The following is a 280,547-nucleotide window of genomic DNA, read 5'->3' as shown; positions in this document are numbered from 1 at the left end:
ATAGTGTTTTGCTGCAGAAAGGGAGTGGAAAACATGAAAAAGGATCTGAGGAAGCTAGAAGAATGGTCTACGGTTTGGCAATTAAAATTCAATGCGAAGAAATGCAAAGTGATGCACTTAGGGAATAGAAATCCACGGGAGACATATGTGTTAGGCGGGGAGAGTCTGATAGGTACGGGCGGAGAGAGGGATCTTGGGGTGATAGTATCTGAGGATTTGAAGGCGACGAAACAGTGTGACAAGGCGGTGGCCGTAGCTAGAAGGTTGTTAGGCTGTATAGAGAGAGGTGTGACCAGCAGAAGAAAGGGGGTGTTGATGCCCCTGTATAAGTCGTTGGTGAGGCCCCACCTGGAGTATTGTGTTCAGTTTTGGAGGCCGTATCTTGTTAAGGATGTAAAAAGAATTGAAGCGGTGCAAAGAAAAGCTCCGAGAATGGTATGGGATTTGCGTTACAAGACGTATGAGGAGAGACTTGCTGAACTAAACATGTATACTCTGGAGGAAAGGAGAAACAGGGGTGATATGATACAGACATTCAAATATTTGAAAGATATTAATCCGCAAACGAACCTTTTCCAGAGATGGGAAGGTGGTAGAACGAGAGGACATGAAATGAGATTGAAGGGGGGCAGACTCAAGAAAAATGTCAGGAAGTATTTTTTCACGGAGAGAGTAGTGGATGCTTGGAATGCCTTCCTGCAGGAGGTGGTGGAAATTAAAACGGTAACGGAATTCAAACATGCGTGGGATAAGCCTAAAGGAATCCTGTGCCGAAGGAATGGATCCTCAGGAGCTTAGTCAAGATCGGGAGGCGGGGCTGGTGGTTGGGAGGCGGGGATAGTGCTGGGCAGACTTATACGGTCTGTGCCAGAGCCGGTGGTGGGAAGCGGGACTGGTGGTTGGGAGGCGAGGATAGTGTTGGGCAGACTTATACGGTCTGTGCCCTGAAGAGCACAGGTACAAATCAAAGTAGGGTATACACAAAAAGTAGCACAAATGAGTTGTCTTGTTGGGCAGACTGGATGGACCATGCAGGTCTTTTTCTGCCGTCATCTACTATGTTACTATGTATTTAATTTTCCTCCTGATGCACAAGTGAATTCCTACACATGTAGTTGACCCCTTCAATTTGTGGGCCTAACCCACAGAACCAATATAAATGCCCAGCCACTGAAACACCAGAGGTGGGTACACACGATAGATTTGGTATCTGTGGTTAAAACTCTACAATCTTCTCCACCAAGCTCTTCCCATGCACGCAGAACAAAGATAAAGGGTCGCTGGCGGCTCGCTTAATAATATCTAGACATGTATACACAACCCACTCTGGGAAAACACTAGGGGAGGCTGGTAGGAATTTATTTAAAAACGGTTATTTATTGAGCCTCTCCCACACAAAGAAAAATATACAAAAGCAGGTCAATAAAAACGGTTAAGACACCTGGGGCCCTGTTTACTAAGGTGCACTAGGGTTTTTAGCACGGGCTAAAACTTAGCATGTGCTAACGCTAGATACACTCGTAGGAATATCTAGAATTAGCGTGTGCTAATTTTTAACGTATGCTAAAAACGCTAGCATGTCTACAGTAAACAGGGCCCTTGGCCAAAAAAATGAAAGATGATGGCAAAAAGCATCAAACTTGCTCAAAGTATTAATGTCCCTTGGTCTCCTTAGCTGTATGCCGTCACTCCTATTCTCCTGCATTTCTCAGTTCTCACCTTCCTACTTCGGATGGGTTTGGTAACCAGAGGTTTTTTTTCAAAATTTTATTTATAATTTTTACATTATTTATCAAGCATTACACTTGAACAGAAAGGTACTACATCAATGAATCCTATACTGTATAATAAAACTCACCCTCAACGTTCTGAGGACACTGACGTCAGTGTCACTTCCTTCGGGCTCGAAGGGTTCGTGGTGGTGAAGCCACCGAAATCACTGTCTCTGGGCCCCGCCCTCGCGTCAAACATGATGACGTCGAGGGCGGAGCAATGGCGTCACAGAGCGAGGGCGGCGCAATGGCGTCAGTGGCTTCACGACTCAGGAGATGAAGGTGGTGTGCGTTGACGAGGTGCGGAGCAATGGCGGTCAGTGGTTTCCCAACGCCGAAGGGGTGGGTTCGGGAGGAAAACCTTGCTAGCGCCCGTTTCATTTGCTCCAGAAACGGGCATGTTTTACTAGTATCTTCATAAAATATCAAGAGGAAATAATTAACCAGAATAAGTACACTCAAGTCCTCCATTAATGATCCAAGATTTACACATTTGGAGTTATAAATCGTAAATTTTTAAAGAAAATTATTGATCCTTCTAGAAGGAGTTCCAATTTCATATTGAGCTCTTGACATGTTAATATTAATCTTAACTTATATCATCCTTAAGATCTTCTGGCTGCTAGAAATTCTGTAAACTGTGAGGATTAAAAAAATACAAACTTCACTGACTGGTACCAGATAACACATTTACAAGGGTAATGTAAGTAAAAAGTAGCTCCCAGTTGGAGGACACCTGGTTTTAACAACAAGAACTGTCTACATCTTCTTTGCGTCTCTTTAGAGACATCAGGGAGTATACGTATTTTGAGACCCATGAATTCTTTATCTTTGTTTTTGAAGAATTGTTTCATAATCCAAATTTTATCCGGGGGGAAAAAGCGACTGTTACTAATAATGTAGCAGGAGACACTAAGTCCGTGGTTGAGGCTTTTAATATCGCGGAAACATCTAGTGGTTGTTCCGATTGTTGTGTAATAGGAGAAGAAGAAGCAGCCCCAGTTGTTTTAAAGGGGGAAAGGAATCATCCGGAATCCCCAATAAGTACTTAAGTACATAAGTAATGCCATACTGGAAAAAGACCAAGGGTCCATCGAGCCCAGCATCCTGTCCCCGACAGCGGCCAATCCAGGCCAAGGGCACCTGGCAAGCTTCCCAAACGTACAAACATTCTATACATGTTATGCCTGGAATTGTGGATTTTTCCAAGTCCGTTTAGTAGCGGTTTATGGACTTGTCCTTTAGGAAACCGCCCAACCCCTTTTTAAACTCTGCTAAGCTAACCGCCTTCACCACTTTCTCCGGCAACGAATTCCAGAGTTTAATTACACGTTGGGTGAAGAAACATTTTCTCCGATTTGTTTTAAATGTACTACACTGTAGTTTCATCGCATGCCCCCTAGTCCTAGTATTTTTGGAAAGCGTGAACAGACGCTTCACATCCACCTGTTCCACTCCACTCATTATTTTATATACCTCTATCATGTCTCCCCTCAGCCGTCTCTTCTCCAAGCTGTATAGCCCTAGCCTTCTTAGTCTTTCTTCATAGGGAAGTCGTCCCATCCCCGCTATCATTTTAGTCACCCTTCGCTGCACCTTTTCCCAATTCTACTATATCTTTCTTGAGGTGCGGCGACCAGAATTGAACACAATACTCAAGGTGCGGTCGCACCATGGAGCGATACAACGGCATTATAACATCCTCACACCTGTTTTCCATACCTTTCCTGATAATACCCAACATTCTATTTGCTTTCCTAGCCGCAGCAGCACACTGAGTAGAAGGTTTCAGTGTGTTATCGACGACGACACCCAGATCCCTTTCTTGGTCCGTAACTCCTAACGTGGAACCTTGCATGACGTAGCTATAATTCGGGTTCTTTTTTCCCACATGCATCACCTTGCACTTGCTCACATTAAACATCATCTGCCATTTAGCTGCCCAGTCTCCCAGTCTCGTAAGGTCCTCTTGTAATTTTTCACAATCCTGTCGCGATTTAACGACTTTGAATAACTTTGTGTCATCAGCAAATTTAATTACCTCGCTAGTTACTCCCATCTCTAAATCATTTATAAATATATTAAAAAGCAGCGGTCCTAGCACGGACCCCTGAGGAACCCCACTAACTACCCTTCTCCATTGTGAATACTGCCCATTTAACCCCACTCTCTGTTTCCTATCCTTCAACCAGTTTTTAATCCACAATAGGACATTTCCTCCTATCCCATGACCCTCCAATTTCCTCTGTAGCCTTTCATGAGGTACCTTGTCAAACGCCTTTTGAAAATCCAGATACACAATATCAACCGACTCCCCTTTGTCCACGTTTGTTCACTCCTTCAAGGAATTGAAGTAAATTGGTCAGGCAAGATTTCCCCACACAAAAGCCATGCTGACTTGGTCTCAGTAATCCATGTCCTCGGATGTGCTCTGTAATTTTGTTTTTAATAATAGCCTCTACCATTTTCCCCGGCACCGACGTCAGACTCACCGGTCTATAATTTCCCGGATCTCCCCTGGAGCCTTTTTTAAAAATAGGCGTTACATTGGCCACCCTCCAATCTTCCGGTACCATGCTCGATTTTAAGGATAAGTTGCATATCACTAGCAGTAGCTCCGCAAGCTTGTTTTTCAGTTCTATCAGTACTCTAGGATGAATACCATCCGGTCCAGGAGATTTGCTACTCTTCAGTTTGCCGAACTGCCCCATTACGTCCTCCAGGTTACCGTGAAGTCAGTAAGTTTCTCCGACTCGTCCGCTTGAAATACCATTTCCGACACCGGTATCCCACCCAAATCTTCCTCGGTGAAGACCGAAGCAAAGAATTCATTCAGTCTCTCCGCTACGTCTTTGTCTTCCTTTTTAAGTATTTTTTCAACATTTCCCTAGGAGCAATTGTTATTGCCCTAGGGAAATTTTTAAAAAATCTTAGATCATTATTTATTTATTTATTCAGAACATTTATACCCCGCTTTATACCACGTAAAGCAGCCTCGAAGCGGCTTACAATGAACTAAGGAAACAATTACAAAAAATTTTTAAAGTTCTAGAAGCGATGAGGCGGCACCGCGCATGCGCGAGTGACTTCCCGCCTGCAACACCCGCGCGCTTCCCTCACTTATATAAAAAGCAAACGAGAAGAAGAACAACTCCAAAGGGGGAGGAGGGAGGGTTGTGATGATGTCCAGCCTGCTGTCCACAGAGAATACCTGCTATAGGTATGTATCTTCTTTTTTTCCCCCGAGGACAAGCAGGCTGGACATCATCTGCCAACATTTTTATATGTTTCCCCACCCTGGCTCCTGATCTCTTTTCTCCCCTCCTTTCTCCATCTCCAATCTCTGTACCATATTTCATCACGTTACAAAAAAGTGTCGGCAAAAAAATTTGTCTTGTAGCCATACACTGCTGACCCCCCCCCCCCCACCTCTTTTTTTCCAGACCAGTGCAACCGAGGTAACAGCATGGTGTAGCCCTTTTTGATTTGCTTTTTTAACCACTGAGGGTTCCTGGGACATGAGCCACGGTCCGCAAGTGCGGGTGCTCTGGAGCAGCAGACTTGTTTTTGGAGCTGCGGGAGGCAGCTTTAAGAAATGTCTCGGCTGTGCCTGAACCTCAAGGCCTAGTTGTGGGGACCCTCCAGGGGGTTAAAAAAATGTTGGGTTACATATGGGACGCTTTCAAATAAATAAGCTGTCAAATGTCACAATATACCTACCTTTTAAATCAAACCCATCAGAAATCACCAAAGAAATCAATAACAGCTTGAGAATCATGGAGTCCTGGGCAACGGCATTCAAACTGAAACTCAATAAAGAAAAAAAAACACTGTCTCATCCTCTCATCCCAACACAACACAGGCCCCCCCCATAACCATCAATACCCTAGATCATACTCTCCCAATCTCAGACAGTATGAAACTCCTCGGCATTACTGTAAGCCACCTAACACTAGAGAACCAACAAAGAAAATGTTCCACAAAAAAAAAACGCACATCTCAGAAAGGACCAAATTCATGGCATTTGGTCCGTACAAAACCCGTATTTTCGAAACGAAGGATGGACGCCCATCTTTTTTGAAAATATGGTTCACACTGCCCCTTCACATATAGTAACATAGTAGATGACGGGCAGAAAAAGACCTGCACGGTCCATCCAGTCTGCCCAACAAGATAACTCATATTTGCTGCTTTTTGTGTATACCCTACTTTGATTTGTACCTGTGCACTTCAGGGCACAGACCGTATAAGTCTGCCTAGCACTATCCCCGCCTCCCAACCACCAGCCCCACCTCCCAACCACCGACTCTGGCACAGACCGTATAAGTCTGCCCAGCACTATCCCCGCCTCCCAACCCCCCGCCCCTCCTCCCAACCACCGGCTCCGGCACAGACCGCACAAGTCTGCCCAGCACCATCCCCACCTCCCAACCACCAGCCCCGCCTCCCAACCCCGGCTCCGGCACAGACCGTACAAGTCTGTCCAGCACTATCCCCGCCTCCCAACCACCTGCCCCTCCTCCCAACCACCGGCTCCGGCACAGACCGCACAAGTCTGCCCAGCACCATCCCCACCTCCCAACCACCCGCCCCTCCTCCCAACCACCGGCTCCGGCACAGACCGCACAAGCCTGTCAAGCACTATCCCCGCCTCCCAACCTCCAGCCCCGCCTCCCACCACCGGCTCTGACACAGACCGTATAAGTCTGCCCAGCACTATCCCCGCCTCCCAACCACCAGCCCCGCCTCCCAACCACTGGCTCTGGCACAGACCGTATAAGTATGCCCAGCACTATCCCCGCCTCCCAACCACCCGCCCCGCCTCCCAACCACCGGCTCTGGCACAGACCGTACAGTCTGTCCAGCACTATCCCTGCCTCCCAACCACCAGCCCCTCCTCCCAACCACCGGCTCCGGCACAGACCGCACAAGTCTGCCCAGCACCATCCCCACCTCCCAACCACTCGCCCCTCCTCCCAACCACCAGCTCCTGCACAGACCGCACAAGTCTGCCCAGCACTATCCCCGCCTCCCAACCTCCAGCCCCGCCTCCCACCACCGGCTCTGACACAGACCGTATAAGTCTGCCCAGCACTATCCCCGCCTCCCAACCACCAGCCCCGCCTCCCAACCACTGGCTCTGGCACAGACCGTATAAGCCTGCCCAGCACTATCCCCACCTCCCAACCACCAGCCCCGCCTCCTGCCACCGGCTCTGGCACAGACCGTATAAATCTGCCCAGCACTATCCCCGCCTCCCAACCAGCAGTCCCGCCTCCCACCACCAGCTCTGGCACAGACCGTATAAGTCTGCCCAGCACTATCCCCGCCTCCCAACCACCAGTCCCGCCTCCCACCACCGGCTCTGGCACAGACCATATAAGTCTGCCCAGCACTATCCCTGCCTCCCAACCACCAGTCCCGCCTCCCACCACCGGCTCTGGCACAGACCATATAAGTCTGCCCAGCACTATCCCTGCCTCCCAACCACCAGTCCCGCCTCCCACCACCGGCTCTGGCACAGACCATATAAGTCTGCCCAGCACTATCCCTGCCTCCCAACCACCAGCCCCGCCTCCCACCACCAGCTCTGACACAGACCGTATAAGTCTGCCCAGCACTATCCCCGCCTCCCAACCACCAGCCCCGCCTCCCAACCACTGGCTCTGGCACAGACCGTATAAGCCTGCCCAGCACTATCCCCACCTCCCAACCACCAGCCCCGCCTCCTGCCACCGGCTCTGGCACAGACCGTATAAATCTGCCCAGCACTATCCCCGCCTCCCAACCAGCAGTCCCGCCTCCCACCACCAGCTCTGGCACAGACCGTATAAGTCTGCCCAGCACTATCCCCGCCTCCCAACCACCAGTCCCGCCTCCCACCACCGGCTCTGGCACAGACCATATAAGTCTGCCCAGCACTATCCCTGCCTCCCAACCACCAGTCCCGCCTCCCACCACCGGCTCTGGCACAGACCATATAAGTCTGCCCAGCACTATCCCTGCCTCCCAACCACCAGTCCCGCCTCCCACCACCGGCTCTGGCACAGACCATATAAGTCTGCCCAGCACTATCCCTGCCTCCCAACCACCAGCCCCGCCTCCCACCACCAGCTCTGACACAGACCGTATAAGTCTGCCCAGCACAATCCCCGCCTCCCAACCACCAGCCCCGCCTCCCAACCACCGGCTCTGGCACAGACCGTATAAGTCTGCCCAGCACTATCCTTGCCTCCCAACCACCAGCCCCGCCTCCTGCCACCGGCTCTGGCACAGACCGTATAAGTCTGCCCAGCACTATCCCTGCCTCCCAACCACCAGCCCCGCCTCCTGCCACCGGCTCTGGCACAGACCGTATAAGTCTGCCCAGCACTATCCCCGCCTCCCAACCACCCGCCCCTCCTCCCAACCACCGGCTCCGGCACAGACCGCACAAGTCTGCCCAGCACTATCCCCGCCTCCCAACCTCCAGCCCCGCCTCCCACCACCGGCTCTGACACAGACCGTATAAGTCTGCCCAGCACTATCCCCGCCTCCCAACCACCAGCCCCGCCTCCCAACCACTGGCTCTGGCACAGACCGTATAAGTCTGCCCAGCACTATCCCCACCTCCCAACCACCGGCTCTGGCACAGACCGTACAAGTCTGTCCAGCACTAGCCCTGCCTCCCAACCACCAGCCCCTCCTCCCAACCACCGGCTCCGGCACAGACCGCACAAGTCTGCCCAGCACCATCCCCACCTCCCAACCACCCGCCCCTCCTCCCAACCACCGGCTCCGGCACAGACCGCACAAGTCTGCCCAGCACTATCCCCGCCTCCCAACCTCCAGCTCCGCCTCCCACCACCGGCTCTGACACAGACCGTATAAGTCCGCCCAGCACCCGCCTCCCAACCACCAGCCCCGCCTCCCAACCACTGGCTCTGGCACAGACCGTACAAGTCTATCCAGCACTATCCCTGCCTCCCAACCACCCGCCCCGCCTCCCAACCACCGGCTCTGGCACAGACCGTACAAGTCTGTCCAGCACTATCCCCGCCTCCCAACCACCAGCCCCGGCTCCCAACCACTGGCTCTGGCACAGACCATATAAGTCTGCCCAGCACTATCCCCGCCTCCCAACCACCCGCCCCGCCTCCCAACCACCGGCTCTGGCACAGACTGTACAAGTCTGTCCAGCACTATCCCTGCCTCCCAACCACCAGCCCCTCCTCCCTACCACTGGCTCCGGCACAGACCGCACAAGTCTGCCCAGCACCATCCCCACCTCCCAACCACCCGCCCCTCCTCCCAACCACCGGCTCCGGCACAGACCGCACAAGTCTGCCCAGCACTATCCCCGCCTCCCAACCACCAGTCCCGCCTCCCACCACCGGCTCTGGCACAGACCATATAAGTCTGCCCAGCACTATCCTGCCTCCCAACCACCAGCCCCGCCCCCCACCACCAGCTCTGACACAGACCGTATAAGTCTGCCCAGCACTATCCCCGCCTCCCAACCACCAGCCCCGCCTCCCAACCACCGGCTCTGGCACAGACCGTATAAGTCTGCCCAGCACTACCCCTGCCTCCCAACCACCAGCCCCGCCTCCTGCCACCGGCTCTGGCACAGACCGTATAAGTCTGCCCAGCACTATCCCTGCCTCCCAACCACCAGCCCCGCCTCCTGCCACCAGCTCTGGCACAGACCGTATAAGTCTGCCCAGCACTATCCCCACCTCCCAACCACCCGCCCCTCCTCCCAACCACCGGCTCCGGCACAGACCGCACAAGTCTGCCCAGCACTATCCCCGCCTCCCAACCTCCAGCCCCGCCTCCCACCACCGGCTCTGACACAGACCGTATAAGTCTGCCCAGCACTATCCCCGCCTCCCAACCACCAGCCCCTCCTCCCAACCACCGGCTCTGGCACAGACCGTACAAGTCTGTCCAGCACTATCCCCGTCTCCCAACCTCCAGCCCCGCCTCCCACCACCGGCTCTGACACAGACCGTATAAGTCTGCCCAGCACTATCCCCACCTCCCAACCACCAGCCCCGCCTCCCAACCACCGGCTCTGGCACAGACCGTATAAGCCTGCCCAGCACTATCCCCACCTCCCAACCACCAGCCCCGCCTCCTGCCACCGGCTCTGGCACAGACCGTATAAATCTGCCCAGCACTATCCCCGCTTCCCAACCAGCAGTCCCGCCTCCCACCACCAGCTCTGGCACAGACCGTATAAGTCTGCCCAGCACTATCCCCGCCTCCCAACCACCAGTCCCGCCTACCACCACCAGCTCTGGCACAGACCGTATAAGTCTGCCCAGCACTATCCCCGCCTCCCAACCACCAGTCCCGCCTCCCACCACCGGCTCTGGCACAGACCATATAAGTCTGCCCAGCACTATCCCTGCCTCCCAACCACCAGTCCCGCCTCCCACCACCGGCTCTGGCACAGACCATATAAGTCTGCCCAGCACTATCCCTGCCTCCCAACCACCAGTCCCGCCTCCCACCACCAGCTCTGACACAGACCGTATAAGTCTGCCCAGCACTATCCCCGCCTCCCAACCACCAGCCCCGCCTCCTGCCACCGGCTCTGGCACAGACCGTATAAGTCTGCCCAGCACTATCCCTGCCTCCCAACCACCAGCCCCGCCTCCTGCCACCGGCTCTGGCACAGACCGTATAAGTCTGCCCAGCACTATCCCCGCCTCCCAACCACCCGCCCCTCCTCCCAACCACCGGCTCCGGCACAGACCGCACAAGTCTGCCCAGCACTATCCCCGCCTCCCAACCTCCAGCCCCGCCTCCCACCACCGGCTCTGACACAGACCATATAAGTCTGCCCAGCACTATCCCCGCCTCCCAACCACCCGCCCCTCCTCCCAACCACCGGCTCTGGCACAGACCGTACAAGTCTGTCCAGCACTATCCCCGCCTACCAACCTCCAGCCCCGCCTCCCACCACCGGCTCTGACACAGACCGTATAAGTCTGCCCAGCACTATCCCCGCCTCCCAACCACCAGCCCCGCCTCCCAACCACTGGCTCTGGCACAGACCGTATAAGTCTGCCCAGCACTATCCCCACCTCCCAACCACCGGCTCTGGCACAGACCGTACAAGTCTGTCCAGCACTAGCCCTGCCTCCCAACCACCAGCCCCTCCTCCCAACCACCGGCTCCGGCACAGACCGCACAAGTCTGCCCAGCACCATCCCCACCTCCCAACCACCCGCCCTCCTCCCAACCACGGCTCCGGCACAGACCGCACAAGTCTGCCCAGCACTATCCCCGCCTCCCAACCTCCAGCTCCGCCTCCCACCACCGGCTCTGACACAGACCGTATAAGTCCGCCCAGCACTATCCCCGCCTCCCAACCACCAGCCCCGCCTCCCAACCACTGGCTCTGGCACAGACCGTACAAGTCTATCCAGCACTATCCCTGCCTCCCAACCACCCGCCCCGCCTCCCAACCACCGGCTCTGGCACAGACCGTACAAGTCTGTCCAGCACTATCCCCGCCTCCCAACCACCAGCCCCGGCTCCCAACCACTGGCTCTGGCACAGACCGTATAAGTCTGCCCAGCACTATCCCCGCCTCCCAACCACCCGCCCCTCCTCCCAACCACCGGCTCCGGCACAGACCGCACAAGTCTGCCCAGCACTATCCCCGCCTCCCAACCACCAGTCCCGCCTCCCACCACCGGCTCTGGCACAGACCATATAAGTCTGCCCAGCACTATCCCTGCCTCCCAACCACCAGCCCCGCCTCCCACCACCAGCTCTGACACAGACCGTATAAGTCTGCCCAGCACTATCCCCGCCTCCCAACCACCAGCCCCGCCTCCCAACCACCGGCTCTGGCACAGACCGTATAAGTCTGCCCAGCACTATCCCTGCCTCCCAACCACCAGCCCCGCCTCCTGCCACCGGCTCTGGCACAGACCGTATAAGTCTGCCCAGCACTATCCCTGCCTCCCAACCACCAGCCCCGCCTCCTGCCACCAGCTCTGGCACAGACCGTATAAGTCTGCCCAGCACTATCCCCACCTCCCAACCACCCGCCCCTCCTCCCAACCACCGGCTCCGGCACAGACCGCACAAGTCTGCCCAGCACTATCCCCGCCTCCCAACCTCCAGCCCCGCCTCCCACCACCGGCTCTGACACAGACCGTATAAGTCTGCCCAGCACTATCCCCGCCTCCCAACCACCAGCCCCTCCTCCCAACCACCGGCTCTGGCACAGACCGTACAAGTCTGTCCAGCACTATCCCCGTCTCCCAACCTCCAGCCCCGCCTCCCACCACCGGCTCTGACACAGACCGTATAAGTCTGCCCAGCACTATCCCCACCTCCCAACCACCAGCCCCGCCTCCTGCCACCGGCTCTGGCACAGACCGTATATAAATCTGCCCAGCACTATCCCGCTTCCCAACCAGCAGTCCCGCCTCCCACACCAGCTCTGGCACAGACCGTATAAGTCTGCCCAGCACTATCCCCGCCTCCCAACCACCAGTCCCGCCTACCACCACCAGCTCTGGCACAGACCGTATAAGTCTGCCCAGCACTATCCCCGCCTCCCAACCACCAGTCCCGCCTCCCACCACCGGCTCTGGCACAGACCCTATAAGTCTGCCCAGCACTATCCCTGCCTCCCAACCACCAGTCCCGCCTCCCACCACCGGCTCTGGCACAGACCATATAAGTCTGCCCAGCACTATCCCTGCCTCCCAACCACCAGTCCCGCCTCCCACCACCAGCTCTGACACAGACCGTATAAGTCTGCCCAGCACTATCCCCGCCTCCCAACCACCAGCCCCGCCTCCCAACCACCGGCTCTGGCACAGACCGTATAAGTCTGCCCAGCACTATCCCTGCCTCCCAACCACCAGCCCCGCCTCCTGCCACCGGCTCTGGCACAGACCGTATAAGTCTGCCCAGCACTATCCCTGCCTCTCAACCACCAGCCCCGCCTCCTGCCACCGGCTCTGGCACAGACCGTATAAGTCTGCCCAGCACTATCCCCCCCTCCCAACCACCCGCCCCTCCTCCCAACCACCGGCTCCGGCACAGACCGCACAAGTCTGCCCAGCACTATCCCCGCCTCCCAACCACCAGTCCCGCCTCCCACCACCGGCTCTGGCACAGACCATATAAGTCTGCCCAGCACTATCCCTGCCTCCCAACCACCAGCCCCGCCTCCCACCACCAGCTCTGACACAGACCGTATAAGTCTGCCCAGCACTATCCCGCCTCCCAACCACCCAGCCCCGCCTCCCAACCACCGGCTCTGGCACAGACCGTATAAGTCTGCCCAGCACTATCCCTGCCTCCCAACCACCAGCCCCGCCTCCTGCCACCGGCTCTGGCACAGACCGTATAAGTCTGCCCAGCACTATCCCTGCCTCCCAACCACCAGCCCCGCCTCCTGCCACCAGCTCTGGCACAGACCGTCTAAGTCTGCCCAGCACTATCCCCACCTCCCAACCACCCGCCCCTCCTCCCAACCACCCGCTCCGGCACAGACCCGCACAAGTCTGCCCCAGCACTATCCCCGCCTCCCAACCTCCAGCCCCGCCCCCCACCACCGGCTCTGACACAGACCGTATAAGTCTGCCCAGCACTATCCCCGCCTCCCAACCACCAGCCCCTCCTCCCAACCACCGGCTCTGGCACAGACCGTACAAGTCTGTCCAGCACTATCCCCGTCTCCCAACCTCCAGCCCCGCCTCCCACCACCGGCTCTGACACAGACCGTATAAGTCTGCCCAGCACTATCCCCACCTCCCAACCACCAGCCCCGCCTCCTGCCACCGGCTCTGGCACAGACCGTATAAATCTGCCCAGCACTATCCCCGCTTCCCAACCAGCAGTCCCGCCTCCCACCACCAGCTCTGGCACAGACCGTATAAGTCTGCCCAGCACTATCCCCGCCTCCCAACCACCAGTCCCGCCTACCACCACCAGCTCTGGCACAGACCGTATAAGTCTGCCCAGCACTATCCCCGCCTCCCCAACCACCAGTCCCGCCTCCCACCACCGGCTCTGGCACAGACCCTATAAGTCTGCCCAGCACTATCCCTGCCTCCCAACCACCAGTCCCGCCTCCCACCACCGGCTCTGGCACAGACCATATAAGTCTGCCCAGCACTATCCCTGCCTCCCAACCACCAGTCCCGCCTCCCACACCAGCTCTGACACAGACCGTATAAGTCTGCCCAGCACTATCCCCGCCTCCCAACCACCAGCCCCGCCTCCCAACCACCGGCTCTGGCACAGACCGTATAAGTCTGCCCAGCACTATCCCTGCCTCCCAACCACCAGCCCCGCCTCCTGCCACCGGCTCTGGCACAGACCGTATAAGTCTGCCCAGCACTATCCCTGCCTCTCAACCACCAGCCCCGCCTCCTGCCACCGGCTCTGGCACAGACCGTATAAGTCTGCCCAGCACTATCCCCACCTCCCAACCACCCGCCCCTCCTCCCAACCACCGGCTCCGGCACAGACCGCACAAGTCTGCCCAGCACTATCCCCGCCTCCCAACCTCCAGCCGCGCCTCCCACCACCGGCTCTGACACAGACAGTATAAGTCTGCCCAGCACTATCCCCGCCTCCCAACCACCAGCCCCTCCTCCCAACCACCGGCTCTGGCACAGACCGTACAAGTCTGTCCAGCACTATCCCCGCCTCCCAACCTCCAGCCCCGCCTCCCACCACCGGCTCTGACACAGACCGTATAAGTCTGCCCAGCACTATCCCCGCCTCCAACCACCAGCCCCGCCTCCCAACCACTGGCTCTGGCACAGACCGTATAAGTCTGCCCAGCACTATCCTCGCCTCCCAACCACCCGCCCCGCCTCCCAACCACCGGCTCCGGCACAGACCGCACAAGTGTGCCCAGCACTATCCCCGCCTCCCAACCTCCAGCCCCGCCTCCCACCACCGGCTCTGACACAGACCGTATAAGTCTGCCCAGCACTATCCCCGCCTCCCAACCACCAGCCCCGCTTCCCAACCACTGGCTCTGACACAGACCGTATAAGTCTGCCCAGCACTATCCCCGCCTCCCAACCACCAGCCCCGCCTCCCAACCACTGGCTCTGGCACAGACCGTATAAGTCTGCCCAGCACTATCCCCGCCTCCCAACCACCCGCCCCGCCTCCCACCACCGGCTCTGACACAGACCGTATAAGTCTGCCCAGCACTATCCCCGCCTCCCAACCACCCGCCCCTCCTCCCAACCACCTGCTCCGGCACAGACCGCACAAGTCTGTCCAGCACTATCCCCGCCTCCCAACCTCCAGCCCCGCCTCCCACCACCGGCTCTGACACAGACCGTATAAGTCTGCCCAGCACTATCCCCGCCTCCCAACCACCAGCCCCGCCTCCCAACCACTGGCTCTGGCACAGACCGTACAAGTCTGTCCAGCACTATCCCTGCCTCCCAACCACCTGCCCCTCCTCCCAACCACCAGCCACGCCTCCCTTTCACGTACTCGTTCGCGGACTTAGACGCCCATGGAGAAGGGTGTTTGCGTTCGATTATGCCACTCCATGTGATGTACTGAGCACAGTAGCTGTGTTTAGCTCGTGCTTCGGAAGCTTCATTGCTTTATAATTATTTACCAGGGCCTTATGCCATTGGGATTTTTGTTAAACATTCTCTTTTGCTGTTGGGCCTTTATAGACAAATTTTTAGAAAGACCTGGGAGAGTGATGGCTAGCCAAAAAGCAAAAACTGAGAATAAAACCAGGGGCAGTGAGGACAAAATGGAGGATGCGGCAATCACCTCCGTGGTAATATTCATCGACAGTCAACTTTTACAACTCACCACAGAAGCGGATAAAGCCCCGGAGCCCCGTTTAGGCCACCTCTCCCAACAATTAGAAGCATTCAAAACGAATCTGGATGCACTTCCCTCTTGTACAGGGAACTTGAAAATCAGGTCTCTACCCTGGAGGATGAAGCCCACAAGGTAGGCCCTCAGTTGACGCGTTTGGAGCAGCCAAGATAGACTACCTCGAAAATCAGTCTTGGAGAAATGACTTATGGATTATAGATCTTCCGGAACATCTGTCCGTGAAAACTTTATCCACTTGGTAAAATTCCCACTTGGAACTTTTCCCATTTGATTGCACAAGGAATGTACCTTCTCTGACAGCACAGGCCCATTAGTTTTGGAATGTGCATATCCTGTGGGGAGGAAGTGGGGATGATCAGCAGCCAGTCTTGATCAAGATTCTAAACCCACAGACAGATGCAGCTACCTCCACAACTCCAGCTTCCATCCTTCACATACAAAAAGATCCATCATTTACAGCCAAGCCACAAGATACCACCGTATCTGCTCTGACCCTGGGGACAGAGACAGACACCTTAAAAGCCTGACTGCATCCTTCAAACAGAAAGGCTACAACCCCAAAATAATCTCCAAGAATATTGCCTCCTCCCTCAAAACACCCAGGGAGAATCTGCTACAGTACAAGAAGAAAAAATCCACAGACAGAATCCCGCTTGTAGTGACATACAATCCAGAGCTGGAAAAACAGAGGAAAATCATAAGAGATCTACAACCTATACTCCAGGAGGATGAATTACTGAAAGAGATATTCCCATCCCCACCAGTACTGGCCTTTCGACAGCCACCCAACTTAAAACACAAGCTAATCAGAAGTAAACTTCCATCACAGACTGAAAAGGAACAGAAGGGCACACGTCCCTGTAATTTATCCAGTTGCAAACTATGCCAAAATATTTCACAGGACCCCAAAGTCATCCACAAAGGAAAGATATTCAACATAAAGGGATCTTTCACTTGCTCATCTTCCAATGTGGTATATATCATTCAGTGTAAAAAATGTAACGAAGGATGCTATATTGGAGAAACAGGCCAGATGCTTAAGACAAGATTCAATTTACATAGACATCACATGTACAATACTGGTGCCAGTAGGGCTCCCACCCCTGTTGGTCAGCATTTTACAGGACCAGGACACTGTACCAGTGACTTCACATTGAGAATCCTGAAAGGTAACTTTAAAACCATACATGAACGTAAGACCTTTGAAGTCAGAATGATTGAATATTTTAACACCCAACAGAAAGGACAACAAGGATCTGGGGTTCCTAGCCCATTATAAACCATAAAGCTGTATGTCTCTGTTGATCACCCCACCCCACCCCTCACCTATCCACACCCATCCTGTTAGAATATCAATGATATGCTTTGATGTCCCCATGCATACTTCCTACCCACCCCCATCCTCCCACCCTGTCAGACTGTCATAGTAATGCTTGAATGTTTTCACTTATATACACTGTCAGCTAGCACATTTGCTTATTTCCGATCTGACGAAGAAGGGCAACCTTCGAAAGCTAATCAAGAAATGTATTAAGTTATGTCCAATAAAAAAGGTATCATCTTATTTTCTTTTCCATGTTTTATTTTGTTTGATTTCTATTGACAACTATTGTCACAAATTGGAAGTGCTATCGTTTGAAAAGAGACTTTTCAGTATGATGGCACATCTGTAAAAAAGTTTCAAGATTATTTGTCAGTGCTTCAGGAGCACAGAAAGCACTTGCATCCAATCTGTACAACGTTGGCAGCTAGAAGCCTTTTTTATCACGTTAATTGCCCTTATCATCTCTCTCATTCTGTCTTATCTGCCAATATGTTCCTCCTCTGCTTGTCCCCTTTGCTAATGTGTTGATTATTTTACTGTTGTGTTTATTGCCTATGTCTGGGTTATACTTACTATATATTGTCTTGGGTAAATTTCTTCAAAAAGGCGGTAATGCGATTCTAATGCAGCTTAAAATTACATATTGCAGGATGGGCTCAGGCAACTGCCAAATGTGTGCTAATTGCGGATGAGGGGCGATATGATTGAGGTCTAGAAAATCCTGAGTGGTGTAGAATGAGTAGAAGTAAATCGATTTTTTTACTCGTTCCAAAAGTACAAAGACTAGGGGACACTCGAGGAAGTTACATGGAAATACTTGTAAAACAAATAGGAGGAAATATTTTTTCATTCAACGAATAGTTAAGCTCTGGAACTCTTTGTTGGAGGAGGTGGTAACATCGGTTAAAATATCTGGGTCTAAAAATAGTTTGGACAAATTCCTGGAGGAAAAGTCCATGGTCTGCTATTCAGACAGACATGGGAAGTAACTGCTTACCCTGGGATTTGTAGTATGGAATGTTGCCACAATCTGGATTTCTGCCAGGTACTTGTGACCTGGCTTGGCCACTGTTTGGAAAACAGGATACTGGGCTAGATGGACCACTGGTCTGACCAAGTATGGCTACTCTTATGTTCCTATGCTCTTTTTGTGGGGGCAAAACGCTGATAAGGAAAGCAAAGAGGGACTTTGAAAAAAAGATTGTGTTGGAGGGAAAAGCACATAGTAAATTTTTTTTTTAGGCATATTAAAAGCAAGAAGCCATCAAAAGAATCAGTTGGACTACTATATTACAAGGGGGTAAAAGGAAAACTCTGGGAAAACAAAGCCATAGTGGAGAGATTAACTTAATTCTTTGCTTCTGTCTTCACCGAGGAAAATTTGGGAGAGATACCGGTGCCAGAAAAGATAGTCAAAGCTGATGAATTGGAGAAACTGAATGAAATCTCTATAAACCTGGAACATGTAATGGCACAATTTGACAAATTGAAGAGTAGCAAATTGCCTGGACCGGATGGTATTCATCCCAGAGTACTGATAGAATTGAAAAACTAACTTGCAGAACTATTGTTACTAATATGTAATTTATCTTTAAAAGCAAGCATAGTACCAGAAGATTGGAGGATAGCCAATGTAATGCCAATTTTTAAAAAAGGTTCCAGAGGTGACTGGGAAATTATAGACTGGTGAGCCTGACTGCTGGCCAAAATGGAATAGACTATTATAAAGGAATAAATTACAGAGCATATTCAAAAGCATGGATTAACGAGACAAAGCCAACATAGATTTAGTGAAGGGAAATCTTCCCTCATCAATCTATTACATTTCTTTGAAGGGGTGAACAAACGTGGATAAAGGTGAGCTGGCCGATATTGTGTATCTGGATTTTCAAAAGGCATTTTTTTTTAAAACATTTGTACCCTGCGCTTTCCCACTCATGGCAGGCTCAATGCGGCTTACATGGGGCAATGGAGGGTTAAGCGACTTGCCCAGAGTCACACCAATGTGGCCGCGCAGGCTTCTGCTTCTGTGAGTCTGACGTCCTGCACGTACGTGCAGGACGTCAGACTCACAGAAACAGAAGCCTGCGCAGCCTTCTACATGGAATGTTGCTAGTGGAATAGCAACATTCCATGTAGAATCTCCAATAGTAACAACATTCCATGTAGAATCTCCAACAGTAACAACATTCCATGTAGAATCTCCAATAGTAGCAACATTCCATGTAGAATCTCCAATAGTAGCAACATTCCATGTAGAATCTCCAACAGTAACAACATTCCATGTAGAATCTCCAATAGTAGCAACATTCCATGTAGAATCTCCAATAGTAGCAACATTCCATGTAGAATCTCCAATAGTAGCAACAGAATCTCAATAGTAGCAACATTCCATGTAGAATCTCCAATAGTAGCAACATTCCGTGTAGAATCTCCAATAGTATCTATTTTATTTTTGTTACATTTGTACCCCGCGCTTTCCCACTCATGGCAGGCTCAATGCGGCTTACATGGGGCAATGGAGGGTTAAGCGACTTGCCCAGAGTCACAAGGAGCTGCCTGTGCTTGAAGTGGGAATCGAACTCAGTTCCTCAGGACCAAAGTCCACCACCCTAACCACTAGGCCACTCCTCCACAAAGTATCTCATGAAAGACTTCAAAGAAAATTGGAGAGTCATGGGATAGGATATAATCAGGATCATTTTCAAAAGAGAAAAACGTCCAAAAAGTGACATAAGTCTGCACTTGGACGTTTATTTGTTGGGCAGACTGGATGGACCGTGCAGGTCTTTTTCTGCCGTCATCTACTATGTTACTATGTTACCACGTTATCTCACAAAGACGTCCAAATCAGTATTTTCAAAACATATTTTTAGACGTCTTTCTCTGAAGTCCGTCAGAAGGACGTCTAAATCTCAAGGGGGCATGCCAGGGTTGTGCTCAAGGTGGGACTTGGGCATTCCTAAGACTTGGACGTCTTTCTGCCATAATGGAACAAAACAAAAATGTCCAAGACTAAAATGGAGATTTTAAGCTAGACCTGTTTTTACAATGAACAGCTGCAGTGGGAATTGAGCCCACTTCCCCAGGAGCAAAGTCTGCTGCACTAACCACTAGGCTACTCCTCTACTACACACAAGAGATGTCCCAAATAACCAGATGACCACTGGAGGGAATCAGGGATCACCTCCCCTTACTCCCCCAAATCACAAAACATTTTTCCAAACAGCATTTTCAAAAGGAAAAGACAGACTTTTTTTTTTGTAGATGTCATATCCAAAAATGCCCCTTGTGCGTCTGACTTACCCAAAGTCACAAGGAGCAGCAGTAGGAATTGAACCCATGTTGCCAGGATCAAAGCCCACTGCATTAACCATTAAACCACTCCTCCTCTGTTTTGGACATCTTGCATTTGGACGTCTTTGTGTTCGAAAATGCACCAAAAAAAATAGGCGGTCCAAATCACAAGATGCCCATAGCATTTTCGAACACAAAAGATAGACGTCTATCTTTTTTTCCTGTTCAGAATTTGGACGTTTTTGTAAAACGTCCAATTCTGATTTAGACGTTCTATCGAAAATGCCCCTCAATGTACTATTGTGGCTTAACAACTGGTTAAAAGATAGAAAACAAAGAGAAGGGTTAAAAGGTTAGTATTCTCAATGGAGAAGGATAGATAGTTGGGTTCCCCTGGGGTCTGTGCTGGGACCGCTGCTTTTTAACATATTTATAAATGCTCTAGAGATGGAAGTAACTAGTGAGGTAATTAAATTTGCTGACGACACAAAGTTATTAAAAGTTGTTAAATTGCAAGAGGATTTTGAAAAATTACAAGAGGACCTTAGGAGACTGAGCATTCAAATGGCAGATGACATTTAATGTGAGTCAGTGCAAAGAGATACTTGTGGGAAAGAGGAACCCAAATTATAGCTACGTAATACAAAGATCCCTTTCCTGGTTGGTGACTCCTAATGTGGAACCTTGCATCATCGTTGATGATTGTTATGACCCGGTAGTAGTGAGCCCCTGTGCCCCGACTGAGCACGGCAGAGATGGCGTGACACCGCACTCGGTCAGGCAGCCAGACAACCCCTAGCTTCACCTGGGAAGCGACCACCGTTCACCGGAAGTTGAGCTCCCAGCTGCAGGTAGCCACCAGGACTTCTGGAACCGGCGGGGTTGCATGGCCACTGACCAGAATAGCAAGAAACAGACACAGTCCAGAACCAGAACTCCAACAGGCAAAGAATAGTCAATTCAGTCCAGGGTCAAGGCAGGCAGCAAACAAGCGTAATCCGAGAAGACTAGCCAAGGTCCGGTACACAGGAAATCAGGAACAGAAGACAGTCGGTGAACAGCACTCCGACAGCAACTCCTCAAAACAAATGAGGCCAAAGCAATGAAGGATTGAAGGCAGGGCTTTAAGTAGTGGAGGAATTAGGCTCAAGTATGTGCAGCTGATTCAAGATGGCTGCCCCCATCAGCAGAGGTGTCTTCGTCCAAATATGGGCTTCCTTCCTGACCTCGTTACTCCAAGATGGCTGCCCCCTCCTGAGCTAGCCAAGATGGCTGCTGTCCTTGATCCAACCCGGATGACGGCTGCCAGACATAGGAAACTGAAACCGACCCTCCTAAGACTGAACCTTGTCCCTCTTGAACGAAGCTGAGGAATGACTTAGCTGGGAGGAGCGTCGAACAGGTGAGGGACGTAACAATGATACGTTGAAACCCTCTGTTCAGTGTGCGGCGGCAGCTAAGAAAACAAATAGAATGTTAGGTATTATTAGGAAAGGAATGGAAAACAAAAATGAGGACGTTATAATGCCTTTGCATTGGTCCATGGTGCGACCATACCTTGAATACTGTGTGGAATTGTGGTCACCGCATCTCAAAAAAGATATAGTGGAATTAGAAAAGGTATAGAGAAGGGCGATGAAAATGATAAAGGGGATGGGACAACTTCGCTATGAGGAAAGGCTAAAGTGGCTAGGGCTCTTCAGCTTGGAAAAGAGATGGCTGAGGGGAGATATGATAGAGGTCTATAAAATAATGAGTGGAGTTGAACGGGTAGATGTTAATTGCTTGTTTACTGTTTCCAAAATACTAAGATTAGGGGGCATGCAATGAAGCTACAAAGTAATAAATTTAAAACGAATCAGAGAAAATATTTCTTCACTCAACGTGTAATTAAACGCTGGAATTCACTGCCAGAGAATGTAGTAAAAGCAGTTAGCTTAGCGGGGTTTAAAAAAAAGATTTGGATAGCTTCCTAAAAGAAACGTCCATAAGCCATTATTAAAATGACTTAGGGAAAGTCCACTGCATATTTCCAGGATAAGCAGAATAAAATGTATTGTATTGTTTTGGGATCTTGCCAGGTACTTGTGACCCAGATTGGCCTCTGTTGGAAACAGGATGCTGAGCTATGGAACTTCAGTCTGTCCCAGTATGGCAATACTTATGTATTTATGAGTTTGCCAAGCACCGAGGTCCCCTTTTACCGCTGCCAGTTAAAGGCTTTTTTTCTTTTGAGGAAGGAAATGGCCATGCAGTCTGGGGGAGCTCTTACTGCCTCCTATTTAGGAGGCAGTAGGGGCTCCGGCAATTACCGGGCACGCCCCTGGTGCTAGACAATTTAAAAATATTTTCTAGCACCGGAATTGGCACGTGGTGGGAGTCAGCCAAGCTGGTGTTACCTCTACCACCCTTTTGTAAAAGGACCCCTTAGGGAAGTCATAAGCACATAAGTACCGCCATACCGGGAAAAGACCAAGGGTCCATCAAGCCCAGGATCCTGTCTCTGACAGCGGCCAATCCAGGCCCCAAGAATCCGGCAAAACCAAACCAAACCAAACCAAAAAATAATAATAATTTTTTCCTTTTTTTCTCTCTCTTTTTTTTTTTTTTATAATAATGTTCAACGGACATTTCCTTCAGGAATCTGTCCAAACCCCCCTTAAACTCCGTAAGGCCAGCTGCTGTCAGAGTGCTGGCTGAAAATCTGGCACAAACTTTCTATGCATTTTCCCTGCGAAATGTTTCCTGTCTTTTAATGTGTTATTTTTTTTTCTCTTCCAGGACTCTCCACAGCTTTCAGATACTAGAATGTACACTGTATAATGTTCAAACTGTTAGCAGATTTTGGGGGGGTACTTTTTATCCATGGTCTTTGCATCAATTACTTCTTGCTGGTTAAGCAGCATGACTGTTTAGCTCCACGGCCAGGAGGACAAGCTGAGACAATCATGAATTTACCCCCCCCTGCATCTTATTGCCTTATATTCTTGGTCTTTAGATCCAGTCCCTCAAGGGTTGCCTATGGCTCAGTTTTTCAGGACACTCCTAATGAATATGCATGAGAGATTTGCATACAATGACGTAGAGGGAATGCAATCTCTCTCATGCATATTCATGAGGGATATCCTGAAAACCTGACCCAATGGCAGCCTTTGAGAGGACTGGGAGTGAAGACCAAGGCACTACATGGTGACCTTGTGTTAAGATTGCTAAAACCTGTCGTTTCTTCCTCTATAATATCGCCAAAATTCGCCCTCCCCTTTCTGAGCACGCTACCAGAACCCTCATCCAGGCTCTCATCACCTCTCGCGTGGACTACTGCAACTTGCCTCTCACCGGTCTTCCACTCAGCCATCTCTCTCCTCTTCATTCTGTTCAAAATTCTGCTGCACGATTAATATTTCGCCAAAGTTGCTATGCCCATATCAGCCCTCTTCTGAAGTCACTTCACTGGCTCCCTATCCGTTTCCGTATACAGTTCAAGCTCCTCTTGTTGACCTATAAGTGCATTCACTCTGCTGCCCCTCACTACCTCTCCACCCTCCTCTCTCCCTACACTCCTTCCCAGGAACTCCGTTCACTAGGCAAATCTCTCCTAATCGTTCCCTTCTCCTCCATCGCTAACTCCAGACTCCAAACAGCCCAGAACACAGCAGCCAGACTCATCTTCGGAAAACCAAAATATGAAAGTGCTAAACCCTTACGAGAGAAGCTACACTGGCTCCCACTTAAGGAACGCATTACTTTTAAGCAGGGGCGTATCTGAACTGCGGCGGTAGGGGGGGCCAGGGCCAGAGTGAGGGGGCACATTATAGCCCCCCCCCCGCCCGCCCGCCGCCGCCGCCGCCGCTGCCATTGCCGATCCCCCTCCCCCCTCCCCCCAGCTGCTACCATTTCCAACCCTCCCCCTCCGTTGCTTGCCTACCTTCGCTGGTGGGGGACCCCAACCCCCGCCAGCCGAGGTCCGCGTCCTCCTGCCGCTGCCGCTGCCGGCTGCCTTTGGTCCTTTCATTTGTCCATTGAAGCTGGCGCCGACGAAAGTTTCTTTTGACTCTGACGTCGCTGCACGTTGTACGTGCAGGACGTCAGACTCAGAAACATTTTCTGAGCCTGACGTCCTGCACGTACAACGTGCAGCGACGTCAGACTCAAAAGAAACTTTCGTCGGCGCCAGCTTCAATGGACAAATGAAAGGACCAAAGGCAGCCGGCAGCGGCAGGAGGACGCGGACCTCGGCTGGCGGGGGTTGGGGTCCCCCGCCAGCGAAGGTAGGCGAGCAACGGAGGGGGAGGGTTGGCAGCGGTAGGGGGGTCCAGGGCGAAATCTGCGGGGGCCCAGGCCCCTGAGGCCCCACGCAGATACGCCCCTGCTTTTAAGGTATGCACATTAGTCCACAAAATTATTCACGGTGAAGTTCCAGCCTACATGTCCGACTTAATAGACCTACCACCCAGGAACGCTAAAAGATCATCTCGAACTTTTCTTAACCTCCACTTCCCTAATTGCAAAGGCATAAAATACAAGGCGCTGCACGCATCAACCTTTTCTTACATAAGCACGCAATTCTGGAATATACTACCACGCAACTTGAAAACAATCCACGAACTAACCAACTTCCGCAAACTACTGAAGACTCATCTCTTCGATAAAATTTACTGTAAGGACCAATACACATGAAGTCCACACTCACTGTTCCAGAAATACACCAATACAGTCTTTTCTGAACTCTCATCTCCTGTAATTTTATCACACTTAAACCTTCATTCACAGAAAATGATATACCGAATGTTCTTTTGCTAAGGTTCTATTACCCTATTAATTTCCCATTGTCTCTTTCCATTGTTCCATCGTTCTTTTCCTTGTCCTATTCCCTAACAATACCTGGACTCTGTCTTCGCTTAACTTCTCACAATGTAATCCATAACTGATTTGTAACAAATTGTATTTCCATTATTTACAATGTATTGTAAGCCACACTGAGCCCGCAAATAGGTGGGAAAATGTGGGATACAAATGCAATAAATAAATAAATAAATAAATAAATTCCTTTTATCTTGTCCTTTTATCTTGCCTGGAATAGACTCCCTGAGCCATTACGTCAAGCTCCATCCCTGGCCGCCTTCAAATCCGGGCTGAAGGCCTACCTGTTTGATGCTGCTTTCAATTCCTAACTTGTCACCTGCTCGTAACCTTTATCTTGTCTTCCTCTCTTCAATAGTCTCTTCCCCTATGTGTCCGTCTGTCTGTCCTACCTTTATCCCTTATTGGTCCTGTCTGTCCTGATTTAGATTGTAAGCTCTTTTGAGCAGGGACTGTCTTTTCTTCGTGTTCAATTGTGAAGCGCTGCGTACGACTGGTAGCGCTATAGAGAGTACCAGAGAGTAAGGGGTTCAAAAGCAAACACCTGCAGTATCCTGCCAAAAACATCAATTACATCGCTCAGAAGATCATTCCTATGAGTGGTATACCACATTTTTAATAAACTTGAAACTCACTATCAGACATATTGTAAAGTAATACAAAACTCTACAAAAATAAAATCACTCAGGACCTAATGCAAATGTACTATTCCAGCACTCACTTCCAAAACTCTTACAAGGACCCTACCTAGTTAAATGTAGCACCATAAATATTGCAGTTAGCTCTAAAGCATCAATACATTTGTAAGCTCCTGCTTAGCCTGGATTTGGAAGAGGTCACCTTAGAGCTTAGCTCTGACAGATATTTAGGGGAGAAGTTATCAATACCAAACGTCATGAAAACAATGCATGACCTAACAAGCTTCCGGAAATCATTAAAAACCTACCTGTTCAAAAAAGGCATACCATAACGATCCAACTTAAACACCTGAACACTGCAACACAACGAAACTTATACCAGAACTGGACAAAACTTAAATCTTCTTCCTCCTTGATTAGTCAAGTAAAATGGGTAGAAAAGGAGCCGATGGTGGGAGGCGGGGCTGGTGGTTGGGAGGTGGGGATAGTGCTGGGCAGACTTACACGGTCTGTGCCCTGAAAAGGACAGGTACAAATCAAGGTAAGGTATACACAAAAAGTAGCACATATGAGTTTATCTTGTTGGGCAGACTGGATGGACCGTGCAGGTCTTTTTCTGCCGTCATCTACTATGTTACTATGTATGTATGTTACCTATCAACTCTGTCACTCGTAAACTCTAAGGCAATACCACACTGTATTTCCCATACTGGAATTGGCGATCGCCATCACGGTACTATGTAAGCCACATTGAGTCTGCAAATGGGTGGGAAAATGTGGGATACAAATGCAACAAATAATAATAATTACTTTGGCAAGTCTGACCACTATTCTTACACAGAAAGCATGGGAAAGAAAGCAGAACTTCTACAAAGAGCTCCTTAGTGGTGAGTATTCCAAGCCATAACGATGTGTCACATATCAAACTGCAATAAATCAAAGTAAATATTAAAGAAAATATCACGCTAAATGTTTGACATTGTTTATCACATTCAAACAGGGAAATTCTGACCTTTAGATGAATGATTCCTAGCAATTAATTTTGAAGGATATATCAAGACAATGAAAGCAGTTACAGAGGTTATGCTGTGCCTTAAATATACTGAATTCAACTAGCTTCCTTTTTTGAAAAGAGTGAAATAAATGATCTATTCTTTTCTCCTCTGGCTCCTCTTCCTTCAAAATTGGCATCATCTATCAGATCGGAGCAGGTCCCATCACCACTCACTGCCATTTATGGTAGGGAGAGTTCCAAGTCGAGACATCACAGGAAGAACCAAAGAAGCCAGACGTTGTACAGCACTTAGGAATACAGTAGATGAAAGAAAACAATTGGACCATCTAGTCTGCCCATTTGTGGGGGTGGAAGAGAGGGATTTTCTGTTGATGAAGCGAGAAATAATTCATGTTGAAGCTACTTATGACTGTATTGCTGTTCTGTGTGAGTGATCAGCTAATAATTAGAATTTACCAGCCTCTTCTGCATGTATGTAAGTAGGTTGTAGAAATTGTACGAGCTCTGTGTAAAACTGGGGGTCTGAGCAGTGGCGTTCCTATGGGGGCTGACACCCGGGGTGGATCGCCGATGCACCCCGCCCCCCGGGTGCAGCGCCCCCCCCCGGAACAGCGCGATGCCCCCCCCGGTGACCCCCCCCCGATCCAAAGGCGAACCCCCCCCCCGGAACAGCACGACGCCCCCCCGGCGAAAAAAACCCCGATCCAACGGCGAACACCCCCCCCGGGTGCACGCCGCTGGGGGGGGGGGTGCCGCGCACCTGCCGGCTCTTCGTTTTCATGCTCCCTCAGCCCCGGAACAGGAAGTAACCTGTTCCGGGGCAAAGGGAGCATGAAAACAAAAAACCCACAGGCGCGCGGCACCCGGGGCAGACCGCCCCCACTGCCCCCCCCTTGGTACGCCACTGGGTCTGAGCATCCAGATGGCAGATTTATTTATTTATTTGGATTTATTTACTGCCTTTTTGAAGGAATTCACTCAAGGCGGTGTACAGTAAGCATAGATCAAACATGAGCAATAGGCAATTACAGCAGTAAAAATATTCAAACAGCAATACAAAGTATGGCATAGTATACTACTTACAATGTCAACACAATACATAATAGAACATTTTAATTGATAGTGAAGGGTAACAGAGTAAGAAGAGTTAGAAAGTAAGGTGACTGAACACGCCACCAAAACCCTTATTCACACCCTTGTTACTTCTCGCTTGGACTATTGCAATTTACTTCTCACTGGTCTTCCGCTCAATCATCTTTCTCCTCTCCAATCTGTCCAGAATTCTGCAGCTCGGCTTATTTTCCGCCAGAATCGCTATGCCCACACTAGCCCACTTCTCAAGTCTCTTCACTGGCTCCCTCTCTGCTTCCGTATACAGTTCAAACTTCTCTTACTGACCTTTAAATGCATCCACTCTATGACTTCTCGTTACTTCTCCTCTCTCATTTCAATTTGGAGTGGAGGAGTGGCCTAGTGGTTAGGGTGGTGGACTTTGGTCCTGGGGAACTGAGTTTGATTCCCACTTCAGGCACAGGCAGCTCCTTGTGACTAGGCAAGTTACTTAACCCTCCATTGCCCCATGTAAGCTGCATTGAGCCTGCCATGAGTGGGAAAGTGCAGGGTACAAATGTAACAAAAATAAATACATTCCTCCCTGTGTACTCCACTCTCTGGGCAAGTGTCTCTTGTCTTCCCCCTTCTCCTCCACCGCTAATTCCAGACTTCATTCCTTTTATCTCGCTGCACCTTATGCCTGGAACCGTCTTCCTGAGCTCATACGTCTAGCTCCATCTCTACCTGTTTTTAAATCTATGCTGAAAGTTCACCTTTTCGCTACTGCCTTTGGCTCCTAATGGCTACTCATTTGCCCTCCTCCTCCCCTATTCCTCTTTACCCTGTAATTCCCTTGCCCGTAATGTCTTGTCTGTCTGTTTTACCTAGATTGTATGCTCTTTGAGCAGGGACTGTCTCTCTATGTCAAATGTTCAGTGCTGCGTGCATCTGGTAGCGCTATGTAAATGCTATTAGTAGTAGTAGTAGTAGTAATTTAAAGAAAGTTGCACATGAGGTCAGAAAAATGGTTAAATATTATCTCATCTAGGGTAGGAGTGGATAAACATGTCCTTCTGCAGTATGTGCAGCTCGAGCCACTCCTTCCTTGTGTGTGTGAGTGAGACTAACAGGTTAGTTACTTCTTCCATTAAAGGCTTGGTTGAAGAACCAAGCTTTCACCTGCTTCCTGAAGTAGAGATAGTCTTGTGTTAAGCGGAGCCTTTCAGGCAGTGCATTCCAGAGTGTGGGGGCTACTCCGGAGAAGGCTCGCTTGCGGGTAGTAATGTCTTTTGGAGAGGGCGTGGTTAGTGAAAGTCCTTGGGAGGACCTTAGTGTCCTTGGCGGTGTGTGGAGGATCATCCTATTCTTCAGATACTCAGGGCCATTGCCTTGAAGATCAGACATAAAGTTTTAAATTTAGCCCTGTATTGTACTGGTAGCCAATGAAGTTTTTGCAAAAATGGTGTGATGTGGTCACGTCGCTTGCAACCTTCTATGAGTCTTGCTGCTGCATCCTGAATCAACTGGAGATGGTGCAGGCCCTTTGTAGTCAGACCATTGTATAGTGCATTGCAATAATCCAGTCTTGATGTTATCATGGCATGCACAACTGGGATAAGATTTACCTTCTCGATTTAAGGAGAGAGGCAGCGTAGCTGTCGCAAATAGTAGAAGCAGCTCTTGAAGGTTGCTTGGATTTGGGGAATCAGAGTAAGTGTTGAATCTAACTGTATTCCAAGGTTCCTGACTTGTGATTTGAGGGGGAATTCATACTTCCCAAAAGGGATTTTGATGTCAGGTATATATCCACTTGTGCTAGGGACCCAGAGAAGCTTGGTTTTACTTGGGTTCAGGCAAAGTTTGCTGTGTTTAGCCCATTCTTGAATTGATGTTAGACAGGTAATCAGTTTATTAAATAGGCTGTAGGTAAGTCAGGTTCAATGGGTATGAGTAGCTGCACATCATCCGCATAGATGCAGAACTGAGTGTCCATTGACCGAATCAGCTCAGCTAGTGGCTTGAGGTAGATATTAAACAGAATTCAATGTGGACAAGTGCTAAGTGATGCTCACAGGGAAAAATAATGTAAACTGTGGTTATACGTTAGGCTCCATATCAATAGTTAACATCTAGAAACATGATCTAGATATCATCGTGCACAGTTTACTGACTTCTTCTACTACTACTACTACTACTACTATTTAGCATTTCTATAGCGCTACAAGGCATACGCAGCGCTGCACAAACATAGAAGAAAGACAGTCCCTGCTCAAAGAGCTTACAATCTAATAGACAAAAATAATAAAGTAAGCAAATCAAATCAATTAATGGGATAAACATAAAGGAATCCTGTTCAGAAGGAAAGGATCCTCAGGAGCTTAACCGAGATTGGATAGCAGAGCCGGTAGTGGGAGGCGGGGCTGGAGGTTGGGAGGCGGGGATAGTGCGGGGCAGACTTATACGGTCTGTGCCAGAGCCAGTGGTGGGAGGCGGGACTGGAGGTTGGGAGGCAGGGATAGCGCTGGGCAGACTTATACGGTCTGTGCCAGAGCCGGTGGTGGGAGGCGGGGATAGTGCTGGGCAGACTTATACGGTCTATGCCAGAGCCGGTGGTTGGGAGGCGGGGCTAGTGCTGGGCAGATTTATATACACAAAAGTAGCACACATGAGTTGTCTTGTTGGGCAGACTGGATGGACCGTGCAGGTCTTTTTCTGCCGTCATCTACTATGTTACTATGTAATGTGAACGGGAAGGAAGAGAGGAGGGTAGGTGGAGGCGAGTGGTTACAAGTGGTTACGAGTCAAAAGCAATGTTAAAGAGGTGGGCTTTCAGTCTAGATTTAAAGGTGGCCAAGGATGGGGCAAGACGTAGGGGCTCAGGAAGTTTATTTCAGGCGTAGGGTGCAGCAAGACAGAAGGCGCGAAGTCTGGAGTTGGCAGTAGTGGAGAAGGGAACAGATAAGAAGGATTTATCCATGGAGTGGAGTGCACGGGAAGAGGTGTAGGGAAGGACGAGTGTGGAGAGATACTGGGGAGCAGCAGAGTGAGTACATTTATAGGTTAGTAGAAGAAGTTTGAACAGGATGCGAAAACGGATAGGGAGCCAGTGAAGGGTCTTGAGGAGAGGGGTAGTATGAGTAAAGTGACCCTGGCGGAAGACGAGATGGGCAGCAGAGTTTTGAACCGACTGGAGAGGGGAGAGGCGTTGAGACATCCAGACAGCAATGTCAGACAAGCAAGCTGAAACTTTGATTTGGATGCAAGGTGAGATATCAGGGGTAGAGAGGTAGATTTGGGAGTCATCAGCATAGAGATGGTAGGAAAAGCCATGGGATGAGATTAATGAACCAAGGGAAGAAGTGTAGATAGAAAAGAGGAGGGGACCAAGAACAGAACCCTGAGGCATGCCGACAGGCAGAGGGATAGAAGTAGAAGAGGATCCACCAGAGTGAACACTAAAGGTGCGGAGGGAGAGGTAGGAAGAGAACCAGGAAAGGACAGAGCCCTGGAATCCAAGAGAGGACAGGGTATCGAGAAGTATGCTGTGATCGACAGTGTCAAAAGCAGCGGAAAGATCAAGAAGAATGAGGATGGAATATTGACCTCTGGATTTAGCCAGTAATAGGTCATTGGAGACTTTAGTAAGCGTAGTTTCGGTTGAGTGGAGAGGGCGAAAACCAGATTGTAGTGGGTCAAGAATAGCATGTGAGGAGAGACTTCTACTCTGTGTGTGGTGGTGATCAAAAAATCATACAGAAATTATTAAGAAAGGAATGCAATGTCAAATGGAAAATATAATAGTACCTCTCTATTATGCACCTTTAATTCTAGTCACTGCATCTCAAAAAATATATAGCTGAACTAGAAAAAGTACAGAGATGGGCAACCAAAATGATAAACAGGATGGAATTATTATTTTATTATTATTTATTGCATTTGTACCCCACATTTTCCCACCTATTTGCAGGCTCAATGTGGCTTACAGAGTATTGTTATGACAAAGTCATGACAGGATATTGGATACAATCAAAAGTAAGCAGAAGATGGATGAGGAGTTAGAGAAGATGGTGTTAGATTGGATAGTTTAGGAAGTGATTTGTGTCTTTAAGGGTTCTTTTTGTTGGCTCTATTGAAGAGATGTGTCTTCAGAGATTTGCGAAAGTTGCTTAGATTGTCCATAGTTTTTAGGGCTAGGGGTAACCCATTCCATATCTGTGTACTTCTGTAGGAGAAGGTAGTGGCGTATGCCTGCTTATATTTAAGTCCTTTACAACTGGGGAAGTTCAGATCGAGGAATTTACGTGCTGATCTCTTGGCATTTCTGGGCGGTAGGTCCACAAGTTGGAAGTAATCCTGTAGCCAGGTCCAGCTCACCATAAACATAAGAGTAGCCATACTGGGTCGCACCAATGGTCCATCTAGCCCAGTATCCTGTTTTCCAAACAGTGGCCAAGCCAGGTCATAAGTACCTGGCAGAAACCCAAATTGTGGCAACATTCCATATTACAAACTTCTCACATCTGTCTCAATAGCAGACTATGGGCTTTTCCTCCAGGAATTTGTCCAAACCTTTTTAAAATCCAGATACGCTAACTGCTGTTACCACATCCTCTGGCAAGGAGTTCCAGAGCTGAACTATCCGTTAAGTGCAAAAATATTTCCTCCTATTTGTTTTAAAATTATTTCCTTGTAACTTCGAGTGTCCCCTGGTCTTTGTACTTTTGGAATGAGTAAAAATTTGATTTTACTTCTACTCGTTCTACACCACTCAGGATTTTGTAGACCTCAATCATATCTCCCCTCATCCGTCTCTTTTCCAAGCTGAAGAGCCATAACCTCTTCTGAAGAAAAAGCTAGAGGTTAGAGCTCTTCAGATTAGTTTTTCTTTAACTGACACTATTATCCGTGTTTCAGAGTGTCTTGGATAGAATTCACTGTTGGGCTGTGAAGAACGTACTCAAAATGAATTCTACTAATTCTTTGGTTTACTAATTATCCACCGACTGTTCCCAATTCAGTAACGTTGGTTGACAGGAAGACTTCAAAGTGGAGAAAGAATCAAGAGTTGTGCTTGATTCTGCTCTCACGTATGAAGTTCAGATTAAAAATTTATGGAAACAAACTTTCTATCGTATGCTTGCTGCGATCAAGCTTTTCAGAGCCTCATTTTGCGTAAATAGTTCAAATGTTGGTGCTGTCACATTTGGATTATTGCATATTGGTTTAAACACAAATCTATCTCTCAAACTACAATTAATTCATAACACGGGTTTACATTTAATTTTTCGGCTGAAAAGATCTGATGGATTGTTTTTATGGTTTCAAAAGCTCCACTGGCTTCGTGTAAAGTCGCAAATCAACTTCAAATCATTTTGCATAATGTTCAAGGTATTATATGACAATACGTCGATTTCGTTAATGCAAACACTCCCCCATCTTTCCTTTTTTTTCTTTGGTGTTTCTGGGACATAGACCGTAGAAGTCTGCCCAGCTCTGTTCTTATGTTCCATCTGCAGGAGTTGCCGTCAAAGCTCAGTCCAGCCTATCAAATCCGTCTGTTCTTATTGTGTGTGCTGGCAAATATGTGTGCACTTGTACACATCTTATACACATTTGTAAAAAGTCTCTGCATTCAGCAGTGACTTTTTTTCAATACAGCTGGAATACAGCATGTACTTGAAAAGATTGTAAGCTCTGTTGAGCAGGGACTGTCTGGTACAGTGTTGTGTACGTTCAGGACAAATCACTCCTATCTGTACCCTTCTCTACCACCGCTAACTCCAGACTCCGCCCCTTCTGCTTCGCATCACCTTATGGCTGGAACAGACTTCCCGAGCCCATACGCCATGCGCCCTCCCTGACCATCTTCAAGTCCTTACTCAAAGCCCATCTCTTCTCCCTTGCTTTTGGCGCCTAACCACCTTCCCCATTCATGATACCTACACTGACTACATAGTTTGTAACCTTTAGATTGTAAGCTCTCCTGAGCAGGGACTGTCCTTCCCCATGTTAAACTTGTACAGCGCTGCGTAACCCTGGCAGCGCTATAGAAATGCTAAGTAGTAGTAGTAGTAGTAGTAGTGCTATAGAAGTGATAAGTAGTAGTGTGTTCTCAATCTAGTTGTCTCAGCTCCATTCTCAGTGCTCTCTGTAAAATGTGCCTTCGTGTGCACCCTCATACTTTTGACTACTAGGCTGAAGAACCTTTGTAAAAGGATATTTCCTTAGCGTACGCAGCAGATGAATCCAGGAACAGGTGGGTTGTGTCCATCTACCAGCAGCTGGAGATAGAGATTACAAAGCTGAAGGCAGTGATACCAGACGGTCAGCTCCTCCTTACTCCAGTAGATCTCAATCTCTAGCAGGTGGTAGACGGTGTCTTTGCAGCTTCTGGACTCGTCCCTTGGGCCTGCTCCTGGGCCTTTAGGCCAGCTGAGCGTAGGGGGTGTTTGGGCTGTGTGCCAACTTTAGGGGCATACCTAGTGGCCTGGGTCCCTGCCTCACCCCGTGGTCCCTTTCCTCCCAGAGTTTGGAGTGTAGCCTTCCTCACTGAAAAACAAAACAAAAACCCTCAAAACAAAACAAAAACCCTCAAGTCCACAACAGACCTCATGTTTGCTGCTGTTATCAGCTGTTAAAAAAAAAAGAGCAATTCGGGACACAGGCTCTGCAGCTGCAGCAGGTTGCTAAGAGGAGCCTTGGGGCAGCGTCTCTGAAGTCGCTGTGTGTGTGTGTAGCCTGCTGAGCTGGTTTGGTGGCAGGCTTGCCTAGGAGGTCCCGCTATCGTTGAGAGGTCTGGCTGCGCGTCTCCAGTAAGTGCATATTTTTCTGCCATTGGAGGAAGTGCAGTATTGGTAGCGGAGCAGTGGCGTAGCCACAGGTGGGCTTGGGTGGGCCAGGGCCCACCCATTTATGGCTCAGGCCCACCCAACAGTAGCACATGTTTAGTGGTAACTGGTGGGAATCCCAAGCTCCGCAAGCTGAAGATTTTCCCCTGATGGTAACGAAAACGCTACTCTCCATGACACCGGCACCTGCGCATGCTCAGTTTTCAGTGCATGCCTGCTGCCAAGGTGGAAAGAAGCGCTTTCCCACCAGCTGAGATTTTTTTTTTTTGGGGGGGGGGGGGGGAGAACACTTGGTGCCCACCCACTTCTTGCCTAGGCCCACCCAAAATCTGTTTTCTGGCTACGCCCCTGTAGCGGAGGCCACCTTAGGAGGCTCGTATTGAGAGCAAGCATTGACAGTAGCAGGGTCTTGTGTTGCCGGGTGCATCCTGAGTGGGATTCCCGCTCTGAGGCGTCGGGTGCGTGCACCATTTTCTTTTGGCGCCTCCTGATGCGGCTCCCGCTTTCTGGCTCTTGGCTGCGTTGGCAGCTTCGCAGTCAGCTGGACTGCAGGGTTCATCTCGGGGGGGGGGGGGGCGTGCCTCTACTATGGGGACCCCTTCAGGCTTTGTACCGACCCTCTCCTGATTCGGGGGAATTGTTTTGTTCCCATATTTCATCCTTCTTTTTCTCCATGTCCACCGGTTGAAGTGGTCAGCATTTGTATATAGTCTGCCCCCTTTGGGGGTTTCTTCGGGCACAGAAGTGGCTCTACTACCCTCTGCGGTAGATCCGGTGTTCCAGGAGAGGCCGCTGGGTGCAGCGTTGGAGGTGGGGTCGTTGGGACCCCTCTCTGGTTCCCCCTCGATAACTTCAGACTCAGGGGAGTTTTTACGCCCATCTCTTGCGGATGGGTTCTAGATACAAGGTTTTCCAGGAGGAATCTGATGGTCCTTCTGCAGTGTGCCTTGTTCTTCAGGATGCGTGTCAGCTGATCTGTGGGCTTCTCTGGGGCTGGGGTCTTCTGACCTTTCCCCCCGAGTTCATTCTGCTGCTCCATATGCCTATATGTTGCAGAAGTCTGGTAGGGGAACTGACAGTTCCTTTTTAGTTCAGCCTTTGGAGAGTTGTCTCAGTCACCTCTGATGGATCCTGCCCTAGGGTTACCATATTTTGTCCTCTGAAAAAGAGGACACGTCACGCCCCCCTGCCACACCCACACCATGCCCCTTTCGCATCCTCGCCCCGCCCTTTCTCGCTCTCACCCTGTCCTCTGTCACATATTCCCCTCCCCTGCCCTCCCCTTACTTACTATCTACTGCCCTGGGGGTCTGGTGACCTCTTCGGGGCAAGAAAGAGTCCCCTCTTTCCTGCCCGGAGCACTGCCCTTGCCCTGCATCCTGTTGCTGTGACGGGATTCAAAATGGCCACCGAGAGTTGAAGTCTCACGAGGCCGCTTCAACTCTCGGCAGCCATTTTGAATCCCGAGACCGTCACACAGCAACAGGATGCAGGGCAAGGGCAGCGCTCCGGGCAGGAAAGAGGGGGCTCTTTCCTGCCCCGAAGAGGTCACTAGACCACCAGGGCAGTAGATAGTAAGTAAGGGAAGGGGAGTGGAGGCTAGGATAGGTCCACCGCCCGCCCACCCGTTTGTCCAGAAATCCGGACAAATGGGTGGACTGGCAAAACCCGCCTGGACGCCCAGACATGTCCTCAAAAAGAGGACATGTCCGGGTAAATCCGGACGTATGGTAACCCTACCCTGTCCCGAAGAGGAGATATTTACTCACCAGCTCAGCAGTAGGGTCCATTGCTCCCCTGTCTTCCTCTATTCGGAGGGAGTAATTTCAGGGCAGACCCTTTCTGCACAGAGGCAGCAGGAAAAGCCATGTTTGCCTAAGTGGGTGCTTTGATGGCAGCAGTTTCCAATAGGCCTCATGGTTTGTGGTGAGTTAAGATTTTCTTATTGTTCCTGCATTGGTTAAAGGCTGTTCCTGGTGTGGGAAACAGTGAACAGCATCAGAGCAGGGCTCCTTGTGTGTTGGCCCTCTGAAAGGGCCTATTTCGTATTTTCATTTACAGACTTTTCGGTCTCCTCAGTTTTTTCTCTGAGGGCAGTTGCTTAAACACCCTGAAAGCTTCCCTCACTTCCTTTGTGGAACTCTTTATATTGGCAGTATAGGCAGGGCCGTGCCAACACGGTAAGCGGGGTAAGCACTGCAGGAGGGTGCCTGCCTTCAAGGGCGCTGCCGCCGCGCCGTCGAGTTGTATTAAAAAAAACCTTACCGTGTTGGCGCGTTGGCACCTATGCGCATGCGCTGCTGCCTTCCCGCACGCACCGCCCAGCTCTTCCATGCGCCTTGGAGCCAGGCAGGTCCGGGGAGGGGGGGGGGTGGCGACATGGCGTCTAAAGATTACCTCATCGCTGCATCATCGGATGATCCGGTAGCAATTGCGGGTAAGGGGCTGAGGGGAGCTGCAGGGGAGGGAGCTGCCACAGGGGAAGATTTTGAAGAGAGTATCAGGGAACAAGAAGGGGGAAGACAGAGAAATAAAGAGGTGGGGTGGGGGATACAGGGAATGAAGGCTGGACAAGAGAGAAGAAATGGGGGGAGGAGGAATGGATTCTGGACACGGGGAGGAATAGCAACAGGATATAGAGAGGGCATGCTGATTATGAAGGAAGGATATCCGAAATGACTGCTCACAGGGGTTGCTGGATAAGGGAAGGCATAGGGGGAAATTTCAGACCAGGGGAGGGACAGGATACAGGGCAAGCTGGACATGAGGGAAAGAATGGATGCAGGGAAGAACTGGACACAGAGTGGGGATGACCTCAAGAACCATGAATTTGTCAGAAAAGGACCACATCCTAGTGGACAAGTTGAATCAATTACTACAGCTGCACAAGTGCTCCCTGGACAGAGGAGTAACAAACAAAGATATTCCACCAATGGAGGACACTCCTATTGGATCTGTTTGTATCTTTGAACAGTAAGGTTCTTCATTTCTGTTTGAAGCTAGAGAGATGTGGCAAACAAGTTTCTTGCTGTCTTCTTAGATTGGGAGAAGGGCTTTAGTATACATGTCCTGATTCTCTTAGTAGGATAGACTATCCTGAAACCTGGATGAGTCAGGGAACTATTGTAGTCATAACTCCTTGGCTAAACCAGATCTGGCTCCTACTTCGGTGGGAGTTATGTGTAAGGAGGTGGAGGGGAAGCGTGAGGGTCGGCGCCTATGCGCATGCGCTGCTGCTGCCTTCCCGTGCGCACTGCCCAGCTCTTCCACGCGCCTTGGAGCCAGGCAGGTCCGGGGGGGGGGGGGGGGGTGCCAACTGATAGTCCGCAGGGGGGGCGCCAGAGACCTTAGGCCCGGCCCTGAGTATAGGTATTCCCTATGGGCACACCGCCCTGAGTGTGCCTGATCTCCTCTGATAGCTGAAGCTCAGCAGGGTTGGACCTATTTTCTACTTGGATGGGAGACTGCCTGAGAATACCAGGTGATGTAGGTTTTATTTTATTTTTTCTGCACCTTTACAGGTGGGAGTTTGTAGGTTTAGTGCCTTTGGCTCCACCTTTCTGTGGGAAATGTTACATATTGTTAGTTTCTGGGGCTAGTGCTCTGGTCTCCATGGTATAGGGTTACCATATGTCCGGATTTACCCGGACATGTCCTCTTTTTGAGGGCATGTCCGGGCAACCAGAGGGGTTTTGCCAATCTGCCTGTTTGTCCGGATTTCTGGACAAACGAGCAGGCTGTGGCACCTCTACCTTATCTGTATGTTGCAGTGTCTCTAAGGCTTTTATTTTACTTTTTCTTTGTTTTGGACAGCTAGCTATATTGCAGAGCTACTTCAATTTAGTGTTCTTCCCTGCACTTCTCCTCTCGGAAGCGTTTCTGCTCTTTCCTCTTTTGCCCCCTCATCTGCAGTTTCTCTGGTTGGCAGTTCTGGGCCCTCATGTTAAGTTCCAAGCTTTGCCTTTCAGCATGGCTATGGCTCCATGCACCTTCTCCTAGGTTTGGGAGTGTTGCGGCATTCTCCGCAAGGATGGCATCAGAGTGGACCCCGCTCTAGACAAGTACCGAGAGTCAGTCTTCCCGGGTCTTCTCACTGTTTGAATCCTTGGGCTGGATGGTCATCCTTCAAGTGAGCCACCTTGTCCCGTCCCAGACAGCTGTGGTACGATTTTTTCTTGACCGAGAACTGGAGGGTCGAGCTTCAGACTCAGGTGCACAGTCTGCTTGGGGTGCCGAGGCCTCAGGCCTGGCAGTACGTTCATGTCTTGGGCTCTGTGGCGGCCACTTTGAAGGTAGTGCTGTGGGCTGTGCTCACTTGTGACATCTGCAGCTCTCGCTTCTCAGCAGGTGGTCACCTGTGTCCCAGGAGTGTCAGTGGCATCTTCTGTGGCTGTTCTCGGCACAGCTGCTTATGGCCTGGTGCTCCGCAATTCCTCCCTGCAGAAGGGATGCTTTGGCACCTCCACAGTGGATAGTGGTGGTCATGGATGCAAGCCTCTCGGGCTGGAGAGCCTTTTGCCTCCTTCTTTTGTCTCCGGGATGGTGGATGGCATGGGAGACTGTGTGGCCAATCTCCCTCCTGGACCTGCTTTTGGTGCTGTACATCTAGCCTTTCGGGACACGTTGCAGGCCAGGCGGTGCTTGTGCCTTCGGAGAACACGACGGCGGTGGCTTTGACAAGGTGTGACTCAGAGTCAGGCCCTGGCCACCGAGGCATGTCACCCCATGGAGTGGGCAGAGGACCTCATGTTTTGTGTCTCCGCAGCACACTATGTGGGCTTTTCCTACGTAGAGCACTCTTTTTCTGCTGTCTTCTCCTGGTGTCGGCAGAATAGTTATTCCGCACCAGTTCTTCTCCAGTTTGGCCTCAGGTAGAGAGCTCTGGAGGTAGATCTGATGGCGCTCTGGCTGGATGCCAAGGTGCCTTCTTCTGTCATCAGAGAGAGTGTGTTTCAGCAGGGCTGGTTGTTAAGCTGCGTCTTTACCTAGAGGACGTTCTTCGATAGTGTTTCCTCCATGGCCTCTCTGTGACAGAGTTCTTTTCAGATCGCTCGCCACCGGGGTCTAGTCATTCTGGTTGCTCCAAATTGGCCAAGGTGCCCTTGGTATTAGGATCTGATGCGGCTCCTGGTGGCACCTCCATTTCAGATTCTGCTCGACTCCGGGCTCTTCCTTCATGGTCCGTTACAGGGTGGAGGATCCCTCTCGCTTTGGTCTTATGGCCTGGTTTTTTGAGAGGTTGACTCTGAGGAACAGAGTTCTTCAGACACAGTGATTGCTGCTCTATTGCAAGCTTGTATGCGGTCCACTTCGACTGTGTAGAGGATTTTTTTGAGGCATGGTATGCGGCCCACGCTTGGTCTCCATTGCAGGCCTCTGTTCCTCAGCGATTATTTCTTTTTGCAGGACAGGTTGCAAAAGGGCCTGGCCTCTAATTTGCTTCAGGTACAGCTGGTGGTAGCCTGCTTCTGGGAGAGAGTGTCAGGCTCTTCTCTGGCTTGGCACCGGGATGTGGTGCATTTCTTGCGGAGTGCTTTGCTCCTTCGCTGCTGTGAGCTTGTTCACACTGAAATCGCGTTCTTTTTCTCTGAGCCTAGCTTAGGGCTTCTTGTCTACCGAGCTTTGCTTCGGACTCCTTTTGATCCTTTGCGGAAGGCTTCAGTTAGGAGCTTACTCACGAGCGGTGTTCTTGGTTGCCAATTCTTCGGCATGCAGAGTGTCTGAATTTTTAGCACTTCCGTGCCGAGCTGCTTTCTGCAATTTGCTGAGTCTGGAGTGACCTTGCATACGGATCCTCCTTTTCTTACCGGCTGTGGTTTGGCTTTTCTTCTTTATCAGCCTCTCTTTCTTTCCTCCTTTCGGGAGGGGGATTTCCATGCGGAGTACACGGCGCTTCATCTTCTGGATGTTCAGAGGGTTCTCCTCCGGCCAGTGGCGTACCAAGGGGGGGGGCGGTGGGGGCGGTTCGCCCCGGGTGCCAGTGGGTGGGGGGTGCTCCACTCCTGCCGCCTCCCGTGGCCGTTCCCGCGGCGCCACACATTTAAAAAACCGGCGAAGCAGCGTCGCAGGCAGCATCTCGTGCCCTGCTTGTAAAAAAAAATCAAATCTCCTTCCCCTCCTCCTCTTCGTCTTGACTCGGGCCTTCCAATCAAATTGATTGGAAGGCCCGAGTCGACGTCAAGACGTCAAGACGAGGAGAAGGAAGGAGATTTGATTTTTTTTACAAGCAGGGCACGAGGCGCTGCCTGCGACGCTGCTTCGCCGGTTTTAACGGGATTGAGGTGGGGAAGGAGAGGGGCGAAAGGGACTCGGGTGGGGGTGTTCAGAGGGGAGAAGGGGACTGGGGTGGGGGTCTCAGACAGGGGAGGGGAGAAGAGGACTGGGGTGGGGATCTCAGAGGGGAGAAGGGGAGGGGAGAAGGGGACTGGGGTGGGGGTGTTCAGAGGGGAGAAGGGGACTGGGGTGGGGGTCTCAGAGGGGAAAAGGGGAGGGGAGAAGGGGACTGGGGTGGGGATCTCAGACAGGGGAGGGGAGAAGGGGACTGGGGTTGGGATCTCAGAGGGGAGAAGGGAAGGGGAGGGGAGAAGGGGACTGGGGTGGGGGTCTCAGAGGGGAAAAGGGGAGGGGAGAAGGGGACTGGGGTGGGGATCTTAGACAGGGGAGGGGAGAAGGGGACTGGGGTTGGGATCTCAGAGGGGAGAAGGGAAGGGGAGGGGAGAAGGGGACTGGGGTGGGGGTCTCAGAGGGGAGAAGGGAAGGGGAGGGGAGAAGGGGACTGGGATGGGGGTGTTCAGAGGAGAGAAGGGGACTGGGTGGGGGTCTCAGACAGGGGAGGGGAGAAGGGGACTGTGGTGGGGGTCTCAGACAGGAGAAGGGGAGGGGAGAAGGGGACTGGGGTGGGGGTGTTCAGAGGGGAGAAGGGGGCTGGAACTGGGGGCTGAAAAAAGGGGCAGAGAGAGAGAGAGAGAGAGGGGACAGATCCTAGATGGAAGAGAGAGCGAGAGGGAGGGCAGACCCTGGATGGATGGGAGAGGGAGGGCAAATGGTGGATTGAAGGGGCAGAGAGAAAGGGCAGGCAGTGGATGGAAGGGACGACAGAGAGGGCAGACACTGGATGGCAGAGAGAGAGAGAGAGAGAGAGAGAGAAAGTGAAGACAGATGCTGGATGGAAGGAAGACGGTGAAAAGAAGATGAGGAAAGCAGAAACCAGAGACAACAAACTGTAAATAAAATATATTTTTTTATTTTTTTTGCTTTAGGATAAAGTATTGTAGATGTGTTAAATGTTTATAATAGAACATGTAAATAAGGTAATCTTTTTATTGGACTAATTTTAATACATTTTGACTAACTTTCGGAGAACAAAACCCCCTTCCTCAGGTCAGGATAGGATACTGTAACAGCACTATACTGTACTGACCCGAGGACGGAGGTTTGGCCTCTGAAAGCTAAATGTATTAGTCCAATAAAATGGTATTATTTTACTTTCTATATTTGTTTTATTTCTATTTGTTAATTTGTAAAGTGGTGATTGGTACTTGTTAGGTTTTTTTTTTTCAAATTTACATCTGCTGTCTTTATATTTTGCACAGTACTAGGGGACATTTTCTGTTTCTGCGGTGTTGCATTGTATGCAGAGTCTGGCATTGGGGGTTCAGTTTAATTTTTGTCTAAATAGAAAGTTTATGATTACTTATTCTATAGTGGATTAGGGTGTATCTGTGTTTGTGAAAAAGACATGGCTTTCAGTTGGCATTGACTGTGCAGGATCTACGATCTGTACTATTCTGTCTGGTTTCGTTTTACAATAGGTGAATTGATGTTCTAGTGCTCACTGTAGTGTTTAAGATGCTTTCCTTTTCCTTGTGTGACTCGTAGAAATGACTGCTTATGGTATGGTAGAATTGCTCTATAGGTCCTGAGTGTTTTGTATTCTCGGCATGCCTAGTACTGGATTTGGGGGGGGGGGGGGGGGGGGGGGGGGGGGGTTAAAAAATGACCAGCCCCGGGTGTCAACTACCCTAGGTACGCCGCTGCCTCCGGCATTTGCAGTTGTCACATGCTTTTTTCGGCGTTCGGATCAGCTCTTTGTCCTTCTCTCTAGTCCTTGCCATGGGACGACAGCCTCTGATCCAACTATTTCTCATTGGATTGCAGATATTTTGTTTCCATGGATTTTTTGGAAGGTTGTGTCCCGCCAGTGGCGCAGCCTTGTTCCACAAGGTTGCTACCTTTTGGGCGGAACAGGTGTGCTTTCGCTATTCATATGCTGCCTCTGCAGCGGAAGTTCTGTCTCGGGGAGCGGCGACTTCCCACCCTAGTTAGGGATTGCTTTGGTACATCCCACCAGTTCCTGGATTCATCTGCTGCATACGCTAAGGAAGGTAAAATTATGCCTTACCTGATCATTTTCTTTCCTTTAGTAGCAGCAGATGAATCCAGGATCTCGCCCTCTGTCAGCCACGATTGTTTTGCCTGTCTATTCTTGTCCTGGTCTTTAGTTTAAAAAAAAAAAAACAAAGAAAAAAAGAGAGAGAGAGAATAGAAACCACTGAAGAGGAGTCCATTGCAGTTGTGGTTTCTCTAAGTCGGACTGACGAGTTTCTGTTGTGTTTGGTGGTGAGGAAGGCTTCCTGGTGTCTTGTCTGATTCTGCTTGGTGATGAGACATATACTGAAGGAGGAGCCGACTGTCTGGTATCACTGCCTTCAGCTTTGTAATCTCTATGTCCACCTGCTGGTAGATGGACACAACCCACCAGTTCCTGGATTCATCTGCTGCTACTAAAGGAAAGAAAATTATCAGCAGGTAAGGCATAATTTTACCTTGTACTGCAAAGTATTTTGACCTATTTTTCTTAACAGGAATGCAGAGACTTCATGCAAAAAGCAATGTAGCTATCAGAAAACTACAACAGAGAAAAAGATGGGGGAATCCGTTTTTAAGCATAAAGGTAACATCTAAAAATAGAGTATGATAGCATAATCCTACATGAATAGATAAAAAATGAAAAAGGAGAAATCAAAATGTGAACGTGTTTAGTATCTAATTAATCGAAGACAACACTGCGAGCAAGATGCAGTTAACATTCTGGCCTAATCAGACTTAAACACTAGGATTGTTCTGTCCAAGTGTGGTTAGTATTGATTGATCTGATCACTAAAGGTCCTGACCTATTCACTTGTAAGTTTTCTGACTTGAATTATTAGTTTAATAATAAATTTACCAGATGTCCCCAGATGTTGTAAAGAAGTCCCACCTCCAGTATGGTAGCCCCTGTGCTGCCTTGGAGGAGGGAGGTCTCCTAGAAGGAGAGCATCACCATGGTGAAGTAGGAAGTACTCCTGTAGCCAGGACCTGCCCACCAGAGGATGTACTATCCTCTCGCACCAAGGATATGTCTCCAAGAAGTTCTGCCCAGAAAGGAAGGGTTAGGACAGCTGTTGTAGTTGGTGATTTGATCATTAGACATATAGATAGCTGTGTGGTTGGTGGCCGTGAGGATCACCTGGTCACTTCCCTGCCTGGTGCAAAGGTGGTGGACCTCACACGTCACCTAGACAGGATTTTAGATAGTGCTAGCGAGGAGCCAGCTGTCTTGGTACATGTGGGTATCAATCACATAGGAAAATGTGGGAGGGAGGTTCTGGAAGCCAAATTTAGGCTCTTAAGTCCAGATCCTCCAGGGTTGCATTTTCAGAGATGCTCCCTGTTCCTCGCATAGGACCCAAAGGGCAGGCAGAGCTCTGAAGTCTCAATTCGTGGTTGAGATGATGGTGCAAGGATGAGGGATTTAGATTTGTTAGGAACTGGGCAACATTCTGGGAAAGAGGGAAACTGTTCTGAAAGGATGGGCTCCACCTTAACCGGGATGAAACCAGGCTGCTGGCACTAACTTTTAAAAAGGAGATAGAGCAGCTTTCAAACTAGAATTGGGGGTAAAGCCGACAGTCGCCCAGGAGCGCATGGTTCGGTGTGGAGTATCCTTGAAGGATACTATTGAAACAGGACATTTAAGGAATCCCAGTAGAGAGGTTTCAACAATGCTTAAAGTAAGCCAGGTGTGTTTAATGAGAGAGCAGGATAAAGGATGCACATTATCCCCTTCAACTTCTAAGCAGCTTGTAGATCAAAGGAAAAAACACAGTTTGAAGTGCCTGTATACAAATGCTAGAAACCTAAAAAATAAGATGGAAGAGTTAAAATATATAGCACTAAATGATGAGGTAGAAATAATAGGCATCTCAGAGACTTGGTGGAAAGAGTACAATCAATGGGACTCTATGTTAACAGGGTACAAATTGTATCGCAGTGATAGAGAGGATCAAATTGGAGGGGGGATTGCGCTATATGTTAAAGAAGGAATTGAGTCAAATAAAATAAACATTCCACATGACACAGATAGCAGCGTGGAATCATTATGCACAGCTCCACTTAATTGGCTGTCCCTCACTTTTGATTATGCCCCTTCAGTTCTCTCTCAGCCAATCACAGACAGGGGTCTCTCTCAGCCAATCACAGCGCATTTAGCTGTCTGTGATTGGCTGAGAGAGACCCCTGTCTGTGATTGGCTGAGAGAGACCTGAAGGGGGCATAATCAAAAGGGAGGGACATCCAAGTAAGTGGAGCTGTGGCCAAGTGGTTAGAGCACTGGTCTTGTAATCCTGAGGTGGCCGGTCCAAATTCCCACTGGTACTACTGAAAAAGCCGTCCCTGACGAGCACTTGGATTTTTTATCCACTTTGTTTGAAGCCGGCTATCTGTAAACCCGGCGATCTCAACATTTGACTTAAATGTTGAGATTTAGCAGGCCCCAACCGTATTATCGAAAGTAAAGATGGCTGTCCATCTTTTTCGATAATACGGTTGGCACCACCCCTTTGCGGGGCCGGCCCCGAAGATGGCTGCCGCCGTTCGATTATGCCTCTCTTTGTGTTTTAGTTGGGGCTGGTTATTACTGTACAAAGATTGTATTTTTCACTTATTTTATAGTTTCTAAGTTCACATATGTTTTATTGTGTTCTTGTGAACAACTGGTTGTTTTTAAGCACTATGTATTTTATTTGTTTGTTCATTTAATTATTTTGTATTAATTGTCATTGTTTTATTTGTTTAATTATCAGTTTCTAACCTCTGACGCAGCCGTAGGGTGAAATTGTGCCACATCGGGTAATTGCTTTAATAAACTTGCCCAGCAGTTCAGTACTTCTGGCCTGCTTTTTTTGTTTGTTGCTACGTTGGTTTGCAGATCATTGTCTCTTTTGCTGTCTCCCCACTTCGTTCTGACACCTTCACCAGTATCTGCCTCTTTTTCCTTTTCACCTCTTCTCTATCATCAGTTCTCCCTCTTCTGCTACCGCCCCTTATCAGTATTTGCTATTCTGCGCCTTCCACATTCTCCAACATCTGCCCTCTGTTTTCTCTACCCTTTTCTCCAGTATGCCTCTTGTTTCTCGGCATATACTCCCATCAGTGTTATTGTGCTGCTGGACCTCAGAACCACAGCATCTACCCCATGTCTCTTCCTTCCTCTCCCTACATCTGATCTTTCCCCCTTCCTCAGAATATGACCTTTGCCTCTCTTTTCCTTTCCGTTTTCCCCAGCATCTGCTCCTTGTCTTTTTTTTCTCACCTCTTCCCCAGCATCTGCCTCCTGTCTCCTCTCAGCCTCTATCCACTCTTTTCCTAGCCGCTTTCTCTCCTTTTCCACCACCTTGCTGTTACGTATTGGCCCGTGTTGGTTATTATGTGATTTATAAAACACTAGTAAAAAAGGGCCGTTTCTGACACAAATGAAACGGGCGCTAGCAAGGTTTTCCTCGGAGTGTGTATGTTTGAGAGTGTATGTGAGAGTGACTGTGTGTGTGAGAGAGAGTGAATGTGCAAGTGTGTGTGTGTGTGAGAGAGAGAGTGAGTCTGTGTGCGAGTGTGTCTGTGAGAGAGAGTGTGTGTGTGAGAATGAGAGTGTGTGCAAGTGCGTATGTGAGACAGTGTGTGAGAGAGAGAGAGAGTGTGTTTCACACAGATACAGTGTGTGCGAGAGAGTGTGTGTGAGATGCAGACTCTTTGTGAGACTGAGTGTATGAGACCAAGAGAGTGTGTGAGTGACTGTGTGACACATAGAGAGTGAATGTGATGCAGTGTGAGACATATAATGTGTGAGAGACAGTGTGTGAGAGTGAGAGAGAGAGAGAGAGAGAAAGACATTGACTGTGAGAGAGAGAGAGTGTGTGTGAGAGAGAGTGTGTGTGTGTGACAGAGATACCTCCCCCCCCCCTCTGGTGTCAGGCCCCCCTCCCTCCCTCTCTCTGGTGTCTGAGCGTTACTGTGCGGGACGTTGAGCTCTGGCTGTGCTTCAAGGAACTGACCAATCCTATTTAATAGAATGCACCTCCAACATTCTGAAGCCGAGAAACCTCGTGTGGTTGGTCACTTCTGCTTGTGATGTCAATTCAGGAGATGGATACAGAGAGCAGGAATGCCTCAGCCATGCAGTCAGCTTCAGAATGTTGGAGGTGTGTTTTATTATATAGGATGTTTATCAAATAGGTAGGCTTTCAGCATTTTACGGAAGGTTCTGTAGTGGGGCAGGGTCGTTATCTGAATTGGTAAGTCCCTTGTCCGGCGTGGCCTAATTTGCAGCACTTATAGGAAGTATGCTGCACGGTCCATCAAGCCCAGCTTTATTTTCTTATATGCATTTTGGTAAATTCTAAAGAAATGTGGAGTGCACTCTCAGGCTTAAGCCTTAGATATAACTGTTGTGTGGCACCCAAGAACCCTCAGTTCTTGGGGATTATGGGTGTTTCAGTCCATTTCAACTCTGAAGAACACAAGCAGGAGCACACAGCCCAACACTGGCTAAGGCAGCCACTCCTAAGGCAGCCACTCCTAACTTCAACAGTTACTTTTTTGTCAAGCAGAAATGCTGTTCTGTATTGGTGAAGATAAGAAATGTTATTTTATTCTTATTACAAGTAACCTGTATTGTCTTTTATTTCCACAGGTCTTCCTTTTTTGTCATGGTTTTCTTCAACTCTCAGAGCTTCTAATCGCAGGATATATAAAAAGCACCATTTCCACCATTGAGAAACGATTTGGGCTGTCCAGCAGAACCGCTGGAACCATTGCTGGTTACAGCGAGGTACAGATCATTTTTGCTGACATCAGAACCTTTAAAATGATTAAAAAAATGTATTTGTCTTTGCCCCCCCAGGGAATTCTATCGATGTCTCATGATATAAAATACTTTTAAGTTTGCAGTGATTAAGGTTTCGCTATTTAGTTTGGCTGTCGAAAACAAATATGCAACGATTAGCCATTTTTGATCAGATATCATATTAACATAGTAGATGATGGCAGATGAAGACCTGTGCGGCCATCCAGTCCGCCCAACAAGATAAACATTTCATAAGGTATGATACAATACTACATATTTATTTGATTTTATTTATTTCTAACATTTGTAGCCCACATTTTCCCACCTATTTGCAGGCTCAATGTGGCTCACAGAATTCCGCAAGTGGTGATTACCAGTTCCGGATAGGAGAAATACATAGTTGGGGCAAAGGGACAGATTAGCGTTAGGTTACAAGAGGAAAGTTCGTCCTATGATAAGAGCTAAAGGTAAAAGGTTAAACTTCAATCATGACAAAAAGTAGCTTGATCAATTAGGATCATTAAACTGGAAATCAAGATAATTAGCAAAACAGTTGAGATGTAGAGAACACATGTTGTATAATTCCGTTTTGTTAATTTGAATTTATGAGGAGTTGTTATTGTATGCTTTCTTAAATAAATACGTTTTCAATAGTTTACGGAAGGTCATGATGTCGTGTGTTATTTTTATGGATTTTGGTAATTCATTCCAAATTTGCGTGCATATGCAAGAGGAGCTGGATGCATATGTTAATTTATATTTCAGTCCCCTACAGTTTGGGTAGTGGAGATTCAGGAATGTTCGTGATGAGCTGGTAGAGTTCCTGGTTGGTAGGTCAATAAGGTCTGACATAAATCCTGGAGCCTCACCGTGTATGATCTTATGAACCGGGGTGCAAACCTTAAAAGCGATCCGTTCTTTTAAAGGGAGCCAGTGCAGTTTTTCTCGTAAGGGACTGGCACTTTCATATTTCATTTTGCCAAATATGAGTCTGGCTGCCGTGTTCTGTGCAGTTTGAAGTTTTTAAATAATTTGTTCTTTGCACCCAGCATAAATGGCATTGCAGTAGTCTAGCTGGCATAACACCAATGCATACTTGATCTTGGTGTGTCCTTGTCATTTTCAGTGTACAGACCGTAGAGGTCTGCCTGGCACTGACCTTGTTCTCCAGCTACTGAAGTTGTCATCGAAGTCCCACTCCAGCACATCCCGATCTGTCCAGCCACGATCAGGGCACAGACCATAGAAGTTTGCCCGGCACTGGCTTTGCTTCCAAATTACTGGTGTTGTCATCCAATCACTGCTAAGTTTGTTCGGTTCTATTCCTTCCATACAGGATTCATTTGTGTTTATCCCACGCATTTTTGAATTTCACTAAACGTTTTCATCTCCACCACCTCCCACAGATGGGCATTCTAGGTAGCCACCACCCTCTCTGTGAAAAAATTACTTCCTGAAGTTATTCCTGAGTCAGCCACCCTGCAAACTAAATTCATGTCTTCTTAGTACCTTTCAAATAGTTGAATGTCTGTATCATATCACCTCTGTCTCTCCTTTCCTCCAGGGTATATCAACCAAGGTATTAATGTACAAACAAAGCTTTCCCAGAGACGGGAAGGTGGTAGAACTAGAGGACATGAATTTAAGTTGCAGGGGAGGCCGACTCAGGAATATTGTCACAAAGTACTTTGAAAGTAAAATATCTTTACAGCCAGTTTGTGAAGTTGAGTATATTTTACATCTAGTGGTTCAACCCAGCATAGGAGCCGACTCTGTGGGTGCTGTGGTGCTTGAGCACCCCCAACATAGGCGGTCGGTGGCCCAACTGTTTGGGGAGGCTAAAGGGGGCGGGGTTAGGGTTGGGGCCAGGGGTGGAGCTTAAATCCATAATTGTCTGATAACACACAGAAAAAATAAATGAAAATAAAAGTCACAATTAATACCTTTTATTAAATTTAGATATTAGATATGTATCATATGTCAAAGAATAAAGTGGTTGCTCAAAGCATATTCTAAGCACAATCGCTCAACTGCAAAACACTATGCACAACTTTGTGCAAAAACACACTCAGAACCTTACTGTACCATAAATATTACACTGGGCAGAACCTAATACACCAATATCCCACCCATACGGAAAATGCAGACCGTCAACAATATGAAACAAGGGATCATATCATCACAATTCTCATGTAGAACCACAAAACACCCTAATTCATGTTTAATGTGGGATAAAATGCCATAAATAAGTAGATAAATATAAACTTTTAGTGTTGAGCACCTGATTCTCAAAGTGGACATATTCCAAACACTATAATGAAAATAAAATGATCTTTTCTACCTTTGTTGTCTGGTGACTTTTTCTGATCATGCTGTCCCAGTAACTGATTCTGCTGCTATCTGTCCTCAGTGCAGGTCAGGAAGTCATCCTTGTTAAATATCTCCCTGGCAACCCAGGACACCTCCAGCCAACCCCCCCTGCTTTCCCAGCAGTAAGGTAAACAAACCATAAACCAATTTCTACAACTGCTAGAGGGCTTTCACTGCAGCTCCTGCTGTGAGGCTGGAGGTAAATCAACAATTTAAACCCCTCAGAGCACAGCAGGGGAGGCTTAGCCTCTCCAAGCCTCTTATACCGGGCGCCTATGACCCCCAATATTGAGAAACTTCCTTGCATGTGTTCAGGGAGGGGTTATTTCCATTGGGCTTAGCACCCCCAATAATTTTGAAAAGTTGGCTCCTATGCAACCCAGTGAATCAGTTCCAGTGCTTTGCCTCGTAAAAACTCTTTTAGTTCTTGAACCCAGCTTCTGCTTCTTGGGTCTGCTAGGTTAGAAAGGTCCAACTGTGGGCTGGTGGGGAGTGTAGTGTGGTGGGCAGTGTGGGTGTGAGTAAATAATTATTTCCTTATCTCTGCTTGAGCAGTCCTTGCCAGTGACATCACCAATATAAGGGCTGATACAACCTGGAATTCTCCAGCCTTTCTCTATTTCCAATAGATGGTGCAGGTTGCTTGGACTGGTGCAGGATGTCCTAGGCCTGACACCCTGCAGTCCATAGTCTAAGGTGTCCTGTAGGTTGAGTCCTTGGCTTGGTGCTCTTCAGGTTCAAACCATGGCTTTACCTCAGTTGAGCTTGGAGACTTTTTTTTGTCCTTTGCAGCCCCGAGCTTTGACCCAGAGGCCATAGCTTGGTGTGGCACTTTGCTCAGTCCCTATGGGATTCCAGCTGCTGGGGAGGAGGGGGGGGGGGGCTAGTGGGTCCCCATTCCCCTCTCACGTTCCTTCCCCAAAACGATGCACTGCAGCTTAATTTTTTAAAAATGGTTTTAAATCATTGGCAATTGGCTTCACTTTATTTACTTAAAAAAAAAAGTGCTACAAGGAATATAAAAATAAAAGTAAAGTTTGCACACCACCGAGAGCCTGGAGGAGCAGCGAAACAGTGAGTAGGCCCCAAGGAGGAGGGCACCCAAGATAGTGGTGGTTGCCCTCTGCAAGACAGTGTCTGGTTTGTGGGAGCCAGTAGCTGAATACTGCCACTGGCTCCCTTTGCCCCCATATCTGATGATCTGACTCTGGATTCAGTCCTAGTGGGCCATGAGAGTGTCCTGGATGGAGTTCACGGTTCTCCCACACCCCCTCCCAGTCCAATCACATGGCTTTTGGAAGCCTCGATTTTCGCTGGAATGGTGACCTTGTTAGCCTCACTTCCGATTTTTTTATTTTTTTTTATGTGAATTAGTTTTAACAAACATCACAATACTCGAAACAATTGAGGTGTGTTACTGGCACTTTGACACCTCAGTGAAAACCATGTACAAACACACAGAAGCTGTTCAAATAACCCTGCCCCCTCCCCTCCTCTCTCCGCTGTAACAGTCAGATCACCCCATCCTACTTATAAAACACACCTTTCCTACCCATGTACCCAACCCCCCCCCCCCCACACACACACATAACATTCAGTAAATCCACTCTCATATAGAAACATGACGGCAGATAAAGGCCACATGACCCATCCAGTCTGCCCATCCTCTGTAACCCCTAATTCTTCCTGTTCCTAAGCGAACCCACATGCTTCTCCCATGCCTTTTTAAATTCCCTACTTAGTAAAAATTCCTCCAATTGTTTAGGGTCAAAGAATTGAAACTGTTTAGACTGAAATACAATTCTACAAATACAAGGAAATTTCAATAGGAAGTTAGCTCCTATTGCCAAAGTTCTTGTGCGCAAAGCCAAAAAGGCTTTACGCCTTTTTTGAGTCTCTCTAGATAAATCAGGGTAGATTCTTATTTTGGACCCCAAAAAATTTGAATCCAAGTGTCTTAATGAGAGCCTCAATACTGCATCTCTGTCCAATGCCAAAGCAAATGTGACCAATAAAGTTGCCCACTTTGTTACAACCTCAAGAGACAACTCCAAAAAGGAGTGGCCTAGTGGTTAGGATGGTGGACTTTGGTCCTGAGGAACTGAGTTCAATTCCCACTTCAGGCACAGGCAGCTCCTTGTGACTCTGGGCAAATCACTTAACCCTCCATTGCCTATCACACATTGAGCCTGCCATGAATGGGAAAGCACAGGGTACAAATGTAACAAAAAAAAAAAACTCCCTACCATTAATTAAATTTTTAATGGAGTGGGAATATATAAAGTCCCCCAAGACTGCTAGATGTATGCTATGTTATGCTAATATTTAATCGTTATTATTATTATTATTATATTGATATTTTTATTATTCTTTAATATTATTAGTCCTGTGTGGTGGGTATCAAAATATTTCATTATTTTCAATATTTCATCCTTTTGACTTCAAAAAGGTCTTAAGTTCCTGGACTGGCAGAACTGGGAGACATTTTTAAATACACATCAGACTAAACCCCTAAAATACTACTGGTATACTGATGACATTTTTATGATTTGGACTGAGAGTGAAGAGGATGAAAACAATTTTACAATTCTTTCAATACATACTAGTGAACTGTATTGAACAGCTAATCATTTCTAACTTATTTTTTGTTTTTTTTGTACTTTATTTGCAATAATACTCTGTATTTTCATTCTGTTAATGGCGATCGCCATTGCGGCATAATGTAAGCCACATTGAGACTGCAAATAGGCGGGAAAATGCGGGATACAAATGCAGCAGATAAATAAATTAGTACGTTCCCCTCTATAGATATTGCCTTTAAACTCTGCTCCTTGACCCATAAAATTATCTATGGCTTTGCCCCGGAGTATATGCACCCCTCGATCGACCTCCCGCCCAGGAATGCCAACCCTGCTGCTCGTTCCTTCCTCCACCTTCACTTCCCAAACTGTAAGGGTGTCAAGTACAAGAGGATCTTCGCCTCGTCTTTCCGCTATTGGAGTCCTAAGCACTGGAATTCTCTCCCGCAACACCTTAAAACTCAAGCGGACCACGCCCTCTTCAAGACATTGTTGAAGACCTACTTCTTTGCCAAGACCTACTCCTCACTTTATACCGCTGCTTGATGCACCCGCCCTGGCTCCTACCCTGCTAGTTCACCCTGTTAGATGCTTCTCCCCCTGCATACTCCTTGTATATTCTTCTAAGTTTTCCTATTCTGTATTTTATTTAATGTTTGTAAGCCACATTGTGCCTGCATGAGTGGGAAAATGTGGGATATGAGTGAACAATAAATAAATAAATAAATAAATAAAATAAATAAGTAGACTGTATTTCTAAGAGCTAATTACTGGCTAATAGAGATGCCCTAATTTAAATTTGTAGCCTCCTAATTGGTTCAAGGAGTTAAAAATCCGAAATCAGACCAAGGGTGAGTAGGAATTTAAGTCTAAACTGAGGCTTCCCGTGCCTAAAAGCTAAGCTTTATACCGATACTATCAAACATATAAATGGCAAGAGGCGTACTCACTCGCAAATGCGCAGTAGAGACCCTCTCTGTCCCGCCCCCGCGTCAATACGTGATGACGGGGGTGGGACAGAGAGGGAACCTGTGCACCTGCGAGTGAGGGAACCGCCGTCACCACCGCTCTCCCCCAGGGTTGCCGCTACCGCTCCCCCCACCCACCTGGAGTCGCCGCCGCCACCCACCCTCCACCCGGCCCGGGTACCTGGCTTCACTATTCAAACCGCCGGAACGCAGCACACAGCTCATCTGAGCTGCCGTTGGAGCGGAAGAGTAGCCTAGTGGTTAGTGCAGTGGACTTTGATCCTGGGGAACTGAGTTCGATTCCCACTGCAGCTCCTTGTGACTCTGGGTAAGTCACTTAACCCTCCATTGTCCCTGGTACAAAATAAGTACCTGAATATATGTAAACCGCTTTGAATGTAGTTGCAAAAACCTCAGAGAGGCGGTATATCAAGTCCCATTTCCCTTTCCCCCCTTTCCCCTTCCTTACCTGCCTGTGTCCCGCCCTCGCCGACGTTACATCACACGAGTGCGGAACACACGCAGAGAAGAAGGAAGGCCGACGGCAGCTCAGATGAGCTGTGTGCTGCGTTCCGGCGGTTTGAATAGTGAAGCCAGGTACCCGGCCTGGGTGGAGGGGTGGCGGAGGGGACTCCGGGGGGGGGGGGGGGGGGTGGCGGGGACCCATCCGGGGGGGGGGCTTTTAACCCCCCCCCTCCTTTACTAGCCCATTTTTACGGGCTCAACGGCTAGTAGTAACTATAAAATAACCCCTGAAGTGCTAGCCTATGGAACTGTAACTGAGACTTTATATGCTAAGAAAAAACTATTCCTTAAACTCCTTGCCAGTGGCGTTCCTAGGGGGGCTGACACCCGGGGCGGATCGCCGATGCGCCCGCCCCCCCGGGTGCAGCGCTCCCCCGGAATAGCGCGACGCCCCCCCGGCGAAGGAACCCCCCCGGGTGCACGCCGCTGGAGGGGGGGGTGCCGTATGCCTGCCGGCTCTTCATTTTCATGCTCCCTCTGCCCCGGAACAGGAAGTAACCTGTTCCGGGGCAAAGGGAGCATGAAAACGAAGAGCCGACAGGCACGCGGCACCCCCCCCCAGCGGCATGCACCCGGGGCGGACCGCCCCCCCCCCCCACCTTGGTACGCCACTGCTCCTTGCTAAGTGAGCAGAGTAACTCAGACAGAGGTCTGAGGTTACCTATCTAATTCTACTTTCCCCCAAGTTTTCCAGCAAAATTCTTACCAATGAAGATCTCTCGTTCTCTGAAACTCATCTCAGAGCACCTTTTCAGGCCTGAGCACCTGTTGATGAATTCTCAAGTTTACTGCAGACTCGTGAAGCCTTGCGTGAAAACGCCATACTAACTATGTTCAATTCATTTTCTGTTTTACAGCTTGGAAACACAGCTTTAATCGTTTTTGTGAGTTACTTTGGGAGTCGAGTTCACAGGCCCCGTTTGATTGGCTGCGGTGCTGTTCTCGTCAGCGTAGCTGCACTTCTCTTTACTTTTCCTCATTTTTTAGTGGGACCCTATTCGTACGATAAATCGTTTTCAAGTAAGTGTTTGGCTTTATATCCTAAACCTCTGAAGACGGAAAGCTTCTTTGAGGTAAGGCTGTGATAATGGAGATCATGGACTAGAAAACATGAATACGTGTAGCCCTCTGGCATGGGGGAACATAGTCATTCGTCTAGATTTACTAATGTGTGCTACCATGTTAACGAGCATTTGCACAATTAATGGACGTTATTAGTAACTAGGGTCCCATAGCATAAATTGAGGTCTGCAGTGGCGGAGTGGCCTAGTGGCTAGAGTGGTGGACGTTGGCCTTGGGGAACTGGGTTCAGTTCCCACTGCAGGCACAGCTCCTTGTGACTCTGGGCAAGTCACTTAACCCTCCATTGCCCCAGGTACAAATAAGTACCTGTATATACTATGGAAACCCACAGAAAGGCAATATATCAAGTCCCATTTCCCTTTCCCTATTTGAGATTCTACATGGAATGTTGCTACTATTGGAGATTCTAGATGGAATGTTGCTACTATTGAGATTCTGTTGCTACTATTTGAGATTCTACATGGAATGTTGCTGTTGCTCCTATTTGAGATTCTGGAATGTTGCTACTATTTGAAGATTCTACATGGAATGTTGCTACTATTGAGATTCTAGATGGAATGTTGCTACTATTGAGATTCTGTTGCTACTATTTGAGATTCTACATGGAATGTTGCTGTTGCTCCTATTTGAGATTCTGGAATGTTGCTACTATTTGAAGATTCTACATGGAATGTTGCTACTATTGAGATTCTAGATGGAATGTTGCTACTATTGAGATTCTAGATGGAATGTTGCTACTATTGAGATTCTGTTGCTACTATTTGAGATTCTGGAATGTTGCTACTATTTGAAGATTCTACATGGAATGTTGCTACTATTGAGATTCTACATGGAATGTTGCTACTATTGGAGATTCTAGATGGAATGTTGCTACTATTGAGATTCTGTTGCTACTATTTGAGATTCTACATGGAATGTTGCTGTTGCTCCTATTTGAGATTCTGGAATGTTGCTACTATTTGAAGATTCTACATGGAATGTTGCTACCCTGTTTCCCCGAAAATAGGACATCCCCCGAAAATAAGACCTAGTAGAGGTCTTGCTGCAATTGGAAAATATAAGGCCTCCCCCAAAAGTAAGACCTAGCAAAGTTTTTCTTTTAAAGCAGGGCCGCCGAGAGCCGGACAAGGCCGCCCCCTCCCCCCCGAGGTCGCCGGGCCCCCCTCCATCCGCCCTCCGTCGCTCCCGGAAGTTGGAACTAACCTTAAACACCTCCTTTCACCTTTGCACTCGCAGCAGCAGGGCAGACCTCTCCTTTGCTTCCGTGCCCCGCCCTCGCAGACGTTATGTCAGGTTAGTTCCAACTTCCGGGAGTGACGGAGGGCGGGTGGAGGGGGGGGGGCCCGGCGACCTCGGGTGGTGGGGTGGGCGACCCCGATGTTTCCCCGAAAAATAAGACATCCCCTGAAAATAAGACCTAGCGCGTCTTGGGGAGCAAAAATTAATATAAGACAGTGTCTTATTTTCGGGGAAACACGGTACTATTGAGATTCTGGTGCTACTATTTGACATTCTGCATGGAATGTTGCTATTCCACTAGCAACATTCCATATAGAAGCCTGCCCTTGCAGATCAGCAACGCGGCTGCGCAGGCTTCTGTTTCTGTGAGTCTGACGAAGCCTGCGCGGCCGCATTGCTGATCTGCAAGGGCAAGCTTCTACATGGAATGTTGCTAGTGGAGGAGTAGCCTAGTGGTCAGTGCAGTGGACTTTGATTCTGGGGAACTGAGTTCAATTCCCACTGCAGCTCCTTGTGACTCTGGGCAAGTCACTTAACCCTCCATTGCCCCTGGTACAAAATAAGTACCTGAATACATGTAAACCACTTTGAATGTAGTTGCAAAAACCTCAGAAAGGCAGTATATCAACTCCCATTTCCCTTTCCCTATTTGAGATTCTACATGGAATGTTGCTACTATTGGAGATTCTAGATGGAATGTTGCTACTATTGAGATTCTGTTGCTACTATTTGAGATTCTACATGGAATGTTGCTGTTGCTACTATTTGAGATTCTGGAATGTTGCTACTATTTGAAGATTCTACATGGAATGTTGCTACTATTGAGATTTTGGTGCTACTATTTGACATTCTGCATGGAATGTTGCTATTTCACCAGCAACATTCCATATAGAAGCCCGCCCTTGCAGATCAGCAATGCGGCTGCGCAGGCTTCTGTTTCTGTGAGTCTGACGTCCTGCACGTACCTGTATATAATATGTAAGCCGCATTGAACCTGCTATGAGTGGGAAAGCGTGGGGTACAAATGTAAGAGGAAAAAAAACCATACAGCAATGTGATAGTGTGCATTTAGTGACTGTAAGCCATTCCTCAGATTAAACAGGGAGGTACAATGCATTAGACATATTAGAATGTAGAAATATGGTATCTTCAAGAGCTATTGTTATTACATGAAATAAAACCATGTAAGATTTCACCAGAGGTATATTATGAGAGGCAAACATAATTTATCGTGTGTTATATCTTTTTAAGAGGTCTATTTACTAAGCTATGTCCTGCCTTTTTTTTCTCTCTTCTTTCCCTCTTTTTCCTCCCTCACCTCGTGGTTTGCCTGTTCATTCCTCAATCCCTCTTTTTCTTTCTCTTTTTTTCTTTTCTGTCTGTCCTAGTATTTTTGGAAAGCGTGAACAGACGCTTCGCATCCACCTGTTCCACTCCACTCATTATTTTATATACCTCTATCATGTCTCCCCTCAGCCGTCTCTTCTCCAAGCTGAAAAGCCCTAGCCTCCTTAGTCTTTCTTCATAGGGAAGTCGTCCCATCCCCGCTATCATTTTAGTCGCCCTTCGCTGCACCTTTTCCAGTTCTACTGATTAGACATGACACACAGAGGGGGTCTTTTTCTAAAGTGCAGCAAATTTTTTTTAACTGCAAATCCTATGTGACAAATGCTAGGGGTGTGCCAGCATCTGCCCCGCATTAGCACACAGGGCAAACACCTGATGGACACCATATTATGCACATTGCCAGATAGCACGAGTACTCCTGCACTATCTGCCAAATCATGTAATGCAGTGTTGCGTTAAAGTGACAAAACAAAAACCCACCACGACAGCACATTCCTCTGGCCTTTCTCCCCCAATCCAAACTCCCCAAGAAGCTTACACCCTCTGATCTATTTCTCCCCCCTCACAAATGCAACCCCCAGAGAAGCCCCCCAAAAGTAACCTCTTATCTTGACCCTCTCCTACTCAGCTTTTGGTAGTCTAGTGGTTCAAGAAAAGAATTGTCTTCTTCCTCCTCGCTTGTCCTGTAACTGCCCTGTTTTCAAATGGACTCTGATGACCTTAGCAAAGGTCTTTCGTTTCTACCACTAGAGGCTGTTCTTCACAGAAAGGGCGGTGAATGCGTGGAACGATTTCCTCAGGGTACTTCTGAGTCTGTCCCCTTTCACCTTCATCATATGCCCCCTCATTCCAAAGCTTCCTTTCCATTGAAAGAGACTCACCTCCTGTGCATTTATGCCACTGAGTTATTTAAACATCTCTATCATAACTCCCCTCTCATGCCAAAGTATACATTTATTTATTTATAGCATTGATATCCCACAATTTCCCACCCACGGGCAGGCTCAATGTGGCTTACAACAGTCTGTAAAAACATACATCAAGTCAGCAAACAAACAATCAATTTCTTAGAAGTGTAAGAGCGAAAGGGTAAAAGCAAAGAAGGGAAAAAGAGTAGTGGTGATCAATATGACGCCTTGACAGACACAGTTCAGAAGTAAGAAATGCCAGGCGGGATTTGAGCGTAGGGTTTTCCAAATAAAAAGGTCTTGAGGCGTTCTTTGAAGGTCGGGTGATCAGGAGTCAGTTTCACCAATTTAGGTAGACCATTCCACAAATGATTCGCTAATATAGGAGAAGGTGGATGCGTAGGTGGTCTTGTACTTGAGGCCACTATATACTGGGTAATGGAGATTTAGGTACGAACGAGCTGATCTGTGAGAGTTCCTAGGTGGCAAGTTGATTAGGGTGTCCATATATGCTGGGGCTTCACCGTAGATGATTTTATGCACCTATTGAGATCTTTAAGTCTGTCCCTATACACTTTTGTCAATTTTAGTAGCTGCCCTTTGGACGAACTCCCATCCTGTTTATATTTTTGAAGGTACAGTATCCATAATTGTACACAATATTCTAAATGAGGTCTCACCAGAGTCTTATACATGGGCATTATCACCTACTTTTTCCTACTGGCCATTCCTCTCCCTATGCACTCAAACATCCTTCTAGCTTTCATAGTCGCCTTTTCTACGTGTCTGGCCACCTTAAGATCATTACATCACACCCAGGTCCCACTCCTCTGTCATGCACAAAAGTTCTTCAGCCCCTAAATTGTACCATTCCCTCAGGTTTTTGCAGCCCAAATTCAGGACCTTGCTTTTTTTTTAGCGTTAAATCTTATTTGCAAAATTTCAGACCATTCTTCAAGCTTAGCTAAGTCCTTCCTCATGTTGTTCACACCATCGGGGGATGTCTACCCTATTGCAGATTTTGGTAGCATCTGTAAAGTGGCAAACCTTATTAGCCCTTCAGCAATATCACTTACAATAATGTTAAAAAGACGGCACACCACAGGTAACATTCCTTTCCTCAGAACGAGCTCCATGTACCACTACCCGCTGTTGGCTTCCACTCAACCAGTTCCTAACCCAGTCAGTCACTTTAGGGCACATACAGAGAGCACTCAGTTTATTTATTAATCGTCTACGCGGAACCTGTCAAAACATTTGCTAAAAATCTAAATATACTACATCTAGTGCTCTCCCTCGATCCAACTCTCTGGTCATCCAGTCAAAGACATTTATCGGATTTGTCTGACAAGACCTGCATCTAGTGAAACCATGCTGCCTCAAGTCCTGTAATCCATTGGATTCCAAAAAGTTCACTATTATCGGTTTTAAAAGTGTTTCCATTAATTTACTTACCACAGAAGTCAGACTTACTCATACTCGTAGGCAGATATGAGTCTATCCAGAACTGTAAAAACACTTTTCGAAGTAGTAAAAGAGTCAGAAGGAATGGATCCTAAGGAGCTTAGCCGAGATTGGGTGGCAGAGCCGGTGGCGGGAGGCGGGGGTAGTGCTAGGCAGACTTATACGGTCTGTGCCAGAGCCGGTGGTGGGAGGCAGGGCTGGTGGTTGGGAGGCGGGGATACATATGAGTTTATCTTGTTGGGCAGACTGGATGGACCATGCAGGTCTTTTTCTGCCGTCATTTACTATGTTACTATGTAACTGTACAAATTGCTGCTTACAGACTAAGTAAATAAGTACCACTATATAGGGACAGACCAAAGATCAATCAGGCCTGTATCCTATTTCTAACAGTGCCTTGGGCTCCCTTGAGACTCTTAAAGAGTTCTCTGTTCTTGCATTGGTCACTACACTCCTTGGCAAGATCCTCAACAAGACAGATTTTATGTTGCTTATTCCAAGTCCACCTTAATAACGGTTTAATGAATTTTTCTTTAGGCACTTGTCCAAACCTTTTTTTAAACCCAGCTAAGCTAACTGCTTTTACCACATACTCTGGCAATAAGTTTGAGTTTAATTACACATTGAGTGAAGAAATATTCTTGAGGACAAGCAGGCATGATGTCTCACAAATGAGTGACATCATCCAACTGAGCCTGGTGCGGACACTGCCAAAGTGTTCTACCACTTTAAATCTTTAACGCAGTGTCCCCACCACGCATGTACAAATGCCTTCCCACCTGACGTGTGAGTGCGGGATTGTCAGTCTTTCATTTTCTGCGGAGCAGAGAGGTTGTATTTTTGATCTCTCCTTAGCATGTAAACTTTTTGCCTTTTGGTGTCTTCCTTTTTCGGGTCAAATTTTCCTCATGTCACAGTTTAACTCAGTATAACATTTTTTATTGAGTTTTAAATTTTTTCATTTTTCAGCCCGAGGGGGCCTATGAGGCCTTCTGTCTACCTGGGAACCATCGGCCTTTCTCAAGTATGCAATTACTTGAACTCCCCGGGCTGTTTTTTCCTCCAAAAAAAAAAAAATGCCCGAAATAGCTTATAACTATAGCTGCTCATACCGTCAGACTTAGGTATAGGGATCCTCCTTCCACTCAGGGTGACTGTTCCTCAGTTATAAGCCAAGCTGTACCTGACCCCACTCCTTTTGACACTTCCCTTAGAAACAGGTTGCAGTCTCGGTACGCTTGTGGCATGCCCTCATGGTGCTTTTTCTGGGGGACACAACATTGTACTAGCAGGCTTCACCAACATATGCAAATTAGCCACTTCTTAGGCAAATTATACTTCTCTTAATATTCCTTAATCATGCAAGCAGGGAATTTTTTCAGCAAACAGTTCATCAAGCAGTCTTCAACTGAACCCACTTTATAGGGGACCTGGGGGACCTGGGTCTCAGTTTAGAACAGCCACCACCCCTTGGACAGGTCTTTTATTTTCACTCTAACTTTACAATCCTGTCCTCCACCCCCAGCTGTTAGTTCAGATATTACTGAGGATACAGTTTTGCCTCCACACCATGATCCACACTGTATTCAAACAGGCAGAGTCATTATAATATTAAGGTAAATACCTTATTTGTCCTTTAGGGATCCTTTTCCTTCGGGGACCGGGCCCCAGGTTTTCCAGCCCACCTTGATCCTCTCTCTCTCTCAGGCGTCCTTCCTTCTCCTTCTTTATGGACCTTCTCTTTGGGGTCAGATTCCTGGGGTTTTCAGCCCACCCTGGTCCATCTCCTGGGAGTCTTCTCATGAGTCACTCGGCATCCTTCCTTCTTACTTCCTGGAGGTCCCCTTTCCTTCTCCTCTGCTCCTCCTCCTTTTTGACTCTCTTCCAGGGAGAACCTTTTTTAAAGGGCTGCCTATTGCTCGCTCCACACCTTCTGGACTCCTCCTCCAAGTTCCCAAAAGGTCCAGGACCAGAACTCTTTCCACCGTTTCTATTTCTTAAAGGGACAGCCCTCCTTTCCCCAGCTATCTGGAACTGGGTTGTCAGTACAAGGGCTCCCTCTAGTGAGCCTTTCTGGTCATATCAATCTTTTTACCATGAGAGCCCCCTCTGGTAGCCTCTTTAGGGTATGGCATGTCCTGTGTTTATCACGTGTATGTTCTGTGTCCATGAGACACACCTATTTTACTTTCCAGAACTTATTGACTATATACAGATAATTTATAGATTTTATAAATTGAATTATTTGTATAGCTTCTTTTTTTATATGGCTAAATGGCACACAAGCATTTGAATATTTGTTCATATGTTTCTCAAATGTTATTTGCAAGTGTGTTTTATCTTTGAAACTTGTTTTACAAGTGTTACCTGCTTTTCCACTTAGTTGACAAAGAAGCAGATATCTGTCTGCTTGGGAGCACTGGCAAAAGAAATGTCAGCAGCTGTGACCTAATAGAAGAGAAACCTGAAGTCCGTGCCGTCCTGAAGTTTGCCAGCATCTTGCTAGGGATTGGAGGGGTCCCCATCCAGCCATATGGGATATCATACATTGACGACCATGCCAACAAGCGAAACTCTCCTCTTTATTTAGGTAAGACCAGAATGAAAATGTGAAAAAAAATGGAAAAGCGTAAAATTGGTTCAGATTGACTGCTCTGCCACACCCAATCTTGGACAATAATTTATTGTTTGAAGTAATACATCATATCTAAAGCTGAACAGAATATACTCTTGAACAATCATGCCCAATGTCAAATAACAATTTTCCTAATACGGGACAATGTCAAAACAGTGAAAACCAGTCAGACCAGTATTATAAGTAACTGATGCTAGCTTCAAATGATAACAATATGAAGAAAAAGGAACCCTTAGATATAAGTAGATAAGTAATGCCACACTGGGAAAAGACCAAGGGTCCATCGAGCCCAGCATCCTGTCCACGACAGCGGCCAATCCAGGCCAAGGGCACCTGGCGAGCTTCCCAAACGTACAGATATTCTATACGTGTTATTCCCGGAATTGTGGATTTTTCCCAAGTCCATTTAGTAGTGGTTTATGGACTTGTCCTTTAGGAAACCGTCTAACCCCTTTTTAAACTCCGCTAAGCTAACCTATTTGGTGTGATTAATGGAGTTCTCTTTCATAGGGTCCTTTGTTAAGCAGCAAACAAACTTAAAAAATGCTTATGTGTCTCATATATTATGGCAAAAGAAATATGTGTAAATCTTATGAATAATTTTATTTATTTATTTATTTATTTTATTTATTTCACTTTGCTTGATATATCGCTATTTGCCAGTATATGGCTTCAGAGCAGTTTACAATAAACAAAGTAAAGTTGCTGTTGAGAGTGAAGTGAAGCTAAGAACAAGCAGGGTAAGCTAGGGAGAAGAGGTGAGTTTTCAGGGAGTACATGCGATGAAACTACAGTGTAGTAAATTTAAAACAAATCGGAGAAAAGTTTTCTTCACCCAACCTATAATTAAACTCTGGAATTTGTTGCCGGAGAAAGTTGTGAAGGCGGTTAGCTTAGCAGAGTTTAAAAAGGGGTTGGACGGTTTCCTAAAGGACAAGTCCATAAACCGCTACTAAATGGACTTGGGAAACATCCACAATTCCAGGCATAACATGTATAGAATGTTTGTACGTTTGGGAAGCTCGCCAGGTGCCCTTGGCCTGGATTGGCCGCTGTTGTGGACAGGATGCTGGGCTCGATGGACCCTTGGTCTTTTCCCAGTATGGCATTACTTATGTACTTATGTACTTAAATCTTGTCTAGGAAGTTTCTGAATGATGGGAGGCAGGCAGGGCATTCCATAATCTGGGACCTACATAACTAAGAACTGATGCACATGTGGATTCAAGTCTGATGACAGAGAGAGATGGAAGTTGGAGTAGACCAGCAGTTGTCGAGTGAAGTGAACATGTAGGGAGTGAGAAGAAGGGCAAGGTAGTCTGGAGCAGTCGGAAAGCGGGATTTGAGCACGAGCGAATTATTTCAAAAAGGCGGTAAATAAATCCTAATAAATTAAATAAAGATTAGGATTTCATACTGAATACGTGTGGAAAGAGGGAGTCCCAGTGTCAGTGGCGTACCTAGGGTAGTTGACACCCGGGGCCGGTCATTTTTTAACACCCCCCCCCCCAAATCCAGTACTAGGCATGCCGAGAATACAAAACACTCAGGACCTATAGAGCAATTCTACCATACCATAAGCAGTAATTTCTACGAGTCACACAAGGAAAAGGAATGCATCTTAAACACTACAGTGAGCACTAGAACATCAATTCACCTATTATAAAATGAAAACAGACAGATTAGTACAGATTGTCGATCCTGCACAGTCAATGCCAACCGAAAGCCATGTCTTTTTCACAAATAGATACACCCTAATCCACTATAGAATAAGCAATAATAAACTTTCTATTTAGACAAAAATTAAACTGAACCCCCAATGCCAGACTCTGCATACAATGCAACACTACAGAAACAGAAAATGTCCCCTAGTACTGTGCAAAATATAAAGACAGCAGATGTAAATTTGAAAAAAAAAAACCTAACAAGTACCAATCACCACTTTACAAATTAACAAATAGAAATAAAACAAATATAGAAAGTAAAATAATACCATTTTATTGGACTAATACATTTAGCTTTCAGAGGCCAAAACCTCCGTCCTCGGGTCAGTACAGTATAGTGCTGTTACAGTATCCTATCCTGACCTGAGGAAGGGGGTTTTGTTCTCCGAAAGTTAGTCAAAATGTATTAAAATTAGTCCAATAAAAAGATTACCTTATTTACATGTTCTATTATAAACATTTAACACATCTACAATACTTTATCCTAAAGCAAAAAAAATAAAAAAATATATTTTATTTACAGTTTGTTGTCTCTGGTTTCTGCTTTCCTCATCTTCTTTTCACCGTCTTCCTTCCATCCAGCATCTGTCTTCACTCTCTCTCTCTCTGCCATCCAGTGTCTGCCCTCTCTGCCGTCCCTTCCATCCACTGCCTGCCCTTTCTCTCTGCCCCTTCAATCCACCATTTGCCCTCCCTCTCCCATCCATCCAGAGTCTGCCCTCCCTCTCACTCCCCCTTCCATCTAGGATCTGTCCCCTCTCTCTCTCTGCCCCTTTTTTCAGCCCCCAGTTCCAGCCCCCTTCTCCCCTCTGAACACCCCCACCCCAGTCCCCTTCTCCCCTCCCCTTCTCCTGTCTGAGACCCCCACCACAGTCCCCTTCTCCCCTCCCCTGTCTGAGACCCCCACCCCAGTCCGCTTCTCTCCTCTGAACACCCCCACCCCAGTCCCCTTCTCCCCTCCCCTTCTCCCCTCTGAGATCCCCACCCCAGTCCTCTTCTCCCCTCCCCTGTCTGAGATCCCCACCTCAGTCCCCTTCTCCCCTCCCCTGTCTGAGACCCCCACCCCAGTCCCCTTCTCTCCTCTGAACACCCCCATCCCAGTCCCCTTCTCCCCTCTGAGATCCCCACCCCAGTCCCCCCTGTCTGAGATCCCCACCCCAGTCCCCTTCTCCCCTCCCCTTTTCCCCTCTGAACACCCCCACCCCAGTCCCCTTCTCCCCTCCCCTTCTCTCCTCTGAGATCCCCATCCCAGTCCCCTTCTCTCCTCCCCTGTCTGAGACCCCCACCCCAGTCCCCTTCTCCCCTCTGAACACCCCCACCCAAGTCCCTTTCGCCCCTCTCCTTCCCCACCCCAGTCAAAACCGGCGAAGCAGCGTCGCAGGCAGCACCTCGTGCCCTGCTTGAAAAAAAAAATCAAATCTCCTTCCTTCTTCTCGTCTTGACGTCTTGACGTCGACTCGGGCCTTCCAATCAAATTGATTGGAAGGCCCGAGTCGACATCAAGACGAGGAGGAGAAGGAAGGAGATTTGATTTTTTTTTTCAAGCAGGGCACGAGGTGCTGCCTGCGACGCTGCTTCGCCGGTTTTTTTTAATGTGCGGCGCCGCGGGAACGGCCACGGGAGGCGGCGGGAGCGGAGCACCCCCCACCCACTGGCACCCGGGGTGGACCGCCCCCACTGCCCCCCCCTTGATACGCCACTGCCCAGTGTTCTCTGTGGAGCAGGGGGGTGATATGATCAAAAGGCTTTGCATAATAGAGAAGGCGGACAGCAATGGATTGTATTAACATAGTAACATAGTAGATGACGGCAGAAAAAGACCTGCACGGTCCATCCAGTCTGCCCAACAAGATAAACTCATATGTGCTACATTTTGTGTATACCCTACTTTGATTTGTACCTGTCCTCTTCAGGGCACAGACCGTATAAGTCTGCCCAGCACTAGCCCCGCCTCCCAACCACCAGCCCCACCTCCCAACCACCGGCTCTGGCACAGACCGTACAAGTCTGTCCAGCACTATCCCCGCCTCCCAACCACCAGCTCTGGCACAGACCGTATAAGTCTGCCCAGCACTATCCCCGCCTCCCAACCACCAGCCCCGCCTCCCACCACCGGCTCTGGCATAGACTGTATAAGTCTGCCCAGCACTATCCCCGCCTCCCAACCACCAGTTCCGCCTCCCACCACCGGCTCTGGCATAGACTGTATAAGTCTGCCCAGCACTATCCCCGCCTCCCAACCACCAGTTCCGTCTCCCACCACCGGCTCTGGCACAGACCGTATAAGTCTGCCCAGCACTATCCCCGCCTCCCAACCACCAGCCCCCACCTCCCACCTCCCACCACCGGCTCTGTCACCCAATCTCTACTAAGCTTCTGAGGATCCATTCCTTCTGAACAGGATTCCTTTATGTTTATCCCACGCATGTTTGAATTCCGTTACTGTTTTCATTTCCACCAGATCCGCGTAGCTACCTGTATAATGGCTAAAATGAGCCAAGCATATTTTGGAGGTAGTGACGTAATCCTCATCGATCCTGTTGGTAGGTTATATTTTTCAAAACTTTTTCTCTTTTTTTTCTCTTTTTCATTAAGACTTATTAACAAAATAACAAAAGCTTTTTAAAGCTTTTAATCTTCAGCGTGCGTAGTGGAGACTCGGTCATTTTAGCCATTATAGAGGTAGCTGCACAGATCTGATGATCCAATTAAAGGGTACTGTTTAACTAGACCATTGAATATGATATTACTAAGGTATATCTAGGTGATGGCATTTACACCAGCTGTAGGGCTGGTGAAAGTGAACACGCCTTCAGTTTAAGAGTGTTTTTCCCCACTTGAGCTAGTATTCTATGAAGAAAAATAGAGGCCAGTTTTTCTCTATGGAATAGGCTTAAAGGAGTGGAGGAGTGGCCTAGTGGTTAGGGTGGTGGACTTTGGTCCTGGGGAACTGAGGAACTGAGTTTGATTCCCTGCACAGGCAGCTCCTTGTGACTCTGGGCAAGTCACTTAACCCTCCATTGCCCCATGTAAGCCGCATTGAGCCTGACATGAGTGGGAAAGTGCAGGGTACAAATGTAACAAAAATAAAATAGATACTATTGGAGATTCTACATGGAATGTTGCTACTATTGGAGATTCTGCATGGAATGTTGCTATTCCACTAGCAACATTCCATGTAGAAGGCTGCGCAGGCTTCTGTTTCTGTGAGTCTGACGTCAGACTCACAGAAGCAGAAGCCTGCGCGGCCACATTGGTGATCTGCAAGGGCCGACTTCTACATGGAATGTTGCTAGTGGAATAGCAACATTCCATGTAGAATCTCAAATAGTAGCAACAGTGGAGGAGTGGCCTAGTGGTTAGGGTGGTGGACTCTGGTCCTGAGGAACTGAGTTCAATTCCCACTTCAGGCACAGGCAGCTCCTTGTGACTCTGGGCAAGTCCCTTAACCCTGCATTGAGCCTGCCATGAGTGGGAAAGTGCAGGGTACAAATGTAATAAAAATAAAATCAGAACCAGTGCCTGCATTGGGTGCTGTGTTGTAGAATTACTCTCCCAGTTTGTGACTTTGTGAGCTTTTTGAAACTTGCTTCCTTTATATTATTTTGCCATGCCCAAATGTTAATCAAATGTTCCTGTTGCACGTGGTGATTTAATTTAAAGAATACTGAAAAGGTTTCTTTTTGTAGGAATCTTGTTTGCCGTGACTATATTCGGACCTGGTGTAGGGTTCATGCTAGGATCAGCCATGTTACGTTATTTTGTTGACATTGACAAAATGGAAAGTGGTAAGTTTGTAATAGAAACTTAAGAATTCAATGGGAAAGAAATTTCCCCTAAGAGCAGAGCATGTTTATTCTTTATCCTGTGTCAAATTTAAATTTGCAAACCAAAGTTATGAAGCCAAGATGATCTGAGCCACTCTGAAACGTAATAGCGTTACAACTTAGCATGCAGTCAAATGAAGCAAAACTTTGCTTCTATCTGTATTTATATTTGTATGGGTCAGTTCAATTATTAGACGCTTTTGAATCACCGTGGTATCAGGTAACTCTATTTCCCTGACTCTGAGTAAATTCGGAGTGTATAACATGTCCACTGGAAGTTGATTTTATTAAATATTACAAAGAAAAGTGTGGAATTGTATTTGTCTGCTTTGAAAGGTTATTGTCCTGTTGCAGAGAGAGGCTTGGACACGTGCTGAGTTAACTCGCATTCAAATTTTTAAACGCAAGTTAACCATTTAATGCGTTAATCGCGTTATTAACACGTTCAATGTGCAGACCTAATAAAAATTATGGAAGGTGATAAAGGTATAGAGGCTGTTAGGGTGCTTATAATACTACAGATCAATTTTATTTTAAGTATGTTCCCGTGAGGCATATTTTCAAAGCACTTAGAGGCATATTTTCAAAGCACTTTGGGAGGCTAAGTTCCATAGGTTTCTATGGAACTTTGGGAGGCTAAGTGCTTTGAAAATGAGCCTCTTAGCCTTCCAAAGTTCCATAGGCATTTATATGACTAAAAGGATTTTGTCATGGTAGAAAGGCTGCTTGTCAAGTTTTTATAGCAAGGTAAGTGTCTCTCTATTGCGTTTAAAAATGTTGAAGATTGCTGAATGTACAGACAGGGTTGGATTTCCAGGTTTTCATTTGGACCACTCTTCATTCTTGCTGCAGGATGGGTCACAATGGATGGCAGCCACAAATATCTTTTCATTACTTCCTGTTGGCTATGAGTGGAGAGAGAATTGATGTTGGTTCTATCTGGCATGACGTTGTCCGAGCATGTTCAGGAAACCTCCCTATTCACACTTTTGGTCTTGGATATGTGTCTTGAGATTCCTTAAAAAAAAAAACAACCCAATTCTTCATCCTGTAATATAATTCTAAATTTAGAACCGGTATCCTGTTAAAAAAATTTGTAAATTTTATGTCAAGCTGTACCTGCTGTACACTGCCTTGGGCAAGTCTCTTCATAAATGTGATTAATGAATCTCAAGAAATGCATGCTATTATTATTATTTATTTGCATTTGTATCCCACGTTTTCCCACCTATTTGCGGGCTCAGTGTGGCTTACAATACATTGTGAGTGATGGAAATACAATTTGTTGCGGTACGATTATGAGTTACATTGTGAAGAGTTATGGGAAGACAAAGTCAAACTCAAGATATCATTGAGCAATAGAATGTAACAATGGGGATTTGATAGGGCGATAAGACAATAGCAAGAGAACATTATGGTATTACAATTTTATCTGTGGTGAAAATACGGGGGAAGAGAACTCAGAAGAAAGTGTATTGATGCGTTTCTATTAGTGTGTGTGGACTTCACGTGTTTTGATCCTTGCAGTAGATTTTCTCAAAGAGATGAGTCTTCAATAGTTTGCGGAAGTCGGTTAGTTCGTAGGTCGTTTTCAGGTTGCGTGGTAGTGTATTCCAGAATTGCGTGCTCATATAAGAGAAGGTTGATGCGTGCAGTACTTTGTATTTTATGCCTTTGCACTTAGGGAAGGGGAGATTGAGGAAGGTTCGGGATGATCTTTTAGCGTTTCTGGGTGGCAGGTCTATTAAATCAGACATGTATGCAGGGGCTTCACCGTGAATGATTTTGTGGACTAAGGTGCATACTTTAAAAGTGATACGTTCCTTGAGTTCTAGAGTCTGTATTTATGCCAATTAAGGAATAAATCATGTTTGAGATAAATATATCTCTGCAGGATGTATGTATGCGTGTTTGCATGTCTGAAGTTGGCTCCTGAACTGTTGATGCGCAGGTACATTATGGTTCAGCAGTGGTTCCTAGATAGGTCCAACTTGGGCGTCTTTTGAGGTGTGCCATGAAAGTATTTAGTAGAATGAATAGTTCGAAACATAATTAATTTAACTTGAAAGCTCGTGATTTGCTAGTTTATTATCTAAAATTGAAAGGATAAAAGCCAATTTTCTTATTTTACTTCCTAGACGTTATTATCAGCACATCTACCCTATTTTAAATCTTGTTTCAGAGAAAGTACCTATTACGATCGATGATCCTCGCTGGGTGGGTGCTTGGTGGATGGGATATCTGTTGGCGTCTGGTTTTGTTGCTATTGCAGCTATTCCTTATTTCTTTTTCCCAGAGAAAATGGATGTGCAGGTAAGAGATCTTAGTTTCCTTCTACATTAAGAAACTGTTCACGTTTTGTTTACCTAAAATGTGATGGCTACACTGGCCCTTCCTGCTACTTCAGCATTCACTTTGGATGTAAAATGTTATCTGCCATACTTAAAATGTAAATTCTAGAACTCAGGGGGGGATGAGGGCTCGTTAGAGCCGTTCCGTACCGAATTCCATAGCGAATTGGTAGGGAACGGCTATGCATCAAGGAAAGGGAATGCAAATGAGACAAGGGCGGGCCAGGGAGGAAAGGAGGGAAGTCCGGAGAAGCGATCAGCTGTTGTTGCCGGTGCAGCGCCTTCACACGGAGGTGAGAGGCGCTGTGAGGGCCCAGTGGCAGAAGGAGGGGGGTGGGTGGAGGGGGGAGCGGCGGCGGTGACCTCAGGGGGTGGCGGCGGGGGTGGGGTGGAGGATGGCGGGGAAGCTGTCATTTCAAGGAAGGAAGGAAAGAAGGAAGGGGGGGCCGGGGCTACGTAAAGTTCTGATTTCAATGCAGAGGGGAGTGGGGAGCGGCGACCTCGGGCGGTGGGGGGGGGAGCAAGGACGTCCATAAAGGACATCCATAAAGGACACTCCTGACAAGCACTTGGTCGTTTTTGCCCCTCCCGATTTTTTTTTTTACATTTTATAAGTTTTCCAAGCCCGCGCAGCCCCAACGAGAGGTACAGACCTCTCGTTAGATTTCCCAGCGTTTTCCAGCATTAGGGCAAGTGGAAAAGCTTAGTGCATCTCATTTCAATGGGGTTTCTACACAATTTGCTCATCTGCATTCCGTTTGCGTTAGCTGCTACCGTCGTCGGGGAAAAAGTATTTAGTGCATGCCAGGATTTACTACTTGCTCGTTAATGCCTCGTTATTGGCTCGTAAAGTTTAGTGCATCTGGCCCTGAGTCACTAAGGGCTGCTATCACTCAGAGTGCATGCTAATTAGCAGCCCCATCACTAATCATGCAAAATGCATCCAAATATTTAACTAGGGTTATAATGAGTTAATTATTAAACTCTTCAGTAACAATCACTAAATTTACCAAAACCATTGGATTCCAGTAAATTTAACAATTGTTCCAAGCAGATATCAAATGTTGGCGTGTAATATAGAAAGACCCCTCCTTTCATCAAAGGGCTCCATGATGAGCAACTGAGTGCAGGGCCCTGCTCTAACCCATCCCCCACCTCTTCTCACCCTTCAAAAGAATGATAGCTTCTTCTGGGACACTTCTTTCCCACTCCCAAATGTTACACAGCCCTTTGGGGCATCACCCTCATACAACTCCCCAACCCAAATGTGTAATCTGAGTCTCCTTCAGGACCAAGCTGGCCTTTGTAGTCTTTGCCACTAACCACTTACTGACAACACTGCTGAAGTCGAAACGGTACTACCTAGACCATGATTCTTTCAGGGTTGTGATAAAAGTGCTTCGTAATAAATGAGGGAGCGCCATTAGGCCATCACTGTTTTTGGAGGGAAGACCTTCAGTCTTTAAGATATTGAGCTAGTTTGCTTGGGGGAAGTTAACATGCACAGCCCAAACATTTAGGTTTTGCTCACACCTTTTTCAGTAGTAGCTCAAGGTGAGTTACATTCAGATTAGAGAGCTGCACGGGAACAGGGTTCGCGGGAATCCTGCGGAACCCGCGGGATTCCCGCAGGGACCGAAGTAGTTCTGCGGGGTTCCCGTGGGGATGGAAGCGGTTCTGCGGGGTTCCCACGGGGATGAAAGCAGTTCTGCAGGGTTCCGTGGAAGTGTAAGCTGCACTGCATCAGCCTCTCTTCTACCGAGTACCTTGAGTGCTGTCTCCTCCTAGTCCTCTTCCTCCTTGCTTTAACAGCACAAATGTGGAAAGTCTTCCATTAAGGAGGTGGTAGAGACACAAATGATGATGGAATTCAAAAAGGCGTGGGATGAACACAGAGGATCTCTAATTAGAAAATGGAAGTTATAAAAATCCTAACCTTAAATGGCTGCATGTGTGTGGATGTGTCAAGTGACGCTTAGATGGCGACTCTGGCCGATACCGGGCAGACTTGTATGGTCTGTGTCTAATATATGGCAGTCTGGTTTAGGATGGGCTAGAAAGGGCTTAAACAGCAACTTCAGTGGCTGGAACATAAGGACAGTGCTGGTCAGATTTTTATGGTCTGTATCCCACAAATGAGAAGATGAATAGACTAGAGTGGGCTTCAACGAGAACTCCAGCAGTTGGAACATAAGTATAGGGCCAGATAGACTTCTATGGTCTATGTTCCAGAAACATGAAAGAAAGTATATAATATCACACTTGTTGATTTAATCATGAATTGATAATGAGTGTGACTATTGGGCAGACTGGATGGACCGTTCAAGTCTTTATTTGCTGTCACTTACTATGTTACAATTAATCCTCTTTGCTCCCAGGCTGATGCGCAGACCTCAGGTCTGACACCTGACCTACTGGCGCGTGCATGTGGTGACCTCTCAGCACACAGTGCCAGAAATCAGAGACAAATCTTACATGTGCACACCAGAGTGTTCTAAGTTTCAGCTTCCATTCCTTCCTTGCCTACAGTGATGTGGCTCAAATCCTGAGGGAGCTGACCAGAATTTTCTTTTATGTACCATTAAATTCTTGCGGGGATGGGTGGGGATGGGTTAAATTCTTGCGGGGACGGGTGGGGACGGGTTGGGATGGGTTAAATTCTTGCGGGGACGGGTGGGGATGGGTAAGATTCCAGTGGGGACAGGTTGGGATGGGTGAGATTCTAGCAGGGACGGGCGGGGATGGGTAAGATTTCTGTCCCCGTGCAACTCTCTAATTCAGATACACTGGGTATTTCCCTGTTTTTATTTAATTTATTTATTTATTTATAGCATTTGTATCCCACATTTTCCCAACAATTTGCAGGCTCAATGTGGCTTACATTTGCCGTAATGGCGGTTGCCATTTCCGGGTAACAGAATTACAAATGGTAATGTGTTGTTGCATACATACATGGTAACATACACGTAACATAACATACGTGAACAGATCATGGTATAGATATATATCATGTGCATATATATGTTAAGGAAGAATAAATTATGGTAATACATGAAAGTTCCTGAGTAAGAAATTGGGTTGTATCATTCTTTAGGTCATCGACTATGGAGAGACCATATTCGACATAGAGGTTGAAGTGGTTATGCTTATTCATTAGTGGTAAGGAGGTTGATCAGTCAAGTGATAAGATTTCAATTATGTCTATGTCGTGTAAAGTCTTATTTTTTGGTGTTTAAGATGGGTGTTTGTGGTATGCCTTCTTGAACAGATCTGTTTTAAGTAGCCTTCGGAAGATGGTTAGGTCTTGCGTTATTTGAGCTCACAAAATAAGTTTGTGTCTGAGGTAATGGACTTACCCAAGATCACAAGGAGCAGCAGTAGGATTTGAACCAGCCACATTTGGATGTCTAGAGCAGTGCTCTAACCACTAGGCCACTCCTTCACTCCACTCATTATGTTAGTGACTTATCCTGCTATTCACAATTTTAGCATGCAAGCTAGTATTCTTTTAGTGCATAGTAACATAGTAACATAGTAGATGACGGCAGAAAAAGACCTGCATGGTCCATCCAGTCTGCCCAAGAAGATAAATTCATATGTGCTACTTTTTTATTTGTACTATCCTCTTCAGGGCACAGACCGTATAAGTCTGCCCAGCACTATCCCCACCTCCCAACCACCAACCCCGCCTCCCACCACCAGCTCTGGCACAGACCCTATAAGTCTGCCCAGCACTATCCCCGCCTCCCAACTACCAGTCCCGCCTCCCACCACCAGCTCTGGCACAGACCGTATAAGTCTGCCCAGCACTATCCCTGCCTCCCACCACCGGCTCTGGCACAGACCGTATAAGTCTGCCCAGCACTATCCCGGCCGCCCAACCACCAGCCCCAGCACAGACCGTATAAGTCTGCCCAGCACTATCCTCGTCTCCCAACTACCAGTCCCGCCTTCCAACCACCAGCTCTGGCACAGACCCTATAAGTCTGCCCAGCACTATTCCTGCCTCCCACCACCGGCTCTGGCACAGACCGTATAAGTCTGCCCAGCACTATCCCCACCGCCCAACCACCAGCCCCGGCACAGACCATATAAGTCTGCCCAGCACTAGTCCCGCCTCCTACCACCAGCTCTGGCACAGACCGTATAAGTCTGCCCAGCACTAGCCCCGCCTCCCAACCACCAGCTCTGCCACCCATTCTAGGCTAAGCTCCTGAGGATCCCTTCCTTCTGCACAGGATTCCTTTATGTTTATCCCACGCATGTTTGAATTCTGTTACCGTTTTCATCTTCACCACCTCCCGCGGGAGGGCATTCCAAGCATCCACCTTTAGTTACTCACCCTCCTCTCTACTATTGTCTATACAAAGTACTATAAAACTGTCTGTATTCTATTTTTTTTTGTTACATTTGTACCCCACGCTTTCCCACTCATGGCAGGCTCAATGCGGCTTACATGGGGCAATGGAGGGTTAAGTGACTTGCCCAGAGTCACAAGGAGCTGCCTGTGCCTGAAGTGGGAATCCAACTCAGTTCCTCAGGACCAAAGTCCACCACCCTAACCACTAGGCCACTCCTCCACTCCACTCCCTCCACTCCACTCCACTCCTCCACATTTTGTGAACTACTCCAGGCAAAAGGGTAAGGTTCCTCCTAATATATTAAATGATGTGAGATATTTATTTATTTAGATTTTACTCACACCTTTTTCAGTAGTAGCTCAAGGTGAGTTACGTCCAGGTACTCTGGATATTTCTCTGTCCCAGGAGGGCTCACAATCTAAGTTTGTACCTGAGGCAATGGAGGGTTAAGTGAATTGCCCAAGATCACAAGGAGCAGCAGTGGGATTTGAACTGGCTACCTCTGGATTGCAAGACTGGTGCTCTAACCACTAGGCCACTCCTCCACTAAAAACATGTGTGGGCTTTCCAGTCTACCCAAGGTGTCCAGAGTTCTACCTGCCACTCCGTGCAGGTTACAGCCTCTATGCCCTGCTTAAAATGTGAAGGCCAATTATAGTAACATAGTAACAACCAAAGATAAAATCACGTAGAGCCCTTGAGGCAACTCCGGGGGGTGACTTTCTCTTTGGGTGTAGCAGAACCATGGGGTTTTCTCAAATACAGCTGGCTTTTTTTAGCCGTTTGCCTAATTCTTTTTTTGTTGGTGTTCACTGCTGCTTTACATACTCAAACTCGGATATACATATAAAGTATCACATACCACGTAAAATGAGTTTATCTTGTTTGGCAGACTGGATAGACCGTACAGGTCTTTATCTACCATCATTTACTATGTTACAATCCTGCTTATAATCGAAAGAGAAAAACGCCTATATTGCGACCCAAATCGGGAGATGGGCGTCTTTCACCCGTAGGCGCCCAAATTGGTATAATCGAAAGCCGATTTTGGGCGTTTCCAACTGCAATCCATCGCGGAAATGGATAAAGTTGACGGGAGCGTGTCGGAGACGTGGTGAAGGCGGAACTGGGGCGTGGTTATCGGCCGTGGAGATATGGGCGTCTTTAGCTGATAATAGAAAAAAAAGGCGTTTTTACCGTGATTTTGGGTCACTTTTTTTGGACCCTTTTTTTTAACGAACAAGTCCCAAAAAAGTGCCCCAACTGCCCAGATGACCACCGGAGGGAATCGGGGATGACCTCCCCGGACTCCCCCAGTGGTCACTAACCCCCTCCCACCAAAAAACCTCCACTTTAAAAACTTTTTTTCCAGCCTCTATGCCAGTCTCAAATGCCGTACCCACCTCCATGACAGCAGAATGTGTTCTATCCTCTGACAGCCTTTCCCTGGTTCTGATGTGGCTCTCGGGTGAGTGTGACACCTTTTCTGTTATGCGCACTGCAGAGTCACATCAGCAATGCATTGTGGTGGGTGTAGGGTATTGGGCTCCGTGATTCCGGCTACAATTGCCCAGGCCAACCCAACAGTAGCACATGTTTAGTGCCCTTTCGCCCACTTCCCCTTCCACATCTGATGCTTCCATCTCATCTCAATGTGTCTCCGAAGCTAATTCCAATTCTAGTATCTCGACATGGTCTTGCTTTCAACTACAGTCTCTGACATCTTTAAATAAGACCTATGAACACCAACACCTGTAGTTTGAACCCTATTCCCAGAGAGTTGGTTGAACCACCCAATTTGGGCCTCCTCCCTTTTTTTTTTTATCAGTGGTCAATAGTAGTCGAACCATGTATACGATCCTCCCTCAATGGAAGGTCGCAGTGATAAGATCTACTTTGAAGAAGCCGATCTTAGACCTTTCTCTGCCTGCCAGCTACTGCCGGTCGTCCTTCCCTACACCCCTTCCCGTGCACTCCGCTCCATGGATAAATCCTTCTTATCTGTTCCCTTCTCCACTACTGCCAACTCCAGACTTGGTGCCTTCTGTCTCGCTGCACCCTACGCCTGGAATAAACTTCCTGAGCCCCTACGTCTTGCCCCATCCTTGGCCACCTTTAAATCTAGACTGAAAGCCCACCTCTTTAACATTGCTTTTGACTCGTAACCACTCGCCTCCACCTACCCTCCTCTCCTCCTTCCTGTACACATTAATTGATTTGCTTACTTTATTTTTTGTCTATTAGGTTGTAAGCTCTTTGAGCAGGGACTGTCTTTCTTCTATGTTTGTGCAGCGCTGCATACGCCTTGTAGCACTATAGAAATGCTAAATAGTAGTAGTAGTAGTAGTTATGCTTCCAAAGTGGTTGAGAAAGTAGTAGCTGCTGAACTCCGGCAATGTTGAGTCTACTTTGGCTCTTCATTCACGTCAATCCAGTTTCAGGCCACAACCGCAGTACTGAAACTATTATTTTGCTGGTTCTTAATGAAGTGCATTCTATCCTAGACAAGGGTTTGAGTACATTAGCAAAATCTCTTGATATCTCTACAGCCTTTGATCTTATTGACCCTTCTGTTTTTTCTTGCTTATCTTTACACCCTAGGTCTTTCTAATACAGTGTTAATGTGGTTTCTCTCTTTCTTAACTGTTAAAAATGTAAATGACCAATCTCAGGTAAAGCAATTGCATTGTGGCATCAAGGTTCTACTTTGCCCCTTATCTTATTCATCCTCTATTAGTCCATTGGCTACATTTATCCAGATGTTTGGAATTTCCTGTCATTTTTATGCAGATGACGTTAGTGCTTCTCTATCACACTGATCCATACAGTCCCGATATCTCGTCTTTACAAACCTGTTTAAAATCCATTGCACTTTGGTTGCGCAAGCATCATCTTATCTTAAACCATGACAAGACAGTTCCTTGCTGGCTATCTGAATGTTTTGTTCCCCCCCCCCCCCCCCCCCCCCACAGTCTGACTTATCCTTATTTAAGACCACCATTTCCCCTGCTCAGAATTTCTGTCACTTAGGGGTCATATTGACTCTTGTCTTATATTTAAAATTTTTATTACATTTGTACCCCGCGCTTTCCCACTCATGGCAGGCTCAATGCGGCTTACATGAATCTCATGTCTTCTCTGTAAGTAAATAAGTCTTTTTTGTACTGCGTACTTCGGGCAGTTAGACCTTTTTTTGGTCATGATACGTTTAATTCTCTTATTCTCTCACTCTTTACCACTAGACTGGACTTGTACAAAGAAAAACGCAAGTGAAATAACCAATTACAGACCAGTAGCAATTATACCACTAATAACCAAAATAACTGAAGGGATGGTAATAAAACAATTTACGAACTATCTAAACAAGTTCTCAATACTGCATGATGCCCAATCAGGATTCCGGTCGAATCACAGCACAGAAACAGTATTAATTACCCTAATGACTAAATTTAAACAAATGATTGCAACCGGCAACAACATACTTCTCCTACAATTTGACATGTCAAGTGCCTTCGATATGGTCGACCACGGAATCCTATTACACATACTTGAATATTTTGGAATCGGAGGAAATGTCCTAAACTGGTTCAAGGGGTTCCTAACCCTGCGCTCATATCAAGTCACATCAAATTCAACCACGTCTGCTACATGGACACCTGAATGTGGAGTACCACAAGGATCACCCCTTCAAACAAGACATTAAAGAAATCTCCAATGAAATCAACCAAAGTCTACACATCATGAACTCCTGGGCAGATGCATTTCGATTGAAACTGAACGCAGAAAAAACTCAATGCCTGATACTCACCTCCCAGTACAACACAAATGAATTTATCGCTATAAACACACCAAAGCTATACCTTCCAATCTCAGAACTCTAAAAATCCTTGGAGTCACTATTGACCGCCACTTAACACTTGAAACTCATGCAAACAACACAACCAAAAAAATGTTCTACTGCATGTGGAAACTGAAAAGAATAAGACCATTCTTCCCAAGATCCGTCTTTCGTAGCCTAGTGCAATCCCTCGTACTCAGCCATCTGGATTACTGCAACTCACTATACGCAGGTTGTAAAGAGCAAATACTGAGGAAACTTCAAACAGCCCAGAACACAGCAGCCAGACTCATCTTCGGAAAACCAAAATACGAAAGTGCCAAACCCTTTCGAGAGAAGCTACACTGGCTCCCACTCAAGGAACGCATTACATTTAAAGCATGCACATTAGTCCACAAAATCATTCACGGTGAAGCCCCAGCCTACATGTCTGACTTAATAGACTTACCACCCAGAAACGCTAAAAGATCATCCCGAACTTTCCTCAACCTTCACTTCCCTAATTGCAAAGGCATAAAATACAAAACGCTGCACGCGTCAGCCTTTTCTTATACGAGCGCGCAATTCTGGAATGCGCTGCCACGCAACCTGAAAGCGATCTACGAACTAACCAACTTCCGCAAATCATTGAAAACTCATCTCTTTGATAAGATTTACTGCAAGGATGAAAACACATGAAGTCCACACACACTGTTAGTGATACAACAATACACTCCTTCTGAACTTCCCATCCCCCGTAATTTCACCACATTTATACCTCTAATCACAGAAAAAGGTTATACCGAATGTTCTCCCTGTCAGTTTCCCGTTATTTCCTTCCGTTGTTCTATTGTTCTTCTCCATTGTTCTATTCCCTTAACCAGGGGCGTATCTGAAAGTCAGCGGTAGCGGGGGCCGAAGCCAGAGTGAGGGGGCACATTATAGCCCCCCCCAGCCGCCGCCATTTCCGACCCCCCCCCCCCGCCGCCATGGGTACCTTTGCTGGTGGGGGACCCCAACCCCCACCAGCCGAGGTCTGCTTCCTCCTGCCGCTGCGAGGTTTTTTAAGTTCTTCATCGGGATTCGTCCTCCGTCACTCTGTGCTGCTGTTCAAAGAAGCTGCTAGCTGAATGAGTCTGACGTCCTGCACGTACAACGTGCAGCAGCGATGTCAGACTCAGTCCGAAACTGCATTCAGCTAGCAGCTTCTTTGAACAGCAGCACAGAGTGACGGAGGACGAATCCCGATGAAGAACTTAAAAAACCTCGCAGCGGCAGGAGGAAGCAGACCTCGGCTGGTGGGGGTTGGGGACCCCCGCCAGCAAAGGTACCCACGGCGGCAGTAGGGGGTCCAGGGCGAAATCTGCGGGGGCCCAGGCCCCTGTGGCCCCACGCAGATACGCCCCTGCCCTTAACGATACTTTGACTTTGTTTTCGCATAACTCCTCACAATGTAATCCATAACCAAGTTGTAACAAACTGTATTTCCACCATTCACAATGTATTGTAAGCCACACTGAACCCGCAAATAGGTGGGAAAATGTGGGATACAAATGCAATAAATAAATAAAAATCTACTTAGGAGCCACTAAATCAACTTTTCAATTTGTAACCACCACCGAGAAGAGTCATAATCTGTTGAAGTAAGCCATATTTTACCTTGACGTAATAAGAAGGCTTTATGATATAGTAATAAATCTGGGACGTTAATGCCTCCTTGTGATTTAGGAACTTTTAATTTAGTGAGAGATATTCTAGAGAGTTTATCAGCCCAGTGAAATTTCATTAGTAACCGTTCTAAGGAGATGTAAAAGAAGGTAGGGAATAATAAAAGAAACGTATTAAAAATGTATATAGTATTTTGGGAACCATCATTTTTAAGGAATCCAGTTTACCCCATCAAGATAAGTGTAAAGGTGATAAGAACATAAGCATTGCCATACTGGGACAGACCGAAGGTCCATCAACCCAGTATCCTCTTTCCAACAGTGGCTAATCCAAGTCATAAGTACCTGGCAAGATCCCAGAACAGTAAAACAGATTTTATGCTGCTTATCCTAGAATATGCAATGGATTTTCCCAAGTCCATCTTAATAATGGGTTATGGACTTTTCTTTTAGGAAATGATCCAAACCTTTTTTTAAACCCTGCTAATCTAACTGCTTTTACCACATTCTCTGACAATGAATTCCGAAGTTTAATGACTCATTGAGTGAAGAAATATTTTCTACAATTCATTTTAAACTTACTACTTAGTAGCTTCTTTGCGTGCCCTCTAGTCCTAGTATTTTTGTAGCGTAAATAAGCAGTTCATGTCTACTTGTTCCACTTCACTCAGAATTTTATATACCTCTATCATATCTCCCTGTGGTGCTCTAACAGCTACAGTCACTAACTTGGTACCATGTTATTTTGCACAAACACCATTAATGCAGTTCAGTGGCGTTCCTAGGGGCGCTGACACCCGGGGCGGATCGCCGATGCGCCCCCCCCGTGCAGCATGACCCGCCCCGGCGAAAGAACACCCCCCCACCCTGGCGAAAGAACCCCCTCACCCCCGGGTGCACGCCGCTGGGGGGGGTGCCGCGTGCCAGTCAGTGTCGTTCGTTTCCATGCTCCCTCTGCCCCGGAACAGGACTGTTCCGGGGCAGAGGGAGCATGGAAACGAACGACGCTGACTGGCGCGCGGCACCCCCCCCAGCGGCGTGCATCCGGGGCGGACCGCCCCCCCCCTTGGTACGCCACTGATGCAGTTTATTTTACTGCAGGTCTCATTTTATGCAAAGAGCAACTACTAAACAAATTGCAAATCGCGCAGAAAACAGCAGCTAGATTAATCTGCAGATGCGCATGCTTTGAGAGAGCCAGCCAGCCCTTTGTTGCAAAGCAGTGGCGTACCAAAGGGGGGGCGGTGGGGGCGGTCCGCCCCGGGTGCACACCGCTGGGGGGTGTCGCGGCGCGCGCCTGTCAGCTGAGTTCTCTAACTTCGCTGCAGCTCCCTCTGCCCCGGAACAGGTTACTTCCTGTTCCGGCCGGGGCAGAGGGAGCTGCAGCGAAGTTAGCGAAGTTAGAGAACTCAGCTGACAGGCGCGCGCTGTGGCACCCGCCCCCCCCCCAGCGGCGTGCACCCGAGGGGGTGTCATTTCGCCGGGGGAGGTGTCATTTCGCCGTGGGGGGGGGGGCGCGCTGCACCCGGGGGGGGGGGGGGGGGGGGCGCATCGGTGATCCGCCCCGGGTGTCATGCTGGCTAGGATCTCCACTGGTTGCAAGCACTACACTGGTACTCCATTAGGGTGCGGATAATCTTCAAACTCTGTACCATGGTTTACAGAATCCTCTTTGGCGCCGCCCCAAACTACAAGAATGACCTGATCACGCTACCACCAAAAAATGCAAATGCAAGAAATTATGTAACCCTTCTATATCCAAACTGTAGAAATCTTGCATACAAATCAGTCCACTCAACAGGATTTTCTTACTTAAGCACCAAATGGTGGAATTCCCTACCCAGAGACCTGAAAAGCATGAATCACTACCTGAACTTTCGTAAACATCTTAAAGCCTACCTTTTCAAAAAAAAAGAAAATGTCCATGAACTATGACACCCAACAACAGGACCAATAGAAGTTCAGTTCCCGCCCTCGCTGTACATCTACCCAACCTGATACGACACTTCTGATAATAAAAATGTTATCACTGTAATTTGGTAAGCCACATTGAACCAATTCAGTTTGGAAAACCATGGGATATAAATACTGTTATAAATAAATAATCTGAATTAACAGCATTAAAACACACTAATATGGAACTGAGGGGGCAATTTTATAAGTGGACACTTACAGGCTTATTTTCGAAAACGATCGCCAGCAATCTTCCGACATAAATCGGGAGATGGCCGGCGATCTCTCAAAAACGACGAAATCGGTATAATCGAAAGCATCTTTTTTGACACCATTGCCGCTTTCCCGTCGCCACGCCGGTGAAAGTTCAAGGGGGCGTGTCGGCGGTGCAGCGAAGGCGGGACATGGGCGGGCATGGGCGTGGCTACCAGATGGCCGGCTTTCGCGGATAATGGGAAAAAAACCCGGCGTTGATCAGTATTTGCCGGGTTTACTTGGTCCTTTTATTTTCACAACCAAGCCTCAAAAAGGCGCCCCAACTGACCAGATGACCACTGGAGGGAATGGGGAATGACCTCCCTGTACTCCCCCAGTGGTCACCAACCCACATGTAGGTGCCCCCTTCACCCATAAGGGCTATGGTAGTAGTGTACAATTGTGGGGAGTGGGATTTGGGGGGCTCAGCACCCAAGGTAAGGGAGCTATACACCTGGGAGCTTTTTTTTTTAAAAATTTTTAGAAGTGCCCCCTAGGGTGCCCGGTTGGTGTCCTGGCATGTCAGGGGGACCAGTGCACTACAAATGCTGGCTCCTCCCATGATCAAATGCCTTGGATTTCGCCAGGTTTGAGATCGCCGGCATTTTTTTCCATTATCGCTGAAAAACAAAACCGGCGATCTCAAACCCGGAGAACTCTGGCATTTGGCCGGGCTAAACCGTATTATTGAAAAAAAAGATGGCCGGACATTTTTTTCGATAATACGGTTCCGGCCAGCTGTTGCGCCGCCGCCAAAATAGATCGCCGGCGATCTATTTCGCCGGCGACGTTCGATTATGCCCCTCTTAGGGGCCCCAATATCATATTGTGAGAGCCTGTTTTATAATGGCATCTGAGTACCCAGGTTCCAGTTTCAGAATACTAGCATAACCCAATATCGGTATTCCTTCATTTGCATGCCAGCAATTACACCAATCAACATGTTACTGTAAGTGTCTTGCATAAGTGGGAGCTCCACCCAGGTCCTGCCCATGCTTTGTCCATGTATACGTCCCTCTTGCTAATGCACACTATCCAGCTTATAATCGAACGAGAATAACGCCCAAGTTCCGACCTAAATCGGGAGATGGGCGTTCTTCTCACAAAAACAAATAAAGCGGTATAATCGAAAGCCGAACTTTGGACGCTTTCAACTGCACTCCGTCGCGGATGCGGACAAAGTTGACGGGGGCGTATCGAAGGCGTGTCGAAGGCGGAACTGGGGCGTGGTTATCGGGCGAACAGAGATGGGCGCCCTTCGCCGATAATGGAACAGTTTTGAGCTAGAATTTAGGACACTTTTCCTGGACCCTGTTTTTTGACGAATAAGGCCCCCAAAAGTGCCCTAAATGACCAGATGACCCCCAGAGGGAGTCGGGGATGACCTCCCCTGACTCCCCCAGTGGTCACTAACCCCCTCCCACCACAACAAATGATGTTTCACAACTTTTTACTTTCACCCTCAAATGTCATACCCTCCTCCCAAGCAGCAGTATGCAGGTCCCTGGAGCAGTTGTTAGGGGGTGCAGTGGACGTCAGGCAGGTGGACCCAGGCCCATCCCCCCCCTACCTGTTACAATTGTGCTGCTTAATGCTACTAGTCGTCCAACCCCCCCAAACCCACTGTACCCACATGTAGGTGCCCCCCTTCACCTCTTAGGGCTATAGTAATGATGTAGACTTGTGGGCAGTGGGTTTTGAGGGGGATTTGGGGGGCTCAACACCCAAGGGAAGGGTGCTATGCACCTGGGAGCTCTTTTACCTTTTATTTGGTTTTTGTAAAAGTGCCCCCTAGGGTGCCCGGTTGGTGTCCTGGCATGTGAGGGGGACCAGTGCACTATGACTCTTGGCCCCTCCCACGAACAAATGCCTTGGATTTATTCGTTTTTGAGCTGGGCGATTTCATATTCCATTATCGCTGAAAAGCAAAAACGCCCAGCTCACACCTTGACGAATAAAACATGGGCGTCTTTTTCTTTTAAAAAATACGATCCGCCCCGCCCCTTCACGGACCCGTTCTCGGAGATAAACGCCCATGGAGATAGGCGTTTCTGTTCCATTATGCCCCTCTATGCCACTTATTCGTGCTTTTGTAAAATAGTGCTTAAGCACCCTGCTGACACTTTCAGAGGTAAGTCTATATTTATGTGTGTAAGTGCTAGTATTTATGCAAAGAGATGCATTACTGTGTGTGCCCAGTAACAGAATTGCCCTTTACATGTGCAAATCCCTAGAGAATGAAGGGAAGCTATTTGGTGGCAGCCTCTGTGTTAAATGGGATGACAGGAGAGGGGGTTGAGGAAATGGCAGCTGTTTTTCCTTTAATGTTGAGAGGGAAAGTGACCAGCCAAATTTAGCCCTTCTTTTGCAGCTCCAAAATTTGTCTTTCTTTAACTGATTACATAGTAACATAGCAGATGACGGCAGAAAAAGACCTGCACGGTCCATCCAGTCTGCCCAACAAGATAACTCGTATGTGCTACTTTTGTGTATACCCTACTTTGATTTGTACCTGTGCTCTTCAGGGCACAGACCGTATAAGTCTGCCCAGCATTATCCCCGCCTCCCAACCACCAGCCCTGCCTCCCAACACCGGCTCGGGCACAGACCGTATAAGTCTGCCGAGCACTATCCCCGCCTTCCAACCACCAGCCCCGCCTCCTAACCACCGGCTCTGGCACAGACCGTATAAGTCTGCCCAGCACTATCCCCGCCTCCCAACCACCAACCCTGCCTCCCAACCATCGGCTCTGGCACAGACCGTATAAGGCTGCCCAGCACTATCAGTATTGAATTATTATTATTAGCATTTGTATAGTGCTACCAGACGCACGCAGCGCTGAACACCTGATACAGAGAGACAGTCCCTGCTCAATAGAGCTTACAATCTAAAAATACAGACAGACAAGACAATTAATGTCTGTTAACTGGCTACATACTGGTGTGCACCCCTCTATATTCTGTCTGGTCCTCTCTTTGACTGGTGCACATAGAGTTAGATGGTCAGAGGGGGGAGATTTTTAACCAGGCCGACCAAATTTTGGTTTTGGCACTGAAACTGACCCAAAATCCAGATTCGGCCTTGTACCCGTAACGCTTCTATCTACTCCCTCACACGGAATAGCTTATCCCCTTACTCTCTCTTCTCCCCCCTTTGCTCATGGGAGTGCAGAGATGGCGTGAGCAGGAGCAACTGGGGGATCGCTCCTGCCCCAACTATACCACTAGACCATCAGGGATGCTAAGGTAGGCCTGAGGAGGGGGGGGGGGGGGGGATGCCTACCATTGGGTCCAAGTGGGCGAAATTGAAGCTACCTTTCTTCGGGGTGACGGAAAGGGAGGCGGGAGTACAGGCTGTTCCTGTTAGGGGGAGGGAGAAGGGAGTGTAGGTTGCTAAGGTTTGGGGAGAAACCAGTTTTGCTTCAATTTAAATTGAGCAATTTTCAGGCAAAGCAGAGAAAAAAAAATGGTTTTGATCGCCCTTCTACAGACATATTTAACTGGGTAATTACCAAAGGTAGCCAGTTAAAGCTTCTGAAATTTGTTGTCATTACATATATTTGTACTATTTTTAACAGCTAATACCTCAGCTTTTGCTATTTTGCAGGAGGAAGATGACACCATGGAAGGAGCTTTTGCTCTGCAGGAACGGAAAAAGACACATTATTCAGATAACCTTACCTTAAAAGAGTTTATTAAATGTATGTAATATTTTTATTAAAGTTTTTCCCTGATTTATACTAGGGCTTCTATGAATTTCAGCAGCTGTTCTCCGAGGACAAGCACGATAGGATAGCTTTACATTTGGGTAATATTATCCAATGGAGCCTGCTGAGAACATTCTTTTTGTTTACAACTTTTTAGAACATTAGTCCAGGGGCGTAGCCAGACAACAGATTTTGGGTGGGCCTAGGCAAGAAGTGGGTGGGCACCAAGTGTTCTCCACACCACCACCACCAAAAAAAAATATCTAAGTTGGCAGGAAAACGTTTCTTTCCACCTTGGCAGTCTGCAGAAGGCATGCGCTGAAAACTGAGCCTGCGCAGGTTCCGGTATCGTTGAGAGTAGCGTTTTTGTTACCATTAGGCGGAAGTCTTCAGCTGATGGAGCTTTGGATCCCCACCAGCTACCGCTAAATGTGTGCGACTGTTGGGTGGGCCTGAACCCTAAGTGGGTGGGCCCTGGCCCACCCAGGCCCACCTGTGGCTACGCAACTACATTATACCATGCATCTGCATGCGTCTTCCCACCTGTCGCTGTCGTGCAGGATCTAGCCTGCCTGCTATTTTTCCTCAGAGCAAGTCGGATGCACTTATATGTGCCCCCTTGAGCTTGTGTCCTGTTCTGAGGAGTCTTTACTTGTTTCTAATTTTCAGTTAGAGAAAGTATCTATTCCTGTTTTAAACTCTATTAAAAGCTTGGGAGTTATCATAGAGTCTACTCACATCTTTTAAAGTACAGATTCCAGCTGTGATTAAAACTGTGCGTGTTTCTTTTTTTTTTTTTTTTTAATTAGACTGGTGATGAGGCTAAAAAGGTTGTTGTCACCTAATTTTTGTCAAGTGATGCAGTTCACTTTTTTGTGGTTTACTACTATGTTAAGGGCATTGCAGATTACTCAAAATGTTGCTGCATGAGTCATTAGGGTGTTATCGAAGATGGAACATTATAACCCCCTTGCTTTCTAAGCTTCATTGGTTACCGGTTGTTTGGATATCAATAGAAATCAAACAAAATAAAACATGGAAAAGAAAATAAGATGATACCTTTTTTATTGGACATAACTTAATACATTTCTTGATTAGCTTTCGAAGGTTGCCCTTCTTCGTCAGATCGGAAATAAGCAAATGTGCTAGCTGACAGTGTATATAAGTGAAAACAGTCAAGCATTACTATGACAGTCTGACAGGGTGGGAGGATGGGGGTGGGTAGGAGGTATGCATGGGGACATCAAAGCATATCACTGATATTCTAATAGGATGGGTGTGGATAGGTGAGGGGTGGGGTGATCAACAGGGAAATACAGCTTTATGGTTTATAATGGGCTAGGAACCCCAGATCCTTGTTAAGTCCTTTCTGTTGGGTGTTAAAATATTCAATCATTCTGACTTCAAAGGTCTTACGTTCTTGTATGGTTTTAAAGTTACCTTTCAGAATTCTCACTGTGAAGTCACTGGTACAGTGTCCTGGTCCTGTAAAATGCTGATCCCTCACCTATCCACACCTATCCTGTTAGAATATCAATGATATGCTTTGATGTCCCCATGCATACCTCCTACCCACCCCCATCCTCCCACCCTGTCAGACTGTCATAATAATGCTTGAATGTTTTCACTTATACAGTATACACTGTCAGCTAGCACATTTGCTTATTTCCGATCTGAGGAAGAAGGGCAACCTTCGAAAGCTAATCAAGAAATGTATTAAGTTATGTCCAATAAAAGAGGTATCATCTTATTTTCTTTTCCATGTTTTATTTTGTTTGATTTCTATTGATAACCTTAAGAGTGGACTAACACGGCTACCACACTCCTCTACTTATGGCGGTTGTTTGGAGAATGAGGTTTATGATTTTGGGTTTGTTTTTTTTTTTTTAGTTCAATCAGTTTTTTATTGATTTTATAACATATTGTAAATTTAGTACCAATGACAATAACAGTTAACAGAAAGGTCAATGTACTCTGACTATATATATACATACATATATGTATATTCGTATGAAGTATGCATGCATATCAGATGTTATAGTATTAATGCCAATGTTTGTAAAGTACCTGTACGTTAATTACTTAGCTGGATGAATATTTAATCACCGGAGACCAAATTTTATTATATGCCATAAAGGAACCACATTTCTCTGCTGCTACTTTTTCGTATTTAGCTGTTAGACATACTGAGTTCCACCACATTTCGTAGGTTAACTTTGTAAAATCTTTCCAGTTTTGACATATCAATTTTATAGCCACTTGGATCAATATACGTAGTAGTTTAATTATATGTGGTGATAATGTATTGTTAATGCCGAAATGTCCTGCTATTATCGTTTTGTAAGTTAAAGAAATCTTTAAATTTAGTATAAGAGAAATTGTTTTCTCTATTTGAGACCAATATTCATCCAGTAATGGGCAATGATATATTAAATGGTCCAAGGTTCCTATATTGTTGCAGCAGGACCAGCAACGATTGGAAGCATCTTTTGATATCTTAGATAGTTTATATGGTGTCCACATAGCTCTATGTAATATATAAAATGACGATTGTGTAAGAGCTGATGATTTTGACGATTTATATAGAGATGACCAAATTTCTTCCCATTGATCTTCTGATAGTTGAGAGTTGATTTCTCTATTCCAAATGTTCTGCAAAGCCAATGGAGGATGAGAAGAATGTTCTTGTAGGATTTTGTACCATATGGAGGCCATTTTCTTTTTTGTATCCAGTTGATGACATAATGTTAAATAACTTGGTGTATCGTCCTTTAAAGTATTAATGTTAAAGCTAGAAGAAATACAATGTTTTAGTTGGATCCACTGGAAAAGGCAATGTTTATGCAGATTATATGTTTCTTGTAATTTAGAGAAGGGTATCCATTTATGTTTGTCCAAGAGTTGATGTAGATACCAAATTTTAGCTTCCATCCAATTGGGCCATGCAATGCACTTCCCATTGATTTTAAGATTTGGATTGTTCCAGAGAGGAATCATGGTGGTTGAGTGAATTGGTGCTTTTACACAAGAGTCCAGTGAATTGAAAGATATTTGAGATGCAGAGATAATTGGATTAGTTTCTGATTTGTTTGTAATTGACCATGGTAGTAAGTATAGTGGAATATCTTTATATAGTTTTGCTTCCCATTTTAGCCATAAAGGTTCTGGTTGATCTTCTCTAGAGATAATCCATGAGGAGCTTTGTCTAAGTATAAAAGCTTTGTGGTTTTTAAGGCTTTACATGATGAGGCTCCCCTGGCTATCTCCTCTCGTTTGAAGGTTTATCATCCTACAAGAACATTACGTTCTCAGGTAAATTTCTTTTGGAAATTTCTTCTTTTTGACAAGTTAGATTAGAGGAGGACAGAGTAAGAATGGTTTTTATGGCTGGTCCATTTATATGGAACGAATTGCCCTTAGAAATAAGGCAGATAACGTCTTTGTTATTATTTAGGAAACAGTTAAAAGCACGTTTGTTTAATCAAGTTTCTTTTATCTTAACAGTGTTGTTACTTGGATATGTTTTAAAAATGGAGAATAGTGATATTTGTTTATTGTTATTATGTGTATTATGCTTTTATGTACGCACTGCTGTAACCTGCTTAGATTTTTGAAATTTGATAAATAAATACATTTGACTTCCATGATTTTTTGCGGTTTTCTGCCTTCCAGTTTGTAAATCCTGTTGCTCTGTCACACCCCTTTGTTATAGTATAGTAGTAAATGCATAATAAGTGTCGGCAGATAAAGACCTGTATGGTCCATCCAGTTTGTCCAACAAGGTGGCCAGTTGTATCTGGCATTCTGCACAAATTCTCCTTTTCTTGATTATTCTTGATTACTACTACTACTACTATTTAGCATTTCTATAGCGCTACAAGGCGTACGCAGCGCTGCACAAACACAGAAGAAAGACAGTCCCTGCTCAAAGAGCTATGTAATAAAAGTGAGCCAAGTATAGGACAATCAAGCCATTGTGACATCACTGATGAGGTTGGCTCTTATTGGTGGCCTGAGGCATTATGACATCACACTATTAGCTCTGGTTACAAGAGACTACTACTACTACTATTTAGCATTTCTATAGCACTACAAGGCATACGCAGCGCTGCACAAACATAGAAGAAAGACAGTCCCTGCTCAAAGAGCTTACAATCTAATAGACAAAAAATAAATAAAGTAAGCAAATCAAATCAATTAATGTGAACGGGAAGGAAGAGAGGAGGGTAGGTGGAGGCGAGTGGTTACAAGTGGTTACGAGTCAAAAGCAATGTTAAAGAGGTGGGCTTTCAGTCTAGATTTAAAGGTGGCCAAGGACGGGGCAAGACGTAGGGGCTCAGGAAGTTTATTCCAGGCGTAGGGTGCAGCGAGACAGAAGGCGCGAAGTCTGGAGTTGGCAGTAGTGGAGAAGGGAACAGATAAGAAGGATTTATCCATGGAGCGGAGTGCACGGGAAGGGGTGTAGGGAAGGACGAGTGTGGAGAGATACTGGGGAGCAGCAGAGTGAATACATTTATAGGTTAGTAGAAGAAGTTTGAACAGGATGCGAAAATGGATAGGGAGCCAGTGAAGGGTCTTGAGGAGAGGGGTAGTATGAGTAAAGCGACCCCTGGCGGAAGATGAGACGGGCAGCAGAGTTTTGAACCGACTGGAGAGGGGAGAGGTGACTAAGTGGGAGGCCAGCAAGAAGCAGATTGCAGTAGTCTAAACGAGAGGTGACAAGGGTGTGGATGAGGGTTTTGGTAGAGTGCTCGGAAAGAAAGGGGCGGATTTTACGGATGTTGTAAAGAAAGAAACGACAGGTCTTGGCGGTCTGCTGGATATGAGCAGAGAAGGAGAGAGAAGAGTCAAAGATGACCCCAAGGTTTCGAGCTGAGGAGACAGGGAGAATGAGAGAGCCATCAACAGAAATAGAAAACGGGGGGAGCGGGGAGGTGGGTTTGGGGGGGAAAATGAGAAGCTCGGTTTTGGTCATATTTAATTTCAGGTGGCGTTGAGACATCCAGGCAGCAATGTCAGACAAGCACGCTGAAACTTTGGTTTGGATGCAAGGTGAGATATCAGGGGTAGAAAGGTAGATTTGGGAGTCATCAGCATAGAGATGGTAGGAAAAGCCATGGGATGAGATTAATGAACCCTTCAGAATGTGGCCTCTCCGTTCCAGAAGACATTGTAGACTTCACAGTCATATCTTTTATATTACAGTCTTGTATATAGGCAATACAAGATCCTGGATGAAAAAGAGAATGTAGAATAATTGATATGCAATGGAGTCTAAATTATTCAAAAACAAATGATATGAAGCACCATTTCCTCTTAAAAAAGAGGAAGAAGACCTCAGAGACCAACACTCAATATGTCCATTCTTTAGTGGTTCACTTGCCCAGATAAATGTTTTCTTCTCTCAGAGCCATTTATATTATTTAGTCCATAATGTATTAAGCAATGAAGTTATATTATTTGAAAAACTCACGAGTAAACTGTTTTTACATACATCATATTTATATTAGTCCCATTTGTGATACCGTGGCACCAGATATAGCCAATGTGCACATTTCAGATTTTGAATTCAAACATTTCACTAGACATCCGTGTGAAAGGAATATTATCATGTGGAGAAGATACATTGATGCAGTGGCGTTCCTAGGGGGGGCGGACACCCGGGGCGGCCCCCTGCCCCCCGGGTGCAGCGCCCCCCCCCCCGATGCAGCGCGGACCCCCCCTCCGACGAAAGACCCCCCCCCCGTGAAAGAGCCCCCCCTGGGTGCATGCCGCTGGGGGGGGGGGGGTGCCGCAGCGCGCGCCTGCTGCGAGTTTACTAACTTTGCTCGTTCGCTGCAGCTCCCTCTGCCCCGGAACAGGAAGTAACCTGTTCCGGGGCAGAGGGAGCTGCAGCGAACGAGAGAAGTTAGCGAACTCTCGCAGCAGGCGCGCACCGCGGCACCCCCCCCCAGTGGCGTGCACCCGGGGCGGACCGCCCCCACCGCCCCCCCCCCCCCCTTGGTACGCCACTGCATTGATGATATCATCTAATCTGTAAGGGATGACAACTTTGATTTTCACAAATGGCTCAGGACAAATCTACAGTTTGGTTTAAAAAAATGATAATAAACGGATTCTTTATTTGTATGATTTGATCAGTAGAATAGAATATTGTCTTTCCACATCCATTTACAGAAAAACCCACAGGTAGAAATAAACTTCTTTACTTTACTAGCTTTCTTAATAGGTCTTTAAAATCAAGCTTACCAACTAACCAATTTTTTACAATTAAAATGTCTTTGTTCCGCAACAAATGAATTTAAACGTCCCTACCCGTAACCTCCGCTCTCTAGACAAATCCCTCCTTTCAGTACCCTTCTCCACCACCGCCAACTCCAGGCTCCGCCCTTTCTGCCTCGCCTCACCCCACGCTTGGAACAAACTCCCTGAGCCCATACGCCAGGCCCCCCTCCCTGCCCATCTTCAAATCCTTGCTCAAAGCCCACCTCTTCAATGTCGCTTTCGGCACCTAATCACAACACCTCTACTCAGGAAATCTAGACTGCCCCAACTTGACATTTCGTCCTTTAGATTGTAAGCTCTTCTGAGCAGGGACCGTCCTTGGTTATTATTTTGTACAGCGCTGCGTAACCCTAGTGGCGCTCTAGAAATGTTAAGTAGTGATAGTAAATGTCTGTCAGAAATTATGGCGAAAAGTTTCTTGACAAACAGTATCCTGGCCAATATATTAAAAAAAAGGTTACCAAAGGGTCCGTGAATCAGTTGGGGATATACTTTTTCAGAATGATAACCAGAAAAGAAAAAGAGACACTGTAGTTTGTCTATTCAAATTCACACTTTTGGCTCACAATAATCAGCAAAATTCTTAAGAAAAACTTGCATATCCTTCAAACAGTCACAATTGCATATTCAAGACAGAGAGAAATCTCAAAGAAATTGTAAGCTCTTTCTACAATGCCATCAGTATCAAATGTCTCATGTCACAAGTGCAGTTTTAAAAGTTATTTCAAATGTGATAACTTTCTCTGCACGTCCAGTTACTTCTAAACAATATGAATTGAAAGATTTTTTTTTTTTCAAATTGTAACACTGAAGCAATCATTTATGTAGCTATTTGCCCTTGAAATTTGCTTTATACAGCGAAAACAAAAAGAAAATTCAAGGCAAGGATCCTAAAACATAAAAGCTGTATCAAGAGAACAATTTTAGATAAACTCATGATACCATATTGTATCATTAAAGTGCACAGTTTTGAGCAGCTTTGCTTCTGTGCTTTGTATGTGGCTAAAATGAATAAAAGGTGGTAATATTTTATTTATTGTATTTGTATCCCACGTTTTCCCACCTCTTTGCAGGCTCAATGTGGCTTTATCATGGATACTGGAAATAGCAGAAGATATACATTTGGCTTTACAGAAGGATTTTGGGTTACAAGGTCATGAAGTTCAAGATAGTGGCATTACAGAAGACATTGACGGACATTAGGAATACAAGATACTGGTATAGCAGAGACATTGTAGAACAAGAGACGTATTACGACGATTGTATGTGTATTTGGAGATCTTACATGTGGTATGTCTTTTCAAAGAAATGTGTCTTTAGTAGTTTTACGGAAGTTGGTCAGTTCATAGGTCACCTTCAAGTAGCGTGGTAGCGCGTTCCAGAGTTGCGTGCTCAGGTATGAGAAGGTGGAGGCGTGTGTTAATTTGTAGTTCAAACCTTTGCAGTTGGGGAAGTGAAGATTAAGGAATGTTCGAGAAAACTTTTTTTTCCCTTATATGGAAGGATAACCCCTATCAGTAAAATACCATGAGACTAAAGCCAAGGGTCATTGGTACCATTTTGAATTCTGGCATTAACCCAGGCGGCAGAGAAGGGAGCTTGCTGCCACTTGGGACCACCTGACCCCCGATGTGGACACCGCCAGGGTGAGTCCCAAAAAGAATGTTGGGGGTTGAAGGAAAGGGTTTGATTGGGGTAGGGTTTTGCAGCTAGGGGCGGGGTCTGTGTATCAGGGGCAGGCTTGTTGAGGAGGATCTGATCTTTTCATCGGGGGTGCAAGGGGATCTTGAACATTTAATCGGGGGTGCTGGGGGATCAGAACCTTGTATCAGGATAAGGGGCAGGGGGGGGGGCTTGATAATATCCAGATGAGTGTGAGGGGTCAGGGTCAGAAGTATATCATGGGGATCGGAGAAGGGGAATGTAGAAAGGAAGAAAAGTGCTGTTGCATCAGGCCAATTTATTTACCTTCAGCTGGCCCTGCTTCCGCACTGTCTGCACCTCCATATACCGCAGTGCAGCGGCGTAGCGAGGCCAGCTGACACCCGGGGCGGGTCGCCGCTGCGCACCCCCCCCCCCGGGTGCAGCATGGCTCACCCCCCCTCGGCGCGCGCAACCCCCCCTCGGAGTGCATTTTTACCGCTGGCGTTCCGCCCCGCCGAGTGCACGTCGTCTCTGGGAGCTGCATCGGCTCCGTTGGTTCCCTGCTTTCTCTGCCCTGGAACAGGAAGTAACCTGTTCCAGGGCAAAGAGAGCAGGTAACCAGCGGCGCCGACACCCTCCCAGCGCGTGCACCCGGGGCGGACGGCCCCACCGCCCCCCTTCCTACGCCACTGCCGCAGTGCCATGCAGTGTGGTAGGCAGCTGCCTTGTGCAGTAAATGCAGGCCAGATGCTGACCATGACCCCTGTATTTACTGCAAAGGCATTGCGGTTACTGCGCATTAATTTTTGCATTAACCATGTGGTAATTGTAAAGAGTACCACACTTTAGTAAAAGGTCTCCTTAGTTTGGCAGAGGCAATGAAAACAATGTTACTTTTCCACTCACATCAATCACAAAGTCCCTCAGTTCTGTTCCAGGCTCCAGGCCTATGACAGACTAGCGTCTGATGCCTTCCTCCTTTATATGGGAGACAGGTCTTCTGTATGCGTATCCTCCCATACTTCTTGTGGGGAAGATTTTGCTGAAACGCAAGCAAGACCACAGCACCATGATTCCGATCCCTCCTTAGTGGCCTCAACAGACCTGGTTACCCTCTTCTGGAGTTATCCTCCGAAGAACTGTGGAGATTGGAGTGTTTTCTGACCCTCATCATGCAGAACAAGGGATCTCTTCTGCATCCCGACCTTCAGTCTCTGGCCCTCACTGCTTAGATGTTGAGAGCCTAGAATTTGCTTCCATGAGTCTTTCAGAGGGTGTCTCCAATGTATCTGGCTGTTTAACAGGCACACAGGTATGTTCAGGCATGCAGCAGTCTTTATAATGACGGTTTTTTTGAGGAGCGGTGTGACTACGGCGTGTTTGAAGGTGTCAGGGACCGTTGCGGTGGAAAGAGAGAGGTTGAGGATGTGACAGATAGAGGAGGTGATAGTGGGAGAAATGGAGTTAAGTAAGTTGGTGGGAATGGGATCAGAGGGACAGGTAGTGCATTTCGAGGAGGAAAGAAGGTGGGCGGTTTCCTCTTCAGTGATATCAGGAAAGGAAGAGAAGGAGGCATGGGTTAGGTGATTGAGGGAGTGGGTTAAGGGAAGAAGAGGAGGAGGCGGCTTGGCAGAGAATCCAAGGTTGATCTTCTGGACCTTGTCATGAAAGTAATCAGCCAGTGATTGAGGAGATAGGGGGGGGGGGCGGGGTTAGGAGCTGAGGTTACTTTGAGAAAGGAGTTCAAGGTAGCGAAGAGACGACGAGGGTTAGAGCCAAGAGAATTAGTCAGATGGGTGTAATAATCTTGCTCGACGAGGAATAGGGAGGACTGGAAGCAGGTCAGCATAAATTTGAAGTGAATGAAGTCAGCATGGATGCGAGACTTCAGCCAGAGGCGTTCAGCAGAGCGGGCACAGGACCGTAGGTATCGGATACTAGGGGTCAGCCAGGGTTGAGGGTTGGTACACCTTATGGTACGGGTGGTGGAGGGTGCAAGGGTGTCCAGAGCAAAGGAAAGAGTGGCATTGTAGGAGGAGACAGCCTTGTCAACAGACTTGGAGGACAAGATGGAAGAGAGGAGATTAGAGATGCATGAGGAAAGGGAAGGAGGGTCAACAGCCTGGAGATTTCTGAAAGAAGTGGTAAGCATCGGGTGGGACTGAGGAGGAGGGTGATGAAGTGTGAAGGTGATCAGATGGTGGTCGGAGAGAGGAAGAGCTGAGGCGCAGAAGCTGGAGGGTGAGCAGATAGAGGAGAGGACAAGATCAAGACAGTGACCATTCTGGTGAGTTGGGGTGGTGGAGCTCAGCTGGAGATTGAAGGAGGATGTCAGAGTGAGGAATTGAGAAGCGTAAGAGTCGGATGGGTCATTAGCGTGGATGTTGAAGTCACCAAGAATGAGGGATGGCGATGAAGGTTCAAGAGGATATACATGTTGGGACTATTTTCTTGAGGTTTTTTTTTTCATTTTTGTATTTTTTCTTTTTTAGTCGTGAATTTGGGGGAGCACTTTCCCACGTGCATCACTTTTTCACTTACTCACATTAAATGTCATCTACCATTTGGATGCTCAGTCTCCCAGTCTCATAAGGTCCTCTTGCGATTTAACAACTTTGAATAACTTTGTTTCATCAGCAAATTTAATCATCTCACTAGTTATTCCCATCTCTAGATCATTTATAAATACGTTAAAAAGCAGCAGTCCCAGCACAGACCCCTGTGAAACCCCAGTATCTACCCTTCTCTATTGAGAATACTGACCAGTTAACCCTACTTTCTGTTTTCTTTTAACCAGTTTTTAATCCACAATAGGACATTACGTCCTATCCCATGACTCTATAATTTCCTCAGGAGTCTTTCATGAGGCATTTTCTCAGATGCCTTTTGAAAATCCAGATACACAGTATCAACCGACTCACCTTTATCCTCATATTTATTCACCCCTTCAAAGAAATGTAGTACACTTGTGAGTCAAGATTTCCCTTCACTAAATCCACGTTGGCTTTGTCTCATTAATCCATGCTTATGTATATGCTCTGTAATTTTGTTCTTATAATAGTCTCTACCATTTTGCCCGGCACCGATGTCAGGCTCACCGGTCTATATTTTCCAGATCACCGCTGGAACCCTTTTTAAAAATCGTCGTTACATTGGCCACCCTCCAATCTTCTGGTACCATACTTGATTTTAAAAATAAGTTATATATTACTAACAATAGTTCTGCAAGTTCATTTTTCGATTCTGTCAGTACTCTGAGTTATATACCATCCGGTCCAGGCAATTTGCTACTCTTCAATTTGTGAACTTGTCCTATTACGTCTGCCAGATTTCCAGGGATTTGATTCAGTTTCTCTGATTCATCAGCATTGAGTACCATTTCCGGCATTGGTGTCTCTCCCACATCTTCCTTGGTGAAGACCGAAGCAAAGAATTCATTTAATCTCTCCGCTATGGTCTTGCCTTTCCTGAGTGCCCCTTTTACCTCTCTGTCATCTAGCGGTACAGTTTATTCTTTTGCTGGCTTCTTGCTTCTAATGTACCTAAAAATGTTTTTACTATGTATTTTTTGTCTTCAACACAATCTTCTTTTCAAAGTCTTTGCCTTCCTTATCAGCGCTTTGCATTTGACTTGCCATTCCTTATGCTGTTTCCTGTTATTTTAAGTTGGAGCCTTCTTCCATTTTCTGAAGGATTTTCTTTTATCTGTAATAGCTTTCTTCTCCTCACTTTTTAACCATGCCGGCTGTCATTTGGCCTTCCTTCCTCCTTTTTAAATCCATAGACTATAAGGGCAAAAGAAACCTCATAGACCACCATGGTGAGATATGTTTATGTACATTTAAATATTTAGGTGTATTCGTTTAAGTTTTTTTATATTTATAATTGTCCTATAGATTTGATATGATGCCACTGATGCAGACGTACGCCGGAATGTAGCCACGTCAGGTGATGCTGCTTTCCAACCCCTGAATTTATCTGCAAATAAAATTATTAGCAAGTGTCTGCTTTTTATGACCTTTTCCCAGCTTTAACTGTTAAGGCTTTCAGGGATCGGCTGGCAAACCAAATTATTGATTCAAACAATCAGGTTGCAATGTACTATGTCACAGTGGTGTACCTAGCTTGGTTGCTCCCCGAAGTGAGTCACACTCCCCCAAGGCACATCACACATGCACCCCCAAAGCATGTCACACCCCCCCTCCTCCTAGCAAGGGGGTATATGGAGCAGTTGCACAGCTGTCAGCTCTGCCGGTCCCCTGCCCCGGAAGAGGAAGTAATGTCAGAGGGGGCATGGGACCGGTAGAGGTGACAGCCGCACCACTGCTCCCTGCACTCCCCCCCCCCCCTTGCTGCATGCACCAGGGGTGAACCACCACCCCGCCTTTGGTACACTACTGCTTTGTCAACAAGTAGGGAAGCACAGGATTGTACCTCCTGTTTCAGGAAGCAGTTAGGATGTGGAAATGGGACCTCCTCCCATAGGATGGTGCTCAGAGCTATTTACCTGGTGAGGAAAGACAACTGTCTAGCAGACAGACTTAGTCAGGTCATACAACTACAGGAGTGATCTTTTAAACATGGGCTTTGTCCAAAAGAACTTTTGAGAGTGGGGCACCTCTTCGATAGACCCTTTTTGCCACTAACCTCAACAAGAAAGTTCCTCAGTTCTGCAGCTGGCTGAGATCACACAGCAGACTAGCCTCTTATGCCTTTCTCCTTAGTTGTGGGTATGTGTATCCTCCAGTGTTTCTCACAGTGAAAATTCTCCTGAAACTCAAGTAGAATTAGGGAACCAGGATTCATCACACCATGCTGGCCACATTAGATATGGTTCCCTCTATTTCTGAAGCTAGCTTCAGAAGATCTATGGGGATGAATACTTATCAACCTTCATCACTCAGAATGAGGGGTCACTCTTACATCCTGACCTCCTGTTCTAAGCCCTCACTGCTTGCATGTTGAAAGTTTACCATCCTATAAGGCTCCGCTCAAGGTCTTCTTGTTTACCATGGCCTTTGGCTCTTGCCAAACTTCTCTGCCTGCCGGCTCAATTGGTACCACATGACAGCGTTTCTCCCTGCTTCCCCAGTGTAGTTCTCTTGTAATAACCCTGTTTCCCTAGGTTGATTAAGCTCTTTTGCCTTTCCTATTTATATTGTAGTTATTTTCCAATTTTTTTAAAACTCATTTTAGATTGTAAACCGCTTTGATCTGCCATGTCTCAGTTAAAGGCGGTATAGTAACTTTTAATAAATAAATACATTTGTAAACTTCGTTGATGTGTTCTCTCTTAACTGGTATATCAGGACTGATAATAAACTTGGGACCCCTTTTACTAAGCCGTGTAGGCGCCTACATGCGCCAAAATGGAGTTACCGCCCCGACTACCAAGGGGCTCTAGCGGTAATTTCATTTTTGGCGCGCGTCCGATACACACGTCTGAAAAATATTTTCTGTAATGGTTCATCTCAGTGCAATTGGAGCTTATAATCATTGTGTAGAGGATAGGCCCATCTCTTCTCAGCCTTTAGTTGTTAGCATCGTGAGTGGCTTGCTTTTGCTAAAACTTCCCATCAACACCCCTCCCCCCAGGGGAATAAGATCAATTGTCTTACTCAGCTAATGAAAGCTCCCTTTCAGCCATTTGGTTCTTGTCATCTGAAGTACCTGATCTGTAAGGTCTTGTTTTTGGTGGTGGTCACTTCAACCTACAGGCTCAGTGAGCTACAAGCCTTAGTAGGTGATCCACCTCACACTAAGTTTTCACAGAGTTATTTTGCATATGCATCTTAAGTTCCTTCCTAAGGTAGTGTCGGAATTCCATTTTAACCAGTCAGTTTTTCTGCCAGCATTTTTCCCAGAGCCACATACCGCAGCCTGGTGAATGCACACTATACTTTCTGGGCTGCAAGAGAAACGGACCTCTATCTGGAGTCAATTAAAGCCTATAGAAAATTCATCCAGCTTTTTGTTATTTTGACCCCAACAGGATGGGGCTGTCATTACTAAATGCACTCTTTCAAATTGGCTAGCAGACTGCATTTCCTTTAGTTGTGCCTAGGCTGGGCTGACTCTAGAGGGTCATGTCACAGCTCACAATGTCAGAGCCATGGCTGTCTCAGTAGTCCACTTGAGGTCAACCTCCATAGAGGAGAAATGCAGAGCTGCAATGTGGACCTTCTTACCACGCATTCACGTTTCACTAATGCCTAGAGTAGGGCTCCCATCACGAGAGCTGATAGTCCTTCAGAATTTATTTGGGGCCTAGAACCCAACTCCACTCCCTAAGGCCATTTGTTTCTGTTCCAGACTGTCTAAAAAGAAAATAATAGTTACTGTCATTTGCTTGCATTATAGGTCTTGGTCATTGCATATCCTTGTTGAATTCCCCCTTTTCTTTTGAGACAGTCTGGTCGCTAGGAATTCTGGATGTTACGTCCTGCTTGACCTTGGAGAAAGCGAAGTTGCTTGTGGCAGATGTTCTCCAAGGACAGCAGGATGAATATTCACACTGCCTCACCCCCCTCCCCTTGGAATTGAATTCTATCAGTTATTGTATTAGACTAAGCTGGTCTTACAGTGGACAGGAAGACACGTGCATTCATGGTAGGTTGTTTCCAAAATCTTCTAGTAGAACCCTGGGGAGCATGCTGCACTGGGCTCTGTCAGATGATATCACCCTTGAAGGACACCTCCTACAAGTAACTTCAGTTTATAGAACACTAGTAAAAAAGGCCCGTTTCTGATGCAAATGAAACGGGGGCTAGCAATGTTTTCTTCTGTGTGCATTTGGGAGTGTGTGTGTCCCTGCCCTCTGGCCTCTCTCCCCTCCCCCCTCTGAGTCCTTCACTGTTACAGAGCCAGCGATTTGATTTCGTGCTCTGCTGTTTTCCTTCACTGACTGTGTTACAGAGAGGGCGGGGCAGACACTCATAGGGAAACCGGATATCTCGCCCCCTTCACACTTCCGACTGGAGGCTTCATAGAACGTTGGTTTTGCCTTTTATATAGAGAGATCTTCCAGCTTTTATCTATTGGAAGGGACAGGATCCAGAGACTTATACTGAGAGAACAGGTCTGGAGCTTTGAATTGGGTACTGTAGAATTGTACGGTTTAAATGAATTCATAGAATGGCATATCATTATTTGATGTATACATTCTTTTTGTTTAATAATAGGAATTTTCTTGTATTTCCTTCAGTTGCTTCCTCTGTTCTTGTCTGCAGAACATCATTTGGTTTCAATAAAGTTTGGGGGACGTGGTGATGTCATGCATTTTTTTATACCCTTTCATTTTTGCAGGTTCCTGCTTATAGAACGGGAGTCTTTCAACATTCGGTAAGCCCTTTCAGGTTAAACTTGGACGGGTTCTGGATTTGTCATAGTCTCTTTAGCAGTTAATTTTGGTTCCTGATACAGAGATTCGAAACGGAGGGCCTCATCGGACCAGAGCTGTTAAAATACATGAGAGATAAGTCGCAGCGTTTTTTCATTGTGTTTTTGTGTAAACGATTTTACTTTTTCACGTTTTATTTACACTATAAATTGGGGGCACTGCTGTGTGAACATTGTGTAGGCACTTTCTTTGTTTAATCACAGTTTCAGCGGCAGGTCTATGATGTTAAGTACACTGGAATAGTGCCTAGGGCAGCATGTGATTGACATTAACCTCTTGTCGCTTCAGAAGACTTTCAAGCAGTGTTGTTGACATAAGTTCATAAGTACATAAGTAATGCCATACTGGGAAAAGACCAAGGGTCCATCGAGCCCAGCATCCTGTCCACGACAGTGGCCAATCCAGACCAAGGGCACCTGGTGAGCTTCCCAAACGTACAAACATGCTGTACATGTTATTCCTGGACGTTGACGTTGAGAATAACACTGCTCCTAAGTCTTATGACTGATGGTCTATCATTTAAACAATAATTTAAGTGCATGTGTCACTCATATGTCAGACTTATAGAGTTAGTGTCTTCTCTGGAATAGAAAGGTACTGAACATGTGCGGGACGTCATGCAGATACCAACAGTCAGGTTTAGTCGTGGTGAGTTGAAGTTGCTTCCATGGCTACCATCTCAATTCAAATCCTTTCCATTCTTAGAAATCCTTTATTAATTTTTCCTTCATTGAATTTCAGTTTTCTTTGCTTTTTTTTTTTTACAGCTATGTTCTGCACTGTTATCAGGATATTCAGCAGCATTGGTTTGTCTATGTTAACAGTCTGTTATTTGATTTTGCCCTGGCTGATTTTCACCCCATGTCCCCAGAATACATCCAATGCAGCCACATAATGTTAGACACCAGTACTCATGATATATATGAGTTGATTAGTAATACTTGCCTCCCCTTTAAGGTCATTTTGATCTAAAGAGGACTTGGTCCTTTTTTTCCTGATGTTTAAAGGAGTAAAATCTTCAAACTTTTACATACTAGGCTGTTCTTGTATGGAATAGCCTATTTGAGAAGTCTCGGTGTATGATAGCGTATTCCTGCAGCGCAAACTTATTCTACGTTGGTCGGATATTTGGATAGAGTGTAGTTCTATATACAGGGGTCATCAAAAGTGTGGAAAATGCATGATATATGATGGGAAGATGGTAGAACGAGAGGACATGAAATGAGATTGAAGGGGGGCAGACTCAAGAAAAATGTCAGGAAGTATTTTTTCACGGAGAGAGTAGTGGATGCTTGGAATGCCCTCCCGCGGGAGGTGGTGGAAATGAAAACGGTAACGGACTTCAAACATGCATGGGATAAGCATAAAGGAATCCTGTGCCAAAGGAATGGATCCTCAGGAGCTTAGTCAAGATCAGGAGGCGGGGCTGGTGGTTGGGAGGCGGGGATAGCGCTACGGTCTGTGCCCTGAAAAGCACAGGTACAAATCAAAGTAGGGTATAAACAAAAAGTAGCAAATATAAGTTATGTTGTTGGGCAGACTGGATGGACCGTGCAGGTCTTTTTTCTGCCGTCATCTACTATGTTACTATGTATGCAGTAACAGTTGAAGCTATTCAATTGGAAAAGGTGCAGCGAAGGGCGACTAAAATGATAGCGGGGATGGGACGACTTCCCTATGAAGAAAGACTAAGGAGGCTAGGGCTATACAGCTTGGAGAAGAGACGGCTGAGGGGAGACATGATAGAGGTATATAAAATAATGAGTGGAGTGGAACAGGTAGATGTGAAGCTTCTGTTCACGCTTTCCAAAACTACTAGGACTAGGGGGCATGCGATGAAACCACAGTGTAGTAAATTTAAAACAAATCGTAGAAAGTTTTTCTTCACCCAACGCATAATTAAACTCTGGAATTCGTTGCCGGAGAACGTGGTGAAGGCGGTTAGCTTGGCAGAGTTTAAAAAGGGGTTAGACGGTTTCCTAAAGGACAAGTCCATAAACCGCTACTAAATGGACTTGGGAAAAATCCACAATTCCAGGAATAACATGTACAGAATGTTTGTACGTTTGGGAAGCTTGCCGGGTGCCCTTGGTTTATTGGTACTTTCTATACCACTTTAACTGGCTAGGCAGAACTAAGCAGTTTACAATCCTACAGCACATCAGGGGCGTAGCTGCTATGGGGCCTCGGGGGCCTGGGCCCCCGTAGATTTGACCCTGGACCCCCTGCCGGCAACCCTCTCAACCCCCCCTCCTACCGCCAACCCGCCGCCTGCTGCCTTTGCTGGCGGGGGACCGCAACCCCCGGCAGCCGAAGTCTTCTTCTTTCGTTTGGTTTCTCAGTCTGACGTCCTGCACGTACAATGTGCAGGACGTCAGACTCACAGAAACAGAACGAAGCCCTGCAAGGTTGTACGTGCAGGATGTCAGACTGAGAAACCAGACGAAGGAAGAAGACTTCGGCTGGCGGGGGTTGGGGTCCCCCGCCAGCAAAGGCAGCAGGCGGTGGGTTGGCGGTGGGAGGGGGGGTGAGAGGGTTGCCTGCAGGGGGGTCTAGGGCCAAATCTACGGGGGCCCAGGCCCCCGTGGCCCCATAGCAGCTACGCCCCTGATGGATTGTAAACTGCTTAGTTCTGCCTAGCAGTTAAAGTGGTTTAGAAAGTACCAATAAACTATAAACTATTCAGCTTGGAGAAGAGACGGCTGAGGGGAGACATGATAGAGGGATATAAAATAATGAGTGGAGTGGAACAGGTGGATGTGAAGCGTCTGTTCACGCTTTCCAAAAATACTAGGACTAGGGGGCATGCGATTAAACTAGTGTAGTAAATTTAAAACAAATCGGAGAAAGTTTTTCTTCACCCAACGCATAATTAAACTCTGGAATTCGTTGCCTGAGAACGTGGTGAAGGCGGTTAGCTTAGCAGAGTTTAAAAAGGGGTTGGACGGTTTCCTAAAGGACAAGTCCATAAACCGCTACTAAATGGACTTGGGAAAAATCCACAATTCCAGGAATAACACGTATAGAATGTTTGTACGTTTGGGAAGCTTGCCAGATGCCCTTGGCCTGGATTGGCCGCTGTCGTGGACAGGATGCTGGGCTCGATGGACCCTTGGTCTTTTCCCAGTATGGCATTACTTATGTACTTATGAACTATTGGCATTGGTAGCATCAACTTCAAAGAGCTCTCTTGTCACATCAAAACACGCGGTGCCAAATGCTTAGATTCATAAAACTACTACTACTACTACTTAACATTTCTAAAGTGCTACTAGGGTTACGCAACGCTGCACAATTTAACATAAAGGACAGTGCCTGCTCAAAGAGCTTACGATCTAAAGGACAAGTGAACAGTCAGTCCGATAGGGGCAGTCAAATTGGGGCAGTCTGGATATCCTGAAAGGTGAGAGTTAGGTGCCGAAAGCAGGATTGAAGAGGTGGGCTTTGAGCAAAGACTTGAAGATGGGCAGGGAGGGGGCTTGGCGTAAGGGCTCGGGAAGGTTGTTCCAAGCATAGGGTGAGGCGAGGCAGAATGAGCGGAGCCTGGAGTTGGCGGTGGTGGAGAAGGGTACTGAGAGGAGGGATTTGTCCTGTGAACGGAGGTTACGGGCGGGAACGTAAGGGGAGATGAGGGTAGAAAGATAGTGAGGGGCAGCAGACTGAGTGCATTTGTAGGTAAGAAGGAGAAGCTCGAATTGAATGCGGTATCTGATCGGAAGCCAGTGAAGTGACCTGAGGAGAGGGGTGATATGAGTATATCGGCTCAGGCGGAATATAAGACGTGCAGCAGAGTTCTGAACAGATTGAAGGGGGGATAGGTTGCTAAGTGGGAGGCCGGTGAGGAGTAGGTTGCAGTAGTTAAGGGGCTAGCACTATAAAACAGAATTTCTTTTACACGCTTTGATTTAAGGTTTAAAATGGTGTTGAAACAAAGTGAATGTAAAACTAAAATGTCTGCTAATCTAAGATCCTTCCTAAATTTACATTATCCAGATTGAAAAAGGCCTCAAATACAAGTCTACCTACCAGGGGCGTAGCCAGACACCCAATTTTGGGTGGGCCTGGGCCCAAGATGGGTGGGCAGAAGAACTCCGCCCTGTCCCACAAGTGATTTGGTCTCTCCCTCTCTCACCTGCATACCATTGCCATATGGTCTCTCAAACATCCCCCTCCCACCATACCTTTTAAATAGCAGATTTTCACTGGCAACAAGCAGCAAATAATACACACTGCTCATGTTGGCTCCACAGCCTTCCCTATGATGCAACTTCCTGTTTCCGCATAGGCGGGAATACATCAGAGGGAAGGCTGGTATGCAGGAAGGACAGGAATTTTCGGCTGGTGGGGCTTGGGAATCCCTGCCAGACACTTCATAGGTGTGCTGCTACTGGGTGGGCCTGAGCCCAAAGTAGGTGGGCCTGGGCCCGCCGAGGCCCACCCTTGGCTACGCCACTGCTACCTACGCATCCAGCTTCTCCTTCATAGGCACACAGCTATGGAATGCACTACCCAAAATATTAAAATTAACCCAGAACCATCTAAATTTCAGGAAATTACTGAAGACCACCCTGTTCAAGAAGGCCTACCTTCCTGACTCAACCTAATTTACCGCTTCTTTGTTATGGCAAAATCCGTGGACCTTATCATTTTTTATTCACTCTTATTATCTCTGTTTTTCTACACGATATCTATATGTTTACTATTTTACTATTACACTGTTTAATTGTATTTTACTGAACTGTAGTTTGCCCTATGGTCTCGTGTAAGCCACATTGAGCCTACCACTAGTGGGAAAATGTGGGCTAAAAGTGTTGTGGAGACAAAAGAGGTGGCTAAAACAGAAAGCCTGTCAATCAAAATCTTACGACTCTTGGGGGTCCTTTTACCAAGCTGCGGGAAGAAGGGCCCTGTGTTAGGGGCGGGGGCCATTTTTCCCTCTCACCAGGGCCCTTTTTAGCACAGCGGGTAAAAAAAGCCCCCAGACACACATGGCCACGTGGTAAGAAAACTCTTACCGCATGGCCATCCGAGGGGGAGCCCTTACCGCTACCCATTGAGGTGGTGATAAGGGCTCCCGCGCTAAACCGGCAGCAGCCGAGCAGCATGCGCCCAATGCCTGATTACCGCTGGGTTTCCTTTATCCTCCGGAAACGGCATGCGCTCGGGGCGGGACTACCACCGGTGGCCGCGTTAGGCCGGCCGTAGTCCCGGAAGAGCGAGCGGTAAGCCCGTGGTGGGCTTGCCGCTGCTCTTTAAAAAGGGCTCCTTAGGGCCCTGTTTATTAAGCTGCGCTGTGAGCGTGCAAACTTTGTAACGCACGCTAACGATAGAGACACCCATTATATTCCTATGGGAGTCTCTAGCGTTAGCATTCACTAAAACGTTTGTGCGGCCTAGTAAGCAGGACCCTTGTTTTTTTTTTTTTTAATTGTTAACATAGTTTTATATATTTAATAATTTATTTTGTTCTTTGTTTCAGACTTCCCTAAGGTTTTATTAAGAAATATATTGCAACCAGGCTGTGCTCTAGTGATTTTGGCTCAGTTCAATCTGACGGGCATGGTTGTTGGTTTAGTAACATTCATGGCCAAGTACCTGGAGCAGCAATTCTCAATCACAGCATCCTTTGCAGACTTCCTAATAGGTACGTTGCATTTAGTAACATGAAAGAAAATCATTGACATAAGTTTGTTAAGAAGAGAGAAAAAGAAAAAAATACCTCTTAGACCACAATATAATGAAGGGGGAGGAAGGAAAACATGAGGAGATAAACAAAGTCAGTGTATAACTTTAAGTAAGATGGCCTGTGCAGAAATTCCATTCCTTCCTATATATTAATCAGATGTTCCTTCCAGGGGCGTAGCCAGACACCCAATTTTGGGTGGGCCTGGGCCCAAGATGGGTGGGGCAGAAGAACTCCGTCCTGTCCCACAAGTGATTTGGTCTCTCCCTCTCTTGCCTGCATGCCATGTGGTCTCTCAAACATCCCCCTCCCCCCATACCTTTTAAACAGCAGATTTTCACTGGCAGCGAGCAGCAACTAATACACGCTACTACTACTACTACTACTACTACTACTTAACATTTCTAGAGCGCTACTAGGGTTACGCAGCGCTGTACAAATTAACAATTAAGGACGGTCCCTGCTCGGAAGAGCTTACAATCTAATGGACGAAATGTCAAGTTGCTCGTGTTGGCCCCACAGCCTTCCCTCTGATGCAACTTCCTGTTTCCGCATAGGCGGGAATACATTAGAGGGAAGGCTGGTATGCAGGAAGGACAGTTGTTGGGAATTTTCAGCTGGTGGGGCTTGGGGATCCCTGCCAGACACTTCATAGGTGTCCTGCTACTGGGTGGGCCTGAGCCCAAAGTGGGTGGGCCTGGGCCCACCCGGGCCCACCCTTGGCTACGCCACAATTACCATCCAGTTAGTTATTCTTTTTGCATTCAGGAAAATGTGTAATTGATCAGGATCTAAAAATACATATTTGTTACCTAAATACTTAAGACTTAAAACAACACTTACAAGGATCAGCAAGTAGGAATGTAAGCTCCGATACTTTTAACTTCTTCCCTAAATGTCAGAAACTTTTTCCTTTTTTCTTGTGTTGACTTAACTGACCTTTCATTCTGAGTTAACTTTCACCTGCTGATATTAGGGAGCCTTTTTGAACCAATGCTATGCTACTATAATGTGTGTATTATAAATATGAGTTACTGAGCCATGTTTTTTTTAAAGTGAATATTGCTACTATTATAGCTGCTCTTGATCATTTTATAGACCCACTAGATATATGAAGTGTTATATATAAACAAACCAGTGAGGTAGGTCCAAAGAGGAAACTTTATTGAAATTGACAAATGACCTGACACGGCCGTGTTTCGGCCCAAAAGGCCTGCCTCAGGGGTCTTGTAAAATCTCTGTTGTCGTGGAAGGTAATGGATGTCGAAATGAATTGTAGAAGTAATCTGACAATGAGATCCTTCAGCAATCTTCCATCTTGCAAAAGCTGAGGCAGGCCTTTTGGGCTGAAACACGGCCGTGTCGGGTCGTTTTTTTCAATTTCAATAAAGTTTCCTCTTTGGACCTACTACCTCACCGGTTTGTTTCTGTGTCTCACGGTTTCATGAGGTCTTTTTGTCCACCTTGTTGGTTTCGTGTTATATATAAATACTAGTAAAAAAAAGGCCCGTTTCTGTTTGAAAGGAAACGGGCACTAGCAAGGTTTTCCTCTGAGTGTGTATGTTTGAGAGAGTGTATGTGAGAGTGACTATGTGAGAGAGGCTTCTGTTCCTGCTGCTGTGCATTCCCCATGTTGTGCTGATTCGCTGCTCCCTGTATCGTGGCTCTGCCCCTCTCCCTTCTACTGGCCAATCTGGTGTGGGTTGTGTGACGTCACTATTATCTACTACAACGTGATCCAGACCACCTCCAAGGGATCCACGGTTCCAGGCAGCCTCAGAATGTTGGAGGTGAGAATTATTATATAGGACATGTAAGAGACAGTCCCTTCTACACAGAGATGACAATCTAGACAATAGGAATAAATAAATACAGGAAACTTTGGGAATTTCATTTATTTAAAAAAATGATTAAAACCAGTGAGGCTGTGATCACAAGAAACAGGGGTTACAATCCAAAAACAACCCCAAAGAGTTTGGTTTTGAGACTGCATTTTAGTAAGACCAGAGAAAGAACATTCTGCTACAACTCAAATCTTTTCTAGGGCTTTTCAGCTTGGAGAAGAGACGGCTGAGGGGAGACATGATAGAGATATATAAAATAATGAGTGGAGTGGAACAGGTGGATGTGAAGCGTCTGTTCACGTTTTCCAAAAATACTAGGACTAGGGGGCATGCGATGAAACTATAGTGTAGTAAATTTAAAACAAATCGGAGAAAATATTTCTTCACCCAACGCATAATTAAACTCTGGAATTCGTTGCCGGAGAATGTGGTGAAAGCGGTTAGCTTAGCAGAGTTTAAAAAGGGGTTAGACAGTTTCCTAAAGGACAAGTCCATAAACCACTACTAAATGGACTTGGGAAAAATCCACAATTCCAGGCATAACATGTATAGAATGTTTGTACGTTTGGGAAGCTCGCCAGGTGCCCTTGGCCTGGATTGGCCGCTGTCGTGGACAGGATGCTGGGCTCGATGGACCCTTGGTCTTTTCCCAGTGTGGCGTTACTTATGTACTTATGTACTTACAGCGCACAAAGTGGAAAGTGCAGAGTTTGGATTTGGCAGTGGAGGAGAGAAGGGCACAGATAAGAGTTACTTGCCCAATGAGCAGAGATTATGAGGAGAAAGATAAATTTACTCCCGGAGAAATTTACTTCCGGTCTTGAAAATAGCTGAGCTGGGACTGGAAGTACGACCCAAATCAAGTGCAAGCCCAACGTCTGACGTCGCGATAGGAGGGGGCATGGCCAAGAAGAAAAGCAGTGGTTTCCCAGACCAGCGGAAATCCCAAGAGGTGGAGCCAAAATGGGTTTGCTCCAGATGAAAAACACAGATTGAGACAATCACATAATGCTTTTGAAAGACGACAAGTGACGGTGTCCCATAGCTGAGATTTTTCCATCCTTGGTTTGCAGCACATTTTCCTGCTTAATGCTTGTCCTCATTGGGTGCCTCGGTGTCCAATAGGCAGGTGTGGGTGGCCAATTGCTGGTCATGTTGCTGGGAGTGAGTGACAGGTAGGAGGTGAATAAGAGGACACAGGGGAACTGGTGACCCTTAACCAGGCCTTCCCTCTGCAGATAACCACTGGAAGCTGTGGCACTTTCCTCTGCAGGGGTGGGCGACAGCTGGGGGATGAGCAGGGAACTGCAGGTGCTGAATGGAAGGAAGCGGCACAGCTTTAGACATTATCGCAGATAGCCCACTTGCTGCCAACTCATAAGTACATAAGTAATGCCACACTGGGAAAAGACCAAAGGTCCATCGAGCCCAGCATCATGTCCTCGACAGCGGCCAATCCAGGTCAAGGGCACCTGGCAAGCTACCCGAATGTACAAAACATTTTATACAACTTGTTCCCGAAATTGTGGATTTTTCCCAAGTCCATTTTGTAGCGGTCTATGGACTTGTCCTTTAGGAAACTGTCCAACTCAAGCTCTGCCAGGCTAACCGCCTTCACTACGTTCTCCGGCAACGAATTCCAGAGTTTAATTATGCGTTGGGCGAAGAAAACTTTTCTCCTATTTGTTTTAAATTTACTACACTGTAGTTTCATCGCATGCCCCCTAGTCCTACAGATGCAATGCTATTCTCACCTTCTCGCTATCTGACTAAGAGTGGCCAGTGAGCTTCATACAGCTGGAGCAAAGAGAGGAAAGAGAGTATGGTAATTTTGTTTTCTTGTGGTTCAACTGCAACCCCGAGGCACGGTCTGGTGCTACCTGCGCTCTATACTGGTTGCCTGTTAGAAGTTCCTGTACTCACAGGGGAGCGTTTATTCAGCCTACAAAATACAAATATTTAAAAAAGGGTCATGCTGTGTGAGCAAGCAGAAAATAAAATGATAAACTGGGTGGGGGGGGGGGGGGGTGAAGCTAGAGAGAAATGGTCATGACCAATAATGGTTACCCCACCTCCATGAGGGAAGGAGTGTGTGTATATTTTGTATCAAATGGTCGAGAGGGTGGACGAGAGGAGTGTTGTATCAGCGAGTTGAGAAGGTGAACAAGGGAAGGAGTGTGCATGCGCGCGTGTGTGCGTAGGAGGGAAGTTCCTGGACTCACGGGAGAGCATTTATTCAGACTCCAATTTGGGATTCTGCCACATAGTTGTGATCTGGATTAGCCATTGTTGGAAGCAGGTTACTGGGCTAGATGGACCATTGGCTGACCCAGTATGTTCTTAAATGATCCCACCTATGGCTATCCATTTACATGTCCAAATTGTTAAGAATACTTTGTAATTAAAAAAGTAGTTTTAAGAGGCTGTATTTTATGACTTTTACTAGACTATTTCTTTGGACAAGATTTTCTACTTTTACTTCACTACTTTTGAAGCCCAGTACTTTTACTTTCTACTTAAGTACTTTTAAAAAGTAACTACCTCATCCTTGGATAAAGGGCAAACTGGATGGATCATGCCAACATTTACTATGTTACTGTGGGCCTCTTTCGTCAAACCACGCTAGTGGCTCCCAGTACGGTAATGCCGACAAAGACCATTTACTCTGAATGGGCTCCGTCAGTATTGCTGTGCGGGAGCCTCTAGCATGGCTTGATAAAAGAGGCCCTGTCTTACTAAAAGTGAGTCCAACCAACATGTATATCCACCTGTCAAATACATAATAGAGTAGATATGTACGTATTTACAGAATTCAGTTCAAAGGCTAGAGTGGGGAGTGGATTCTCTGTAAACTAGGATCACAAAGGAATGGTGGGGGGAAAGACCTCAGATGACTGTGACATCCTCAAAATGCTGTTGTAATATTATAATATACTAGTAAAAAAGGCCCGTTTCTGTTTGTAAGGAAACGGGCGCTAGCAAGGTTTTCCTCTGAGTGTGTATGTTTGAGAGAGAGTATGTGTGAGAGACAGGGTTGCCAGCTGGGAAAAATTTTCCCAGCCCCAAACAAGCCGTAAACCCGCCCAAAAACCGCCCGTAGCCAATCCCCCTCTCCCGTGTCACTGAACCCCGCCCCCAGTGTCACTAACCCCGCCCCTGAAAGGCTTCTATTGGTCCAATTTGGACCAATAGAAGCCCCGGAAAAGCTTCTATTGGACCGAATTGGACCAAGAGAAGCCCCGGAAAAAACCGCCGAACTCGCACAGCGGCTACGGGAAAACCGCCCAAAAAACCGCATCCCGCAGCCGGCAAAATTTTCCCGCCGCCGCTGGCAAAAACCCGCCCAATTGGGCGGTAAAACCGCCCACCTGGCAACCCTGGTGAGAGAGGCTTCTGTTCCTGCTGCTGTGCATTCCCAGTGTTGTGCTGATTCGCTGCTCCCTGTATCGTGGCTCCGCCCCTCTCCCTTCTATTGGCCAATCTGGTGTGGGTTGTGTGACGTCACTCTTATCTACTACACGAAGGACACCACCTCCAGCAGAAAACAATTGTTCCAGGCAGCCTCAGAACGTTGGAGGTGAGAATTATTATATAGGATATTGGCACTCACAACTCCCACGGCTTAGTAAAAAGGAGAATACCATGTGCTCACATGTAGTCATGCCCAATCATATATCATTTGTGACTGATGGGGGGAGGGGGGGGAAGCCTCAAGGTGCCTGGATCAAAAACGATAACACAAGCAACAGCTGATCCCGTTGACCAATCACTCGGTCTTAAGAGAATCTGCTCCTCATCATGGGCAAAAAACCACCCCAAGGTCGCAAATCAAAAACAAAGGAGAAATGGTGAAGGGAAACCTCCACATTAGTCCATTATACTCCTGATGTAGGTTGCTACTACTACTACTTAACATTTCTAAAGCGCTACTGGGGTTACGCAGCGCTGTACAATTTAACAAAGAGAGACAGTCCCTGCTCAAAGAGCTTACAATCTAATAGATAAGAGTGAGACAAATATAGGACAAAAGCCATTGTGACATCACTGATGAGGTTGGCTCTTAGGCATTGGTGGAATGAGGCATTATGACATCACAATCTCAGCTCTGGATACCAGAGACTGAAACTCTTCACACTAAGGGGGGAAGTGGGCCAAGTATAGGACAGTCAAGCCATTGTGACATCACTGATGAGGTTGGCTCTTAGGCATTGGTGGAATGAGGCATTATGACATCACAATGTCAGCTCTGGTTAAATCACTGCTATATGTAATACTACTACTACTACTCAACATTTCTAGAGCGCTACTAGGGTTACGCAGCGCTGTACAATTTAACAAAGAGAGACAGTCCCTGCTCAAGGAGCTTACAATCTAATAGACAAGTGAACGGTCGGTCCAATAGGGGCAGTCAAATTGGGGCAGTCTGGATTCACTGAACGGTAAGGGTTAGGTGCCGAATGCAGCATTGAAGAGGTGGGCTTTAAGCAAAGACTTGAAGACGGGCAGGGAGGGGTCTTGGCGTAAGGGCTCAGGAAGGTTGCTCCAAGCATAGGGTGAGGCGAGGCAGAATGAGCGGAGCCTGGAGTTGGCGGTGGTGGAGAAGGGTACTGAGAGGAGGGATTTGTCCTGTGAACGGAGGTTTCGGGTGGGAACGTAAGGGGAGATGAGGGTAGAAAGGTAGTGAGGGGCGGCAGACTGAGTGCATTTGTAGGTCCTGATGTAGGTTGCTGCTCTGTGTCAACCAACTCTTCACATATACAAATCAAACAGAAAATAGATGGCGAGCTACTTAGCTTTTTTGACGGTCTAAAGTATGCACGGTTTCCACAGCTCCTTTATCCCCGACCGACGGTGGCCAGCGTTTCGCTGTACTCATTACAAGCTCTAGCTGCTTCAGGGTCATTGAGTTGAACACAGACTGTTTGTTGTATAAGTTTCGCTAGAAATGGGATGTTGGATACTGGCCTGTAACTTTCAAGTTTGTCACAGTCAAGGTTGTTTTTCTTTAGCAAAAGGTGAACCACTGCCCTTTTCAGTGCTCTTGGTAGTTGCCCGTTAGAAAGAGAGGTGTTCACAATTTTTGTGGCATCTTCTATGAGGCCCATACTTGCCTGCTGCACTATCTGTGATGGGCAGGGGTTGAGGGAGGAGGTAGTTGGTCGAAGGACTCTTAGGGTTTTTGTCAAGGCGCTCTTCCGTCATTGGATTAAAAGTGTCCCATCTATCTCTGTCAGGAGGGGGCGAGTTTGTGCACTCCTGGTTAACTGATTGCAGACTGAGTGGGATTGCCTGTATATCCTGGCAGAGACGTTTAATTTTGTTGGCAAAGTATGCAGCAAAATCATTGCAATAAATAATAAAATAGCAACGTGAATAATAATAAAATAATAAAAAAAATAAAATAAAAAAATAATAAAAAAGCAATGTGAAATCAGAGATCAAGTGTTTTTTTTTTTCAGTAGGATTTAGAATAGTAGAGCCCTGGATTATTCGTATTCAAATTTAAATCAGTATTCAGCTGAATACGAATAATGTATTTGGGGCACTATTTGGGGATGAATTGAACTGAATATGAATATTCAGTGCAACCCTACTGAATATACATATGGCTGCTGAGTTATTCATGTTATTCATGCCCCCTCTCCATCCATGCTACACGAATCAGAGAAAATGTTTCTTCACTCAACATGTAATTAAACTCTGGAATTTGTTGCCAGAGAATATGGTAAAGGCGGTTAGCTTAGCAGAGTTTTAAAAAGGTTTGGACGGCTTCCTAAAGGAAAAGTCCATAGACCATTATTAAATGGACTTGGGGAAAATCCACTATTTCTGGGATAAGCAGTATAAAATGTTTTGTACTCTTTTGGGATCTTGCCGGGTACTTGTGACCTGGATTGGCCACTGTTGGAAACAGGATGCTGGGCTTGATGGACCTTTGGTCATTCCCAGTATGGCAATACTTATGTACTTATGTACCCTGGCACTACCTGCTGCTGAAATTTCAGATAGGACACTTATCTATATAATGGCTGCCTCTTTTCTGATAAGTTCCTTTCAATATCATGCTGCATTTGTTTAGAAAATCTAAGTACTTGCATATTTTATTTATTTATAGCATTTATACCCCGTTCTTTCTCGCTCAATAGCAGGTTCAGTGCGGCTTACAATGTATGGGTACAAAGTATCATAGAGGTAATACAATTGTATAGAGAAGGACAAGAGGAAGAGATGTGGGGGAAGGGTTGAGGCATGTTCAATGTTAGTGGTGTGGATTAGGATCGTAAATTAAGTTGGGTCATTTGGATAGGCTTGTTTGAAGAGGTGTTTTCAGCAGCTTTCAGAAGCGTAGATGTTCGTTTGAATTCAAGTAAGGTGTTTTATATCTATGGGGACTCCTCTAATCCTATATAATAATTCTCAACTCCAACGTTCTAATGTGCCTGGGACCGCGAATCCCTCGGAAGTGGTCTGCTAGGCAGCTTAGAACGCACTGACATCAGTGACGTCACAGACAGCTGATTCCAAGGCAAGGGGAGGAGACTCCTCCCCCTGCCTGGGAATCAGCTGTCAGTGCGCTGCTCCCTGCCACTTCGGAGCAAGTGGCAGGGAGCGGGGCAACACAGAACCCCCCCCACCTGAAGAACATCAACACCCCCCCCCCCCCCCCCCACACACATGTCACTCCCTCCCTCCATCCTGTTCAAGGAGCGCGCGTCCCACCGGGCGCCGGATGATCAAGCCACACAGGACGGCGGTGGCATGCAAAGCATGCCACAGAGCATAGGTAGAGCGGAGGGAAAGGGCCGTGCCTCCCTGGGGACCCACCACGGCACTCACCGGGCCCTCTTCACGCCGCTGAGGTCGCACCGATCACCGTCCGATGCACAGGATGCTCCCGCTGCCACCCGCTTCCGCTCAGCGCCCTTCTGACAGCCTGAGGGAAGCCGAGCCGGAGCACAAGATGGTGGATCCTCCATTCCCCTCCCCTCTCTACTGCTCTGTCCAAGGAGGTTGGTGCACAGGCGCCCGGGGTGGCCGGGGCATGGGTGGTGAGCGGCTGTGTGGCTCTCGCGAGAGTTCCGGGAAAAGCGCAGGAGAGATAAAATAGCAAGCTGAGCCAAGGGCGCATAGTTAAGGCGGGACTGGACGGAGAAGGAGTGAGAGGAAAGCTGGAGTAGATGCAACAGCACAGTTAATGCAGTGAGTAACAGGCTGGGAGGGAGGGAGGGGCGTGAGGGGGACTTGAACTGGGAGGGAGGGGCGTGAGGTGGCCTTGAACTGGTGGGTGGGTGGGAGGGGGGGTTTGGAACTCAGAAGGAAGGAAGGGAGGGAGGGAGGGGGGTCTGGAACTCAGAAGGAAGGGAAGAAGGAAGGGAGGGAGGGGGGTCTGGAACTCAGAAAGGAGGAAAGCAAGGGAGGGGAGGTCTGGAACTCAGAAGGAAGGGAGGGAGGGAGGGGGTATGGAACTCGGAAGAAAGGGAGGAGGGAGGGACGGAGGGGGGTCTGGAACAAGGGACGGGGGTCTGGAGGGAGACAGGGAGGGGGGGGGGTTGGAACTCAGAAGGAAGGAAGGGAGGGAGGGAGGAGGGTCTGGAACTCAGAAAGAAGGAAAGCAAGGGAGGGGAGGTCTGGAACTAGGAAGGAAGGGAGGGAGGGAGGGGGGTATGGAACTCGGAAGGAAGGGAGGAGGGAGGGACAGAGGGGGGTCTGGAACAAGGGATGGGGGTCTGGAGGGAGACAGGGAGGGAGGGAGGGAGGGGGGATTACTACTACTACTACTACTATTTAGCATTTCTATAGCGCTACAAGGCATACGCAGCGCTGCACAAACCTTGCTAGCGCCCGTTTCATTGCCTACTGAAACGGGCCTTTTATACTAGTGTATTATATTTGTAAAAGGAAAAATGATTCTCACAATCTGAGTTTTATATAATTGTACAATGATATAATAGAAAGTTATTTGTGATGGGATTTTTGCATTGACAGTGTGGGCTGCTTAAAACGTCAAGAGATTGTACTTGTCCCATTGATAAAATGTAGTTTGCTACAAGAGCAACAATGCTCTTTGGTTCCATTAAGTTAATAACCACAGATTACTGTAATTTATGAATGATTGCCCTTAATGCTAATTAGAGTGTACATGGTGGAACTGCTATCTTATCTTTATACATATATATATATTTTTATTTTTTTTATTTTTTAGGATCTGTGCAAATTCCAGCAGCAATGATTGGGATACTTACAGGTGGAACTGTCGTGAATAGGTTTCGATTGACTCTGTCACAGTGTACAGAATTATGCTGTGTAGGGATGCTGGCGTGCATTATCTTTGGCTTCCCGCTCCTTTTTTTAGGATGCTCAACACACATGGTTTATGGCCCAGATCTGGTCTATCCAAAAAGGTAACGTTGACCAGAATCATAGTCTCTGATAGGTTAGTCGACTTCCTAAGTCCCTACCTTCCTCCTTCCATTCAGGGTTTAAGTTAAACTCACATGTGCAAAAAGTAGCACATGTGAGTTTAACTTGTTGGGCAGACTGGATGGACCGTGCAGGTCTTTTCTGCCCTCATCTACTATGTTACTATATTTTATGCCTATGATACCTGCCTAGCTAACTTATTTCAGTGGTTTATGATGATGCTTAGGAGGGTGGTCTCATTGCTAATTTAAATATCGCAGCTGTAATTTATTTATTTTTTTACATTTAGAACCCGCCTATCCAAACATCTAGGCGAGGTATAATAAAACATTCATTAAAAAAACCCCACAAACAATACACAATCTTACAAATCACAAACTCTAAAACCTCAGAACTCCCATTAGCCAAACGCCCTAGAAAATAGCCAGGTTTTTAGCAATTTCAGACGAGCTGAATACGTATAGGGCTAGATTCTATCTATGGCATCTGAAAAACTGGCTCCGAAAAAAAAACTGGGCTTAGCGCTATTCTGTTAACCTTGCTTAAAGTTAGTTGCGATTTATAGAATACGCCTAGCACCCCTTCCCATGACTAAATGTAGTCACTTCCATTTACGTCAACTAAAACCTGGTGTAAATGCCCACACCTGATTTACACGTGGAGCAGGCATATTCTATAACACTGTGCATACGGTGAGGTACCAAAATATATGCTTGAGTTGGTTGACTTACCACCCAGATCATATTTGAACTTACACTACCCAGACTGTACTTACATTGGCACTCAACTGTGGAATGCATTACCCAAATCAATAAAATCTACCCAGAACCACCTAAACTTTAGGAAATCATTGAAATCAGTATTATTTAAGAAGGCCTATTCCCAAGGTTCAACATAATTAGAATTATCCCTTACTATTATATGGTCCAATGGACGCTAACTACACGTTACTATTTTCTTTATTTATTATTGACTAATTATTAATTCTATCTTATTCTCAATACCAATTGCTGTTCAATTGTTATTCTTATTTTACTCTTAATTGCAAAATTGTACTTCTTTGCATTGTAACTTCATTACAATATTATTGTAAGCCACTTTGAGCCCGCAATCAGTGGGAAAATCTGGGATACAAATATGATAAATAAATAAATAAATTCAAGGAACGCTCATGACCTCCCATGCCCCTCCCATGGCGACATCCCCTGTTCAGATTTGCATCTTAGAATGTACACGCGTCACGTTACAGAATGCGCTTAGGAAAGTTGTGCGCGTACATTCTAATTAATGCCAATTAACGTCAGTAATTGCTTGTTAAGTGTCAGTTATTAGTGCTGATTGGCTTGCTAGGCCAATTAAGTTACACACGCAAATTGGAATATGACCAGATTTGCGCACACAACCTAAGTCACATTATATAGAATGTGGGGGATAATGGGCACTGAGCTTTAACACGACAAAAGAACCAATATGAAATCAGGGATTAAGTGTTTATTTCAGTAGATTGTCTCACTTCCCAACTTAGCAGCACTTATACATGTACGAGGGAAAAGTCTCAATTACTACGGCAATAAATCTTGTTTGTTTGATTGCACGCAGAAAAAGTCATCACAGACTAAAAAACCCTCAAAACCAATATATATTTTTTAAAAAAAATTTTCCAATGTTTTCATCAGCGTATTATTGGAGGACAACATGGCAAGATAAGTGTAGTCGAGTTATTCGCGTTTTTTTTTTTTGAAAATGTGGATTGTTTTGAAGTGAAAGCAAAAAAAAGCTTTATAAGTGGATTCAGGGAATAGCATTCACATTGAAAACATTGAAAATTTAAAAAAAAAAAAATATATATTGGTTTTGAGGGTTTTTTTTAGTCTGTGATGACTTTTTCTACGTGCAATCAAACAAACAAGATTTATTGCCGTAGTAATTGAGACTTTTCCCTCGTACATGTATAAGTGCTGCTAAGTTGGGAAGTGAGACAATCTATTGTTATTAGCAGTGAAATTCAGGTGTTGGAAGTTTATTTCAGTAGAGCCTGGATAGGTCATATTTGAATTTAAATCACTATTCGGCTAAATATGAATAATGTATTCAGGGCCGAATTGAATACGAATATTCAGTACAGCCCTATTTCAGACCTGTACTGCTTGTACAATCCGCACTTCAACTGGAGAAAAGTCCGTCACTGTGCTCTTTGTATCTTTCTATAACCGAATGCTGCCTTCAGGTCATCCCTCCGTCTTTTTTTGCACGGATACCTAAATCAAACGTTTTCAGCATTTATCCACAAATTGTATATAAATGTTTTCCTTTTAGTTCTTTTTTTTTCTAAACTAGAAAAACCTAAAGGGAACAAAGTGTGATAAATAAGAGGCTGTCCTAGCTGGGGCAGGCCACTAGATGGCGCTGTTTCCCTAAAATGTCCGGGGTAGGCCACTAGAGGGCGCTAGGAGACTAAGTGGAGGTCGCTAGGACCGGGGAGAGTCCTGGGATGGCTACAGGTACAGACGGTTATGGGCTGGGTCCTGTTTAGCTATTAACCACTTTATACCCCACCTGAGTTGTGAAAGGAGGAGAAGAGAGCTGGCAGTGGAAGAAAGAGAATCCCCCTGGAAAGAAGGGCTAAACCCTAGGGACTTGTGGTGGACTGTGTGCTCAAGGAAGAAAAACAAGCTGGGGTCACCCTGAGCGTGAAAGGATAACATGCTAATCTGCATACAATTTGCGTACTGAGAACCAGCTCACCCTGAGTGAGAAAGGGGCCCAGGAGCTTGCGGTTGGATTGCTCAGGATGCTGGGAAGAGACTGTTTGGAGTCCTGTTCAGAGGCCACAGGTCAGTGAGGCCTGATGGAGAGTGGTAGCAAAAGCCTCATCTTCATCTTCACAAAAGATGGAGCCAGTTGGGATGCATCTTAGACTGCTAAGGATGCTTATTTATTTATTGCATCTGTTTCCCACATTTTCCCACCTGTTTGCAGGCTCAATGTGGCTTACAGATATCTGTTATGGCATTGCTATTCCAGGGAATCAGATACAATTGGTGTTGTAAAGAGAATGGGAAGAAAGTTCTAAGAGAATTGTTATTGAGAGATGATTTTCAGACTAGTGAGGATTGACGTGGTGGTGAGGTTAAGCTATGGGTCATCTTTGTAGGCCTTGTTGAAGAGATACGTCTTCAGGGATTTATGAAAGTTAGGTAGGTCCTCGATTGTTTTCAGGTCAGCTGGTAGTGTGTTCCATAACTGCGTACTCATGTAAGAGAAGGAGGTCGCATGTATAAGCTTGTATTTTAGTCCTTTACAGCTGGGGAAATGTAGATTCAGAGCATTTCGGGATGATCTTTTGGCATTTCTGGGGGGTAGGTCCATAAGGTTTAGCATGTAGGCCGGGGCATCTCCGTGGATGATTTTGTGTATAATCATGCAGATCTTGAACGCGGTACGTTTCTTAAGTGGGAGCCAGTGAAGTTTCTCTCTTAAGGGTTTTGCACTTTCAAATTTTGGTTTTCCAAATATGAGTCTGGCGGCGGTATTCTGGGCTGTTTGGAGTTTCTTGATGGTTTGTTCTTTGCAGCCACCGTACAGTGCGTTGCAATAGTCCAGGTGACTTAATACCATTGACTGTATCAGGATCCGGAAGATGGATCTAGGGAAGAAGGGTTTTACTCTTTTGAGTTTCCACATGGAGTAGAACATTTTTTTCGTTGCGTTCTTCACGTGGGTTTCGAGTGTGAGGTTTCGATCAATGGTAACTCCAAGAATTTTCAGATTATTTGAGATGGGAAGAGAAAAGTTTGGTGTGGTTATAGTGGTGAAGTTGTTTGTGTTATACCGTGAGTTGAGTACAAGACATTGTGTTTTTACTGCATTAAGTTTTAACTGGAATGCATCCACTCAGGAGTGCATGATTTGGAGGCTTTGGTTGATCTCGTTGGAGATTTCTTTTAGGTCGTGTTTAAACGGGATATAAATCGTGACATCATCTGCATATATGTAAGGGTTAAGGTTTTGATTAGCTAGTAGTTTAGCTAAGGGTATCATCATCAGGTTGAAGAGGGTAGGTGAGAGGGGGGATCCTTGGGGGACTCCACATTCGGGTGTCCATGGGGGCTGATATTTCTGCGTTCGTTGTTACTTGGTATGATCTTGTGGTCAGGAATCCTTTGAACCAGCTAAGAACTTTACCTCCGACTCCGAAGTATTCTAGTATATGTATATGTAATAGTATTCCATGATGCTCACAGAGATTTTGGTACTTCTGCTGAAGGGTCTGCTTTATGGATCTTTGGTGATGGAAATGGTCCCATGAGACTGGAGAGGGTGGATATGGTTCCTCTTTATCAATGTGGTTCTAGAGGGGAAGCTGTAAACTATAGCTAATTAGTCTATCCTAGTAATACTAGTAAAAAAGGCCTGTTTCTGAAGGCAAGGAAACGGGCCCTAGGCAGGCAATTAATCCCCGCCCTGCGCTATGGCCCCCTCGACCCCCCCCCGCCGCGGTGCCGCCGGTCTGGACTATCTGTGCTGACGGGGGACCCAAACCCCCGACAGCCGAAGTGCTGTTGTGCCCTTCGCGTTGTTCATCTTCTCTGCAAGTTTCTCTGCGTGCGTCCATCTTCTCTGGAAGTTCCTCTGCGTGCGTCTGACGTCAGTCGCACGCAGAGAAACTTGCAGAGAAGATGAACAACGCGAAGGGCACAACATCACTTCGGCTGTTGGGGGTTTGGGTCCCCCATCAGCACAGGTAGTCCACAACGGCGGCGGGGGGTGGTTTTCGGCGGGCCGGGGGGGGGGTCGAGGGGGCCGTAGCGCGGGGGGTGACAGATGATTCCCTTGCCTTGGAATCAGCTGTCCTGACGTCAGTGACGTCAGTGCGTGTCTGCCTAGCAGACCACCACCTCCAGGGAGCCACGGTCCCAAGCACAGAACGTTGGAGGATAAGAATTTAATGGAGACTCTATTGAAGGAAACAAGTGAAATGAAGTATTTGCTGTCTATTAGGACACAGGATACAGTGCAACATGATTTTTTTCAACCATCGGCAGATTCTGTCAAACAAATCTGGTTGATTTTTTTTTCCAGTTGTTTGGCTAAATAGATCAAGAGTGTAAGCTGGTTGTAATTCTCCTGTATGTCAGCAAAGCTTTTGATACTGTTCTGCATAAGAAAGTCATTGATGAACTTAGCAGTCTGGGAGTGGGTCCCAAGGTGGTAGAATGGATTAATCTGCTTGAGTAATGGACAACTGAGGTCAGTGATTAAGGCAATTCAGTCTGTGAACAGAAGGACGATTAGTGCAGTATATCAGGGATCTGTCCTGGGGATGTTTTCTGCTCCAACTCTTTGTGAGCAATATTACGGAGGGATTAGAAGCGAAAGTGCCTTTTTGCAGATGATAGAGCAGTTAGGGCAGTCCTGAGACAGTAGATAGAATAAGAAGTGATCTAAGAAGCTTTTCTTCACGGAGAGAGTGGTGGATGCTTGGAATGCCCTCCCTCGGGAGGTGGTGGAGATGAAAACGGTAACGGAATTCAAACATGCGTGGGATAAACATAAAGGAATCCTGTTCAGAAGGAAAGGATCCTCAGGAGCTTAACCGAGATTGGATAGCAGAGCCGGTAGTGGTAGGCGGGGATGGGAGGTTGGGAGGTGGGGATAGTGCTGGGCAGACTTATACGGTCTGTGCCAGAGCCGGTGGTGGGAGGCGGGGCTGGTGGTTGGGAGGCGGGGATAGTGCTGGGCAGACTTATACGGTCTGTGCCAGAGCCAGTGGTGGGAGGCGGGACTGGAGGTTGGGAGGCAGGGATAGTGCTGGGCAGACTTATACGGTCTGTGCCAGAGCCGGTGGTGGGAGGCGGGACTGGAGGTTGGGAGGCAGGGATAGTGCTGGGCAGACTTATACGGTCTGTGCCAGAGCCGGTAGTTGGGAGGCGGGGCTGGTGGTTGGGAGGCGGGGATAGTGCTGGGCAGACTTATACGGTCTGTGCCCTGAAGAGCACAGGTACAAATCAAAGTAGGGTATACACAAAAAGTAGCACATATGAGTTGTCTTGTTGGGCGGACTGGATGGACCGTGCAGGTCTTTTTCTGCCGTCATTTACTATGTTGCTACGTTACTATGTAAGCTTGAAAATAAAAGTTTGGTAGTTAGTATCTTTAATGCAGAAAGAGTGCTGTTGATTTATGAGGGTTGCAAAAACCAGAGGGGGGTATTTCACAATGGAAGTTGAGAAGCTGTTTTGCAATAATCAGACCAGTGATCTCAGGCTGATAGTGTTCAGTGATCTCAGTATAGCAAAACAGTATTGGCTATGCAATGTCCAGAGGCAGAAGATGCAAGGGGGCATAGGGAAAGAGATTAGCAGGAGAAAATAGCCTGCAAATAGGTGGGAAAATGTGGGGTACAAATGTAACAAACAAACAAAAAATAAATAATTAAATAACTAAATAAAACGCCTCGGCAGAAGTTCTTGAGGTGACCTCACTAGAATGCTTCTTTAATTCTAGAGGCCATATTTCTGAGAGACTAGAAAGACTAGAAACAGTCTAGAGAAAGGAAACCAAAATGGTGTAGAATATTCACTAAAAGCCATGTACACCCTGGAGGAAAAAAAAAAGAAAGACAGGGGAATATAATAGACATGAAAGTACCTAAAAGGTATACCATGCACAAGAAATAAACCATTTTTTTCAAAGAAAAGTAACTTTATCTATGCCAGTTTCTGAATTGCCTTTTTTTCTCACAACTTAAAGCAATTTATTTAAAAAGATCTCAAAATATAACTGTATTCACATTTACAAATAGAAATATAACTTTCAACAAATAGCAAAGCATAGAACTTCATCAAAAAATTAAAAAGTAGGGATCATGTCACGAAGTTCCAAGAAGTAATGTCAGCAAATATATGTTTCTCCAAGGACAAGCAGGATGAAATTACCACATCACTGCTACTTATCATTTCTTTAGCGCTACAAGGCATACACAGCACTGTACACTATACACAAAAAGACAGTCCCTGCTCAAAGAGCTCACAATCTAAATATGGAATGTTGCTAGTGGAACAGCAACATTCCATGTAGAATCTCCAATAGTAGCAACAGCAGCATTCCATGTAGAATCTTAACTAGTATCAACATTCCATGTAGAATCTCAAGTAATAGCAACATTCCAGAATCTCAAATAGTAACAACATTCCATGTTCCACTGCGCTAACCACTAGGCTACACCTCCACTAGCAATATTCCATGTAGAAGCCTGCCCTTGCAGATCAGCAACGCGGCCGTGCAGGCTTCTGTTTCTGTGAGTCTGACGTCCCGCACGTACGTGCAGACGTCAGACTCACAGAAACAGAAGCCTGCGCGGCCGCGTTGCTGATCTGCAAGGGCAGGCTTCTACATTACTACTACTACTACTACTTATCACTTCTATAGCGCTACAAGGCATACGCAGCGCTGTACACCATACACAAAAAGACAGTCCCTGCTCAAAGAGCTTACAATCTAGATAAGACAGGTAAACAGACAGAACAATTAAGGGTAAGGGAATAAAAGGACAGGGCAAGTGAGTTAGGAGTCAAAAGCAGTGGTAAGGAGGTGGGCTTTGAGTTTGGACTTGAAAACGGCCTAAGACGGGGCTAGACGCACGAGCTCGGGAAGTCTATTCCAGGCTTGAGGTGCAGCAAGATAAAAGGAACGGAGTCTTGAATTAGCAGTAGAGGAGAAGGGGGACAGATAAGAGAGATTTATCTACAGATCGGAGTACTCGAGTGGAGGCGATGGGTGACACCATCTGATGGAGCCCTGCACAGGAACCACTCTCCAGCATCTTCTGGAAGCTTTTGATGGTGGAGCACCATGCATGTGCATGCCTTCCTGCCCACCGCGATTGCACGGAACTAAGCCAGTCTTTTCTTTTCTGTGGAGTAGAGAGGCCATATTCTTGCATTCTCCTCTCAGCTCATGCTTCTGTACTTTTGGTGGATTTTCACCCATTTCTTCATCCTCTTTCATATAAAGTGTTTGCACAGGGCCATTGCCTTATGCCCCTTCTACTCCCCTTTGGGGCTCTCATTTTCAAGCTGCAGCAAAAGGGGGCCTGCGCTGGTGACTGCGCGTGTTTTTGATGCGTCGAGGCCCCCTTTTACTGCAGCTGGTAAAAGGTAGGTCTTTCTTTTGTTGAGGAAATGGCCGTGCAGCAAGTGAAGCACTTGCTGCTTGGCCATTTCAGGGTGGGGGGGGGGGAGCCCTTACCGCCACCCATTGAGGTGGCGATAAGGTCTCCCGTGGCAGCACACAGCACTCTCCGGTTACTGCGGGGTACACACCATTGCTACAAAAATTAAAATATTTTTGTAGCGCCGGATATGACGGCGCGGTGGGGGTGGGAACTACTGCTGGGCTGCTGTGGTAGCCCGGCGGTGCTCCCTTTTTAGCAAGTGGTAAGCCTGCCTTGGGCTTACCACCGCTTTGTAAAAGGGCCCCTTAGACATACAAAGTACCATAGTACATCCTGTTTTCTCAGCCAAGGATAATGAGCTTCATCCCTCCCACTCCCTCTAGTGGGGGCTGGGGAAAATGACAAGCCCTTCCCTGAGCTACTTCCCCCCACCCCTTTCTTTTCTAGGACTCCACTCCTGGTCTTTGGGGCTGCCTTGCCCACCCTCTCTCATAAAGGGCTCTGGGTATTGTGGATTTCACCTCCTAATATGCCATATAAAATGGGACTAATCCATGAAGGATAGTTAATGAGAGGGTATGAATTAGTTCATTAAATGGCAAGTAATTAAAAAGAGCATGGGGATAGCTAGGTGAGTATAGCAATGAAGACATTGGGGCATACGTGAGTGGAGGATTAAATAATAAGTGCGTAGTGGAGTACTTAGGTGAATGGGATAATCAATGAGTGAGTGAGGATGGATAGATGGTGGAAGAGAGCTAATAGAAACATAGAAACTTGACGGCAGATAAAGGCCATATGACCCATCCAGTCTGCCCATCCTCTGTAACCTTTTCCTAAGCGATCCCACATTCTTATCCCATCCTTTTAAAATTCTGGAACAGTCCTCGACTCCACCACCTCCACCGGAAGGCCATTCCACGCCTCCACCACCCTTTCTGTGAAATAATACTTCCTTAGGTTACTCCTAAGCCTATTCCCATTATGACATCACAATATGAGCTCTGGTTACCAGAGACTGAAACTCTTCACACTAAGAGGGGAATGTAAGCCAAGAATGGGACAATTGAGCCATTGTGACATCACTGATGAGGTTGACTCTTAGGCACTGGTGGAATAGAAACATGACGGCAGATAAAGGCCATATGACCCATCCAGTCTGCCCGTCCTCTGTAACCCCTAATTCTTCCTGTTCCTAAGCGATCCCACATGCTTATCCCATTCCTTTTTAAACTCTGGAACAGTCCTCGACTCCACCACCTCCACAGGGGGATCATTCCACGCCTCCACCACCCTTTCTGTGAAATAATACTTCCTTAGGTTACTCCTAAGCCTATTCCCATTATGACATCACAATATGAGCTCTGGTTACCAGAGACTGAAACACACTAAGGGGGGAATAGCCAAGAATAGGACAATTGAGCCATTGTGACATCACTGATGAGGTTGGCTCTTAGGCGTTGGTGGAATAGAAACATAGAAACATGACGGCAGATAAAGGCCATATGACCCATCCAGTCTGCCCATCCTCTGTAACCCCCAATTCTTCCTGTTCCTAAGCGATCCCACATGCTTAGCCCATGCCTTTTTAAATTCTGGAACAGTCCTCGACTCCACCACCTCCACCCGGAGGTCATTCCACGCCTCCATCACCCTTTCTGCAAAATAATACTTCCTTGGGTTACTCCTAAGCCTATTCCCTCTTTACTTTGTCGTATGCCCCCTCGTTCCAGAGCTCTCCTTCATTTGAAAAAGGCTCTCTTCCTGTACATAAATGCCCTTGAGATATTTAAACATTTCTATCATGTCTCCTCTCTCCCTCCTCTCTTCCAGCGTATACATGTTGAGGTTCATAAGCCTGTCCCTATAATTTTTGCATTCAATACCTATCTGTTTATATATCTAAAGCTATCTATCTATCTATCTATCTATCTATTTATATTAGTTTTCATAAGTTGTCCTAAGTTTTTTGATGCTTCGCCATTGATTTTCAAAGATTTGCTTGCTTCTAGTATGGTGAAGAAGATCTGAATGGTGCTATTTTGTCATATTAAAAGTGCAAAGTTCTTGCTACAGAGAGTTAACTAGAGGGACCGCATTATCACGTAGTTTCTTTCTTTCTTTATTCTAGTGCTGCCCAACTCAATTTTCCTGACTGTTATAAAAATTGCAACTGCGCAGAAACGACTTACAACCCTGTATGTGGTTCAAATGGAATAGAATATATGTCTTCATGTTATGCAGGCTGTACAAACGTAACTATTTCTCAACTTGGTTACACAGTTCTGGTGAGTAAAATACTTTCTCAAATAAAGGAAGTTCTTCACAATTTGAGACACTGCTTAAAAGAATTGTGCTCTTGTACAGGCTGCTATAAAAAGATAACCTCAAGCTTAACACACTTTTTATGCATATGGCTAGGCACACATGAGTTACTACTACTACTACTTATCATTTCTATAGCGCTACTAGACGTACGCAGCGCTGTACACTTGAACATGAAGAGACAGTCCCTGCTCCACAGAGCTTACAATCTAATTAGGACAGACCAACAGGACAAACAAGAGATAAGGGAATATTAAAGTGAGGATGATAAAATAAGGGTTCTGAACAAGTAAATAAGGGTTAGGAGTTAAAAGCAGCATCAAAAAGGTGGGCTTTTAGCTTAGATTTGAAGACAGTCAGAGATGGAGCTTGACGTACCGGCTCAGGAAGTCTATTCCAGGCATATGGTGCAGCAAGATAAAAGGAACGGAGTCTGGAGTTAGCGGTGGAGGAGAAGGGTGCAGGTAAGAGAGATTTACCCAGTGGACGGAGTTCCCGGGGAGGAATGTAGGGAGAGATGAGAGTGGAGAGGTACTGAGGAGCTGCAGAGTGAATGCACTTATAGGTCAATAAGAGGAGTTTGAACTGTGTGCGGAAACAGATAGGAAGCCAGTGAAGTGACTTGAGGAGAGGGCTGATATGAGCATAATGACCCTGGTGGAATATTAGTCGTGCAGCAGAATTTTGAACAGATTGAAGAGGAGAGAGATGGCTAAGTGGGAGACCTGTGAGAAGCAAGTTGCAATAGTCTAAGCGAGAGGTGATAAGAGCGTGGATGAGGGTTCTGGTAGTGTCAGTGGCGTAGCCAGACCTGAGATTTTGGGTGGGCCCAGAGCTAATATGGGTGGGCACGCACTGACTATATAAGTTTGAGTAGCGTCTCTTGGGATCCTACAAAATAATGCCTAAGAATTCACTTGATGATGGATTTCTAAGTAGTCTGCCCAACAGCTGCCCTGCATCAGTATAACCACATACATACTTAATGGAAAAATTGATATTTTTAAATATAATTACATTATCCCACAATCTCTCCACTGCAAAATGCTATACACAAACTTGTGCAAAAACACATTCATATCCTTACTAAACCATAACAGCACTAATTCCAAGGACAGGACGAGCTACAACCTTATGCTTGAAAAGGCAGAACTGTAATTACACTAGGCTCTAAAACACCAATACACTACTTTGTGAAAAAAAAAAAGCAAAACAAAAAGGGCTGCAAATACTACATGCTAGCAGAATACTGCACCTTGATCACACATGAAAAACACATGACACAACAGACTTGACACAAGGAACTAGAAATCAAAAAATATGAAGGCAAAATACTGAACTGGAAAGTTAACTCAAGAAGTCAGACTCAGCATGCAGCAATACCAGAAAAATTGAAACTTACATGCAAAATATCACAGATTCACATTTCCAAAAGCTGACATATTCCAATTAATAAATTCTGAATAAAATACTTTTTTCTACCTTTGTTGTCTGATCATTTAGTTTTTCTATTTGCTTTGGTCCCAGTGTCTTCTGTTTTATGCAGTGTCTTCTTTCCATCTGATATTTTTTCTTTCACCATGTCCACCATCCTCCTGTGTCCTATCTACCATCTGTAGCCCTGTCCCTATCCTTCCTCGAGTTTCAGTATCTGCCCTCAACGTGTTCCAAACCAGCCCTTAAACTCAGCATTTTTCCCTCCATCCATATCCAGCATTTCTTCTTACTCCCCTCCATCCATGTGCTTCTACTTCCTCTGTCTTCCCTCCCCTCCATCCTTGTCCAACATTTTTCCTTCTCTTCCCTGCCCTCCACTCCATCCATGTCCAGCATTTCTCCTCTCTTCCCTCCCCTCCATCCATGCGCATCTCCTCCCTGACTTCTCTCCCTTCCCTCCATCCATCCAGCAACTCTCCATTCTCCCCTGCTCTCTCCTCCATCCACCCATATCCAGCAAATGTCCTCTGTCCCCTGCATTCATCCATCCATGTTCAGCAATTCTCCTCTCTCCTCTGCCCTCCCCTCCATCCATCCATACCCAGCAAATTTCCTCTCTCCCCTTTCCCCTCCATCCATCCATGTCCAGCAATTCTCCTCCTTCCCCTGCCCTCCGCTCCGTCCAGCAATTCTCCTCTCTCCTCTGCCCTCCCCTCCATCCATCCATCTCCAGCCAATTTCCTCTCTCTCCTTTTCCCTCCATCTAGCCATGTCCAGCAATTCTCCTCCTTCCCCTGCCCTCTGCTCCATCCAGCAACTCTCCATTCTCCCCTGCCCTCTCCTCTATCCAACCATACCCAGCAAATTTCCTCTCTCCCTTTTTCCCTCCATCCATCCATGTCCAGGAATTCTCCTCCTTCCCCTGCCCCCCGCTCCGTCCAGCAACTCTCCATTCTCCCCTGCCCTCTCCTCCATCCATCCATCTCCAGCCAATTTCCTCTCTCCCCTTTTCCCTCCATCTAGCCATGTCCAGCAATTCTCCTCCTTCCCCTGCCCCTGCCCTCCGCTCCGTCCAGCAACTCTCCATTCTCCCCTGCCCTCTCCTCCATCCATCCATCTCCAGCCAATTTCCTCTCTCCCCTTTTCCCTCCACCTAGCCATGTCCAGCAATTCTCCTCCTTCCCCTGCCCTCCTCTCCATCCAGCAACTCTCCATTCTCCCCTGCCCTCCCCTCCATCCATCCATCTCCAGCCAATTTCCTCTCTCCCCTTTTCCCTCCATCTAGCCATGTCCAGCAATTCTTCTCCTTCCCCTTCCCTCCGCTCCGTCCAGCAACTCTCCATTCTCCCCTGCCCTCTCCTCCATCCATCTCCAGCAAATTTCCTCTCTCCCTTGCCCCCTCCATCAATCCCTGTTGTCCGGCAATTCTCCTCTCTCCCCTGCCCATCCTGTTTATTTCAATCCCCTTCCCCATTCTATCTGGCATCTCCCCTGCCCCCCCTCAAAAGAACGACAACGTGGATGCAGCAGCTCACAGGTTTGCTTGCCCTGTGTTTTGAGCGAACGGCGATGGCTGCGCGGAGGAGTGGAAACCAAATCGCTTCTTTCTGGCTGGCTCACTTCCACTCCCGAAGTTGCAGCGTAAAAGCAGCAAGCAGCGAGCCAGTCTCGACTCCGTCCTTCACTTCCTGCCCTCTCTCTGTGCCGTCCCGCCTTCCTCTGATGTCATTTCCTTTCAGGCGGGCGGGACGCTGAGAGGGCAGGAAGCGAAGGACGCGGAGTCGAGACTGGCTCGCTGCTTGCTGCTTTTACGCCCGCTGGCTGCTGCGGGCAAAAAAGCGAAGTCATCGTCGTCGTGGTAGGTGAGGGTCCCAAAAGACTGGGTGGGCCCAGGCCGAGATTGGGTGGGCCTGGGCCCACCCAGGCCCACCCGTAGCTACGCCCCTGGGTAGTGTGCTCAGAAAGGAAAGGGCAAATGTTGCTGATATTATAGAGAAAGAAAATACAGGTTTTAGCAGTCTGATGAATATGTGCAGAGAAGGAGAGGGAGGAGTCGAAGATGACCCCAAGGTTACGAGCTGATGAGACAGGAAGGATGAGAGTGTTATCCTCAGAAATAGAGAATGGGGGAGGAGGAAAGGTTGGTTTAGGGGAAAATTAAGAAGCTCAGTCTTGGTCATGTTTAGTTTCAGATGGCGCTGAGACATCCAGGCAGCAATGTCAGACAGGCAGGCTGATACTTTGGCCTGGATTTCGGCTGAGATTGCTGGTGTAGAGAGGTAGATCTGGGAGTCATCAGCGAAAAGATGATACTGAAAACCATGGGATGAGATCAGAGTACCAAGGGAAGAAGTATAGATGGAGAAGAGAAGAGGTCCCAGGACAGATCCCTGAGGTACACCAACTGATAGTGGGATAGAAGTAGAAGAGGATCCACTGGAGTATACACTAAAGGTACGCTGAAAGAGATAAGAAGAAAACCAGGAAAGAGCAGAGCCCTGAAATCCAAGTGAGGACAACGTATCAAGGAGTAGGCTGTGATCAACAGTGTCAAAAGCAGCAGATAGATCGAGAAGGATGAGGATAGAATAGAGACCTTTGGATCTGGCTAGGAACAGATCATTGGAGACTTTAGCAAGCGCTGTTTCAGTTGAATGAAGGGAGCGAAAGCCAGATTGAAGTGGATCAAGAATAGCTTGAGATGAAAGAAAGTCAAGGCAACGGCGGTGAACGGCACGTTCAAGTATCTTGGATAGGAAAGGGAGGAGGGAGATGGGGCGATAGTTGGAAGGACAGGTAGGGTCCAATGAAGGTTTTTTTAAGGAGTGGTATGACTACGGCATGTTTGAAGGCATCAGGAACAGTCGCAGTGGACAATGAATGATTAAGCATATGACAGATAAACGGGATGACAGTAGGAGAGATAGTGTTAAGTAGATGGGTGGGAATAGGATCAGAGGAACAGGTAGTTAGTTTCGATGAGGAAAGAAGATGTGTAGTTTCCTCTTCAGTGATTTCAGAAAAGGAAGAAAAGGAGGCAGGGGTTGGAGGGTTGAGAGAATAAGGGAAGGAGAGGTGACCTGGTTGAGAATTCAAGTTTAATCTTGTGAACCTTATCATGAAAGAACTCAGCCAGAGTCTGGGGGGAAAGTGAAGAGGGGGTTGGAGGTGAAGGCACTTTGAGGAGAGAGTTCAGTGTGGCAAAGAGACGACGAGGGTTTGAGCCAGCTTTACTCATGGTTTCATAGTTTTCAATTGATAAAAAGGTATGTCAAATTGTGAATGAAAATGTCTGCTAAAATTATAAAATTGTATCACTCCATGGTGCGACCACACCTTCAATATTGTGTACAGTTCTGGTGACCACATCTCAAAAAAGATATAATGGAATTAGAAAAGGTACAGAGAAGGGCAATAAAAATGATAAAGGGGATGAGACGACTTCTCAATGAGAAAAGGCTGAAGCAGCTACGGCTCTTCAGCTTGGAGAAAAGATGGCTGAGGGGAGATATGATAGAGGTCTATAAAATAATGAGTAGAGTGGAACAGGTAGACGTGAATCACTTGTTTACTCTTACCAAAAATACTAGGACTAGGGGGCATGCAATGAAGCTACAAAGTACTATATTTAAAACGAATCGGACAAAATATTTCATCACTCAACGTGCAATTAAACTCTGGAATTCATTGCCAGAGGAAGTAGTAAAAGCAGTTAGCTTAGCGGGTTTTAAAAAAAGGTTTGGCTGGCTTCCTAAAGGAAATTTTTTCAAAACCTAATACAATCAATGGTCCTAAGCCATGCAGATTACTGCAATGGAATCTACGCGGGATGCAAAGAACAACTCACAAAAAAACTCCAGACCGCCCAAAACACAGCAGCCAGGCTGATATTTGGTAAAACGTTTTGCAAGTTCTAAACCCCTCTGAGAAAAGCTGCACTGGCTCCCAATCAAAGAAAGGATCATCTTCAAAATCTGCACTTTGGTCCACAAAATTATGTACGGCATAGTCCCAGGATACATGACAGACCTCATAGATCTACCAACCAGAAACAGAATCGGATCATCAAGATCATACCTAAACCTACATTACCCAAATTGCAAAGGACTTAAATACAAAACAATCTACGCATCCTGAGTCAGTAACCCCCAAGTCAGACAAACTGTGCCTCAAAACATACCCATTCACTAAGTACTACTACTAATCATTTCTATAGCACTATTGTGTATTCAGTGCTGTACACATTATATACAGGTACTTACTCTGTAAGTTTTTGTACCTGGAGCAATGGAGGGTTAAGTGACTTGCCCAAGTTCACAAGGAGCTACAGTAGGAATTGAATCCAGGTCACCAGGATCAAAGCCTGCTGCACTATTCATTAGGCTACTCCTCCACTTTCAAATGGAGGAGGTTTGTCGTCTGGTGTGACAGCAAGGCCCTAGATCCTTTTTCTTGTCCTACATGGACCCTGCTTGAATACTGTCTACACTTATCAGAATCTGGTCTCAAGACCAACTCCATAAGAGTTCACCTTAGTGCAATTAGTGCTTATCATCAACGTGTAGAGGGTAAGCCTATCTCTGGACAGCCTTTAGTTGTTCGCTTCATGAGAGGTTTGCTTTTGTCAAAGCCCCCTGTCAAACCTCCTACGGTGTCATGGGATCTCAACATCGTTCTCACCCAGCTGATAAATGCTCCTTTTGAGCCACTGAATTCCTGCTATCTGAAGTACTTGACCTGGAATGTCATTTTCTTGGTGACTGTTACTTCAGCTCGTAGAGTCAGTGAGCTCCAAGCCCTGGTAGTCCATGCTCCTTATATTAAGTTTCATCATAACAGAGTTGTCCTCTGCACTCATCCTAAGTTCTTGCCAAAGGTGGTGTCGGAGTTCCATCTGGACCAGTCAATTGTCTTGCCAACATTTTTCCCCGTCCACACACCCACCCTGGTGAGGACAAGTTGCATACCTTGGACTGTAAGAGAGCATTGGCCTTTTACGTGGAGCGGACGAAGCCCTATCGACGGTCCGCCCAGCTGTTTGTTTCTTTTAATCCCAATAGGATGCGAGTTGCCATTGGAAAACACACCATTTCTAATTGGCTAGCAGATTGCATTTCTTTCATTTATGCCCAAGGTGGGCTGACTTTAGAGTGCCATATCATGGCTCATAATGTTAGAGCCATGGCTGCGTCAGTGGCGCACTTGAAGTCAGCTTCCATTGAAGATTTGCAAGGCTGCAACGTGATCATCAGTCCACACATTCAGGGCCGTGCCTAGGGTCTCTGGTGCCCCCCTGCAGACTATATGTTGGCGCCCCCCCCCCTTACACACACGGAGCTCACAGCTGCATGTCTCTCTTGGCCAAACCGTCAGTTGCTCTCACTCTGTTACCGGGCAGATTTTCTAACAGGAGCTGATCATCCAATCAGAGAGGTCTATTTGAATGCAGATTAACATACAGACACTCTAATGGGAATTTTTAGTCAAAAACACTAGATAAACCCTTCGTTTTTGGATCAAACTTCACAGTTTTGATCAAAGCCATGCCCTAACATTAAGGCTGTAAACATTTCCATCAATTTTTACCCATAAATATGCAAATGAGAACCTCCCAAAAACGGACTAATTTGCATACAAATCTGAGCATATGACAACCAAGCACAGACTCCCAGCACCTGAATTCTGCAATTAGATTTAATGCAAATACTTTTAAAACTTAAAAAAAGCAATCAGATTTTCACTTACCAGCTCTTCCTCTTTGAAACTACTGTTGAAACCATGAGCCAATGAAATGGCTTTTAGCTGTAGATATCCCAGAATACCTGATAATTGCATACATCATGCCTGCCTCTCGGTGTACATGATGCTCAGAAAAAAAACCCCAAAAACTTTGAACCACTTACAGATTTTAACAATTACACTATTTATTTTTTATTTCTCCCCAGTCTCACTTGCACACCTCCCTCCAAACCTGTTCTCTTTAATTTGAATGTTGTTCACTTCAAGCTCACCCCGAATGAGAAGTTGTTCCCACACCAAAGACATATATAGCACTCGTTGCATTCTTTTAAGCAACTTCAGCAGAGGTGTCTGCCTCAGTTAACGCTGCTGGGCTGCCTTCACTTTCTGAAGGGGGAAGGGCAGGGGAGAGAGGAGAATCACAACTACAGGTAAAAGATTTTGCAAGTGAACAGACCTGGGCGGCACCCTCCAGAGGTTGGCGCCCCCCTGCAGTGCTTACCCTGCTTACCGTGTTGGCATGGCCCTGCACACATTCACATCTCACTACTGCCTTCAGCAGGACACCCGACGCGACAGTTGGTTTGGGGTTTAGAATCCAACTCCACCCCCCCAGGCCCATTTTTATTCTGTTCCAGGCTGCACTCTCAGTTAGTAGTTTCTGTTTTTAGGTCAATCTCAGTTATGTCCTCACCGTTGCGAGGCCCAATTCACCTTCTTTTGTTGTTTTGAATGAGCCTGGTGCTAGGGATACCCCATGTGTGATGATATCTAGCCTGCTTGTCCTCAGAGAAAATGAAGACACATACCTGTAGCAGGTATTCTCCAAGGACAGCAGGCTGGATATCATCACAACCCACCCTCCTCCCCTTTGGAGTTGTTCTTCTTCTTCTCGTTTTGCTTGTTATATAACTGAGGGAAGCGCGCGGGCGTCGCTGGCAGGAAGTCACTCGCAGATGCGCGGTGCGTTGTCCCTGTGCATGCCGCACAGCTCTAGAGCTTTCTAAATTTTTTTTGATTAGTTCCGGTCTCCTGGGCCGTCGCGGACGACGACCCATGCGTGATGATATCCAGCCTGCTGTCCTCGGAGAATCCTGCTACAGGTATGTATCTTCATTTTATCCGCTATATATATATGCCAGATCATTTTACGTGATACAGTTCAAAGTCCATAATTATTATCACAGTCTGATAAGTTTTTCTTGATCTGTGTTCCCCTTATCTGGCTGATGAGTTGTTCAGTCTTTTTAATGGAATGTTAGGTCATCTGTCCTTCTTTATCGCAAAGGATCTCAACGCCACTCATTTCCTGATTACCGGCGAGTGAACCATTCTGGCAGAAGCCACAGAAATAGTTAATAATAGCTGAGAGTCGATGCCCCTGACGATGCTAGAAGCGAAACATGTAGGGCCTTGACAAGTTTAACTAACGGGTTAACGCTGGCATCAAGACAAGTCCTATTGAATCGCCAGAAGTCAAGAAGCAGAGGGAAAGAATGAAAGTTTTCAACATAAAAGAAAGTGAGATTAGGAATTATTAGGAAAAGAATGGAAAACAAAAATAAGAATGTATTGCTCCATCGTGCGACTGCAATTCTGGCCATCGCATCTTAAAGAAGATACAGCGGAATTAGAAGAGATACAGAGAAGGGCGATGAAAATGATAAAGGGAATGGGACGACTTCCCTATGAGGAAAGGCTCAAAGCGGCTGGGGCTCTTCAGCTTGGAGAAGAGGTGGCTGAGGGGCGATATGATAGAGGACTATAAAATACTGAGTGGAGCGGAACAGGTAGACGTTAATTGCTTGTTTACTCTTTCCAAACGTACTAGGACTGGGGGGCGCACAATGAAGCTACTAAGTAATAAATTTAAAATAAGCCATGTTTTCATTACTTATGGAAGGTTAATAAGTCTATACAATACCTGAGGTATTTTATCCCTTCCTTGTCTCAATATTTAAACATTGATTTTCACAAATAGAAACTGTAGGATATTCTTTTCTTTTTTTCATTTTTATATGCTCTTAAATGTTAGTGTATAAGCTTACTAACTTATTTCTCTAAATAATGATATTATAGTAACATAGTAGATGATGGCAGAAAAAGACCTGCACGGTCCATCCAGTCTGCCCAACAAGATAACTCATATGTGCTACTTTTTCTGTATACCCTACTTTGATTTGTACCTGTGCTCTTCAGGGCACAGACCGTATAAGTCTGCCCAGCACTATCCCCGCCTCCCAACCATCAGCCCCGCCTCCCACCACCGGCTCTGGCACAGACCGTATAAGTCTGCCCAGCACTATCCCCGCCTCCCAACCACCAGCCCCGCCTCCCGATCTTGACTAAGCTCCTGAGGATCCATTCCTTCTGCACAGGATTCCTTTATGCTTATCCCAAGCATGTTTGAATTCCGTTACCGTTTTCATTTCCACCACCTCCCGTGGGAGGGCATTCACCACCTCCCGTGGGAGGGCAGATAAACTATATTATTAGATAATACTACAGTACTCAGCTGTGCATATTATCAATCACTCCAAATGATTGAACATATGGTGTAATTCTACGTACCTCGTTGCACTGAATCCCTTCCTCCTCCAGCACATCACATTAAGTACTTTAGTAGTAATGGTTAACATTCATAATATGAGCATATAGTACTTATCTGGAGATGGTGGGGTAGTTCACCGTATCCCACAATGAGACATGAGTTTCTCAATCGGAGTGAATAATAAACGTGACTGTGTGCTCGTGCTCTCGTAAAACAGTCCCACACGTTTCTCAAACCTGTTGTCCTTCCATCCGTAGGTACTCCCTCTCCCTTCCTCTTACAGATCTTCCCAACACTAGCTGTGTTTCGCAGTATAGGCGGGTTAATAACTCTAAAAGTCAAGACACACAGCTTCACACACGCTGTGTATTACGATGGATACAAGACACGCTCTAACCAGCAGTATCAATTGTTATTCTTTTTTCTTTTTTTTATATTTATCTCTTTTTGTTCTTTTTATCCTTTTAAGTGGAGAAAAAGGCTTCAGTATCGCCACCCAGCCGGCCAGAACTCAACCAACTGTAAGGCGTAGGCCCGGCGCACCATCATTTCGCCACAGAAAAATCCACAATATGCGCAAGTTTTCTACCTTCCATCTAGACAGCAACAAACATTACAAAATCAACCCCTGGATGTTACAGCTTTGTTAGAAACTTCAGACTCTGAACAAGTAATACCAGCCACGTTATTGGCTACAGTTGTTTTGTCTTCAGACAAACTTTGGATATTTAAAATTGTTCTACAAAAATCGTGAAAAACTTTTCAAAGGGTTAAAAATTAGTGTATATCCTGATGTATCAAAGGACACACAAGTGCGCCGGAAAAGATTTCTTCAGAAAAAGCAGGAAACGATTCAACTGGGAGCGACTTTCTTTTTAAAATTTCCATGCAAGTGTTTGTGTTTTATGATCCATCCCAACTCGAGACATTTATTACATCTAGGAAGACAGCTGGAACAGTAGTTCCAACTAGTGAAGCTGTTTGAAATTGGAATATAGTGTCCTTTGTACGCCTCTGCCACTCTTTTGAAATTAAGTTTATTTCTTAGTAATATACCTTCAATGATGTTTGTATTTTGAACTCCCAATTTGAGGACTTGTATTGGTTTGAGGGAAGTTTCATGAATGATATATTTCCTTTCATATTGTAACCTCATTATATCCAATTTTTCTGGACAAGTTTGTATACTTGAAAAATTGAAATTTAATAAATAAACAAATTTAAAAAAAAGAAAACTCCACAATAGTCAATATGTGCACAAAATACTGCTGAGCATCTCATGTATCCACAGCACACAGGATTAATATCTGTGCATTACTTTCCTTTACAATTGAATAATATGTGACAGAGCCAGTCTGATAAGAATTTAAGTCACATATTATTCAATTGTAAAGGAAAGTAATGTACAGATATTAATCCTGTGTGCTGTGGATACATGAGATGCTCAGCAGTATTTTGTGCACATATTGACTATTGTGGAGTTTTCTGTGGCGAAATGATGGTGCGCCGGGCCTACGCCTTACAGTTGGTTGAGTTCTGGCCGGCTGGGTGGCGATACTGAAGCCTTTTTCTCCACTTAAAAGGATAAGAAGAACAAAAAGAGATAAATATAAGAAAAAAAAATAAGAATAACAATTGATACTGCTGGTGAGAGCGTGTCTTGTATCCATCGTAATACACAGCGTGTGTGAAGCTGTGTGTTTTGAGTTTCAGATTGATAACAATACATTAGCTTGAGTGGATCAGCAGGTTAATAACTCTGCCAGAATCTTAAGCGCTTTAGAGTTGTTCCTATACAAGAAAAAAACCTATAAAATATTTTATAAAATACATGTATATGCACTAATTCGTAATAGCACATGCATGCACAAAGCTGCTTCTGCCATGGAGCAGGTGTAACTTTGGGCAGTAGCTTTCGGGGAGGCAATTTTATAAAGGTGCAACGTGTGCATGCGTGCCTTGACCCATCCTCTTATAAAATTACCCCACACGGCCAGAAAAATCATCCTCGGTGCGGGAAAGTCTTAGTAGCCTGTCGGTATGCAATGTGCATGGGTAATTCTGGTAGTTTTTTTGAGGAAGAGGTATTTGCTTAAATAGGTACCACTGGATGAAATTGCCCATAGACTTTATATATTCTTTTTCTACAAGCAGAGGAGAATGGGGAAAATATACGTACAGATTTTAAAATGCCTTCTGGACGTGTATTTGACTTCTCTGCTCTGGTCGTGGGGACTGTGATTTTCAGACAGGCCAATTCATCTTGGGTAAATCAGTTTTCCCGAGTAAATATCTTTTGAAAATTGGCCTCTCCATGACCTCATAATTATCCTTGGGTTAGTATTCTGCAGGTGTGGTGAACAATTTTTAAAATGCCAGCTCCAGCATTATGTAAAAAAAAACCCCACCAAAAACCTGTACATTCAGCGCTGCTATCTGTATAGTCAGTAGCACTGAATGTATGTGTGCAAGCGGTAACAGCACAGAGAGAGCTGCTTTCAACCAAATAGGTGACATTTTGGAATCGCACCTTTTGGTTCTCATTAGCCCCTGACACAGCCCTTAGAAGGGCAAAACATAGCCATGTTGGGCTTTTTTTGCATTTAACTGCCACCTGTTTTTTTTTTTTTTGCCACACTGAGAGGGGCATAATCGAACGAAAACGTCTATCTCCATGGGCGTTTATCTCCGAGAACGGGTCCGTGAAGGGGCGGACTGAACCGTATTTTCGAAAAAAATAGACGTCCATGTTTTATTCGACAATTTGTGAGCTGGGCGTTTTTGTTTTTCAGTGATAATGGAAAATGAAAGCGCCCAGCTCAAAAACGAATAAATCCAAGGCATTTGTTCGTGGGAGGGGCCAGGAGTCGTAGTGCACTGGTCCCCCTCACATGCCAGGACACCAACCGGGCACCCTAGGGGGCACTTTTACAAAAACAAAAAAAAAAGGTAAAAGAGCTCCCAGGTGCATAGCACCCTTCCCTTGTGTGTTGAGCCCCCCAAATCCCCCTCAAAACCCACTGCCCACAAGTCTACACCATTACTATAGCCCTAAGGGGTGAAGGGGGGCACCTACATGTGGGGACAATGGGTTTGGGGGGCGGTGTGGAGGGCTCCCATTTACCAGCACAAGTGTAACAGGTGGGGGGGGGGATGGGCCTGGGTCTACCTGCCTGACGTCCACTGCACCCCCTAATAACTGCTCCAGGAACCTGCATACTGCTGCCAGGGAGGTGGGTATGACATTTGAGAGTGAAAATAAAAAGTTGTGAAACATCATTTTTTGTGGTGGGAGGGGGTTAGTGACCACTGGGGGAGTCAGGGGAGGTCATCCCCGATTCCCTCCAGTGGTCATCTGGTCATTTAGGGCACTTTTTGGGGCCTTATTCGTGAAAAAACAGGGTCCAAGAAAAGTGTCCTAAATTCTAGCTACAAACGCATACTTTTTTCCCATTATCGGTGAAATGCGCCCATCTCTGTTCGGCAGATAACCACGCCCCAGTTCCGCCTTCGCCACACCTCTGACACGCCCCCATCAACTTTGTCCGCATCCGCGACGGAGTGCAGTTGAAAACGTCCAAAATCGGCTTTCGATTATACCGCTTTATTCGTTTTTGTGAGATAAACGTCCATCTCCCGATTTAGGTCGGAACTTGGGCGTTTTTCTCGTTCGATTATAAGCAGGTGAATGTATGTACAGCTCTAAAGATAGCAGTGATGTTCAACCACCATGAGTATAGCTAAGCCAAGTGGTTTAAACCAGGATAGCCTTGTTACTATCCTAACCTAAGCCACATAGCTATATGGATAGCGGCTGAATGTCACCAGCCGTCTGTAGAGGGAGGTGGATGCCCTAGCTCTGCCCCTGTACTATCCAGATAGTGCTGGAACACTCTGAAAGAATTTTCAACAGATATGGGGGTTTGTACATTGAAAGGACAATCTAATATAATAATTTGCTCCTCCAACATTCCAATGTGTCTCACTGGGATCGTAACCACCTGCTGACATCACTCCTTCAACGTTCTCCTCCAAAGTTCCAATGTGTGTCACTGGGATTGTAACCACCTGCTAACGTCACTCCTCCAACGTTCTCCGTCCCCCCTCCCTCCCAGTTCCATGGGACCCTGGAACTGGGACGGAGGGACGGAGGGACAGAGGGAGGGGGGACCCTGAAAATGGGAGGGAGGGGGACACTGGAACTCGGAGGGGGGGAGGGAGGGAGGGGGGCCTGGAACTCAGAGGGAGGTGGAGGGGGCAGGGAAGAGATGCTGCACATGGATGGATGGAGAGGGCAGGGCACAGAGGACGTTGCCTTTATATGGATGAATGCAGGGGAGAGAGCATAATGCAGAGGAGGGAGGGGACCCTGAAACTCGGAGGGAGGCAGGGAGGGGACGACCCTGGAACTCGGAGGGGGCGGGACGACCCTGGAACTTGGAGGGGGAGAGGAGGGACCCTGGAACTGGGAGGGGGGGGGGGGCCCTGGCACAGCATTAACAGATAGAATCTAACAGCCACTGCAGGATCTAATTTAGTATTCCCCCCCACCCCTAGGACAACTCCTCATTTATAGTCAGTTATTGTAATTAGGGTAACAAGCAAGGAGTGCTCTTATAGAGTTTTAAATACAGTTCATCACCATCTAAGATGGAAATACTAAATAAATCATACAATACACTATATAAAGTAAAAGACACTTTTATATTAGGCTAATATCCTTAATACTGTAGCAAGTTTTAAAATATTGGAAAACTCAAAAACACTAAGATGGAGTCAGCAGTCCAGCAGCGAGAGGGGTGCTATCCAGTCTTTTGCATTGAGTGTCACATGTATGATTATCTCCCAATTGGTGAGATGTCATATGTTTGCGCCCGATGCAAAGAGCTCCTAGCTCTTAGAGAACATGTCCGTTCTCTTGAGGCTAGAGTAGCAGACTTGGTGGAGCTGAGGGAGACAGAGAGGTACATAGAGGAGACCTACAGGGATGTTGTAGAGAAGTTCCACCTCCAGTCTAGTAGCCCTTGTGCTACCTTGGAGGAGGGAGGTCTCCTAGAAGGAGAGCATCACCCTGGTGAAGTAGGAAGTACTCCTGTAGCCAGGACCTGCCCACCAGGGGGTGTACTATCCTCTCGCACCGAGGATATGTCTCCAAGTGCTGCCCAGGAGGGTAAGGTTAGGACAGCTGTTGTAGTTGGTGATTCGATCATTAGGCATATAGATAGCTGGGTGGCTGGTGGACGTGAGGATCGCCTGGTGGCTTGCCTGCCTGGTGCGAAGGTGGCGGACCTCACGCGTCACCTAGATAGGATTTTAGATAGTGCTGGGGAGGAGTCCGCTGTCTTGGTACATGTGGGTACCAATGATATAGGAAAATGTGGGAGAGAGGTTCTGGAAGCCAAATTTAGGCTCTTAGGTAGAAAGCTCAAATCCAGATCCTCTAGGGTAGCATTTTCTGAAATGCTACCTGTTCCACGTGCAGGGCCCAAGAGACAGGCAGAGCTCCAGAGTCTCAATGCGTGGATGAGACGATGGTGCAGGGAGGAGGGTTTTAGATTTGTTAGGAACTGGGCAACATTCTGGGGAAGGGGGAGCCTATTCCGAAAGGATGGGCTCCACCTTAACCAGGGTGGGACCAGGCTGCTGGCGTCGGCATTTAAAAAGGAGATAGAGCAGCTTTTAAACTAGAAATGGGGGGAAGGCCGACAGTCGCTCAAAAGCGCATGGTTCGGGAAAAGGTATCTTGCAAAGATACCTCACAAACAGGGAAGATAGGGTTTCTGGATAGTGAGGTTGCACAACAGACCGTGGTAGACCAGGTGCCCTTAAATACAACTAAAGATCAGACAAAAGATGTCAAATCAATAGTGTCAGGTACTAAGCATCATGCAAATAAGAACAACAAACATACTCTGAAATGTCTATATGCAAATGCTAGGAATCTAAGAAATAAGATGGGAGAGTTGGAATATATTGCACTAAACGAAAAATTGGATATAATAGGCATTACTGAGACCTGGTGGAAGGAGGATAACCAGTGGGACACTGTCATACCGGGGTACAAAGTATATCGTAGTGATAGGGTGGACTGGACTGGTGGAGGGGTAGCATTGTATATTAACGAGAGCCTTGACTCAGATTACAAATTCAGCAGGACACAAATCACACCTTTGAATCATTGTGGGTTGAAATTCCATGTATAAAATGGAAAAAAAACGGTGATAGGAGTGTACTACCGTCCGCCTCGCCAGGATGAGCAGGTAGACACAGAAATGATAAAAGAAATCAGAGACGCGAACAAAATGGGCAATGTGATAATAATGGGTGACTTCAATTATCCAAATATAGACTGGGTAAATGTAACATCGGGACACGCTACAGAGATACAATTCCTTGATGAAATCAAGGACAGCTTTATGGAGCAACTGGTGCAGGAGCCGACGAGAGAAGGAAAAATTCTAGACTTGGTCCTTAGTGGAGCACATGATCTGGTGAGGGACATTATAGTACTGGGGCCACTTGATAACCGTGACCATAATATGATCAGTTTTGATATTGACCTTGAAGTAACTGTACACAGAAAGTCAAATACGTTAGCGTTTAACTTTAAAAAAGGAGACTATGATAAAATGAGAAGAACGGTAAAAAAAAAACTTAGGGGGGCAACTGAGAGAGTAAAAACTGTACAACAGGTGTGGACGCTGTTCAAAAATACCATCCGGGAGGCCCAGGCCATACATATTCCGCGAATTAGAAAAGAAAGACGGAAGTCCAAAAGACACCCGGCCTGGTTGAAAAGTGAGGTGAAGGAAGCTATTAGGGCTAAAAGAAACGCCTTCAGAAAATGGAAGAAGGAACCGTCTGAAAATAACAAGAAACAGCATAAGGAGTGTCAAAGCAAATGCAAGGTGCAGATTAAGAAGGCCAAGAGGGAGTACGAAAAAAAGATAGCATTAGAGGCAAAAAAACATAGTAAAAATTTTTTTCGGTATATTAAAAACAGGAAGCCGGCAAAAGAATCGGTTGGGCCGCTGGATGACCGAGGGGTAAAAGGGGCGATCAAGGAAGACAAAGACGTAGTGGAGAGACTGAATGAATTCTTTGCTTCGGTCTTCACCGAGGAAGATTTGGGTGGGATACCGGTGTCAGAAATGGTATTTCAAGCGGACGAGTCGGAGAAACTTACTGACTTCACGGTAAACCTGGAGGACGTAATGGGGCAGTTCGGCAAACTGAAGAGTAGCAAATCTCCTGGACTGGATGGTATTCATCCTAGAGTACTGATAGAATGAAAAACGAGCTTGTGGAGCTACTGCTAGTGATATGCAACTTATCCTTAAAATCGAGCGTGGTACCGGAAGATTGGAAGGTGGCCAATGTAACGCCCATTTTTAAAAAAGGCTCCAGGGGAGATCCGGGAAATTATAGACCGGTGAGTCTGACGTCGGTGCCGGGGAAAACGGTAGAGGCTATTATTAAAAACAAAATTACAGAGCACATCCGAGGACATGGATTACTGAGACTAAGTCAGCACGGCTTTTGTGTGGGGAAATCTTGCCTGACCAATTTACTTCAATTCTTTGAAGGAGTGAACAAACATGTGGACAAAGGGGAGTCGGTTGATATTGTGTATCTGGATTTTCAAAAGGCGTTTGACAAGGTACCTCATGAAAGGCTACAGAGGAAATTGGAGGGTCATGGGATAGGAGGAAATGTCCTATTGTGGATTAAAAACTGGTTGAAGGATAGGAGTGGGGTTAAATGGGCAGTATTCACAATGGAGAAGGGTAGTTAGTGGGGTTCCTCAGGGGTCCGTGCTAGGACCGCTGCTTTTTAATATATTTATAAATGATTTAGAGATGGGAGTAACTAGCGAGGTAATTACATTTGCTGATGACACAAAGTTATTCAAAGTCGTTAAATCGCGACAGGATTGTGAAAAATTACAAGAGGACCTTACGAGACTGGGCGGCTAAATGGCAGATGACGTTTAATGTGAGCAAGTGCAAGGTGATGCATGTGGGAAAAAAGAACCCGAATTATAGCTACGTCATGCAAGGTTCCACGTTAGGAGTTACGGACCAAGAAAGGGATCTGGGTGTCGTCGTCGATAACACACTGAAACCTTCTGCTCAGTGTGCTGCTGCGGCTAAGAAAGCGAATAGAATGTTGGGTATTATTAGGAAAGGTATGGAAAACAGATGTGAGGATGTTATAATGCCGTTGTATCGCTCCATGGTGCGACCGCACCTTGAGTATTGTGTTCAATTCTGGTCGCCGCATCTCAAGAAAGATATAGTAGAATTGGAAAAGGTGCAGCGAAGGGCGACTAAAATGATAGCGAGGATGGGACGACTTCCCTATGAAGAAAGACTAAGGAGGCTAGGGCTATTCAGCTTGGAGAAGAGACGGCTGAGGGGAGACATGATAGAGGTATATAAAATAATGAGTGGAGTGGAACAGGTGGATGTGAAGCGTCTGTTCACGCTTTCCAAAAATACTAGGACTAGGGGGCGTGCGATGAAACTACAGTGTAGTAAATTTAAAACAAATCGGAGAAAATTTTTCTTCACCCAATGTGTAATTAATCTGGAATTCGTTGCTGGAGAAAGTGGTGAAGGCGGTTAGCTTAGCAGAGTTTAAAAAGGGGTTGGACGGTTTCCTAAAGGACAAGTCCATAAACCGCTACTAAACGGACTTGGAAAAATCCAAAATTCCAGGAATAACATGTATAGAATGTTTGTACGTTTGGGAAGCTTGCCAGGTGCCCTTGGCCTGGATTGGCCGCTGTCGTGGACAGGATGCTGGGCTCGATGGACCCTTGGTCTTTTCCCAGTATGGCATTACTTATGTACTTATGTACACTCTCTCTCTCTCACAGACACACTCGCGCTCAGTCTCACTCTCTCTCTGTCACACACATACACTTGCACATTCACTCTCTCTCTCTCACATAGTCACTCTCACACACACTCTCTCAAACATACACACTCCGAGGAAAACCTTGCTAGTGCCCATTTCATTTGTGTCAGAAACGGGCCTTTTTTTACTTCTATTAGATTGTAAGCTCTTTGAGCAGGGACTGTCTTTCTTCTATGTTTGCGCAGCGCTGCGTACGCCTTGTAGCGCTATAGAAATGCTAAATAGTAGTAGTAGTAGTTCTATAAATAAGGCAGTAATATTTGTGTGCCTTAATGTTTACAATACTAGCATATACGTCCATATATGTCAGTATGTCGCCCAAACGCTGTAGCATGTATTTGACAAGGGAGGTTGGAGCATGGGCAGAACCATAGGTGGGGTTTCCACTTAAGGCTGATGTAAATGCAAATGGCGAAATGTTAGGCACCTTGAAACTAGATTGCGCTAGTATTCTGTAATGGAATCTGGGTACCTGGGTTCCCTTATAGAACAGGCGCCCAAACGGAGGGAGGTGCTCACTAAATAGAGGCCGGCGGAAACCAGGATTTTCGGTTTCAGCTGTAACTCGATCCGCGGCCAAAATTTGCTGCTTGGTCTCAGCTGAAAGCAAAACAAGCTCCGCCCCTGCCCCTGAACAGCACCCCTTCGCTTCCCCTGCAACCAGACATTTTCCTTCCTAGACCCGCCCATGAGCCCCGCTGAATCAAAATTTAGGGCTGGTCTGTCTCTGCCATTAAAGTTATAAACCCTTTGTTTCTAAACTCACTTATTTACACTTTCAAATCATTCACATGTGTAATAGCTTCCTGCATGAATAAGGTTACGCTTTCTAGAAGAAACCGGCACAATATGAAACAGATATGGCGGACTGTTGAGTTCGTCATCGAGCACACAGCACTTGTATTGTGATGCATACAGATGATTGGAGGTGGCGTATTTAATCAGCCAATGGAGGGTCAACAGACATACAGTGTTTTTCCATGAAGAGCAGTCATCCAGCGTTTACGTGGAAACACTTTTACAGCGTCCAAGCGGAAGGCGTGGCGTCTGTAGGAAAAGGACTACCTAGCTGGCAGGACTGAGTTCTGATCATTTGTGCATGATATAATGTATAAGTATGGTAAAACATATGTAAAATAAGAAACAGCATAATGTGTGCAGTTTAAAATGTAAAACCAGTTGTTTTGTATTTAAATACAGGTGGTGCAAGGTGAGTGGAGGAATGAATGTGTGAGGTTTTAACATTAGGTAGCAGTGCTGCTGAGGTTAGTGGGCATTGCAATACAATAAAAACGTTTTTGTGATATGAAAAAAAATACTGGAGTCTTTGTGTAATAGATATTAAAAGTGACTCTGGAATTAAAAGAGTTATCCCCTAATTAGTCATTTTAATAATATACCAGTCCCATGCACTTTTTTTATTTTATTTTATACTAGCCGTTGAGCCCGTAAAAACGGGCTGGTATTGAGGTTTTCCTCCCCCCGCGGTCACCACCGCTCCCCTCCCCCCCGCGAAGTCGCCACCGCTCCCCCCCCCCTCGAAGTCGCTGCCGCCGCCACCCCTCCACCTGGCCCGGGCCCTCTCTTTACTTTTGAACTTACACATCCATTCGCCGAACGCAGCAACGCACATCAGCTGAGCTGCCCCTTCCTTCTCTGCCTGTGTGTGTCCCGCCCTCGCTGACGTTACGTCACAGGAGGGCGGGGCCACAGGCAAAGAAGGAAGGGCTCACTGCAGCTCAGCTGATGTGCGTTGCTGCGTTCGGCGAATGGATGTGTAAGTTCAGAAGGGAAGAGAGGGCCCGGCCGGGTGGAGGGGTGGCGGCAGCAACCTCGGCGGCGCGGTTTCCCTCTCTGTCCCACCCCCCCCGTCATCACGTATTGACGCGGGGGCGGGACAGAGAGGGAAGTCTCTAATGCGCATTTGCGAGTGAGTCGGTCACTCGCCATTTATATGTTTGATGACTTTCTTTTTTTGAGAATCTTGTCAGTTTCTCATATATGCTTTTAAACTTCCCAGTGTTCTCTTTCTCCTGAACTAATGATTTTTCTGTGAATGGCTAATTCATTTGTTTTCTTTTTCCCAACATGCAGAAGTATACACAGTGCAAATGCATCATCTCTACCAGCAAAGGATACGGCACTGCCAAACCAGGAAGCTGTGGATCAGAGTGCTTTTTCTTCCTACCACCCTTCATCTTATTCTGTTGCTTGTCTGGAATTCTAGCAAGTATTTCGCATACACCTTCCTACATTATGATACTCAGGTGATATGCAATGCCTCTTCCTTTTCTGTATGCATGATGAGCTTATAAATCTACAGTCTATCTGCACACTATCTTTTTAATGTGTCCAGTGGCGTAGCGAGGTGGGCTGCCACCCGGGGCGGGGCGGTTCGCCGTTGCACCCCCCCCCGGGTGCAGCACGATGACATACCCCCCCCTCGACGCATCGACACCCCCCCGACCCAGTGCCCACCCTCTTCCGTCCAACCAGCTCCCTACCTTTAGAAAAATATCGGAATCCGAAGCGAGGCGCAGCGCCTGCACGTAAAAGCAATGTGCACCATCTCATCGTCGGGCCTTCCCTCGCTCTGTTTGTCCCGCCCTCCGCTGATGCAACTTCCTATTTCCGCAAGGGCGGGACAGACAGAGCGAGAGAAGGCCTGATGAGACGGTGCACATTTCTTTTACGTGCAGGCGCGAGGCGCTGCGCCTCGCTTCGGATTCCGATATTTTTTTTAAAGGTAGGGAGCTGGTTGGACGGAGGAGGGTGGGCACTGGGGGGGGGGGGTCGATGCGCCAAGGGGGGGGAGCTGGAAGGGAGCACCCCCCCCCCCGAGCTGACACCCGGGGCACACCGCCCCCCCCCTTGCTACGCCACTGAATCTGTCCATTTACTAACATGTCCATCTGCTGTGAAAAATACAAGAAGGAAAAAGAACTTCAGTGGCTCGGGTCACGTCTATGGTATAACTTGGGCTAATGACCCGCCTACTTCTTCATTAGTTCTTTAAAAAAACTACCAATTTTTAATTACCTCATTTAAAAAAGGTTATCAATAGAAATCAAACAAAATAAAACATGGAAACGAAAATAAGATGATACCTTTTTTATTGGGCATAACTTAATACATTTCTCGATTAGCTTTCGAAGGTTGCCCTTCTTCGTCAGATCGGAAATAAGCAAATGTGGTAGATGACAGCAAATGTGGTAGAATCATAAGAGATCTACAGCCTCTACTCCAGGAGGATGAATTACTGAAAGAGATATAAGCGAAACATCCAAGCATTTCATTGACAGTCTAACAGGGTGGGGGTGGGTAGGAGGTGTGCATGGGGACATCAAAGCATTTCATTGATAGTCTAACAGGATGGGTGTGGGTAGGTGAGAGGAGGGTGATAAACAGAGAAATACAACTTTATAGTTTATAATGGGCTAGAAAACCCAGATCCTTGTTAAGTCCTGTCTGTTGGGTGTCAAAATATTCAATCATTCTGACTTTAAAGGTCTTACGTTCCTGTATTGTTTTAAAGTTACCTTTCAGGATTCTTACTATGAAATTACTGGTACAGTGTTCTGGTTTTGTAAAGTGCTGGCCCACAGGGGTGGGAACCTGACTGGCACCAGCTTTCTTCATGTTATGTCTATGTAGATTAAATCTTGTCTTCAGCATCTGGCCTGTTTCTTCAATATAGCATCCTTCGTTACATTTTTTACACTGAATGATATATACCACATTGGAAGATGAGCAAGTGAAAAATTCCTTTATGTTGAATATTTTTCCTTTGTGAATGACTGTGGGGTCCTGTGAAATGTTTTGGCATAGCTTGCAGCTGGATATATTACAGGGAAATGTGCCCTTCTCTTCCTTTTCAGTCTGTGTTGGGAGTTTACTTCTGATTAGCTTGTGTTTTAAGTTGGGTGGCTGTCGGAAGGCCAGCACTGGTGGGGATGGGAATATCTCTTTCAGTAATTCATCCTCCTGGAGTAGAGGTTGTAGATCTCTTATTTTCCTCAGTTTTTCCAGCTCTGGATTGTATGTCACTACAAGGGGGATTCTCTGTGGGTTTTTTCTCCTTGTACTGTAGCAGATTCTCCCTGGGTGTTTTGAGGGAGGAGGCAATATTCTTGGAGATTATTTTGGGGTTGTAGCCTGTCTGAAGGATGCAGTCAGGCTTTTAAGGTGTCTGTCTCTGTCCCCTGGGTCAGAGCAGATACGGTGGTATCTTGTGGCTTGGCTGTAAATAATGGATCTTTTTGTATGTGAAGGATGGAAGCTGGAGTTGTGGAGGTAGCTGCATCTGTCTGTGGGTTTCTTGTATATAGATGTTTGTATACAGCCATCACTGATTGAGACCGTGGTGTCTAAAAAATTGACTTTTTCTGGGGAGTAGTCAATTTTGAATCTGATTGTAGGATGGTATGTATTGAAGGAAGAGTAAAATTGTTTCAGAGTTTCTTCCCCCTCCGTCCAAATCATAAAAATGTCATCGATGTACCGGTAGTATTTTAGAGGTTTGGTCTGGTATGTATTCAGAAATGTCTCTTCCAGCTCAGCCATAAAAAGGTTGGCATATTGGGGTGCTGTCCTGGTGCCCATCGCAGAGTCCATTATTTGTAGATAGATATCATTGTTAAAGCGGAAGTAGTTGTGAGTTAAAATAAATTTGATTAATTTTGTAATAGTTTCTGGTGAGTATTGATGGTCCAGTGTGGATGTTTTTAGGAGTCTCCCACATGCAGCTATGCCATCTGCATGTGGAATGTTGCTGTATAGTGATTGTACATCCATCGTGACCAGAAGGGTGTTTGGTGGTAATTGCTTGATATTTTTCAATTTATTCAGAAAGTCTGTGGTGTCTAGTATGAAGCTGTTAGTTTTGTGCACGAGAGGTTTCAGAATTCCCTCTATGAGTCTAGATATTTCCTCCGTGAGTGTGCCGATACCTGATATGATTGGTCTGCCAGGGTTTCCAGGTTTGTGGATTTTGGGTAGCATGTAGAATGTGCCCACAGAAGGCTGGTTTGGTATGAGTTTCTTCAGATGTGGTTGTGCTTGTGTAGGAAATGTTCTGATAAGGTCTTTTAGCTGCTTTGTATAATCCTGTGTGGGGTCCTCAGTTAGTTTCCTGTAGTATTTATTGTCTGAGAGCTGTCTGTGCCCCTCTTCAATGTATTTTTTTGTGTGTCCATAATTACCACTGTGCCTTCTTTGTCTGCGGGTTTGATGATAATGCATTCGTTAGTTTGTAGAGTTCTTATGGCCGCTCTTTCTGGTGGGGTAAGATTGTACAGAATTATCTTTTGTTTGTTGGAAAGTTATGATTTTATCCTATGTCTGAAACTTTCTATGTACATACATACATACACCAAGGAAGATTTGGGTGGGATACCGGTGTCGGAAATGGTATTTCAAGCAGACGAGTCAGAGAAACTTACTGAATTCACAGTAAACCTGGAGGACGTAATGGGGCACTTCAGCAAACTGAAGAGTAGCAAATCTCCTGGACCGGATGGTATACATCCTAGAGTACTGATAGAACTGAAAAATGAGCTTGCGGAGCTTCTGTTAGTGATATGCAATTTATCCTTAAAATAGGAGGTGGTACCAGAAGATTGGAGGGTGGCCAATGTAACGCCGATTTTTTAAAAAGGTTCCAGGGGAGATCCAGGAAATTATAGACCAGTGAGTCTGACGTCGGTGCCGGGGAAAATGGTAGAGGCTATTATTAAAAACAAAATTACAGAGCACATCCAAGGACATGGATTACAGAGACCAAGTCAGTAAAGGCTTTAGTGTGGGGAAATCTTGCCTGACTAATTTACTTCAATTCTTTGAAGGAATAAACAAACGTGTGGACAAAGGGGAGTCAGTTGATATTGTGTATCTGGATTTTCAAAAGGTGTTTGATAAGGTACCTCATGAAAGGCTACAGAGGAAATTGGAGGGTCATGGGATAGGAGGAAATGTCCTATTATGGATTAAAAACTGGTTGAAGGATAGGAAACAGAGAGTGGGGTTAAATGGGCAGTATTCACAATGGAGAAGGGTAGTTAGTGGGGTTCCTCAGGGGTCAGTGCTAGGACCGCTGCTTTTTAATCTCTCTATATAAAACGCACCTCCAACATTCTAATGAAGCCTCACTTTCCCAATGTTCTAAAATGAGGCGGCAGAGACCACTTTTTGAACATCAGTGTTTGCCCCGCCCACGCGCTGCTGATTGGCTGTGCCTCAGGTGATGCACACAAAGTACGGTTCCACCTCCCAAACACTCACATGGACTTAGAAACCACCAAGCCTTTGAATGGGACCGGTGCTGCAGAGGAGCAGGAGTGGGACAGCGAAGAAAATGCAGCGGCGTTCAGGAAAAAAAAAACAAACACACACGAGTCCCGCCCCTTCCTGAGGAGGGGGTAGCTACCAGCACGGGGACCAACCGTGAGGAAAGCGCGGACGAAGAACGCCACTAAACAACCACTACATCGCGGACCTTACTCTGCAAGCTGTTCATGCGGTGAGTCTCCAAGCCGGCGTTCAGTGCCTACAACAGAGACTTCCAAACACATGCGCCCTCAGCCCCGCCTCCCCTACAGAACGCCATCCACATTCCACACTAAAACCAAACCAACCCTCCCCCCCAAAAAAACCACCCAAACGGAAACCTCCGGCGCCCAACTCCCCCCTAAAAAAAATGGATCACAGCCCACCTGAGTGCCCAGCTGAAATCAGTGCCTACAAGGAGACCTCCAGATACATGCGCCCTCAGCCCCGTCCCCCCCTACAGAACACTACCCACATTCCACACTCGGAAAAAACCCCATATCTACTCCTACTGCCTGCCTGCAACGGATCCCTCTGGTTTCAACAAAAATACAAGTGCCTACAAATACCACATCAGAGTGCCCTGCTGAATTAAGATTACTGTATCACACTCACACGCAGAGAATCACCCCCTACCAGCCACAAAAAAACCCCACATCTAATATGGACAATCAGCATCACTCACTAACACACATACATACAACCAAACTGCCCACCACCCAAAATGCCACACACTGCCATGGACAGACAACATCTTGCTTTCACACTCATACACACACACTCCCTCCCCCAACCCCCTTAATACAAAAACTGAAACAGTAAAAACCTACATCTCTCTCTTACAAACACCCACAGAATCCCACAATCCCCCCCCCAAAAAAACACAAACACTCATACAGAACACCCCCCCACAAAATGGCACACACACCCACAGACACCCACAACCCCCCTCAAAACCACAAACACTCATACAGAACAACGCTACCCTACCCCACAAACACCCCTCCCCCCCCAAAAAAAATAGCATACACCCATAGACCCCCACAACCCCCCCTCAAAACCACAAACACTCATACAGAACAACGCTACCCTACCCCACAAACACCCCTCCCCCCCAAAAAAATAGCATACACCCATAGACCCCCACAACCCCCCTCAAAACCACAAACACTCATACAGACTTTACAACTTTAAAAAAAAACTCTTTTCCTTTTTAAAAAAAAATATATCCCTTAATATCAAACAGAAAAAGAAAACAAAAAAAAAAACAACACATGCTAGCGCCCGTTTCATTTGTTTTGGAAACGGGCCTTTTTTACTAGTATATTTATAAATGATTTAGAGATGGGAGTAACCAGCGAGGTAATTAAATTTGCTGATGACACAAAGTTATTCAAAGTCATTAACTCACGAGAGGATTGTGAAAAATTACAGAAGGACCTTACGAGACTGGGTGACTGGGAGGCTAAATGGCAGATGACATTTAATGTGAACAAGTGCAAGGTGATGCATATGGGAAAAAAAACCCGAATTATAGCTACGTCATGCAAGGTTCCACGTTAGGAGTTACGGACCAAGAAAGGGATCTGGGTGTCGTCGTCGATAATACGCTGAAACCTTCTGCTCAGTGTGCTGCTGCGGCTAGGAAAGCGAATAGAATGTTGGGTATTATTAGGAAAGGTATGGAAAACAGGTGTGAGGATGTTATAATGCCGTTGTATCGCTCCATGGTGCGACCACACCTTGAGTATTGTGTTCAATTCTGGTCGCCACATCTCAAGAAAGATATAGTAGAACTGGGAAAGGTGCAACAAAGGGCGACAAAAATGATAGTGGGGATGGGACAACTTCCCTATGAAGAAAGACTAAGGAGGCTAGGGATTTTCAGCTTGGAGAAGAGATGGCTGAGGGGAGACATGATAGAGGCATGTAAAATAATGAGTGGAGTTGAACAGGTGGATGTGAAGCGTCTGTTCACACTTTCCAAAAATACTAGGACTAGGGGGCATGCGATGAAACTACAGTGTAGTAAATTTAAAGCAAATAGGAGAAAATCTTTCTTCCCCCAAAGCATAATTAAACTCTGGAATTCGTTGCCGGAGAACGTGGTGAAGGCGGTTAGCTTGGCAGAGTTTAAAAAGGGGTTGGATGTTTTCCTGAAGGACAAGTCCATAGACGGCTACTAAATGGACTTGGGAAAAAATCCACAATTTTGGGAATAACTTGTATAAAATGTTTGTACGTTTGGGAGCTTGCCAGGTGCCCTTGATCTGGATTGGCCGCTGTCGGGGACCTTTGGTCTTTTCCCAGTATGGCATTACTTATGTACTTATGAGTGCAAGTGCTGCAACAGCTTGAGTCAGAAATTTGATTCATGTCTGCAGTTCAGCAGTATTAATGAGTAAGCCTTGATGCTGGTCTCTAAATGGATCATTTGAGCAGATAATAGGCTTGTTTATACAATATGTCTATTATTTTTAATTAGATAATGATCCCATACCATCCTCGTAGCTTTACTTTGCACTGCTTCCATTTTTTTGACATCCTTCGCAAGGTACGGCCTCCAAAACTGAACACAGTACTCCAGGTGGGGCCTCACCAACGTCTTATACAGGGGCATTAAAACCTCCCTTCTTCTGCTGGTCACACCTCTCCCTATACAGCCTAGCAATCTTCTAGCTACGGCCACCGCCTTGTCACACTGTTTCGTCGCCTTCAGATCCTCTGATACTATCACCCCAAGATCCCTCTCCCCATCCGTACCTATCAGATTCTCCCCGCCTAACACAACTATTACCGTTTGATCCACAGGTCTGCTGTCTCTGATTGATCTATTCCTACTTCCTGCTCATAGCCTTGATCTCTCTTGAATTGCTCAATGTCGGCCAAATTATGTGATGTTCTAATTCATTTACTTAATTATTGTAAACCACACTGAACCTAAGAAAGGGGATTTTAGCGGGGTATAAGACCTAATTTGAATTGAATTGAATGTTGCCCATGTCAGTGTTTAATAATCATTGGCAGCAAGCCTGAGGCTTTTACCTACCTTCCTTGATGAAAAAATGTTTTGTGGTTTTGTTTCATGCTGTGTATACTTGTATTGCTGGGGTTTGGCAGGTTATTATTTCGGGCCTTTTTATTAAAGCTTAGCATGAGCTTCTTAGCATTTATTGTGCGCTAATGCCATTAGCACACACTAAGCTTTAGTAAAAGAGTCCCTTTGTGCTTAATACTCTAGTTCTCCTGTTTTCTGGATGACATTGTCACTCGTCTCTGGGGTCCTTTTACTAAGGCGCGCTGAAAAATGGCCTGCGGTAGTGTAGACGCGTGTTTTGGGTGAGCGCAGAATCATTTTTCGGCACAGCTGCAAAAAAATGGCTTTTTAAAAAATTTTTGCCGAAAATGGACATGCGGCAAAATGAAAATTGCTGCGTGTGTCCTTTTTGGGTCTGAGACCTTAACTCCAGCCATTGAGTTAGTGGTAACGTCTCACGTGGTAACTGTGCGGTAATCGTCTACGCATGTAGAATGATGACTACTGCCCGGTTTTTGCTGTGCGCCAGAAAATAAAATTTTTTTTCCAGTGTGCGTAGCGGATGCACGTCAAAAATGAAATTACTGCAAGGGCCATGCGCTAGCTCAAAATTGGCATGTGTTGGGCGCGCATAGGTGCCTACGTGGCTTAGTAAAATGGCCCCATTTTGATTTATCTTGCTTTTTAATGGAGAATGTGTCACAGGTATGCAGTGTTGCTTTAGGTACTGTATTTGTGATTGTTTTGCAGGAGTGTAAAGCCAGAAGATAAATCTTTCGCTGTGGGACTACAGTATATGATTATGCGAGCCTTCGGTAAATGAAATTTTATTTTGAGTTCAAATTTTTTGTTTGAAATGGGGTAAATTCAATAAATGACACCTAAATATATCAGTGCCAAAATAAACCCACAAGAGTTATTCTATAAGCCATGCCTAAAGTTTGGCGTGGTTTATAGAATAACTAGCTGTTAAGCCCATTAAAACGGGCGAGATTTGTGTTTTGCAAAATGTAATAATTCTCACCTCCATCCATCCATGTCCAGCAAACCTCCTCTCTCCCCTGCCCTCCCCTCCCCCGATCCATGCCCAGAAACCTGCTCTCTCCCTTGCCCTCCCCCCCATGTCCAGCAGCCCTCCTGTATCCCCTGGCTTCCCCCCGTCCACCAACCATCCTCTCTCCCCTGCCCTCCCCCCATATCCAGCAACCCTTCTCTTTCCCTTGGCCTCCCCCCCACCCTCGTCCACCAACCCTGCTCTCTCTCATGCCCTCCCCCCATGTCAGCAAACCCTGCTCTCTCCCCTGCCCTCCCCCCCATGTCCAGCAGCCCCCCTGTCTCCCCTGGCCTCAACCCATCCACTGACCATCCTCTCTCCCCTGCCCTCCCCCCATGTCCAGCAACCCTCCTCTCTGCCCTGCTCTCTCCCCATGTCCAGCAACCCTCCTCTCTCCCCCCTGCTCTCCCCCCATGTCCAGCTACCCAACTCGCTTCTGCTCCCTCCCCCCTCCGTGCTGGGCCCCCTGCACTGACATGAGAGCACCTCTCACCTCCGTGTGAACGCGCTGCAGGCAGCAGCAGATCGCTCTGCTGCTGCCTGCAGCGCTTCCACACGGAGGTGAGAGGCGCTGTCATGTCAGTGCAGGGGGCCTGATACGGAGGGGGGCAGGAGCAGCGGCGGCGGCGATGTCGGGGGTGGGGGGGTGGAGGTTGGTGCGCCGGCGATGTTGCTTCGTCTCCAGGCTCCAGCGGCAGCGTCCGTTTCCCTCTCTGTTCCGCCCTCTGATATCATCATATCTTGACGCGAGGGCGGGACAGAGAGGGAAGTCTCTACTGCGCATTTGCGGGTGAGTCGGTCACTTGTCATTTATATGTTTGATGCTTAAGCATGATGGTTGCACGTAAATATAGGTGCCACCGTTTGCATAGGTCACCCCTTGTTCTGTAATTACACGTGTAGCTCAAAACCATGCCCCTGTTCTGCCCCAAAACACCCATGGCCGTCCCCTTTCCACGCCCTCCTTTGGATCAGACATAAATTTTAGGTGCAGATCATGCGCCTGTTTTACATATGGAGGAGTGGCCAAGTGGTTAGGGTGGTGGACTTTGGTCCTGGGGAACTGAGGAACTGAGTTTGATTCCCGGCACAGGCAGCTCCTTGTGACTCTGGGCAAGTCACTTAACCCTCCATTGCCCCATGTAAGCCGCATTGAGCCTGCCATGAGTGGGAAAGCGCGGGGTACAAATGTAACAAAAATAAAATAGATACTATTGGAGATTCTACATGGAATGTTGCTACTATTGGAGATTCTACATGGAATGTTGCTATTCCACTAGCAACATTCCATGTAGAAGGCTGCGCAGGCTTCTGTTTCTGTGAGTCTGACGTCCTGCATGTACGTGCAGGACGTCAGACTCACAGAAGCAGAAGCCTGCGCGGCCACATTGGTGATCTGCAAGGGCCGACTTCTACATGGAATGTTGCTAGTGGAATAGCAACATTCTATGTAGAATCTCAAATAGTAGCAACAGTGGAGGAGTGGCCTGGTGGTTAGGGTGGTGGACTTTGGTCCTGAGGAACTGAGTTTGATTCCCACTTCAGGCACAGGCAGCTCCTTGTGACTCTGGGCAAGTCACTGAACCCTCCATTGCCCCATGTAAGCCGCATTGAGCCTGCCATGAGTGGGAAAGCGCGGGGTACAAATGTAACAAAAGTAAAATAGATCTCTTCAATCAAGTCGCGCTAGTGGCTCCTGGTGCAGTAATGCCGACAAAACCCCCATTCACTTTGAATGGCCTCTGTTGACATTGCTGCAAGGGAACTGCTAGCACGTCTTGAAAAGAGGCCCTAAATCTAATCAGCGCCAATAATTGCTTGTTAAAAAATCAATTATTGGTACTAATTGGATCATTATCTTATTAAATTGCGTATGCAAATCAGAAACACACAATTTTCGTCAACCTTTACAGAATCAGGAGGACAGGGGATGATCTGCCTACATAGAGGCAAAATCTACAAGTGAAAGTATGAGCATACGTTCCCTTAAAAAGTTTCCCGGAAAATATATCCACAGAAATCTACATCTGTTCTTTTTTTTCTAAAGGCACTTTTTCTATATAGTATAACTCATATAGGTTTGAAAATGTAATCTATGTATTATTTCCTCCTCTGACCTAACCACACTGCTGGGTTCACGTACCTTTAGGAGGGTAGTACTAAGGTGCGATAAAGTTTGGGCTTAATTTACCTCAGGAGTGAGGTAAATTGCTTCCACAGCATGCAAATCGCTCTCATGAATATTCATTGCGGATATCGTGAAAAACTAACTGGCTGGGGTGCCTCCAGGGCCAGGTTTGGGAACTTCCGGGTTACAGTAATCTTAAGCACGATATTGCAATGTAACACATGTTAAGGGGCAAATAGCATACGTTACGGCCCTAACAAATGAATAATTATCCCTCTTAACCTGGCTTAAAGTACATCCATTTTGTTCCCTGTCCTTACGTTCAACTGGGTAAGATCTAACCAATTTTCAGACTGCCAGATAAATTATTATCCAGCTTATAATCGAAAAAGAAAAACGCCTATATTTCGACCCAAATCGGGAGATGGGCGTTTTTCTCGCAAAGGCGCCCAAATCGGTATAATCGAAAGCCAATTTTGGGCGTTTCCACCTGCACTCCGTCGCGGAAATGAATAAAGGTGACGGGGGCGTGTCGGAGGCGTGACTGGGGCAAGGTTATCAGCCGAGGAGAGATGGGCGTCTGTAGCTGATAATTGAAAAAAAAAGGCGTTTTGACCGCGATTTTGGGTCACTTTTTTTGGACCCTTTTTTCTCACGAACAAGTCCCAAAAAAGTGCCCCAACTGCCCAGATGACCACTGGAGGGAATCGGGGATGACCTCCACGGACTCCCCCAGTGGTCACTAACCCCCTCCCACCAAAAAAAAACCACTTAAAAAACTTTTTTTCCAGCCTGTATGCCAGCCTCAAATGCTGTACCCACCTCCATGACAGCAGAATGTGTTTGATCCTGTCACAGCCTTTCCCTGGGTCAGATGTGGCTCTCGGGTGCACTACAGGGTCACATCAGCATTGCATTGTGGTGGGTGTAGGGTATTGGGCACAGTCTCACGATGTTGGTAGTTGGTAGGCTCTTCTCCCATGATGCTTTTCCCCCTGCCTACTGGGTCAGAGTGTGCCCTGTTGTTTTTCCTGTTGTAGTCCATGAGGTAGTGGCCATTTTTGTAAGCCAGTTTTAGGTCCCTTTCCTGTGTTAGCCACGTTACAGAACTTAGTTCTTCCCTTGAATGTGGCTGAAAGAGGGCATTGTACAGCATTCTGCCAGCTCTGACCTACTGCTAATCTCAGTACCAGGGAGACTCGTTGCCAGTGGGGCACAACCTGTGATCTGCAGTTAACTGTGAGTAAACGCGGTTATTCCAACAAAGGACGTTTTTGGAGAAATTAGTCTTCAGGTGTAAACTGGTGTGCCAATGTTATACAGCAGCAACAAGTCCTAGAGGCCTGCGTGTATGCAGGTCCCTGGAGCACTTTTAGTGGGTACCGCAGTGCACTTCAGCCAGGTGGACCCAGGCCCATCCCCCCCTACCTGTAACACTTGTGCTGGTAAATGGGAGGCCTCCAAATCCCACTGTACCAACATGTAGGTGCCCCCTTCACCCCTAAGAGCTATGGTAGTGTTGTACATTTTTGGGTAGTGGGTTTTGGGGAAGGGGGGTTGGGAGCTCAGCACCTGTGGTAAGGGAGCTATGCATGTGGGAGCTTTTTCTGAAGTCCACCGCACTGACCTAGGGTGCCCAGTTGGTGTCCTGGCATATCAGGGGGGCCAGTGTACTACGAATCCTGATCCCTCCCACAACCAAATGGCTTGGATTAGGATGTTTTTGAGCTGGGCGTTTTTAGTTTCCATTATCGCTAAAAAAAACAAACACCCAGCTCAAAAACGTCCATTTTTTTGAAAATTCGGTTTGGCCCGCCCCTTCACGGACCCGTTCTCGGAGATAAACGCCCATGGAGATAGGCGTTCGCGTTCGATTATGCCCCTCCACGTATCTTAGTAAATGACTTCTTAGGATTGCCCTCATAGGAGTAATTTATAAGACATTTCTGAGCATAAAACAACATATGTGTGGGGAGGGGGGGATGTATATAGGTTAGGAAACTGGACCACTTAAATATATCCTTATCTCCTCTTTGGAAGGCAGACTGCGGTGTGCCACAGGGCTCCCCACTTTTGCCAACTCTCTTCAACATAATGTTGATTGCTCTGGCCACAGCCCTATCCAAACTGGGTCTCCACCCGTTTACTTATGCAGAGATCACCAATGAAATAAGACTTGGATTGCACACCATGCTAGATTGGGCCAACTCATTTCAATTCAAGCTCAATACTGAGAAAACTCATTGCCTGTCAAGGACCGAATCACTTTTAAAATTTGTACTCTGGTGTATAAAGTCATCTATGGTGAAGCCCCAGCATATATGGACACCCTAATCAACTCGCCACCTAGGAACTCTCACAGATCAGCTCGTTCGTACCTAAATCTCCATTACCCAGTATCTAGTGGCCTCAAGTACAAGACCACCTACGCATCCACCTTCTCCTATACTAGCGCTCATCTGTGGAATGGTCTACCTAAATTGGTGAAACTTACTCCTGATCACCCGACCTTCAAAAAACGCCTCAAGACCTTTTTATTTGGAAGAGCCTACGCTCAAATCCCGCCTGGCATTTCTTACTTTTGAACTGTCTCTGTCAAGGCGTCATATTGATCACCACAACTCTTTTTCCCTTCTTTGCTTTTACCCTTTCGCTCTTACACTTCTAAGAAACTGATTGTTTGTTTGCTGACTTGATGTATGTTTTTACAGACTGTTGTAAGCCACATTGAGCCTGCCCGTGGGTGGGAAATTGTGGGATATAAATGCTATAAATAAATAAATATGCCCCTGTTTTTCATGTGGAAATGAGTCAACAACCAAGTTTAGGTGATGCTTTTTTTTTGTGGGGGGGGGGGGGGGGGTTAAGTTATTGTATCTTTGACAAGCTTTTGATAGTTCTCATGTGTTCATCAGATTAGTGAAGAAACAATGAAGTTACATTCTCCCTAATTTTTTTTTTTATTACATTTGTACCCCGCGCTTTCCCACTCATGGCAGGCTCAATGCAGCTTACATATTGTATACAGGTACTTATTTGTACCTGGGGCAATGGAGGGTTAAGTGACTTGCCCAGAGTCACAAGGAGCTGCAGTGGAAATCAAACCCAGTTCCCCAGGACCAAAGTCCACCACTGTAACCACTAGGCCACTCAATGTGGCTGCGCGGGCTTCTGTTTCTGTGAGTCTGACGTCCTGCACGTACGTGCAGGATGTCAGACTCACAGAAACAGAAGCTTGCGTGGCCGCGTGGCTGACCTGCAAGGGCGGGCTTCTACATGGAATGTTGCTAGTGGAATAGCAACATTCCATGTAGAATCTCAAATAGTAGCAACAGAATCTCAATAGTAGCAACATTCCATCTAGAATCTCCAATAGTAGCAACATTCCATGTTGTTGTTACATTTGTACCCTCGCTTTCCCACTCATGGCAGGCTCAATGCAGCTTACATATTGTATACAGGTACTTATTTGTACCTGGGGCAATGGAGGGTTAAGTGACTTGCCCAGAGTCACAAGGAGCTGCAGTGGAAATCGAACCCAGTTCCCCAGGACCAAAGTCCACCACTCTAACCACTAGGCCACTCAATGTCAGCAAACAAATTGAAGAGCAGGAAGGACTGAGAAGACGTCGGCTGGCGGGGAGTGGGATCCCCCGCCAGCAAAAGTAAAGGTAGGCGGCGGCGGGGGCGGGTTCGCCGGGAGGGGGGTCCTGGGGTGAATCTGCGGGGGCCCCGGCCCCCTCAGGCCCCACGTAGCTACGCCACTGCTTCTTAGGAACCTAATCATTCACAAAAGCAGGCAGCCAGAACTCGTTCATGCACCAAAGCAGGAGGCTGTACTGGAACTCACTCACAGAAGCTGGAAGCTATGCTGGGACCCGCTCACAGACAGACGCTGGAAGCTGAACCAGGCTCAGCAAGCCAGGCGAGGCAGAACAGGAGGGAGACCGCATCTTAGGACCCACAGGAAGCAGAAGTTGCTGGGAAAGCTAACCACGCATGAGCGTCCAGGTCTGAGAATGATGGGGTTAAATGCCCCGCTCCACCATGGTGTCTTGACATCACTTCGAGGCTCGCTGGCAGCCTGCTCAAAGCGGGTCCCGCAATGCTTCCTGCACCGTGACAGATGGCTCCTCCTATTGCCTGCCAGCAGCACGGTCCTGGCTCCAGAGTCACGGTAGGAGTGAAATTAACATTCATTAAAGGTGTTGGGGTGCTGTTGAGTTCACTGGAGAAGGAGAAATCCAGTGCAAAACCAGTCTTTGAACAGAAGAATGTTGCAAATCAGATTCAACATATTGAAAAATACACCTTAGAAATAAAAATAAATTAAAGGTGTAGGCTGCTGTATATTTATTTTATTTATTAGGATTTATTTACCGCCTTTTTGAAGGAATTCACTCAAGGCGGTGTACATTAAGAATAGATCAAACATGAACAGTAGGCATGTAGAGCAGTAAAAATATTCAAACAACAATACAAAATATGGCATGGTATACTACTTGCAATGACAACACAATATGTACTAGAACATTATAATTGGTAGTGAAGGGTAAGGCAAAGTTGTAACATATAGATGAGTAAGAAAGTAGGAAGAATTAGAAAGTAAGGTGACTGATTTGAAGAAAGTTGCACGTGAGGACAGAGAGATGGTTTAATATGATCTCAGCTAGGGTAGGAGTGGATAAACATGTCCCGCTGCAGTATGTGCAGACTGAGTCAATCCTTGTGTGTGTGAGGGAGACTAACAAGTTAGTTACTTCTTCCATTAAGGGCTTGGTTGAAGAGCCAAGCTTTCACCTGCTTCCTGAAGTAGAGGTAGTCTTGTGTTAAGCAGAGCCTTTCAGGCAATGCATTCCAGAGTGCAGGGGCTACTCCGGAGAAGGCTCGCTTGCGGGTATCACATCGTGTAATGTCTTTTGGAGAGGGTGTAGTTAGTGAAAGTCCTTGGGAGGACCTTAGTGTCCTTGGCAGTGTGTGGAGGATCATCCTATTCTTCAGATACTCGGGGCCATTTCCTTTCAGGACCTTGAAGATCAATTGGGATGAAGCAAGCAAAAACACACTAAACAAAATAGCACCACTCAAAATGAAAACAAAAAATAAAAAACGACCATGTCCCTGGTTTAATGATGAGCATGAAAAAACTGTGTAGGAAACTTGAAAGAACATGGGCCAAAAACAAAACAGACATAAAACTATATGGAGAAAAGCTATAAGGACATATACACACAACATAAAGAAAGCTAAAGCAGAATATTACAGCATATATGTGAACCCAGAACAGATTAAGCAATCAGATTTTCACTTACCAGCTCTTCACAGCTAAACTTCCTCTTTGAACCTACTGTTTGAACCATCAGCCAATGAAATGGCTTTTAGCTGTAGATATCTCAGGTTACCTGATAAGATAATTATGCACACATCATTGCAGTCATGCCCTCCTCTCAGTGTACATGCTCAGAGAAAAAAAACAAAAACTTTGAACCACTTACAGATTTTAACAAACAATTACACTATTTATTTTTTATTTCTCCCCAGTCTCACTTGCACACCTCCCTCCAAACCTGTTCTCTTTAATTTGAATGTTGTTCACTTCAAGCTCACCCCGAATGAGAAGTTGTTCCCACACCAAAGACATATATAGCACTGGTTGTATTTTTTTAAGCAACTTCAGCAGAGGTGTCTGCCTCAGTTAGCACTGCTGGGCTGACTTCACTTTCTGACGCGGAGAGGGAAGGGTAGGGGAGAGAGGAGAATCACAACTTCAGGTAAAAGATTTTGCAAGTGAATGGACCTGGGCACCCTCCAGAGGTTGGCGCCCCCCTGCGGTGCTTACCCCGCTTACCGTGTTGGCACGGCCCTGGTGGTCACCAACCCCCTCCCACCCCCCAAAAATTTGAAAACATTTTTGCCAGCTTCTATGCCAGCCTCAAATGTCATACCCAGCTCCATCACAGCAGTATGCAGGTCCCCGGAGCAGTTTTTAGTGGGTGCAGTGCACTTCAGGCACACGGACCCAGGCCCATCCCCCCCTACCTGTTACACTTGTGGTGGTAAATGTAAGCCCTCTAAAACCCACCAGAACCTCACTGTACCCACATCTAGGTGCCCCCCTGCACCCCTTAGGGCTATGGTAGTGGTGTACAGTTGTGGGGAGTGGGTTTTGGAGGGGGGGTTGGGGGGCTCAGCACCAAAGGTAAGGGAGCTATGCACCTGGGAGCAATTTGTGAAGTCCACTGCAGTGCCCCCTAGGGTGCTAGGTTGGTGTTCTGGCATGTGGTGTGGTGTCCAGTGCACTACGAATGCTGGCTCCTCCCATGACCAAATGACTTGGATTTGGCCATTTTTGAGATGGGCGTCCTTGGTTTCCATTATCGCCGAAAACTGGGGACGACCATCTCAAAAATGACCTAAGGACGACCATCTCTAAGGTCGACCTAAATTTCATGATTTGGGCGTCCTCGACCGTATTATCGAAACGATAGATGGACACCCATCTTGTTTTGATAATACGGGTTGCCCCGCCCCTTTACGGGGCCGTCCTGCGAGGACATCTTCATGACAACTTGGGTACCCCGTTCGATTATGCCCCTCCACGGGGCTCATTTTTGAAGGTGCAAAACGTCTAGCATTTGGATGTTTTTCTCACAAAAATGTGCAAATCAGTATTTTCGAAACCTGTTTTGCAGACGTTTACCTATGCAATTCATCTACAGTTTGTCCAAATCACAAGGGGATGTGTCAGGGGCATTTCAGGGCAGGGATAAGGGGGTTCCTAACACTTTTACAGCCATAATGGAACAAAGCGAAAACATCTAGGGCAATGGCGTAGCCAAGGGTGGGCTGGGGTGGGCCCAGGCCCACCCACTTTAGGTTCAGGCCCACCAAGTAGCAGCACACCTATAATGTGGCTGGCAGGGACCCCAAGCCCCACCAGCCAAAAACTCCCAACAACTGTTTGCTGCCGATGAAAATCTGCTATTTAAAAGGTATACGGAGGAGAGGGGATGTTTGAAAGTCCATATGGCATGCAGGCGAGAGAGGGAGAAACCAAATCACTTGTAGGACAAGGTGGAGTTCTGCCCACCCACCTTGGGTCCAGGCCCACCCAAACTTGGGTGTCTGGCTACGCCCCTGATTCTAGGGTTGAAATTTCAACGTTTTGGTCTAGACCTGTTTTTAGAATAATAAGCAACAAGGTGCACTAAATGACCAGATAACCACTGGAGAGAATCATGGATGACCCCCCCCCCCTTACTCCCCCAATGGTCACTGACCACCTCCTACCCCTAAAGAATGTGAATACAAATATTACTTACCAGCCTCTATGACAACTTCAGATGTAATGGCCAGGCCTATTAGAGCAGCATGCAGGTCCCTCGGTGCAGCACACAGTAGACAGGTGGACCCAGGCCCATACCTCCCCCTACCTGTTACACTTGTGAAAACTGTGAGCCCGCTCAGACTTACCAGAAACCTACTGTACCCACATATAGGTGCCCCCTTCATCCATAAGTACTGTTGTAGTGGTATACAGTTGGGAGCAGTGGGTTTTTGGTGGGTATTGAAGGGCTCAGCAGACAAGATAAAGGAGTAACAGTGAGATGTATACCTTGGAGCATTTATATGAAGTTCATAACAGTGCCCCCCAGGGTGCCCCACTGCTCTCTTGGGATGTTTGGGGGACCAGTCTAGTAAAAATGTTGGCCCTCAAGGCTTGATGTTCTGCATTTTGCATGTGGACGTTTTTTTTTTTTTTTAATGGACCAAATAGATAAACATTTTGAGCACAAAACATCCAGAAAATAGCCATTTTCTGTTTCAAAAATGGCTGTATTCCCCACTTGAATTTTGGACGGTGCCAGCTTCAAGTACATAAGCACTGCCACGCTGGGAAAAGACCAAAGATCCATCAAGCCCAGCACTCCGTCTCCGACAGCGGCCAATCCAGGTCCCAAGAACCTGGCAAAAACCCCCCAAATTTAATAACGATCAATGGACTTTTCCTTCAGGAATCTATCCAGACCCCCTTTAAACTCAGCAAGGCCAGCTGCCATCACTACCTTCTCCGGCAATGAGTTCCAGAGTCTAACCACACACTGAGTAAAGAAAAACTTTCTCCAATTTGTTTTAAACCTACCATATTCTAATTTCATCTTGTGTCCCCTGGTTCTATTATTGTTAGAAAGCGTAAACAAATGCTTCACATCTGTCCGCTCTACCCCACTTATTATTTGTAGAATTTTGGACGGTGCCAGCCTCAAGTTGATTAGCACCTCTTTTTCATATTATTCTGGTAGGGTGGGAGTGACTGGAGCAGTGGCGTTCCTGGGGGGGGGGGGCGGTGGGTGCGGTCCGCCCCGGGTGCACACCGCTGGGGGGGGGGGGGTGCCGCGCGCCTGTCTGCTCCGCTCGTTCTGTGTTCCCTCTGCCCCGGAACAGGTTACTTCCTGTTCCGGGGCAGAGGGAGCATGGAACGAGCGAAGCAGACAGGCGCGCGGCACCCCCCCCCCCCAGCAGGTAAAAATGCACCCTGGGGGAGGTGTCCTTTCACCAGGGGGGGAGTTGGCCTTTCGCCGGGGGTGGGGGGGTGACACTGCACCGGGGGGGGGCCTTTTGCCGGGGGGGGGGGGGGCGCATCGGCGATCCGCCCCGGGTATCAGCCACCCTAGGAACGCCACTGGACTGGAGATCAGTCTTAGGTGAAGATATAAAAAGGGTAAGAGGCTGTAGTCTGACAGGGTTCCGAGGGGGGGGGGGGCTGCATTCAGGGACCCTGGAGGGCTTTATTTTGTTTTGTTCATGGCTGGGGCCTGAAGGTTAAAATGAAAAGTAATAGAAATGAACAGTGTCGTTTGGTTTTCTTTTGCTTAATTTTTAAAACAAAATGACATCAAAAGGGACATTTAGTTAAAATGCCCTGTTAAGTTTCAAATGAATGCACAAGCCTAGAGTCAATTGCCAATACAGAGTTGTTTGATGTTTTTCAGTTTTGTTCTCTGATGATAAAGATTAAATCATTCCAGCAAAAAGGAGTATATACATGTGGAAATCTATTAGCAAAATATAAACCAAATGAAACCAGTACTGTTTTCAAGTTCCCAGACCCCTTTGGTAATAACGAATGTTCATTTATAACAAAATGCCTCTATAGTGATTTATCTTCTGTAATTTCTTGTTTTTTCTTAGCTTGGATGCCAGGACCTGCATTTTATGGCCATATCATTGACAGCACTTGTATAAAGTGGGGAGAGAAATGTGAGGACGCCTCAGCTTGTCTGTACTATGATAACAATCTCTTCAGAAGCAGGTAGGATTATCTGCTTGGAGTGCCTAGTGGTTAGAGCAGGAAAACCAAGGTTCAAATCTCTTTTCTTCCACTGCCGTTCATTCTTTTAAGTGTTTCTATACTGCTTAGACCTAAGCGGTTAAGTTTCATTTTACAGGTACTGGGACTGTCCCTAGAGAGCTCACAATCTAAATAGTACATTGTACTACTGTTGTACCTGGGTCAAAGGAGGGTTGAGGGCCTTTTTTTACTACGTGCGCCGAATGCGTGGCAAATTGGAGTCACTGCCCGGTGGCCGAGTGGCCCTAGCGGTAATTTCAATTTTGGCGGCGCGTCCGCAAAATATTTTTTTATTTTCTGGCGCACGAAACAGACATGCGCCGAGTGGCATTTGACGCGCGTAGGCCATGACCGCCCAGATTCTTTACCGCTAGGTCAATGGCTGGCGGTAAGGTCTGAGACCCAAAATGGATGCGTGGCAATTTTGATTTTGCCACACGTCCATTTTCGGCAAAAAAAAACCCAAAAAAGAGGTACTGAGAAGTAGTGAAAAAAGCAGGGCATTTCGACCAGAATCTGAAGGATGGGCATGAGCTGCAGAAGAAGTGGGAAGCAGCAGGGGCACCTGTGCACTAGCTCATTCAGGATGGTAGCACCAGATGGAACCCTTATCAGATGCCGAAGAGGTTAGTTCTCTGTCATATATATTGTAGAGCATGATTGCTAGTGAAAGCTAGGGTTACCATATTTTGTCCCCCCAAAAGGAGGACACATGTCCCGCCCCCATCACACACCCCACCCTGCCCCTTTCACACGCTGCCCCATCCCCTTTCACACCCTCACTCCGCCCTCTGTCACATTTCCCCTCCCTCCTGTCACATACCCTATCGCCCCCCCTCCCCGTCACCCCCCCCCTCCCATTACCTTACTACTGCCCTGGTGGTCTAGTGACCTCTTCGGGGCAGGAAAGAGCCCCCTCTTTCCTGCCCGGAGCGCTGCCTGCATGCATCCTTCCTGTCGCTGATCCTCGGCGCCGATTCAAAATGGCCACCGAGAGTTGAAGTCTCACGAGGCCACTTCAACTCTCGGCGGCTATTTTGAATCGGCGCCGAGGATCAGCAGCAGGAAAGATGCATGCAGGGCAGCGCTCCGGGCAAGAAAGAGGGGGGTCTTTCCTGCCCCGAAGGCGGAAGAGGTCACTAGACCACCAGGACACTAGTAAGTAAGGGGAGGGGAGGATAGCAATCTGCCCATTTGTCCGGATTTCTGGACCAACGGGCAAGCTGGTGGGCGGGCCGTCCTAGGACAGCCCGCCCACCAACTGGACAAATGGGCAGATTGGCAAAACCCACTCGGTTGCCCGGACATGCCCTCAAAAAGAGAACATGTCCGGGTAAATCCGGACATAGGGTAACCCTAGTGAAAGCCCCCTGGGGCATGGAGATTGGCTAAATATGAAATAAGTTATAGAAGTCCTGAAGACGTTCCAGGATGCCACGAAGAAGGGCTGTCCTGAACCTGGTCATCCCAGTAAAGAATATTTTGGAGGCAAAGTTATATGGGTTTTGGCAGCAACAGGTTTTGACAGAGATTTTACAGGTTGGCGCTCTTCATTAAGGGGTTAATTACCCTCTCTGATCCATGGCTGGAATGAACTTTTCTACTCCAGTGTAATGTACTGTTTTTTTATTGGCGGAATAAAATGGTGAAAAAGATGGATGGAAGGGAGTACCAGAAGCGAAAAGGCAGTGGGGATGCAACAGAGAAAATGTTAGGCATGTCGGCAAGCAGTACAGGCAGCACCTTCATGCTCCCATTAGAGAACAATATTTGGTGCCAAAAGTCGTAGCCACAGTGATAAACGGCAGAGACTGGCACCAGTCTGTGGCAAGTGAAACCCCTACATGAAATTTTGTGACACTGTATACAGTGGCGTTCCTGGGGGGGGGGGGGGGCTGACACCCGGGGCGGATCGCCGATGCACCCCGCCCCCCGGGTGCAGCGCCCCTCCGGAACAGTGCGACGCCCCCCCTGGTGAAAGAACCCCCGATCCCCCCGGCGAAAGAACCCCCCCGGGTGCATGCCGCTGGGGGGGGGGGGTGCCGCGCGCCTGCCGGTTCTTCATTTTCATGCTCCCTGTGCATGAAAACGAAGCGCTGACAGGCGCGCGGCACACCCCCAGCGGCGTGCACCCGGGGTGGACCACCCCCACTGCCCCCCCCCTTGGTACGCCACTGACTGTACCTTGCAGAGTCCATTGAGAACAAAGTACAGACTTGTTAGCATAATGGGTACACGTCTGCATTCTGGCCAGACCTGGCTAAAGTTGGTCAACATTTCTGCTTTGCCCTGCAGTTAGCGTGTCCAGGGAAAGTATATATTCCCTGTGGCAGGAGCTTCCAACTGCTGTTACCAAATCCTCGGGCAACGACTTCCTTTGCTTACCTATTCTTTGAATGAAAAAAAAGAATTTCCTCCAATTTGTTATGAAAATATTTCCGCGTAATTTCATTGAGTGTCCCCTGGTCGTTGTAATCCTGAGGAAAGCGTGTGAAGCGCCGAAACACGGCTGCTGTGTCGAGTCATCTCTGACTTTCTGGCAATAAAGATTTGATTTTCACCATTACGTCTCCTCCGGTTTTTGAGAAGAGCCTACCCTTCCTACTCCTTGCTTCTGAACCCTTTGGGGGCCACTTGGGTACCAGCAGTTTAGTAGAGCAGTGGGAAGTTGTGTTCCCCCACCGCTGCGCTGAACACCCTAACTCAACAACTCAACAACTATGACACAAGCAACCTAAACCCAAACCTACAGAGACATGAACCTTCACTGGAAACAACCTGGGATCGTCCTCCAGTCTTTTTCATTCTCCCTTTTCCCTTCTCTCTGCCCTGCCTATGGAGCCTGGAGGACAGTGGTTCCCAAACCTGATCCTGGAGGCACCCCAGCCATTCAGGTTTTCAGGATACCCACAATGAATATTCATGAGAGAGACTTACATTACTACTACTACTACTACTTAACATTTCTAAAGCGCTACAAGGGTTACGCAGCGCTGTACAATTTAAACATAGAGGGACGATCCCTGCTCAAAGAGCTTACAATCTAAGAGACAAGTGAACGGTCAGTCCGATAGGGGCGGTCAAATTGGGGCAGTCTGGATTTACTGAACGGTAAGAGTTAGGTGCCGAACGCAGCATTGAAGAGGTGGGCTTTAACCAAAGACTTGAAGACGGGCAGGGAGGGGGCTTGGCGTAAGGGCTCAGGAAGGTTGTTCCAAGCATAGGGTGAGGCGAGGCAGAATGAGCGGAGCCTGGAGTTGGCGGTGGTGGAGAAGGGTACTGAGAGGAGGGATTTGTCCTGTGAACGGAGGTTACGGGCGGGAACGTAAGGGGAGATGAGGGTAGAAAGGTAGTGAGGGGCAGCAGACTGAGTGCATGCAAATCTATCTCATGAATATTTATTGTGGGCATCTTGAAAACCTGACTGGCTGGGGTGCCTCCAGGACCAGGTCTGAGAACCACTGCACTATACAATATAATACAATAAAAAAAACAACAGAATTTATATTCTGCTATATACTAAGGGGTCTGTTTACTAAGCCATGCTAGCGACTTCCGCACGGCATTGCCGACATAGCCCGTTCAAAGTGAATGGGCTAGGTCAGCACTAGCGCACAACCAGCGGCTGGAAACCTTAGCCAGGAGGCTGTGGTTCAGCAAGGGGGAAAATGATCCTATGGCTAGGGAAAGACAGTGAAGCCCAGAACACGAAGAAGCAGACCTCCAGACTACAATCACAAGATTTTCATTTGAATGACCAGAGGAGTAACCATGCAGTATCAACCAGACCCCTTTTTGCTTGCTATTGAACTCTAAGCTACTTTATCTATAATCCTAAGCAAACAACCTGTGACAGGAACAGGCTTCTTTATGTTTTCCTTTGAACAACACAATTAAACAGTTTTGTTCACTTTTAAACCATGATTTGACTCTGCATCTAAAGGATTCTTACCCTGTGCCTGCTCATGTTATCACACAACTGTATACTACTAAGGGGCACGCAAACAAGCTACTAAGTAGTAAATTTAAAACGAATCTGAGAAAATATTTCTTCGCTCAACAAGTAATTAAACCGTGGAATTCATTGCCAGAGAATGGGGTAAAAGCAGTTAGCTTAGCAGGGTTTTAAAAAGGTTTGGATAATCTCCTAAAAGAGAAGTCCATAAGCCATTATTAAGATGGACTTTGGGAAAATCCACTGCATATTCTAGGATAAGCAGCCTAACATCTGTTTTACTGTTCTGGGATCTTGCAAGGTACTTGTGACCTGGATTGGCCACTGTTGGAAACAGGATACTTGGCGTGATGGACCTTCGGTCTGCCCCAATATGGCAATGCTTATGTTCTTATGTATAACTCAATACATTGCCATTGACAGAACTGAAGCCACTACATCGTGTGAAGGAAGAATGCATTCCAGTCATTCGTTGGTTTTTCTCTTGAGCTCCTGCTCAAAAACTGCTGATGCCTATGGCATTGTGAAACCAGTAGCAGTGTCATGCTCTCCTGAGTCACTTGGAGAGTATTGGTGGCTTGGTCTTGGGTCCTTGTAGGCTGTTGTGGCTCTGCCATTTCTGAGACTTATGAGCAGTCCTCTGGTCCAAGGGTGCTTCGAGAGCACTGGTGACCTTGATGCCTCAATGTTTTCAAAGAAACTATCAAACACAAACACATTTTTCGCCAGAAGGATAATATAAATTGGACACTTCAATTTTGGAGAAACCCCACAGACTGTGAAAATCCTATGAGGCTGCACTTCTGCTATGATAATTTGGATGTTCTGAGCTAAGTAAAGTTTACTTTTTGTCAGAATTAGAAACCATTCATTAGTAAGGATGGAAGTTTAAGCAATTCTAGCAATGTTATAAGAGTTTTTGCTCTATTTTGAGTTTTGTTTACTTGCAGGAAGGCTTCTCTGCTTGAATGAGGATTTTAGTCTAGTGAGGGATTGCTAATTAGTGTCTATTCATAGTGAGATTTAGTGTTGTGGGTATTTGGATCTGTATTGTGTTAAATTGTGTTACCCTCCCTTCTGTTTTTTAAACAGACTTTTCTCCCACTTCTTTACAATTTTTGAAATATTCTGGGAGTTTTTCTCTGTTTTTTTTTTTTTTTCGGAAGATGGTGGAAGCCTGTGATGTTATTTTGTACAGTGGAGCATAAAAGTCAGGCTCCCTGTTACACTGAGGCTATTTTTTAAAATGTAATATATTTTATCCTTCGCGCCTTTTGTCTCGCTGCACCCTACGCCTGGAATAAACTTCCTGAGCCCCTACGTCTTGCCCCATCCTTGGCCATCTTTAAATCTAGACTGAAAGCCCACCTCTTTAACATTGCTTTTGACTCGTAACAACTTGTAACCACTCGCCTCCACCTACCCTCCTCTCTTCCTTCCCGTTCACATTAATTGATTTGATTTGCTTACTTTATTTATTTTTTGTCTATTAGATTGTAAGCTCTTTGAGCAGGGACTGTCTTTCTTCTATGTTTGTGCAGCGCTGCGTATGCCTTGTAGCGCTATAGAAATGCTAAATAGTAGTAGTAGTAGTAGTAGATCTGAATCCCCAGTGTGACACTATATTTGAGTGATGTGTTTGATAGTTTCTTTATTATAACTACACACTCGTTGCAGATTGTTTATTTGTGAGAATTCAATGTTTTCAAAGTCATTCTATAGAGGGGTGTGATGTCAATGCATCTAGGCCTTTGCCTATTCTTCAACATCACAGATTCTCAATGTCAGTGAAAAACAGGACAGATCCTTCCTCATTTTCCAGCGTATTCAGGGGATGCCTGATCCCAATGGTTTCTACCGTGTTTCCCTGAAAATAAGACACTGTCTTATATTAATTTTTGCCCCCCAAAATGCACTAGGTCTTATTTTCAGGGGCTGTCTTATTTTTCGGGGAAACATTCGGGTTGGATCAGGGGTGGCCCGCCCGCCCTCCGTCGCTCGCGGAACTAACCTTAAACGCCTCCTTTCACCTTCGCAGCAAGCAGCAGCAGGGCAGGCCACTCCTTCCGTGTCCCGCCCTCGCCTGACGTAACGTCTGCAAGGGCGGGGCACGGAAGGAAGGAGAGGTCTGCCCTGCTGCTGCTTGCTGCGAAGGTGAAAGGAGGCGTTTAAGGTTAGTTCCGCGAGCGACGGAGGGTGGGTTGTGGGGGGGGGGGGGGGGGGGCCCAGCGACCTCAGGTGGGGGGGGGGCCCGGGGGAGGCCTTGTCCAGCTCTCGGCGGCCCTGCTTTCAAACAAAAATTTGCTAGGTCTTACTTTCGGGGGAGGCCTTATATCTACCAATTCAGGAAAATCTCTACTAGGTCTTATTTTCGGGGGATGTCTTACTTTCGGGGAAACAGGGTATCGGTCCCCAATATTGAGGGTATTCAATGAATTCTTGATGTCGGTGCATCCCCTGTGTCTGATGCAGCTCCTGGTCCCATAGAAGCCAATTCCACTGAAACCAATATCAATGGACTGAATTTAGAAATGCCAAAATTTAATTCTCACTGTTGTTCATGGTAATAAAGACCTTTCTTTGACATCTGTGAGCACAAATTACATTGCAAGGATTCATTATCAGACTCTAGACACCAGAAACATCAGCTATTACTATCTAAAATAGATATTGTCATGCCACACTGGATGTACTTTGTAATGCTGCTGGGGACTTTGTTTTCTGGGATATGTCACTGTAAATGTCTTTTTCAATGACAATGGCAAATTCAGATGATTCAATGATTACATGTAAATCTGATCGGGGAGCCTGAGACTTAAAAAAAAAAAAGGCCAGAGAGAGAGAGAGGGGGGGATTGCAAAAAAAAGAAATAAAACTTAGACCAAAAGTGCTACCTAAGGAAGTTCCAGGAACACTGAGCGCCTACATGACAGTGACACAATAAAAAAAAATTTGAGGGGGCGTGTCCAAGATGGCGGCTCAGCTCTGATTGTGTGTGCTCGAGCTCTCTGGACTTATACTTTAAACTTGTTTTCTTTGTTAAAAATGCCTCATACAAAGAGGAAAGGCGTGGTAAAGAGCCATCCGCCAACGGTTCTTACCTCTTCGCCGGTTCAGACGACACTGGATCGCTTCACAACAAAGCCCACGTCTAATTCCGGCGACAGTTTGCCCGCTGTGAGTGCCGACGAAGGAGCGACGGCTCACTTGGGCTCAGAGATCTCTTTATCCCCGCCGGATATTAATCAACCACCTTGTCCAGCTCGTAGTCGGCAGTGGATGTCGGATCTAGCTGCTTCGGAAGTCGAAGGCGGCGGATCTGTATGTGGCGGCTCCACCCCAAAACGGACTGAGAAGATAACTGTGGAACAGCAAGCTCCCCAGGTGGTTACGCTGGAGCGGATTTGGACCGCTATCCAAGAACTGACTCAAACTGTAGCGAACACGGTAAAAGAGACTTCCTTGCTTGTAAGTAAAGTTGATGTTTTGACTGAAACTATGGATAACTTTAAAAAAGATACTACTTCAAAAATAGATTCGATTCAATCAGAAATAACGACGCTGAAACTGACTTTGATTAAAGACAAATTGATGACTTTAAGAAAGATTGAACAACTTGAAAATTTTAATAAGCGCTTGAACTTAAGGATATTAAGTTTTCCTGTTATAATTGGTTTGAGCCCGATGGAACTGTTTCATAAATACTTAATTGAAAATCTACAATATTCCCCTTCTCATATTCCTCCTGTCAATAAGATTTTTTATGTTCCTTTGCCTAAAAATAAAGAGGGAGAATTGAAGGAGATAAGTAATCAAGCTAATTCTCAAGAGAACAAGCAGGAAATACAAGATCTTTCAGCGTTTTTGGAACAGTCCTTTTCAGTAGTTTCACATCGACAGACTTTATTGATATCATTAGTCTTCGAACAAGATCTTAACGCAATATTAAAAATGTATTTCAAAAACTCAATGAAATCTTTTTGTGGATCCAGGGTCTGGATTTATCCAGACGTAACTAAAACTACCCAAGACAGGAGAAAGTTATTTCTAGCGCTAAGAGAGGAGACAAGGGCAATTGGAGCCTCGTTTTTGTTATCCTATCCTTGTAAATGTATAGTGAAGTATCTTAATGTAAAGTATGTTTTCTTTGAGCCGGACCAGTTAAAATCTTTCATGGAACAAAAGCGGGTCCTTAATGTATCCCCAGCGTAATAATTTAACAACTGATTAATGTATACTATGGTGGATTAATGAGCCAGGCCATTTTCTTTATTACTTCTTATTATATAAGATCTTTTTTTCCTTTATTTTTTACTAGACATGTCCCCCTCCCTCCTTTTTGTGGTCTAAGGAAGAGTAAAAAATTGTATCTTTTTTTTTTCTTCTATATTTTTTGCTTTTCTGTGTTTCTAAATACAAGATGTAATGCTTGTTAATTATAAATAAATGAACAATAAAAAAAAAAAATTGAGATAAAGCAATTGAAAAAGTTATGTCGAGGAGTACAAGTCACATGTCTGATTGGGTACATGGAAAGATGAAGACTGAAGTAGCCCCTGCATAATAGCAGCAGGTAGGAAGTGACTTGGATGCATGTTGAGGCTTTTCAAAAATTTTAGAAGCTGGAGAAGTTTTTCCCCATTCTAGGCTCCATCAATAACATACATAGTAACATAGTAGATGACGGCAGAAAAAGACCTGCATGGTCCATCCAGTCTGCCCAAGACAAACTCATATGTGTATACCTTACCTTGAATTTGTACCTGTCCTTTTCAGGGCACAGACCATATAAGTCTGCCCAGCAGTATTTCCCGCCTCCCAACCACCAGTCCCGCCTCCCATCACCGGCTCTGGTACAGACTGTATAAGTCTGCCCTCCCCTACCCTCGCCTCCCAACCACCAACCCCTCTTCCCCCCACCTGCTCCGCCACCCAATTTCAGCTGAGCTTCTGAGGATCCATTCCTTCTGCACAGGATTACTCTATGCATATCCCACGCATGTTTGAACTCCGTTACCGTTTTCATCTCCACCACCTCCCGCGGGAGGGCATTCCAAGCGTCCACCACCCTCTCCATGAAAAAATACTTCCTGACATCTTTCCTGAGTCTGCCCCCCTTCAATCTCATTTCATATCCTCTCGTTCTACCGCCTTCCCATCTCCGGAAAAGATTCGTTTACGGATTAATACCTTTCAAATATTTGAACATCTGTATCATATCACCCCTGTTCCTCCTTTCCTCCAGGGTATACATGTTCAGGTCAGCAAGTCTCTCTTCATACGTCTTGGAACATCACCCACCTGTGAGGACTCACTATCCTGCTTGTCCATGGAGAAACAGATTCTTCCAGGTTCTGACTGACACAATCAGCCTTATTTTCGAAAGTGATGGGCGCCCAGATTTTGACCCAAATCGGGAGATAGGCACCCATCTCGCAAAGGCACCCATCGGTATAATCGAAAGCCGATTTTGGGCGTCTTCAACTGCACTCCGTTGCGGGAATGAACAAAGTTGACGGGGGTGTGTCGGAGGTGTGGTGAAGGCAGGACTGGGGTGTGTTGATCGGCCTAGCAGAAATGGGCGCCTTCGGCCGATAATCGAAAAAAGAAAGGCGTTTTTAGCGTGAATTTGGGTCATTTTTGGACCCTTTTTTTTCATGAACAAGTCCCAAAAAAGTGCCCTAAATGACCAGATGACCACCGGAGGGAATTGGGGATGACCACCCCTGACTCCCCCAGTGGTCACTAACCCCCTCCCACCATAAAAAAACAACTTTAACAACTTTTTTTCCCAGCCTGTATGCCAGCCTCAAATGCCAAACCCAGCTCCATCACAGCAGTATGCAGGTCTCTGGAGCAGTTGCTAGTGGGTGCAGTGGACTTCACCCAGGTGCACCCAGGCCCATTCCCCCCCTACCTGTTACACTTATGGTGGTAAATGGGAGCCCTCCAAACCGTCCCCAAAACCCACTGTACCCACATGTAGGTGCCCCCCTTCAGCCATAAGGGCTATGGTAATGGTGTAGAGTTGTGGGCAGTGGGTTTTGGGGGGGATTTGAGGGGCTCAGCACCCAAAGGAAGGGAGCTATGGACTTGGGAGGTATTTAACTTTTTTTTAAACTTGTTACAAGTGCCCCCTAGGGTGCCCGGTTGGTGTCCTGGCATGAGAGGGGGACCAGTGCACTACGAATCCTGCCCCCTCCCACGACCCAATGCCTTGGATTTGTTTGTTTTTGAGCTGGGCGCCTTTGTTTTCCATTATGACTGAAAAACGAAACCGCCCAGCTCAAATTCGCACATATCCGCTGCATTTGCCTGGCACAAACCGTATTATTGAAAAAAAAGATGGCCGCCCATTTTTTTCAAAAATATGGTCTGTCCCGCCCCTTCACGTACCCGTTCTCGGACATAGACGCCCATGGAGATGGGCGTTCGCGTTCGATTATGCCCCTCAATGTGACTTCAGATTTGCAAGATTTCTCAGTTTACACCAATGGTTCTCAACCCAGTCCTCGGGACACATCTAGCCAGGATAGGCTGCCCTACGTGCTGACCAGAGTTTCTCAACCCAGTCCTCAGGTCAACTTAGCCAGTTAGGTTTCAGGATACCTGCAATGAATATGTATTAGATAGATTTGTATGCAATGGAGGTAATGCATTCAAATATATCTCATGCATATTCATTGTGGGTATCCTGAAACCTGACTGGCTAGGTTGACCTGAGGACTGGGTTGAGAACCTCTGGTCAGCACTTATGGCATTCTAAATTAGATGACAGGGATGCTACTAAGGATCAGGGCTGCCGAGAGACTGGGACGGGGCAAGGCCGCTCCCGGGGTCCCGCCGCAGTCCCCAGTCTCCACCCGCCCACCCCTGGCCCCGTCGACGGGCCCCCTGCATTCAAATCACAGCGCCTCACCTCCGTGTGAAAGCGCAGCAGTGGCAAATCGCCTCCCTTCGGGCCTTCCCTCCCTGTGTCCCGCCCTCGCGGAAGTTAGATCAGACAAGGGCGGGGCACAGGGAGGGAAGGCCCGAAGGGAGGCGATTTGCCACTGCTGCGCTTTCACACGGAGGTGAGGCGCTGTGATTTGAATGCAGGGGGCCCAGCCCGGTGGTGGACGGTCGACGGAGCCAAGGGCGGGCGGGTGAGACCGGGGACTCCAGCGCTGGGCCCCCCTTGGAGACCCGGGCCCGGGGAATTTTGTCCCCCCTGCCCCCCCCCTCGGCGGCCCTGCTAAGGATGGCTAAGGATTAGAATTCACAAGGCTCTGTGGAAATTTAGAAAAATAGCACTGAATAAACAAACTTTTGGGGGCGCCAGGTCAAATTACAAATAGAAAATTGTATCTGGAAAACTAACGGACACGTCATTTTTTTTTACTCTTTTCTTTTTGTATCTTTAGATACATTGGTGTGCAGTTTGGCCTTGAGATTGTATCATTTTTGTGCTTCCTGTCAGCTTTCTTCATTTTCAAAAGAGAGGAAAGAAAAACCAAATCCGTAGATCAACAGAGTGACCCACAGCAAGGGAAGATAATTATGTCCACAGCACAGCCCAGTAGAGTCAAACCCCATGTGAAAATTTGAACCTCCTGAGTACTCCCACAAGATATATCTTTGAAGGACCAGACCCTTTTTATGTATGCTATTGAACTCGAAGCTACTTTATATATAATCCTGTGAGAGTAACAGGTTTCTCTATGCCTTTCCTTTGTTTGATCTACACAATTAAAGAGTTTTGTTCAATTTTAAACTGTGGTCTGGCTGTGCTTCTAAAGGCATCTTCTCCTACACCCACTCACGCTTTCACACGGCTGTATAGCTCAATACATTTTTTTTTTGTTACATTTGTACCCTGCACTTTCCCACTCATGGTAGGCTCAATGCGGCGGGCAATGGAGGGTTAAGTGACTTGCCCAGAGTCACAAGGAGCTGCCTGTGCTGGAAATCGAACTCAGTTCCTCAGGACCAAAGTCCACCACCCTAACCACTAGGCCACTCCTCCACTGTTGCTACTATTTGAGATTCTACATGGAATGTTGCTATTCCACTAGCAACATTCCATGTAGAAGTCGGCCCTTGCAGATCACCAATGTGGCCGCGCAGGCTTTTGCTTCTGTGAGTCTGACGTCCTGCACGTACGTGCAGGACGTCAGACTCACAGAAACAGAAGCCTGCGCAGCCTTCTACATGGAATGTTGCTAGTGGAATAGCAACATTCCATGTAGAATCTCCAATAGTAGCAACATTCCATGTAGAATCTCCAATAGTAGCAACAGAACCTCAAATAGTAGCAACATTCCATGTAGAATCTCCAATAGTAGCAACATTCCATGTAGAATCTCCAATAGTATCTATTTTATTTTTGTTACATTTGTACCCCGCGCTTTCCCACTCATGGCAGGCTCAATGCGGCTTACTTGGGGCAATGGAGGGTTAAGTGACTTGCCCAGAGTCACAAGGAGCTGCCTGTGCTGGAAATCGAACTCAGTTCCCCAGGACCAAAGTCCACCACCCTAACTACTAGGCCACTCCTCCACTCCTCATTGGCACTGACACAACTGAAGCCTCTGTGTTGTGTGAAGGAAGAATGCATTCCAGTTGTTCATCAGCTCTTCTCTTGAGCTCCTACTCAAAAACTGCTCGTGTCATCAGCAGCCTTAGGAAACCTGTAGGAGTGGTCATATTCTGAGTCACTTGGAGAGTATCAGTGGCGTGGTCTCGGGTCCTTGGAGGCTGTTGTAGTCCCTCTAGTACCAAGAAGTATGAGTGGTCTTCAAGAGCACCAGTGACCTCACTGCCTTGGTGTTCTTGAAGGCATGCTTCTCAAGGAGAATAGTGCCAATGCATCTTAGCCTCTGTACAATGTTTGGCATCACGGGCCCTCAACGTCAGTAAGGAAGAGACCAAATCCTCCTGTTCCAGCATGGTTTAGAGGATGCCCGATCCCAGTGGCTTCTATCAATGCCCAATACCGAGGGTGTTCAGTGCACTCCCAATGTCAGGGAATCCCCAGTATCTGATACAGCTCTTGATCCCGTAGAGACTAATTCCTCTAAGACTGATGTCAATGGTCTGGACTTAGGAGCACCAAAAATTAATTTACACTGTTGTTCATAGCCACGAAGACCTCTCTGACTTCTGTGAACACAAATTACCTTATATTGGGTTCTTGGTCACACTCAATCCAAAATAAGAGATACTGCCCAGGGCCGCTGAGGGGAGGGGGGGCAGGGGGAACAAAATTCCCCGGGCCTCCAAGGGGGGCCCGGCGCCGGGGTCAGGCCGCCGGAGCTGCAGTTCCCGGTCTCACCTGCCTGCCTCCTCGGCTTTGAGCCTCCTGCATTCGAAGCGGCAGTCACAGATCGCCTTCCTTCGGGCCTTCCCTCCCTGTGTCCCGCCATTGTGGAAACCGGAAGTTACATCAGACAAGGGCGGGACATAGGGAGGGTAGGCCCGAAGGGAGGCGATCTGTGACTGCCGCTTCGAATGCAGGGGGCCTGGAGCCGTGGAGGCAGGCAGGTGAGACTGGGGACGGGGGGAGCGATGGGGGGGGGGGGGGGGGGGGAGGCGGGGCCTTGTCTCTCGGTGGCCCTGATACTGCCTAGACCATTAAGCCAACTCTATAAAACAAAATGGGGTCTGGCTACCATTGACATTCTACCACCTTTGAATCCTCAATAGTTTTATTAATATGTTTTGAACGTTTTTGAATATTTTTCAATGTTTTTAATAATAGGGGAAAGGACCTCAGATATTCATTTTTCAAAACTGCAGCTTAATCTGATTCCATTTTCTTTCATTGGTTCAGTAAACCTCTCTTTCTCTTTTTTTTTTTTTTTTACTGCTGTAATTACATAGTAACATAGTAGATGATGGCAGAAAAAGACCTGCATGGTCCATCCAGTCTGCCCAACAAGATAACTCATGTGTGCTACTTTTGTGTATACCCTACTTTGATTTGTACCTGTGCTCTTCAGGGCACAGACCGTATAAGTCTGCCCAGCACTATCCCCGCCTCCCAACCACCTGCCCCTCCTCCCAACCACCGGCTCTGGCACAGACCGTATAAGTCTGCCCAGCACTATCCCCGCCTCCCAACCACCAGCCCCCGCCTCCCAACCACTTCCTCTGGCACAGACCGTATAAGTCTGACCAGCACTATCCCCGCCTCCCAACCACCAGCCCCGCCTCCCAACCACTTCCTCTGGCACAGACCGTATAAGTCTGCCCAGCACTGTCCCCGCCTCCGAACCACCAGCCCCGCCTCCCAACCACTTCCTCTGGCACAGACCGTATAAGTCTGCCCAGCACTATCCCCGCCTCCCAACCACCAGCCCCGCCTCCCAACCACTTCCTCTGGCACAGACCGTATAAGTCTGCCCAGCACTATCCCCGCCTCCCAACCACCAGCCCCGCCTCCCAACCACTTCCTCTGGCACAGACCGTATAAGTCTGCCCAGCACTAAGCCCGCCTCCCTACCACCAGCCCTGCCTCCCGATCTTGCCTATTGCTCATGTTTGATTTATTCTTACTGTACACTGCCTTCAGTGAATTCCTTCAAAAAGGCGGTAAATAAATCCTAATAAATAAATACATTTTAAATGATTTCGAAAAATATTTCCAACAATATTTAAAGTCAAAAGATATGCATTTATCTTCTAAAACCCAATGGGGCCCATTTCACCCATTCAATCTGGCTTCTTCAGGGATTGGTAGCGAAATTTGTAGAGTGCGTATCACACACTAACGCCACTGCAACGCTCATCTAAGAAAAGAAAAATATCCAGTCAGCTGAAACCATGAAAAAAAGAAATAGAAAGTGACCAAAAAAACCTATCTAAGGAAGTACCAGGAACACCGAGCACATGCTACGATTTAAAAAAAAAAAAAAAAATCACACTCAAGTTGAGGCTTAATTAATTAATTGCATTTGTATCCCACATTTTCCCATCTATTTTATTTTTGTTACATTTGTACCCCACGCTTTCCCACTCATGGCAGGCTCAATGCAGCTTACATGGGGCAATGGAGGGTTAAGTGACTTACCCAGAGTCACAAGGAGCTGCCTGTGCCAGAATCAAACTCAGTTCCTCAGGACCAAAGTCCACCACCCTAACCACTAGGCCATTCCTCCACGGTTGCTACTATTTGAGATTCTACATGGAATGTTGTTGCTATTCCACTAGCAACATTCCATGTAGAAGTCAGCCCTTGCAGATCACCAATGTGGCCGCGCAGGCTTCTGCGAGTCTGGCAGGACGTCAGACTCACAGAAACAGAAGCCTGCGCAGCCTTCTACATGAAATGTTGCTAGTGGAATAGCAACATTCCATGTACAATCTCCAATAGTATCTATTTTATTTTTGTTACATTTGTACCCTGCGCTTTCCCACTCATGGCAGGCTCAATGCGGCTTACATGGGGCAATGGAGGGTTAAGCGACTTGCCCAGAGTCACAAGGAGCTGCCTGTGCCTGAAGTGGGAATCAAACTCAGTTCCCCAGGACCAAAGGCCACCACCCTAACCACTAGGCCATTCCTCCACGGTTGCTACTATTTGAGATTCTACATGGAATGTTGCTATTCCACTAGCAACATTCCATGTAGAAGTCGGCCCTTGCAGATCACTACTGAAAAAGGTGTGAGCAAAATCCACTCTATTTGCAGGCTCAATGTGGCTTACAATATTCCGCTCTGGTGAAATGAAATGTCTGATTGGTTCCATGGTAAAATGAAGATTGAAATAGTTCATACACAATAGCAGCAGGTAGTTAGTGAAATGCATGGCGAGACTTCTCAAAAGCTTCTAAAAGTTGGAGGCTGGAGAAGCTTTTTTCTGTGCTGGACTCTGCCAGTGACGTCACCCATCTATGAGGATGTACTTTCCTGCTTGTCTTTGCAGAAACAAATTCTGCCAGGATCTGATTGATACAAATACAATTAGGTTTATAAGATTTCTCAGTCTACACTAAGATGGTTCTAAATGAGATGATGGCAGGGGTTGTGCTAATAGTATACATGGAGGGGCATTTTTGAAAGGGACGTCCATGTTTCCTTGCAAAACGTCCCGATCCAGGGGCGGGGAAACCCATATTTTCGAAACAAGATGGACGTCCATCTTTCGTTTCGAAAATACTGTCAGGGACGTCCAAATCCTTAAATTTGGTCGTCCTTAGAGATGGAGGTCCCTAGACATGGACATTTCTGATTTTCTGTGATTTTCGAAACCAAAGATGTCTATGTCAGAAATGATTTGGTTGTGGGAGGAGCCAGCATTTGTAGTGCACTGGTCCCCCTGACGTGCCAAGACACCAACTAGGCACCCTAGGGGGCACTGCAGTGGACTTCATAAAATGCTCCCAGGAACATAGCTCCCTTACCCAGGTATGTCTGCTGACCCAGAATTTTTTTTTTTTTTTTTGGATTTTGCTCACACCTTTTTCAGTAGGTAGCTCAAGGTGAATTACATTCAGGCACACTGGGTATTTCTCTGTCCCGGATTTTGTACCTGAGGCAGTGTTAAGTGACTTGCCCAAGATCACACAGGGCAGCAGAGGGATTTGAACCAGCTGCCTCTGGATGTCAAGACTGGTGCTCTAACCACAGGCTACTCCTCCAGGTACTTACGCTAATATTCAGAACGGTGCCCTGTTAACTCGCCACATAAAGTTATGTGGTGGCTTAGCTGGTTAGTAGACTGAATATCTGGCCTAGCAGATTAGAGGAGGGCTGGCTAGCGAAGACATTAAGTGGTGCTAACTGGTTAAGTGCCAGTTCACTCAGCAGGATTTTAACCAGGCAGGACCTCTTCTGCCCTGTTAAACCTTGTAAAATATTGACCCTTTACCTAATTCCTATTTAGATTAGACTCTATGACTTGCATATTTGTATGTGAGTCTTATAATTGCTCTGGAAACAGGGGGCTGAGGGCTGTGGGGTATCAGATGTGATTCGAATGGAAGTCTGACATGTAGGCTGGGGCATCGCCATGGATGATTTTGTGAACTAGGGTACATACTTTGAACGTGATGCGTTCTTTGAGTGGGAGCCAGTGTAGCTTCTCTCATAGGGGTTTTGCACTTTCGTATTTTGATTTTCCGAATATGAGTCTAGCTGCCGTGTTCTGGGCTGTTTGGAGTTTTTTGAGTATTTGCTCTTTGCAGCCAGCGTAGAGTGAGTTGCAGTAGTCTAGATGACTGAGCACCAATGATTGTACCAGATTACGAAAGACGGTCCTTGGGAAGAATGGTCTTACTCTTTTTAATTTCCACATTGAGTGGAACCTCTTTTGGGTTGTGTTTTTTGCGTGATTCTCAAGTGTTAGGTTTCCATCTGCCTGCTATTGCTCCCTGCCTGTGACATTAGAGTCACAAATGCAAGTGGAGAGAGACAAAGGAGTTGCACAAATTGCCATTATACCTCGATAAAATCCTGGGAAAACACATTAAGAAACTATACATTGGTTTTAGTTCTTAGCTTCCTATTCAGATCCTACTGATAAAGAATGGATTTCCTTTGAAGCTATACAGGTAGGGTTTTAAAAAATAAACTAATTTAATTAACTTATGGTGTGATGTTCGTCTTCATGAAGTAGCTGTCAGTTATCCTGTCTGTGGCTGCTGAAAAGAGAATGATTTCTGCTGGACCTATTGTCCTGGAACTTCAGTAAAACCATTAACAGGAAAATCAAAATAATTTATCAGTTTATATATTGGCAAGGTCAGACAGTTCTGTTTTTCTTTGTAAGCACAGCAAGTGAAACAAATTAAAAGCTACATTTTTTATGCATTCTGATTGAACTATGGCACTGTAAAACGTAATTTTGACTGCTAGTGAAGAATTGCAGAGGAAGTGAAAGTGGGTTCGATTCCCACCTCTGTTCCTTCTGACCCTGAGTAAGTCACACAACCCTCCATTGCCCCAGGTACAAAACTTCGATTATGAGCCCACTAGGGTTGCCACTTCCTCAACGTATTATTTATAAAATTACTAGCCGTTAAGCCCATTAAAACGGACGAGTATAGGTATGTTTTATTTTGATGTGTAACTCCCTCCCTCCCTCCCAGCTCTGAGGCCCCATTCCCTCCCCCCTCCAAGCCCAGCTGCAAGGCCCCCCGCCCTCCCTCCCTCCCTCCCAGCTCCAAGGTCCCCCTCCGTCCCTCCCAGCTCCAAGGCCCCAGTCCCTCCCCCTCCCCTCCCCTCCCAGCTCGAAGGCCCCCTGCCCTCCCTCCCAGTTCCAAGGGCCCCCCTCCGTCCCTCCCTCCCAGCCAGCTCGAAGGCCCCCCTCCTTCTGAGACCTTCCATGTCCAGCATTTCTCCTGCCCTCCCCCCCCCAAGGTTGCTGCTGCCCCTCCCCCCCGAGGTCGCCGCCGCCCCCCCTCCACCCAGGCCGGGCCCTCTCTTCTCCATTGAACTTACAGTGCCGAAACCGCAGCAGGCAGATCAGCTCCCGTCGGACTTCCTTCCCTGCCTGTGTCCTGCCCTCGTGTGACATAACATTGGCGAGGGCAGGACACAGGCATGGAAGGAAGGCCGATGGGAGCTGATCTGCCTGCTGCAGTTTTGGTGCTGTAAGTTCAATGGAGAAGAGAGGGCCCGGCCCGGGTGGAGGGGGGGGGGGGCAGCGGCGACCCCAGGGGGGAGCGGTAGCGACCTCGGCGGTTCCCTCCTCAGCGCAGTTTCCCTCTCTGTTCCATCATCACGTCTTGACGCGGGGGCGGGACAGAGAGGGAAGTCTCTACTGCGCATTTGCAGGTGAGTCGGTCACTTGCCATTTATATGTTTGATACTCCTGGTATTTAAAATTCGACTCACTGGAGATCTTGCTTTTTTTTTTTTCTTCCTGCTGCTCCCCTTCGTTCATTAACACAGCCATGCCTGATCGTCCCCACAATTAGAGAAGTCACTTCTGCTAAAAGAAGTCATTTTCCTTTTGGTTTGAGTGGAAACTTATAATTATGTAAACAGAATTGTTATGTCGACTGGCATTTTATTGAATAATCTCCTCAGTGCTAAGCTTATTTATTTGAAGTGTGCAAAGGATATAATAACTGCAACTTGTGAATTAATGTGACTTTTATTTAGCACAGATTAGAAGTTAAAAGCACAATTAATGGTAAGATTCAAATTATATAAACAATGAACATTATTGGCAGAATTTTATAAGAGAACTATAAATAATGGATTCTAGCTCATTTTCTTTCTTATAAATAACCTGAGCAGAATTATATTCAGTTATTTAATAAGATGTAATACTTCCACACTGAGTCAATAAAATATATTTACTAAGCTTACCCACACTGTTTATTCTATGATTTTATTTTTCTTTCTTTGACTTATTGTCACCTCAGCTGACAGGCACTGCTCTGTTCAAAGAGTCTGTTAAATTACAGCATATCAGATGCTATCCCTATCTCTGAATCTGAATGGAAGTCTCTACTACTACTACTACTATTTAGCATTTCTATAGCGCTACAAGGCGTACGCAGCGCTGCACAAACATAGAAGAAAGACAGTCCCTGCTCAAAGAGCTATGTAATAAAAGTGAGCCAAGTATAGGACAATCAAGCCATTGTGACATCACTGATGAGGTTGGCTCTTATTGGTGGCCTGAGGCATTATGACATCACAATATTAGCTCTGGTTACAAGAGACTACTACTACTACTATTTAGCATTTCTATAGCGCTACAAGGCGTACGCAGCGCTGCACAAACATAGAAGAAAGACAGTCCCTGCTCAAACAGCTTACAATCTAATAGACAAAAAATAAAGTAATCAAATCAATTAATGTGTACAGAAAGGAGAGGAGGGTAGGTGGAGGCGAGTGGTTACGAGTCAAAAGCAATGTTAAAGAGGTGGGCTTTCAGTCTAGATTTAAAGGTGGCCAAGGATGGGGCAAGACGTAGGGGCTCAGGAAGTTTATTCCAGGCGTAGGGTGCAGCGAGACAGAAGGCGCGAAGTCTGGAGTTGGCAGTAGTGGAGAAGGGAACAGATAAGAAGGATTTATCCATGGAGCGGAGTGCACGGGAAGGGTGTAGGGAAGGACGAGTGTGGAGAGATACTGGGGAGCAGCAGAGTGAGTGCATTTATAGGTTAGTAGAAGAAGTTTGAACAGGATGCGAAAACGGATAGGGAGCCAGTGAAGGGTCTTGAGGAGAGGGGTAGTATGAGTAAAGCGACCCTGGCGGAAGATGAGCCAATGGAAGTTCCCCACTGTTCCCCTTTTGGGTAGAGTCAGGGCTTTTTTGAGGGGGTACTTGGGGGTACTGAGTCCCGGCACCTTTTCCATTGTTAACATTTACTCGTGGTCCCCAAGTTTTAAATGAAAGAGCTCAGGCTCTTCACACCAATTCTGCCTTGTCACAGATTCTGTGACTGGTTGCAGGGGGCCCGGCTTTTGTGGGGTGGGTCCCTCAGTGATCACCCCACCCCTGAAAGGTAGCTTGGCATTTGAGTACTGGCACCTTATTCGCTAGAAAAAACGCACTGGGTAGGGCCCATCTCAACACGGCACATCTCTCTAGTCCCTTCTCCTGGGCTGAAGACCTCCTTCTGCTACTGGCTATTGTCCAGGAACCCCCATCTTAAATAGAATTTGTGTCCACAGACTGTAATGCTTTTTGTGTTATTGTCTGTAGGCAGGTTAAAGATGGGTATAATGCCAACTTGGGCATTTCATGATTGATCCATCTTAATGAGATATGAGTCATGGGGGGTGGGGGGGTTGGTCCTATGATGCAAAGGCCTAGTTAGCTTAAGCATACGTAACCTATCACTTTAATAGGTCCATCAACAGACCCACACTTCAACCACCGAAGTGGGTGGGCACAGTGGCGTTCCTTGGGGGGGCGGTGGGTGCGGTCTGCCCCGGGTGCACGCCTGTCCGCTACGTTCGTTCTGTGCTCCCTCTGCCCAGGAACAGGTTACTTCCTGTTCCGGGGCAGAGGGAGCAAGGAAACAAACGAAGCGGACAGGCGCGCGGCACCCCTCCCCAGCGGCGTGCACCCGGGGGTGGGGGAGATTCCTTCGCCGGGGGGAGGGTCATGCTGCACCCGGGGGGCGGGGCACATCGGCGATCCGCCCCGGGTGTCAGCCCCCCTAGGAATGCCACTGGGTGGGCATAGCAGGCTACATCAACTCTAGGTCAGGTAACCTTGCACATCGCATGACCTAGAATTAACATTCATTCCATGCTGATATGTGTTTTTATTATTCCCTAATAAAGCACAGTTCTGAACAGGTTTGAAATAGCTAAATAGCAAAGTGTAATTTGGCCTAATTTCCCTATAGCTTACAGACCCTAACACAACCCCACAACTAACTGTATCACTTTTATTCCACTGTCTTGCTATTGCAAAGAGATCCTTTCTGCACGTCCCACACCTTTTTGAATTCTGTCATTGTTTTCATCCCCACCATCTCCATCAAAAGAGCATTCCAGGCATCTACCACTTTCTCCACGAAAAATATTTCCTGATGGTGCTTTTCAGTTTCTCCCCTTGCAGGGTTTTAGAATAATAATAATAAAAATATTTATATACTGCTATAACCATATAGTTCTAAACAGTTTATATAATCCAGAGACTACCAGGAAAGTTACCAGAGAATTAGAATCATAATATAAACTACTACTACTACTTAACATTTCTAGAGCGCTACTAGGGTTACGCAGCGCTGCACAGTTTAACAAAGAAGGACAGTCCCTGCTCAAAGGAGCTTACAATCTAAAGGACGAAATGTCAAGTTGGGGCAGTCAAGATTTCCTGAATAGAGGTGTAGTGGTTAGGTGCCGAAGGCGACATTGAAGAGGTGGGCTTTGAGTAAGGATTTGAAGATGGGCAGGGAGGGGGCCTGGCGTATGGGCTCCGGGAGTTTATTCCAGGCATGGGGTGAGGCGAGGCAGAAAGGGCGGAGCCTGGAGTTAGCGGTGGTGGAGAAGGGTACCGAGAGGAGGGATTTGTCTTGAGAGCGGAGGTTACGGGTAGGAACGTAAGGGGAGATGAGGGTAGAGAGGTCAGCCAGATTGGTGAGTAGGGGTGAATCATAATATAAAATACATTTAAGGTACCAAAACTGATCAATATTGAAAAATTCTTAAAGAAAAGGCTAAGCAGTAATTACCATGAAAAAGTACTTCTTAAATAATAAACTTTTGAAACTCTTTCGAAATGATAAATAGGAAAAGGATTGTTCAAAACAATCACAGACTTCCTTCCACATTCTCGGAGCTTGATAAGCTAAAAGCTTTTTGAACATTTAGAGTGGAGGAGTGGCCTAGTGGTTAGGGTGGTGGACTTTGGTCCTGAGGTGCTGAGTTCAATTGCCAGCACGGGCAGCTCCTTGTGACTCTGGGCAAGTCACTTAACCCTCCATTGCCCACCACATTGAGCCTGCCCTGAGTGGGAAAGCGCAGGGTACGAATGTTACAAAAATAAGCATCCTGAGTCTTTTTCTGCCTTTCACTGAAGGAAAAGGAATTAGGGACATTTTTTTTCAGTCTATTTCTGTTATTATTAGAGAACTAAAAATGAGAAAGCATATAAACCGGACAATCTCCCTATAAAACTTTTGTAAATAACACAAGTAAGCTTAAATAGAATCCTTTCTTCTAAAGGGAGCCAATGAAGCTTAATATAGAATCCTGAAATACTTCCATTCTTTTTTAACGGGTCTGCATTAGCGCATGACAGCTGCTAGCATGGCTTAGTAAATAGGAGGTTTAGAGGGGCATAATCGAACGGCGCCAATCATCTACATGGCTGGCCCCGTAAAGCGGCGTCCCAACCGTATTATCGAAATAGCCGGCTATTTTTCGTTTCGATAATACGATCGGAGCCGGCCAAATCTCAGCATTTGGGCCGGCTTTAGAGATGGCCAGCATTGGTTTCTGGTGATAATGGAAATTAATGCCGGCGATCTCAAACCCAGCCAAATCCAAGGCATTTGGTCGTGGGAGGAGCCAGCATTTGTAGTGCACTGGTCCCCCTGACATGCCAGGACACCAACAGGGCACCCTAGGGGGCACTGCAGTGGACTTCAAAAATTGCTCCCAGGTGCATACCTCCCTTACCTTGGGTGCTGAGTCCCCCAAATCCCCCCCCCCAAACCCACTCTCCACAACTCTACACCACTACCATATCCCTAAGGGGTGAAGGGGGGCACCTACAGTGGGTTTTGGGGGGGGGGGGTTGGAAGGCTCCCATTTATCATCACAAATGTAACAGGTAGGGGGGATGGGCCTGGGTCCACCTGCCTGAAGTGCACTGCACCCACAAAAAACTACTCCAGGGACCTGCATACTGCTGTCAGGGAGCTGGGTATGACATTTCAGGCTGTCATAGAGGCTGGCAAAAAAATGTTAAAAAATTTTTTTGGGGGTGGGAGGGGGTTGGTGACCACTGGGGGAGTAAGGGGAGGTGATCCCCGATTCCCTCCGGTGGTCATCCGGTCAAATGGGGGCACTTTTTTGAGGCTTGGTCCTAAATGGACCAAGTGAAGCCAGCCAAGTGCTCGTCAGAGCCGGCCTTCTTTTTTCCATTATCAGCCGAAGCCAGCCATCTCGTAACCACGCCCCCGTCCCGCCTTCCGTACCCTTCCGAAACGCCCCCTTTAACTTTGGCCGGCCCTGCGACGGAAAGCAGTTGGAGCTGGCCAAAATCGGCTTTCGATTATACCAATTTGGCCGGGTTTAGGAGATGGCCGGCCATCTCCCGATTTGTGTTGGAAGATGGCCGGCCATCTCCTTTGAAAATAAGCAGGTTAGTCTTCTCAGCATTTAGATTCAATTCATAGGTCATCATCCAAGAAAAGATAAGCAACACACATTTTTGTACAGTCATTAATCTGAGACAGAGTTGAATTGATTGGAATTAATACTGTAATGTCTGTAAAATCCTTGATTCTCCAATGATAAACCCAGAGAATGTACAAATATATTAAACTAGTAAAACATGCCCGTTTCTGGCGCAAATGTAACGGGTGCTAGTACGGTTTTCCTCCCGAACCCCCTCCCTACTCACCCCTTCGGCGTTGTGAAGGCACTGACCGCCATTGTTGCGGACCTCGTCAACGCACGCCACCTTCAATCTGCTGAGTCGTTGGTTGTGAAGTCACTAACGCCATTGCTCCGCCCTCGATGTCATCACATTTGACACGAGGGCAGGGTCCCAACACAGTGATTTCAGTGGCTTCACAACCACGAACCCTTCGAACCGGAAGGAAGTGCCCGGAGGACCTGACAGTGACGTCAGTGTCCTCAGAACATTGAGGGTGAGTTTTATTATATAGGATAAGGTAGGAGAGTCCTCCGGGCACTTCCTTCCGGTTCGAAGGGTTTGTGGTTGTGAAGCCACTGAAATCACTGTGTTGGGGCCCTGCCCTCGTGTCAAATGTGATGACGTCGAGGGCGGAGCAATGGCGTTAGTTGAATACATGCTAAACTCTCCGTTAGTTTTACAGAGAAATATTTTGTAGGATCTGTTGTGTTTTGAGGTAGTTGTCTTTATAGCAGACTTGGGTCTTTTCAGGTTTAAATTGAGACCCTGCATATTGAGGGATCTTTAAACAGAGCTAAATTGTATCCAGAGATGAGTATGTGGTTTAGTAAGAGCTTGAAATAATTGCGTTTATGTTAACATGTCACCCATGATACAGAAATCCATTTCTAGCTGCCCATGAACGCATTACTTATCAACAAATGTAGCTAGGAGCCCTTCCTTGGGCCTCAATCCCTTCACTGCCGTACCAAATTTATACCCCAAATGCACCAGGAAAACCCCATCACTCGTTGGCCTTCAATCTCACTCTTTGGGATAGGCCACCCTTGGCATCTCTTGGGGTAGGGCATGGGGGTAGAACAAAGGAGGGGCACAGGTGGGGTAAGGGAGGGGCATGGAGCAGGGAAGGTGTTGGGTTTTTCTCTGTCAAAATGCTGGCAACCCTAGTCTTCAAGTCTCCCTTCTCAAACATCTATTGGTACAGACACCTTAACCATTTTGGTCGCTTTCCTCTGAACGGCTTCCAGTCTTTTTTTTTCCTAGGCAAGATATGGCTTTCACATGCTTTCATTTGCCTATATAAAATTACTTCCCCTGAAACCTCCAGCACAATGCTACACCTGTTCCAAGGGAGGGATAACATTGTCCCTGTATGTGCTGGTAGCATTGTACTGGAGGTTTCAGGGGAAGTAATTTTATATAGGCAAATGAAAGCATGTGAAAAGGACATTCAAAATGGCTGAAGCAGCTTTCCCTCCGATATTCAGCCTGCAACGCTCTGCAGTTGTAAAGCCGCTGACTGCCGTGGGCTGAATTCAGGGGTGTGCTGGTGAATTTTTAACAATAGACTCTCTCTCTGGGTGTAGCCAGCCCTGTAATTTGTGGGGGTGGACTGGGGGGCAACGCATGCCCCTCCCCCCTCGTGTGGGCACCCTACTGGCAGGGATGCTGAAGTCCCACCAGCCAATAAATGGACTGCCACCACTCCCTGCAGCTTGTTTCCAGCTCTGAGCAGCATGCTTGGATTTCTCGTGCATGCACGAGACGTCCCAGCCTGCTACTCAGAGCTGGAAACAAGGAGCGAGGATCAGCAGCAGTCTATTTACTTGACTAGCATGGCTCGGCATCCAAGTAAAAGAGAATTCAGGAGGGGGCCCGGGCCCACATTTTGGGAGCCAGTTGTTAAAGTAGCCATGAGTGGGGGCTACTTTAATAACCGGCTCCCAAAAGTCTTAAAAACTTAACAAACGTCTCTCGAGCCCACGAGAGCCTGCTCCAGCACACCACCTGCTGAATATAACCTGGACATCCAGTACCAGGACCATGTCCGGACACTGGCATTGAATATCCAGGTCAGCCACTGACCCGGAAGCTATGTGAGCACTGGCTGATATTCAGTACTGGCATCCATATAGCTAAGCAGGCTTACCGTCCAGTCCCATCTGCTCCGTTAGCTGTGCCTGCATGACTGCTCTCTTTGCTGACTCTGCCCACAGACCATCCCGGCACTAACCACACAATTCCACGATGGTCAGAGAAGATAGTCAGTGGCACTAAGCCATTCAATGCTGTTCAGTATCTAGGGACAGCCCGTTGAGTGGGGTTTAAGCGAGAGCCTCTCCTGCCCACTTACACTCATTTCAATATCTACTTATTTATGTTTATAACCTTACTAGTTAGAAAAAGGTTTGTCACTTATCTCCCCCACCCCAAAGAGGGAGTTAAAAGAATGAAAAAATTCCATGTGTGTATGTATGTCTGTAAGAAGAAAAAGAAAAGCAAGATAAAAATATTGGAAAAACCAGGGCTTTTTTTGAGGGGGTACTTGGGGCTACTGAGTACCGGCACCTTTTCCATTGTCTGCTAAAATTGACCCATGGACCCTATGTTTTAATGAAAGAGCTCAGGTCCTACACACCAATTCTGCCTTGTCATAGATTCTGTGACTGGCTGCCGGGGGCCTGGCTATTGTGGGGTGGGTCCCTCAGTGATCACTCCACTCCTGAAGGGTGGCCTGGCTTTTGAGTACCGGCACCTTTTTTGCTAGAAAAAACACACTGGGAAAAACTGTTGTAAAAACATATTCTTGGAATGAGAGGACCTCTGCTGGAAAAAACAAACAGTTGCAGTAGTTTTCACTGACAAGAGCACAGCCTGACTAGAAGGCTTTTTATTTTTGTTACATTTGTACCCTGCGCTTTCCCACTCATGGCAGGCTCAATGCGGCAATGGAGGGTTAAGTAACTTGCCCAGAGTCACAAGGAGCTGCCTGTGCCTGAAGTGGGAATCAAACTCAGTTCCCTAGGACCAAGGTCCACCACCCTAACCACTAGGCCACTCCTCCACTGTTGCTACTATTTGAGATTCTACATGGAATGTTGCTATTCCACTAGCAACATTCCATGTAGAAGTCGGCCCTTGCAGATCACCAATGTGGCCGCGCAGGCTTCTACATGGAATGTTGCTAGTGGAATAGCAACATTCCATGTAGAATCTCCAATAGTATCTATTTTATTTTTGTTACATTTGTACCCCACGCTTTCCCACTCATGGCAGGCTCAATGCGGCTTATACAGGGCAATGGAGGGTTAAGCAACTTGCCCAGAGTCACAAGGAGCTGCCTGTGCCTGAAGTGGGAATCAAACTCAGTTCCCTAGGACCAAGGTCCACCACCCTAACCACTAGGCCACTCCTCCACTCCATTTAACTAATCCACTAAATATAACTAAATTAGAGAGAGGGTGACATATGAACTGAAAGACGAATATTCCACTGGATCATCCCATTTTTATCACAAAAATAGTAAGTGGAGCCAGTATTTATTATATCCTGAGTATCTTCCAGAAAGGCCGTTAAATCTATTTCAGAAGTAATTCATGGATCTATCCCTTGTTGATCTGTTTGAATTTTCCTTTTATCAGGTAAATAATAACAATTAGTTATAACTAAAGTTTCAGCTGTAGTTAATCCCAGGTTCTCCTTAAGGTATTTCCTGTGGTGTATCCAAAAATATCAGATTTCTAACCTTAGCATTCTCCATCATTTCCACTTTCAAATATACATTATAAGAATCTTTAATTGCAGAGACTGACGTGGCCCTGAGTTTCTACAGCTGACATACATTTATCCGAAACCTGAATATTTGAGTCCACGTTAGTCAATTTCTCCACTTGGGAAAAGTTAACATTCTGAGTAATAACAGCTTTAAGCATACCCGTCATATATTGATTTAAATCCTATAAATCTTTCAAGGTTGTGTCCTGTTTGCCTCCCAATGGTTGAGACTGTTGGCTAACATTTACAGCTTAGAAGACTATAGGTAATTTGGAATAGAAAATCATTTGACTAGTCTGCCAAGTCTCAGCCGGAGCTGGAGCCTCAACTTGAGATGGACCGCTACCCCAGTAAAGGTAATAACCAGAACAGAAGGCTTCTCAATGTTCCTCAGTGGTTCAAGGGCCTCCCAAGGGGTTCATCCATGTCCTGCAGCCATGCACCGCAAACAGCACCAGTCTCTTGTAGGAAATACTCAGGGCCCCAATGATGTCAACAGGTGGCTTCCCAAGTGCCGGATGGAATCGACAGTAATTCTCCCCTTTGGGAACTTGCTCAATTCCTACAAGTTCCCCATTCTGTAATACCACTTCTTGGTAACTGTAGGCAGTGAAAGTGGTAACTCATTGATTATGAAAAGATATTTGCAGAATAAAGAAATGGTCTACGGTGAAGCAAAGATTTGTATATTTCTTTATGTGGCTAGAGCTACGCAACTCAGGCAGAAGACCTTCTTAGCCTTGAAACCCAGGGTGCTAGTGCTAGGCACAACATTTTTTTTTGTTAAATACCTTTGTAAATGTCTCCTCTCTCATCAGGGTCAAGAGTTTATTTTTTGGATGTTTTACAATTGGAACAATTGTGTTATATAATCTGAGAGGTAATTATTGGCAGTGATTCTAGCTGTGGGGTTAGAGTACATGACTTAAATTTTGTTACTAAATTCTAGGAGCGCCCCAAACCAGTGCAAGGCTGAGAACTGATAAAAGCATTCCACCCTATCGAATGGCCTTTTCGGCATCTAGTGATAGCACAATGACAGTGTGTTCATGCGATTTGGCAAGCTGTGAAAGATCCAAAAAAAAGTCTAGAATTATCAGTGATAAGACTGTTATTCTTATTATTAGCATTTGTATAGCGCTACTGTATATAATTTGCGTGTTCCCACCACCTATTCTGACCTCATCCCAGACTGCTCTTACACAGTCCAGGAATTAACAAACTCCATAATCAGAAGGACTCACTGTGATATAAGAAGATAGTTTATTACAATCTTACCAATAGCAGTACAGGCAAATCAGATATTCGTATGGTTTGAACAGCAGTCCACCACACGTCCTCTCTCTCTCTCTCTCTCTCTGACCTTCTGGAGTCTTCTGCTCTCTTCTTCTTCTGATCTAATACCCTTCTGGCTCCCATTTTTATACTATTTTCACCCTATTCATTTCAATGGACCCCAGCTTTGTCACCAGGGTTCTTGGACCTTATCAGTTTATCAAAATGACTTCACATATTCTCAAACTCTAACTATAAACAAGATAAGTTCAGAGCGCATCTTGTTAGATGACTTTGCATTTTCCCCAAACTTTCCCTTAGCCCCCTCCTTTGGATGTTCTCACCCGGGGTGCAGCTGACCCAGTACTATCTCTACTTAACCATAGCAACTCTTGCTCATGACGTCTTGTAGGTGCCAGTCTCAGAGCAAATGCCCCCCTCCCTTGCCAGCTCAGCACTTGCTACAGTGAAATGTAACTGTGTCAAAGGTGATCTCTGATTCTTACAAGCTAGCTCTCTTTTGTATCAGAGATGATTTTGATTTTAAGAAGCCTAGCTCTTATTATGAGCTATTGGCCTGTATTTTACTGAGAACAAGGGCTAGCATAACTCTTCACTACCAGACGCACGCAGCGCTGAACACCTGATACAAAGAGACAGTCCCTGCTCAAAAGAGCTTACAATCTAAGTAATAAAGACAAACAAGACAGTTACGGGTGAGGGAAGTAATGGGTGAGAAGGGAGGAAGGGACAAGGGGAGGTCAATTGTGGCTAGGAGCTAAAAGCAGCAGTGAAAAGGTGGGTTTTCAACATAGATTTGAAAACAGGTAGAGATGGAGCTAGACGTATAGGTCCAGCAAGTCTATTCCAGGCATAAGGTGCCGCGAGAGAAAAGGAGCGAAGCCTGGAGTTAGCAGTGGAGGAGAAGGAGGACGACAAGAGAGACTTGTCCAGTGAGCGGAGTTCATGGGGAGGAATGTAGGGAGAGATGAGAGCGAAGAGGTAATGGGGGGCTGCAGAGTGGATGCATTTAAAGGTCAGTACGAGAAGTTTAAACTGAATGCGGAAGCGGACAGGGAGCCAGTGAAGTGACTTGAGGAGTGGGCTAGTGTGGGTATAACGATTCTAGCGGAAAACAAGTCGTGCCGCAGAATTTTGGACAGATTGGAGAGGAGAGAGATGGCTGAGCAGAAGACTGTTTGGCATAAAGCTTAACTGGCACGGAGATATAACCTTACCACTAGGTCAATGGCTTGTGGTAAGGTCTCAGACCCAAAATGGACATGCGGCAAAATGAAAATTTTCGCAAAAATTTAAAAAAGGCATTTTTTGTAGGTGCGCTGAAAAATAATTCTGTGCATGCCCAAAACACGCATCTACACTACCGCAGGCCATTTTCAGCCCACCTTAGTAAAAGGACCCCTCAGTTTGGTCACCTAGAAAAATTAAATATCTTGGTACTGACCTGCATTATATTTACAGCACACTGTAAAACACAATAGTGACATTATATTAAAATTCCTTAAAAACCTTCTTTTGGCCTGGCACCCCCTTCACATTTCATGGTGGGGAACAGTGGCGTAGCTAGGTGGGGTGCCAGGGGAGCGGCCTCTCCCCCAAATGGGGTTGTGCCGGCGCCTAATTTTTTCTCATTGTGTTGCATTGAAAATGTTTGCCGGCGCTGGTGGAAGTCCACTCTCGCGCCGCTTTCGCTCCTCCCGCGCCGTCAACCTGGCTCCGCTTCTGGTGGGGAAGACTTGAAACTATCAAAATGATGGTCTCCCCCAAAATAAATGTTGTGCTTAGCATGATTCCTGCACTTTTTCACTCTTCCTTTTACAAACAAGTTGACAAATTGCTGTCCTCTTTTCTTTGGAAATCTAAACCAGCTAGAATTTCAGAGGCTAGACTCAAAGCCCCAAAAGAGAAACTCGGAATGTTATTTCCTGGTTTTCTACTGTATCACATGGCCTTTATAATACAACTAGTAAAAAAGGCCCGTTTCTGACACAAATGAAACGGGCGCTAGCAAGGTTTTCCTCGGAGTGTGTATGTTTGAGAGAGTGTATGTGAGAGTGACTGTGTGTGAGAGAGAGAGAGTGAATGTGCGAGTGTGTGTGTGTGACAGAGAGAGAGTGAGTCTGGGTGCGAGTGTGTCTGTGAGAGAGAGAGTGTGTGTGTGTGAGAATGAGAGTGTGTGCAAGTGCGTATATGAGACACAGTGTGAGAGAGAGAGTGTGTGTTTCACATAGATACAGTGTGTGATAGAGAGAGAGAGAGAGAGAGTGTGTGTGAGACACAGACTCTCTGTGAGACTGAGTGTATGAGACCAAGAGAGTGTATGAGTGACTGTGAGACACATAGTAATTGTGATACAGTGTGAGACATAGAGTGTGTGAGAGACAGTGTATGAGAGTGAGAGAGAGAAAGACATTGACTGTGTGAGAGAGAGAGTGAGAGAGAGAGAGAGAGAGAGAGAGAGAGAGAGAGTGTGTGTGTGTGACAGAGATACCTCCCCCCTCTCTGGTGTCAGGCCCCCCTCTCTCTCTCTGGTGTCTGAGCCAGGGGCGTAGCTACGGGTGGGCCCGGGTGGGCCCAGGCCCACCCAATTTCAGCTCAGGCCCGCCCGCCCGGCAGCCTGCCCACCCAAGCGCACACACACTGCAGCAGAAACGGTACCCGCTCTGGCTCATCTGATCGCTCCAGACTCGCGGCGGCGCCAGTAAAAGCATAAAGTAGCCAGGCTCTTCGACTCCGTCCATCCTTTGCTTCCCTGCTCTCTCAGCGCGTCCCGCCCACCCGAAAGGATATGACATCAGAGGAAGGCGGGACGCGCTGAGAGAGCAGGGAAGCAAAGGACGGACGGAGTCGAAGAGCCTGGCTACTTTATGCTTTTACTGGCCGCACGCGCCAGTTCGCCGCTGCGACTAGAGAAGGAGGGAAGGAACTGGAAGCCGTTTAGAAAATCTTTTTCTACTCCCCCGCGCAGCCGTCGCCGTTCACTCAAATCACAGGAAGCAAACCTGTGAGCTGCTGCCTGCTTCCACGTTGTCGTTCTTTATTGTTGGTGAGCAGAGGGAAGGATGGGATTGGGAGGGGTGGTGAGTACAGAGTATGGGGAATGGGGGACTAATGAAGTAGGTGAAAGATGGGGGGAGGAATTTAGGAGATTGGGTAAGGGAGAGACAGAGGGGGGACTAGGAGTGCTGGAAAGGGAATGAGAGGGAGATGGTCAAAGGGGAGAGAAGAGTCTCGATGGACATGGATGGGAGGACAGGGCCCAGGGAGAGAGGAGAAATTGCCGGACATGGAGGGGAGGGCAGGGGAGAGAGGAGGGTTGCTGGACATGGGTGGATGGAGGAGAGGGCAGGGAGAGAATTGTTGGTCTGGGATGGACATGAAGGAAGGGAAGACAGGAAGGAGATGCACATGGATGGAGGGGAGAAAGAAGACATTCTGGACATGGATGGAGGGAAGGGAAGACAGAGAAAGGAGATGCACATGGATGGAGCGGAAGAGAGAGAGAAGAAATGCTGACATGGATGGAGGGGAGGGAAGAGAGAGGAAGGAGATGATATGAGGGGAAAAGAAGAGAGGAGAAAAACTGCACATTGATGGAGAAAATAGGCAGAAGCTGGATCCACTGGACAGTCAAGTCTGCGGAGGACCAGAAATGAAGAAGAAAGGAGGAAAGGAAAGAAATAAATGGAAAGGAAGCCCTGGAAACGGAGTTAAGAGGACAGATAGCAGCAGAATCAGATACTGGGCCAGCATGATCAGAAAAAGAAAGTCACCAGACAACAAAGGTAGAAAAAAAATCATTTTATTTTCATTATAGTGTTTGGAATATGTCCACTTTGAGAATCAGGTGCTCAACATTAAAAGTTTATATTTATTTACTTATTTATGGCATTTTATCCCACATTAAACATGAATTAGATTGGCACCTGGGATCATTTAATTTTTTTTCCTGGAGAGAGTAATGTTATGCCTCCACCCCCAGGCTCTCTCCCCGGCTATAGCCAGCTCTGCAATTTTGCAATTTTGAGGGGAGGTGGACCGGGGGGGGGGGGGGGGGGGGGCGCAGAGGTGGACCAGGGAGAGAGCCTGTTGTTAAACATTTACCAGCAAACCACTGTCTAGTGCCCACCCATCCAACCTGTTGGCCCATCCAAAAATTGACTTCTGGCTACGCCACTGGTCTGAGCCTTATTGTGCAGGACGCTGAGCTCTGGCTGTGCTTCAAGGAACTGACCAATCCTATTTAATAGAATGCACCTCCAACATTCTGAAGCCGAGAAACCTCGTGTGGTTGGTCACTTCTGCTTGTGACGAACCCGGAAGTACGTGATGTCAATTCAGGAGATGGATACAGAGAGCAAGAATGCCTCAGCCATGCAGTCAGCTTCAGAATGTTGGAGGTGCGTTTTATTATATAGGACAAGGTTCCCATTGATTCTATCTCGATAGGAATTATACTCCTATTTGGTTCCAACTTGAAAATCTACTGTTTCAACCATTCCCTTTGAGGCTGCTTATTACTGCCTCCCTTTCATATTCACAAAAGATAAACTTGTTATAGTCAACACTAGATCCTGTTTACAAGAGATAGACTGCACACTCAACATTCCATGTTTTCCTCCTTGCATATTTCTATCTGGAATAATCCTAACGCCTGGGTTTACAAAGGCATGCTATAGGCGTGTTAGCGTTTTTAACGCGCATTAAATGCTAACACACGTTTAACATGTTAAAAATGCTAACGTGCTTTAGTAAACATACCCCTAAATTTCTTATCAATAATAATACCTTTTATTAGAAATAACGGGCAGAATGTAATATTTGGTCTCGAAAGGATATTTGTAATCGTTTTAATAATAATGTGCAAACCTTTCAAAAACGTCAACTTAACTTCCATCTAATCCCCTCTACATTTTCCCGCTGGCTTCAACTATCTCAATGCTTGAAAAAAAATCCGGAATATGGAAGTCTGTCCATCGTCTCAGCCTACCATATATCAATTTGCCAATTCCTTGTTAAGCAACGTTCACACTATTTCATTTGTTTACAAGACCCTACTGTCCCTTCAATACAAGCGTACTACTGCTCTTCAATCAATATGGGAGTCTTCACAATCCAAAATTTGGTTGTCTTTAATCAAACCTCTATCTGCAGCCAATTTCTCACAGTCGATGTACTTTTTATTTATTTATTTAACACATTTATACCCCACATTTTCCCACTAGTCGCAGGCTCAATGTGGCTTACACTATACCATAGGGCAGGCTACAGTTCAGTAAAATACAGTTAAACAATGTATAGTAAGGTAGTGATCATATAGGTATCGTATAAAACAACAAAAATAATAAGAGATAATAAAAGATCGATAAGGTCCAAAATTTTTGCTGTGACAAAAAAAAAAAGCAGTAACTTAAGTTGAGTCTGGAGGATAAGCCTTCTGGAATAAGGATGTCTTCAGTAATTTCCTGAAATTTAGATGGTTCTGAGTTGATTTTAAGAATTTGGGCAATGCATTCCATAGCTGCGTGCCAATGAAGGAGAAGCTGGATGCATAGGTAGACTTGTATTTTAGGCCATAGCGATCTGGATAATGTAAGTTTAAATAGGATCGGGAAGAACTGGAACTGATTCTAGGTGGTAAATCTATTAAATTTAACATGTATCTTGGAATGTCTCCGTAAACAATCCTATGAACCAAGGTGCAAACCTTAAAGGCAATACGTTCCTTGATGGGGAGCCAGTGTAATTTTTCACGAAGGGGCCTGGCAGATTCAAAGTTTGATATACCAAAGATAAGTCTTGCTGTTGTGTTCTGGGCGGTCTGAAGTTTTCTATCACAGTGCTGTTTGGGACACCAAAGAAGATTCATAGCACAAAACCATCATCCTCCAACCTTTGTTGGCATCGTCATACACAACCAGGAACGCTTGTGCATATGGTTTTTGAATGTTCACAGATTCAATCTTTCTGGCATTCAGTTTAGAATATCATTTGTCGAATTTTTAAAATTAATATCCCTCTCTCTCTTTCTGCCACAAATTAGTTTTTAAATCTTTCCTCATAGACTTGCCAGAACATCACAATACTCTATTTTGGGTGGCAGTCTATTCTCCTTTACCACAAACACGAACTTGCATCAGCTTAATTATTAGGATCACTTAGTAAAAGAAACTCAATATGGTCCCCTATTAGTGACTATATTAACTCATTAGCATATGCTACTGGAGGAGTGGCCTAGTGGTTAACGCACCTGTCTTGATATCCTGAGGTGGCTAGTTCAAATCACACTGCTGCTCCTTGTGATATCAGGCAAGCTCACTGGGAAAATCTATCTTATTTGCACCCTTCTGCTCCACTGCTAACTCCAGGCTCTGTTCCTTTTATCTTGTTGCACCATATGCCTGGAATAGACTTCCTGAGCCGGTACGTCAAGCTCCATCTCTGGCCGTCTTCAAATCTAAGCTAAAAGCCACCTTTTTGATGCTGCTTTTAACTCCTAACCCTTATTCACTTTGTTCAGAATCCTTATTTTATCATCCTCACTTTAATATTCCCTTATCTCTTGTCTGTCCTAATTAGATTGTGAGCTCTGTCGGACAGGGACTGTCTGTACAGTACTGCGTATGTCTAGTAGCGCTATAGAAATGATAAGTAGTAGTGTTTGGGATTGTGTAATCTTGCTACTCTCTGGGATTCTGCACAGAATCTTGCTACTCTTTGGATTCCGGAATCTTGCTACTCAAGGATTCTGGAATCTTGCTGCTCTTTGGGATTCCGGAATCATGCTGCTCTTTGTCCTTATCCCTTATTTGTCCTGTTTGTCTGTACTAATTAGATTCTAAGCTCTGTCGAGCAGGGACTGTCTCTTCATGTTCAAGTGTACAGGTCTGCGTATGTCTAGTAGCGCTATAGATATGATAAGTAGTAGTAGTACTTAACCCTCCTTAGCTCACGATCTACAAACAGAGGGGTCCTTTTACTAAGCCGCGTAAGCGTCTACGCATGCCAAAATAGATTTACCGCCCGACTATTGTGTGGCTATTGGGGTAATTTCATTTTTGGCCTGCGTCCGATACGCATGTCTGAAAAATATATTTTATTTTTGGGTGTGCGTAACAGATGCACGCCAAGTGGCATTTGGCGCCTCAGTCTTTACCGCTAGGTCAATGGCTGGCGGTAAGGTCTCAGATCCAAAATGGATGCGCAGCAATTTTCATTTTGCCGTACGTCCATTTCCGGCAAAAATGTTTAAAAAGCTTATTTTACAGTCATGCTAAAAAATGGATCGGCGTGCGCCCAAAACCCCGCGCCTACACTACCGCAAGCCATTTTTCAGTGCGTCTTTGTAAAAGGACCCCATAGATTATGAGCTCTCCAGGGACAAGGAAATACCCAGTGTACCTGAATGTAACTCACCTTGAGCTGCTACTGAAAAAGGTGTGAGCAAAATCCAAATAAATTATTTGAGATTCTGTTGCTACTATTTGAAATTCTACACAGAATGTTGCTAGTTGAGGCGTGGCCTAGTGGTTAGAACACTGGTCTTGCAATCCAGAGGTGGCTGGTTCAACTCCTGCTCCTTGTGATCTTGGGCAAGTCACTTAACCCTCCATTGCCTCAGGTACAAACTTTGATTGTGAGCCCTCCTGGGACAGAGAAATATCCAGAGTACCTGAATGTAACTCACCTTGAGCTACTACTGAAAAAGGTGCAAGCAAAATGTATGGAATGTTGCTACTATTGAAGATTCTACATAGAATGTTGCTAGTGGAGGAGTGGTCTAGCTTAGAGCACCACTCTTGCAATCCAGAGGTGGCCAGTTCAAATCCCACTGCTGCTCCTTGTGATCTTGGGCAAGTCACTTAACCCTCCATTGCCTCAGGTACAAATTTAGATTGTGAGCCCTCCTGGGACAGAGAAATATCCAGTGTACCTGAATGTAACTCACCTTGTGCTACTACTGAAAGGGGTGTGAGCAAAATCTAAATAAAATAGTTGAATTTGCTTAAAATTATTCTCAATTCAGTTCAAGCTTATTTCAATACTGTTTATGATATACTCTCCTATGCATAACATTTTGTAATCTCTGATTCTCTCCTTTTTGTATATTTTCCACAGTTACTGTTATATTATTTATCCCGCATATAGTACAGTATGATATTGCATAGAGGTTCCTGAGTGATAGAGTATATTATAGCATAAGTTGGATAGTCAACTATAGCAAGTTCATTTCTGACATGAGAAATAAAGTGGTTCCCTTCTCCTCCACCGCCAACTCCAGACTCCGCCCTTTCTGCCTCGCCTCACCCCACGCTTGGAATAAACTCCCTGAGCCCATACGCCAAGCCCCCTCCCTGCCCATCTTCAAATCCTTGCTCAAAGCCCACCTCTTCAATGCCGCCTTCGGCACATAACCATTTACCACTATTCAGGAAATCTAGACTGCCCCAACTTGACATTTCGTCCTTTAGATTGTAAGCTCCTTGGAGCAGGGACTGTCCTTCTTTGTTAAACTGTACAGCACTGCGTAACGCTAGTAGCGCTCTAGAAATGTTAAGTAGTAGCAGTAGTAGTGCGTATTGCGTGATTTTCCTTAGTAGTCATTGGGTTATCAGTCAGGCGTAGAGTATGGTTTGTCTAGTTCATGAAAAGTCTGTGGTTAGGATGACGCATTGTTATACGACTGGTAGCGCTATAGAAATGATTTATAGTATATTATGGTTTTTTTTTTTAAACTTAATAAAATTTCTGTAGAAAAAATAAATTGCCTGAGAAGCACCTGAAACATGCCAACCAGGCACCCATCTGGACTGCAAGCTTGCTGGAGAAGGGAAACTCTGGTTTATGCTGCCTCATTATAAAATAAAATAAACCTCTACTTACTAATTCTATTCAGGGTGTCTTTTATTATTATTAACATTTGTATAGCGCTACCAGACGCACGCAGCGCTGAACTCCTGACATAGAGAGACAGTCCCTGCTCAATAGAACTTACAATCTAAAAATAATACAGACAGACAAGACAATTAAGGGCGAGGGACGAACTGGGAGAGAAGGAACAAGGGGAGACAATTGAGTAGTGGTTAGGAGCCAAAAGCAGTTGTGAAAAGGTGGGTTTTCAGCATAGATTTACTAAGGCTTAGCTTGAGTTATCTGCAGCAGGGCCCACAGGAATAAAATGGGCCCTGCTGCAGATAACTCGCGCTAAGCTTTAGTAAAAGCCCCCCTCAGTCTATAAATGCAAATCCTAAATTGCCATGAGAGCGGAATGATACAAACAGGAAGCACTAAATCCTGTGTCTCCGATAACCAAGCACTATTAGGCAACCAATTAAAGAGTCCTTCTGGTAATACTGGGTTCCAGATAACAAGGAGCTGGCATCATCATCGGAGATAGGATAGTCGATATCTAATGGAGAGAACATTGGCTTTCTAATTCATTCTTACACTGCAACAATTCAGAAAGCACAAACAAGGTAACATGGCATGGGAGACTTGACGATTTCATATTTCAGTGTTATTATTTACAGATGTTCCCACCCGAAACCTCCGTTCACAGGACAAATCCCTCCTCTCAGTACCCTTCTCCACCACTGCCAACTCCAGGCTCCGCCCATTCTGCCTCGCCTCACCCTATGCCTGGAACAACCTTCCTGAGCCCCTACGTCAAGCCCCCTCCCTGCCCATCTTCAAGTCTCTGCTTAAAACCCACCTCTTCAATGCTGCCTTCGGCACCTAACTCTTACCTTCAGGATATCTGGACTGCCCCAAATTGACTGCCCCCATCGTATCGTCTACTCACTTGTCCTTTAGATTGTAAGCTCTTTGAGCAGGGCCTGTCCTTTTATGTTAAATTGTAGAGCGCTGCGTAACCCTAGCAGTGCTATAGAAATGTTAAGTAGTAGTAGTAGTAGTAGATGGGCTAAAACTTCCCCTCACACACACACACACACACACACACACACACAAAAACCCCAAAACACAGTTTTTCTCAGAAGTCAACCTGTCCTGTAATCTGATCTTTACTGGATTACAGTAATGAGAACTTGGGAAACAATGAAGTCCACTTAACAGGGTTCACAAGATTATTCCATGTCATTGGTTCAAACTTCTCTTACTGACCTTTAAGTGCATCCATTCTGCAGCCCCTCATTACCTCTCCACTCTCATCTCTCCCTACATTCCTCCCCGTGATCTCCGCTTACTGGACAAATCTCTCTTGTCGTCCCCCTTCTCCTCCACTGCTAACTCCAGGCTTCATTCCTTTTCCCTCGCGGCACCTTATGCCTGGAATAGACTTCCTGAGCCTGTACGTCCAGCTCCATCTCTACCTGTTTTCAAATCTATGCTGAAAACCCACCTTTTCACCACTGCTTTTGGCTCCTAGCCACTACTCAATTTGCCCTCCCCTTGTTCTTTCTCACCCAGTACTACTAGTACTATTTAACATTTCTAAAGCGCTACTAGGGTTACGCAGCGCTGTACAGTTTAACAAAGAAGGACAGTCCCTGCTCAAAGGAGCTTACAATCTAAAAGACAAAATGTCAAGTTGGGGCAGTCTAGATATCCTGAATGGAGGTATAATGGTTATGTGCCGAAGGCGACATTGAAGAGGTGGGCTTTGAGTAAGGATTTGAAGATGGGCAGGGACGGGGCATGGCATATGAGTTCAGGGAGTTTATTCCACGCATAGAGTGAGGCGAGGCAGAAAGGGCGGAGCCTGGAGTTGGCGGTGGTGGAGAAGGGTGCTGAGAGGAGGGATTTGACCTGTACTTCCCTCACTCTTAATTGTCTTGTCTGTCTGTATTATTTTAGATTGTAAGCTCTATTGAGCAGGGACTGTCTCTCTGTGTCAGGTGTTCAGCGCTGCGTGCGTCTGGTAGCGCTATACAAATGCTAATAATAATAATTAGGGACAGACTGAACAAAAGGTTGTGTGAAGGAAGTGCTCTAAAATTTGTACCCAACCCTTTCGACCTTGTGGAGATTCTGCAAGTCTTTCCTGAAACGGTTTCTTCTGACGCTTTTTCCTCTCCCTTGTAAGGATGCAGAAAATTAAATCCTTGGTCAACTAATGGGCTCAGTTCATGGCATGAAATTAATGACCAATGGATTGAAAAGGTAATAAATAGAGGGAAAAAAGGGAAAATAAAGTGATACTTTTTATTGTACATTTTTGACAAGCTTCTTCAGGTCAGGAATGAGAAAAAAGATGACAATATCAAAATATCTGTATCTATCTATGTATATATATATCGTGAAACATGAAAACATTCCAATGACTGTCTTGAGGGAAACATGATCGGGGGAGGGGGCAGAAACATGGAGAAATGGATGGGTAATCAGAAGGTGATCAAGCAGTATAATTTGATAGTTTATAATGTGACTAGCCGTTGAGCCCGTAAAAACGGGCTGGTATTGAGGTTTTCCTTCCTCCCCCCCCCCCCGCGAAGTCGCCACCGCTCCCCCCCCTCGAAGTCGCCGCCGGCACCCCTCCACCTGGCCCGGGCCCTCTCCACTTCTGAACTTACACATCCATTCGCCGAACGCAGCAACGTACATCAGCTGAGCTGCCGTGAGCCCTTCCTTTGCCTGTGGCCCTGCCCTCCTGTGACATAACGTCAGCAAGGGCGGGACACAGGCAGAGAAGGAAGGGGCAGCTCAGCTGATGTGCGTTGCTGCGTTGGGCGAATGGATGTGTAAGTTCAGAAGGGAAGAGAGGGCCCAGGCCGGGTGGAGGGGTGGCGGCGGCGACTCCGAGTGGGGGGGGGAGCGGTAGCAACCTCGGCGGCGCAGTTTCCCTCTCTGCCCTGCCCCCCCCCCCCCGTCATCACGTATTGACGCGGGGGCAGGACAGAGAGGGAAGTCTCTGCTGCGCATTTGCGAGTGAGTCGGTCACTCGCCATTTATATGTTTGATAGGAAACCCAGATCCTTGTTAAGTTCTGTCAGGTGAATATTTATTTACTAGTAACGAAGGCCCGTTTCAAATCGCAACGAAACGGGCGCTAGCAAGGCTCCCCTCCGTCCCTTTGTGTCTCCGTGTGTCGCCGGCCCCCCTGCAGCCTCCGTGCGAGAGCTACAGTGCAGTACAACGTTGGAGCTGAGAATGTGCTCCGCCCTCAACGTCATAACGTTTGACGCGAGGGCGGGGCCCACAGACTGTGATTTTGAGTGGCTTCAGAGCTTCGAACTTACGAACCTGGCTTCAGTGACGTCAGTGCAAATAGAACGTTGAGGGTGAGTTTTATATATATATAGATTTGCTACATTTGTACCCCGCACTTTCCCACTCAAAGCAGGTTCAATATCAAAATATTTCATCATTTTAACTTCAAAGGTCTTACATTCCTCTTAGTATTATTCAAAGAAGGTGCCCAGGTTCTGAAGCTCACCTATAGGGGCTGCCCCTTGGCTTGTCTCAGTGGCAATTTCTCCAAATGGGTTGGTTCTGCACGTATCATGATAGGAATGAAACGTACTCCTGAGTCAGGGTTTCTGGAGTATGATATCATTCCTTCAAATATACTGCTAACACTGGCTGTACAACTTGCAGTGTCCAAACAGAGCTTTCCGATGGAGTTCGTAAGATGTACCATGTATAGGCAACCTGTCCGGGAAAGTGAGAGTCCAAAGAAACCAGAGGAGTAGCGAGAGGACGAACCACTGATTTCCACATGGCGAGTGTCATTAAAAGTGTTCTTTATTAAGGCAAATATACTAATATAGAGCTGAATGGGGCTAGATCAACCCTAAGCGTTGAAGATATGTGGTATCAGTTTGAAGGCTTTTTTCTTATGTTTATAGTGGAGAAAAAGACCTCAGTAGTCATAGCATGGCGATAGAACAGTGAATGTACTCAATGCCAGCATTTCATTGACTCCGTTATTATCACCGGTCATAAAAAAACTCCACTTGTAAGTAAACGTGGGCTAAGAATGAAATAAACGTATAACCCATCATCAAAAATAGTCAGAATCGTGATGTTTACACAGATAAGGTTACTTAGCTTTTGCAATTTTGCTCAACGGGGCTCTCCGTTTCACTCTGCAACATAGCTTCCTCAGGGGGCCAAGTAACTTGTGGCAAATCCTGATGCCCTTCAGAATTCCCCCTAGTATTATCTGCATCATCCTTTATTAAGGCACCAGAAGAGACCCGACACGGGGCCGTGTTTCGGAGGAAACGTCTGCCTGTCTCAGGGGTCAAGTACAACAGTACTGTAAAAACATAAAGGTTATATAATACAAATAAAGATCATAGTAACATAGTAATATAGTAACATAGTAGATGATGGCAGAAAAAGACCTGCACGGTCCATCCAGTCTGCCCAACAAGATAACTCATATGTGCTACTTTTTGTGTAAGATAACTCATATGTGCTACTTTTTGTGTATGAGGGAAAATCCGCCAGGAAAGCGGAGAACTCAACCACCCCACGGTAAAAACAAAAATATAAAAAAAGTGGGAGAGCGACCAAGGATACCAGAAGCTGGAGGATGTTCGATAATATACAATTTATTAATAATTTGAAGACTCGACACAACGTTGTGTTTCGGCCGTCAGGCCTGCATCAGGAGTCTGCTTTGTAAAGTGCTGCGTAGCAAAGGTGACGACAAACCTTTTGAAGTTTTACAGCTAACTCTAAGGCAAAATATTGCAAAGTGACATTGAAGATGATCCTTCAGATGTAACGTTGTAGTCTTTAAAAAGACTGTGTTTGGGAAACAAATGCCGTCAGAAGCGCTGCTCACGTCCTTCGTAATGCAGTTTGCAATATTTTGCCTTAGAGTTAGCTGTAAAACTTCAAAAGGTTTGTCGTCACCTTTGCTACGCAGCACTTTACAAAGCAGACTCCTGATGCAGGCCTGACGGCTGAAACACAACGTTGTGTCGAGTCTTCAAATTATTAATAAATTGTATATTATCGAACATCCTCCAGCTTCTGGTATCCTTGGTCGCTCTCCCACTTTTTCTACTTTTTGTGTATACCTTACCTTGATTTGTATCTGTCTTTTTCAAGGCACAGACCATATAAGTCTGCCCAGCATTAGCCCCGCCTCCCAACCACCAGCCCCGCCTCTGCCAAAGTAAATCACAAAACGTATGTGTGATACATTAAAGGTATAATACAAGTAAAAGTTACAAATTAAAAAATTACAAACTTTAAAACATGATTAATAACTGTTGACTTTAACTGTACATTCAAAATGTGAACATTTTGTGATTTACTTTGGTGATTTGTATTTGAATTATATATCGTTTTATGGTTTTACAGTACTGTTGTATTTGACCCCTGAGGCAGGCAGATGTTTCCACCGAAACACGGCCCCGTGTTGGGTCTCTTCTGGTGCCTTAATACAGAACACTTTTGATGACATTCCCCGTGTGGAAGTCAGGGGTTCACCCAATACAATGGGAAATATTTCTCTCTCTTTCTGCCATGTTTTCTTGTTCTCTGACTATTTTTCTCTTGAGGATCTCACTCTCCGTGTGATTCACAGAGTAATCACTTGGGATTGATACCTCTATGATTAATGCCATTCTGGTGTTTTTTTTTCTCTTTTACCACTGTGTCTGGTTTTTTGCATTCAGTTTTTTATCAGTCAGGATGGAGATGTACCAGGTTATCCTAACCTCTTCATTCTCTATAATTCTCTAGGAGTTATGAGCCCAATGCTTTTTCAGTAGTCATGCTGTAATGCTTACAAAGGGGCCCTTTCAGTAAGGAGTAGGAACATAGCCAGACTTCGGCGGGAGGGAGGGTCCAGAGCCCGAGATGAGGGGGGCACATTTTAGCCCCCCCCCTTGGTGCCGCCAACCCCCCCCCCCCGCCGCCATTTTTGACCCCTCCCCCCCCCCGCCGCCACCACCACCTTTGACCTCCCCGGTGCCAACCCTTTCGACCCCCTCTTCCCGCCACCACCAACCCTTCCCCGCCACCACCGTTGGGTACCTTTGCTGGCGGGGCTCCTCAAATCCCACCAGCCAAAGTCCTCTTCTCTGGTGCGGCCGCATTGCTGATCTGCAAGGGCAGGCTTCTGTTTCTGTGAGTCTGACGTCCTGCACATAAGTGCAGGACGTCAGACTCACAGAAACAGAAGCCTGCCCTTGCAGATCAGCAACGTGGCCGCGCAGGCTTCTGTTTCTGTGAGTCTGACATCTTGCGGATGTCAGACCCACAGAAACAGAAGCCTGGCCTTGCAGATTAGCAACGCGGCTGCGCCGGAGAAGAGGACTTCGGCTGGTGGGGGTTGGGGACCCTCGCCAGCAAAGGTACCCGACGGCGGCGGCGGGGGAGGATTGGCGGCGGGAGAGGGGTCGAAGGGATTGGCGGCAGGGGAGCCAGGGCCAACTCTGTGGGGGCCCATGCCCCCGTGGCCCTACATAGCTACGCCCCTGCGCAGGAGGTCTAATACAGGGGTATTAAGTGCCAAATCGGCCCTGCTGCCAGGCTGGTGAATGCACCTGGTGGCAATTCTGAGTTTGGAACTTGCCGAATCCCAAAATATAAAATTATTTTCTACTGTAGGGGGTGTTCCCGGTGGTAATCAGAAGTTGGTGCATGCTGCATGTTTACCGCACAGGTAGTGCATGAGCCCTTACCACTAGGTCAATGGGTGGAGGTAAGGGCTCAGGCCGTAAAGAGGTCTGCACTAGTTTTAATTTCAGCGCATGTCCATTTCCCAGCCTATTAAAAAAAAAGCCTTTTTTTCCCCAGCCGCAGTATAAAAATGACCCAAAACACATGCCCACACTACTGCTGGCCTCTTAATACCGTACCTTAGTAAAAGGACCCCAGAGTTTCTAAAGAAGCCGTGCCAACTTGGTGTGTCTTACTGTATAAATATTTTCCGCCATCAGCACTTCGCAGCCAGCTACGAGATGAGTAACCATTTCCAGTTCTTTCTTTCAGAGTCTACAAATGTCTGCGGTACCAGTTTTCTCACCGTAAACCATCTTGTCCGTAATTCACTGTCCTGAGCTGCAACTATCAATCGCTCATCCTTAGGTTTCAGTTCACTTTTCCATAACCATTCATGTGGCTGGGCTTGATCCGTGTACGGTTCCTGGAGTAACCCTTTACATTTCTCACTGTATTTCTGCATTTGCCTCTTGTCTTTCCTTGTGTCTGAGTGAGTTGATTCTTGTCTTTAGCATCTGTCCCATTCCCCCCCCCCCTTTTCTCACTTTCTGCATTGAATAATATATACAATATTTGGAGAGCATGTATAGGATCCCTTTATGCTGAATGCTTTTCCTATGTGAGTATGACTGTGGGGTCATAAGAATAGCCAAAGTGGGTCAGACCAGCCTAGCCCAGTATCTTGTTTCCAACAGTGGATAATCCGGGTCACAAGTACCTGGCAGAAACCCAAATAGTAGCAACATTCCATGTAGAACCCCAAAGAGTAGCAAGATTCTGGAATCCTAAAGAGTGACAAGATTCCATACAAAATCTCAAAGAATAGCAAGATTCTGGAATCCTAAAGAGTGACAAGATTCCATGCAGAATCTCAAAGAGTAGCAACATTCCATGTAGAACCCCAAAGAATAGCAAGATTCCGTAATTCTAAGGAGTGACAAGATTCCATGCAGAATCTCAAAGAGTAGCAACATTCCATGTAGAACCCCAAAGAGTAGCAAGATTCTGGAATCCTAAAGAGTGACAAGATTCCGGAACCCCAAATAGTAGCAAGATTCCCTGCTACCAATCCCATGGCAATCAATGGCTTCCCCCATGTCCATTTCAATAACAGACTATGGATTTTTCCTCCAGGAACTTGTCCAAACCTTTTTTAAACCCAGATATACTAACCGCTGTTACCACTTCCTCTGGTAGCGAGTCGCAGAGTTTAACTATACTTTGACTGAAAAAATATTTCCTCCTATTTGTTTTAAATGTCTTTCCATGTAGTTTCATCTAGTGTCCCCTGGTCTTTGCACTTTTTGAAAGAGTGCAGGCAAAATTTGCAGTCTGCTATATAGTCTGTGCTAGGACCGCTGCTTTTTAATATGTTTATAAATGATTTAGAGATGGGAGTAACTAGTGAGGTAATTAAATTTGCTGATGACACAAAGTTATTCAAAGTCGTTAACTCGCGACAGGATTGTGAAAAATTACAGAAGGACCTTACGAGACTGGGAGACTGGGCGGCTAAATGGCAGATGACGTTTAATGTGAACAAGTGCAAGGTGATGCATGTGGGAAAAAAGAACCCGAATTATAGCTACACCATGCAAGGTTCCACGTTAGGAGTTACGGACCAAGAAAGGGATCTGGGTGTTGTCGTCGATAATACACTGAAACCTTCTGCTCAGTGTGCTGCTGCGGCTAGGAAAGCGAATAAAATGCTGGGTGTTATTAGGAAAGGTATGGAAAACAGGTGTGAGGATGTTATAATGCCGTTGTATCGCTCCATGGTGCGACCGCACCTTGAGTATTGTGTTCAATTCTGGTCGCCGCATCTCAAGAAAGATATAGTAGAACTGGAATAGGTGCAGCGAAGGGCGACTAAAATGATAGCGGGGATGGGATGACTTCCCTATGAAGAAAGACTAAGGAGGCTAGGGCTTTTCAGCTTGGAGAAGAGGCGGCTGAGGGGAGACATGATAGAGTGTAGCAAATTTAAAACAAATTGGAGAAAATGTTTCTTCACCCAACGCATAATTAAATTCTGGAATTTGTTGCCGGAGAACGTGGTGAAGGCGGTTAGCTTGACAGAGTTTAAAAAGGGGTTAGGCGGTTTCCTAAAGGACAAGTCCATAAACCGCTACTAAATGGACTTGGGAAAAAATCCCCAATTCCAGGAATAACATGTATAGAATGTTTGTATGTTTGGGAAGCTTGCCAGGTGCCCTTGGCCTGGATTGGCCGCTGTCGTGGACAGGATGCTGGGCTCGATGGACCCTTGGTCTTTTCCCAGTGTGGCATTACTTATGTACTTATGTCCTCTACTTGGCTCACTTTTATTACATAGAGCAGTGATTTAACCTATTGTGATGTCATAGTGGCTCATTCCACCAATAAGAGCCAACCTCATTAGTGATGTCACAATGGCTTGATTGTATAGAATGTTTGTACGTTTGGGAAGCTCGCCAGGTGCCCTTGGCCTGGATTGGCCGCTGTCGTGGACAGGATGCTGGGCTCGATGGACCCTTGGTCTTTTCCCAGTGTGGCATTACTTATGTACTTTCTCTTCTTTTTGAGCTTCTGTTGGGAGTTTATTTCTTTATTGATTTACATTTTGGGAGGCAAGGATAGTGCTGGGCAGACTTATACAGTCTGTGCTATAGCCGGTGGTTGGGAGGCGGGGATAGTGCTGGGCAGACTTATACGGTCTGTGCCCTGAAGAGCACAGGTACAAATCAAAGTAGGGTATACACAAAAAGTAGCACATATGAGTTGTCTTGTTGGGCAGACTGGATGGACCGTGCAGGTCTTTTTCTGCCGTCATCTACTATGTTACTTTGTTACTATTTATATACCATTTTCCTGACTAAAAAGTCATTCAAAATGGGTCATAAAACCATTTTTTAAAAAACAGTAAAAGAAGGAACAATTTTGTTTTTCACTCATTTTTGCTTCAGATTAGGTGGTGGTCAGGAGGTCAGTATTGGTTGCTTGGGAATATCTCTTTCAGTAATTCATCCTGGATCTGGATTCTATCCTGCTTATAATCGAACGAGAAAAACGCCCAAGTTCCGACCTAAATCGGGAGATGGACGTTTATCTCACAAAAACGAATAAAGCGGTATAATCGAAAGCCGATTTTTGGACGTTTTCAACTGCAATCCGTCGCGGATGCGGACAAAGTTGATGGGGGCGTGTCAGAGGTGTGGCGAAGGCGGAACTGGGGCATGGCTATCTGCCGAACAAAGATGGGCGCATTTCACTGATAATGGGAAAAAAGTATGCGTTTTTAGCTAGAATTTAGGACACTTTTCCTGGACCCTGTTTTTTTCACGAATAAGGCCCCAAAAAGTGCCCTAAATGACCAGATGACCACTGGAGGGAATCGGGGATGACCTCCCCTGACTCCCCCAGTGGTCACTAACCCCCTCCCACCACAAAAAAATGATGTTTCACAAATTTTTATTTTCACCCTCAAATGTCATACCCAGCTCCCTGGCAGCAGTATGCAGGTCCCTGGAGCAGTTGTTAGGGGGTGCAGTGGACTTCAGGCAGGTGGACCCAGGCCCATCCCCCCTACCTGTTACAATTGTGCTGCTTAATGCTTATTAGTCATCCAACCCCCCCAAACCCACTGTACCCACATGTAGGTGCCTCCCTTCACCCCTTAGGGCTATAGTAATGGTGTAGACTTGTGGGCAGTGGGTTTTGAGGGGGATTTGGGGGGCTCAACACACAAGGGAAGGGTGCTATGCACCTGGGAGCTCTTTTACCTTTTTTTTTGTTTTTGTAAAAGTGCCCCTTAGGGTGTCCGGTTGGTGTCCTGGCATGTGAGGGGGACCAGTGCACTACGAATCCTGGCCCCTCCCACGAATAAATGCCTTGGATTTATTCGTTTTTGAGCTGGGCGCTTTCATTTTCCATTATCGCTGAAAAACAAAAACGCCCAGCTCACACATTGTTGAATAAAACATGGGCGTCTATTTTTTCCCAAAATACGGTTCGGTCCGCCCCTTCACGGACCCGTTCTCGGAGATAAACGCCCATGGAGATAGGCGTTTTCGTTCAATTATGCCCCTCTATGTCTCTCTACAAGGTGAACTCTCGTAGAGGTTTTCTCTTTTTGTACTGTAATAGGTTTTCCCCGGGTTTTTTTTTTTAAGGGAAGAGGCAATCTTCTTGAAGATCATTTTAGGGTTGTTCTGTTCGATGGATTCAGTCAGGGTTTTGAGGTATTTATCTCTGTCTGTTGGGTCAGAGCCAATACGATGATATTGTTCAGCTTGGCTGTGTATAATGGACTTTTTGTGTGCTGGACTTGTGGAGGTAGCTGCATCTGTCAGTTGATTTCCTATATGTAGACATTGTTGATAGAAACTGTGGTGTCTAGAAAAGATAACTTTACCTGTAGAGTATCAATCTTGAATCAGATTGAAGGGTGGGATGCATTAAAAAAATGTTGTTTCAGAATCTCTTCTCCCTCAGTCCAAATCGCAAAAATGACATCAATATATTGGTAATATTTAAAGGGTATTGAGGTGTATTTTCAAAGCACTTAGACTTGCAAAGTTACGTGTTATCAATAGAAATCAAACAAAATAAAACATGGAAAAGAAAATAAGATGATACCTTTTTTATTGGACATAACTTAATACATTTCTTGATTAGCTTTCGAAGGTTGCCCTTCTTCGTCAGATCGGAAATAAGCAAATGTGGTAGCAAATAGTATATATAAGAGAAACATCAAAGCATTACTTTGACAGTCTGACAGAGTGGGAGGGTGGGGGTGGGTCGGAGGTATGCATGGGGACATCAAAGCATTTCATTGATATTCTAACAGGATGGGTGTTGGTAGGTGAGAGGAGGGTAATAAACAGAGAAATAAACAGAGAAATACAGCTTTATGGTTTATAATGGAAACCCAGATCCTTGTTAAGTCCTGTCTGTTGGGTGTTAAAATATTCAATCATTCTTATTTCAAAGGTCTTATGACAAGATTCAATCTGCACAGACATCTCATGAAAATAGCCGGTGCCAGTCAAGCCCCCACCCCTGTGGGCCAACACTTTACAAGACCAGAACACTGCACCAGTGATTTCACAGTAAGAATACTGAAAGGTAACTTTAAAACAATACAGGAACGTAAGACCTTTGAAATAAGAATGATTGAATATTTTGACACCCAACAAACAGGACTTAATAAGGATCTGGGTTTTCTAACCCATTATAAACCATAAAGTTGTATTTCTCTGTTTATTTCTCTGTTTATTACCCTCCTCTCACCTACCAACACCCATCCTGTTAGAATATCAATGAAATGCTTTGATGTCCCCATGCATACTCCCACCCTCCCACTCTGTCAGACTGTCAAAGTAATGCTTTGATGTTTCTCTTATATATACTATCTGCTACCACATTTGCTTATTTCCGATCTGACGAAGAAGGGCAACCTTTGAAAGCTAATCAAGAAATGTATTAAGTTATGTCCAATAAAAAAGGTATCATCTTATTTTCTTTTCCATGTTTTATTTTGTTTGATTTCTATTGATAACCTTTAAGAGTGGACTAACACGGCTACCACACCTCTCTACTTAAAGTTACGTGTGTAACCTATGGAACTTTGTAAGTCTAAATGCTTTGAAAATTAGCCCCTTAGTCTGATACGTATTCAAAAATGTCTCTTCCAGTAATGCCATGAAAAAATTGCCATGTAATTGTGTCTTCCTGGTGCCCATAGCAGTGCCCAGAATTTATTGGAAGTAGTTGTGGGTTAGGATGAATTTAATTAATTTTGTAATAGTTTCTGGTGTACACTGGTGGTCCAGGGTAGATGTTTTTTGGAATTTATTACATGCAGCTATGCTATCTGCAGGGAGAAATGTTTCCGTATAATGATTCTACATCCACTGTGACCAGGAGAGTGCTGGGTGATAGATACTTGATCTTCTTTTAATTTGCTGAAAAAGTCCGTATGAAGCTGCTTGTCTTGTATACTGCGATTTACGGATTCCCTCCGTGTCCAAATATTTCCTCTGTGAGTGTGCATTTAAAATACACACCGGTGCCGAGTTTCCAGGTTTATGGGTCTTAGGTATCATGTAGAACAGAGTTCACCAATCTTGCATGGCTGCAGAAAGGAGACACAGGACAATGATGTACTATGGAGCTCCCACACAGATTGTTTTGTATATTCCTGTGTGGGTTCCTCAATCAGTTTCCTATAGTACATACTGTCTGAGAGCTGTCTGTTCCCTTCTTCCGTGTGCTTTCTACTTGTGTGTCCATAGTGACTACAGAAATGATAATGTTCTTGTCAAACCTGCAGATAGATAACAAAGAGAAAAAAGCAATTTATTTGTAATCTCTTCTTTCTTCTACAGGATAAAATATGATAAAAACAAATGATTTAAGGTATATTGTATTTGATAGATAACCTTTGATTATAGTGGTTAGGGTGGTGGACTTTGGTCCTGGGGAACTGAGGAACTGAGTTTGATTCCCACTTCAGGCACAGGCAGCTCCTTGTGACTCTGGGCAAGTCACTTAACCCTCCATTGCCCCATGTAAGCCGCATTGAGCCTGCCATGAGTGGGAAAGCGCAGGGTACAAATGTAACAAAAATAAAATAGATACTATTGGAGATTCTACATGGAATGTTACTACTATTGGAGATTCTACATGGAATGTTGCTATTCCACTAGCAACATTCCATGTAGAAGGCTGTGCAGGCTTCTGTTTCTGTGAGTCTGACGGCCTGCACGTACGTGCAGGACGTCAGACTCACAGAAGCAGAAGCCTGCGCGGCCACATTGGTGGTCTGCAATGGCTGACTTCTACATGGAATGTTGCTAGTGGAATAGCAACATTCCATGTAGAATCTCAAATAGTAGCAACAGTGGAGGCGTGGCCTAGTGGTTAGGGTGATGGACTTTGGTCCTGAGGAACTGAGTTCAATTCCCACTTCAGGCACAGGCAGCTCCTTGTGACTCTGGGCAAGTCACTTAACCCTCCATTGCCCCATGTAAGCCGCATTGAGCCTGCCATGAGTGGGAAAGCGCAGGGTACAAATGTAACAAAAATAAAATAGATACTATTGGAGATTCTACATGGAATGTTGCTACTATTGGAGATTCTACATGGAATGTTGCTACTATTGGAGATTCTACATGGAATGCTGCTACTATTTGAGGTTCCTGTTGCTACTATTAGAGATACTACATGGAATGTTGCTATTCCACTAGCAACATTCCATGTAGAAGCCTGCGCGGCCACATTGGTGATCTGCAAGGGCCGACTTCTACATGGAATGTTGCTAGTGGAATAGCAACATTCCATGTAGAATCTCAAATAGTAGCAACAGTGGAGGAGTGGCCTAGAGGTTAGAGTGGTGGACTCTGGTCCTGAGGAACTGAGTTTGATTCCCACTTCAGGCACAGGCAGCTCCTTGTGACTCTGGGCAAGTCACTTAACCCTCCATTGCCGCATTGAGCCTGCCATGAGTGGGAAAGCGCAGGGTACAAATGTAACAAAAAAAAAATAATTGGTGAAATGGTTTACAATAGTTATAAATATTAATATAAACGCTCAAAGGAGAAACACAACAAAATATGAAACAAACAAAGGTGTACAAATCCCTAGGACCCTCTCCATCCCAATATGATCCTTGAAACAGGAGGCGTAAACAATCATGCTTACAGCATCCCCAGCTGGGATGGTTGCAAGGATGCTTTCTAAACCTATATAAGCCAGAGACCACTAGGTGGCAGTGTGGTTCTAGTTTGGATGTCTTTTTGCTTGCTGTGAGAAGCAATGCATTTCCTTGTGCTCAGCCCGTCTTAATCAATTTGTGTCATGTTCAAAGCATCCTTAAGTTTTACGTTTATTTTTTATGAAACACATGTGAGAGAAGAAAAACGATGTTCTACCTTCCCTTCTGCCTTAAATGTAAAAATAAAATTAGAAGCTTGGACTACAAGCACACTACATAAAAGAAATGGAGGAGGAGGAGGGAATCACCCAAGTTGAGAAACTTCCAAATGGAGATTTTGTCTCTAGAAGAGGATCCCATAGTGGAAGAGAAAAAACCTGTGTAATTATACAGTGAAATATCAACCACTTGTGGAACCACTAAAACTGATGAAGTGTAAAGGGATCACAGATGCAGATGACGGCAGAGCCGGTATTACACATGCTGGGCAGAAATTAAGGAAGGGTCCCCCCTCTGCTCCCTGCCCCTCCTCAATCTCCCCACCTGCCATTATTACCACACATAAACAACTTGAAATCAGTAGTGTAGCCAGGTTGAGGGGGCGGGGGAGCGGAGCGCGGACTGCCGACGGCACCGGTGTGTATTTTAAATGCAACGGATTGCATGAAAAACAGGCGCCGGTGCTGTTGGAAGTCCGTTTGGGGAAGCGGCCATTCCCACTAGGATCTGAGGATTTTTTTTTTTTTTTTGTAAGGAGAAAGAGAAAGAGGCAGCTTTTTTTGTATGTCTTCTTTTCTGTCAGCGTGTGACAGGGGCGTAGCCAGACAACAGATTTTGGGTGGGCCTAGGCAAGAATTGGGTGGGCACCAAGTGTTCTCCCCCCCACCCCACCACCACCAAAACAGCTGGCAGAAAACGCTTCTTTCCACCTTGGCAGTCTGCAGCACGCATACGCTGAAAACTGAGCATGCACAGGTGCCAGTATTGTGGAGAGTAACGTCTTTGTTACCATCAGGGGGAAGTCTTCAGCTGGCAGAGCTTGGGATCCCCACCAGCTACTGCTAAATGGCTGCTACTGTTGGGTGGGCCTGAGCCCTAAGTGGGTGGGCCCCGGCCCACTCAGGCCCACCTGTGGCTATGCCACTGGTGTGTGACAGCAAGGGAGACATTTTGTTCTTCAGTGCAACAAGCTACTGCATATTATCACACACTTTTTAATGCAGTGGTAGTTTGTACATTATCAGTTTACAGCATTAAGGTGAAAAATGTTCACTGATGCTTGCATTATTTCTTTTTACATTTCTTTTTGCATTTATAGCTCTTCAGCTTGGAGAAAAGGCGGCTGAGGGGAGATATGATAGAGGTCTATAAAATAATGAGTGGAGTTGAACGGGTAGATGTGAAGCGTCTGTTCACGCTTTCCAAAAATACTAGCACTAGGGGGCATGCGATGAAGCTACAATGTAGTAAATTTAAAACGAATCGGAGAAAAGTTTTCTTCACTCAACGTGTAAATTAAACTCTGGAATTCGTTGCCAGCGAATGTGGTAAAGGCGGTTAGCTTAGCGGAGTTTAAAAAAGGTTTGGACGGCTTCCTAAAGGAAAAGTTCAGAGACCGTTATTAAATGGACTTGGGGAAAATCCACTATTTCTGGGATAAGCAGTATAAAATCTTTTGTACTTTTTTGGGATCTTGCCGGGTATTTGTGACCTGGATTGGCCACTGTTGGAAACAGGATGCTGGGCTCGATGGACCTTTGGTCTTTCCCAGTATGGCAATACTTATGTACTTATGTAAAGTGGGTTACATGAAAACATTCATAAAAATATCACAAAACACCAGATGACAATAAAAACAAACAAACAACCAAACCCAACATTGTCTACTGCAAGAAGGGCTGTAGGACAATCCAAGGACTAAATCTCCATAAACGTCTGTACAAAATAAGAAGTCTTTAAAAGTTTCTTAAATTGTTGCTTGCAAGTAATCAGGTAAATGATTCCATTAAAGCCGCAAATTAAGTCATTAGCACACAGCTTCTAATGCATGCTAGATCTACAAGTTCATAGCCTAATGGATACCTGAGCTATGACATTCAAACTAAAACTCAATAAAGAAAAAACACACTGCCTTATTCTTTCATCTCAACATCTTACAAACTACCCCACAGCCATACATACCCCGGAACACACTCTTCCAATCTCAGATAACTTGAAAATCCTCGGCATTATTATTGACAGCAACCTAACGCTAAAGAACCAAGCCACCGCCATTACAAAGAAAACGTTCCACACAATGTGGAAACTCAAACAGGTAAAACAATTCTTCCCGAGGGAAACTTTTCGCAACATGATTCAAACAATGGTATTAACACATGTCGATTACCGCAATGGAGTATATGCGGGTTGCAGGGAACAAATCCTAAGGAAACTACAGGCTGCTCAGAATACGGCAGCCAGGCTTATCTATGGAAAATCTAAATTTGAAAGCGCAAAACTCCTCCGGGGAAAAACTACACTGGCTACCAATCAAGGAACGTATCGCTTTCAAGATTTGTACCTTTGTTCACAGAATAATACATGGTCTAGCTCCGAGCTATATGTCTGAACTAATCGACTTACCAATTAGAAACACAATTGAACCAGCCAGAACGTACTTAACTCTTCACTTCCCAAGTTGTAAAAGCCTGAAGTATAAATCAACATACGCGTCAAGTTTCTCTTACATATGCAAACTGCTCTGGAATTCTCTACCAAAACGCCTGAAATCTACGAATAATCATGTAGAATTCCGAAAAAACCTAAAAACTCACCTGTTCAAGAAGGCATACCCCACAGTATCTGACATAAACACCGAATAATGAAATATGGCATTTTAATCAGGAAATGGACAGTTTTCAACCCCGATGCCAGGGGTGTAGCTACGTGGGGCCACGGGGGCATGAGACCCCCCTAGATTTGGCCCTGTCCCCCCCCGTCGCTGACCCTTTTGAACCCCCTTCCCGCTGCCGTCAGGTACCTGTGCTGGATCCTGTTTCTGTGTCCTCCTGGCGTCCACGTTCCTACGTGCAGGCTGCACGTAGGAACGTACAGGACGTCAGGACGACTCACACAGAAACAGAATCCTTGTAGATCAGCTGCAACAACGCACTGACCCGGAGACTGGCGCTGAAGAGGACTTCGGCTGGTGGGAGTTGGGGATCCCCGCCAGCACAAGTACCTGACGGCGGCGGCAGGGGAGGGTTGGCGGTGGCAGGAAGGAGGTGTCGAAAGGAGAGGGGTGGCGGTGCCGACGTGGGGAGGGTCAAAAGTGGTGGCGGTGGCACGGGGGGGGGTCAAAAGTGGCTGGGGGTCGGTGGTGCCGTGGGGGGCTAAAATGTGGCCCCTCACCTTGGGCTCTGGACCCCCCTCCCGCCGAAGTCTGGCTCTGCCCCTGCCCGACGCATGATCACACCCTAACATTTTGACTGAATCACCCCAACCTATTTACCGAGACTTCTTTACTGTACTTGTCACTGTAATAGTACCCCTATACTGTATTTGTTCACGCCGGAGTCTGTAACCACCTCTCCGGAACTATGGAAGCCACTTTGAGCCTACTAATAAGTGGGAAAAGGTGGGATACAAATGTAACAAATAAATAAATTTGTTCAACAAGGGTCAAACCAGGAGTTGTATAAATATTGTATGTGGAGATGCTTCTAAAGTAAACCCCTAAGTTTCACGTAGATCATTAAGCACATTTTCTTTAAATACTGCAGTGCCGAAAAGGCTGCCTAATAACCCAGCTGAACACTAAAATGACACACCTACCTGGGCCACCACAAAACTAGACGGTTGATAGAGGTCTGCTGTTTAGGTGAACTAAATTTTGCAGTGATGGCGGATCTAATCTCATGTAATTCCAGTAAAATTAATTTGGAAACTGCTGTCACCTCCTTGTTACACTGTGACTGAAAGGGGATCAGCCACACGGAATGGATGAAATGGCTTCAGATGTAACCTTTTGGCACATATCTGGAAAGAGCTAGCGATCGTCCAGCCTGATCTTCTTGGTAAATTGCATAGCAAATAGCTTTTTATCAGAAGGACGTGCTCATTAGAGCTGCCCAGCAGAGGGATAAGAAACTTGAGCCTATCATGCAGAAAAGTGCAGAATTAAGCAGGAGAGAGGAGCAGAAAAAGTCAGAGCTCCTAATAGGATTGCCTCATTGCTCCATGTCTTAAGGTGGACAAAAAAAAACTTCCTGCAGAGCAAATGTAAAATCACTTTTTTTTATTGACAAAGCACCAACAGTTACACAGCTCTTTGCATCTTAATAGGCCTCGAATACATAGCATAGTAACATAGCAAATGACGGCAGATAAAGACCTGTACGGTCCATCCAGTCTGCCCAACAAGATAAACTCATTGACATGGTATGTGATACTTTATATGTATACCCGAGTTTGATTTGCCCCTGCCTTTCTCAGGCACAGACCATTGAAGTCTGCTTAGCACTCTTTCTGTACTAAAAGTTCTGAAGATTCTGGAATCCTAAAGAGTTACAAGATTCCGGAATCCCAATGAGTAGCAACATTCCATGTAGAACCCCAAAGAGTAACATAGTAAATGATGGCAGATAAAGACCTGTACGGTCCATCCAGTCTGCCCAACAAGATAAACTCATTGACATGGTATGTGATACTTTATATGTATACCTAAGTTTGATTTGCCCCTGCCTTTCTCAGGCACAGACCATTGAAGTCTGCTTAGCACTCTTTCTGTACTAAAAGTTCTGAAGATTCTGGAATCCTAAAGAGTTACAAGATTCCGGAATCCCAATGAGTAGCAACATTCCATGTAGAACCCCAAAGAGTAACATAGCAAATGACGGCAGATAAAGACCTGTACGGTCCATCCAGTCTGCCCAACAAGATAAACTCATTGACATGGTATGTGATACTTTATATGTAGACCCGAGTTTGATTTGTCCATGCCTTTCTCAGGGCACAGACTGTAGAAGTCTGCCCAGCACTGTTCCTGTACTAAAAGTTCTGAAGATTCTGGAATCCTAAAGAGTTACAAGATTCCAGAATCCCAATTAGTAGCAACATTCCATGTAGAACCCCAAAGAGTAACATAGTAATTGATGGCAGATAAAGACCTGTATGGTCCATCCAGTCTGCCCAACAAGATAAACTCATTTTACATGGTATGTGATACTTTATATGTATACCCAAGTTTGATTTATCCTTGCCTTTCTCAGGGCACAGACCGTAGAAGTCTGCCTAGCACTGTTCTTGTACTAAGTTCTGAAGCTAACGTTGAAGCCCCTTAAAATTTACACTCCAGCCCATCCCTATCTATTCAGTCACAATCAGGGCGCAGACCGTAGAAGTCTGCCCAGCTCCCGTTTTGTTTCCCAATTACCGGCGTCACCACCCAATCTCCACTAAGATTCCGTGGAACCATTCCTTCTAAACAGGATTCCTTTGTGTTTATCCCACGCATGTTTGAGTTCCATTACCGTTTTCATCTCCACCACCTCCCGCGGGAGGGCATTCCACATATCCACCACCCCATATCCACCACCACATCTATCTTAACTGGGTTGAAAAGGGGTTTGGACAAATTCTCAGTAGAGTCCATAAAGCACAGTTGCTTACTTGTTAGCAGGGTTCTCCAATTTCTTGAGCCAGTATGTCAAGCTCCATCTCTGGCCAACTTCAAATCTAGGCTAAAAGCCCACCTTTTTGATGCTGCTTTTAACTCTTACTTGTTCAGTACCCATATTTTATCTTTCCCACCATAGTATTTCCGTTATCCCTTATTTGTCCTGTTTGTCTGTCCTAATTAGATTGTAAACTCTGTCGAGCAGGGACTGTCTCTTCATGTCCAGTGTACAATGCTGCGTATGTCTGGTAGCGCTATAGAAATGATAAGTAGTAGTGTTTGGGATTGCGGAATCTTGCTACTCTCTGGGATTCTGCACAGAATCTTGCTACTCTTTGGATTCCGGAATCTTGCTACTCTTTGGGATTCTGGAATCTTGCTACTCTTTGTCCTTATCCCTTATTTGTCATGTTTGTCCTAATTAGATTGTAAGCTGTGTGGAGCAGGGACTGTCTCTTCATGTCCAGTGTACAGTGCTGCGTACGTCTGATAGCGCTATAGAAATAAGTAGTAGTGTTTGGGATTGCGGAATCTTGCTACTCTCTGGGATTCTGCACAGAATCTTGCTACTCTTTGGATTCCGGAATCTTGCTACTCTTTGGGATTCTGGAATCTTGCTACTGTTTGTCCTTATCCCTTATTTGTCATGCTTGTCCTAATTAGATTGTAAGCTGTGTGGAGCAGGGACTGTCTCTTCATGTCCAGTGTACAGCGCTGCGTACGTCTGGTAGCGCTATAGAAGTGATAAGTAGTAGTTACAAAGACCCAATACGGGTGTTTCGAAGGGAAGCTACCTGCTTCAGGGGTCATATGCTCTGTCAGATATATTATTGAGAGAGAGTAGGTGTTATTAAACAGAATCACAATCCAGGGCTATCAATAAAACACAACTAGAAGGAAAAAGGTAACTACTGTCAAACATTATGTGGCAAGAAGCGTGTCCAAGCCAGTAGGATGGCCAGCAGGAGAAAAGGAAGTGATGATGCCCCTGTATAAGGCCCTGATGAAGCCTCATTTTAGAATAGTTTGTACAATGTTAGAGACCTCATCTTCAAAATATATAAATAAGATGGAGTCAGTCCAGATGGCAGCTACTAAGATGGTCAGTAGTCTTTGTCATAACATTGTCATGACTCTTGGAGCTTGGTAATTAGAAGCCCCAATATCATGGAGCATAACCCTGGCGCAGCAATCACCTGAAGTCTCTATTATTTTATAAAGTCTCTTTTATTGAATAAATCACAGATAATTTACTCACAGATAGATGTTCAGGATACAGAGACTTCTTAATCTGGAGGCTGTGGGAGGTGGAGATCTGAAGAGAGGTAGTTGTATTGCAGGGGGAGGGGAAAGTAGTTGAACAGGTAGAAATAGTCCAAAGCTGGGTGACTGCAATGTGCGATATCTCATTTGGAAGAAGATATTTACAGGGTAAAAAATCCAGGTTCGTTACAGGGATTTTCAGTCGGACAGAGCTGTCTGGAGCGAGATGGTGTTGGCTCCATGTCCCTGGCTATAATGGAGGAAGAAGCCCCACGTGGCTGAAAGGACAAAGAAGTGGTGGGGCTTCACACAGGGAGGAGCAGATAGAGACCAATGGGGACAGAGCCTGCTATCGGATAGCAAGGGGTAGTCCTAGAGATAGGAGGGAAAAGTCATACCTGGCTGACCTCTGATAGTAAGACTGAACAGGAAGACAAAAGAGCCAAGCTTGGCAGAGGGAGAGGGAGAGAGAGAAGGTCTGAGCAGCCTCACAACCAGTGATAGCAGTTCTTACACAGCCAAACAAGTGTGGTTGCACTGCCTGTGAACTACATTACCCACAGTGCATTGCTCATGTATTTTTCCAGTGGGGAAACTGCAGCAATGATAGTCCTTGGGACTGAGAATAACAGTAAAGGCATTACACATATTTTAGGATCACGTTATAAACTAGTGCGAGGCTGTCGGAGGACAGAACAAACTTGTATGGGGAAAGACTTAAAGATCTCAATATGTATGCTTTGGAAGAAAGGCTGGAGAGGGGAGATATGATAGATACATTAAAATATCTCTATATGGCATAAATACACAGGAGGCAAGTCCCTTTCAACTGGAAGGAAATGAGGGGGCAAAGGATGAAGGTGACGGGGATACACTCAGAAGTAACCTGAGGAAATAGTTCTTCATGGAAAGGGCGATGAATTTATGCAACGGCCTCCCAGTGGAAGTGGTGGAGATGAAAACTGTATCTGAATTCAAGAAAGCTTGAGTCGAGTACATAGTAGATGACATGGATGGGCAGACTGGATAGGCCATATGGAGAGGCATTTTCGAACGGAGACGCCCATCTCTAAGGGCACCCCGGCGAAGGGGCAGGAAAACCCGTATTATCGAAACATGATGGGCGTCCATCTTTCGTTTTGATAATACGGTCGGGGACACCCAAATCTCAACATTTAGGTCGACCTTAGAGATGGTCGACCTAAATGTTGAGATCGCCGACCTTAGAGATGGGTGACCTCGGTTTTCGGCGATAATGGAAACCGAGGAAGCCCATCTCAAAAATGACCAAATCCAAGCCATTTGGTCATGGGAGGAGCCAGCATTCGTAGTGCACTGATCCCCCCTCACATGCCAGGACACCAACCGGGCACCCTAGGGGGCACTGTAGTGGACTTCACAAATTGCTTCCAGGTGCATAGTGGTTGCTGGTCTCCCCAAACCCACTCCCCACAACTGTACAACACTAAAGGGTAAAGGGGGGCACCTAGATGTGGGTACAGTGGGTTTCGGGTGGGCTTTGGAGGGCTCCCATTTACCAACACAAGTGTAACAAGTAGGGGGGGGGCCTGGGTCCGCCTGCCTGAAGTGCACTGCAGTACCCACTAAAAACTGCTCCAGGGACCTGTATACTACTGTCATGGAGCTTGGTTTGACATTTGAAGCTGGCATAGAGGCTGGAAAAAATGTTTTTTAATGTGGTTTTTTTGGGTAGGAGGGGGTTGGTGACCACTGGGGGGAGTAAGGGGAGGTGATCTCCGATTCCCTCCGGTGGTCATCTGGTCAGTTCGGGCACCTTTTCGAGGCTTGGACGTGAAAAAAAATTGGACCAAGTAAAGTCGGCCAAATGCTCGTCAGGGTCGCCCTTCTTTTTTCCATTATCGGCCGAGGACACCCATCTGTTAACCACGCCCCCGTCCCGCCTTCAGTACACTGCCGACACGCCCCTGGGAACTTTGGTCGTCCCCGCGACGGAAAGCAGTTGAGGAAAGGCCAAGCCGGCTTTCGATTATGTGAATTTGGCCGACCTTGAGAGAAGGACACCCATCTCCTGATTTGTGTCAGAAGATGGAGATCCTTCTCTTTCGAAAATGAACTGGATGGTCTTTATCTGCCTTCATTTTTCTATATTTCTATGTCTCTATAAGAACATAAGGATTGCCATACTGGGACAGACCGAAGGTCCAACAAGCCCAGTATCGTGTTTCCAACAGTGGCCAATCCAGGTCACAAGTACCTGGGGCAGTGGAGAGTTAAGGGGTACTTTTACTAAGCCGCAGTAAAAAGGGCCTGTGGTAAAATTGAAACCTATTTACAGCCTGAGCTCTTAACGTCACCCATTGATCTAGCTGTAAGGGTTCACGTGCTACATGCGCCGTGACCAGTCGGCACGAGCCAACTGCTGATTAACGCCGGAAACGCTGTGTGCGATAAGAAATAAAAAAAAATAGGGGTCCTTTTGCTAAGCTGCGGCAAAACGTGGCCTGTGGTAGTGTGGATGTGCGTTTTTGGCACGCACTGGGCCAGTTTTTACTGTGTCTGGGGAAAAGGGCTTTTATTCAATGGGCCGGGAAAAGGGACTGTGGTAAAATTGAAACCAGCATGTGCCTACTTACGGCCTGAACCCTTAACGCCACCCATTGATCTAGCGGTAAGGCCAGCGTGCGCCAACTGCTGATTAGTGTCGGAAACGCAGCATGCGGTAGGAAATAAAAAAAAATAATTTGTCCCAGCAGTATGGGCAAGCGCGAAATCTGAAATTACCACTAGGGGGGGGGGGGGGGTGTGCTAGCCTGGTGGTAGTCTCGTTTTGGTGCACAGATGTGGTAGCCTGGAGGTAGCCTGATTTTGGCACATAGAGCCTACTGCGCCTTCGTGACTTGCCCAGAGTCACAAGCAGCTGCAGTGGGAATCAAACCCAACCCCCCTGGTTCTCAGGCCACTGCACTAACCATTAGGTTACTCATACACGGAGAAATTGAAAGCCTTAGATTCTCAAAGAGACTGGTGTCACTGGAGAACCTCTTTCTGTCAGCAGAAGTAGAAATAAAGACTTCTAATAATGAGACATCTACTAATGAAGAATTAATCCCAATTTCATATAGTTAAAAGCAAGAGTCAATGAGCGGATAGGCTTTTGTTCATTTGTTCTGATTAAGGATGGAGACTGGTTTCGCCTGATTATATTAACATCTATTTACTGTGGATTTTCTGTCTAGCATATGGAAAGATAATTCAGTTGTGAAACTTCAAAAAAAAGGGTTTCTTTGCTCTTTCAACTGAATTAAGCTGCTCAGTAGCTCTCACTACAGAAGTCAGCATTTGATTTAAAATCCAGACCAACCGTATGTCTTGTTTCAGAAGCCTTCAAGCTACAGGAACCAGATATCAGTCATCAGAGATGATGTTCAGTAAGAAAGCACCGATAATAGACTAATGATCTAATTTAAGATCAGGGCAAAACCAAAATTAAGTTAGTAAGCGGGGAAAGCATGTGGAGCACGGCTAATGGAATTCATTCCAATCCCTTTGCCTATACGTGTTTGTGTGTGCCTATACGTGGTCTTGTGCATGTGTGTGCGTTGTGGAGTTTAGTTTATTGATGTTGGGTATGCCTATGAGGAAAGGCTAAAGCGGCTGGGGCTCTTCAGCTTGGAGAAAAGGCGGCTGAGGGGAGATATGATAGAGGTCTATAAAATAATGAATGGAGTGGAAAAGACAGATATGGAGTGTCTGTTTACGCTTTCCAAAAATACTAGGACAAGGGGGCATGCGATGAAGTTGGAGTGCAGTAAGTTTAAAACAAATAAGAGAAAAGTTTTTTTTACTCAGCGCATAATTCAACTCTGGAATTCGTTGCCAGAGAATGTGGTTAAGGCGGTTAGCTTAGCAGAGTTTAAGAAAGGTTTGGACGACTTCCTGAAGGAAAAGGCCATAGAATATTATTGAATGGACGAGGGAAAAATCTACTATTCCTGGGACAAGCAGTAGAAAATGCTTTGCTCCGTGGATCTTGTCGGGTGATTGTGACCTGGATTGGCCACTGTCAGAGACAAGGTGCTGGGCTAGATGGACCTTTGGTCTCACCCAGTGTGGCGATGCTTATGTCTAACCAAAGTGGTTTAGAACTAACACAAAAGAAACAGGAAAGGAACTCCAGTAATGCAAAGGCAAAGCCAATGAAAATAGAGCAGAGAGAGAAGTACAGCACCTCAGGTGCCAGTCAGCTGACCCCCAAACCCCAATTAACCACCCATAATGGTCTAGTGGTTAGGGTGGTGGACTTTGGTCCTGGGGAACTGAGGAACTGAGTTCGATTCCCGGCACAGGCAGCTCCTTGTGACTCTGGGCAAGTCACTTAACCCTCCATTGCCCCATGTAAGCCGCATTGAGCCTGCCATGAGTGGGAAAGCGCGGGGTACAAATGTAACAAAAATAAAATAGATACTATTGGAGATTCTACATGGAATGTTGCTATTCCACTAGCAACATGCCATGTAGAAGGCTGCGCAGGCTTCTGTTTCTGTGAGTCTGACGTCTTGCACGTACGTGCAGGACGTCAGACTCACAGAAGCAGAAGCCTGCGCGGCCACATTGGTGATGTGCAAGGGCCAACTTCTACAAGGAATGTTGCTAGTGGAATAGCAACATTCCATGTAGAATCTCAAATAGTAGCAACAGTGGAGGAGTGGTGGACTTTGGTCCTGGGGAACTGAGGAACTGAGTTCGATTCCCGGCACAGTCAGCTCCTTGTGACTCTGGGCAAGTCACTTAACCCTCCATTGCCTGCCGCATTGAGCCTGCCATGAGTGGGAAAGCACGGGGTACAAATGTAACAAAAATAAAAATAAATAAAAGCTCATCTGTTGGACTCCAGACGGGAACAAGATAGAGGTGGGACAGAAAACTGATTGCTAGAGGCAGATTGCAAAACCCGAGGAGGCTTATAGAGGATTATCAAGGAGGAAAGATAATAGGAAATTGCAATATGAAACACTTTATCAGTAAGTGACAGAATCTTGACGTGAATCCGAAAGGAGACGGGAGCCAATGGTACTGTTGGAGAATGGGGGTCACATGATTATATTGTCACAAACCAGAAAGAATGCGAACAGTTGTATTTTGGAATGCCCTCCCCAGACCTATCCGATCAATCAGTGACTCTCTACCCTTCCGGAAATCACTAATAACCCTTCAAGGCCCTGCTGTAGAAGTTCGGCCAAAGATAACTCAGAGGTGGATATGGAGTGCTCCAACTCTTTTACGGGGGGATTAAGGAGTTTCATTTATTATGAGAATGGTTATGGGTCCAGTTCTTCTTGCATCACTCAACCCCTCTGTTCTTCCACCTCTTTATTCTTTAATTCCTGTTGTCCCAGGCCTTACTCACTCCCCCAGTCACAGTTCCCTTTCTTCTTCCAATCCAGCTGTGTCCCCACTTACCTCCCAAGGACTATCACTCTCCCTCTCGTCACTCCATTCCTCATCTTCCACCCTCCCCTCCAACTCCCAGGACCAAACAGCTCTCCACCTCCCCTACATGAGCCAAGGAGTTACCGTTGCACTTGCTTTCCCCAAACTTCTCCCCTACCCCTTGTCCCACTGCCAGGCCTGCACATGTTCAGACGAACTGAAGACCAGGAGGTAGCAGCAACAGAAGCAACTCAGGGTATGGCCTGCCTGGGACGGCAACTGCAGAAACAACAACTACTACTACTACTACTTGACATTTCTAGAGCGCTACTAGGGTTACGCAGCGCTGTACAATTTAACGTAGAAGGACAGTCCCTGCTCAAAGGAGCTTACAATCTAAAGGACGAAATGACAAGCTGGGGCAGTCTAGATTTCTTGAATAGAGGTAAAGTGGTTAGTTGCCGAAGGCGACATTGAAGAGGTGGGCTTTGAGCAAGGATTTGAAGCTGGGCAGGGAGGGGGCCTGGCATATGGGCTCAGGGAGTTTATTCCAAGCATGGGGTGAGGCAAGGCAGAAAGGGCGGAGCCTGGAGTTGGCGGTGGTGGAGAAGGGTACTGAAAGGAGGGATTTGTCCTGAGAGCGGAGGTTACGGGTAGGAACGTAAGGGGAGATGAGGGTAGAGAGGTAAGGAAGGGCTGCAGATCGAGTGCATTTGTAGGTTAGTAGGAGAAGCTTGAACTGTATGCGGTACCTGATCGGAAGCCAGTGAAGTGATTTGAGGAGAGGGGTGATGTCAGTATATCGGTCCAGGCGGAATATAAGACGTGCAGCAGAGTTCTGAATGGGGATAGGTGGCAAAGTGGGAGGCCAGTGAGGAGTAGGTTGCAGTAGTCAAGGCGAGAGGTAATGAGAGAGTGGACGAGAGTTCGGGTGGTGTGCTCAGAGAGGAAAGGGCGAATTTTGCTAATGTTGTAGAGGAAGAAGCGACAGGTCTTGGCTATCTGCTGCATATACGTAGAGAAGGAGAGGGAGGAGTCGAAGATGACAACTCTGCACTTTATTTAATACTTGATATATCGCTCTTCCGTACTGGGATGAGGGATGGGGAAGGCAGCACACACCATGCAAAGAGGCAATATGCAGCTTATAGTCAGCTGTGGCTGCTTTTTCTCAATGCATTGGAAAGGGTGCTGGTGCCCTACGCATATCCCAAGGGCTGGCCCTGGAGAGTGTGCAGGCTTAATTTCTGTTGAGTGGCAAGACAGGGGACATGCTACAAATAATAAGAAAATGAAGAGGCATCTCTTTCCATTTTGTAATCACCCTATTCGGTCCGTGCAGGGGCCACTGGGAATAAAAGTCTAAAACGCTGCATGTCACAGTAGGCGTGTAGCATCCATTGATCCGCTCTGCAGAAAAACACTGGCTATTGTCAAGTGACCAGTTAAGAGACTGATTCATCTCCCCACTTGGGATTATGCATCAAACTAACCACGTGTCAAATGCCCCAAGTCTGCCCTCCACCCACAGTGTGAATGCACTTAGTATCTGTTAAAAGTGCTTTAGCAAAACTGTCTGCAGAAATTGGAAAATGAACTGTAAAACTGTAAGGACAATGCTCCCAGATATCCTTCAGCTGCCCCGTGCAACCGGAAATGCACTAGCCAGGACCGTAACTATTGCCTGAAATCTTTCAGTCTCTTTTCCTAAAGTCATTTTTGAATTATTTTCTCATAATTCGGAGCACATGCAGGAGTATCGCCCATCCCCCACATGCCATGCAGGAGGAAAGTGGGAAGACAGAGGTAGTAACACAGTAGATGACGGCAGATAAAGACCTGAACGGTCCATCCAGTCTGACCAACAAGATAAACTCATTACAAGTGGTATGATGTGAAACTTGTGGAGGAGTGGCCTGGTGGTTAGGGTGGTGGACTTTGGTCCTGAGGAACTGAGTTTGATCCCCACTTCAGGCACAGGCAGCTCCTTGTGACTCTGGGCAAGTCACTTAACCCTCCATTGCCCCATGTAAGCCGCATTGAGCCTGCCATGAGTGGGAAAGCGCGGGGTACAAATGTAACAAAAATAAAATAGATACTATTGGAGATTCTACATGGAATATTGCTATTCCACTAGCTACATTCCATGTAGAAGGCTGCGCGGTCACATTGGTGATCTGCAAGGGCCAACTTCTACATGGAATGTTGCTAGTGGAATAGCAATATTCCATGTAGAATCTCAAATAGTAGCAACAGTGAAGGAGTGGCCTAGTGGTTAGGGTGGTGGACTTTGGTCCTGAGGAACTGAGTTTGATTCCCACTTCAGGCACAGGCAGCTCCTCTCTGGGCAAGTCACTTAACCCTTCATTGCCCCAGGTACAAATAAGTACCTGTATACAATATGTAAGCTGCATTGAGCCTGCCATGAGTGGGAAAGCGTGGGGTACAAATGTAACAACAACAAAAAAAACTTCATATATATATTCCTGATCTTGATTTGTCCTTGCCATTTTCAGGGCATAGACCATAGAAATCTGCCCAGCACTGCCCTTGTTCTAAAACTTCTGAATTTGTCATCGAAGCCCCTGAGAAGCTGCACTCCAGCCCATTCAAATCTATTCAGCCACGATCAGGGCACAGACCTTAGAAGTCTGCCCAACACCGCCTTTGCGTTCCCAATTACTAGTGTTGCTACCTAATCACCGCTAAGCTTCGTTGGATTCATTCCTTCTCATTTTTGAATTCCATTACTGTTTACATCTCCACCACCTCCCACAGGAGGGCATTCAGGCATCTACCACCCTTTCAGTGAAAAAAAAATGCTTCCTGACATTATTCCTGAGTCGGCCTCCCTTCAACCTCAGTTCATGTCCTCTAGTTCTACCACTTTCCCCGTCTCTGCAAAAGGTTAATTAATGCCTTTCAAATATTTGAACGTCTGAATCAGGGGCATAGCCAGACTTCGGCAGGAGGAGGGTTCATATCCTGAGGTGAGGGGGCACATTTTAGCCCCTCCTCCGGTGCTGCCGACCACCCCTGCCATTGCCGACCGACCCCCGCCGCCGCCACCAACTTTGACGACCCCCCTGCCGATGACCGTCTCGACTCCCCTCCCGCTGTCAACCCTCCCCCTTTGTTCTGTTTCTGATGTCCTGCACGTTGTACGTGCAGGACGTCAGACTCACAGAAACAGAACGAAGCCTTCGCGGGAAGAAGAGGACCTCGGCTGGCAGGGGTTGGGGTCCCCCGCCAGCAAAGTAGCCCACGGCGACGACGGTGGTGGTGGGGGAGGGTTGGCGGCTGGAGGGGGATCGAGAGGGTCATCGGCAGGGGGGTCCAGGGCCAAATCTATGGGGGCCCAGGCCCCCGTGGCCCCACGTAGCTACGTCATTGGTCTGAATCATATCACCCCTCTTTCTCCTCTCCTCCAGGGTTTATATGTTCAGGTCATAAAGTCTCTCCTCGTACCTCTTGCTACTCAAAGCCCATACCATTTTCATTGCTTGTCTTTGAACCGCTTCAAGTCTTTTTACATCCTTAGCAAGATACGGCCTCCAAAACGGAACACGATACTCCAAGTGGGGCCTCACCAACGACGAACAGGAAAGGCTAAAGAGGAGGGAGGAATAGTTTAGCCTAGAAACAGAGCAGAAATGATTCAACCAGTGGCTTAGGAAGGGGGGGCGGGGGGGGGGGGGGGGGCGGTCCGCCCTGGGTGCACGCTGCTGGGGGGTGTCGGCTCCGCGCTGGTGCACTGCCCTCTCTGCCCCGGAACAGGTTACTTCCTGTTCCAGGACAGAGAGAGCAGTGAACCAGCGCGGAGTCGACACACCCCAGCAACGTGCAGTCGGGGCGGATCGGCCCTCCCGCCCGTCCCTCGCCGCAGGTATGCGCTCCGGGGGGGGAGGTATGCGCTCCAGGGGGGTGCGCTCCAGCGGGAGGAGGGTGCGCCGTGCTGCACTCGGGGGGGGGGTGCGCAGCGGCGGCCCACCCCGGGTGTCAGTTCCCCTCGCTACGGCTCTGGATTCAACGAATAAAATAAAAAAGTGGGCAATACAGCACATAGTTCATGGAATTCATGTGTATGGGGAGTGTTTTTGATTTAGAGGGAAGGGTGAGACAGTGACCAAAAGAAAACAAAATTAGGGTCAGGATAGAGAATGGAGTGAAGTGCATATCTCTGCATAAATTTGCTATGACAAAGTCATACAATAATTTTCCAGGGGTTGTCTCTTACTAGGGAAACAAGTAATTTGTGCATCTTGTCATGCATGAAAGACAGGGTAGTTCTGTGCACGGTGACTTAAACTTAAGAATTGAAGCCATCTGGGGCGGAAAATAGGGCTCAATATACTGTTAGATGCACCAGAGCTGCCTGTGCCTAAAGTGGGAATCAAACTCAGTTCCCCAGGACCAAAGTCCACCACCACCCTAACCACTAGGCCACTCCTCCACATCTTTCCTTTCTATCCCTACCACCCAAGATGTTTCACATCTCCCTTTCCCCATCCTAGCCCCCCCCAACAAGGTATCCAATATATCCCTGCTTCCCTAACCCTATCTCCCCTCCCCTAGGCGTTCCTCCTTTAAAGATAGGCAGTTGGAAGCATGGTCATGGGTGGGGGGAGGGAGATGCTGGACACCATGGGGAGGAGGTGTAGGAAAGGAGAGAACTAGGCACTTTGTTGGTGGTGAGGTAGAGAAGGGGAGATGCTAGCTTATGGGGTGTAGGAAAGTGAAAATCCTGGCCATGGAGGAAGACCTATGAAGAGAGGCTGAGAAGGCTAGGGCTTTTCAGCTTGGAGAAGAGACGGCTGAGGGGAGATATGATAGAAGTGTATAAAATAATGAGTGGAATGGATCGGGTGGATGTGAAGCGACTGTTCACGCTATCCAAAAATACTAGGACTAGAGGGCATGAGTTGAAGCTACAGTGTGGTAAATTTAAAACGAATCGGAGAAAATTTTTCTTCACCCAACGTGTAATTAGACTCTGGAATTCGTTGCCGGAGAACGTGGTACGGGCGGTTAGCTTGACGGAGTTTAAAAAGGGGTTAGATAGATTCCTAAAGGACAAGTCCATAGACCGCTATTAAATGGACTTGGAAAAATTCCGCATTTTTAGGTATAACTTGTCTGGAATGTTTTTACGTTTGGGGAGCGTGCCAGGTGCCCTTGACCTGGATTGGCCACTGTCGGTGACAGGATGCTGGGCTAGATGGACCTTTGGTCTTTCCCAGTATGGCACTACTTATGTACTTATGTACTTATGCCCTCCCCCCCCCACCACCTTGGTAGTGGGACACGTGGCTGAAAGTTGGCCAAGGGTATCAGATACCCTTGGACCAGCCCCAGAAGGTGGGAAGAGGGGAAAGTGGGGAGGAGATAGGGATCCCTTTCTAAGAATGTAGTGTGGTGAAAGGGGCAGCTCCTGTTCTTTCCCGCTGCCCCCCCCCCCTTTTTTTAATTATTTATTTATACATTTTCATTAAATAACAAGCTATTACACTTGACAGGTAATTCAGAAAGGAAAATGTTTTACAATAACACCACTTTAGAAGTAAACAATAATAATTTCTTCTTGAGACCTCAAACTTAAGGGGGAGCGTAAGGAAAAAGAAGACTTCTTAAATCAATAATATCTGTCCCAGAGGAAATATGCTTAACACACTTTCCCGGTCCCGTCAAATCATTTTATACCATCATACTGGGAGATGACGTTAGCCAACTTTTTTCACAGTTATAAACTCTTTCAATTGTTCCGGTTGAAAAAAGATGTATTTTAAACCCGTGTATTTGATGACACATTTACACAGGTAGTTCAGATAAAAAGAAGCTCCCAGTTTTACCACTTCAGCTCTCATAGAAAGAAAAAGTTTTCTCCTTTCTTGCGTTTGCTTGGTTATATCTGGGTACATCCAAACTCTTTTCCCCCGGAACAAGACATGCATCTTTCTAAAATACATACGCTTTACTGCTTCTAGGTCTTGTTGAAAGACCCTATTAAAGTCATTCTTTTAGAATCCACAGTTAGAGAAGTTTCTAATATCTCAGATATATTTAATTCTTCCTCTCGTACCTCTGATGGTAATGCTTGAAGGGGATCATCCACTGGTTTTTTTTAGTGTGTCCCGCTGCCCCTTTAAAGACATGGGGTAAGCAAGCAATGACCCTATTTCACAGTACTAATGCTGCTAGTCCTTGAGCCCCCGAGAAAGTGACCCTGAGATGGAAGAGAAGCCACTGTTTTTTTCAGCCTGGCAGCTCAGTGCCAAAATCAGTCCTGGCAGGGACTTGTAAGCATGGAAATGATCTTGTGCTAGGCTGTGTTTGCAGATAAATAGTCTGTTTAGCAGCCCTATCACTTTTGTCCAGTTTGGTTCAGGTGTATGTGAGCCATGGACTAGGAGTGGCTTTAATTAAACATTTATATTGCGTATATTCTGTAATTAAAGGTCTGTTCACACCAGATAAGGTAGGGTACGAGAGAGGAAGCAGTTTCCTTCTGAATAAACTCCGATCAGATCAGCAGGAGCACATGAATCCTAGATCTTTGCAAGAGAAGTCATAAGAGTTCCCAAATGTAGACAGCCTCACGCTTTTATCACTGTCTACAGACTATTGACTTTGGCTCCCGATAGTAACTTAGTAACCTAGTAGATGATGGCAGAAAAAGACCTGCATGGTCCATCCAGTCTGCCCAACAAGATAAACTCATATGTGCTACTTTTTGTGTATACTTTGCCTTGATTTGTACCTGTCCTTTTCAGGGCACAGCACTATCACCGCCTCCCAACCACCAGCCCCACCTCCCACCACCGGCTCTGGCACAGACCGTATAAGTCTGCCCAGCACTATCCCCGCCTCCCAACCACCGGCTCTGGCACAGACTGTATAAGTCTGCCCAGCACTATCCCCGCCTCCCAACCACCAGCCCCACCTCCCACCACTGGCTCTGGCACAGACCGTATAAGTCTGCCCAGCACTGTTCCCGCCTCCCAACCACCAGCCCCGCCTCCCCACCACCGGCTCTGGCACAGACCGTATAAGTCTGTCCAGCACTATCCCCGCTTCCCAACCACCAGCCCCACCTCCCACCACCGGCTCTGGCACAGACCGTATAAGTCTGCCCAGCACTGTTCCCGCCTCCCAACCACCAGCCCTGCCTCCCACCACCAGCTCTGCCACCCAATCTCGGCTAAGCTCCTGAGCTTCCCTGTCCTTTTGCAACTTGGCATCTAAAGGGAGGCTGCGGCTAACCTATTGGGGCAGGAGTCAGCTGGCCGGATAGGGGAATATTGTGGTTTTCCAATGGAAGCTAGGCCAGGGGAGAAATATTTCTTCGATGTTGATGGGGCTGATGAAGAGTGTTTGAAGGTCAGAGTTAGACAGAGATGTGCTCTACGGTACGGACAGGAACTGGCACAGGCCGTAAACTCAGTTTGTGGCGCTGTCTGCATGCCATAATTTAATTAACGCAGAAAGGCGAATGAATTATTAAATTGTAAGCTGATTCCAGTGAAGGAAAGTCGTATTTGGACATCTGCATTTAGTTCATCCCTGTCCAGAGTCATGCAAATGTCTTATTTTAGGCTTAATGGCTTTGCGATATTTCTGTGTGTATTTTATCTATATGCTCTACTTTGAAGCCCGTGCCTCCACTCTGATTTTGTCATGGTGGACCCTGACCAAGGTCAGGCAAAAGATGGAGAGCGGAGCAGCTGCCCCGGAGTGCGCTTCATGGGGCGGAAGCATTTTCCCAGACAGCACCAACTGAAAACTACCCCCTCCCCAACATCGTCAAGAGCTCCGGCCAGTAGAGGTTGGACTGATGTTGAAGTGATGAGGGAATGGGGGAGTCTGAAGTTGCAGGAGCAGTGACAGCACAGTGTGGAGAAGGGACGGAGGACAGGTTTGGGATGTTGAGTGAGCAGGGCTGGTGTTACACGTGCAGGGATCCAGGGCATATGCTAGAAAGGGGGCTCCAGAACCCATCTTCAGGCTATTGAGGCAGGCTCGGTATGCCCTGTGACAAGGGGGCCCAAGGCAATTGCCCTGCTTGCCACCCCCCCTAACTCCGGCCCTTGAGTGAGAACAGTGCACTCATGACAGGCTCAATGCGGCTTACATATTATATACAGGTACTTATTTGTACCTGGGGCAATGGAGGGTTAAGTGACTTGCCCAGAGTCACAAGGAGCTGCCTGTACCTGCAGTGGGAATCGAACCCAGTTCCCCAGGACCAAAGTCCACCACACTAACCACTAGGCCACTCCTCCACTAGCAACATTCCATGTAGAAGCCTGCCCTTGCAGCCACGCAGGCTTCTGTTTCTGTGAGTCTGACGTCCTGCACGTACGTGCAGGATGTCAGACTCACAGAAACAGAAGCCTGCGCGGCCGTGTTGCTGATCTGCAAGGGCAGGCTTCTACACGGAATGTTGCTAGTGGAATAGCAACATTAACATTCCATGTAGAATCTCAAATAGTAGCAACAGAATCTCAATAGTAGCAACATTCCATCTAGAATCTCCAATAGTAGCAACATTCCATGCTGTTGTTACATTTGTACCCCGCGCTTTCCCACTCATAGCAGGCTCAATGCGGCTTACATGTTATATACAGGTACTTATTTGTACCTGGGGCAATGGAGGGTTAAGTGGGAATCAAACTCAGTTCCCCAGGATCAAAGTCCACTGCACTAACCACTAGGCCACTCCTCCATGCAGTTCGGCAAATTTGGATTTGGATTGAGCTACACATTTGCAGAAGTAGGCTCAAGGCAATTTATATTCAGACACAGCAGTTATTTTCAAGCTCACGTTTGTACCTGAGGTAAATTGGAGGTTAAATGAGTTGCCCAAGATCACAAGCAGTAGGATATGACCTCTGGCTTCCCTGGTTCACAGCCAGCTGCTTTAATCATTAGGCTACTCCTTCCACCTCCCAGTAACAACCATGTGCCCTCTCCCCCTGATACTGCCAGAGGTGGCCTACGGCAGCGGTAGTGATGGGGGGGAGGCAACACTGTCACATGGCTAGTGGTGGAGCTGGATCGTCCATTTAACAGGGTTCCCCCCCATTACCACTGCCACAGGGTCACTATTACATTGGGTACTTTTGAGCGAGACCATGAGATAAGGGGAGGGTTAGGGACGGCAGTGGTGGCGGCTCACAGAAACCGGTGCTGAGCAGGGGCGTAGCTAGGTGGGGCCACGGGGGCATGGGCCCCCACAGATTTAGCCCTGGCCCACTCTACTTTTGACCCCCCGCCGACCCTCCCCTGCCACTTTCGGCTCCCCCTCCCACCGTCGCCGACCCTCCCCTGCCGCCAGGTACCTTAGCTGGCGGGGGTTGGGGACCCCCGCCAGCAAAGGTACCTGGCGGCGACAGGGGAGGGTCGGCGGCGGGAGGGTGGAGTCTAAAGTGGCGGGGGAGGGTCGGCAGCAGGCTAAACTGTGCCCCCGTACCTCGGGTTCTGGACCCCCCCTCCCGCCGAGGTCTGGCTATGCCCCTGGTGCTGAGGTGGTAAAACATTTTGGCTGCTGTCAGAGGAGATCTTCAGCTGGCATGACTTGGGGATCCACGCCTGGTCAGGTATTTATATTTTGCCTTTGGTGGAGCGAGGGCAAAGAGTGGGGGGGAAGACATAGTTGGTAAGAATTTCATGCCCACCCACTGTGGGCTCAAGCCCACTCATAATTAGCCATCTGGCCACTGTTCTGTGCGTGTTCTTGACGAAGGAGCGAGGGTGAGGGCAGCTTTGTTCCTGGCTTTCCTTGCATATGTCACCTCTCGAGAAGTTTGCGCCACGAAAGGTCATAGACCGAACGGAAGCAGTATTAGGACAGTTTTCAAAGGAATCTGGCAATCAAATCGAAACAGTTACCCACCCGGGTAAATTCCTCAGACTGAAAACTTTCTTCCACTTAATATGCACATGGACCATTGGTAGCATTGGGCTTCTCCAGCCCAGACTTTCAAAGGGAAACTATTAATATGACAAGTGACGCCACCCGAAAGGCACAGAAACAGAAACTCTCCCTGTCTCCCCCGGTTTTCCCATTGGCTAGATCTTATCCACAGTCTTTGCCGCTAGTGACACTGGAAACAGGCAGGGCAGGTTCATGTACTGGGGGGTGGGGGGGGGGGGTGGAATAGGAGAACTGCAAATAGAGGTTGGGAAGAGTAGAGATGGGGGGTACGTAGGGTGTGAAGGGGTAGATGCTGTGAGAGTGTAGCTATGGGGGGTGTATATGTGAGGGTAGATGAGGGAGTTTGGGGAGTAGGTGTAGGTTGTGGGAGCTAGTTACGGGAATGGATTTAGAAGCTGAGGGTATTGTAGGGTAGTTTGGGGGGGGTTGTGGGTATTTGTGGGGGTCTGTATGGGTCCTAAGCCCTGGTTATTTTAAGAACCTAGCAATTCCTCTTTCTGCTGCTGAAAGGCGCTCTCATGCCTCCCTCATTGCATCCTGTGGCCTGATCCTAGTTGATAGCAGGAGAGACTAGACATACTACTACTACTATAAATCATTTCTATAGCGCTACCGGTCGTACGCAGCGCTTCACAATTGAACATGAAGAAAAGACAGTCCCTGCCCAAAAGAGCTTACAATCTAAATCAGGACAGACAGACAGGACCAATAAGGGATAAGGGAAGGACAGACAGAAGGACAAATAGGGAAAGGGACTATTGAAGAGAGGAAGACAAGATAAAGGTTACGAGCAAGTGACAAGTTAGGAGTCAAAAGCAGCATCAAACAGGTAGGCCTTGAGCCCGGATTTGAAAGCGGCCAGGGATGGAGCTTGACGTAAAGGCTCAGGGAGTCTATTCCAGGCATAAGGTGCGGCAAGATAAAAGGAACGGAGTCTGGAGTTAGCGATGGATGGAGGAGGGTACAACTAGAAGAGATTTGCCTAGTGAACGGAGTTCCTGGGAAGGAGTCTAGGGAGAGATGAGGGTGGAGAGGTAGTGAGGGGCAGCAGAGTGAATGCACTTATAGGTCAACAAGAGGAGCTTGAACTGTATACGGAAACGGATAGGGAGCCAGTGAAGTGACTTCAGAAGAGGGCTGATGTGGGCATAGCGACTTTGGCGAAATATTAATCGTGCAGCAGAATTTTGAACAGATTGAAGAGGAGAGAGATGGCTGAGTGGAAGACCGGTGAGAGGCAAGTTGCAGTAGTCCAAGCGAGAGGTGATGAGAGTGTGGATGAGGGTTCTGGTAGCGTGCTCAGAAAGGAGAGGGCAAATTTTGGCGATATTATAGAGGAAGAAACGACAGGTTTTAGCAATCTGTTGGATATGTGCAGAGAAGGAGAGGGAGGAGTCGAAGATGGCCCCAAGGTTACGAGCAGATGAGACAGGGAGAATGAGTGTGTTGTCAACAGAAATAGTGACAGCATGGACTGGGTACCCTCTAACCCCCATATTCTGCTGACAGCTCCTTCCCTGACTTGCTCAAAGCTGTTTGAACTATACCTGGAACCACAGAGTGTATGATAAAAATCTATGGAGCACCATGCAGAGCAAACAACTTATCTCAGCTGTGAACCACATGGTCGGGGGAGGAGTTAAAAATGTGTAGGCCCAATGTATTGCTAGCTGCGCTCTCGTGTCAGCTGGGATTGGATGGCTGCAGGGTGAAGGGGGTCAATGGCAAACACTGGGCCGCAGATATAAGACACTCATTATATCAATGCTGTCTGCACTGAAGGTGGGAGTGGTGGCTGGTAGCTTCCCCTCATTTCCAATCCTGAGATCACCCCAGATAGGACAGGATGGGGAAGGGGGAGTGCAGTACCCTGTGCTGAAAATCCAGTGCGTTTTGTCAAGCAAAAAACGTGCTGGTACTCAAATGCTAGGCCACTCTTCAGGGGTGGGGTGGTCACTGAGGGATCCACCCAGTGGCGTTCCTAGCCTGGATGGCACCCGGGGCGGATCGCCGATGTGCCCCCCTACGAAATGACACCTCCCCCCCACGGCAAAATGACCCCCCCCGGGTGCACGCCACTGGGGGGGGGGGTGCCGCGGCGCGCGCCTGTCGGCTCCGAAACGTTTGCTAACTTTGCTCGTTCGCTACAGCTCCCTCTGCCCTGGAACAGGAAGTAACCTGTTCCGGGGCAGAGAGAGCTGCAGCGAACGAGCGAAGATACCAAACTTGGAGCCAGGCGCGCGCCGCAGCACCCCCCCCCAAGCGGCATGCAACCGGGGCGGACCGCCCCCACCCCTTGGTACGCCACTGGATCCACCCCACAATAGCCAGGCCCCTTGCAACCAGTCACAGAATCTATGACAAGGCAGGATTGGTTTGTAGAGCCTGAGATCTTTCATTGAAACTTGGGGGTCCGTGGGTCAATTTTAGCAGACAACAGAAAAGGTGCTGGTACTCAGTACCCCCAAGTACCCCCTCAAAAAAAGCCCTGTGAAAATCTCATCTTAAAAATTGCTTTTCCTTGCCATCTGTGAGGGTCCTGTGATCAGGGCTGCTGTGGCCTCTGATGCTGGGTACGTTTGAACACCGGTGAGGGAAGTAATGTCCATTTCAAGAAGGCAAATCAGGTGAAAGCGTTAAGCAATGTTCCTTCCCTTTGATGCCTTAAAAAAAGGACTCTTTGCCTCTGTAAAAAAACAAGGCAGAGAGGATTTAGACAAAAAAATAAACAAAGCAATTTGCTTGGTGTGCCTCTGAGTATCAAAGGCAAAGATAGAAACGGATCTTGACAAAGAATACGGCTGGCAAAACTCCAGTGAATAATATTGACCTACAGTAGCAATGGAACGTACAATTTCTTACCAAAAAAGAAGGTCAGTGTCCTACTGGAAGCATTCTGGTACAGGGTTTGACGTTTCTTTCATGAATAATCTTCTCGTTTCAGCCTGAGATGTTTTTATTGGACTGATGGAATACATTTGTGACCAGCTTCTAAGAGCTACGCTGCCTTTACCAGACCAGCATAAATCTTTGAAGCTTATCACGATTGTGCAAAAGGCTGTCACCTAAAGGCTGCTTGTTGGCCTTTATTTATACGTTATACAAGTGAACTTCCATTGCAAGCGCACTACGTTGTTCAAACGTGAGTGTTGAAGTTGTCTCTCGAGAGTAACAGAAGGTTGGAGGTAGTTTATCCAGAAGCCGGGCTAGGAGGTTTCCAAGAGTGTCACAGTGTGGGTGGGGCAGCAGCTTTCACCAGCACCGACCGACACTCCCTTTGCAGCATTCCAGAAATCATTTTTTTCTAAGGGAACACAACTGGTTACTACACTGCCCCTCCATCCTGTTATGGTCTCAAGCAGGGGCGTAGCCAGACCTCACGGTGGGAGGGGGCCAGAGCCCAAGGTGGGGGGGGGCACATTTTGGTCTGCCACCCCGCTGCCGCTCTCCCCACCCACCCCGCTGCCCTGCCACTCCCCACCCACTGCCGCAGCAAATACCTTGGCAGGGACAACGCTTCTTCAGCTGGCAGGGGTTGGGGACCCCTGCCAGCAAAACCAGGGGCCCACAGGAAATTTAGGGGGGCCCAGGCCTCCGTGGCCCCACATAGCTACGCCACTGGTCTCAAGAGCAGTACCGAAGTGTGCAACGATGCAGCAGCAGCAGCTAGAGGCTGACTGAATTTCGATTTTGGTGGTGAAACTGGCTTAATATCCGTGTTCAGCCTTATCATGGTTTTGGCCCAAAATGCTCGCGCATTTTCAGCTGGTACTGAAACTATGTGAATAGCCCCCACTCACTTCTGACTCTGCGAACTGCCCTCCTGAGCCCCAGTCCTCCGGCGGCAGCCCCCTCCTGGGCCTACCTTGCTGTAGGGCACAGGAATGTCACCACTCGCTCCTGTACACAGCTTCTGAGACTTCCAGTGGCATTGAGAGGGTCCCCAGTGCTGGGCCTAAAGTTTACATTTCTGCCTTCTCCTTTTTATGGGGGTCTTCCCCAGATGGGCTGCTGTTGCAGATTTCTTTGTCCTTTGCTCAGCGTCCTCTGGCTCCTCCAGGCAGCTTTCTTTACTGCTCCTGTCTTCTCCTGTGAAGGAAGTGCTGGTGGTCTGGCCCCATTCCAGTTTCCATCACAGATCAGTACAGCAGCTTGATGGGCTCTTGGCACTGGCTCTACATTGGATTCCCTCACATAAATGGTGTGTAAACTACTTACTACTACTTATCATTTCTGTAGCGCTACTAGACGTACGCAGCGTTGTACACTTGAACATGAAGAGACAGTCCCTGCGCCACAGAGCTTACAATCTAATTAGGACAGACAAACAGGACAAATAAGGGATAAAGATAAAGAGTACCAAGATTCTGGAATCCCAAAGAGTAGCAACATTCTGTGCAGAATCCCAATGAGTATCAAGATTCCAGAATCCCAAAGACTAGTACTACTTATCATTTCTGTAGCGCTACTAGACATACGCAGCGCTGTACACTTGAACATGAAGAGACAGTCCCTGCTCGACAGAGCTTACTATCTAATTAGGACAGACAAACAGGACAAACAAGAGATAAGGGAATATTAAAGTGAGGATGATAAAATAAGGGTTCTGAACAAGTGAATAAGGGTTAGGAGTTAAAAGCAGCATTAAAAAGGTGGACTCTTAGCTTAGATTTGAAGACGGCCAGAGATGGAGCTTGATGGACCGGCTCAGGAAGTCTATTCCAGGCATATGGTGCAGCAAGATAAAAGGAACAGAGTCTGGAGTTAGCAGTGGAGGAGAAGGGTGCAAATAAGAGAGCTTTACCCAGTGAACGGAGTTCCCGGGGAGGAATGTAGGGAGAGATGAGAGTGGAGAGGTACTGAGGAGCTGCAGAGTGAATGCACTTATAGGTCAATAAGAGGAGTTTGAACTGTATGTGGAACTGTATGTAAAGGAAAGGGCTGCCTGCAGTGAGAGGCTCTGCAAAATGAATATACTTTTACTTAGGTGTGACATCACCAATTGCTAGAAAAAACTGTCTTTCCTTGTGACCAGTATTGTAATCAGGGAAGGATACTTGTTTTGGAAGGAACTTTCTAAGGCTATAAAATTCTGAGCTCAATTCAAGTCCTTATCTTTGGCTCCTTGCCTCCCAAGCCGAATGACTGGTGGGTGAGGGAAGAGCCATCCAGCGCAAAGACCCTAACCATCTAAGCCCACGCAACCATAGGAGATAAGGATTCCTGACTGCCCTAGTCAGGACAATCTATGCTGTGCTATGACTGGGAATGGGGAATTTGCTGCACCCAATCTTGGGATAAAGGAGTAAAGGAGGATGCCCATCATCTACGCAGGCTCCTGGACCAGCTCCGGAAGCTGAAGGATAAAGTCTCCTGGGAACCATCACATATCCAGCTAGGACTAAGCTACCTATGCTTAGGAGCCTCAGAATCCCTCAGCAGCTCTTACAACAAAGACTGTGACATTCTTCTTTGAAACATACATGTACCACTTGCTATATCAATAGAGGGAGAGGATAATTTATTTATTTATCTTTGTTACATTTGTACCCCGCGCTTTCTCACTCATGGCAGGCTCAATGCGGCTTACATGGGGCAATGGAGGGTTAAGTGACTTGCCCAGAGTCACAAGGAGCTGCCTGTGCCTGAAGTGGGAATCCAACTCAGTTCCTCAGTTCCCCAGGACCAAAGTCCACCACCCTAACCACTAGGCCACTCCTCCACTGTTGCTACTATTTGAGATTCTACATGGAATGTTGCTATTCCACTAGCAACATTCCATGTAGAAGTCGGCCCTTGCAGATCACCAATGTGGCCGCGCAGGCTTCTGCTTCTGTGAGTCTGACGTCCTGCACGTACGTGCAGGACGTCAGACTCACAGAAACAGAAGCCTGCGCAGCCTTCTACATGGAATAGCAACATTCCATGTAGAATCTCCAATAGTAGCAACATTCCATGTAGAATCTCCAATAGTATCTATTTTATTTTTGTTACATTTGTACCCCGTGCTTTCCCACTCATGGCAGGCTCAATGCGGCTTACATGGGGCAATGGAGGCTTAAGTGACTTGCCCAGAGTCACAAGGAGCTGCCTGTGCCTGAAGTGGGAATCAAACTCAGTTCCTCAGTTCCCCAGGACCAAAGTCCACCACCCTAACCACTAGGCCACTCCTCCACTGTTGCTACTATTTGAGATTCTACATGGAATGTTGCTAGAAGTCGGCCCTTGCAGATCACCAATGTGGCCGCGCAGGCTTCTGCTTCTGTTTCTGTGAGTCTGACGTCCTGCACATACGTTCCCTTCCTCTCCCTAGAGATCCTATGTACCTCTCTCAAGTTTTCTTGAATTCAGATAGTTTTAATCTCTACCACCTCCACTGAGAGGCTGTTCCATGAATTCACCACGTTTTCCGGTTACTTCTGAGTCTATGAGCAGCTTAGTGGTTAGGGTGATGGACTTTGGTCCTGGGGAACTGAGTTCAATTCCCACTTCAGGTACAGAGTTAAGTGACTCTGGGTAAATCACTTAACTCTCCATTGCCCCAGGTACAAATAAGTACCTGTATACAATATGTAAGCCACATTGAGCCTGCTATGAGTAGGAAAGCGTGGGGTACAAATGTAACAAAAATAAAAAAAAATATCCCCTTTCATCTTCATCCTATACTCCCTCATTCCAGAGCTTCCTGTCAACTGAAAGAGAGTAGCCTCCTGTGCAGGGGTGTGCTGATGGGGTAAGCGCCGCAGGGGGGTGCCCACCTCTGGAGGGCACTGCCGCAGTGCTTACCCTCGCCCCTTCGCCACTGAGGACTTTAAATCTTTTACCTCGGTCGCAGCAGCATCAGTGAAAGCGCTGTCGACGTCTCCCTTCCCTTGCACTCATTGGTTCCCTCAGTGTCCCGCCTTCTTCTGACGTCAGAAGAAGGTGGACACTGAGGGAACCAAGAGCGCGAAGGGAAGGGAGACGTCGGCAGTACTCCGCTTTCACTGACGCTGCTGCGACCGGAAGTAAAAGATTTAAAGGCCCCAGGGCGCGGAGGAAAGAGCAGAGAGGCATGGATGGGAGGGCAGAGAGACAGGCATGGATGGGAGGGCATGGATGGGAGGGCAGAGAGGCATGGATGGGAGGGCACCAGCAGGGCCCAGGGAGAGGACAAATTGCTGGAAGAGGAGGGGAGAGAGGAGGATTGCTAGCTATGGATGCAGCAGGGAAGAGCAGAGAGGGACAAGGATGGACATGGGGGCCCAGGGAGAGGACAATTTGCTGGAAATGGAGGGTAGGGGAGAGAGGAGGATTGCTGGCTATGGATGGAGGAGGGAAGGGCAGAGAGGGACAAGGATGGACATGGATGGGAGGACAGGACCCAGGGAGAGAGGAGAAATTGCTGGAAATGGATATAGAGCAAGAAATGAAGAAGAAAGGAGGAAAGTAAAGAAATAAATGGAAAGGAAGCCCTAGAAATGGAGTTAAGAGGACAGATAGCAGCAGACTCAGATACTGGGCCAGCATGATCGGAAAAAGAAAGTCACGAGACAACAAAGGTAGAAAAAAATCATTTTATTTTCATTTTAGTGTTTGGAATATGTCCACTTTGAGAATTTACATCTGCTATCTTATTTTGCAATGTATAGCAATTTGTTTCTAAGAATATTGCTGACAATTCCTGTCAGTGTGGCAAGTGGTAAGCGATCATTTTCACCGGGGGGGGGGGGGGGGGGGCGTGATCATTTTCACGGGGGGGCGCCAACTGATAGTCTGCAGGGGGGCGCCAGAGACCCTAGGCACGGCCCTACTCCTGCGCATTTATGCCGCATACGAATTCACATCACTTTATTGTGGATTTTGAATTGAAGACCTTGTTTTTACGTAGGTATTTACATGGCATAATTGTGCATAAGGTGAGTCTCTCTTTCAAAAGTAACCTGAGAAAATACTTCTCCACAGAAAGGGTGGTAAATTACAAGAGGGGAAAACCATACTTAAGCAAGGTCCAGCGAGGTTAAATTATATGTTCGTTTTAAGAAGACAGACTGTCAAGCTACAAGTCAAGAAAAGATTGGATCTTGCTGGATAGACAGCGTTTTAACACATCACAGCAGGCAGGAAGAATCATTTGGCATGTCCAAATGGGACGTGAGAATTTGCCAATGTCCAGTGCTCGTGAATTCTAGCTGCAAATTGAAAACTGATCTGACATCAGTTATGGTTGGGGGGTGGGTGGGGGGGGGGGGGGGGGGAGGGAAGAAGCCCTTGATGATCCACCTTCCCAACACAGGCTTGGTGTATAAGGCTATGTGAATTGTAGCTAGGAAAGGAGTGGCCTAGTGGTTAGGGTGGTGAACTTTGGTCCTGGGGAACTGAGTTCGATTTCCACTTCAGGCACAGGCAGCTGCTTGTGACTCTTGGGCAAGTCACTTAACCCTCCATTGCCCCATATAGGCCGCATTGAGCCTGCCATGAGTGGGAAAGCACAGGGTACAAATGTAACAAAAAAAAAAAACATTCACTTTTTAACTGTCAATTACCCATCCATCATGTCTGTTCCTCCAGCCTGTTGGTTTTTGCAGTAACTGGCTTGAACAGTTGTGTTTCCAGGTAAGATAGATAAGTTTTTTAGAGGACTAGAGGCCAAGTGCTTTTTAGCTGGTGGCAGTTCTAATATTTCTCTGTCACAAATTTTATAAGCAACAGCGAGAGGCTTTATTTTAGGATTACAGGACTCAGCATTTCATTTCACAGGTGTGTCATGCTGATAAACAGAAGACAAAGGGCATTCAGCTTGTCCGCAATGAGTATTCGTCAGATAGTTTTAATAGCCTGGTTACCCAGAAAACCAGGCCGGTCTTCCAGCCTCGAGGACCAGAGATGAGAAGCATTTTAATTTAGAAACCAAGGTAGCCATCTTGAATTTATAAAAGTCACCACTGGGGTTTAGGTTCCCTTTTAAATTGAAATGATAAATATTCAGCCTGCGGTGGTCAGTGTTTTTGACTACCGTGGGCTGAATTTGTCAGTGCTGGCGCAATCCAAATACTGATATTGAATATCTGGATGGCTGGCAACACCTGGAAGTTAGCTGGATATGGCTGATATCTAGTGCCAGACATGGATGGCAACTCTACTCCCGTGCCCCTGGACCTTCCCGATGCGAACCAGATAGTGCCAGGGCTTCTGCCTGAGTATTCGACAGCACTCTCTGGGTTTATGCACTGTCAGAATGATTGAATATTTTGACACCCAACAGAGAGGACTTAACAAGGATCTGGGTTTTCTAGCCCATTATAAACCATAAAATTGTATTTCTCTGTTTATCACCCTCCTCTCACCTACCCACACCCATCCTGTTAGAATATCAATGAAATGTTTTGATGTCCCCATGCATACCCCCACCCTCCCACCCTGTCAGACTGTTTCACTTATATATACTATCTGCTACCACATTTGCTTATTCCGATCTGACGAAGAAGGGCAACCTTTGAAAGCTAATCAAGAAATGTATTAAGTTATGTCCAATAAAAAAGGTATCATCTTATTTTCTTTCCCATGTTTTATTTTGTTTGATTTCTATAGATTCTACATGGAATGTTGCTATTCCACTAGCAACATTCCATGTAGAAGGCTGCGCAGGCTTCTGCTTCTGTGAGTCTGACGTCCTGCACGTACGTGCAGGACGTCAGACTCACAGAAACAGAAGCCTGCGCAGCCTTCTACATGGAATGTTGCTAGTGGAATAGCAACATTCCATGTAGAATGTCCAATAGTAGCAACATTCCATGTAGAATCTCCAATAGTATCTATTTTACTGTCATAGTAATGCTTGAATGTTTTCACTTATATACACTGTCAGCTAGCACATTTGCTTATTTCCGATCTGAGGAAGAAGGGCAACCTTCGAAAGCTAATCAAGAAATGTATTAAGTTATGTCCAATAAAAAAGGTATCATCTTATTTTCTTTTCCATGTTTTATTTTGTTTGATTTCTATTGATAACGTGTAAAACGTCCAAATTCTGATTTAGACGTTCTACCGAAAATGCCCCTCCACGTAACTTTGTGAGTCTAAGTGCTTTGAAAATACGCTTTGTCTCCCTCCCCTTCACTTTTTCGCTTCTTCCTTCCTTTCTGTCTATTCCCTCAGGAGTCACCAACAAATTAGTGGCACAAAAGCAGTGGGTCAAAGGGAAGAGCCCCAGGCTCCCAGTTCTTCTGTCAGTCTGCAGGTCATAGTAACATAGTAACATAGTAGATGACGGCAGAAAAAGACCTGCATGGTCCATCCAGTCTGCCCAAGACAAACTCATATGTGTATACCTTACCTTGAATTTGTACCTGTCTTTTTCAGGGCACAGACCATATAAGTCTGCCCAGCACTATTTCCCGCCTCCCAACCACCAGTCCCGCCCCCCATCACCGGCTCTGGTACAGACCGTATAAGTCTGCCCTCCCCTATCCTCGCCTCCCAACCACCACCCCCTCTTCCCCCCAACTGCTCCGCCACCCAATTTCAGCTAAGCTTCTGAGGATCCATTTCTTCTGCACAGGATTCCTCTATGCATATCCCACACATGTTCGTTACCGTGCATTCAAGCTGGAAACCAACAGCCTGCATGATGAGGTGGGAGTTAACAGTTTTGCCTGTCTGTCCCACCGCTGCGGTTGATCACATTTACTGCTGGTACAGTTTGCAGGCTGTGAGAAGCAAACTGAAGGGGCTGACAGTATTGGAAGAGAATTTAGGGACCTTGAAAACCTGAGAATACTCTGAACACGGAGACTCTGGATAAAACTTGGCATTTGTCATTTGCTAAATTTCATTTGTAGTGGACACAATATACAAAAGGACTTATGGATTTAGGGATTGATATTCAAGGTGATTTAAGTGGACAGGAGAGACTCTTGCCAGGCGCTGAATATCGACACTAAGAGGTCATTTTGGAACCAGGCTGGAGAGGGGAGTTACAAGGTTACAGTCGCAGAGGAGCTGGCAGTTACGAGATGCCGACAGTATGCTCTGCTGGTCCCCACATAGCTAAGTGGGAATATCAGCTGACAGCTGGCAAACCACATAACTTCTGGGTTGCCGATCCAATATCTTCTCCCTTTCCAGAACCTCCTCAATCCCTCCTCACTCAGCAGCATCCTCCCCCCCCCTTCTGATCACTTCCATGCCCCCTTCCCCCACATCTGATTGTCCACCCCACCTCACCGAGGTGAGTCCCCAATCCCCTCCCATCTATACCCCCAATCCCTGAAACAGCTCCTCCGGATGCGAGCCCCTCATCCCAGTCGATACTGGAAGCCCCACCCACAACCCCAAACCTACCCCTCCCTGCACCCTTCCCACGAATTTCTTCATAAACCCTCCATGACCCTAGGAACTTACTTGGGGGAGATCCAGTGGTGTGCTGGAGCTGGCTCGCACTGACTCGCGAGAGCTGTTTGTTAAGTTTTTAAGAATTTTGGGAGTTGGTTGTTAAAGTTGCCCCCCCACCCCATGGCTACTTTAACAATCAGCTCCCAAAATTTGGCTCAGGCCCCCTTCTGAACTTCTTTACTTTTGCTGGCAGGGATGCCAAGCCCTGCCAACCAAGTAAAGGGGCTGCTGCCCACTCCCCGCTGCTTGTATTCGACTCTGAGCAGCATGCTGGGACTTCTCATGCATCCACACTGGGGGGGGGGGGGATTTGTTGCCCCCCCCCCTGTCCACCACTGGGCCCTCCCTAAATTGCTGGTCTGGTTACTCCTGGAGAGAGAGCCCGTTGTTAAAAATTTATCAGTACACCACTGGGGAGATCCCTGGTGTTTAGTGGGATGGGGCTGGATACTGGGCAATTGGCAAATTGATTCTCACTGTTCACCAGCAGTTAATACTTGAGTTTTTTTTTAATTATTTGTATCCCACGCTTTCCCACTCATGGCAGGCTCAATGCAGCTTAGGTACTTATTTGTACCTGGGGCAATGGAGGGTTAAGTGACTTGCCCAGAGTCACAAGGAGCTGCTTGAGCCTGAGCTGGGAATCAAACTCAGTTCCTCAGGACCAAAGTCCACCACCCTAACCACTAGGTCACTCCTCCACTGTTGTTACTATTTGAGATTCTACATGGAATGTTGCTATTCCACTAGCAACATTCCATGTAGAAGTCGGCCCTTGCAGATCACCAATGTGGCCGCGCAGGCTTCTGCTTCTGTGAGTCTGACGTCCTGCACGTACATGCAGGACGTCAGACTCACAGAAACAGAGGCCTGCGCAGCCTTCTACATGGAATGTTGCTAGTGGAATAGCAACATTCCATGTAGAATCTGCAATAGTAGCAACATTCCATGTTAGAATCTCCAATAGTATCTATTTTATTTTTGTTACATTTGTACCCCGCGCTTTGCCACTCATGGCAGGCTCAATGCGGCTTACATGGGGCAATGGAGGGTTAAGTGACTTGCCCAGAGTCACAAGGAGCTGCCTGTGCCTGAAGTGGGAATCGAACCCAGTTCCACAGTCCACCACTCTAACCACCAGGCCACTCCTCCACTCCAATACTTGAGTTCAGGCTAGAACTGTGGTTATAAACCAAAAATGTACAAAAAAAATAGGTCTTCAAACAAATTGACAGATAAAGTATCCCCTGATGCAGCTGGATAGTGAAATGGGGTCTCCCACTGGGATTTAGAAAATGAGTTTCTGGACATAAGATTTGAAAATTCACTGCAATTTCGAAGAGGCTGTATCTTAAGTTAAATTTGCATATTTTTTTTGAGCTGTGGTTTCCTTGATAATTGGAAATTTGAAGATCTTTGTTTTTGACTGTCGTTTAATAATCTATGTTGCATAGTGGCTACCAGCTGTTAAAGACTTTCTTGATTTTGAGTTTTCATGTTTGAAGGAGTTTTTTTTTCTGGCCAATGATCGAAATAAGCTGTCCTCAGTTTTTGTTTTTTCACTGTAGCGGAGGTACAAGCAGTATTGCAATGAGACTTTTTTGTCCTTCTTTTTTTGACCATTTATGGTTGCTAAATTTGGTAGCCTCTGGTCAGAGTTTGTTTACCTGGCAGTTTTTTCTTGATGTCATTACATCTGACCCCATATATTTGTACTGAAATTCCTTTGCCATCTCCTTGTTCCCGAGTCCACCCCACCAAAGTTGCCTGTGATATAACGGCCAACTCACACAACATGACCATATGATGGCCTGAGTTCCATTCTGCTCATGGAGCCACACAAGAAGCTAACAGATTCATTGGACCTGCACTGACATTAGAAAAAATACTCCGTTTTGCTGCAGCCTTCAGATCTCTGGAGAGAAGTAGTGGGTGTGGGGAGCAAGGACCATTGCAAAAGACCTTGTTAGGTGGAAGATCATTGAGTAAGATGCAACATGATGACTCCATCACATTCCAGTGCCATTGGGGGTTATGCTCTAACATAGGGTCCCTTTTACTAATGCTTAATTATTTATTTATTTATTTTCAGCACTTGATACACTGCAAGTGATCCCTGAGGCGACTGTGCGGTTTACAATTTCTAACACAAGGCTATCTCTACTTCAGGAAGCAGGTGAAAGCTTGGCTCTTCAACCAAGCCTTTAACGGAAGAAGTAACTACCTTGTTAGTCTCACTCACACACACAAGGATTGACTCGGGCTGCACATACTGCAGCGGGACATGTTTATCCACTCCTACCCTAGCTCAGATCATATTTAACCATCTCTCTGACCTCACGTGCAACTTTCTTCAAATCAATCACCTTACTTTCTAATTCTTCCTACTCTCTTACCAATTATAATGTTCTAGTACATATTGTGTTGTCATTGCAAGTAGTATACCATCCTAATCCTTGTAGTATTTACCACGTGGTATTCAAAATATTCTGCTCCAAACATCCACAGCTGGTTGTTGATCACAATTCTTAATTCTTAATTTTATTAAGAGGACCTCAAGACTTCCCAGCTTGACTGTTCTGTTCAGAACACAATTGCACAATATCTTCATACGTGCACTCAAGCTGTTTGCTGAAAGTAGTTATTATCACTGGTCCTATATTTGCTATCAAAGTCTTTCAGAGGCCAGTGGAAGGAAGACAGAATCAGTTGCAGAAAATATTCTGCTCGGTACATTGTGAAGCTGTATATCCGAGGGCAGGAGTCATTGGTTTTTCTCCTAATGGGAGTTTTTTTTTCCCATTGACTTAAGAGACCTGGCCTCTGAAAGATTTTGATAGCAAATATAGGACCTGTGATCAGTGGCGTAGCAGGGGGGGGGGCTGCCACCTGGGGCGGGGCAGTTCGCCGTTGCACCCCCCCCGGGTGCAGCACGATGACACCCCCTCCCCGACCAGCTCCCGCACCCTACCTTTAAAAAGAATATCGGGAGGTGAGGCGCAGCGCCTGCCCTGCACGTTAGAGAAATGTGGACCATCGGGTCTTCCCTCTCTCTATCTGTCCCGCCCTTGCGGAAATAGGAAGTTGCGTCAGCGCAGCGCGGGACAGATAGAGCAAGGGAAGACCCGACGCTCCACATTTCTTTTACGTGCAGGGCAGGCGCGAGGCGCTGCGCCTCGCCTCCCGATATTCTTTTTAAAGGTAGGGTGCGGGAGCTGGTCGGGGGAGGGTGTCGATTCGCCGAAGGGGGGGAGCTGGCAGGAAGCACCCCCCCCCCCCCGAGCTGACACCCGGGGTGGACCGCCCCTCCCGCCCCCCCCCCCTTGCTATGCCACTGCCTGTGATAATAACTACTTTCAACAAACAGCTTGAGTGCACGTATGAAGGTATTGTGCAAATGTGTTCTGAACAGAACAGTCAAGCTGGGAAGTCTTGAGGTCCTCTTAATAAAATTAAGAATTAAGAATTGTGATCAACAACCAGCTGTGGATGTTTGGAGCAGAATATTTTGAATACTCCTACTACTTAACATTTCTAAAGCGCTACTAGGGTTACGCAGCGCTGTACAATTTAACATAGAAGGACAGTCCCTGCTCAAAGAGCTTACAATCTAAAGGACACGTGAGCAGTCAGTCCGATAGTTGGGTCTGCAGACTGGAACAGTCAAATTGGGGCAGTCTGGATTTCCTGAAAGGTAAGAGTTAGGTGCCGAACGCAGCATTGAAGAGGTGGGCTTTAAGCAGAGACTTGAAGATGGGCAGGGAGGGGGCTTGGCGTAAGGGCTCGGGAAGGTTGTTCCAAGCATAGGGTGAGGCGAGGCAGAATGAGCGGAGCCTGGAGTTGGCGGTGGTGGAGAAGGGTAATGAATACCACGTGGTAAGCATTACAAGGATTAGAATAGAAAACCAGTGGTCCCTATTTTGCCATACTTTGTATTGTTGTTCGAATATTTTTACTGCTGTAATTGCTCGTTGCCCATGTTTGATCTATTCTTACTGTACACCGCCTTGAGTGAATTCCATCAAAAAGGCGGTAAATATATCCTACTAAATAGATAAATAAATAAATGTATATGTCTGTATAGCTATCACGTCTGTTTGTTGGCTATACTTAGTGAAGCTCTCGGTTTTTCTCTCTCCGCTGTCCCTCTCTGTATGTGTGCTCCATGGACCTACTCAGGTGTGGTATGTTCAAACGGACTGTAAGACAGGTTTTAATGAAAAAAGTGCTCATTTTCCTTTCCATGCACAGGCCCGGCATCGAATGGAAAGTCCTTTGGGCTTGCTTGATTTGATCTTGCCTGTCCGCTGGGCTGCCGTGACTCTCTGCAAAGTCAAGTCTTTATTTAAAGAGACGGATAGTGCCTTCCAAGGCCCACTGCTCATACCGCTGGGTTATCCCACTGGGAGCTGAAGGAGAGTGACAGACGTAAGCGGGACTGAGTTGATTTATTGCTGGAACAGCCTGTGCATTTTTTTAACGAGCTGGTGTCACTCAATGTATCCCAGACTGTTTGTTGCTCTGAAATTCTATTATAATTTTTTGACAGTGATAATGAAAAATGAACACAAACATTTGGTATCCTGATAAGAAGCAAACTGTAGGGTAGCTGATGAGATCATTGTTTTGTTCTTTGGATCAATGAAAACCAATGCACTGCCCTGAATGGCATGACATCCTTGACACATTTGGGGGTCGATAGTCAAAGTAATTTAATCGGCCAGAAATGGTCGCTGACTGGTTAAATCGCTTGTTCTGGGCAGGGCTGCTGAGAGGGGGGGTGGGGCAAAATTTCCTGGGTCTGGCCTCCAAGGGGGGCCCAGCGCCGGGGTTTTTCTCTCTCTCCTGTTCCTGATGGTACCCGGGTGATCGCGTCCTGACGGGAGCTGGAGAGAGAAAACTCCGGCACCGGGCCCCCCTTGGAGGTTGGGGAGGAGCAGACGCAGTAGAACTTCAGGCCAGCAGGGCCCCTGATTTGGCTGGAGGGGTCTTCCTCCAGTGCCGCTCTTCTTCACTCTGCCGCATTGCCCGCCAAGCGGCTGCTTTTCCCCTCAGGCCACACATGCTCGGATTTGAAACTGAACATGCGCAATGTGAGAGAAAAAGCAGCCGCAGGGGCAGGGCAGGCAATGTGGTGGAGTGAAGAGCTGCACTGGAGGAAGACTTCTGCTAGCGGGGCCAGCCAAGGTATTTGGAGTTGCAGCGGGGGTGGGGAGGTGGCAGCAGCCCTGCCCCGGGCCTGGCTGAGTCTCTCGGCGGCTCTGGTTCTGAGCTATTTGGTCGTTTTCACTGGCACATAAGTGGTCTTCTTCACTGAAAATGACCAGTTAGTGCCTATGTGTGTGGTGTACCGAGGGCGGGGCAGTGGGGGCAGTCCGCCCCGGGTGCATGCTGTTACTTCCTGTTCCGGGGCAAAGGGAGCAGGGAACCGGCGGAGCTGACAGCCGTGCGGCTGCTCCCTGCACCCCACCTCAATCATGACATTACCATGCTCTAACGCAGGCGATTGCTGAAACATTGGGCACCAAGGATTTATGGTTTTGTACTGGTTGAATTTTTGTTTTATTGAATTTTTGTTTTACGCTGCACTGGTGGTTTGTCCTTGGTTTCTCTTGACCCGATATATCCTTCTTATCACATAGAGTGAAGAACTGGCCAAAGTCCAAGAATGAAAACAGGGCAGCCCTGCAACCAGACTAAGGAAGTGGAGGAGTGGCCAGGTGGTTAGGGTGGTGGACTCTGGTCCTGGGGAACTGGGTTCAATTCCCACTGCAGGCACAGGCAGCTCCTTGTGACTCTGGGCAAGTCACTTAACCCTCCATTGCCCCATGTAAGCCGCATTGAGCCTGCCATGAGTGGGAAAGCACGGGGTACAAATGTAACAAAAATAAAATAGATACTATTGGAGATTCTACATGGAAAGTTGCTACTATTGGAGATTCTACATGGAATGTTGCTACTATTTGAGGTTCCTGTTGCTACTATTAGAGATACTACATGGAATGTTGCTACTCTTTGAGATTCTACATGGAATGTTGCTATTCCACTAGCAACATTCCATGTAGAAGGCTGCGCAGGCTTCTGTTTCTGTGAGTCTGACGTCCTGCACATACGTGCAGGACGTCAGACTCACAGAAGCAGAAGCTTGCGCGGCCACATTGGTGATCTGCAAGGGTCGACTTCTACATGGAATGTTGGAATAACATTCCATGTAGAATCTCAAATAGTAGGAGGAGTGGCCTAGTGGTTAGGGTGGTGGACTTTGGTCCTGAGGAACTGAGTTCAATTCCCACTTCAGGCACAGGCAGCTCCCTTGTGATTCTGGGCAAGTCACTTAACCCTCCATTGCCCCATGTAAGCCACATTGAGCCTGTCATGAGTGGGAAAGCGCAGGGTACAAATGTAAGAAAAAAAAAAAGATATGGATCTCTGCTGTTTTTAGCCTGTAGTTAAATAATATTGGATAATTATTTGCAGCAAATACAATTACTTGACCCTTTTTTTTTTTAATGAGGGGTTTTGTTCCAGCTACTCTGAAACCTAAGGTGAACCTCATCAGCTAATGACAATGTGCCACGGGATCTGTAATTATCAATGACTGTTCCAGTGAACTGTTAAAAAAAATATTGATTTTCATTATCTGTAGGCTGCAGTTTTTGGCCAGATGTAAATTAGCTGCAATATTTTTCAGGGAGGTGGCAGGACAACCTGATTTAATCGTGCAAAAACCCAATGCTGCCGGCCATCCCAAGGGAGCTGATGTATTGCAAAGTCTTTCGTGGCTCGGTTCCCGATAATCGATGACTGTTACAACCTGCAACTTTATTTTATCCACTTTCCTTGGCTATAAATTCAAACCAGCAACAACCGTATCACTCAGCGTCTTTGTTATTCTAGAGCATGTCATGTTTGCCTCTTATGGACTCAGCAAAAAAAAAAAAAAGAGTAATCATCCATATTTTACGATACATTTTTAGACAATAAGATGACAGGATTGGAAGCTAAATTCTGCTACTGTCAACTGATGAATGACAGTAAGGGCAGCAGCAGGACAAACGCATCAGTGTGCCTGAAACCTCTTCTGTAACCCCGTGTTAAAAATATCAGGCAGGTGTGTGGGCTGCCAGAATATATTATAGTGCCTTTAAAAAAACCCCTTTGGGCCTGATATTTAAATCCAGTTAGCAGGCGCTGTTAATCGGATAAGGGGCATTAACCGAATAGTGGTTAGGGTGGTGGACTTTGGTCCTGAGGGACTGAGTTCAATTCCCACTTCAGGCACAGGCAGCTCCTTGTGACTCTGGGCAAGTCACTTAACCCTCCATTGCCCCATGTAAGCTGCATTGAGCCTGCCATGAGTGGGAAAGCGCAGGGTACAAATGTAACAAAAATAAAATAGATACTATTGGAGATTCTACATGGAATGTTGCTACTATTGGAGATTCTGTTGCTACTATTGGAGATTCTACATGGAATGTTGCTATTGCACTAGCAACATTCCATGTAGAAGGCTGCGCAGGCTTCTGTTTCTGTGAGTCTGACATCTGCAGTGGAGGAGTGGCCTAGTGGTTAGGGTGGTGGACGTTGGTCCTGAGGGACTGAGTTCGATTCCCACTTCAGGCACAGGCAGCTCCTTGTGACTCTGGGCAAGTCACTTAACCCTCCATTGCCCCATGTAAGCTGCATTGAGCCTGCCCATGAGTGGGAAAGCGCAGGGTACAAATGTAACAAAAATAAAATAGATACTATTGGAGATTCTACATGGAATGTTGCTACTATTGGAGATTCTACATGGAATGTTGCCATTCCACTAGCAACATTCCATGTAGAAGGCTGCGCAGGCTTCTGTTTCTGTGAGTCTGACGTCCTGCACGTACGTGCAGGACGTCAGACTCACAGAAGCAGAATCCTGCGCGGCCACATTGGTGATCTGCAAGGGCCGACTTCTACATGGAATGTTGCTAGTGGAATAGAATCTCAAATAGTAGCAACAGTGGAGGCGTGGCCTAGTGGTTAGGGTGGTGGACTTTGGTCCTGAGGAACTGAGCTTGATTCCCACTTCAGGCACAGGCAGCTCCTTGTGACTCTGGGCAAGTCACTTAACCCTCCATTGCCCCACGTAAGCCGCATTGAGCCTGCCATGAGTGGGAAAGCACAGGGTACAAATGTAAAAAAAACATTTTCTGACTGTCTTGCTCTGTCTGGACAGCGCTAGGCCAATCTGTGGGTGGAGCCAGGGATTAGCGATGGGGGGGGGGGGGGGGGGGGGGGGGTTGTGTGTGTGTATTGCTTTCTGGGATGCAGAGAGAAGGGATGAGGAGGTATGGAAGATGTGAGACAAAGCAGGGCTTGTTCCGGGGATAGATAACCCCCTCAGTTTTTTCCATTTCTGATCTTCTTTCCTCTTTCCTCCATTATTATTCCTGCTCTTCTTTCCTTCTCTCCCCATTCCTTATCCCTGCCCCCCCCCCTCCTCTCATCTCTCCATTACAGATCCTCCTTCGTGTCCTCTCCTATGTTCATGCCTGGGCTCCCCCACCCATAAAACTCCAAAAAGAGCAAATGAATTTTGTAAGGGGCTGATATTCAAATGAGTCTCACTGGACAGGAGAGGTTTCCGCTCGGTTAAACCCCAGTATTCAGCAGCAGCATGGAACCAGCTAGGTTACGGGCGGCCGCTCCCCTTACACCTCACCTAGCTATGCCTCTGAGTACCGGGTCATAATTGGGTCACTGGTGGAGCCCGGAAGTTATGCAGATGTGGCTAATATTAGTGTCGTACCCGCACAGGTAACCAGGCAAAGTTGGCACTGCCTTTTTGCCCAGTTAGCTTCTTGCCGGTGCCTGCATAACTCCCATCTCTTTCCCAGCTCCATCCCCGAACAGCTCCAGCACTAACTGGAGAGTGCCACACTGGTCAGAATGGCTATTCAGCAGCAGTTGTCCAGTTAAGTACATCTTAATATTGGCTCCCAGCCTGCTCATTAATAATAAATGACCACTATTAATTTTTCCCACCGATGCAGAAAGCCTAAACCATGACTCCAGCAAGCTTAAGAAATACCCCCCCCCCCCCCACACACACACACTTCCATCCTACTACTACTACTTAACATTTCTAGAGTGCTACTAGGGTTACGCAGCGCTGTACAGATCAACAAAGAAGGACGGTCCCTGCTCAGAGGAGCTTACAATCTAATGGGCGAAATGTCAAGTTGGGGCAGTCTAGATTTCCTGAATAGAGGTGGAGTGGTTAGGTGCCGAAGGCGACATTGAAGAGGTGGGCTTTGAGCAAGGCTTTGAAGATGGGCAGGGAGGGGGCCTGGCGTATGGGCTCCAGGAGTTTATTCCAGGCATGGGGTGAGGCGAGGCAGAAAGGGCGGAGTCTGGAGTTGGCGGTGGTGGAGAAGGGTCCTCTCCTTCCCTACATCAATCCAGAGTCTCCTTCCCCCTCCACTTATTTCTTTTTTGTCATGCTCTTCACCCCATCATCCCCAGTCCTATCTGTCTTCTTCTTCCCCCTCCCCTTGGGTCCTTTCCAGGTACTCACCATCCAGCCCAGGATCTCCCCTTTTCTCCTTCTCTCCATCCTCATTCTCTACGCTTCTCCCTCTACCCTATTGCCCCAGGTCCCCTCAACTGAACTTTCTTCCTCCTCTCGTCCCCTCATAGTCTTTCCCTGTGTCCTCAACATTCAGGCTGGTTCCTTCCTGCCGTCCACTCCTACACTGGGGCAGGGGTAGTGGGTGAGGAAAAGAGAAGGTCAGTCTTCACCTTCTTTGTCCTTACCGCTCTAGCTCTGGACTTGACTGGGTGATCCGTTGCAAAATTTGGGGTCCTTTTAGTAAGCCATGGTAAAAAGCGGCCTGCAGGACGTCAGACTCACAGAAACAGAATGAAGCCTTGTGCCGGAAGAAGAGGACTTCATCTGGCGGGGGTTGGGGGTCCCCTGCCAGCAGGTAGGCGACGGCGATGGCGGGTTGGCTGCGGGAGGGGGGGTCGAGAGGGTCATCAGCAGGGGGGTCCAGGACCAAATCTACGGGGGCCCAGGCCCCCGTGGCCCCACGTAGCTACGCCACTGCTGGGGACACTCCCTGTGGTAGAAAATAGAAAAATATTTTCTACCATGGGAAACAGCAGGCGCAAACTTTGACATTACCGATGGGTGGGCGTGCTAACCGTGCAGTAGCGTCAGTTTGGTTTGGGCTACATGCGCGGTAGCCCTGCCTCCTCTTTGTAAAAGGTTCCCTTAGAACAGCAGAAGGAGACCCCGTTTTGGTTTCTGACTGAATGATCAACATTTGACTGCTCCCCAAATATTCCTAAATTTGTTTAACTATGGACTTCCTGTACTGTCTATTGTTCCTAAGTGAACTCAGGAGTTAAAAATAAATCTATTTAGAAAAAATATATACAGGGCCCTTTTACTAAGCCTTGGTAGGCACTAGCCTTGGCTGACTTGCTTCTCACAGGTCTCCCACTTAGCCATCTCTTTCCTCTTCAATCTGTTCAAAATTCTGCTGGACGACTAATATTCCGCCAGTGTCGTTATGCTCATATTAGCCCTCTCCTCAAGTCACTTCACTGGCTTCCTATCCGTTTCCGCATACAGTTCAAACTCCTCTTATTGACCTATAAGTGCATTCACTCTGCAGCTCCTCAGTACCTCTCCACTCTCATCTCTCCCTACATTCCTCCCAGGGAACTCCGTTCACTGGGTAAATCTCTCTTATCTGCACCCTTCTTCTCCACCGCTAACTCCAGACTCCGTTCCTTTTATCTTGCTGCACCATATGCCTGGAATAGACATCCTGAGCTGGTCCGTCAAGCTCCATCTCTGGCCGTCTTCAAATCTAAGCTAAAAGCCCACCTTTTTGATCCTGCTTTTAACTCCTAACCCTTATTCACTTGTTCAGAACCCTTATTTTATCATCCTCACTTTAATATTCCCTTATCTCTTGTTTGTCCTGTTTGTCTGTCCTGATTATATTGTAAGCTCTGTCCAGCAGGGACTGTCTCTTACATGTTCAGTGTAGAACACTGTGTACATCGAGTAGCACTGTAGAAATGATGCATAGTAATAGTAGTCTTTGGGATTCCAGAATCTTGCTACTCTTTGGATTCCGGAATCTTGCTACTCTTTGGGATTCCGGAATCTTGCTACTCTTTGTCCTAATTCCTTATTTGTCCTGTTTGTATGTCCTAATTAGATTGTAAGCTCTGTGGAGCAGGGACTATTTCTTCATGTTCAAGTGTACAGCGCTGTGTTCGTCTAGTAGCGCTATAGAAATGATAAGTAGTAGTAGTAGTAGTGCGTGCCAAAATGCACTGCCGCAGGATGTGCATATGCCAATTAGCTCGCGTTAATCCCACACTGAAAAATTGCTTTTATTTTTTGGTGCGGGAGGTGTGTCTATGGGTGGAGAGTAGGCGTGCCCTGCTGTAATCAGGTAGCGCAGAAATATTGCTGCACACTGCCCGATTAGCACGGGGTTAGCATGGGAGCCCTTAGCATTTACAAAATAGCTGGTAGTAAGGTCTCATGCGAGAATAGCCATGCTCTAATTAGGAAATTAGCATGTGGCCATTAATGACACAAGTGAAATTGTGGATTCCTCTTAGTATATTAATTCAAAAGGAGTGAAGCCTGTGAAACTGGGATTACCTTAATCAGTGGGAATTGGATTAGAGATTCAAGTGTTTGTATTGTTAAATAATTTCTGGTTTTAAAAGAGAAAAAAATGAAATCAGGTGTATTATTTCCACTAATATTGGACAATAAGTATGTTTCCAACGAAATTAATTGACTATACACCGTCTTGGGTTTGAAGAAGCCAACCAGACAATCAATGTGGAATAATGATTCGGATAAATAATAACTGGGGATAATCAGGTTAATACCACGTTTTCTTGGTTTACTGTTGTTTAATTGATCTCCTTGTCTTGTTTCACTCTCCCTATTTTGTGGTCTAAGGAAGAGTATAGAGTTACCTGATTGAAATAATTCTTGTATTATTTTGTCTGTATTTCTGGCAAGTTATTTTAGTGCTTGTAAAATTAAAATGTTATAAATAAAATTAAACAAAAAAACAAGTGAAATTGTGGCCATTTTGAGCCACACTGATAGTGGCCACAGGTCACTGGAATCGCATGCACTAAACCCAGTGCCAGCCACTTGGATACCTGGAATGCCCTCCCGCGGGAGGTGGTGGAGATGAAAATGGTAATGGAATTCAAACATGCGTGGGATAAACACAAAGGAATCCTGTTTAGAAGAAATGGATCCACGGAATCTTAGCGGAGATTGGGAGGCGACGCCAGTAATTGGGAAGCAAAACTGATGCTGGGCAGACTTCTATGGTCTACGCCCTAAGAAAGGCAAGGACAAATCAAACTCAGGTATAAAGTATCACATACCATGTAAAATGAGTTTATCTTGTTGGGCAGACTGGATGGACCATTCAGGTCTTTATCTGCCGTCATTTACTATGTTACTATCTGGCTTATTTTTGAAGGAGAAGGGCGGCCATCTTCCGACACAAATCGAGAGATGGCCGGCTTCAACTGTTTTCCGTCGCAGGAACGGCCAAAGTTCAAGGGGGCGTGTCGGCAGTGTACCGAAGACGGGATGGGGGCGTTGTTAAGAGATGGCCGTCCTTGGCTGATAATGGAAAAAAGAAGGGCGGCCCTGATGAGCATTTGGCCAACTTTACTTGGTCCCTTTTTGTTCATGACCAAGCCTTGAAAAGGAGCCTGAACTGACCAGATGACCACTGGAGGGAATCGGGGATCACCTCCCCTTACTCCACCAGTGGTCATCAACCCCCTTCCACCCAAAAAAACAAAACAAAACATTTTTTTGCCAGCCTCAAATGTCATACCCGGCTCCATCACAGCACTATGCAGGTCCCTGGAGCAGTTTTTAGTGGGTACTGCAGTGCACTTCAGGCAGGCAGACCCAGGCCCATCCCCCCCTACCTGTTACACTTGTGGTAGTAAATGGGAGCCCTCCAAAACCCACCCGAAACCCGTGGTACCCACATCTAGGTGCCCCCCGTTACCCTTTAAGGGCTATGGTAGTGGTGTACAGTTGTGGGGAGTGGGTTTTGGGGGGTTCAGCACACAAGGTATGCACCTGGGAGCTATTTTTGAAGTCCACTAGGGTGCCCGGTTGGTGTCCTGGCATGTGAGGGGGACCAGTGCACTACAAATGCTGACTCCTCCCACGACCAAATGGCTTGGATTTGGCCAGTTTTGAGACGGCCGCCCTTAGTTTCCATTATCAGTGAAAACCAATGTCAGCCATCTCTAAGGGCGGCGATCTCTAAGGGCAGCCCAAATGTTGAGATTTGGCCGGCGCCGACCATATTATCGAAACAAAAGATGGCCGCCCATCTTGTTTCGATAATACGGTCGGGTACGCCGCTTTACGGGGCCGTCATTAGAGACTGTCGCCCTTATAGATGGGCGCCCCCGTTCGATTATGCTCCGCCACGTTAGCTTAGCAAAAGGGCCCCTATGTCATTTCTGAACACCATATATTTGTATAAATACATAGATACCCCCCAAAATCTCACTTCCAGTCGGAGTATTTTGTCAGCAAGAGTTAAAATGTACTCGATGAGCAAAAGCACATGTTTAATTTGAAGATCAGTTAATGGGCACAAGTTATTTTTACACATTTTAACTCGAGGGCACCAGGGGGAAATCAAAAACTATAATTTTATCAGAAGTATGAAATTACTATCCTGACCCTTCTCGGAAAAAAAATCACACCACTGCAGACAAGCCGATATTTCTGAAAGAAAATCCAGGCAAGGTTTATTAAGGGCATTCGCTATAACCAAACATTCATTTTAGTAGCTGTGGCATCTTAGAGAGTCTTTTTTTGTGTGTCAGTGGGGGGGCTGGAGGGGGAGATGTTAGGATAATGGGAAATCTCAAAATCTGAAAATTGGCAATTGCAGAGGAGTTGATGAAAGACAGAACTTCTACTAATAGAAATGCATGCAAGGCAGTGAATTAGGTCAAGATGGCAGGGAGCCTGTGTCTTTATCAGCTCATGATGCTGCATTGATATCTCACTGCGGGAAAAAGCATAATTCGGGGTAGCACATGGCACAGTATGCCACCTTAATATATATGTCAGTGGAGGAGTAGCTTAGTGGACTTCGATCCTGGGGAACTGGGTTCAATTCCCACTGCATATAAGTACATAAGTATTGCCGTACTGGGAAAGACCAAAGGTCCATCGAGCCCAGCATACTGTTTCCAACAGTGGCCAATCCAGGTCACAAATACCTGGCAAGATCCCAAAAAAGTACAAAACATTCTATACTGCTTATCCCAGAAATAGTGGATTTTCCCCGTCCATTTAATAATGGTCTATGGACTTTTTCTATAGGAAACTGTCCAAACCTTTTTTAAACTCCGCTAAGCTAACCGCCTTTACCACATTCTCTGGCAACGAATTCCAGAGTTTAATTATACGTTGAGTGAAGAAAAATGTTCTCCGATTCGTTTTAAATTTACTACATTGTAGCTTCATCGCATGCCCCCTAGTCCTACTGCTTTGAATGTCGTTGCAAAAACCACAGAAAGGTGGCATATCAAGTCCCAGTTCCTTTCCCAAACCTGGCCCTGAAGGCACCCCAGCCAGGCAGGTTCTCAGGATATCCACAATGAATATTCATGAGAGAGGCTTGCATTCACTGCCTCCACTGCATGCAAATCTCTCTCATGAATATTCATTGTGGATATCCTGAAAACCTGACTGGCTGGGGTGCCTCCAGGGTCAGGCTTGGGAACCACTGATATAGGTCAATACAGTGGCATAGGAAGGGGGGGGCAGTGGGGCGGTCTGCCCCGGGTGCACGCCGTTGAGGGGGTGTCGGTTCCCCTGGTTCCCTGCTCCCTCTGCCCCGGAACAGGTTACTTCCTGTTCCGGGGCAGAGAGAGCAAGGAACCAGCGGAGCCGACGCAGCTCCCAGCGACGTGCGCTCGGGGGCGGATCGGCCCTCTCGCCCGCCCCTCGCTTCCTAATTCAAGTAAAAATGCGCTCGGGGGGGAGAGAGTGCGCTCCGGAGGGGGAGGGTGCGCGCTGAGGGGGAGGGTGCCATGCTGCATCCGGGGGGAGGGGGGGTGCGCAGCGGCAACCCGCCCTGGGTGTCAGCCGCCCTCGCTACGGCACTGGGTCAACATCCTGGATTTAATTTGAATATTAAGGGGTGAACTTACTAAGTTTCATTAGGTGCTAAAACTGGAGTACCACAGGACTCGCTCAGGCGTCCTACAGGAACTTTGAAATGTGTGCATGCTGGTTTTTTTTTTTTTTTTGAGAGGACATGTCAGTGGTAGAAGTGGATGCTCCTGTGCTAACCAGTTAGTGATTCTACAACACCTCATGCTAACTGGTTAGAGCATGGATACGGCATGAGCTCTTACTGCCATAAGACATAAGCATCGCCATGCTGGGACAGACCAAGGGTCCATCGAGCCCAGCACCCTGTCTCCGACAGCAGCCAAAAGAACAAGCATTTCGTCCCGCCCATCCCAGAAATAGTGGCTTATTCCTACGTCCATTCGATAACATTCTATGTCCTTTTCCTCCGCTAAGCCAATCACCCCAACCACTTTATCCGGCAACGAATTCCAGAGTCTAACCACGCATTGAGTGAAGAAAAACTTCCTCCGATTCGTTTTGAATTTACTACACTGCAGCTTCATCGCATGCCTCCTTGTCCTAGTGTTTTTGGAAAGCGTAAACAGACAAAATATGTGGCAGTTAAGTACTCACACAGTAATTTTATAAAAACGGCATTGTCTAAATTTTCATCTTTCTGCCAAATACTGCTGATGGCACCTAAATCAGCTTCTAAAGTATATAAATCTATACAATCCCTTAAACAACATCTTTGTTCTCACCTCAAATCAAAATGGGAAAAAGAACTCAACATCTCCTTAACTCTTTCTGAATGGAAACTTTTCTGGACCAAAACCATGAGACCTTCTCTATCTGCAACGTTACTTCAATCCTTCTATTTCATTATACACAAATCCTATTGGACTCCAACTAAACTCTCCAAAATATCAAAGGAATCCTCGAAGCTCTGCTGGACCTGTCAAATGGACACTGGCTCTTTACCTCATATGCTCTTTTAATGTATAAATTTAGTACCTTTCTGGAATCAAGTTTGGGACAGAATTCAAACTATTTTTATTTTTGTTACATGTGTACCTTGTGCTTTTCCCACTCATGGCAGGCCCAATGCAGCTTACATGGGGCAATGGAGGGTTAAGTGACTTGCCCAGAGTCACAAGGAGCTGCCTGTGCCTGAAGTGGGAATCGAACTCAGTTCCTCAGGACCAAAGCCCACTGCACTAACCACTAGGCCACTCCTCCTACTATTTGAGATTCTACATGGAATGTAGCTATTCCACTAGCAACATTCCATGTAGAAGTCGGCCCTTGCAGAGCAGATCACCAATGTGGCCGCGCAGGCTTCTGCTTCTGTGAGTCTGATGTCCTGCACGTACGTGCAGGACGTCAGACTCACAGAAACAGAAGCCTGCGCAGCCTTCTACATGGAATGTTGCTAGTGGAATAGCAACATTCCATGTAGAATCTCCAATAGTAGCAACATTCCGTGTAGAATCTCCAATAGCATCTATTTTATTTTTGTTACATTTGTACCCTGCGCTTTCCCACTCATGGTGGGCTCAATGCCGCTTACATGGGGCAATGGAAGGTTATGTGACTTGCCCAGAGTCACAAGGAGCTGCCTGTGCCTGAAGTGGGAATCCAACTCAGTTTCTCAGTTCCCCAGGACCAAAGTCCACCTCCCTAACCACTAGGCCACTCCTCCACTCTTTTTGATGAAAACGGTAATGGAATTCAAATGTATGTGGGATAAATACAAAGGCAGGGATAGTGCTGGGCAGACTTATACGGTCTGTGCCCTGAAGAGCACAGGTACAAATCAAAGTAGGGTATACACAAAAAGTAGCACCCATGAGATGTCTTGTTGGGCAGACTGGATGGACCGTGCAGGTCTTTTTCTGCCGTCATCTACTATGTTACTATGTTTAGAAGGAATGGATCCACGGAATCTTAGCATAGATTAGGAGGCGATGCCGGTAATTGGGAAGCGAAACCTGTTCTGGGCAGACTTCTACGGTCTACGCCCTGATCGTGACTGAATAGATAGGGATGGGCTGGAGTGTAAATTTTAAGGAGCTTCGACATTAGCTTCAGAACTTTTAGTAGAAGAAGAGTGCTGGGCAGACTTCTACGGTTTGTGCTCTGAGAATGACAAGGAGAAATCAAAGTCGGGTATAAAGTATTACATACCATGTATACTGAGTTTATCTTGTTGGACAGACTGGATGGACCGTACAGGTCTTTATCTGCCGTCATTCACTATGTTACTATGTAAAATCATCATCTTATGTTCCTCTGCACCTGGCATCTCAATTTCACCTGATTTTGCTAAGCTGTTCAATTTGATGATTACCCTTGCTATCCATTTAATTGTTCTTCACTGGAGGAATAACTCAAATATCTCCTTTTATGAATGGTGGAACTATATTTGTCTTTTTAGGAAATAATGAAGAAAAAAAATGCCCTTAAAAGAGGATCCATATTTTCTTTTTGGAAATTAGGGTCACCCAGTGGCATAGCTAGGTGGGGCCACAGGGGCCTGGGCCCCCCCAAAATTTCATCCGGGCCCCTGGTTTTGCTGGTGGGGGTCCCCGACCTCTGCCAGCCGAAGCCTTCTTCAACGCCGGTCTCCGGCGCGCTGCATTCCCTGCCCTGTGCTCTTTCTTCCTCCTGACGTCCTGCACGTTCCTTTAAATGAAACTGAGCATGCTCAGTTTCATGTAAAGGAGTGTGCACAGGACATCAGCAAGAGGAAAGAGCAGGGCTACCACGTGGCCCGAGCGGTAATTTCATTTTTGACTTGAGCTACCGGGTGGTAAAAAGCATTTGATGTGCATAGACAATTACAGCCCGGTTAACGCGTGAGACCTTACCGCTAAGTCAATAGCTGGCGGTAAGGTCTCAGACCCAATATGGACGTGTGTCAATTTTCACTTTGCTGCATGCCCATTTTCAGTCAAATTTTTAAAAAGGCATTGTTACAGGTGCGTTGAAAAATGGATCTGCGTGTGTCCAAAACACGTGCCTACACTAACCACATGCCATTTTTCAGCGCACCTTAATAAAAGGACCCCCAAGTGATTTCCTAGTTTTTTTTTCATACTGGGTCAGACCAATGGTCCTTCTGGCCCAGTATCCTGCTTCCAACAGTGACGGTCACAAGTACCTGACAGAATCCCAAAGAGTAGCAACATTCCATGTAGAACCCCAAAGAATAGCAAAATTCTGGAATCCTAAAGAGTGACAAGATTCTGTGCAGAATCGTAGCAACATTCCATATAGAACCCCAAAGAATAGCAAGATTCTGGCATCCTAAAGTGTGACAAGATTCCGTTCAGAATCGTAGCAACATTCCATATAGAACCCCAAAGAATGGCAAGATTCTGGCATCCTAAGGAGTGACAAGATTCCGTGCAGAATCGTAGCAACATTCCATATAGAACCCCAAAGAATAGCAAGATTCTGGAATCCTAAAGAGTGACAAGATTCCGTGCAGAATCCTAGCAACATTCCATATAGAACCCCAAAGAATAGCAAGATTCTGGCATCCTAAGGAGTGACAAGATTCCGTGCAGAATCCTAGCAACATTCCATATAGAACCCCAAAGAATAGCAAGATTCTGGCATCCTAAAGAGTGACAAGATTCTGTGCAGAATCGTAGCAACATTCCATATAGAACCCCAAAGAATAGCAAGATTCTGGCATCCTTTTAAAGAGTGACAAGATTCCGTGCAGAATCGTAGCAACATTCCATATAGAACCCCAAAGAATAGCAAGATTCTGGAATCCTAAAGAGTAACAGGATTCTATGCAGAGTCCCAAAGAGTAGCAACATTCCATGCTACCAATCCCAAGGCAAGCAATGGCTCCCCCCATATCTGTCTCAATAACAGACTGTGGACTTTTCCTCAACCTTTTTTAAACCCAGACACGCTAACTGCTGTTACCACATCCTCCAGCAGTGAGTTCCAGAACTTAGCTATTCTTTAAGTGAAAAAATATTTCCTTCTATTTATTTTTAAAGTATTTCCATGTAATTTCATTGAGTGTCCCCTGGTCTTTGTAATTTTTGAAAGAATGAAAAATTGCTTCACTTTTACCCGTTCTACACCACTCAGGATTTTGTATACCTCAATCATATCACCACCCCTCAGCCGTTTCTTTTCCGAGCTGAAGAGCCCTAACCTCTTTAGCCTTTCCTCATATGGGATGAGTTCCATCGCTTTATCATTTTGGTTGCTCTCCTTTGAACCTTTTCTATTTCCGCTATAGCTTTCTTGAGATACGATGAACGGAATTGAATGCAATACATTTCTATAGCGCTACTAGACACACGCAGTGCTGTACACCTGAACATGAAGAGACGGTCCCTGCTCAACAGAGTCTCCAATCCAATCAGGACAAGCAGGGCACATAAGGGATAAGGCAAATACTAAGGTGGGAATGATAAAATAGACATGGGTACTGACAAGTGAACAGGGGTTTGGAGTTGAAGGCAGCATCAAAAAGTGGGTTTTTGGCCTAGATTCGAAGATGGACAGAGATGGAGCTTGACCTTCTGGCTCAGGAAGTCTATTCCAGGCATATGATGCAGCAAGATAAAAGGAACGGAGTCTGGAGTTGTCAGTGGAGGAGAAGGGTACAGATAAGAGAGATTTACCCAAAGAATGGAGTTCCCGAGGAGGAGCATAGGAAGAGATAAGGGAGAGGTACCGAGGAGCTGCAGAGTGAATGCACTTGTAAGTCAATAAGAAGAGTTTGAACTGAGAGGAAGCCAGTGAAGTGACTTGAGGAGAGGGCTAATATGAGCTTAACGACACTGGCGGAATATTAGTCGTGCAGCAGAATTTTGAACAGATTGACGAGGAGAGAGATGGCTCAGTGGGAGACCTGTGAGAAGCAAGTTGCCATAGTCTAGGCGAGAGGTGATAAGAGTGTGGATATGGGTTCTGGTAGTGTGCTCAGAAAGGAAAGACAAATTTTGGTGATATTGTAGAGAAATAAAAGACAGGTTTTAGCAGTCGAATATGTGCAGAGAAAGAGAGAGAGAGAGAGAGAGAGAGAGAGGAGTCGAATATGAACTCAAGGTTATGAGCTGATGAGACAGGGAGGATGAGAGTGTTATCCACAGAGATAGAGAATGAGGGAAGAGGAGAGATGGGTTTATGGGGAAAGATAAGAAGCTCAAGGTGAGGTCATACCATGGAGTAAGACAGAGGTTTTATAATATTTTGGTCTTATTTTGCATCTTTTTCCTAATAATTCAAAAGCCTTTTCCTTTTTTTCATGTTTTTGTAGAATTTTCTGAGCAACCAAGGCGAGTAGATCTGCTTTTCTCCGTGCAAATGAGAGGAGTGGAAGTTACACTTACAATAACCTTTTAGATCCCTGGATAGAAAGGGAAAATGCAGGAAGGAAAAGCCTCCTTGTTGAGTTAGCTGTGTAATTGTGATGTGATAATGCATTGCCAGACCAGGGTTCCAAGTAATTTTCAAACGATCAGAGGAAGGATGGAGGTGAGCCTGAACCAGACAGAAGAATGGCCTCTGGCATAACTGCAGATTGATTTCTCGTCTTCCTTCCTCCCTCCCTCCCAGTATTTATGCCTCATTTCCCTTGGTGTAAATGGATGTGCGTAGTTCTAAGCCCTGGGATATCAACTAAGCATAGTCGATGTACCACACCTACATCTAGGCGCTGCGCATAGAATACGCTTAGCTGGAAATTTATTCCACGTGCATTTTTCAGGCACCATGTATAGAATCTAGCCCATTACCTGTAAAATATTAATGCAGGAAGACTTTAGGAAGTAATAAGTGCTCCAGCATTAACTTCGCATTAACCAGTTAGTGCGTAGTAACATGGACTCGCTAGCTGGCTAACGTTTCCACACCCATTTCCCGCCCACGACACGTCCCTTTCCAAAAATATTTTAAAAGATATTTAACATGCAAGATAGCGTATGCTAACAGGCAAAATAGCTCAAAATGATTTCATGTGTTTTGCGGTAAACTGTTTTTGATGTGCTAAATGCACGCTAGGCTTTAGCACCCTTTAGTACAAGGGCTTTACATGTACATAAGTACATAAGTATTGCCATACTGGGAAAGACCAAAGGTCCATCAAGCCCAGCATCCTGTTTCCAACAGTGGCCAATCCAGGTCACAAATACCTGTCAAGATCCCAAAAAAGTACAAAACATTTTATACTGCTTATCCCAGAAATAGTGGATTTTCCCCAAGTCCATTTAATAACGGTCTATGACCTTTTCCTTTAGGAAGCCATCCAAACCTTTTTTAAACTCCACTAAGCTAACCGCCTTTACCACATTCTCTGGCAACGAATTCCAGAGTTTGATTACACGTTGAAGTATTTTTGGAAAGCGTGAACAGACGCTTCACATCTACCTGTTCAACTCCACTCATTATTTTATAGACCTCTATTATATCTCCCCTCAGCCGCCTTTTCTCCAAGCTGAAGAGCCCTAGCCACTTTAGCCTTTCCTCATAGAGAAGTCGTCCCATCCCCTTTATCATTTTCATCGCCCTTCTCTGCACCTTTTCTAATTCCACTATATCTTTTTTGAGATGCGGCGACCAGAATTGAACTCAATATTTGAGGTGCGGTCGCACCATGGAGTGATACAAAGGCATTATAACATCCTCATTTTTGTTTTCCATTCCTTTCCTAATAATACCTAACATTCTATTTGCTTTCTTAGCCGCAACAGCACACTGAGCGGAAGGTTTCAACATATCATCAACGACAACACCTAGATCCCTTTCTTGGTCGGTGACTCCTAACGTGGAACCTTGCATGACGTAGCTATAATTTGGGGTCCTCTTTCCCACATGCATCACTTTGCACTTGCTCACATTAAACGTCATCTGCCATTTAGCCGCCCAATCTCCCAGTCTCGTAAGGTCCTCTTGTAATTTTTCACAATCCTCCCGCGATTTAACAACTTTGAATAACTTTGTGTCATCAGCAAATTTAATTACCTCACTAGTTACTTCCATCTCTAGGTCATTTATAAATATGTTAAAAAGCAGCGGTCCCAGCACAGACCCCTGGGGAACCCCACTAACTACCCATCTCCATTAAGAATACTGACCATTTAACCCTACTCTCTTTCGATCTTTTAACCAGTTTTTAATCCACAATAGGACACTACCTCCTATCCCATGACTCTCTAATTTCCTCTGGAGTCTTTCATGAGGTACTTTGTCAAACACCTTCTGAAAATCCAGACACACAATATCAACCGGCTCACCTTTATCCTGTTATTAATGAAAATCATCCCACAAACAAAATGGGGTCCTTTTACTAAGGTGTGCTGAAAAATGACTTTTTGCCGAAAACAAACGTGTGGCAAAATGAAAATTTCTGCATGTCCATTTTGGGTCTGAGACCTTACTGCCAGCCATTGACCTAGCAGTAAAATCTCACACGGTAACCACGCCACTTGCGCATGTCCAATACGCGTGTCCGAAAAGAAAAATTATTTTTCAGATACGTGTATTGGACGCACACCAAAAGTGAAATTACTGCAAGAGCTACGCGGTAGCCGGGCAGTAACTCCATTTTGGCACGCGATGGGCGAGCGTAGACACTTACGCAGCTTAGTAAAAGGGCCCCAATGTTTCTTAAAACAACAACAACCCCCCCACATGTAAACAATATGAAAAATGAAACAAAATGAAAAGCTTTCCAGTGCATCTGCTACTTTCTGAATTCACTCTGGATTACCCAAATTATTGTTTACTGATTTCCCCACTGAGAAAATAACACATAAGAAAAACACATCAGCAGGGTATCAATGACTTGCTTAATCTCTTTCTTGTTTGCAGCTGTTGCAGAGCACAGCTGCGCTGCTATTAGTAGGTTTAGGGCTAAGAGATGTAGAGGGGCATTTTTGAAAGGGACGTCCACGTTTCGATTTGGACGTCCTCGCAAAACGTCCCGATTCGAGGGCGTGTCGTATTTTCAAAACAAGATGGACGTCCATCTTTCATTTCGAAAATACCGTCAGGGACGTCCAAATCCTTAAATTTGGTCGTCCTTAGAGATGGACGTCCCTAGACATGGTCGTTTCTGATTTTCGGCGGTTTTCGAAGCCAAGGACGTCCATCTCAGAAACGACCAAATGCAAGCCATTTGGTTGTGGGAGGAGCCAGCATTTGTAGTGCACTGGTCCCCCTGTCATGCCAAGACACCAACCGGGCACCCTAGGGGGCACTGCAGTGGACTTCATAAATTGCTCCCAGGGTGTGCTGAGCCCCCCCCCAAACCCACTACCCACAACTGTACACCACTACCATAGCCCTTACGGGTGAAAGGGTGCACCTAGATGTGGGTACAGTGGGTTTCTGGTGGGTTTTGGAGGGCTCGCTGTTTCTTCCACAAACGTAACAGGTAGGGTGGGGGGATGGGGCTGGGTTCGCCTGTCTGAAGTGCACTCACCCACTTAAACTGCTCCAGGGACCTGCATACTGCTGTCATGGACCTGACTATGACATTTGAAGCTGGCATAGAGGCTGGCACAAAATATTTATAAATATGTTTTTTGAGGGTGGGAGGGGGTTTGTGACCACTGGGGGAGTTACGGGAGGTCATCCTTGATTCTCTCTGGTGGTCATCTGGTCAGTTCAGGCACCTTTTTGTGCCTTAGTTGTGGTCTAGTGGAACCCTAGCTCCCCTCCTGACCTCCCACTAATGTTACAAGAAAGCCCTGGTGGTCTAACTGACCCCTGGCCTCCATCCCGACCCCTCCTAATGTTACAAAAAATTCCTGTTGGTTTAGTGGAACCCCAGCTCCCCTCCTGACCCCTCCTAATGTTACAAGAAAGCCCTGGTGGTCTAGTGGACCCCCCGGCCTCCCTCCCAATCCCTCCTAATGTTACAAGAAAGCCCTGGTGGTCTAACTGACCCCTGGCCTCCATCCCGACCCCTCCTAATGTTAGAAGAAAGCCCTGGTGGTCTAGCTTTTAATATTGGGGGGGGGGGGGGTGTCTTTCTGCAGAATGGATAACTAAATGCTGTTTAAGTGACTGTGCCTGGACACTGAATTACTGAAGAAATGGATGCAAACTGAGTGCAGGAGCAGATGCTTCATGTCTGAAGAGATGGATTAAATGGGGAGAAAAATGATGCAAATTTCAGGAGAAGAGAGGGAAAGGCTGTGATTTACCTTGCAATATGCGTCCTGAATGGAGGTTTTTGTCTATCTATACAATGCGAAACAAGATGCAAATCTGGAGGAGAACAGAGCTTACTCCTTAAACGCTATCTACTGGGTTTTTTATTTTTTTAGCTGTTATAGATTCTCAATCCTCTTAAAGGAATCCTTCACGTGCTCATTTTCCAATGTGGTATACATCATTCAGTGTAAAAAATGTGAGGAAGGGTGCTATATTGGAGAAACGAGTCAGATGCTAAAGAAGAGATTTAATTTACACAGACATCATATGAAAAATGCCAGTACCAACCAGAATGTCACCTCTGGTGAGAATACTAAAAGGTAACTTTAAAACGATACAGGAACTTAAGACCTTTGAAGTCAGAATGATTAAATATTTTGACACCCAACAGACAGGACTTAACAAGGATCTGGGTTTTCTAGCCCATTATAAATCATGATATTCCACTGCTCTACCACCCTCTGATCACCATGCAGATCTTCCTGTCCCTCATCCACCCGGCCCTCCCTGTCTCTCACCTAACCCACCCCACCCTCACCCTGTTAGACTGTCACTGAACTGCTTTGATGTTTCACTTATATATACAGTGAAACCTCGGTTTTTGTCGATAATTCGTTCGAAACTTATCGACGAAAACCGAAACCGACGAAAACCGAGGCACCATGGCAGCGCGAGCAGTCTTCACGTAATCCTGGCCCCTATCTCTCAATCAACGCTGCCTGTACGCAAGGAGTTCCTCTCAACACGAAGGCGGGGTTTTGTTCGCGTGTATGCAAAGTGAAGGAGCGTCGGAAGTTCCCCGGATGTTGTATACTTATCCCAGCCCTTGCTATATACAGTATATAGAAATTATTGAGGTAACACCGACGAACTCCGAGGCGACCGACGAAAACGAGACACAAATTTTGCAAAACGACGAAATCCGAAGTCGACGAAAACCGAGGTTTCACTGTACTGTCATCTATCAACATTTGCTTATTTCCGATCTGACGAAGAAGGGCAACCTTCGAAAGCTAATCAAGAAATGTATTAAGTTAGTCCAATAAAAAAGGTATCATCTTACTTTCTTTTCTATGTTTTATTTTATTTTATTCTATTTCTATGGATTACCTTTAAAAGTGGACTAACACGGCTACCACATCTCTCTACTCAATAATTTTGAGGAAATGAAAAACTGTGGCCACTGGTTAATCTAACACTACAGGAGTTTCCCCCTTACCCATAAGTTCTTGAGCTCTGTTCCACATTCACCCCTTTACTATAACACTATATGAGTTCCCTTGTTCTCTGTTAACCTCCTGGGCTTTGTTCTCGTCTCACCCCTATACTGTAACCCCAGAGGAGCTTCCTTGTGTCTTGTAACCTCCTTTGCTCTGCTCCCCTCCCCCACTATCCTGTAACATTAAAGGAGCTCCCTATGTCCTACCCCACCCCAATACTGTAACACTCCCCCCCCCCCCCCAATACTGTAACACTACAGGAGCTCC

At 46.5% G+C, this 280,547-nt stretch overlaps 1 protein-coding gene and 1 long non-coding RNA gene across 2 annotated transcripts; one reads left to right on the top strand and one right to left on the bottom strand.

Annotated features, from left to right (window-relative positions):
- The first annotated feature begins 37,034 nt into the window (after window positions 1-37,034).
- Window positions 37,035-180,457, top strand: LOC115468216 (solute carrier organic anion transporter family member 2B1-like). The gene is made up of 16 exons (XM_030199750.1): window positions 37,035-37,092; window positions 43,520-43,608; window positions 47,662-47,799; window positions 55,114-55,276; window positions 61,680-61,697; window positions 62,693-62,887; window positions 68,346-68,444; window positions 70,666-70,809; window positions 86,466-86,588; window positions 107,402-107,566; window positions 117,653-117,851; window positions 128,178-128,334; window positions 149,115-149,287; window positions 157,132-157,196; window positions 168,756-168,876; window positions 180,274-180,457. The coding sequence occupies exons 1-16, from the start codon at window positions 37,035-37,037 to the stop codon at window positions 180,455-180,457; spliced, it is 2,091 nt and encodes a 696-aa protein (XP_030055610.1).
- A 56,358-nt stretch (window positions 180,458-236,815) lies between these two features.
- LOC115467828 lies at window positions 236,816-243,252 on the bottom strand. The gene is made up of 3 exons (XR_003941763.1): window positions 243,241-243,252; window positions 240,168-240,171; window positions 236,816-236,928 (listed from the first exon to the last, which is right to left on the bottom strand). It is a non-coding gene; the product is annotated as an uncharacterized LOC115467828 (long non-coding RNA).
- Window positions 243,253-280,547: the final 37,295 nt, after the last annotated feature.

This window comes from Microcaecilia unicolor, chromosome 4, assembly GCF_901765095.1.
Source record: "Microcaecilia unicolor chromosome 4, aMicUni1.1, whole genome shotgun sequence".
Lineage (NCBI taxonomy): Eukaryota > Metazoa > Chordata > Amphibia > Gymnophiona > Siphonopidae > Microcaecilia > Microcaecilia unicolor.
The sequence above is the reverse complement of the archived record's forward strand: the minus strand, read 5'-3'. Positions and strand labels throughout refer to the sequence as shown.

What these genes read in the sequence shown, in the direction of transcription:
- LOC115468216 (XM_030199750.1), top strand. Translation starts at nt 37,035, where the DNA reads ATGGCGTCTAAAGATTACCTCATCGCTGCATCATCGGATGATCCGGTA. An exon ending in TGATCCGGTAGCAATTGCGG is followed by an intron (nt 37,093 to 43,519) that starts GTAAGGGGCTGA and finishes TTTTCTTAACAG; the next exon opens with GAATGCAGAGACTTCATGCA. An exon ending in CCATTGCTGGTTACAGCGAG is followed by an intron (nt 47,800 to 55,113) that starts GTACAGATCATT and finishes TCTGTTTTACAG; the next exon opens with CTTGGAAACACAGCTTTAAT.